This window comes from Erythrolamprus reginae, chromosome 2 (assembly GCF_031021105.1).
Source record: "Erythrolamprus reginae isolate rEryReg1 chromosome 2, rEryReg1.hap1, whole genome shotgun sequence".
NCBI lineage: Eukaryota > Metazoa > Chordata > Lepidosauria > Squamata > Dipsadidae > Erythrolamprus > Erythrolamprus reginae.
In genome coordinates this window covers 251,738,154-252,026,511 of record NC_091951.1, presented here as the reverse complement: position 1 = coordinate 252,026,511, position 288,358 = coordinate 251,738,154, and the positions used below count along the sequence as shown (strand labels likewise).

The 288,358-nt window shown below is 42.8% G+C and overlaps 2 protein-coding genes and 1 long non-coding RNA gene across 3 annotated transcripts; 2 read left to right on the top strand and 1 right to left on the bottom strand.

The window, feature by feature from the left end:
• The first annotated feature begins 78,593 nt into the window (after window positions 1-78,593).
• LOC139159564 (SUN domain-containing protein 3-like) lies at window positions 78,594-264,392 on the top strand. The gene is made up of 11 exons (XM_070736873.1): window positions 78,594-78,642; window positions 83,393-83,477; window positions 85,428-85,492; window positions 87,302-87,357; window positions 89,655-89,695; window positions 92,717-92,873; window positions 95,443-95,527; window positions 96,104-96,213; window positions 262,252-262,419; window positions 263,033-263,122; window positions 264,234-264,392. The coding sequence occupies exons 1-11, from the start codon at window positions 78,594-78,596 to the stop codon at window positions 264,390-264,392; spliced, it is 1,065 nt and encodes a 354-aa protein (XP_070592974.1).
• LOC139163256 (sperm-associated antigen 4 protein-like) lies at window positions 130,496-145,103 on the bottom strand. Its single transcript, XM_070744209.1, has 9 exons — window positions 145,046-145,103; window positions 143,060-143,115; window positions 141,358-141,398; window positions 139,586-139,742; window positions 137,084-137,168; window positions 136,529-136,638; window positions 133,547-133,714; window positions 131,574-131,663; window positions 130,496-130,633 (listed from the first exon to the last, which is right to left on the bottom strand). The coding sequence occupies exons 1-9, from the start codon at window positions 145,101-145,103 to the stop codon at window positions 130,496-130,498; spliced, it is 903 nt and encodes a 300-aa protein (XP_070600310.1).
• A 4,713-nt stretch (window positions 264,393-269,105) lies between the features above and the next one.
• On the top strand, window positions 269,106-284,252 carry LOC139162277 (uncharacterized). The gene is made up of 5 exons (XR_011558291.1): window positions 269,106-269,210; window positions 278,335-278,419; window positions 281,136-281,313; window positions 282,495-282,584; window positions 283,637-284,252. It is a non-coding gene; the product is annotated as an uncharacterized lncRNA (long non-coding RNA).
• The last annotated feature ends 4,106 nt before the right edge of the window (window positions 284,253-288,358 follow it).

Sequence of the window (288,358 nt, the reverse complement as noted above, 5' to 3'; positions counted from 1 at the left end):
CAGTTTGAATTATTCCTGGATAGTTTGGGAGTCAGACACGCACTCATCTCGCCTTACTCGCCCTGGGCTAATGGTTTGGCAGAACGTTATGTTCGTGTGGCTAAGGAGGCATTGCGCAGGTCAGGCCCTGGAGATGTGCAACAGAATTTAGACCAGTTTTTACTAACCCAGCACATCACCCCAAATTCCCACACGCACGTAAGCCCGGCAGAGCTATTGATGGGGAGAAAATTAAGGTCCCCACTCGACAGGTTACACCCGAGGTTTTGTAATAATAATAATAATATGATTGTAAACCCTACAAGGGAAATGTATTTGGGGCAAAATGTATTTGTGAAAAATTTTGATGGAGGTGTAAATTGGATGAAGGGAATTGTTGTAAAACAAAATGCTCCGAAAACGTACTTGGTAAAACTTGAGGATGGTTGAGTGTGGAAAAGACATATCGACCACATACGGAAACGCACAGAGAAACCCACTGACACAGACTCCCCCATTTCTACAAACTCTAACACACAACCCGATTTAATAGAGATTCAAGTGGACTTATCGGGTCGGGGAGAGTCGTCCAGCGATGCCGAGCCATCTTCTTCCTCCGACGCCATCGTGGGGCCCGCCAGGCCGAATCAACAGGTCGAGGCCCCAAACAGGCCTCAGTCACACCGAGGGAGCAGCAGCGAACCATCCTCCACGGTCGCAGGCGAGGAGCAGACTGAACTGCGCAGGTCGGAGCGAGTTTCGCGAAGACCCAACAGATTGGACGATTTTGTCACGTGGCTTTCGTAATGGATGTCTCCAACTAAGGAGGGAGGGGTGTTGTATCCTGTAATGGCTACTTTGTATCATAGTTGGTTTGTTCCTTCTTCTTCTAACGCTGCCTGAGCCAAATAAGGAAGTCGCTCCTGATTGGCTCAGACGCGGCCGGCTTTTGCTTTGGCGGGAACCGCAAATGTATATAAGAAGCGGTTTCTCCCAGGCAAAGCAGACGGTACTGCTGAAAGTCACTTTCCACTCTGAGCTGAATAAACGTACCGTTCTTAATTCACCCGGGTGTCCTGGTCTACTTCAGGTCATATTGGGGATTGTCAAGCATTTGCTCAAGGAGTGTGGAACCAACTCTCACCTCCGTGTCAATGATGGCATGACATCCCTCCATAATGCAACTCAAATTGGACACACAAGGAATTTTTCTTGGCGTATATGCTCTCAGCGTACATAAAAGAAAAAGATACATTTGTCAATCATCGCTTAATGATTGTCATAGGGGTCAAATAAGCAATGAAGAAACAATCAATATTAATAAAAATCCTAGGATACAAGCAACAAGTTACAGTCATACAGTCCTAAGTGGGAGGAAAAGGATGATAGGAATGATGAGAAAACTAGTAGAAATAGAAGTACAGATTCAGTAAAAAGTCTGACAGTGTTGAGGGAATTATTTGTTTAGTAGAGTGATGGCGTTCCAGAAAAACCTGTTCTTGTGTCTAGTTGTCTTGGTGTGCAGTGCTGTGTGCTAACTTAACAACTGTATTGATTCATTTAACCCTGCAATGGCGAACCTACGGCATGTGGGCCACAGGGAGGGCACGCAAGACTTTTCAATGTTTCAGCTACAGCGCGCATGTGCATGCTGGCCAGCTGATTTTCAACTTTGGTAAAGACTGTTTCGTCCTCCAGATGCTTCAGGGAAGGCTTCCCTGAAGCCCCAGAGGCAAAAAAAATCCCTCACCAGGCAAACCAGAAGGTCAGAAAAACGTACTTCCGGTTTGCCAGTTTGGGCATTTTTTTTTCACCTACCATCAGTGGTGAATTCCTACCAGTGTGGTCCAGAGAGCTGTACCAGTAGGAACCCACTGATTTTCAGCTATTTTTTTTTCTGGCATCTCCCTGTGGAAGAAGCCCTGAGCTGTGCTTCTGACGAAGAATAAAGGTCAGCATTAAGACGAGAGCACAACTTTATATTCAATCACTTTACTTTCTAACATATACTCTTCTGGAAATGAATTCCATAAACCAACGACCCTCTGGGTGAAGAAATATTTCCCTTGATTTGTCCTCGCTTTCTTACCTATGATCTTTAGGGAGTGCCCCCTTGTCCTAGAATTGTGAGATAGATTTTCTCTATCCACCTTTTCTATGCCATGCATGATTTTATATACTTCAATCAAGTCACCCCTTTAACGCCGTCTTTCAAGGATGAAGAGACCAAGGCATTGCAACCTGGTTTCATAAGGCAGGTGCTCCATTTCCTTTATCATTCTTGTTGCCCTTTTTTGCACCTTTTCCAGTTCCATTATATGCCTTTGCTATGCCTTTACTAAGATCCCATAGATTGACATATTGTGTACCAGCCTGTTATTTCTGCTCAATAATATATCCCTGGCTTCATTTCTTGTTGCATTTAAAGTCTTCACAGATTTTACTATTTATTTATTTACATTCTTATGTTTGGGTATTAATTTAATTTACATATGGCTGTCCATCTTACATTTGTGACTCTTAGTGGTGTACGATAAAACATAAATAATACCAACCAATCAATAGTAAGCAACAGCCATACAAATGTTAAAAGCAATTGAACAATTAGAAGCATACAGTACAATCAATGGGCGTTTTCTTGCAGATGCATGTTGGAGCTGAGCTAGGGCAACGGCTCACGTGCCAGTAGATATGGCTCCATGTGCCACCTGTGGCACCCATGCCATAGGTTCGCCATCACTACTGCAGGCTGTTCTGAAGAAAGGAAGCATGCAGAAAGGCAATTTTAAAAGTAATGTTTTTGGTTCAATTGAAAAAAACAGAATATTTTATAAATAGCAGCCTTTTAATTTGGAGCATTGGACTAAATAGAATAGAACAGAACAGAACAGAGCAGAACAGAACAGAACAGAATTCTTTATTGGCCAAGTGTGATTGCACACACAAGGAATTTGTCTTTGGCGCATATGCTCTCAGTTTTGGGAGTGGGGTCAACTTTCTAGGTACACCTGCGGGCACCTGTAGCCAGGTTTGGGCCCCGCCAGCTCCGGCTGCGCTCGTTCAGCCCCCAATGATGGCCTTTCTGTCGGGGTCGGGGGTGTCAGGGGCTGGGGTCACCACGGCATGGGACCCTCTAGCCAGTATTAGGGCGGGGGCTATCCCATGGGGGCTGCTATCCATGCCCCTAGGGTTTCATTTACATCCCTCAGTCAGGAAACCATTTGGAAGGGGGAATATGTCGATCTTTTCTCCCTCCTTAACAGGGAGGTCCCCAAGAAAGACAAGGAGGGGGAGGCGCAGGTAGAGAAGCCTAGGAAGGCGAAAGTCAGTAGGTGTTTCAGCTCTTGGCTGTATGCTTATCTGACTTACGCCTCCATAGTGACTCAGAGGCAGCCCGCTAGGGCTTCCTCGATGCTCAAATATATTGATTTAATAGCCCGTGCTCATTTTGAGTACAAGGGCTCAATTTGGCGTCACTATGACAAGGCTTTCAGGATGCGGATGGCATTCAATCCCACTCTCCCCTGGGACATGGTCGTTCCCAACTTGTGGTTTGCAGCAACACACATGTCTGGGAATGAGGGTTGTGATCTCACAGATAGCGGGCACTTTATGGAGGAGAAGCCTCCAGCGTCCACCCCGGCTAAGGCCACCACGGGGGGTGCGGCAAAAGCCACACCTCCCCCATGTCATGAATTCTCTGCGAAGGGGGCTTGTTTTCGTCCCTTCTGCAAGTTCAGGCATGCTTGTGGGAACTGTGGGGGTACCCATGCCGCTTCAGTGTGTCCCAGGCCAAAAAAGGGGAAGAATAAGAAGGAAGGGGGTCAGTCTAAACTGCCCCCGCCCGTTGGAGGAAAGGGGCCCAGCCCAATTAAGCTTCCAGTGCTCAGGGAATGGCTAGCGGATTATCACCCTCGCTGGAGAGCGGCTGCTCTCCTGCAGGGCTTCTCAGAGGGTTTTAGGATCCCGTATGTGGGGATACGGAAGGCTTTCATGTCCGACAACCTCAAGTCGGTTGTAGGACATGAAGACATTGTTAGGGCAAAAATACAGAAGGAGGTGGCCGAGGGCAAGGTTCTAGGGCCTTTCCCAGAGCCACCCTCCCCAACTCTGCGGGTGTCCCCTTTAGGTGTGGTCCCCAAAAAGGCGAGTGGTGAATTTAGGTTAATTCACCATTTGTCTTTTCCAAAAGGGGAATCAGTGAATGATTTCATTCCGGATGAACTTTCTTCGGTCCGCTACGCATCTTTTGATGTGGCAGTGACCATGGTTAGGAAGTGTGGGGTTGGAGCCTTTATGGGGAAATGCGACATTAAGTCAGCATTCCGGCTCCTCGCCATACACCCAGACGAATTCAAGCTCTTGGGCTTCCACTTTGAGGGTGGTTTTTATGTGGACAGAGCATTGCCAATGGGATGCTCTCTCTCATGCTCTCTTTTTGAGAGCTTTAGCACCTTCTTGGAGTGGGCGCTCAGGAGGCACAGTGGTCTGGGTTCGGTCGTTCACTGCCTCGATGATTTCTTGTTGGTGGGGCCTGCGCGTTCAGAGCAATGCTTTGCTCTAATGCAGGACTTTGAAGCCCTTTGCGCTCAATTGGGGGTGCCTTTAGCCCCTGAGAAGACCGAGGGCCCTGCTACCAAGATTACCTTTCTTGGTATTGAATTGGACTCAGAGGAGCAATCTTCTAGATTGCCCCTAGACAAATTGGTTAAGATACGGGGTAAGCTCAATTTATTGTTAGGTTGTCGGAAGATCACCCTTCGACAGCTGCAAGAATTAGCGGGGCTTCTTAATTTTGCCTGCCGGGTCATTGTGCCTGGTCGGGCTTTTTCCCGGAGGTTGTATAACACGATGAAGGGGCTGCGTTTGCCCCATCATCATACCCGCCTATGCACCGGGATCAGGGATGATATACGTGTATGGCGGGAATTTTTAGATCATTTTAATGGGTTGTCATTTTGGAGGCACGAGCTTCTCTTGGAAGCTGAGTTGCAGTTGTGCTCGGATGCTGCGGGGACCCGTGGGTTCGGGGTTATATTAGGAGACCAGTGGTGTCATTCCGCTTGGCCTCTGGAATGGAGGGCCTCTCCCCTGGTCAAGGACTTGACCTTCTTAGAACTCTTTCCCTTGTTAGTGGCCTTAGAGCTTTGGGGGGAGCAGTTTAGAGACAAAACCGTGCACTTTTGGTGTGACAACCTGGCTGTAGTCCATGTTGTGAATGCCCTGTCCTCCAAGAGCGACAGGGTCATGCGGCTTGTCCGCCATTTTGTGCACAGGTCTTTGTCCCTAAATGCCTTATTTTTGGCTCAACACGTCCCCGGGTTAGACAACGGGATTGCTGACGCCTTGTCCCGTGGTCAGTTGTCCAGGTTTCGGACCCTGGCTCCGTGGGCCCGTGCGTCACCAGAGGCTTTTCCCGGCCACCCTTGGAGCCTGGGCGGGCTCCCGAGCAGTGGAGAGTAGAAGCCTGCAGGGCCATGGCCCTCTGAGTGGCACCAGGCACCCTGAGGGCTTATCAGCATGCAGGTAAGGAGTTTGGGGATTTTAGGCAGGACAGGGGTTGCACCCATAGTTGGCCTGCCCCAGTGGAACACCTGATGGAATTTTGTGTCCAGCTTAGGCAGCGTGGCCTTTTAGTTAGGACAATCACGTCCAAGCTAGCAGGTCTCGCCTTTCTGTCCAAGGTGGGGGGGGGGTTCTGGACCTTTCTGGTGACTTCCGTATTCGGAAGATGCTGGAAGGCTGGGTGAGGGAGTGACAGGGGACCCCTACAGATAGTCGCCAGGCTCTGACGGTGCAATAGCTGTCGCTTATTAACCAAGCTTTTGACAGTCTGTGTGTCTCTGTGTGTGAGGCCCGTCTTTTTCGGGCAGCGACTTGTGTCATGTTTTTGGGGCCCTGCGGGTCAGCGAGGCTATGGCCTTCTTGCAGGCTGACAGGTTGCTCCGTGCCTTCCAGTTTGCTGACTTAGAGTTCAGGGACACGGGTGTCTCCCTTTTGGTGAGACATTCCAAGACGGGTCAGTTGCATAGAGGGGTTAGGATAGAACTTAGGGCGGCCACCGATCAGTAGCCGCTCTTTATCACTTCTGTAGCATGAGAGGACCGGGGCAGGGGTACCTTTTTAGGCATCAGGACGGTACCCCTCTGACCCGCTATCAATTCTGGGTTCTAGTGTCCAGGACTATGGTCAGGATAGGTATTGATCCCGCCGGCTATAGAATACATTCATTCCGTATTGGCGCTGCCACTAGTGTGGCAATTATGGGTTTCCCGATACAGAAGATTCGGGAAATCGGCCGCTGGCGGTCAGCGGCCTATTTAGAGTACGTACAGCCGGCTGAGGGTCCAGGGCAAGGTCTTAGGCTAGGTAACCTCTCTTGGCCCTCTTCCAGATAGTCCCGCCAGTACGAGACCGACGGCATTGCTTTGCGGTCACAGCATGATATTTTGGGCCGGCCGCTCAGCAGCAAGGACCGCCGTGGGGACCCAGCTGTCATTGGGCTGATGGGTCAACGTTGTCTGGATGAGGAGAAGAGGCATGCGGTGGGAAAGGCTTCTACCACTATTACTGGGAGGGTGGCATCCCATTGCTGCGCCCAGGTTGTGCTGGGAGGGCGGCATCCCATTGCTGCGCCCAGGTGGTACTGGGAGGGCGGCATCCCATTGCTGCACCCAGGCGGTTGGTCTTGCACCTCAGTGGCAATGACCTATGTGTGCTTGGAGGTCTACCTTTGATCTGCCAGGCTCGCGAAGACCTGCGGTGGCTTCGCACTGTGTGGCCCACCACGCAAGTGGTGTGGTCTGAGATCCTCCCGAGGATCACTTGGAGGGATGCCATTTCCCTTAGGGCCATTCACCGGGTTAGGAGGAGAGTGAATAAGGCCCTGGGTAAGGTAGTCAGAGAGTTAGGTGGGGTTGTAGTGGCCCATCCCCTCATCACCATAGATCAGCCCTGGCTTTACCGGGCTGACGGTGTTCACCTGGCAGAACAAGGGAACACCATCTTCTTACAGGACCTGCAGCAGTCACTGCGCGAGCTGGTGCAGTTAGAGGGTGGAGTCGGGGGGCCAAGATAGAGACCTGACCCCCACCCCATGGCAGGTTAGGGGTGGAAAACTGGCTGGTGGTTTAGCAACTGCGTGTTCTCCGTTGGGCATCTTTGGGGATGATTGACAGGTTCTCTCCAAAGGCTTGTGGTATTGGCGACCTGAGCAGTTGGGGGGAACCTGTCTTTGGGTCCCGCCCATTTAATTCCCCTTGTAGGGGTTAGCTGGCGGGACCTCCCACATGCAAGTGCATGGCAAGGTCTCAGGTGAGGGAGTGGTCCCTCACCTGGATTAGCATGGAGCTACGCTCATAAGTTGCCCCGGAAGTTTATTATACATCATTTTCTGCCCCGGAAGCAATTGTTTGACCCTGCGGGTCCTTGTTAGGGTTATAGTTAATTATGCTAATTTATTTAAATAAATTATGAAAATTTATTTTAATAAAAAATGACCCAGTTTTAAATCCAGCTCTTGTGTCCATGTCGTTACTCCGCCTCTCCTGCAATAAGAATCAATTTGGAGAAAATTCCCACTACTTTCTCCTAACTAGCGAAAGGGTTGCTGGAGCAAGTGGGCTTTAAATCTTGGAGTAGAAGAACCGTTGTACCTACCTGAACGGTCTTCTCGATGCCCTGGAAGGAGAGTCCAGCATGGGTTTAGCTCAAGTCTTATTGGTAGGACTGAGTTTCAAATTAACATAAATATATAATAATTAGGTACCGCCCCCTTGCTGCCCCAAGTACCCAGTTTTAAAAAACGAAAAAGATGTAAAGATAATGAACTTTATTAACAACCATAAGAAACATAAGAAACACACACTAGTGTCAACAGTCAAAACTCCCATGGTTCTTCGGGAGGGTATGGACTCTCCTTCCAGGGCATCGAGAAGACCGTTCAGGTAGGTACAACGGTTCTTCTCCCATGCCTCCTGGAAGGAGAGTCCAGCATGGGATATACCCAAGGTCTAGAGTGCCAGGGAGGGAGATTGTGAACCATGGGTGGTACCTCCCCGCACACCTTCTGGAGTACACGTCTGCCAAAGGCAGCTTCAGCTGAAGCGAAGGTATCCAATTTGTAATGGCGAATAAAAGTTGTGGGTGAACTCCACGCCGCGGCTCTGCAGATATCCTCAAGGGAGGCCTGCGACGCCCAAGCTGCTGAAGAAGCCGCACTCCTTGTTGAATGAGCCTGTATACCACTCGGTGGAGTCCTTGCACTCGCCTTGTATGCCTCAACTATACATAGTCTCACCCACTGGCTAATGGTATTAGAAGATACCTTGAGGCCCAGTTTACGAGTACTAAATGACACAAACAAAGCCTCAGTTTTGCGTAAACCGCCGGTACGCTTGATGTAAAGTTTCAATGCTCTGCGTACGTCTATCTTGTGCCACTTAAGAGCCAAAGGGTGAGTACCATGAGCACAGAAATTCGGTAACACCAGCTCTAGAGCCCTGTGAAAGTGAGTGTTGATCTTCGGGAGAAAGGTGGGGTCCAGGCGTAAACAAACTCTGTCCGGATAAAATTGACAGAAGTCTGATCTCACCGACAGCGCGGATAGTTCGGATACCCGCCTTGCCGAGGTGACTGCCACCAAAAAGGCCGTCTTGAAGGAGAGGTAACGTAATGAAACAGTCCTCAACGGTTCAAACGGTGGTCCCGTGAGGGCCTGAAGGACCAAAGTCAAGTCCCATGTGGGAAAACGACGAACAGGAGGAGGGTGCGTGTTGGTAGCCCCTCTGAGAAAGTCCTTAATCCAAGGGTGACAAGTTAAGGGACCCCCATCGTCCCGCTTTATAATAGTGGCAAGCGCTGCGACCTGGCGTTTTAGCGTGTTTGGCGCCAAACCTTTCTCCAAACCCTTCTGCAAGAATTCCAAGACAGGGATGACTGAGGAATCCTGTGGTCGAAGGTTCCTGTCAGCGCAGAAGGAATGGAAGGCTGCCCATGTTGCCTGATAGATTCGGACTGTAGAAGGGCGTCGAGCCGCTTGTATAGTTGCTATAACATTCTCGGGAAGGAGGCAGCTCCTCAACCTGTCCCCTTCAAATGCCATGCGGTTAAGTGGAACCATTGGGGTTCCGGGTGGTACACGAACCCCTGGCTGAGGGATATCCGGTCGTCCGGTATCCTCCACGGTGGAGAGATGGACAGTTCTCTGAGGTCCGCAAACCAAGGTCTCCGAGGCCAATGAGGCGCTAGCAAGAGCACCTCCGCCTTCTCCATCAGGATCTTCCTTACCACTGATGGAATAAGTGGAATCGGAGGGAAGGCGTATAGTAGGGCCTTTGGCCACTGGAGATGTAGTGCATTGGTTCCTTCGGCTCCCGGAGTTGGAAATCGGGAGTAGAACCGCAGGAGTTGGGTATTCTGGGGGGTGGCGAATAAGTCCACCACCGGTTCCCCGAACCGACGCGAAACCTCTTGAAACAGACTCGGATCGAGCCGCCACTCCGCCGGGTCCAGTTCCTGGCGACTGAGCCAATCCGCCTGTTTGTTGTCCTCCCCCGCGATATGCTCTGCATGGAGAGAGCAAAGATGAGTCTCCGCCCAGTTGAAGAGGAGGACCGTCTCTTCCATCAACCTGAGAGAGCGCGTTCCACCCTGGTGATTTAAATGCGCCCTGGTCGCTACGTTGTCCGTGCGTACGAGGACGTGGTGACCTTCCAGTAAGGTGGCGAAGGCCAGCAAGGCCAAGCAGACAGCTCTCAGTTCCAAAAAATTGATGTTGATTGGGCATAGCTCCTGGGGGCTCCAGAAGCCTTGAGCCACCTGGGACTGGATGTGAGCGCCCCACTCCAGCAGACTGGCGTCCGTGGTGAGGATCGTGTGATGGCACGGACCGAAGGGAGTGCCCTGCCTCAGTGCTGGAGATCTCCACCAGCGCAGGGAGAGTTGCAACTCGCGTCCCACGAAGGTTAGACGGTGGGTATGGCTCAATCTTCGACGCTGGAACGGAAGTAAGGTCCACTGGAGCAGTCGATAATGGTAACGGGCCCAAGGGACAATGTCCACGCAGGATACCAGGGTCCCGAGCACCTTTGACAGGAAAGACAATGGCACCGTTCATTTCTGTTGAAGGCCACTTATGAGAGAATAGATGCGGTGCTGTCGCTCAGGGGATAGATACACTCTCTGAGAGACCGTATCTATCACCGCACCCAGATGAATGAGTCTGGTGGCAGGAGTCAAATGGCTTTTTGGCATGTTGATGGTAAAGCCGTGACGTTGTAGACAAAACATCGTGGTTTGTAAGTCCTTGTGCGCCCTCTGGCGGGTTGGAGACAGAAGTAAAATGTCGTCCAAATATGCGAGAATCCGGATTGGCCGGGACCGCAAATCGGCCAGTAGTGCATCTAGTACCTTCGTAAAGGTACGTGGGGCCGATGACAGGCCAAAGGGCATGGCCCTGTACTGGTAATGGACGTCGTGTAGACAGAATCGAAGAAATTGCCGATGGTTCGGGTGTATGGGGATATGCAGGTAGGCCTCCTTTAAATCCACTGAAGTAAGAAGGTCTCCTGCTCGAACAGAGGCTAGGATGGAGCGGAGGGAGGCCATCTTGAACCGTCGGTACAGAATATACTGGTTCAGACGTTTGAGGTTCAAGATGAGCCTGCAACCCCCGGAGGCCTTGGGTACAAGGAACACCTTTGAATAGAATCCCGTACCTTTGGAATTGTCCTGAACAAGTTCGATCGCCTGTATCTGTAAAAGGTGAAGAATTTCCTGATCCAACAGAGACCTCCTTTCGAAGTCCCTGGTGACAGGGCAGGTGGTAAAATGGTGTGGAGGGTCGTGGAGAAATTCGATCTTTAGCCCTTGTGAGATAGTGGCTAAGACCCAAGGGTCTGAAGTAGTAGCTCGCCATCTCTCGCTGAACTTTTGTAGCCTGCCCCCCAAAGGAATGCCGTCCAGGCAGTCACTTGGCACGTCTGGCGTTCCGTTGCTGGTATCCCCGGTATGGACGTCTGGTCTGGGAGAAACCTCTGCCTCGTTCCTGGGAATACGGTCGGTCATTCCTGTAGGAAGTGGAGAAGGCACCCTGTGAGTAAGGTCTGGCCTGCTGAGAAGGGGCGGACCACGAGTCCCACCGAAAGGACTGCCTACGGGAGTAAGGACCAGCCCTTCGGTCCTGGTGACGGAAAGACCTTGGGAGGACCTTCCTCTTATCCTTATCCTCCACCAGGACAGGATCCAGAGCCTCCCCGAACAATTTTGTGCCCTCAAAGGGAGCCGAAGACAAAGCCCACTTCGATTTGGCATCCACCTGCCAGTTTCTGAGCCAAAGCAGGCGCCTTGATGAAATGGTGGAAGCCATGGCCCTGGAGGCAAATTTTGCGGCATGCAGGGTGGCATCCGTGGAGAATTCCGCAGTCGCGAGGAGCTTATTCAAGTCCTGCCGCAGTCGAGTCTCCTCAGGAGCCAGTCTCGCCTGAACCTCCTGAATCCACATAATGGATGCCCGACTGAAGAAAGAGGCGGTGGAAGCTGCTCGAAGAGCCCATGCGGCCATCTGGTGGGTCTTCTTGAGAAGAGTCTCCGCTCTCCTTTCATCCGGTTTCAAATTGTCAGCCGTCTCTGAAGGCACCACCGTGCGGGAAACCAATGTGGCCACCGGTTTGTCCACAGGAGGAAACTGGAGTAGCGTCTCCATGCTGTCATCAAAGGTATAAAACCTTCGTTCTAGGTTAGAAGGCCCTTGTGCTGCCGCCGGATGTTGCCACGGGCGCTTGACATTCTCGAGAAAAATCTCCAGTGCAGGAACCGTGTCCGATTCTTTGGCGGGTTCCTTACATAAAGCAGCCGAAGTGCGTGGCCCGTCTGATGGCTCCACTGGTGGTGTTGCTCCTGGCACATCTAAAGCTTGCTTAGCCTTGCGCAATAAAACCCTATACAAGGAGGGTTTAAAAAGGCCCGCCACTGCTGGCTGCTCTGGAACAGTGAATTCATCATCTGACAGGCCATCTCCGTGGTCACTGTCTTCCTCAAAGTCAGTGTGGTCAATTGACATAGAACCCAACCCAGTAGGGGGCGGTGGTGCTGGCCAGATATCCCTGGGTTGGATAGGCTGAGATGGAAAGGTATTGGCTCGTTGTGTTGCCGCAGCTATGCCCTGCGTATATGCATTGGCCACAATGTCCTGTATAGCAGGGGCAAAGGCCTGCCAAGCATCTGCATTGTCTCTAAGCCCCGCTGCCGTGGGGGTGAAGGTAGATGAAGGCACATAACATGGTGTCTGTAACTCCCCCTGAGGCAGTGCCTGGCTATGAGAAGATGAAGGCCTCTCAGGCCTTGCTGCAGTTGATGGCAATGGAGGAAGGGCCTGCCTGTCAGGGGACCAGTCCCTCTCGGTTGCGGTGCCCTGGAGACCCATGGGAATAGCTGGAGGAAGAGGCTGGAAAGGGCCTATGGACAGTCCACCTACGATGGGGGGGGACAAGGCCGCCTCCAAACGCTGCTCCAGGGCCTTGATCTTCCTCTCAGCCTCACGAAGAGAGGAGCTTGATTGGGAGGACTTACTCCTAGGCTTGCTGGCCTTATCCTTCCCTTTGACCGGTGTCTGAACCGGCTGGGCCTGCTCCTCCCCACTGACAAGTTGGTCAGCCATATCTTATTTTGATATGGGGCAGCGTACTCACGATTAAATCACAAAACCACAGGGCAGCTCAAGACTGTGAACAGTAATAGAAAGCTCTCACTCGCATGTAAAGACATGCAGGCAGGCTAGACAGTTAAACGGATTTTGATTGGCTGTTAGTCGCCCACGTGACCTTGTCAACTGTCTCCGGGCAGATCTGAGAGACCTGACAAGTTGGCCAGCTGCCCAGTTCGCGCTAATCCAAACGGCAATTTCAATGCCTGGCATAAAGCCAAAACAAACAAACATGGCGGTTTGAGGGCTCGCAGAAAGAATTGCCTCATAGGGCACCACACCAATTTAAAAAGGCGGGAACAGGCGCTTTTTACTGTAATCGAGCCCTTGCGGCTCGCCAAGCCTCGGTTTGCTGCCTGCCGATCGCGAGCCCTCAATCAGCTGTCCGGCGGCTGTAATGGCCGCCGCGACTTCATTCCCGGCCGGGAACCTCCGTTTCGCCGCCATCCGCCTCGCTGCGAGCTAAGAAGCCTCTCTCCGGCTCAATCAGCTGTTCGGTGGCCATAATGGCCGCCGCGGCTTCAAACTCCGGCGTCTGAGGCTTCCGCCGCCCCCGACAATGGGGAGGGACGGACCCCCCCCATCTGGGGTGATTGGGCTGATTGGACCTTCAGGTCCCAATTATATACAATAAAAAAGCCCAGTTGCTCCTCGGTGGGCAGTACCCGCTAAGAGAAGAGGCCCCAAAAGGAGAAAAGGTGGGGGTGTTGCCCGCGGAGGGCAGAGACCCTATCAGAAGAATTCGAACCTGCACAAAGACAAAAGGGAAAAAATTACAAGGTTCAAATAACAAGTTTATTTACATTACAACACTTAAATACTCAACCTAAAGGGAGAGAAAAAAACTCATGTCCTTAACCTCGACTGAGTTTTTTAAAACTGGGTACTTGGGGCAGCAAGGGGGCGGTACCTAATTATTATATATTTATGTTAATTTGAAACTCAGTCCTACCAATAAGACTTGAGCTAAACCCATGCTGGACTCTCCTTCCAGGAGGCATGGGAGAAGAAGAGTGTGAGAATAGCTAACCTGAAGGATCCCACAGCATCCCACAGCTCTTCTTGAAAGAAAGTTCAGAAGACATAGGATGCCTGCTCTGTTTTTATGCATTCTTGTGTGTGGGAGTTGAAATCTTACCATATAAATATTGTTTATTACAATTGGAAGCCAGTTTATTTCTATTGTGTGGTACACCCTTAACTGTTTACAGGTAATCCTTGATTTACAACCTTTTGCTAAGCAACTATAAAGCTCTTCATGGCACTGGACCAGATTACCTCAGGGACCGCCTTCTGCTGCACGAATCCCAGCGACCAGTTAGGTCCCACAGAGTGGGTCTTCTCCAGGTCCCGTCAACCAAACAATGTCGTTTGACGAGACCCAGGGGAAGAGCCTTCTCTGTGGCGGCCCCGGCCCTCTGGAACCAACTCCCCCCAGAGATTAGAATTGCTTAAAACCCACATCTGCCGCCAGGCATGGGGGAATTGAGATACACTTTCCCCCTAGGCCTTTAAAATTGTATGCATTGTATGTCAGTATGTTTTTATATAATGGGTTTTAACTGTTTTTAGTATTGGATTATACTATTTTGTTACTGTTGTTAGCCGCCCCGAGTCTGCGGAGAGGGGCAGCATACAAATCCAATAAATAATAATAATAATAATAATAATAATAATAATAATAATAATAATAATAATAATTCTATTCAAATCTGCAATAGCACTGAAGAAAGTGACTTATGACCAGTTCTTGCACTTATGACCATTGTAGCAAATTCATGGTCACAGGATAACATTTTGATTGCTCGGCAACTAGCATTATTTATGATGTTTGCAGGGTCCCCCAGTGCCACTTGTGACCTTCCAAGCTGGCTTCCGATAGACAAAGTCTATTGGGGAAGCCGGATTCTGCATGATCCATGTAACAACCCAAATAGTTTCCTTCACAACGGTGGCAAAAAAAATCATAAAATAAGGCATAACTCACCTATCTTACCTTACTTTCTTACCTTGCTTCCTTTGCTTTTTTTTTTCAACTCACTGCCTTGCTTTGCATCAGAAATTGTGATTCCAATTGTGATTATAGTTTATATAGAGGACTACCTGTATTGCTAGAGATGGTTGTGTGTGGTGATATTTTTCTTATATGCACTTCTATATTACTCTGTGTTTATAAAACTAACAAGTTTTTCTATTCTTTCAAAAGGAAGGAGAGAACGTGCCCAGTGTTCAATAAAGTTGCCAAATTTCAGTGTAGGTAGGATTAATGTCTGTGGATGCTGTCAAAGTCTCTAGTGAAGACAATGTCCTCAAAAAGGGGCTAAGAGCAACCCAGCCGTGTGGGGTCACTCACGAATGCAAATCCTAGAAAGAAAGCTTGGACACATTGTCTCTCTCTGGGTGAAGTGACATGGTGTAGAGCCATGTACTCCTTTTTATTTGGGAACATAAGGAAATGGGGATAATTACATATACATGTCAAATGATACATCCAATAATATTACTTCAAACATATCTTTTGAGTTCTTCCTTTTCCCATAGATATCAAGAAACAATTTCCTAGAAAACTCTTCCTTAGAGCAGATGTTCCTCACACCTAATTTCTCTGAAATCTTCTGCCGTATCTCACTAATCTTCCTTAATCCCCCTGTCACCCTGTTGTATGCTTCAGGCAATGTAAATTCCCCCTTTGATCCTGTCCTGAGTAGTGAAAACTTTGTTTATTGTTTATTTGAGCCCTTTTGTTTCCCTGTTGTAATTGCCAGGAATGCAGATTAGGCAGGTTAGTGCCCTTCCTGTCCTGGGTTATAGAATCAGGGTAAGACTATTTTTATGCTAGAGGTCCAGATTTATAAATCCTATTCTAACATTTATGCTATACTGCAACATCTCCTCCTTTTTTATTTGTTATTGAACGCAAGTACCTATGTCAGTACTCTGTTCTTATTTGTTCATCACAAGAGAAGTGAAAGGGCTTCTTATTTTCCATCGGATCATCACAAAACGGTTCTAGGGGGATTTTGAGGGATTGAGCAGACTCATACAATACATCGTGAACAAAGGCAGAACGACACATAGAACACAAGGAAGGAATACATTGGATAAAACAACATAACAATATAGCGGCTGAAATGATACCTATCACATACATAAAAATTACCCTTAACAAAGAGCCATCCGGAAGCCATGACCATAGAGCATTCCACCAATTGGATAATATGTCTGTGCCCATGTTGTCCACCAATTGTTTCATCTCCTTAATCTGTTCTTTTATGGTGGCAGAGTTATTAGTGAGATTGAAACAACACAAGTTATTAACTGCCTGACAACCTTGATAATGGAGTAACAGTAAAAAGTCAATGGCAGCCCTGTTATCTAATATCACATGTCTCAGGTCAGATTCCTCTTCATTTAAAGCAGCCAAGGCTGTGGAGGTTCTGTTAATATCTTTTGCCAAGGCACAAGCAAGATTTCCTATCAAATGCTGATTGTACACTGCCAAAATGGGCACCCCTAGAAGTGAGGCAGTTAAAGAAATATATTCAGCTTTGTTCAATAAGGCAATGCTGTCATCACAGGTGTTATCCAAGGGAATAATAGTTCTGCGTTGCCGATAATGGTGAGACAAAAGTACATCTTGCTTGGAGGGGAGAACAGGAATTAGGCGGGTCAGGCTACAAACGGTTTCAGATAAGTTTGCTGGGATATAGTTGAAGGTCCTGTCACCACATGTAAAAAACTAGCCTGGGGGAAGCAGAACATGACCATAGGCAAATGATACATTTTGAATGGTTGAGCAATTGCTCTTCCACGTGGCAGGTGACAATTTCAAATAGCGTGGGTGGGACTGATGGGTGGAACAACTAACAATACGGGCACACGTCACATCTGCTCCTATGGCAACATGAGGGGTATATAATGACATTGGTCCAGAAGGGAGACGATATGACTTGGGACCCCATTAATAAAACCAGTCATAATGTAGTTCCTGGGCAGTTAAAAACATCGACAAAGAGCAATCATTAAGGAACACAGAAAGGGGGGTGCATACAGGAATCAGACAATGCCCAAGAACCATATGCATATCAACAGTTTGCGACAAACAGAATGTAGACAAGTTGGAAAGATTTGCGAGACGTAGCCAAATATTATACTCCATCCGTTATTGCAGGTCCATAGAACGTCTGGGGCGGGTGTAAGTTGGAGCGCGGGAACAGGTAGTAAAAGCAATAATAAAAAATATGCACAAAAACACAATAGAAAAATAAAAACATGTAAGAAAAATGGCGTACATGACATTGGTCCATTTAATTTATCCCATAGAGTGAAATGGGAGGCATGTTTGTGAATGCGCAAAACAGGGCATCCTCGTGATGGAAAGTGTCCTGGAGGGTCAGGAAAAACTTCATCATAAGGTGGAGGTTGATGCAGTCCGGATTCCTGGACGGGCGTGGGAACAGCCTCTGTAGCTGAGGTGGACATCATTGATTAAGGATACAGCACTCAGAGAGGTCAGGGAGGGATTGCTTCTTTTCCTTAGTTTTTGGCAAAAAGGGGCAGATGTGTCGGCCAGGAACCCACAACACACAATCCTATAGTTGCACCACAGCGTAACCTCGGCCCCAGGTGATGAGATCTGCGAGGCCTCTCCAGGTCAGATCTGGAAGTAACCTGTAATAAACGGGGGTTCGGGGGGGCAAGGATTCATGTGTGGCAAAATGTCGCTGTGCAGCAGTAGAGAGAGCGGAGGGCCCAGTTAAGTTTAAAAAATTAAGAGTAAAAAGTTCTCTGTTTAATTGGTTTTGCAAGGACGGGAGGCCCGGAGGGATTTTCTCCATTTTTAATTTTTCTAGCACCCGTTTAACGGTCAAGTTAGCCCTTTCTACCAGACTGTTAAAAATTATGCCAAACTTATGCGTGATGCCCCAAGTATTACAAAATTGAGCAAAGGCTGAGCTAGTATAAGTGGGATCATTGTCCGTTTTGAGTTCTTTAGGGCATCCCATTGTTGCAAAGGTGCGAATACAATGGTTGATAACATGCTTCGTGGCCTCGCCTCTCTGTGGGGAGGCCATAATAAAGCCAGAATAAGTATCAACAGAAACATGTAAATATTTCCAGGGCGCAAAAGGTTGGAATTGCGTAACATCCATTTGCCAAATTTGTAAAGCCTCAAGACCAGGCGAGTTGACCCCCATAGGAATGGAGTTAGCATACTGACTACATGTAGGGCACTGCTGAACAATGGCCGAGGATTCAGATTTTGAGATAATAAATTGTTTGGCGAGAGCTTTGGCATTTTGGTGAAAATAGGAGTGGCTTTCCCAAGGGGTTGGGAAAGACAGAGAAAAAACAGCAGGTGACCGTGCCGCCTTATCGGCAGTGTCATTGCCCTCGGGTTAGCATTCCTGGGAAAGGCTGATAACTGCATATGTGAGCAACAAAAAAGGGGGCAGTCCTAGCCATAACTAGCTGCTGTAGAGTCAAAAACAGGGCCAATAAGGAGCTGTCAACAGCTGGGGACAAATAAGCATCAAAAATATTAAGAATAATCTGGGAAACATACAAGGAGTTTACAATAAGATTAAAGGGTGTATCAGTCAGTTTCTGAAAGGCCAAAATGGAAGCAGCCAATTCTACACGTTGAGCAGAGGTTTGGGCTGGTGTGTGGTGTATAACCCATTGGCCATTTCTTTGAAAAACACAGGCTCCCCTGGTTTTTGTCCCATCAGTGAAAACAGTTAATGCCTGTGGGATAGGTTGGTCTTGCATACAGGTGTTAAAGCGGACAGGGACCAACTGAATTAATTGAATGCGAGTGTCCGCAGGTAGATGATATAAGACCTGACCAGGCCAGTCCACAAGGGCCATCTGGAGGTCTTCACTTTGAGAAAATAAGGATTCCCACATGGGGAGGGGAAGGGGGATATAACGTGAGACCGGCTCAAAACCTATGAGCGTTAGACAGCGGCGGCGGCCGCAAACAATAAGAACAAAATATAATGAAAAGCGAGAAGAAATAGTTTTTCGGGGTGTGTGCGGAAAATGAATCCATTCAATGATCAAGATTGATGAGGGTAAAATTTGTATAATACAAGCAGTAGGAATAGAAGGAGTGTTAAGCAAAAGAAGAGACAGAGGGGTGTTTTCCTGGCACCTATCCACCCACTTAATGCGTAGCACATTATTAATTTCAGCCAATGTGTCCAGCTGCTCAGGGGTGAGGTGGATAAGATGTTAGGGGGAGGAGGCTCCCGCCAGGGCAGAAAAAAGGGGGGTCAACTGAGAAGTCGTGAACCCCAAGTAAGGGCGAGCCCAATTTAGTGATCCCAAATACTGCTGGAGCTGAACCAGGGTGGCAGGGGAGGGCAAAGGCAAGGAGGGAAGAACAGGGGAGGAACGGGACTGGGAAAGTTTGTGACCCAGATACAGAAAGGGTTCTGTTTGCTGAACCTTTTCAGGAGCTATGGTCATGCCATTAGCGGTTAAATGTTCAATGAGAAGGAGCAGAATCTGTTGAAAGGATGGGTGAGGCATATCGGCCGAGAGCAAGAGATCACCCATGTAGTGGTATAAAAGAATGTTTGCATGGGAGAGGTGAAAGGGCTCTAATAGTGAATGTACCACATACTGACACATGGTAGGGCTGTTTAACATGCCTTGAGGTAAAACTTTCCAGTGATAGCGAGAAGTAGGATAACTATTGTTAAAGACAGGGAGAGTGAAAGCAAACAGCAGGCGGTCTTGAGATTCCAACGGGATGGAAAAGAATGCATCCTTTAAATCTATTACAGCCAGTTTGAAGTTTCATGGAATGAGATTGGGGTTAGGCAATCCACATTGTAAGGGGCCAATGGGGCGGATTACTTTGTTGACAGCCCTAAGATCTAGCAAGAAACGCCAATGGCCACTTTTCTTTTTTATCACGAATACCGGAGTATTTTAAGGGCTGTTGGAGGGCTCCAAATGACCAAGCCTTATTTGCACTTCCACTAGAGCTTTAAGAGCTGTCAATTTTTCCAATGAGAGTGGCCATTGATCGATCCAGACAGGAGAAGAATTGAGCAGTTGAAGGGAAAGCAAGGGGTCAGACATGGTTAGTCAAGGACAAGGGAAGCGTTAAACTGAGAAAGAAGATCATGTCCCCAGAGGTTGGCGTATAGGGGCAAAACAACGGGACAGATACGTGCCTTGGTCTTAGAAGATGGGATTGTAGCTTCTATCCAAGCAGTACTAATCTGTGCACTCTGAATGCCGCCGACGCCCCTCACAGCCGGTGAAGACTGCAAAGGCCAGTCAGTGGGCCAAAGAGAGGACTGGATGACGGTGACATCGGCTCCGGTATCTAAAATACCAGAAAAGGGAATGCCATTTAGAAAAAGGGTCAGCACAGGTTTAGATGAAGAGACAGAAGAGGTGAGAAGAAGTGTACTCCATGGGTGCTCCTCATGAGTGGAAAGATCATCATATTTATGAGGATCAATTTCTAGGGGTACAGGCACAACGACAGCAACGTCAGAGCCTTGCTGCACCACAATGGGAGAATCTGAGATACAGACAAGAGCCAAGGAGGTTAGGTCATGGGCAGAAAGTAAAAAGGGGGAAGCAAGAGACCTGCAGGGCAGAAATGGCAGAGGCCATGAGTTCAGCCTGGTAAGTAAGGGAGCCTACCCGGACGGCATTTTGTAAATAATCAGCCAGGTTTTTAGTGGTGTCTCCATGAAGCGGTTCAAGAACTCGCTGACAATCTACATTGGCATTTTCATAGGCTAAACGTATCAACACCTCTTGTCGTGCGTCAGAATTGTTAATATCCCGCTTCAAAGCTTTTTGCAAACGTTCAATGAAAGTGTCATAGGCTTCAGAGGGGCCCTGACGGATGGTAGTAAAAGAAGCAGATTTGGAAGCAGCAGCATCTATCTTAGAAAAGGCATGAAGGGCACACTCATTGATAAGAAGAATACAAGCCAAGTTAGTAGTGAGCTGTTGTTGTTAAGTCGAAAAAACTCCTTCCCCTTTAAGCTGATCCAGGGGAAATTGGCCAATTTGGGCATGTTTTTCCTCACATTTTTGGTAGAAGAGAGACTTCCAAATTACAAAATGAGTAGATGTCAGACATGCCTCTGCAAGTGTCTTCCAATCCATAGGAAGAAGGTTATAAATTGCAGTAAGATTTTTAAAAACAGCCTGACAATAAGCAGAGGTAAGGCCATATTCAGTGACAGCTCCTTTCAAATTCCTCAAAACTTGATAGGGAATAGCCCTATAATGCGGGGCATTACCCCCAAAATCAACAGGGAATTGGGAAATAGTTTCAAGATCCTCTGGAGAAAGGGATGGGTCAGCCAGTTCGGAGGCAAGCCCCCATGCAACCACACTGCCAGAAGAAGGATCCGAGCAAAGAAGGGAGGTGAAGTAAGCAGATGCAGGAGTAGAAATTTCCTGAGAGGGTGTGAGTACGAGAGCAGGAAAATCCTGAGAGGGCACAGGCACGGGATCTGGGGGGGGGGCATAGGTTGAGAAAGGCAGGGATCCCTGAGGGAGGGGGAATAAGATGGGGGTGGTGCCGAAGGCTCAGCGGGATGAGTGATAGAGAGGTCGGAAGGAGGGGGGAATCAAAGTTGTGAAAACGAAGAGCAGCAAGGACAGTCTTCCAAGTTAAAAGAATTGTAGCAGGAGCACAAGGTTCCTGGTAAAGATATGTACCTATCTTAATCCAAACGGCAGGCTTTAATGAGCCGTGAGGAGGATAAGAGGGACAATGTTTCCAAACATAAGTTAAGAGTTGGCGTAACTCGCATATAGTAGGGAAAAGAAAGTTTTTTCTTAATTTAGATTCAAAAGCTCTGAGAATCTGCACAAGTTCCTTTACATGAAGGTCCTTTCCCCAGGACAACCCCGACCCCATACTTACGAAAAATCGTCCATTCCTTCACCGACGAACGACGAGATGTGCAGGTAAGAAATGAGGGTCTCAGGCACGTGACGACTGCATCGGCACGCCGAAGTAACAGGATGAAACTGCCCGTATTTCTCCACCGCCTGTGGATGCTGTCAAAGTCCCTAGTGAAGACAATGTCCTCAAAAAGGGGCTAAGAGCAACCCAGCCGTCTGGGGTCACTCACGAACGTGAATCCTAGAAAGAAAGCTTGGAACCATTGTCTCTCTCTGGGTGAAGTGACATGGTGTAGAGCCATGTACTCCTTTTTATTTGGGAACATAAGGAAATTGGGATAATTACATATACATGTCAAATGATACATCCAATAATATTACTTCAAACGTATCTTTTGAGTTCTTCCTTTTCCCATAGATATCAAGAAACAATTTCCTAGAAAACTCTTCCTTAGAGCAGATGTTCCTCACACCTAATTTCTCTGAAATCTTCTGCCGTATCTCACTAATCTTCCTTAACCACCCTGTCGTCCTGTTGTATGCTTCAGGCAATGTAAATTCCCCCTTTGATCCTGTCCTGAGTAGTGAAAACTTTGTTTATTGTTTATTTGAGCCCTTTTGTTTCCCTGTTGTAATTGCCAGGAATGCAGATTAGGCAGGTTAGTGCCCTTCCTGTCCTGGGTTATAGAATCAGGGTAGGACTATTTTTATGCTAGAGGTCCAGATTTATAAATCCTATTCTAACATTTATGCTATACTGCAACATCTCCTCCTTTTTTATTTGTTATTGAACGCAAGTACCTATGTCAGTACTCTGTTCTTATTTGTTCATCACAAGAGAAGTGAAAGGGCTTCTTATTTTCCATCGGATCATCACAAAACGGTTCTAGGGGGATTTTGAGGGATTGAGCAGACTCATACAATACATCGTGAACAAAGGCAGAACGACACATAGAACACAAGGAAGGAATACATTGGATAAAACAACATAACAATATAGCGGCTGAAATGATACCTATCACATACATAAAAATTACCCTTAACCAAGAGCCATCCGGAAGCCATGACCATAGAGCATTCCACCAATTGGATAATATGTCTGTGCCCATGTTGTCCACCAATTGTTTCATCTCCTTAATCTGTTCTTTTATGGTGGCAGAGTTATTAGTGAGATTGAAACAACACAAGTTATTAACTGCCGGCAGGTTAGTGCCCTTCCTGTCCTGGGTTATAGAATCAGGGTAAGAGTATTTTTATGCTAGAGGTCCAGATTTATAAATCCTATTCTAACATTTATGCTATACTGCAACAAATGACCTTCTTGAAGAGTTTTGAGAAAAGAGGATAACATGCTAGAGGAACATCTTTCCTAATATTCTGTGTAATTTTAGCAATTTCTTGGACATGAAGCTTCAAGACAAAAGGCATTTGTAGAGGTCATTGTAGAAACTTCCCAGTTTTGTTTGTTTCTTACAGCACCGTTTACAATGTTTGTCAATACCTGCAATTATCAGATGGCTTGTAATCAAAGGTAAACACCATTGCATGTAAGGGACAGAAAAGGAAGTCATCGAAATAGTTTGGGGCCAGATTGGGGAACTCATAGAGAATTTGAGAATTTGGCCTCAAGACAAAAAGGCTGCCACACACAAAGATCCTTTCCTCAGTAACAATTCTCAATGGAAACAAGCCCTTGCTCGATAATAAGAGGCCATCAAAGATGCTGTTCACATTTGTTTTCTTGGGTTTTGAGGCTACCAGAAATGTTGTATCTCGAAAACAGCAAGTGAATTTGTGTATAATCTGTCATCATAGAAGTGACAGTTAAAATCTGGATTTTATTTTTTAAATATAAAAGAATGTCTCAAGTAGCAATCTTGGCTCCTCTACTTTTGCATTCTCCAAAAACAGGTACTCCTTCTTAATGACTGCAATTGACAAACTACAAGTCCGTTGCTCAGCAAAGCTGTCACTAAGCAAAAAATCACATGACCACAATTCTGCTTATTATTTTACTTCAGCTTTCCTTTGCTTTGAAGCAGGGGTGTCACAATCATGGCACAGTTGCATCACACACTGGCCATCCCCACACCCCGGTTTAGCGAAGGGGGGAAAAAGTCACAATACATCACATCATGACAACATGACAACATGAGTTTGACATCCCTGCTTTACAGCATTAGGATATAACCCCAAACAGTTGTGTGAACCCAAGCATAAGAACATAAGAAGAGCCATGCTGAATCAGGCCAAAGCCCATCGAGTCCAATATTCTGTGTTACACATTGGCCCCCTAATTGTACATGGGGATATTGAGCAGAAAGAGAAGGCACACCCCTCCCTTTCCCTTGCCCCCAACAAATGGTACTCAAGGGAATCCTGCCTGCCTCAACCAACATAGAGGCGGCACATGGACATCCGTTTCAATAACCACCGATACACTTCGCATCCATGAATCTGTCTAATCCTGCCTAGAAGCTATCAAGGCTGACAGATGAATTCCATAAACCAACGACCCTCTGGGTGAAGAAATATTTCCCTTGATTTGTCCTTGCTTTCTTACCTATGTGCTTTAAGGAGTGCCCCCTCGTCCTAGTATTGTGTGATAGAGAAAAGAATTTTCTCTATCCACCTTTTCTATCCCATGCATGATTTTATACACTTCGATCAAGTCACGCCTTAAACGCTGTCTTTCAAGGCTGAAGAGACCACGGCGTTGCAACCTGGTATCATAAGGGAGGGGCTCCAAGCAGTGTGGAAGGTGTAGGGAGAACTCAATTTATGAAGAACCTGGAGAAAAGGCCAAATCATATACCCCTTTTCCCCTACTCCCCATCGTTTGAAATGCTTACCCTGGCACTGGGATGATGAGAAAGAATGGGAATGGTGTTTGCATTTACATTCACTGGAAGGAGAGTGAACAGATACATGATGGGGATTATGCATTGAAAGGAGTGTAGCTGCAGCTTCTTAGGAGGCAAATGCCTTCAGGGGTGAAAGTGAATAGGATTTTGTCAATTCCAGGCAGCAGCTGCTACCAGGCTGTAATCAACTAATTAACGTTACACAACTGAGCCTGTTAAGTTGTTCTCAGCAGTTTTGGAGTAACCACTGCTACACAAACAAGCAGCTCAGGAAGTGACAGCTTGCTTGGGTTTGATATAGCAATTAAAATGCTGGCTTAGAAACCAGGAGACACTGAGTTCTAGTCCTGCCTTAACCTTGAAAGTCAGCTGGGGGATCTTGGCCCAGTCACACACACTCACCTTAACTCACTTCAGATTGTTATTGTGGGAAAAATAAGAGGAAGAAGGTATGTTGGGATATTTTGTAAATATATATATATAATGGAAAGTAGGATACAAACAAGCAAACATAAATTAAAATGCATTGGCTCTACCAGAGGGTATGGGATAAGCACAAGGCAATGTGGATAGGTAGCCAAATGATGTTGTAAAGATAAATGTGGTTATTGATACCAAATTTAGTTTTTCATCATCTATGTAATGGTAAATTCTCACTATCTGAGGCAATCACTAAATGATAAGATTATAATTTACTGCATAATTCTGGCTGGGGAGGTATGGAATTGAATTTAAGTCAAGAAGCATATACTGTATATATATGTATATATATATATATATATATATATATATATATATATATATATATATATATATATATATATATATATGTAGATTGTTCTGAGTTCGGGTTTTGCCCTGTGTAATGTTTTGCATGTCTATGCGACGTTTCGGTGAAATCTCATTCACCATCTTCAGGCTGGAGTTCCAATCTTTGTGTTGTTGTAAATGAAATATTTGCAACTGACTTTTCTTCCTGGTATGTAGTGTGGGGGTGGAGATTTGCTTTGAATGTAGCAAATAGATTGGGTGACTATGCTTCAGTGATCTGATTGGTTGGTGTAATCATAGTTATTAGAAGGAATGACATGAAGATTTTATGAAGATTTTATGAAGGCTGACTTTGAAAAAACTAAATTACTCCACAAAACAGAGAATTTATATAAAAGAATCTCTCTAGAAGCTATCGAAATTGAAAAGAGACCCTTTTCTTTAAATAAAAGGGATGATACCTCCCGCCTGCCAGAGATTTGGAAACCAGCCTTAAACAAAATAAACACTTCATAATAATCAACATGTCAATCCTTTTAATTATTATGATTTTAGAATTTTACATTTGGAAATCAGCCTTCATAAAATCTTCATAAAATCTTCATGTCATTCCTTCTAATAACTATGATTACACCAACCAATCAGATCACTGAAGCATAGTCACCCAATCTATTTGCTACATTCAAAGCAAATCTCCACCCCCACACTACATACCAGGAAGAAAAGTCAGTTGCAAATATTTCATTTACAACAACACAAAGATTGGAACTCCAGCCTGAAGATGGTGAATAAGATTTCACCGAAACGTCGCATAGACATGCAAAACATTACACAGGGCAAAACCCGAACTCAGAACAATCTACATACATATACCCGTGAAAATTTACGAAAACAAATATCTTACCTCTACGGGGAGGACACTTTCCTACTGACTAGAGCCTATGAAAGACTTGAAGTCAGAAGAGCCTCCATCTTATGTGATCTCACATTCCTACGCAACTGCAGGGACAAAAAAATAATTCCCAAATACTTCCAACTAAAATTCCACCCAAAAACCCCAACCATAGAGAGGATCCTAAAAAGAACTGAATTAGCCCTAATCAGAAATGAACTCCACAAAAAAAGATTCATTCTTGATGAAATCAACAAAAGTCTACTCTCTCTTCACCTTAAAATCAGTAACCAAATACACCCTTTACTCTGGGATAAATTCAAACAAATATCAATCTGGAGGGCAGAAACAGAAACCCAATACAAAACAGACACACATAATAAGAAACTCCAAATACTAGAGGTACAGCAAAAACCCAGCCCTCCACAACAACTTATGACCAAAACAGTACATAACATATCAGACAGGATACTCACCACTACAGAAACCAATATTCTTTCAAAAGGATTTAATTTTGCAATAACTCCAAGACAAATACCAACTGAAAACATCATATGTGGAATTGAAACAACTTTAAATAAAATCAACCCAGACACTGCTAACAAAATCAGACTCAAAGTCACTAATATTCTCTGTTCTAGCAAACCTCCTAAAAGCAACATACAGCAGGAAGAAAGAGAGGCACTTATCAATCTAAAGAAAAACCAGGATATAATAATCCTCCCAGCTGATAAAGGAAACTCCACTATAGTAATGAACACAGCAGAATACAAAGAAAAAATGACAAATCTACTACAAAACCCTGCCTACAAACTCCTAAGCACAGATCCTACCACCTACCTGGAAAAAACCACCAAATCTAAAATCAAGGCCTCTCCCATCAGCGAAGAAATCCAGCAAAAAATCATCCCCAGAGAAAAATCTTCCATATGTCCAAAACTCTATGGCCTTCCAAAAATACACAAAGAAGGAATACCTCTCAGGCCAATAGTCAGTTCTATAGGCTCCCCTCTACAAAACCTTGCCAAATTTTTAGCCAAATACCTTCAACCATATACAGAAACTATTACCTCATATGTTCAAAATTCATTCCACTTTATACAAATAATTAAAAAACAAATCCTACAACCCGATGACCTACTTGTAAGTTTCGATGTCGTGTCCCTGTTCACACAAATACCTATTAAAGAAGCCTTGACAGCTATCCAAGACAAACACAAACCCCCCAAATATATCCTAGACCTTACCAACCACTGCCTGACCAATACATACTTCATCTATAATGAACAAAGATATAAACAGATAGAGGGAGCCCCCATGGGATCACCTCTATCACCTGTCATAGCCAACCTCTATATGGAATATTTCGAAAATAATGCTTTAGAGCAAGCCAAATACAAACCCAAACTTTGGCTGAGATATGTTGATGATACCTTTGTAATTTGGCCACATGGTAAAGAAAAACTAGACAATTTCCTCACACATCTCAACAGCCTACACCCCAAAATACAGTTTACTATGGAAACAGAAATCAATGATCAACTTCCCTTTCTAGATGTACTGGTCTATAAAAAACCCAATGGCAGCCTAGGACATACTATCTACCAAAAGAAAACCCATACCAACCGTTATCTAAATGCACACTCACACCACCACCCCGCACAAATCACCTCAGTGGCCAAAACTCTCATCACCAGAACCAAACGCTTAGCTGACCATGAGCACCTAAAAACTGAATTGGACAAACTCAAAGATGTACTAATTTCTAATGGATTCAAAGAGAAAACAATAACAAACCTAATCAATAAAGAGACACCCCCCAAAAAACAAGATCAAGAACAGGACAATGGCACCACCATCCTTCCTTACATCAAAGGCACCACGGATAAAATTAGTAAAATTCTACACAAACATAACATCAAAACCTCATTTTGCACCAACCAAAAAATATCTAATATCCTAAGGAGCCCCAAAGATAAAATCCAATTGGAATACCAAGGAATCTATGAAATCCCTTGCAAAACATGTGCAGCCACATACATTGGACAAACTAACCGAAGAGTGAGCCAACGCATAGCAGAACATGTGAATGCAGTCAAAAAACAAGAAAAGACCTCATCCCTTGTCCAGCACATTAAAAAAACAGGGCACGAAATTGACTTTGAAAAAACTAAATTACTCCACAAAACAGAGAATTTATATAAAAGAATCTCTCTAGAAGCTATCGAAATTGAAAAGAGACCCTTTTCTTTAAATAAAAGGGATGATACCTCCCGCCTGCCAGAGATTTGGAAACCAGCCTTAAACAAAATAAACACTTCATAATAATCAACATGTCAATCCTTTTAATTATTATGATTTTAGAATTTTACATTTGGAAATCAGCCTTCATAAAATCTTCATAAAATCTTCATGTCATTCCTTCTAATAACTATGATTACACCAACCAATCAGATCACTGAAGCATAGTCACCCAATCTATTTGCTACATTCAAAGCAAATCTCCACCCCCACACTACATACCAGGAAGAAAAGTCAGTTGCAAATATTTCATTTACAACAACACAAAGATTGGAACTCCAGCCTGAAGATGGTGAATGAGATTTCACCGAAACGTCGCATAGACATGCAAAACATTACACAGGGCAAAACCCGAACTCAGAACAATCTACATACATATACCCGTGAAAATTTACGAAAACAAATATCTTACCTCTACGGGGAGGACACTTTCCTACTGACTAGAGCCTATGAAAGACTTGAAGTCAGAAGAGCCTCCATCTTATGTGATCTCACATTCCTACGCAACTGCAGGGACAAAAAAATAATTCCCAAATACTTCCAACTAAAATTCCACCCAAAAACCCCAACCATAGAGAGGATCCTAAAAAGAACTGAATTAGCCCTAATCAGAAATGAACTCCACAAAAAAAGATTCATTCTTGATGAAATCAACAAAAGTCTACTCTCTCTTCACCTTAAAATCAGTAACCAAATACACCCTTTACTCTGGGATAAATTCAAACAAATATCAATCTGGAGGGCAGAAACAGAAACCCAATACAAAACAGACACACATAATAAGAAACTCCAAATACTAGAGGTACAGCAAAAACCCAGCCCTCCACAACAACTTATGACCAAAACAGTACATAACATATCAGACAGGATACTCACCACTACAGAAACCAATATTCTTTCAAAAGGATTTAATTTTGCAATAACTCCAAGACAAATACCAACTGAAAACATCATATGTGGAATTGAAACAACTTTAAATAAAATCAACCCAGACACTGCTAACAAAATCAGACTCAAAGTCACTAATATTCTCTGTTCTAGCAAACCTCCTAAAAGCAACATACAGCAGGAAGAAAGAGAGGCACTTATCAATCTAAAGAAAAACCAGGATATAATAATCCTCCCAGCTGATAAAGGAAACTCCACTATAGTAATGAACACAGCAGAATACAAAGAAAAAATGACAAATCTACTACAAAACCCTGCCTACAAACTCCTAAGCACAGATCCTACCACCTACCTGGAAAAAACCACCAAATCTAAAATCAAGGCCTCTCCCATCAGCGAAGAAATCCAGCAAAAAATCATCCCCAGAGAAAAATCTTCCATATGTCCAAAACTCTATGGCCTTCCAAAAATACACAAAGAAGGAATACCTCTCAGGCCAATAGTCAGTTCTATAGGCTCCCCTCTACAAAACCTTGCCAAATTTTTAGCCAAATACCTTCAACCATATACAGAAACTATTACCTCATATGTTCAAAATTCATTCCACTTTATACAAATAATTAAAAAACAAATCCTACAACCCGATGACCTACTTGTAAGTTTCGATGTCGTGTCCCTGTTCACACAAATACCTATTAAAGAAGCCTTGACAGCTATCCAAGACAAACACAAACCCCCCAAATATATCCTAGACCTTACCAACCACTGCCTGACCAATACATACTTCATCTATAATGAACAAAGATATAAACAGATAGAGGGAGCCCCCATGGGATCACCTCTATCACCTGTCATAGCCAACCTCTATATGGAATATTTCGAAAATAATGCTTTAGAGCAAGCCAAATACAAACCCAAACTTTGGCTGAGATATGTTGATGATACCTTTGTAATTTGGCCACATGGTAAAGAAAAACTAGACAATTTCCTCACACATCTCAACAGCCTACACCCCAAAATACAGTTTACTATGGAAACAGAAATCAATGATCAACTTCCCTTTCTAGATGTACTGGTCTATAAAAAACCCAATGGCAGCCTAGGACATACTATCTACCAAAAGAAAACCCATACCAACCGTTATCTAAATGCACACTCACACCACCACCCCGCACAAATCACCTCAGTGGCCAAAACTCTCATCACCAGAACCAAACGCTTAGCTGACCATGAGCACCTAAAAACTGAATTGGACAAACTCAAAGATGTACTAATTTCTAATGGATTCAAAGAGAAAACAATAACAAACCTAATCAATAAAGAGACACCCCCCAAAAAACAAGATCAAGAACAGGACAATGGCACCACCATCCTTCCTTACATCAAAGGCACCACGGATAAAATTAGTAAAATTCTACACAAACATAACATCAAAACCTCATTTTGCACCAACCAAAAAATATCTAATATCCTAAGGAGCCCCAAAGATAAAATCCAATTGGAATACCAAGGAATCTATGAAATCCCTTGCAAAACATGTGCAGCCACATACATTGGACAAACTAACCGAAGAGTGAGCCAACGCATAGCAGAACATGTGAATGCAGTCAAAAAACAAGAAAAGACCTCATCCCTTGTCCAGCACATTAAAAAAACAGGGCACGAAATTGACTTTGAAAAAACTAAATTACTCCACAAAACAGAGAATTTATATAAAAGAATCTCTCTAGAAGCTATCGAAATTGAAAAGAGACCCTTTTCTTTAAATAAAAGGGATGATACCTCCCGCCTGCCAGAGATTTGGAAACCAGCCTTAAACAAAATAAACACTTCATAATAATCAACATGTCAATCCTTTTAATTATTATGATTTTAGAATTTTACATTTGGAAATCAGCCTTCATAAAATCTTCATAAAATCTTCATGTCATTCCTTCTAATAACTATGATTACACCAACCAATCAGATCACTGAAGCATAGTCACCCAATCTATTTGCTACATTCAAAGCAAATCTCCACCCCCACACTACATACCAGGAAGAAAAGTCAGTTGCAAATATTTCATTTACAACAACACAAAGATTGGAACTCCAGCCTGAAGATGGTGAATGAGATTTCACCGAAACGTCGCATAGACATGCAAAACATTACACAGGGCAAAACCCGAACTCAGAACAATCTACATACATATACCCGTGAAAATTTACGAAAACAAATATCTTACCTCTACGGGGAGGACACTTTCCTACTGACTAGAGCCTATGAAAGACTTGAAGTCAGAAGAGCCTCCATCTTATGTGATCTCACATTCCTACGCAACTGCAGGGACAAAAAAATAATTCCCAAATACTTCCAACTAAAATTCCACCCAAAAACCCCAACCATAGAGAGGATCCTAAAAAGAACTGAATTAGCCCTAATCAGAAATGAACTCCACAAAAAAAGATTCATTCTTGATGAAATCAACAAAAGTCTACTCTCTCTTCACCTTAAAATCAGTAACCAAATACACCCTTTACTCTGGGATAAATTCAAACAAATATCAATCTGGAGGGCAGAAACAGAAACCCAATACAAAACAGACACACATAATAAGAAACTCCAAATACTAGAGGTACAGCAAAAACCCAGCCCTCCACAACAACTTATGACCAAAACAGTACATAACATATCAGACAGGATACTCACCACTACAGAAACCAATATTCTTTCAAAAGGATTTAATTTTGCAATAACTCCAAGACAAATACCAACTGAAAACATCATATGTGGAATTGAAACAACTTTAAATAAAATCAACCCAGACACTGCTAACAAAATCAGACTCAAAGTCACTAATATTCTCTGTTCTAGCAAACCTCCCAAAAGCAACATACAGCAGGAAGAAAGAGAGGCACTTATCAATCTAAAGAAAAACCAGGATATAATAATCCTCCCAGCTGATAAAGGAAACTCCACTATAGTAATGAACACAGCAGAATACAAAGAAAAAATGACAAATCTACTACAAAACCCTGCCTACAAACTCCTAAGCACAGATCCTACCACCTACCTGGAAAAAACCACCAAATCTAAAATCAAGGCCTCTCCCATCAGCGAAGAAATCCAGCAAAAAATCATCCCCAGAGAAAAATCTTCCATATGTCCAAAACTCTATGGCCTTCCAAAAATACACAAAGAAGGAATACCTCTCAGGCCAATAGTCAGTTCTATAGGCTCCCCTCTACAAAACCTTGCCAAATTTTTAGCCAAATACCTTCAACCATATACAGAAACTATTACCTCATATGTTCAAAATTCATTCCACTTTATACAAATAATTAAAAAACAAATCCTACAACCCGATGACCTACTTGTAAGTTTCGATGTCGTGTCCCTGTTCACACAAATACCTATTAAAGAAGCCTTGACAGCTATCCAAGACAAACACAAACCCCCCAAATATATCCTAGACCTTACCAACCACTGCCTGACCAATACATACTTCATCTATAATGAACAAAGATATAAACAGATAGAGGGAGCCCCCATGGGATCACCTCTATCACCTGTCATAGCCAACCTCTATATGGAATATTTCGAAAATAATGCTTTAGAGCAAGCCAAATACAAACCCAAACTTTGGCTGAGATATGTTGATGATACCTTTGTAATTTGGCCACATGGTAAAGAAAAACTAGACAATTTCCTCACACATCTCAACAGCCTACACCCCAAAATACAGTTTACTATGGAAACAGAAATCAATGATCAACTTCCCTTTCTAGATGTACTGGTCTATAAAAAACCCAATGGCAGCCTAGGACATACTATCTACCAAAAGAAAACCCATACCAACCGTTATCTAAATGCACACTCACACCACCACCCCGCACAAATCACCTCAGTGGCCAAAACTCTCATCACCAGAACCAAACGCTTAGCTGACCATGAGCACCTAAAAACTGAATTGGACAAACTCAAAGATGTACTAATTTCTAATGGATTCAAAGAGAAAACAATAACAAACCTAATCAATAAAGAGACACCCCCCAAAAAACAAGATCAAGAACAGGACAATGGCACCACCATCCTTCCTTACATCAAAGGCACCACGGATAAAATTAGTAAAATTCTACACAAACATAACATCAAAACCTCATTTTGCACCAACCAAAAAATATCTAATATCCTAAGGAGCCCCAAAGATAAAATCCAATTGGAATACCAAGGAATCTATGAAATCCCTTGCAAAACATGTGCAGCCACATACATTGGACAAACTAACCGAAGAGTGAGCCAACGCATAGCAGAACATGTGAATGCAGTCAAAAAACAAGAAAAGACCTCATCCCTTGTCCAGCACATTAAAAAAACAGGGCACGAAATTGACTTTGAAAAAACTAAATTACTCCACAAAACAGAGAATTTATATAAAAGAATCTCTCTAGAAGCTATCGAAATTGAAAAGAGACCCTTTTCTTTAAATAAAAGGGATGATACCTCCCGCCTGCCAGAGATTTGGAAACCAGCCTTAAACAAAATAAACACTTCATAATAATCAACATGTCAATCCTTTTAATTATTATGATTTTAGAATTTTACATTTGGAAATCAGCCTTCATAAAATCTTCATAAAATCTTCATGTCATTCCTTCTAATAACTATGATTACACCAACCAATCAGATCACTGAAGCATAGTCACCCAATCTATTTGCTACATTCAAAGCAAATCTCCACCCCCACACTACATACCAGGAAGAAAAGTCAGTTGCAAATATTTCATTTACAACAACACAAAGATTGGAACTCCAGCCTGAAGATGGTGAATGAGATTTCACCGAAACGTCGCATAGACATGCAAAACATTACACAGGGCAAAACCCGAACTCAGAACAATCTACATACATATACCCGTGAAAATTTACGAAAACAAATATCTTACCTCTACGGGGAGGACACTTTCCTACTGACTAGAGCCTATGAAAGACTTGAAGTCAGAAGAGCCTCCATCTTATGTGATCTCACATTCCTACGCAACTGCAGGGACAAAAAAATAATTCCCAAATACTTCCAACTAAAATTCCACCCAAAAACCCCAACCATAGAGAGGATCCTAAAAAGAACTGAATTAGCCCTAATCAGAAATGAACTCCACAAAAAAAGATTCATTCTTGATGAAATCAACAAAAGTCTACTCTCTCTTCACCTTAAAATCAGTAACCAAATACACCCTTTACTCTGGGATAAATTCAAACAAATATCAATCTGGAGGGCAGAAACAGAAACCCAATACAAAACAGACACACATAATAAGAAACTCCAAATACTAGAGGTACAGCAAAAACCCAGCCCTCCACAACAACTTATGACCAAAACAGTACATAACATATCAGACAGGATACTCACCACTACAGAAACCAATATTCTTTCAAAAGGATTTAATTTTGCAATAACTCCAAGACAAATACCAACTGAAAACATCATATGTGGAATTGAAACAACTTTAAATAAAATCAACCCAGACACTGCTAACAAAATCAGACTCAAAGTCACTAATATTCTCTGTTCTAGCAAACCTCCCAAAAGCAACATACAGCAGGAAGAAAGAGAGGCACTTATCAATCTAAAGAAAAACCAGGATATAATAATCCTCCCAGCTGATAAAGGAAACTCCACTATAGTAATGAACACAGCAGAATACAAAGAAAAAATGACAAATCTACTACAAAACCCTGCCTACAAACTCCTAAGCACAGATCCTACCACCTACCTGGAAAAAACCACCAAATCTAAAATCAAGGCCTCTCCCATCAGCGAAGAAATCCAGCAAAAAATCATCCCCAGAGAAAAATCTTCCATATGTCCAAAACTCTATGGCCTTCCAAAAATACACAAAGAAGGAATACCTCTCAGGCCAATAGTCAGTTCTATAGGCTCCCCTCTACAAAACCTTGCCAAATTTTTAGCCAAATACCTTCAACCATATACAGAAACTATTACCTCATATGTTCAAAATTCATTCCACTTTATACAAATAATTAAAAAACAAATCCTACAACCCGATGACCTACTTGTAAGTTTCGATGTCGTGTCCCTGTTCACACAAATACCTATTAAAGAAGCCTTGACAGCTATCCAAGACAAACACAAACCCCCCAAATATATCCTAGACCTTACCAACCACTGCCTGACCAATACATACTTCATCTATAATGAACAAAGATATAAACAGATAGAGGGAGCCCCCATGGGATCACCTCTATCACCTGTCATAGCCAACCTCTATATGGAATATTTCGAAAATAATGCTTTAGAGCAAGCCAAATACAAACCCAAACTTTGGCTGAGATATGTTGATGATACCTTTGTAATTTGGCCACATGGTAAAGAAAAACTAGACAATTTCCTCACACATCTCAACAGCCTACACCCCAAAATACAGTTTACTATGGAAACAGAAATCAATGATCAACTTCCCTTTCTAGATGTACTGGTCTATAAAAAACCCAATGGCAGCCTAGGACATACTATCTACCAAAAGAAAACCCATACAAACCGTTATCTAAATGCACACTCACACCACCACCCCGCACAAATCACCTCAGTGGCCAAAACTCTCATCACCAGAACCAAACGCTTAGCTGACCATGAGCACCTAAAAACTGAATTGGACAAACTCAAAGATGTACTAATTTCTAATGGATTCAAAGAGAAAACAATAACAAACCTAATCAATAAAGAGACACCCCCCAAAAAACAAGATCAAGAACAGGACAATGGCACCACCATCCTTCCTTACATCAAAGGCACCACGGATAAAATTAGTAAAATTCTACACAAACATAACATCAAAACCTCATTTTGCACCAACCAAAAAATATCTAATATCCTAAGGAGCCCCAAAGATAAAATCCAATTGGAATACCAAGGAATCTATGAAATCCCTTGCAAAACATGTGCAGCCACATACATTGGACAAACTAACCGAAGAGTGAGCCAACGCATAGCAGAACATGTGAATGCAGTCAAAAAACAAGAAAAGACCTCATCCCTTGTCCAGCACATTAAAAAAACAGGGCACGAAATTGACTTTGAAAAAACTAAATTACTCCACAAAACAGAGAATTTATATAAAAGAATCTCTCTAGAAGCTATCGAAATTGAAAAGAGACCCTTTTCTTTAAATAAAAGGGATGATACCTCCCGCCTGCCAGAGATTTGGAAACCAGCCTTAAACAAAATAAACACTTCATAATAATCAACATGTCAATCCTTTTAATTATTATGATTTTAGAATTTTACATTTGGAAATCAGCCTTCATAAAATCTTCATAAAATCTTCATGTCATTCCTTCTAATAACTATGATTACACCAACCAATCAGATCACTGAAGCATAGTCACCCAATCTATTTGCTACATTCAAAGCAAATCTCCACCCCCACACTACATACCAGGAAGAAAAGTCAGTTGCAAATATTTCATTTACAACAACACAAAGATTGGAACTCCAGCCTGAAGATGGTGAATGAGATTTCACCGAAACGTCGCATAGACATGCAAAACATTACACAGGGCAAAACCCGAACTCAGAACAATCTACATACATATACCCGTGAAAATTTACGAAAACAAATATATATATATATATATATAAATTCTAAAATGGTCATAAATTAACTACACTTAACTATGATTGAAGTCCATGTTACAAAATGTTCATATTTATTTATTATTTATTTATTTATTATTTGGATTTGTATGCCGCCCCTCTCCGAAGACTCGGGGCGGCTCACAACAAGTAGTATAAATCACAATAATCCAATCAGTTTAAATATTTAAAGCTTTAAAAAACCCCATGTACTAACAGACACACACACAAGCATACCATGTATAAATTAAACATGCCCAGGGGGAGATGTTTCAGCTCCCCCATGCCTGACGGCAAAGGTGGGTTTTAAGGAGTTTACGGAAGGCAGGAAGAGTAGGGGCAGTTCTAATCTCCGGGGGTAGTTGGTTCCAGACAGCCGGTGCCGCCACAGAGAAGGCTCTTCCCCTGTGGCCCGCCAACCGACATTGTTTAGTTGACGGGACCCGGAGAAGGCCCACTCTGTGGGACCTAATCGATCGCTGGGATTCGTGCGGCAGGAGGCGGTCTCAGAGATATTCCGGTCCAATGCCATGAAGGGCTTTAAAGGTCATAACCAACACTTTGAATTGTGACCGGAAATTGATCGGCAGCCAATGCAGACTGCGGAGTGATGGTGAAACATGGGCATACCTAGGTAAGCCCATGACTGCTCTCGCAGCTGCGTTCTGCACGATATAAAAGTTGAATCATATCTGTTTTTTTCCTTCCAACAGGAACTAGCAAAAGTGTATGAAACCGAGCTGAACAATCTCTGGTAAGGCTATTATACATCCTTCCAAAATATCTTAAAGAAAAAGACTTTACTCATTAATTAAATGTATAAACTGCTTAAATCTATCTCATGACTCTGGGAAATTTACAAAATACAATAGTTAAAATCAAGAATGCATACAAGCTTTAAAAAAAAAAAAGTCTGGAAATCATCACCCAATAAACCAAAACATTGGAAAGAGGCCTCTCCCCCTTCAAACGTAAGATATGGAAGAAAAGTTATGGTTTAAAGGAAAAGAACTGTACAAATCTCGGGGAATGTGGATTATTGTAATGCAGCCAGGCTTAGAACTACAGGAACTAAGACAGGGATGCCCAACCTTGGCAAATTTCCAGAATTCCCCAGCCAGGCATGCCTTGGTCTAGGAATGTAACCCTCAAGCTTCATTATCTCATGTACATTAGGGTTAAAATAATAGGTTGTCCAATCCCATCCTTGGCCTACACCAGGGGTAGGCAAAATTGGCTCTTCTATGACTTGTGGACTTCAACTCCCAGAATGCCTGAGCCAATTATGCTAGCTCAGGAATTCTGGGAGTTGAAGTCCAAATGTCATAGAAAACCCAACTTTGCCTATTCCTGGCCTATACAAATCCCTTTGGAGGCAATCCTAAGACTGAAAACACATTGGAAGTCCTCTCTGGATAAGTATGCATTTGCTTTTGGTTAGAGACTATAGTGCAACATTCTTTCACACCCAAGGAGAAAATATTTAAGCTGCAATTCTATCCACCTTTCTGTGGAAGTAAGTTCCCCTGAATTCAAAAAGATTAATTCCTGACTATATTTAGGGCAGGGCTGTCAAACTCAAGGCCCGTGGGCCACATCCGGCCCGCGGGACTGCCCTGGAAACAGTAAAGATTGGCTTCTTGGTGTCTCTGCTGGCAAAAACAGCGCTCGGGTGGGCCATATGCAGTGGCCGAGGTCTGCAGGAGGCCGTCACAGCAAAAAAATTGAGCCTCCAGGGCCTCCACAGGTGCCACTGGTACATGTGATGTTGAGCTGACTACGCCCACTATGGCCACGCCTACCTCCCCCCAAGATCAAACACAACCCAGATGCGCCCCTCAATTAAATTTAGTTTGACATCCCTGGTTTACCGTATTGGGGTCAGGCATGCTTAATATCTCCCTTCTTGATTCTATCATCCTTCAGATTCGGGGGAAATGCCTTAATATCCAGTCTTATGTAACCACAATAATTAGATGGTGCATTGCAGGCCCAGGAATGGTCTGGAAAACAGTTATGATTACAGTCAGTCCTCAAATTACGACCACAAATGAGCCCAAATGTTTTTGTTGCTAAATGAGACATTTGTTAAGTGAATTTTGCCCCTGTTTACCACTATCTTGCTACGCTGGTTAAGTGAAACTCTGCCTTTGTTAAGTTAATAGCATGGTTATTAAATAAATCTGGCTTCCCTAATTGACTTTGTCTGTAAAAAGGTTGCAAAAAGATCATCACAACACTGGGACTCTGCAATCGTCATAAATATGAATCAGTTGCCAAGTATCTGAATCTTTGTCATGTGACCAGGGCCGCCATCAGGAATTTTGGGGCCCCATACAGCCTAAGTGTCTGGGGGCCCCGCCATTTTAAAACTACTTTAAGTCACCGAGCCACTCCATCCCCCGGGGATCATTTCCCGCTTTACACCAAGCGAGGCGGTCCCATAGGCCAGTGTTTCCCAACCTTGGCAACCTGAAGATATCTGGACTTCAACTCCCAGAATTCCCCAGCCAGATATCTTCAAGCAGTGTTCCCTCTAATTTTTTTTCGGTGTGAGCAGAAAAGTATAATGTCTGAGCGGCACATTTCCATGCCTGGGCGTGGATCGGTTAGAAACAAAAGGGGGTCACGTGACCTCAGGACACACAGCAACGGTCATAAAAATGAAACGGCAGCAAAGTTTTGATCCTCCGATCATCGGGCTGCTGCGAAGGTGCTAAGTGTTAAAAAGGGCCATGTCACTTTATTCAGGGCCGTTGCGACTTTGAACCATCAGTAAATGAACCAATGAGGCCAATGTTTCTATCTCCTGAGTAAGACGTTATTAAGTGAGTTCTGCCTCACTTTACCACCTTTCTTGCCACAGTCATTAAGTTAATCCTTGCAGCTGCTTGAACATCCCAAAAGATGTTCACATAACCCTGGGACATGGCCACCATCATAACTAACTTGTCAAGTGTCCAAAGTTTGATCCAATAACCCCTTTATTTTTCTAACAAAATCCTTTCTTCCTAGAAGGAAGAATAGAAAGAATAAAATGGAAAAGGGGATTAAAAGGGGATACAAAAAATAAAAAAAAAGGGTTTGGTTCAAAGTTCTGCTCAGATTGAAGAAATTGGAGTTTGAGAAGGGCTGATTAAGCTTAGAGTATTGTTTTGTTTGCTCTTTTTTAACTTCTATTTTTCTATTTAGATATATCAATTTAGGAATTGCTGATCTGTTTTAATAAAGTTAGAAGTATTGATTATAATACGATATGCAGTAGGTGATACTGATTTGGATTAATGCATAAATGGAATTGAATTTAGCACTTTGGCATACTGGTTAATAAGTTAGAAATATTTTTTGAAGGAACATTAAGGAGGGAATTTAACTAAAAGAAAATGTATGTAACTGGATGACAAAATTAGAAAAAAACCTTTTGCAACTTTTGGGATGATTGATATTAGTTACTAAGAAAATACAGCATTTTATTCGTGGAAAATTAGATGGTGCATTGTATTATTTGAATGTTGAGAGAGAAAGAAATTACCCCCCAAAGGTCCTTCCACCCTCTTTCCCTCCATTCATTTCATTCTTCCTTCTTCCTCCCTCCATTTCTCTCTTTTCTTTCTCTCTCATTCTCTCCTTCCAGGTCTCTTCATTCCTGCATCCTCTCCCTCTGTCTCCCCTTCACTCTCTCATATGTTTATCTCTCCTCCCTTGTGTATCCAATCATACTTGGCCAATAAAGAAATAAAGGAAGGATCGTCCCGGAACAGATCCCAATGGCTCCAAAACCGGGGGGGGGGGGGGGAGAAAGGAAGGGACCCGGTCGTGTTGGAGGGAAACGGGGTGGGGAAGAGACATGCTGCCAGGCACTGGACTCCAGCCCCTCCTGCCTTTTCATCCTCCCTCTCCGAAGCTTCGTCCTCCCTCTACCAAACCCCCACCCATCTCTCTGAAGTTTTACAACTCTGTCTCAGCACTCACAATGATCAGCTCTCATCTCTTTTGACTGCTGGATTCTCCCTTTCAAAATGCGGGGGGGGGGGGGGGCAATCTTCCAGCCCCTGCTTTAAACCCCCTGAGGAGGCTTTTGAGACGCCTTCCCAGCAATCGGGTGGTTGCTATCAGCAGCATTGCTGGCTGTCGCGAGCAGATGCTTGCTTCCCTCGTTGGCGAGCCACCTCCTGCAAGACGGAGCGTTTTAAGGGGGCAGCTCCAAAACCGGCTTCTTCCTTTTCAGCTACCCGGCGGCCAAGCCACCCCGCTTTCTCCCCTCCTTCCGGCCTCCCCCCTCTCTTGCCTCGCCCCCACTTTCCCTCCCCTGCCCCGGGGGGAGAGATCTGACCACCTCCCAACCTTTCCACCTTCCCTGCGCCTTGCAGGATGGCGCCGAGCGGCTCCTTTGTCTGCGGCCGGGCGGGGAGAGACGGAGAGAGAGAGAGAGAGGCGACTCATTCGGGCCATACAAAAACCGGCGCCTGCCAGCCTTCTCTCTTCGCTTCCCCCTTCTTCGTTCCCCTCCCACCCTGGGAGCTTCGGAAGGGAGTCCCCCCCGTCACCGGTCGTGCAAGCCCTGGCTCTTTTGTTGTCTTGGTGCGGGCCGCGGTCGGAGAAGCTCCGCAGTGGCAGAGTTTGTCTCAATCGGGGTTGGGGAGTTTTTGGCGGGCGCCGGGCCCCCCCTTGGCCCGGGCCCGTGACACCACTCCCAGTAATACCCGTCTATCGGAGGCCCTGCATGTGACCATGGAGAGGCCGCAGCAGTCCTAAATTTGAAAAGTGGTCGGAAATCACTTTTTTCAGTGCCACTGTAATTTCAGACTTATTAAATGAATGGTTGTAAGTCAAGGACCAGCTGTATCACACTAGTCTACAGCAAAAATCCAGGCAACGCTAGACAGAAGCAACAATAGAACGGGTTTGTATCCTTTTGCTTTGCCATTTAACAGTTTTTCAGAGTTTTGCATATAATCCTGACACCCATTTCCCCTCCTTTCTTACAAGGAAATCACAACATCTGCTTGAAGATCAATTCCATGAAATTCAGGACCTTAAAAACGAAATGGATCAAATTCATTCTGAGATCAGCAACATCAAGAAAGGCATTCTGCAGTCCACCAAGCAAATCTTTCGGGAAAGACCTTTTCAAAGGAATCCCGGCTTCCGGAATTTTTTTTTCTCCTTCACTACTAGCTGGTGCAAAGTTTAAACATCTGTCGGGGCTCGCGTTACAGGCTGTTTCAGCAGCAAAACACCTGTCTCTCTAGGGTAGGCTGCCACCTGGTGGCTTGTTGTTGGCAGTGCGGGACTGGAAGCTCCAACTCAGAGGTCCCCAACCTTTTTTGCACCAGGGACCGGCTTTAAGCTAGACCAGTTTTCCATGGCCCGGTGGGGGGGGGGGGGAGCTAGCTGTCAGCGGCGCCGTAAAAGGGGCGATCAAGAGAGGAATGGGTGAATGAATGGACGGAGGGTGGGAAGGAAGGAAGGAAAGAGGGAAGGGACAGGAACAAAAGAAGGGTGCAAAGGAAGCAAGGAAAGGTGTGAAAGGGGAGAGTAAGAGAGGAAGGAGTGAAAGAAGGGAATGAGGGAGGAAAGAAGGGAGGAAGGAAAAGGAAAGCAAGAAATGGAGGGAGGAAAGGAAGGAAAGAAAGAAAGAAAGAAAGGGGGAAGGGACAGGAACAGAGGAAGGAAGCAAGGAAACTTATGAAAGGGGAGAGTAAGGGAAGAAGGTAGGAAGGAGAAAGAAAAGAAGAAATAGATGAAGGGAAGGTAAAAGAGAGAAAGAAAAAGAGCAAGAAAGAAAGCAAGAAAGAGAAAGAAAGAAAGAAAGAAAGGCAACTTCAAAGAAAGGCTCACTGAGCATCTCTCACTCTCTCTCTCTTTCTATCCCTCTTTCTCTTCCTTTCTCTCTCTCCTCTTCCTTTATCTCCTCTCTCTCTCCCTCTCTCTTTCTCTCCCCCCTCTCTCCCCCTTTCCCTCTCTCCCTCTCTTGCTATCTCTCCCCCCTCTCCCTCTCTCTTTCTCCCTCTCTTTCTCTCTCTCCCCCCCCTCTCTCTTTCTCTCTCTCTCCCCCTCTTTCTCTCTCTTCTTCTCACTTTCTCTCGTTTTCTTTCTGTCTCTTTTGCTTTCTCTCTCTCTCACTCTTTCTTGTTTTCTTTCTCACGCTCTTTCTCTCTCTTGTTCTCTCTCTTGCTATCTCTTTCTCTCCCCCCCTTTCTCACTCTCTCTTTCTCACTTTCTCTCTATCTTGCTGTCTGTTGCTCTCACTCACTCTCGTTCTCTCTCCGTTCTTCTCAGCGATGACGCGCGCACGCCCTGCCCGCCTCACCTTTGCGAGAGCACTTTCGCCCCAGGCTCTCAGCAAGGGGGTTTGCAGGAGAGGCGGGGCCGGCGAAGGTGATATTGAATGTCGGGGGAGAACGGGCGGTTGCACGCGCTCCCTATCCCCCTGCTAGCCCACTCGGAATATTCAAAATAAGAAAAACCTTCGCCGGCAAAGGTTTTTCTTATTTTGAATATTCCGAGTGGGCTAGCAGGGAGATAGGGAGCGCGTGCAACCGCCCGTTCTCCCCCGACATTCAATATCACCTTCGCCGGCCTCCGCTGAGGAAAGCCTTTGCCGGCATTTCCTCTCGGCGTCAAGGAGGCGCAGCGGCGGGCGGAGAGAGGGAAGGGGGGGGGCAGCGGCGTCCCTCCTGGCCTTGGCGGGCCGCCCAACCCTCCCCACCTCCTGCAAACGAGGCGGGCGGCGGGGGGGAGAGCGAGGAGCCGGTTCCGGCGGGCGCGGGGCTTGGCTGGCTGGCGGGGGGAGCGCCGCTGGTGGTGCGGAAAGGCCGAGGGGGCCCTGGCGCCGCGGACCGGCTGAAAAGCCCCAACGGCCCGGTCCCGGTCCGCGGACCGGCGGTTGGGGACCTCTGCTCCAACTGCTTCAATGGCTGAGACTAAAGAGCAACAACAAGGGGCAGAAGACATTGCACCACCACCAGCTGTGGTTAAGCCCAAGGACAAGGCACCTTCCACTAAGCCAAAGTCCAAATCCTCCCAGTCTTCTGCATCTGCTAAAGAGACTGAAAAGAGGATTAAAGCTCTGGAAAAAATGATGGAGCAGGCTCAGAAGCAGACCTGGACTCTGCCTTACAATTAATTTCAACAGCCTTGGAGCCTCCCACCCTTCCAAATGGGTATGCCTCCCCAATCCACAGCTAATGCCATGGATATACCAGAACCTGCCCCTGCAAACGCAGACAAACACTGGTCTCCTGAACATGTGGAGACACTCCCCCTGCTCGGTGCCTCAGCTCGCACAACAACCCCGGGACAGGATGTGGGGTTGCAGTCTCCACCTCTGGCAAATTCAAAGCCGGTGCCATCTGCCTCCTTCACCCCCATGGCTGCAGGCCTGCGGTTGGGCCCTGACGCTTGGCATCACCTCTCCCCAACGATGCAGGACATGATTGCCAACGCATACTCGCAGGGCATAGCCACGGGCATCCAGCAGCAACCTCCTATGCCTACCAAGAGCCAGCAACCAGAGATATGGCCTATGGCTAATGCCCACTGCATCTACCAGGGCACGCTGGGGGCTCAGCCCCCATCACACGATGAGGGAAGTGAGGCAGAGGACGAGTTCTCTGAGGATGAAGACACATTTGCTGAACAACCAGTTTTTACCGGCTTGTTTAAACCCGCACTGTTCAAAACGCTTTTGCACAAAGCAAAGACCACAGCTAGGCTGGGTTCCACTACCAAGCCTACCGACCCATCAGTAGAGCTGGAGCCTACTGCAGGACTTTTTACTGAACCAGAAAAGGAATCCGACTTCATCCCCTCGTCTTCAATTTTCATCGATAATATAAAACACCTGTGCGAGAACCCTACAGCGGCACCAGGCCCTTCCTCCATCGAAAAGAAGTTCTATGGGTTTGGCCCAGACATTGAAGGATTTCTACAGTTCCCCCCTGTGGATCAACCAGTTGCCAATCTTGTTTCCAATACTGTAGTCCCAGCAGACATGGAAGGCCTGAAGCCGGACGACCGCAAAGCGGAAACCCTCATCCGCAAGTCACATCAGTCAGCAGCATGGGCATTGCGGGCTGCCCATGCAGCTTCATTTTTTAAACGCACATCCATTGTTTGGATTAAAGAAATGCAATCCAGACTGGGCCCAGAGGATGCTAGACTCCGTCAGGACTTAACTAAGCTTCTCGCTTCAGCGGAGTTTTCCCTGAACGCAACATTGAACTCTGCTAAGTTCGCGGCGCGTTCCATGGCAGCCACTATGTCCTCACGCCGCCTTCTCTGGCTCAAAAGCTGGCATGCCGATGCAAGATCTAAATGGCATCTTGCAGCAGCTCCCTTCAGCGGGGAGAAACTATTTGGCGAGTCATTAGACTCAGTATTGGATGAGGACAAAGACAAACGCAAGATCCTCCCTAAGGCTTATAGGCGTGATGACAGAAGACCAGCACTATATTCCCGCAGACAGACTTTTCATTACGACACCACTACAGCCTCTCCCTTTGCGCAAGCCCAGAGAACCTATGGCCAAGGCTACTATCGAAGGGATAGACTGCCCTTCACAGACAGGAATGGGGGTACCGTCCATACACCCAACCTAAACGCCCGTTTAGGGGTCAACCCTCCAGAAACTTTCAGAAATCCAAATGACTCATCCACAGATGCTCCCATTGGAGGAAAACTTCAACGGTTCCTCACACAATGACATCCTCAGATTCCGCATTCGGCGTTCGGAGACAGCTTGGAAGCCGCACGGCTGTTTTAAAAGGTCACAGCCGCGCTGGGGGGGCATCCCAGCACCCCCCCGAGCCCCGAACCCGGAAGTTCGGAAAAAGTTCGTGGTTTGGGGGGGGTGCTGGGAAGCCCCCCAGCGTGGATGTGACCTTTTAAAACAGCCGCGCGACTTCCCAGCTGTCTCCCGAAGCCGAACGCAAAAGCCGAACTTCCGCGTTTGGCAACAGCTGAGAAGCCGCGCGGCTGTTTTAAAAGGTTTCAGCTGTGCTGGGGGGATTCCCAGCACCCCCCCGAGCCCCGAACCCGGAAGTTCGGCAAAAGTTCGGAGTTCGGGGGGGTGCTGGGACGCCCCCCAGCACGGCTGTGACCTTTTAAAACAGCCGCGCGGCTTCCCAGCTGTCTCCCGAAGCCGGACGCAAAAGCCGAACTTCTGCGTTCGGCGTTCGGAGACAGCTGGGAAGCCGCGTGGCTGTTTTAAAAGGTCACAGCCGCACTGGGGGGCTTCCCAGCAGCCCCCCAACCCCGAACCCGGAAGTTCGGAAAAAGTTCGTGGTTTGGGGGGGGTGCTGGGAAGCCCCCCAGCGTGGATGTGACCTTTTAAAACAGCCGCGCGACTTCCCAGCTGTCTCCCGAAGCCGAACGCAAAAGCCGAACTTCCGCGTTTGGCAACAGCTGAGAAGCCGCGCGGCTGTTTTAAAAGGTTTCAGCTGTGCTGGGGGGATTCCCAGCACCCCCCCGAGCCCTGAACCCGGAAGTTCGGCAAAAGTCCGGGGTTCGGGGGGGTGCTGGGAAGCCCCCCAGCGCGGCTGTGACCTTTTAAAACAGCCGTGCGGCTTCCCAGCTGTTTCCCGAAACCGAACGCAAAAGCCAAACTTCCGCGTTCGGTGTTCGGAGACAGCTGGGAAGCCACGCGGCTGTTTTAAAAGGTCACAGCCGCGCTGGGGGGGCTTCCCAGCACCACCCCGAGCCCTGAAGCTGGAAGATCGGCAAAAGTCCGGGGTTCGGGGGGGTGCTGGGAAGCCCCCCAGCGTGGCTGTGACCTTTTAAAACAGCCGCGCGACTTCCCAGCTGTCTCCCGAAGCCGAACGCAAAAGCCGAACTTCCGCGTTCGACAACAGCTGGGAAGCCGCGCGGCTGTTTTAAAAGGTTACAGCCGCCCTGGGGGGCTTCCCAGCACCCCCCTGAGCCCCAAACCCGGAAGTTTGGCAAAAGTCCGGTGTTCGGGGTGGTGCTGGGAAGCCCCTCAGCGCGGCTGTGACCTTTTAAAACAGCCGCGCGGCTTCCCAGCTGTCTCCCGAAGCCGAACACAAAAGCCAAACTTCCGCGTTCGGCGTTCGGAGACAGCTGGGAAGCCGCGTGGCTGTTTTAAAAGGTCACAGCCGCGCTGGGGGGCTTCCCAGCACCACCCCGAGCCCTGAACCCGGAAGTTCGGCAAAAGTCCGGGGTTCGGGGGGTGCTGGGAAGCCCCCCTGCGTGGCTGTGACCTTTTAAAACAGCCGCGCAACTTCCCAGCTGTCGCCCGAAGCCGAACGCAAAAGCCGAACTTCCGCGTTCAGCGTTCGGAGACAACTGGGAAGCCGCGTGGCTGTTTTAAAAGGTCACAGCCGCGCTGGGGGGATTCCCAGCACCCCCCCGAGCCCCGAACCCAGAAGTTTGGCAAAGGTCCGGGGTTCGGGGGGGTGCTGGGAAGCCCCCCAGCGCAGCTGTGACCTTTTAAAACAGCCACGCGGCTTCCCAGATGTCTCCCGAAGCCGAACGCCAAATCCGAACTTCCGCATTCGGCGTTCAGAGACAGCTGGGAAGCTGTGCGGCTGTTTTAAAAGGTCACAGCCGGGCTGGGGGGCTTCCCAGCAACCTCCCGAACCGAACCCGGGGTTCAAAAAAAAATTGCCTCTTCTTACGAACATTTTTTGAGTTACGAACAGGCGTTCGGGAGGCTGCTGGGAAGCCCCGCCGCCCGGCTGTCACCTTTTAAAACAGCCGCGTGGCTTCCCAGCTGTCTTCGAATGCCGGTTCGTAACTCGAAAAAAGTTCGTAAGAAGAGGCAAAATTTTTCTGAACCCCGGGTTCGTATCACGAGTTTTTCGTAAGACGAGGGGTTCGTATCTTGAGGTACCACTGTACCAATCCACCGGAGATACTTACGGTTTTACCTGGAAGGTGCCCACTTCCAATACCGAGCAATGGCCTTCGGGCTATCTTCAGCACCCAGGACATTTACCAAGTTGCTAGATGTCATAATGGCAGACTTACGCCTCCAGTCCATAAGACTCCAAGCCTACTTAGACGACATCATTATTCTATCCAGGTCGCCCAAACAAGCACAGGTCGATCTATCCCACACCATCCGGTCCCTACAGGCCCATGGATTCTCAATAAATCTCGCAAAGAGTCACCTGACACCTACAACATCTCTTCGTCATCTCGGCACGATCAAGTCTTCCTGTCACCAGACCGTCAAGCAACCACACTAGAGACAGTACAATCAGTACGTCACGACCACAAAGTACCACTCTCCTTACTATCCAGGCTACTGGCCATGTTTGTATCATGTATCGACGTAGTCCCCTGGGCAAGACTACATACACTACAACTACAATGGTTCCTCCTGCCATTTCAGAAGAACAAAACCAGTCACAACAGCAAGCTGATTCAATTACCACCCAGGGTCCGCCACTCCCTTTAATGGTGGACAACATTGGATTTCCGGTCTGGCTCGGGACCGCAGCGGAGTCTCCCGGGCAGGGCTCTGCCCCGAGACTCCTTCTACCCCTCCAGAGGTCGCAGACTGCGATCAGATCGGGTCCGGATGGCCCGATCCTAGAACAGGGGCTCCCCCTTGTCCGAGGAGCCGCCGCCGAAGCTCCAGAGACAGCGGTCTGCCTTACAGCTCTGGACAAGGGAGAACCGATCCTCTTCCATAAGAGGATACGGCCATCGCGATCCCCCCAAACCCAGCAGGAAGCGAGAAAAAAAGCTTAAAGAAAGTAAGATTTTTGCAGCTTTTTCGACTGAAAAAGAATACAAAAGACAAGAAGAAATTAAGGTAAAAAATGTTATTGTTTCATGTTTGAAAATAGATTTCCTTAACAAGGCGAAGGTGAAAGTTACTAGAAAATTCGTATCCAACCGTGTAACAACAGCTGGATCTACTTTTTTCTTTTCACTTTCATTTTTTGCTTCAAACTTGAACTTTTGAACATTTAAAAATCTTGAATATATTAACTACATAATACAAATTTGATATGACATTATGAAAGACTTAATTTGCAAAGTTGAATAAAATTGAATAAAATCTGGAATTCTCAAATCTTCAATAAACATTGTATGCCGGGCTCTAATTTTGACAGCGGAGGGATTAAGAACGTCTTTGCTTCAATTCCTTTCTTTTTCTTCTAATGACAAAATGAAATAAACCAACAACTTGAATATAAATGGAAAACAAAACGAACTGATACATTAAAGCTAAGAAGACTTATTTTCTGGACTGCTTGTTCTTGGATTATTCCCTTTGGATTATTTGCTGTTTTCTTGGATTTGTAGTGGAGAGACTGGCTGCTTTGTCTTGGGCTACGAAATATAAACTGACTCCATTTAAAAAAAATAAATTCAAATTTGATTTGATTCTAACTGGAAAATTGTGACTGTATAATATTGAAATTTCTTTTTTGATATCATTGGATTAATGAGACTTGCATCAATAAGGATTATTTGATTTATAAGAAGAATATAAGTATATAATATTTGTATCTGCTCTTTAAATTTTACAGCGTTAATTCCTAACTTTTTCTCCTTTTCTTTTTTCCTTTTGTTCTTTTTAAAAGAAAATTAACTTAAAACATATGCACTGCTAACTGCCCTTGGTCTCCTGCTCTACTTTAGTGAAATTAAAACCTCCTTCTCTTCCAAAAACTGCTTCCTCTTTACTATCCCCTTTTCTTTCTTCTTCTTAGTTATACAGCTAATTTTCTATTTTTCCTCTCTCATTATTATTTCTTCTTCTTGTGTTGAATCTCTCCTTCTTCCTTTTCTTTCAAATCGTTTTATTTGTTTTCTCTCCTTCTGGTTTTGTTAATTTAAGGTAATAAGATAATTTACTGTGATATTTGCTAACAATTTTACTGATATTTTGGCTATATTAATAGTTAAATTTTATTGTGATATCTCAAGGGAAATTTGTTGAAAAATCAATTGAACAGGTTTGGAATTTATAGTGATTCTTTTCTTTTCACGAAATATAAAACAATAAGAATTGAAAGTTTGAAAATGTCGAGTACGTCAACCCATACTAAAACAGTTAAAAAGCAAAAAGCAACTGTAACTTCATCACCCCAAGGATCACCTCACCCCTCTCCGGCACACCAGACTTTATCTGTAACCATGTTTACTAAGGAGAAGGAGAAAGAGAAACCACAACAGCCCACTCTTACAACAATACAAGAGACTTTGAATGCAATGAAGGACTTTATGCTTAAATCACAAGATGACGCAACCCAACAAAGAGAAGCTATAAAAACAGAGATGGCTGAATTCAAAACAGAGATGGCTGAACTAAAAGCAGACACGGGAGAAATGAAGGCGCAGATGAAGGAGATTCAACAAACTCTGAAAGAGAGTGAGGATCGAGTAAAAACAGTTGAAGAAAAGACTGATAAAATGGAGAAAAGAATGGACTATCTTGAGGACAGAGCTGATTCGAGATATAGAAGATATGATGAATCAATCACTCATTTGGAAATGCAACGTGCTTCGTATGGGCTACGATTTCAAAACATAATAGAAGAAAAAGATGAAGATTTAAAGATGACTATGGCTGAAACCATTGGAGGAAACTTCCAGGCGGATCCCACAGAAATAATGAAAGAAATCGATGGAGTTTTCAGAATTTCAAATAGCTACATACGTCGCCACAACCTTCCGAGAGAGATTCACATCAAGTTTGTAAGAAGAACTTTGAGAGATGATATACTCCACTGGGCAAGAACTGGAAAATTGCAACATAAAGGAATAGAAATAAAAATATTAAAACAAGTCCCAAGAAGTGTCAGAGAAAGCAGAAGAGATTATCATTTCCTAACCAGAATTCTGATTAAAGAAAATATAACTTTTCGTTGGCTCATTCCACAAGGACTATCACTAACTTGGCACTCTACAAGATATAAATTGGAAAATCTGGATCAAGCAAGAGATTTCTTTGAAGACAAAAAGCTGAAAATTGATTCGGTCGAAAAAGCAGAAGAATTTTTTGATAAAAACTTTCCCACTGAACGGACATCCGAGATACAAGATAGTAACGGAACAAGGAACCTCCCATCTACCAGTGCACAACCTATAGAACAGACCCCAATTAGTTCGGAAGGAACTCAGGCTACTGATAACTTAACTTTAGGTAATAATGGCTATGCAGGATACCCAAAAGAAACAAGAAGTACAAGGGCTACAAGACCCAAATATAGATAATTTAAATTCGGCACAAGAAAAACCCAACAAGGGAATTGAGTTATATTCAATAAATATAAATGGATTAAATGCACCAAAAAAAAAGAAATCAAATCTTAAACAAAATTGCTAAATTAAATTTTGACATCATTGCAATGCAAGAAGTCCATATCAAAAATAAATTTGAACATTTACTCAAAAGAAACAAACTTGGGAATCTGTTCACGTCCCTAGCAGCGGAAAAAAAGAGAGGTGTAATATGTTACATCAACCCTAACATCCAAACTAAATTGAAATACAAAGATAGGGAGGGTAGAGTCCTAATTTTAGAACTAACCATAGAACGGGATATAATAACATTAATTAATATCTACGCTCCGAATGAAGGCCAAGAAAATTTTTATAAAAGATTACTAAATACCATTAAAGAATATTCCACAGACAATATCTGTTTATTAGGAGATTTTAACGGTATAACTAACAATGAATTGGATTATAAGAATGATAAAATGAACAAACAAAAGAAAAGAATATTACCGAAAGCCTTTTTCGATTTAATCAAAGAACAAAAATTGAAAAATAGCTGGAGAGACAGAAATCCCAACCTTAAAAAATTTACCTTCTATTCTGACAGGCATCAATCTTGGTCAAGATTGGATATGGTCTGGGCAACAACAGAAATTAATACTAAAATTCATTCGATAGAGATAGACCCTAATTACATCTCAGACCACAGTGCGCTCAAAGTAACTTGGAAAGGAACTAAACAGTGTTGTAGATGGTCTCTTCAAAAATCTATACTAAACCAGGAAGATTTTAAGCAAAAATTCAAAACCGAAATGAAATTTTTCTTTCAAGAAAATCTTAAAGACCACACTAGTCTTCAAAATGTTTGGGATACAGCCAAAGCCGTTACCAGAGGGATAGCCATTTCATATATGGCCAAAGAATTTAAATTAAAAATACAGAAATCGGCTAAAGTAGAAGAAGACTATAAGGCTTTAGAAGAAGAACTACAGAAATTCCCCCCAAAAAAAGAAATTAAACAAAACATGCTACAAATAAAGCATCAACTAAATTTAATAGACCAACAAAATTTGGCACAACAAATAAAAAGAACTAACCAATATAATTTCGAAAATGCCAATAAACCTAGCAAATGGTTAGTCAATAAACTCAGAAAACAAAAAGAAAAGAAACTTATAAACTGTCTTAAAAATAAAAATGGGGAACTATGTTATGATTTGGAAAGGAAAAAAAAGATTGCTGGCGATTTCTATAGTAAACTTTATGAACATACCGATATTACACAAAACAATACTCACGATCTAAAAACTCAAGAAATTCTAGAGCTGGCCAAGCTACCCAAAGTATCACAGGAAATGGTTGACACAATTAATAAACCGATCACCGCTACAGAACTAAAAGAAGCAATAAAAAGTCAAAAAAACAATAAAGCCCCGGGCCCTGATGGGCTCCCCATAGAACTCTATAAAGATCTCCCCGATGAAATGGAAAAGGCCATGTTAGAAACGTTTAATGAGGCTCTAGACAGAGGTAAAATACCAACTTCATGGACAGAAGCAAATTTAGCATTAATTCCAAAAAAAGATACAGATCATATAGATATATCTAATTACCGCCCGATTTCTCTTTTAAATGCCGATTATAAAATCTTTACCTCCATCTTAGCAAGTAGAATCAAAGGATTCCTAAATTATTTTATACATTCGGATCAAAACGGCTTTCTTCCCGGGAGACAGCTAAAGAACAATATTAGAATTGTGTTAGACACGCTCGAGTATTATGAAGCCCATAATGAAAAACAAGTGGCGTTAATATTTCTTGATGCCCAGAAGGCTTTTGACAACGTGTCTTGGGAATTTATGATCAAACAGCTTGAGTATATGGAATTTGGCTCCAAATTTATAAATGCAATAAAAGCTATTTATTCTGTCCAATCAGCCTATATTATTCTTAATGGAGATACATCGACAAAAATCTCTCTTTATAAAGGTACAAGACAAGGGTGTCCACTGTCCCCATTATTGTTTATCTTAACCCTTGAAGTATTAACTAGAATTATTAGAGATAAGGAAGATATAAGGGGATTAAAATGTAAGAAAGAAACCTATAAGCTTCAAGCCTTCGCGGACGACCTGGTTTTTATCTTAGAAGACCCTTTAGAGTCAGGTCCCAAATTACTAGAAGTTCTGGAAGATTACGGTACAGTGGCAGAACTTAAAATAAATAAGACCAAAACGCAAATTCTAACCAAAAATATGCGACAATCACAGAAAGATATCTTAACAGCTAAACTGGATATTCAAATAGTTACAAAAATTAAATACCTTGGTATCAATTTGACAAATAGAGTGTCCAGCTTAAAATCAAACAACTATGATATCTTAATAGACAAAATACAAGCTGACTTGTTAAAATGGAGAAATTTACAACTTTCCTTACTTGGAAGGATTGCAGCAATAAAGTGAAATACTTTGCCCAAAATTTTGTTTCTATTTCAAACAATCTCTATACAATTAAAAAAGGAATTTTTCAATAAATTGACCAAAATAACTAACAATTTCATTTGTCAAAATAAACGTCCCCGAATTCGATTAAAATATTTACAAGGAAAAAAAGAAGATGGAGGACTGGCACTCCCAATTTGGAAGGACTACCATATGGCTGCATCTTTATCATGGACGAGAGACTGGATGAGCCTAACAAATACTAGACTTCTTAACTTAGGCCATGACCTCCACTTAGGGTGGCATTACTATCTATGGGATGAAAAGCGGACAACCCATAAATACTTCACCAATCACATGATTAGGAAATCGCTTATTTATACTTGGAAAAAAATTAAACCTAAACTTTATAAAGGAATTCCCATCTGGTACGACCCTTTAGAAGCCTATGTTCATCCTAATTTACATAAAAGTAACAATATAATAAGATATAAGGATATTTTAAATCCAAATGGGACAATTAGATCAAGGCTAGAACTAGAAAATCTGGGTCAAAAAGTGGAATGGTGAGAATACCTACAGATTCAAACTAAATTTAACAAAGATAAAAACAAAACCGGGATAAGCAAAAATGCCCTGCTAGATAAGCTCTGTACAGGCCCACAAGATCAGCTAATCAAAAAATTTTACGGTTACTTAAACTACAATGATCTAGACAACTTTAGCACAAAAATTAATGTCAAAAAATGGAATTTGGACCTTAAAAATGAGATTAAAGAGGAGGAATGGCATACACTCTGGAGCAGGAACTATAAATTGACTATTGCCACATCCTATAAAGAAAATCTGGTCAAAATGTTTTACCGATGGCATATTACCCCAATTAAGCTAACCAAAATAAATAATAAACTCTCACCAAATTGCTGGAAATGCCAACAAGAATTGGGCACCTATTTCCATCTATGGTGGCAATGTACCAAAGCTAAACTATATTGGAACAAAATTGGAATTTGGATTGATGAAATACTAAATCTATCACTAGACAAAACTCCTGAATGCTTTTTATTGGGCATAATCAGACAAAATCTATCGAAACCCCAAGTACACTTAATCATTCACTTAACAACGGCAGCAAGACTATCTTACGCGCAGTGGTGGAAAAACGATGAATTGCCTCCAAACGAAGTAATAATTAAAAAAATAATATACTGCGCAGAGATGTCAAAACTGACTACACTAGTTAGAAATGAATCATTGGCTACGTTCAACAACTGTTGGGACCCTTTCTATAATTGGTTAGGAAGTAAAAGCGAGAACAACAGACTACAAGATTGAAATGTCAGATATAATCTTGAACTGTTACAAATCTGGTATAAAGCAACTTCTTATCTAATATAATAACATGAGACTTTATATATATTTCGATATGAATTTTATTATTATCTGTTAATTTCTCTGCAATACGTTTATTTCAACCCTTGCATTTAATCATTCTAGATAAACTATTCGAAACATGGTAATGAGCAAATATAATTGGATCTAATTTTCGTTCTTAATACAACTCCCATGTACATTCGCCGATACTTTTATCCTTACTACCTGATTGGAATTTGTTTATTTGCTTCGCTTTTATTTTTTTTATTTTTTTCTTCGTATGTTATGTTTTACGTTTTGTATTGTACTAGATGTTGTATTAAATGTTGTATATGTTTTAATTTTAATAATAAAAATTTATTTAAAAAAAAAAGAGAGATTTCTTTGAAAATAGTGGAATAAGCCAACTGGAGCAATCAGTAAAGGAATGGACAGTACAACAGCAACCCGTAAAGGAGCCGACAGTACAACAGGAGGAAGTTATGGGGGCAGCTGTACAAGAAGAAGAGCAGGACCAAGGCGCTAGAAGAAAACAACCTCAGCGCGAAACAAAAAAATATAACAAATGACAACATCGAAAGATTTAAAAATTTTCTCAGTAAACGTAAATGGACTGAACGAACCAAAGAAAAGAAAACAAATGTTTTCCAAAATTAAAAATCAAAAGGCTCAAATTGTAATACTACAAGAAGTACACATCAAAAAAAGCAATCAGAAATTATTATTAAATTCTAAAATTAGAAATATGTATGCTGCATTAGCAGATCAAAAAAAAAGAGTAGTGATGTATGTTGAGAATTCTATAAATTCCAAACAATTATTTACAGACGATGAAGGTAGAATTTTGATTGTCCAAGTTAATATTGAATCTAGACCTCTTGCTATTCTTTCTATTTATGCCCCCAATGAGGATCAAATGACATTTTATAAAAAATTACATCAAAAAATAACAGAGTTAAACATTGAAAATATGCTAATAATTGGAGATTTCAACGCTATTACAAATAGACAATTGGATCACTCGGGGGGGGGGGATAGTAAAAAGAAAAAAAAGAATCTATTACCCACCACTTTCCAAAAAATGAAAACAGAATTATTATTAAATGACATTTGGAGGGAAAGACATCTCCATAAGAGACAATATACTTTTTATTCCAACCCCCATAAAATTTGGACAAGAATAGAAATGGTATGGGCTCCAAAAATAACCGCAAAACAAATAAAAGAGGTGGAAATAGATGTTAATACATGGGCGGATCACAATCCTGTAGTAGTTTATATGAGAATTAATGAAAAACATTTTAATTGGCGGATGAATAGAAATATATTGAAAGAAAAAAATATAAGGATTGGATTGAGAAAGAATTAAAAATATTTTTTGAAATTAATAAAAACTCAGATACTACTCCACAAAATTTATGGGATACAACCAAAGCATACATAAGAGGACTAACAATATCTTATACAGCAAAATATAACAAGGAAAATAAAATAAAATATGAACAATTAATAAACGAATTAAAACAATTAGAATCTTTATCACAACAAAATATAAAGAATAAAGAACTGAAAGGAAAAATGGATGTAATTAAACATAAAATCAGATTGATAGAGCAGAATCAAATAGCGGAAAAAATAAAAAGAGCTAAACAATATTATTTTGAACATGCTAATAAACCAGGTAGATAGCTTGCATATAAACTTAGGAAACAGAGGCAATCGAAAATAATTAAAAAACTAGAAGATAAGGATGGATTAATAAAATACGACACAGAAGGGAAAGCAGATATTGTACATAACTTTTTAAAAGAATTATATAAAAAAGAAAATATTAGTGAAGATGAAGTTTTCAATTATTTAGAACATTCTGAGTTACCACAACTGATGGAAGAGCAACAGGCAAACATGGAAGGACCAATAACAATGAAAGAACTCCTTACAATAATTAAAAAACAGAAAAATAATAAAGCTACTGGACCAGATGCCATACCGGCAGAGTGGTACAAAATAGAAAATGAAACAATAAGAAATAATATGTTAGAAATTTTTAATGAATGTAGACTTGATGGTAAAATCCCTAAATCTTGGTCTGAATCTTTAATAATTTTAATCCATAAATCGGGTACAGCAACAGAAAAAATTAAAAATTATAGACCTATATCATTACTAAACGTGGATTATAAGATATTTACTGCAATATGTGCAAACAGATTTAAAAGGGTTATAAATGGGATAATTCATCAAGACCAGAACGGTTTTTTACCAGGTAGACAAATTAGAAATAATCTTAGAATGGTTATTAATACATTAGAATTCTATGAGCAACATCCTGAAAAAACATTAGCATTAATGTTTTTAGATGCCCAAAAAGCTTTTGACAATCTCAATTGGACATTTATAAAAATGCAATTGAACAAAATGAGATTTGGTCCAAAATTCGTAAATGTGATAGATGCTATCTATTCAAAACAAACAACAAAAATTATATTAAATAATGAACAATTGGAAACATTTGAACTAAATAAAGGAGTTCGCCAAGGCTGTCCTATATCACCTCTATTATTCATTATGTCCTTAGAAACTCTATTAATTAAAATAAGAGCAAATTCAAAAATAAAAGGTTTCACCATTGGAAAGGAGACATATAAAGCAGTGTTTTTCAACCAGTGTGCCGTGGCACACTAGTGTGCCGTGAGACATAGTCAGGTGTGCCGCGAAGAAGGAAGTTCAGGTTCTGGTCTCACATTTTTTTGCAGAGAGTGTGTGTGTGAGAGAGAGAGAAAGAGAGAGAAAGAAGAGAGAGAGAGAGAAAGCAAGTGTCAGAGAGAAAGAAAGCAAGAGAGAGAGAGAAAAGAAAGAGAGAAAGAAAGAGAGAGAGAGAGAAAAGGAGAGGGAGAGAGAGAGAGAGAGAAATGAGCAAAAAGGGGAGGAAAAAAAGAGAAATGAGAAAATGATTGAGACAGAGAATGAGAGGAAAGAGAGAAACAAAAGAGAGAGAGAAGTGACTCTTGATTTAAAGCATATGATAAAAAGCACCCAAAGAATAAGAGAGAAAAAACCCCCAGCCCTCACCTGTTTTTGGAAATGGTTCAAAAGTGTGTATACAAACACACACACAAGGGTGGGGAGGAGACAGGGATGGAAAAAGAGAGGAGAGTGTACCCCAGGATTTTAAAGTGTAAAAAATGTGCCTTGGCTCAAAAAAGGTTGAAAATCACTGATATAAAGTCCAAGCCTTTGCAGATGATCTGACTTTTATAATTGAAGATCCGATAACGACAGTCCCAGTATTAATCCAGATAATAGAACAATACGGAAAGGTAACAGGTCTAAAAATAAATAAAAGCAAAACACAATTTATAACAAAAAATATGAGTAAAATACAAGAAAGCAAATTGGAATGCATTTCTGGAATAAAAGTAGCTAAAAAGGTTAAGTATTTGGGAATATGGTTAACAGCTAAAACAATAACATTAAAAATGATAATTACATAAAATTAATGACGGAAATTAAGAAAGATTTAGAAATTTGGAATAATTTAAAAATATCCCTTTTGGGAAGAGTGGCCACAATTAAGATGAATATTTTGCCTAAAATCTTATTTTTGTTTCAGGTGATCCCAATAAACCCAGGGGGAAACTTCTTTAAAAATCTAACAAACATTGTTAAAAAAAATTTATGGCAAGGGAAAAAAGCAAGAATAAAGATAAATATGTTAGAAGATATTAAAGAAAGGGGAGGATTTGCACTTCCTAATTGGAAATTATATTATCAGGCAGCCGCCCTAACGTGGATTAGAGATTGGATAACTTTAGAAGATAAAAGAATATTAAACTTAGAAGGACACGATCTTATGCTTGGTTGGCATGCCTTTATATGGTATGATAAGGATAAAAACCACTCATACTTTAAAAGACACACCTTAAGAAAATACCTATTAGAAGTTTGGAAAGATATAAAGAAAAATCATTTTCTAACTACCCCTGAATGGGTTGCCTCCCTCGAAGCAATAATCCACCCAAAGTCTACAAAGGACATGAAAATAATAAGATATAAAGACTTATTAAACGATCAAATGAAATTAAAATCTAGGATTAAACTACAAGAAGAAGGGATAATAATTGATCGGTGGCATTATGCACAGATTCGATCTAGATACCAGAAAGATACAACGCTTTATATTTTTAACAAGAATAAGAACTTACTAAGTAACTTAATTACTTTTAATCAAACTAAAACAATAGGAAAAATCTATAAATATTTGATTGCACACAAAAACATAGATTTGACCCTAAAAGATAACATGATAAGTTGGTGCAAAAATATCGGAAAAGAAATAGATATAGATACATGGGAGAAAGTCTGGACCAACAATTGGAAAATGACAAAATCAGGGTCCCTAAAAGAAAACCAAATTAAAATGTTTTACAGATGGCACCTCCCACCAAATAGGATAGCAAAAATGTTTCCCAAAATTTCCCCGCTGTGTTGGAAATGCAAGAAAGAAATAGGAACTTATTATCATCAATGGTGAACATGTGGTAAAGCTAGAACGTATTGGAAGACGATAGGGAGAATAATAAAAGAAATAGTAAAGCAACATATAGAAATTACCCCGGAATTCTATTTATTAGGAATTACCAATCAGATCTATAAGAAAGAAATTTTATATTTAATTATACATATCTTAACTGCGGCTATGATTATATACGCGCACAATTGGAAAGGGGAGGATATCCCCAAGGAAGAAGAAGTTATTTCAAAAATATTAGATTGCGCTGAAATGGATATGATGACAAGACGCTTAAATGATCAAGAAGATATGAAATTTTATGAAACATGGAACAAAGTTTATATATGGATAGATAAGAGAAAATAATAGAAAATTAAGATATGTAAATAAATAAATGTGTGTAATTTTTCCCCCCGGTAAAAATAAGTTTTATTTTAGGTTACAATAGTATTAGATGAATTAAGTTTGTTTAAGAATTATATTAGAATTAGTTTATATATAAAGAAGTATTATGGGAAGAATTTTGTTTTATTTTAGTATTAGACTAAATACGAAAAATTAATTTTTTAAAAAAAATTAATTACTTTTTAATATTCAAATATGTATTCAACTATGTATTCTTTTTCTGTATTTGAATTTATACTTTTGAGATAAGCGGGGAAAATGCATCCTCACCTTTTATGTTTAATGTATGTACGTCTGTTTGTCTATTTTATGAAAATTAATAAAAAAATTGAAAAATAAATAAATAATGGTGGACAACATCAGCTATCCACCAAGGCACCTGCTTCAAGGAACAGATGTGCATCACTGTGACAACCGACGCGAGCCTCATAGGCTGGGGGGCACACACGGCACACCAAATAGCCCAGGGCAGCTGGACTCCAGAAGAGCTTGTCAACAACAGCATCAACTTCTTGGAGTTAAGGGCGGTATCGCTAGCCCTACGCCAGTTCCTTCCCCGGGTGGCAGGCCGCCCAGTCCTCATCCTCACAGACAATGTGGCCACCCGGGCATATATAAACCTAGCCCTCACAACATCTGCTTGAAGATCAATTCCATGAAATTCAGGACCTTAAAAACGAAATGGATCAAATGCATTCTGAGATCAGCAACCTCCAGAAAGGCCGCCTGCAGTCCACCAAGCAAATCCTTCAGGAAAGTGACTTATCAGGAGAGTAGAAAGTAGGAAGCTGCAACTAATCTCAGAAATTCTCTGGTTTCAATCTTTCCAGATTATCATTTTCTTTTGCACATCTATTAGCTACCATAGAATGTCATTTTCCCCCATTTACAAAACTGAAGTCAGTTAGTTGTTCTCATGCCCAGCCTCACTCGTACCAAATATGCTTAAAAAATACCGTAGGGAAAACATTGAACCACAGTGAGGGTTTCTTTCCTGCTGCAAAAGGGTAAATTATAATTTCATACTGGGCACTAGTATTCCATGTTGCATCCAGTTTTGGTCGCCACAATATCAACAAAATGTTGAGAAACAAGGATAGTGCTAATTGGGTATATCTACTCTAATGAAAAGAAGGATTAGGGATGACACGAAAGCAGTGTTCCAATATTTGAAGGACTGCAGAGAGCAGAGAGCATCAATCTGTTTTCCAAAGCACCTGAAGGCAAGACAAGAAACAATGGATGGAAACTAATGAAGGGAAAAAGCAACCAAGAACCAAAGAGAAATTTCCCAACAGGGAGAACAATCAACCAGTGGAATAGTTTGGACAATCCTAGACCCATGGTGGTGAATCTATAGCATCATGCGAGAGGTGGCATGCAGAGCCCTCTCTGTGGGCATGTCCGTCATCACCCAAGCCTAGCTCCATCGCATTTCTTCATCAGTTTCATTTTCAGGGAAACAAAAGTTTGTGGGACTAAAAAAAAATTCACTCAATTAATTCCAACTTCTCATGAAAGGAGAAGATCTCACAAAGTTGGAATTGCCAACGCATACTCGCAAGGCATTGCCACGGGCATCCAGCACCAACCTCCTATGCAAAACAAGAGCCAGCAACCAGAGATATGGCCTATGGCTAATGCCCACTACACCTACCAGGACTCGCTGGGGTCTCAGCCCCTGTCACATGATGAGGGAAGTGAGGCAGAGGACGAGTTCTCGGAGGATGAAGAGACATTTGCTAAACAACCAGTTTTTACCGGCTTGTTTAAACCAGCACTGTTCAAAACCCTTTTGCACAAAGCAAAGACCACAGCTAGGCTGGGTTCCACTACCAAGCCTACCGACCCATCAGTAGAGCTGGAGCCTACTGCAGGACTTTTTACTGAACCAGAAAAGCAATCCGACTTCATCCCTTCATCTTCAATTTTCATCGATAATATAAAACGCCTGTGGGAGAACCCTACAGCGGCCCCAGGCCCTTCCTCCATCGAAAAGAAGTTCTATGGGTTTGGCCCGGACATTGAAGGATTGCTACAGTTCCCCCCTGTGGATCAACCGGTTGCCAATCTTGTTTCCAATTCTGTAGTCCCAGCAGACATGGAAGGCCTGAAGCCAGATGACCGCAAAACGGAAACCCTCATCCGCAAGTCACATCACTCAGCAGCATGGGCATTGCGGGCTGCCAATGCAGCTTCATTTTTTAACCGCACATCCATTGTTTGGATTAAAGAAATGCAATCCAGACTGGGCCCAGAGGACGCTAGACTCCGTCAGGACTTAACTAAGCTTCTCACTGCAGCAGAGTTTTCCGTGGACGCAACATTGAACTCCGCTAAGTTCGCGGCGCGTTCCATGGCGGCCACTATGTCCTCACGCTGCCTTCTCTGGCTCAAAAGCTGGCACGCCGATGCAAGATCTAAATGGCGTCTTGCGGCAGCTCCCTTCAGCGGGGAGAAACTATTTGGCGAGTCATTAGAATCAGTATTGGTTGAGGACATAGACAAATGCAAGGTCCTCCCTAAGGCTTATAGGCGTGCTGATAGAAGACCAGCACCATATTCCCGCAGACAGACTTTTCGTTACGACACCACTACAGCCTCTCCCTTTGTGCAAGCCCAGAGAACCTATGGCCAAGGCTACTATCGAAAGGATAGACTGCCCTTCACAGAGAGGAACATGGGGGGGGGGGGTACCGTCCATACACCCTACCTAAACGCCCGTTTAGGTCAACCCTCCACAAACTTTCGGAAATCCAAATGACTCATCCACAGATGCTCCAATTGGAGGAAAACTTCAAGGGTTCCTCACACAATGGGAAGAGACATCCTCAGATTAATGGGTCATAAACACCATCCAATCAGGACTGCATCTAGAATTCCTTGCCCTCCCGCCCAACCGGTTCTTCAGAAGCCCCATCCCCGCCAACAGAGCGGAAAGGGACCTACTCCAACAAGAAGTCCAACACCTGCTGGACATCGCGGCCATCGAACCGGTACCTCCGGACCAGGAGGGAAAGGGATTTTATTCACACATCTTCCTAGTGCCCAAATATTCAAGGGGACATCGTTTAATCCTCAATCTAAAGCAACTGAACATTTATGTAAAGTACCGCAGGTTCAAGATGCAGTCACTCAAATCCATCCTAGCCTGCATCTGTCAGCACAACCTCCCGACCTCCATAGACTTACAGGAGGCCTATTTACATGTAACAATCCACCCGGACCACAGGAGATACTTACGGTTTTACCTGGGAGGTGCCCACTTCCAATACCGGGCCATGCCCTTCGGGCTATCCTCAGCACCCAGGACATTTACCAAGTTGCTAGATGTCGTAATGGCAGACTTATGCCTCCAGTCTATAAGACTCCAAGCCTACTTAGACGACATCATTATTCTATCAAGGTCACCCAAACAAGCACAGGTCGATCTATCCCACACCATCCGGTCCCTACAGGCCCATGGATTCTCAATAAATCTCGCGAAGAGTCACTTGACACCTACAACATCTCTTTGTCATCTCGGCACAATCATGTCTTCCTGTCACCAGACCGTCAAGCATCCCTACTAGAGACAGTACAATCAGTACGTCATGACCACAAAGTACCAGTCACCTTACTATCCAGGCTACTGGGCATGTTTGTATCATGTATCGACGTGGTCCCCTGGGCAAGACTACAAACACAACAACTACAATGGTTCCTCCTACCACTTCAGAAGAACAAAACCAGTCACACCAGCAAGCTGGTTCGATTACCACCCAGGGTCCGCCACTCCCTTTAATGGTGGACAACATCAGCTATCCACCAGGGCACCTGCTTCAAGGAACAGATGTGCATCACTATGACAACCGATGTGAGCCTCTCAGGCTGGGGGGGCACACACGGCACATGAAATAGCCCAGGGCAGCTGGACTCCGGAAGAGCTTGTCAACAAAAGCATCAACTTCTTGGAGTTAAGGGTGGTATCGCTAGCCCTACGCCAGTTCCTTCCCCAGGTGGCAGGCCGCCCAGTCCTCATCCTCACAGACAATGTGGCCACCCGGGCATATATAAACCATCAAGGAGGCACAAAATCACAATGCCTCATGAAGGAAACAGAGACACTGGTTTCATGGGCGGAACAACACCTGCAGTCCTTGAGGGCGGAGCACATAGCAGGGACTCTAAACACACTAGCGGATTGGTTGAGTCGGGCAACATTAGATCCAGCGGAATGGTGGCTGGACCCGAACATATTCCAGGACATCTGACTACGGGTCAGCACGCCACAGGTGGATCTGTTTGCCACCCAGGACAATGCACAGCTCCCCCGCTTCTTCTCATGCTCCAGTCCACAGGAGTGGAAGCCGTCAATGCCCTACTCTCCCCCTGGCCGGAAGGGCTTCTTTATGCCTTTCCCCCAACAGCACTCATCCCAAGGGTAGTGAACAAACTGCTGGCGGAAAGGGCGGAGATTCTGCTGGTAGTGCCACACTGGGCACGCCGCCTGTGGTTCTCAGACTTACAAGATCTACCGGTCTCCAGACCATGGCGGATTCCGGACAGTCAGGTATCCCTCACCCACGGGTCAGTTAAACACCCAGACCCTCAATGGTGGCACCTCACCGTCTGGCATTTGAGGGGTGCCGATTGAGAGCACTGACCCTACCTAATAATGTAATAGGAACTATCCAGGCGGCCCGGCGGTCTTCAACGACCAGGATTTACGAGTCTACTTGGTCAGCATATTACCTTCTGTACTTTAAAGAATCTGGACCCATTGCAAGAGTCCTTAGAACAGATCTTGTCCTTCCTCCAGGCAGGGTTCGAAAAAGGACTAGCACCGAACACCCTCCGCCGGCAGGTAACAGCATTGTCCACAGTACTTCGCCTGGAGAATTTGAGGTCACTATATCACCACCCCTACATTCGAGACTTCCTCCGCGGTGCTACTAACATCAGACTGCAGGTGGTGCACAGGTATCCCACCTGGGACCTCCCACTGGTCCTTCGGGCATTAACTGGCCCGCCCTTTGAACCAATGCGCTCAGTTCCACTTCGCATACTCTCATTTAAGACCGCTCTTCTCGTAGCAATTACTTCAGGAGAAGGGTGTCGGAATTATCAGCCTTCTCGGTACTGCAGGATTTATGCATTTTCCATCAAGATAGAGTGGTGCTGCGACTGGACCCGGCGTTTCTACTGAAGGTCAACACACCATTTCACGGGATTTCTGCGCCCAAGCCGCTCATCCTCTGGAACACTGCTGGCATAAACTAGATGTCCGGCGAGCGCTCAAACTGTACATTCGTAGGACACAACCGATTAGAAAATCTGAAGCCTTGTTCGTCTCCTTCCTCCTGGTCACTCAGGGACTCAAGGTCTCCTCCCAAACAATTGGACGATGGATAAGATCTTGCATAGCGGAAGCATATATTGCATGGTCCCAGCAGGTACCACAAGGGATTACAGCGCACTCCACCAGAAGTGCGGCCACATCCGCCGCCTGGAACACACAGGCATCAGTGGAGGATATTTGTCACGCAGCCATGTGGTCGTCCCCAACAACGTTCATTAGACATTACTGCCTCGATGTCTTTGCCTCTGCGGAAGCAGCTTTTGGCGGGAGAATTCTTCAACGAGTCTGTGCCGCTTCTGCTCCCCTGACCAGGCCTGATCCCTCCCTGTCTCCTTAGCTTGGGTATATCCCACGTTGGACTGTCCTAAGCAGCGCATTGGAGAAGAGCCATTGTACTTACCTGAACGGTCTTCTCAATGGGCTGCGTGGAGAGTCCAAAACCCAACCGGCCTTGTTCTTGCCCAGGGTCGCAGTTCCTTTTTATAGTTCTGGTTTTTTCCTGTAACAAATAAAGTTTTTTTATATAAAGAATATATGTCTATGCCTTCGTTTTAAAACTGAACCCTCTGGGGCAAGCAGGGGGCGGGACAGAATTAATTATTTAAATTCAAACTCAGTCCCTACCAATAAAACTAGAGTATAACCCACGTTGGACTCTCCACGCAGCGCATTGAGAAGACCATTCAGGTAAGTACAACAGCTCTTTTCCTGCAGAGCTGCCTGTGTTGGGGTGCCATGCCTCCCTGCCAGCCAGCTGAACTTCGGTGCACTGCTCCTAGGCTCATCAGCCTCCAGATTCCCACCACCCAGCACCAGTTTTGGAGGGGTGGGGTGGAGAAACAGATGAAGGCAATGAGAGAGAGAGGGAGGGAAGGAGATAGAGAAACAGAGGGATGGAAACAGGGTGAGAAAGAGAGAAGCAGAGGCAGAGAGGGAGGGAAAGAGGAAGAGAAAGAAAAACGCAGAGAGGAAGGGAAAGGGGAAGAGAGGCAAGGAAAGAGAGAGAAAAACAGAAAGAAAAGGAGAAAAAGAGAAATGATATTACAAAAGTTTTTCTTTTTTATTGTTATTGAGCATAATATTTCAAAAACAGAAAAAATGAAGGGGCATAAAAGTGCATTTATCACATTTTTCATAGAACAATTAGCTGAACTCTGCCTTTATCATTATTTTAGGTAGTAAAACCTCAGTATTCAGGTTAAATTGCCTTGTTGGCACTTTGCGACAAGTAAGTGGGTTTTGGCTTGCAGTCTCTAAAAGGTTCGCCACCACTGTCCTAGTCATAGGTTTCCCACTGCTCATGATAGAGATGCTTATAACAAAAGGTGTTCTAGTATGTTTTAAGTCTTTATGGTGAAGACAAAACAATTACTCCTTTTGGAGAGTTGAGTGGTATAGAAATTAAATAAAATAGTAAATTATGGGATTACCCTTTACCAAAGGTTTAAAGGAAATTTGTACATCTCCAACCTGCAACATGAGATAGTCTGTCTGGATTGTTTGATGACTCTAAGAATTATTAAATCACCTCTCCTTTCTACATACTTTTCTTCTCCACAGAAGTTCCAGCTTTTATGTCTAAAAACCATGAGCATTGCATAGAGATTTCTGCACTGATATAAATTTTCATCTTTTGACATTAGCCCCCAAATGCCTGTGTCCCAGGGCTGGCTATAGTGTATGCTTCATAGGCATCATCTTTTCACATATTTAAATGACATATGAAAACATCTTAATGCTATCTAAAAGAATCGTGGTACACACTGTTTTAAGCACCAGCAACCATTCCTCCTTAGCTAAAATCTGATAGAAAAATATTATTAGATGTCAGTTAATATTCCTTTATGGGCTATTCATTTGGGCCCATTTATTTCCTGTCTTTACCCAGCAAACTTGAGAAACAAACCATTTGCCGAACTGGCAAATTTTGGCTTTTTTGACATGATGCTTTATTGTCCATATTTGTGTATCTGTTGCTAACAGTTGGCATTAAGTCTATGGTTCTATTCATAAATTACGATGTCTAACGTATGTAACTGATATTTGTATAAAACATTTCCCTGGTGCATTTTTCTTATCCTTTGTAGGAAATGATTGATATGCTCAATTTGGCTTTTAAGAATATTTTTGAAGACGATATACAGAAGGCTGACTGGGCTCAAAAGTCAATAGGTAATGTCCTGAAAGATGGAGTGGCTTTGGGTTTGCAACTCACAGCTAGGAGTGTCTTTGCATAAACTGCGAGTTGTGCAGTAGTTACACCCAGTTCTGGATCTTGAGAACCTGGTTGCCCTTGAGAAGTATCTGAAAGCTTCGGTTGATTTAAATGTTTAATACGAATCACATTTAAATCCCTGAACTGAAGCTTGGGGGGGGGGGGGGATAAGAAAGTGATTTGAAATCATATCTGACAGATTTTTCTCTTTCTACACTAAACTCTACAAAAGATGAATTACTATTGGATAATTGCAGTATATATGAGTGAATTTAATTTCTGATGAAAAGTTTCTTTATATTTTATTCTGTACTTATTCTAGCCTTCATAAAAGTATCATCTATCTACATGGAGACTACGCGGGAACTAATATTGGGAAATTACATGTGAATGAATGTAATTTCTGATAAGAAATCTCTTTGTATTTTACTCTACTAATTCTAGACTTTAAAAAACATCTGTCACAAGAAAATACATCTAAATGTTCACTAGAAATAGAAAACAACTTGAGGTTACATAATCATCTGTCTGTCTATCTAGGAGCCACGATTGATAAAGACAGGACATCTAAGTCTTTCGATTTTTTGCACCAGGAAAACTGTTGGTTTCCATTTATCTCTTCAGCCAACCCTCCTGAAACTATTTTACAGGTGCAGTATTTCTATCATTGCTATTAGTTAATTCAGTAGAATAGTACAATTTCTCAGCTAGAAAAATAGTACTGCCCTGAGTCCAGTTTCTATCACATAACTATATACATGTCATTATTTTCTTCTGGATGTTTTCTTTAGCTTCTCAATCTAGTCTACACTATAGCCCTTGGATTTCCTAGGGATCTTGTATTCCAGATCGAAATGTTGATAAAATCTGACTTCATTTAATTTTAAGAAAAGCTCAGTGCTTTCCTTAAAATTAAAGGATGCACATATTTGTGAATGGCTCTGCAAACTTTTTCTGCAGTTCTTCAGGGCCTATTTTGTTCTGACTTGAAAATCTAACTGTTGAGTATGTATAAAGCAATGTAAATAGTTGAATTTTGTTAGACGCCTCTGATTGGCTAAGACGCTGACAGTTGGGTTTCGGCGGGAAGTCTAAAAGTATAAAAGGAGCGTCTGGTGCTGTGTAAAGCCAGATGCGTTCCTTGCTGAAGTCACTTTCCAAATAGAGCTGAATAAAGGAACCGTTTAAACTCGAGCTGCCTCAGACTTTTCACTGGCGACGTCGGACGGTCGAACCTGCGATCTCCACCATGGACAACCTGCCTGTCGGAAGAGCTCCTGACTTCTTCGACCCAGAAAAATCTACTTGGGATAACTACATCTCAAAATTCGACATATTCCTAAAAGCTGCGGGCATGAAGGACGCCGACAGCGACATGAAGAGAGCAATATTCCTGAATTATTGCGGCTCAGAGATATACGATCTTGCCCAGACTCTGACAGACCCGTTGCCGGCGAACTCCATGACTTGGGAAAACCTTGAAAACCAACCTCACTGCCCACTTCCAACCTACAAAGCTGGCCATCGTTTTCCGGTATGAATTCTCCAGAATGAGTCAGCTCGACACCGAATCTATCAACCAATACGCCACCCGTCTTCGCACCGTCTTGTCAAAGTGCAAATTTGACAACCCAGAAGCCCGGCTCATTGACGCCTTGATCTTCGGCATGAGAAATGCAGCCGTAAGAAATAAGCTGCTAACAGAAGATGAGCCTTCCCTGCATACCGTAATCAAGACGGCTCAAACAGCTGAAATCTCTGAAGCTGCTGCCAAAGAACTCAATCAAAATGACAAGAAGGAAGTCGTCGCGAAGATCGACACTCAACCTTCCTAATCCGAGTCATCAGATGAGCAAAGCCTACCAGCCAACAGCAAAGACAACTGTTTCCTGTTCAAACATGACACTGCGAGGCGACCGAGACAACCTCGTCCCATCTTTCCCTGCTCCGGCTGCCGAGGGAACCATCCGTGCCTGAAATGCCCTTTCCGGGATTCCATTTGCCGCCGATGCGACCGACAAGGGCACATCGCAGAAGCCTGCAGAGCCCCCATGCCAGAAGACTCCTTCTCTGCCCAGCATCCTCCTCGTCCTCAGGGTCAGCCTGGCCAGCCGCGCGACAACATCAATCATTGTTTTCCAGGAGGTAGAAACAACGCAAACACCAACCGAGACTACGCACGAGGTAACTCTGATTATTCAATTAATAGCACGGTAACTAAAGGCTCAAACAAAATTGTGATTTCACTGCTCCTTAACAAGAAGCCATGCCAGATGGCACTAGACATGGGGTCTAGATTTACCATCATGCCTTGGGAAAAACTAAAGTTATATATGCCTCATCTTACCCAGGCTGCTTTAAAGCCAACTGCTCTAGTAATTAATGATTTTCAAGGGGGAAATATTCCTGTTATGGGAAAAATTCATGTACCTATACTGTTTAAAACTGTTAACTGTATGCTACCATTGATTGTGGTGTCGGGAGCCAGGCACTCCCTTTTGGGGTTACAGTGGATGGCTCCCCTTGGGATTGTAATTACTGGTATTCATAATGTGAGTGACCAAGGGATTCCTAACTTCCTACAAGAATTTCCTGATGTATTTAGCTCCACCTTGGGCTCTTACAATGGCCCACCTATATCTTTTTCCTTAGACCCCAAAGTTTCCCCTGTACAGCTTAAACCTCGTAGAGTTCCCCTACCACTACTTCCAAAACTAGACCAACAACTGGATAAACTAATAGGACAGGGCATCTTGGTCCCTGTTGACGAGGCTCCTTGGGAAACCCCCATAGTTACCCCTTTAAAACCTGATGGCTCATTAAGAGTTTGCGCTGACTATAAGTCCACTCTTAATAAAGCCCTACAACACCATCCTTACCCTATTCCAGTGGTCCAACAATTGCTTCATTCCCTGGGGGAAGGGAAAGTATTTGCTAAAATCGATTTGGCGCAGGCTTATCAGCAATTGCCAGTCGATGAACCAACCACCCTCGCACAAACAATAGTCACACACAGGGGTGCATTTAAATGCACAAGGTTGCAGTTCGGAGTGAGCGTAGCCCCGGGAATCTTCCAGAGTTTAATGGAGAGGCTACTAGCAGGAATAAAAGGCGCAATACCATATTTTGACAACATCTTAATTTCAGGGGAATGTCAACTACAAATAAACCAGAGAATTAGGGAGGTTTTAAAACGACTACAGCAAAAGGGCCTTAGAATCAGGGCAGACAAATGTGTATGGGGTACCCACAGTGTGGAGTTTTTAGGTTATAGAATTGATGGAGAAGGCATCCATCCAACACCTGATAAGATAAAGGCCATTAGAGAAGCCCCAGAACCACAGAACGAAACTGAATTATAGGCATTTTTAGGCCTTCTAAATTTCTATTCTGTTTTCTTAAAACAGAAAGCAACAGCAGCCAAGCCTCTCCACAAATTGCTACAGAATGAGCGTTGACTCACCTGATACGCTCTTTCTCTTGGTAGAGGAGTCGACAGTCAGGATGGGTTGTACTCGCTCGTCAGAGGCGTGTCCGAGTCATAGAAGTATAAAAAGGCTGGAACCGCCCACAGACCCAGTTTTGATGACGTAACTGAAAACATTGACTCGGAGTGGCAGCACAACTCAGACTCCTAGATTCAACTAATTCAAAAAAAAAACAACCCTGAACTATATACAGGAAAACTTCTTCAGCTCTACATTGAAGAGGGGAAAAAACAAGGAAAGAAGAAAAAGGTAGATAAGGGGAGGGAACTGACTGTCGACTCCTCTACCAAGAGAAAGAGCGTATCAGGTGAGTCAACACTCATTCTCCTTGGAGGGAGGAGTCGACAGTCAGGATGGGACTTGTCAAAGTTATTGTCCCGAGGGATGGGCAACTTCCACTACTTGTTGTAGGACCCTCCGCCCAAAGGCCGCCTGTGCTGAGGCAAACTTATCGATCTTATAGTGGCGGATAAAAGGAGTGAGAGAGGTCCAGGTAGCCGCCTTGCATAAATCCTCCAGGGGGAATTGAGTGGCCCAGGCCGCCGAGGAGGCCGCACTCCTAGTGGAGTGTGCGGTTATACCCAGAGGCCTCTGGACGTCCTCCACGTCATAGGCTTTGGCAATGGCCCCACGGATCCATCGACCAATGGTGGATGAAGAAGCTTTGAGGCTGATCTTTTGAGGGGAGAAGAAAATAAACAGGGCCTCAGATTGCCTGATGGGCCGTGTGCTTTTCAAGTAAACGCGAAGAGCTCTCCTCACGTCAAGCGTGTGCCATCTGCGTTCCGAAGGGTGAGAAGGTCGGGAGCAGAAGGTTGGTAGAATAATGTCCTGACTCCGGTGGAAAATCGAATTGATTTTGGGGAGAAAGGACGGGTCAAGGCGGAGGACTACTTTGTCTTGGTGAAAAAGGCATAGGTCCTCTCTGACAGATAATGCTGCTAACTCGGATATCCGCCTGGCCGTCGTGATGGCAATTAGGAAGGATACCTTGAAGGAGAGATATCGTAGAGAAGCCTCTTGTAGAGGCTCATAAGGACGCTCTGTTAACGAATACAACACCTTTGGGAGGTCCCAAGTGGGGAAACGGTGGACCACAGGGGGGTGCGAGTTGGAAACACCCCTGAGGAATCTGGACACCAAAGGAACATGAACAAGGGATATCCAGGTGTCACAAGCGATGATGGAGGAAAGAGCTGCAGTTTGCCGCTTAATGGTATTCAGAGAGAGACCCTTATCTAGGCCGTGTTTTAGAAATTTAAGGACCTTTGAGAGGGGAATGCGAATTGGAGACAATCCTTGGGACTCACACCAGGAGCAAAAGGTTTTCCAGGTTGAGAAGTAAATATGCTCCGTGGAAGGTTTGCGAGCCTTATGAATATAATCAATGACATCGTTGTCAAAATCCTGACTCCTCAGGACGCTCCGCTCAAAAGCCAGGCGGTCAAGCGGCACCTGCCTGGGTCCGGGTGTAGGAGGGACCCCTGGGAGAGCAGTTGAGGATTCACTGGTATTTGCCATGGCTCCACCACCGACAACATTTTTAAGTCCGCAAACCAGGGTTGCCTGGGCCATAAGGGAGCTATCAATATTACCTCCGCTTGCTCCTCCAATATCTTGTGGATGACTTGGGGAAGGATAGGTAATAGAGGAAAGGCGTACAGTAGTCCCCTGGGCCAGGGACAGTGGAGGGCATCGTAGTTCTCCGCCCCCTGGGACGGGAAGCGGGAGAAGAAGCGGGGAAGTTGGGTGTTGAGAGGGGAAGCAAACAGATCTATTAATGGTTTGCCGAACCTCATTGAGATTTGCTGAAAAACTCTCGGATCTAATTTCTACTCCGTTTGCTTTACTGTTGCCCGGCTGAGGGCATCCGCCTGTATGTTGTCTGTCCCCGATATGTGTTCCGATTGGAGAGAGGACAAGTGTCTCTCTGCCCAGAGGCCGATCTTCTTGGCCTCTAGCACCAGAGTCCTGGACCTGGTGCCCCCTTGACGGTTGATATGTGCCTTGGTGGCCATATTGTCGGTCCTGATGAGGACGTCCTGTCCGGCAATCAGGTGGCTGAAGCTCTTGAGGGCCAGGAAAACTGTGTGTAACTCCAGCCAGTTGTTGGGGCAGGAAGACTGGCTTGCGTCCCAAAGGTCCTGAACCTGCTGCTGGCCGCAATGAGCTCCCCATCCCGACAGACTGGCGTCCGTGGTGATGGTTACGGTGGGGGAGGATCGGAACAGGGTGCCATCCTCGATGGCTCCGGACTTCCACCACGTCAGGGATCTTTGGACCTGTGGAGGAAGATGGGTTCGTCTTGTCAAGTGGGCCTGTCCAAGCTTTTGGAAGGGAAGTAAAAACCACTGGAGATCTCGAGAGTGAAGTCTAGCCCAGGGAACAATGGAAAAACAGGAAACCATCTTCCCTAACAAGGAAGAAAGGGAGGAGAGGGTGGGGAAAGGGTCGCCCTGGATTAGGGACGCCAACCCCCTAATGCTACTTATCCGTTCAGGGGAGAGACTTACTAGACCCACTGAGGAGTTGATAACTGTACCCAAATGAAGGATGGAGGTAGCAGGGGTGAGATGGCTTTTCTGAATATTAATAGAAAAACTGTGAGCCGTAAGGACCTCGACAGTGGTCTTCAAGTGGTCCTGAGCTAGGCTAAAGGACTTCGCTAATACCAGGATGTCATCTAAATAGAATTGAAGACGAATGGGTATAGATCTAAGATGGGCAGCTAAAACTGATAAAATCTTGGTGAAAACCTGGGGGGCTGAGGATAGGCCAAAGGGAAGGGCCCGGTACTGAAAATGCCTTCCGGCATAGGAGAAACGAAGGAACCTACGGTCTTCCTTAGCTATGAGGCTATGTAAGTAGGCTTCAGTTAAGTCCAGAGAGGCCATGAAGTTTCCCCTTCTGATGCAGGCTAAGATAGTTTTAAGAGAGTGCATCTTAAACTTGTGATATTCTATATACAGGTTAAGGCGTTTCAAATCCAGAATAGGTCTCCAGCCCCCCGAGGATTTGGGGACAAGGAAGAGAATAGAATAAAAACCTTGGCCCTGAAATTCAGGGGGGACGGGCTGAATGTCCCGAATGTCTAACAGGTGCTGTATGGCCTGGTCCATTAGAGCCCTCTTAGAGGGATCTTTGGGAATAGAACAGGCATTGAAGAAGGAGGGGGGAGGGGAAAGAAACTCCAAATGTAAACCCCTTGCCACTGTATTGAGAACCCAGGAGTCCGAGGAAATAGCAGACCAATGGGAGGCAAACTTAGCAAGGCGACCACCGATGGGAACTGAAAGGGGATCGGGGTGGGGGATATCACCACCTACCTCTTCGGCCCTGATGGCTACCTGCAGATCTGCGAAAGGGACGCTTGGTTCCTCTGCCTCTAGAGTTCCTGTCCTGGTCATTGCGAGGTTTGTAGCTCTGTTGAGCTGAGCCTCTGTAGTAGGAGAAGGATTGATCAGCCTGACGAAAAGGTCGACGATAGTAAGGAGATGGATGCTGAAAGGATTTCTTCTGGCTCGAGGGTAGGATCTTCTTTTTGTCTTTAGAGTCGATGAGGAAGGGCTCCAGGACATCATCAAAAAGGTTCTTACCCTTGTATTCTGCTGTAGCAAAACACCACTTGTGTTTAATATCCACTTGCCACTTCTTGAGCCAGGTCATCCTCCTGGCCGCTATTGAGGAGGCCAAGGTTTTGGCTGCAAACCATGATGTATACAGAGTAGTGTCTGCAAGTAGTTGACAGGTGGCAAACATCTTGTTCAGGCTTTGTTGGGCTGAAATGTCAGAAGCCGGAATCAATTCCTGCAACTGTCTGACATAGATGAGCATGGTCCTGGCGAAAAAGGAAGAGATTGTAGCTCCTTTGATTGCCCAAGCAGCGGATTGATGACTCTTCTGTAGGAGCTGATCAATTTTACAGTCTTCTCCCTTTAGAAGATCCTCCTCCTTTCCCGGTAGGTTCTCTGAGGAATGCAGGGCAAGAACTGAGAAGTCTATAGCAGGGGGTTCTAGGAAGGAGGCGAGCTCTGGAGCTACATTAAAAAATCTCTTCTCTAGATTAGAAGGAGCTGGACCTGCCGCCGGGTTTAGGCATTGTTTAGTAATGGTCTCTACGAAGAGGGGCGGAGACGGTATTATGTCTTGCTCCTCCGTGTAAGGATTCCACAGGGTCTCCACCTGGGAAGCGGAAGGTTGAGATTGAGTGGGTGGAGCTGTGAGTCCAGCAGTTGAACGAGCCTTCAACAAAATGGTAGAAAACAACTCTGCTGGGAATAAGGCTGCTGATATAGGTAAAGCTGGGGAAGCTTCTTCGTCCTCAGACAGACCGGCATGACCCCCCTCTGGAGGTTCCTTGTCAGAAGAATCCAACTCCTCAGCCGAGGAATCAGACCAAGAATCTTTGGTAGGTCTGAGGGTAGAGGCAGCAAGGGAAAGAGGGGCCACTGGTGGCGCAGGTACTGGTCTAGAGGGAATGGTAGTGGGTAAGGTGCTAAGCTTAAGTTCAATGCTGCGTTGAATTGCTGAATCAATCCACCTCTGGATAGCTGCTGCATCAAAGGTTGTTGAAGAGGAGGAGTGGACTTCTGGGGGAAGCGTCGCCTGAGGTATCTGTTGAGAGACCTCTGAGGAAGGGCCAGGTTGAACTGGAGGTGCAATGAGAATCGTAGGAGAAAGAGGAACTGGGGGTCTAGAAGTGTCTGGGATCAAATTTTGATTTGGCAAGCCAGCTGGACCCCAAATGCTAGCAGCCAGAGGTACAGCGGACCCAGAAGGAGTAATAGTAGCTGGAGCCTGATTAGGAATTCTGGGAGTAGGGGAAAGAGCCCTGGCTGCTTTCTCATGGAGGCGTTGTAGAGTAAGATCCCTATGCCTCTCTGCTTTCGAAGGTTGAGGAGTAGGGTCCCTGTTCTCTGGAATAGGTGAAATGAGATCAGAATCCACCTGAAGAGGCCTGACAGATTTTTTGGTTCTTTTCCCTCCTGCTTTAGCTAGATCTGACATGGCAAGACAGCTAGAAAGAGGGAAAAGGGAATAAAAAGTAGAGGAAAAGTTAGTAAGACAAAGTCCCCTTGCAGGGGTCTGAAGGGAAAAATAAAACAAAGGTGAATAAATAAAAATAAAAATGAAACTGTCCCTTGCAAGGAAGGGCTAAATATATAGAAAATAACCTAGCCCCTATTTGCTCCTTCTTTAAGCCTGGTCTGAGTAACTTTTCCAGTATTTGGGAAGAGACTGAGACCGTTATAGAATTAAGCCAGCAGATGGCGCCAAAAGAGCTGGAGTTGCTTGGGACTGTTTAAATTCGAGCCGGCCAATAATTAAGGGGGGGGGAGAGAAAAGAAAAACCTCTCTAAGAGGTCTCACTTATCCAAAAAACAAACAAAAACCCCGAAAAAGGGATCAACAGGGGCTTGAAAAAACTTCCCTGAGTTACTAGGAGAAGCAATTAACGCCTCGTAGCTGAGGCCTGGGAATTAAGTAAACAGACAATTTCTCCTGCGTCATAAGCTATCGGCCTTTTTTACCCTCTCCCAAGCTTCCTGGAAAATCTGACACAGAGTCAGAAACCAGCTCTCTGGTAGGGAATCAAGATAAAATGAAATCACCACTAAGACTGTAGCCAGCCCCAGGGGAAAGAGGTCACTCTGAGGTCTCGCACGTTCTGACTAGGGAGGAAACGTTGGCAAAGGGGACCAGACTGTAACCAGTCAGAATCCCTCACCAGGCTTATGGCTTGCCTGCGAGTGGCTCCAAGGCAGTACTAACGGCAGAAGGAGACAAAGAAAAAAAGGAGCCAGGGGTGTGGAAGGCCTGGGGCCCTATCACCCAGCAGATAGAGCTGTACCAAGAGGTCACCGCAACCTACTGCTTCCTCAGGACCAATTTTAAACTAAATAAATTGGAATTACTAACCTAATGAGATTATTTATAAGGAGTCACAGACAAAATAGGTTGTGCTGCCACGAGGTGTCTCTGTTAGAAGCGAGTCAGAAAAACTGGGCCTGTGGGCGGTTCCAGCCTTTTTATACTTCTATGACTCGGACACGCCTCTGACGAGCGAGTACAACCCATCCTGACTGTCGACTCCTCCCTCCAAGGAGAAGGTAACACCTTGGACCTGGGGGGAAACTGAGAGCGAAGCTTTTGCACAAATAAAAAACCTTTTAACATCAAACAGTGTAGTGGTCCAATATAGCACCTTGCTACCAGTAAGATTAACGTGCGATGCCTCACCGTATGGTGTGGGTGCTGTTTTGGCACATGTTTTGCCAAATGACACGGAAGCCCCGATAGCTTATTTCTCTAGAACATTGTCTAGCGCAGAGCGCAACTATAGCCAATTAGACAAGGAAGCTTTAGCCCTAGTAGCTAGGGTTAAGAAATTCCACAATTATATTTTTGGCCGCAAATTTGAGTTCATAACAGACCATAAACCTTTATTAGGACTTTTAGCACCAAATAAACCCACACCTCCATTTATGTCACCACGCTTAATAAGATGGGCTATATTTTTAGCAGGTTATAATTATGAACTTAAACATAAGGGAGGAAAAGAAATTAATCACGCAGATGGGCTGAGTAGATGCCCCATGACCATAGCAGTAGAGGACCCAGCCTCAGCTGCAGATGTACTAATCTTAGAATTAGAAGAGAACCCAATAACAACCGCTATAGAGGTAGCTGATCACACAAGACAAGACCCAGAGTTACAGAAAGTAGTCAACTGTGTATTAAAGGGATGGCCTAACAAAAACCAGGGGGATTGTTTAAAAGAGTTCAGAAACAAAAGGCTAGAACTGTTTTATCTTAAAGGGTGCCTTTTGTGGGGAGACAGGGTCATAATTCCCTCCAGCTTAAGGTACAAAGTCTTAAAATTATTGCATATGGGGCACCCTGGTATTGTGCGAATGAAAAGCTTGGCCAGAGGACATTTATGGTGGCCAGGGCTTGATGCAGAGATTGAAAAATGGGTAGCCACTTGTGATCCATGTCAAGAGTCTAGGCCAAACCCCCCTAGAACCACACCAATGGAATGGGAACAACCAAAGGGACCATGGTCAAGGATTCATATTGATTTTGCAGGCCCAATTGGGCCACAGTACTTTTTAGTAATTGTGGATGCTTATTCTAAATGGGTAGAAATTATTGCCATGAGCAACATCACCACTAGTGCCACCATTAAAGCCCTGCGCCGTCTTTTTGCCACACATGGCTGCGCTGACATATTGGTGTCAGATAATGGTCCGCAGTTAACTGCCAGACAAATGGAATTATTTTTAGATCAAATAGGCATCAGACACGCCCTCATCTCACTTACTCCCCTTGGGCTAATGGGTTGGCAGAGAGGTACGTGCGCGTGGCCAAAGAAGCCTTATGCAGGTCAGGACCAGGTGAGGTGCAAGAACACCTTGACCAATTCTTATTAACCCAGCACATCACCCCAAATGCTACCACTCAAAAAAGCCCTGCTGAACTTTTGATGGGGAGAAAACTGAGGACCCCAATAGATAGACTCCATCCTATGTATTGTGAAAGCAAAAATGATGTTGTAAATCCAGAAAGAAATTTGTATTTAGGTCAAAATGTGATTGCAAAGAACTTTGATGGTGGAATAATCGGTTAAAAGGGACAATATTACAACAAACCGCGCCAAAGACATACTATGTGCGTTTAGACGATGGCCGAGTGTGGAAAAGGCACATCGACCACCTACGAAGGCGCCAAGAGTCCACACCTGTACCAAACGCCACCACAGCCCGAAACACTAACTTGGATTATTCACCCTTGCTTTCTACAGAGGACTTCAACGGACGGACTATACAACAAAATTTAATGGACACGCAAATCTACTCACAAATTCCACGATCTTCCTCCAGCGATGTCGAGCCAGCATCCTCGGGGGTCGGCGTTGTGCCCGCAGACTCTACACTGGGGGCCTTTCCGCAACCAAGACCCTGGACTTCCAGTGGAGATGCTAGCGAGCCGACCTCCTCTTTGGCCGATTGCCAAGACTCAAATGATCTGCGCAGGTCCGAAAGGATTGCACGCAGACTGAGCCGATTGGATGATTTTGTCACCTGGCTTTCTGTGTAAAACTGTTTTTTTCTAAACAAAGGAGGGAGGGGTGTTGAGTATGTATAAAGCAATGTAAATAGTTGAATTTTGTTAGACGCCTATGATTGGCTAAGACTCTGACAGTTGGGTTTCGGCGGGAAGTCTAAAAGTATAAAAGGAGCGTCTGGTGCTGTGTAAAGCCAGACGCGTTCCTTGCTGAAGTCACTTTCCGAATAGAGCTGAATAAAAGAACCGTTTAAACTCAAGCTGCCTCAGACTTTTCACTAACTATTGCGTTTAATTGCATTAAACTAAAAAGGGAGGTAATGGGACATAGCAAAACAAAAAACAAAAAAACCTCACCACAAATCTTCTTTCTAATGAATAACAATCCCAAAGCAGTTATATCAGCATTTGGGAAATAGGTCTACAGATTTATTTTATTTATTTATTTGATTTTTATGACGCCCTTCTCCTTATACTCAGGGCACCTTACAACATGTTAGCAATAGCACTTTTTAACAGAGCCAGCATATTGCGCCCATAATCCAGGTCCTCATTTTACCCACCTTGGAAGGATGGAAGCCTGAGTCAACCTTGAGCCGGTGATGAGATTTGAACCGCTGATCTACAGATCTACAATCAGCTGCAATGGCCTGCAGTACAGTATTCTACCTGCTGCGCCGCCCCGACTCCTGTATATAGATATACAGTATAGGCTTTGCACTCTTCTATTAAACCGTTAGAGCCATTCAAGAGGATGACTTCATCTCGTTGGCTTTTTATTATGATTGTTCTTTTCCCTCATCTACATTTCAGAATGAACAAGAGAAGGTGTTCCAGTATGTAAAGATCAAAGTGGAGAGCAACTGGGGAAATCCAGAGTACACGTGCATTTATCGAATCAGGATGCATGGAAGGATGGCCAATATAAACCATTTGGGCAAGAAAGTGGATGAAATCTCCCAAGATAAATAAAGAAAAACAGGAATATGAACATTTATACTGAGGAAGTGTAAAAAGCACCTAGAACTTGCTCCAGATTTTCCCACCAGGGGAAAATGGGAAATAAAACATGAGAATATACTAATGATGTTGAGTTATTTGACTAACAGGTTTCAGTTGAAAATTCAGTTAGAATTGTTGTTAAAGTAGTAGTTGTTAAACTAATGTAGTTGTTAAACTAATGTTGATTTCAGTTGAAAATTCAGTTAGAATTGTTGTTAAAGTAATGTAGTTGTTAAAGTAATGTAGTTGTTAAAGTAATGTGTAGTTGTTAAACTAATGTGAGTAGCAAGAGTAGATTCTGTCCAATCTCTCAAAAAGATGAGGTGACTGGAGGTGATCTCCCAATAAAATATTTCAGTTCAGATTATAGCATAGAGGCAAATGTACAGAGATATTAAAAGTTCAAATAAATGAGTCATATTTCCAACAAAAATTACCTTAATGTGGAGTATCACTGTATCAAGAAATGGGGTAAATATCCATGTAGTTATAAAATTATGTCTTAATGAATCACTCTGTTGACTGAAAAATAATATATATCAAGAAAAGCAGTGTCATGAAATGTTAAGGAGCTTTCAACTAAGGCTCACCCTCCATAGATTTGTACACACTGAACAACCTTTCAACTTTAAATTTACAGGTAAGTCGAAAAACATTTCAATAACAAAAATATACTTTCCACTCAGTTGATGAGCCTGGTGTAGTGTTGGCTATCTTGTTTAACATGTTCCAAGCCGTGCAATCCTTCTATGGGTCAATAAATCCTTTTTAGGAAGAAAATTATTTGAAAAGATAAATATAAGGCCAATGATTCGAACAGGCAAATTAGTTGTTAAAGAAAGTTAGCTTACCAGAACCAGAAGAATTTGTCTGCTTTCACCTTAATTCCACATATCTTTTTCCTTTAGGGAAAATAAATCCGAAAAGGTTAGCATTGTGGCTATATGTGTCATACTCATGTGGTGGGCATTGCCCAACCAGATGGCTGGATTCCATAATGTGATAGGATAGGTGAAGCCAATAGTCCAAGACTTAAAACTGTCCAGTTCATTCCTATTTATTCCAGGCTGGAAATGTATTATAATACCTTCCCGTGCATAACTCCCTAGATAAAATGAGATCTTTCAAAAGTCATAGATACATACACATTTCTTGTGTGAATGGATTAGTGAAGACAGCAAGAATACATGAAAAGCTCCTGGGAAGATGAGCAAATTATCTGCAAATGAATTATATGGGCTCCTCAGTTTGGGCTCAAGACTGATTTGATTTGCTCCTTTATTGATTATAATTCCCATGTTTCCATTGTTACAAGGAACCCCATACGAGTGTTACAGTTTTATTCATAATTCAAATGGTTGAGGGGGTTTGCCAGTTTCTGTCATTTTTTTGTTGGTGTCAGTAAAAAAAAAAAAAGTCCAATCAAATGAATGGCTTTGTTTAATGACCATCTTTTCAGAAATTACAAATTGAATTTATAAATACGTGCACAAACAATCCTTCTCTTTAAAATCTGACCTGGTTTAGCTCACAAGGATAGGAAGAGAAGAAAACAGAAAAACACAAAACTGGAAATGTCAGGTTGCTCAGCACTTATCCAGTGAGGATGGTTTATTTATGCAGATGAAATTCATAATCAATGGAAAAACACAAAAGAGATTTTTGAAAAGCTCCCATCCTCCACCCATCTAATTACCGTATATACTCGTACTCTATATACTCGAGTATAAGTCGATATTTTCAGCACAAAAAAAGTGCTGAAAAATACAACCTCGACATATACTAGAGTCACTGACTTTCACTGACCTGAAAACTGTCCCAAAGTTCCACAGTTCAGATGTGAAAGGCAGGGAGGAAAGAAACCTCATGGCTGGCAACAGGAGGTTTTTTTCTTTCTGCTCTTGCTGCCCATGAGCTGCCTGATTGGCAGCAGGCTGAACCAATCACAGCTCCTTCTCTACACAGAAAGGAGGCACTGAGAGAGCTATCTGATTGGCAGCAAGGTGTACCAATCACAGCTCCTCCTCTACAGGAAGCACTGGGGGAAGGGGCGGGAGAGTTCAAGAGACTTTCAGAAGGAAGGAACCATGGATTTGATCAAGCCAGCAACGCTATTTTACAAGTACTGTAAATAAAATGTACAAGTAAAATGTAAGTTACCCATTTAAATTTGATTAACAGGATAGGTTATTTTGTAAGAAAATGTTGCTTAAAGTGGGGATAACTGTGTGTAATTAAACTTTTTCTTCCAACTATACTTATCCTAACCAAGCAGATTGTTAATGCTGACTTGTTTCAAACAATACAAAGGTTAGGATAATATAATAGTATGAATTTTGTCATGAATCATTTGTTCTACATAATTAATATGAATAGATTTACCTTTTTTTAAGAGTATGGTTTCTCCTTATGCAAGACAAATATCATGTAGAAGAAAGATTTTACAGTTAATGATTGAGTAACCCCCAATTGTTATTTACTGATCTATTGATATAGTAATAATGATTTTAACTTATGAAATACATTTTAAATGGAAAATCTGAATATTTATCACATGGAAGTCTGATTTAAGCAATTGTTTTGAAAGAATATATAAAATCCCAATTATTAAGAAAATTATAATGATATTAAGATAACAGGTTTTAAGATTAAGATAACATTCCTAAAGATATTTTAAAAGGTTTTTGGAATTTAAAAAAAGAAAGATTTTGGAAGGGGAGGAAGAAATGCAATAAATAAAAAACATTTTGGAAGGAAAAAAGTTATATAATATAATAATAAGAACAGGGTTGGAAGGGACCTTGGAGGTCTTCTGGTCTAACCCCTTGCCTAGGTAGGAAACCCTACACTACTTCAGACAAATGGGTATCCAACATCTTCTTAAAAACTTCCAGTGTTGGAGAATTCACAACTTTTGGTGGCAGGCTGTTCCACAGATTCATTGTTCCAACTGTCAGGAATTTTCTCCTTAGTTCTAAGTTGCTTCTCTCCTTGTTTAGTTTCTACCCATTGCTTCTTGTTCTGCCTTCAGGTGCTTTGGAGAATAGGTTGACTCTTTCTTCTTTGTGGCAAACTCTGAGATATTGGAAGAATGCTATCATGTCTCCCATGGTCCCTTTTTTCATTAAATTAGATATACCCAGTTCTTGCAACCGTTCTTCATATGTTTTATTCTCCTACAAAAACAATTTTAAGAAGCCACAATAGAAGAATATTCCATTTTTATAAGTTACCAGTAGCCACTGTATTTTTCACCCTGGACTTATATTCGAGTCAATAAGTTTTCCCAGTTTTTGTGGGAAAAGTAGGTGCCTCGGCTTATAATTGGGTCGACTTATACTCGAGTATATACGGTACTTTATAAACCTTCAGAATCAACACCTTAATTGTTTTGTGAATTGTTCTGTTTCACAGAAACCATATGCTGCATTCCTAGCCTTATTGTGTATTCTATTATCTACTTTCTTCGAAAACTTTTACAATTCTGCTGCTGTATAAGGTAAGTAGCGATGTAACAATGTCCAAAACGTCTTTTGGAAAGAAATCATAATCAAGACAGCTAACTCTGCATCTAATCATCTTCTCCATCACATCTACGTTGGGTGGGGTAGAGGTTGAAAATATCATATATTAGATGACATGCAAGACTTTAAATAGGCTAAAGAGGTGTTACCCTAACACATTGGTGATTAACATTTTTATTGTCACTTGCCGAAAGCATACTTTGACACCCATAACGCAATGCGTGTGCGACACACACCCAGCCTCGCAGTTGCCCACACAACTCCCCTGCATGCACCCCGCATATGTGCGCACTCCCCCTATGCTCCCCCACTCCCTGCATATACAAGTGACCTCCTGCCCCTCCACTCCCTGCATGCATTTTTGACCCCCCATGCACATCCCCATGAATTTAAATATTTAAAAATTATTTTGATTATAAATCCATGTTTTATATTAAAATAATGTATTATAACTATAAAATATTCAATTATTGTGTTTTAATGGTGCCTTTTATGCACAAATTAATTATCCTTAATTTCTTCCTTCCTTGACTTTAAAAGTAACAGATTCTGCATGGTCCCATTTGCAGTTCCTCTCTCTCTCTCTCTTCCTAGTCCCAAGTCCCTCCCTCTAAATTCAAGTCTACTTCTCTCAGATTCTCCAAACCACATATCTTCTCCAGCCAACGTATTCAGCAATTTCTTTGATGGTGAAAGTTGTCCACACTGGCTGAGTTGGGAATGGAAATGGGATAAACCATTCAGAAACCCAAATGAAAGAATGAATGAGTGAGTGAGTGAATGAATGAATGAATGAATCAGTCAATCAATCAATCAACCAATGAATCAATCAATCCAGCCCAGCCAAGTAGCTGCAACCAAACCTGCCACTGTCAATTCACCATGGCCAACTCACCTCAGCACAACTCGCCATGGGACAATTTAACAATTCAATTTTATTATTTAAAATAAATTTTAAAATATTAAATTTTCCATTCTTCAGTGATTCTATTCCACCATTTCTTTGATATTAGTGTAATTCTTGTCCCGCAGTGAATCATCCTATGGAGAGTTGGCCATGTTGAAATAAACCCAGTTGAAACACACATGGACTTCTTGAATCCTTTGCATAGACTCAAGCTGCCTCTCTCCTCCATTACTTGCAGGAAGAAAGCTTATGTTATGTCTTCCTCTACTTCACAAGTAGTCTTTCTTCTGATCCTCTTGCTGGTTTTCATTAACTCTACTATTTATTTTACTCTCACTTCTGCTTTTCCATATCTCAAGCAATGTAATAACCTGAGCATTGCCAAGAATTTGATGCTTGACCTGTTTTACATGCAGGCAATTTCCAATTCCATATCTGCATATCCAGTTTGGGAAAGGCCCCTATCTGATACCTAACAATGCTGCTAACACCTTAAACTGAACTGGTTGAACTCAATAGATGCATCTTCCTAGGTCAGCGCTAGGCAAAGTTGGCTCTTCTATGACATGTGGACTTCAACTCCCAGAATTCCTGAGCTAGCATGAGTGGCTCAGGAATTCTGGGAGCTGAAATTCACAAGTCATAGAAGAGCCAACTTTGTCTACCCCTGTCCTAGGTGTTTCTTCCCTTTCTCATGCAACAGCTAGCATAGCCATAATGCATGGTGTGATACCATTGGCACTAGGGGTTAAGGAAACACCTTGTTTGATGACATCACACCATGCATTGTTTTATGGCAGATATCAAGCAAGGAAAAGAGAGGAGAGAAAAAAAACATGAAGCAGCAGCAACCCTCAGAATGACTTGTTAATAAACCTCTCTGGTTGGGAAAAGAACGAGCAATGCCCTTGAGTGGCCCTCGCCATTATCAAAATTCCCATTCTTATCCTTAACATTTTTATCCTAAGAATTTTCCCGTCTATTGACTTTTCCTTAATGATCCTACCTTCCTCCACAGAAGCCAAATGGATAACTCTGTGAAATGCTTGATGTTGCTCACCATAGCTGCTTCAGTCATTTATGGTAAGTACTTCCACTTGAGATTTGAAAAAAAAACATCTGAATAGCAGGCGGTTCTCATGGATTGAACAAAAAAGGTGCTTGTGTCGATGACCTGAGTGTCAGAAGTCCCAATGTGCCAGATTTTATCCAGAAAAGTTCATGTTTTAACTCACGTCAGGTGGGCAAGGCAGTGGCTAAGGAAGGTTTCCCACGAGGAAAGAGGGTGATAAGCAGGGGTGGGGCTACTGCCTGTCTGCAGGGGGGGGGAACGCAGTGGGGTAGCAAAAATGGAGCTCCGCCCCAGAGCACCCAATTTGCCTTGAAAGATGTTGAAAATAAATGCAGGGCATCTTGCATAAGCCACGCCCGCAATGTGGTAGTAAAATTTTGGTAGCCCTTCACTGGAGATAAGTCCAGAGTTTCAGCAACCAAATAAGAGTCCAAGAGTCTAAAGTCTGAGAGCTGAGACCAAGCCCAAATTTCAAGGAACAGGATCCAGCGAAGCTGGGAAGAAGCACATCAAAACAAGCAAGTGTTCCTGATAGACACGCCTTCTCAAGCATCTGATTCAATCAACCTTCCCCAGCTTTCCTTCTGAGGAAGGACGGGGCTGCTTCCTTGTAAGCAACCTCGCTGATCTCCTCTGTGCCCCTCTCCACTCTGCTCTCCTCATCCGTTCCTTGTCAGAGGCAGTCTAGAGCAGCGGCGGGTTCCACTTACCTGCATATCGGTGCGCTGCACGGGCATCCTACTCATTCGGGTGGTCATGGATGTGTGCCTGTGCGTGTGTTCCCACATGTGATTTTGCTTTTGCGCATGAAACAAAAACTTGCTGAAATCTCCTGAGGGGACACTCGCTTGCATGCAATTTCAGTGATTTTTTGCTTCCACACATGTGGAGAAGCAAAAAATCAATGACATTTCGCGCACCTGGGTATCCCCTCGCAGGATTTTTTAAAAAAAAGATGGCGCCAGTCACCAGAATATTGAAGACGGCATCAGAGTGGTTGCACGCAATTTGCGCAGTCTAGCGGAATGGAGCTCCGAGGCGTACAGGTAGCAGCCCACCACTGAGAGACTACCATCTTTGTTGGTCCTGTGCAGCTGCTCTGCTCCTGCAGGAGGATCCCCATCCGGTTGGCCCCCCCACTCTCACTGCCAGACGCCCTTGGGACTTCCTCATCCTCATCCCCTCGACTTTCCACTCATTTATAGAGGACTATGTCTTCCCTGTTGGACAGTCCCAGCTCCAACTCCTGCTCCTCTGAACCAGGATCCAACTGCAGATTCTTGCAGGACGAATACGTATGGAACTGCACAGCAGAAGTGTCCAACCTGCAAACAAGGGCATGTTATTGTATATCCTATGACCATTCACCTTTCTCTCAGATACAGATTTTTCTCTCAGTACTGAAAGAGCTTCTGTAAGAGACAATTTGGGTAGGTGGTTGAAGTAAATGAAGGCTGTTTGAATAGTAAGTATCGGTAGAAAAAAGTGAGATTTTAAAAGCTCCTTCAGGTAGTGGGAAATGGTTGTGTGTGGTGATATTTTTCTTAGATGCACTTCTATATTACTCTGTGTTTATAAAACTAAAAAGCTTTTCTTTTCTTTCAAAAGGAAGGAGAGAACGTGCCCAGTGTTCAATAAAGTTGCCAAATTTCAGTGTAGGTAGGATTAATGTCCTTCTTGAAGAGTTTTGAGAAAAGAGGATAACATGCTAGAGGAACATCTTTCCTTAAATTCTGTGTAATTTTAGCATGAAGCTTCAAGACAAAATGCATTTGTAGAGTTCATTGTAGAAACTTCCCAGTTTTGTTTGTTTCTCACAGGCTCAGTTTATACTGTTTGTCAATACTTGCAATTATCTGATGGCCTGTCATCCAAGGTAAACACCATTGCATGTAAGGGACAGAAAAGGAAGTCATCGAAATAGTTTGGGGCCAGATTGGGGAACTCATAGAGAATTTGAGAATTTGGCCTCAAGACAAAAAGGCTGCCACACACAAAGATCCTTTCCTCAGTAACAATTCTCAATGGAAACAAGCCCTTGCTCGATAATAAGAGGCCATGAAAGATGATGTTCACATTTGTTTTCTTGGGTTTTGAGGCTACCAGAAATGTTGTATCTGGAAAACAGCAAGTGAATTTGTGTATAATCTGTCATCATGGAAGTGACAGTTAAAATCTGGATTTTATTTTTTAAATATAAAAGAATGGCTCAAGTAGCAAACTTGGCTCCACTACTTTTGCATTCTCCAAAAATAGGTACTCCTTGTTTGGTGACTGCAATTGACAAACTACAAGTCCGTTGTTCAGCAAAGCTGTCACTAAGCAAAAAATCACATAACCACAATTCTGCTTATTATTTTACTTCAGCTTTTCTTTGCTTTGAAGCAGGGGTGTCACAATCATGGCACAGCTGCATCACACACTGGCCACCCCCACACCCCGGTTTAGCGAAGGGGGAAAAAAGCCACAATACATCACATAATGACAACATGACAACATGAGTTTGACATCCCTGCTTTACAGCATTAGGATATAACCCCAAACAGTTGTGTGAATCCAAGCATAAGAACATAAGAAGAGCCATGCTGAATCAGGCCAAAGCACATCGAGTCCAGCATTCTGTGTTACACATTGGCCCCCTAATTGTACATGGGAATCTTGAGCAGAAGGAGAAGGCAAAACTTTCCCTTGACCCCAAACAAATGGTACTCAAGGGAATTCTCCCTGCCTCAACCAACATAGAGGCGGCACATGGACATCCATTTCAATAACTACCGATACACTTGGCATCCATGAATCTGTCTAATCCTGCCTTGAAGCTATCAAGGCTGACAGCTAAATTCCATAAACCAACGACCCTTTGGGTAAAGAAATATTTCCCTTGATTTGTCCTCGCGTTCTTACCTATGTGCTTTAAGGAGTGCCCCCTTGCCCTAGTATTGTGTGATAGAGAAAATAATTTTCTCTATCCACCTTTTCTATCCCATGCATGATTTTATACACTTCGATCAAGTCACCCCTTAAATGCCGTCTTTCAAGGCTGAAGGGACCAAGGCGTTGCAACCTGGTATCATAAGGGAGGGCCTCCAAGCAGTGTGGTATAAGGTGTAGTGAGAACTCAATTTATGAAGAACCTGGAGAAATGGCCAAATCATATATCCCTTTTCCCCTACTCCCCATCGTTTGAAATGCTTACCCTGGCACTGGGATAATTAGAAAGAATGGGAATGGTGTTTGCATTTACATTCACTGGAAAGAGGGTGAACAGGTACATGATGGGGAATATGCATTGAAAGAAGTGTACCTGCAGGTTCTTAGGAGGCAAATGCCTTCAGGGGTGAAAGTGACTAGGATTTTGTCAATTCCAGGCAGCAGCTGCTACCAGGCTGCAATCAACTCATTAACGTTACACAACTGAGCCTGTTAAGTTGTTCTCAGCAGTTTTGGAGTAACCACTGCTACACAAACAAGCAGCTCAGGAAATGACAGCTTGCTTGGGTTTGATATAGCAATTAAAATGCTGGCTTAGAAACTAGGAGACACTGAGTTCTAGTCCTGCCTTAACCTTGAAAGTCAGCTGGGTGATCTTGGCCCAGTCACACACACTCACCTTAACTCACTTCAGATTGTTATTGTGGGAAAAATAAGAGGAAGAAGGTATGTTGGGATATTTTGTAAAAATATATATATAATGGAAAGTAGGATACAAACAAGCAAACATAAATTAAAATGTATTGGCTCTACCAGAGGGTATGGGATAAGCACAAGGCAATGTGGACAGGTAACCAAATGATGTTGTAAAGGTAAATGTGGTTATTGATTCCCAAGTTAGTTTTTCATCATCTATGTAATGGTAAATTCTCACTATCTAAGGCAATCACTAAATGATAAGATTATAATTTACTGCATAATTCTGGCTGGGGAGGTATGGAATTGAATTTAAGTCAAGAAGCATATACTGTACATATATATAGATAGATAGATAGATAGATAGATAGATAGATAGATAGATAGATAGATAGATATAGATATAGATATAGATATAGATATATATAGATATAGATATATATTCTAAAATGGTCATAAATTAACTACAGTTAACTATGATTGAGGTCCACGTTAAAAATTGTTCATATAAAAGTTGAATCATATATGTTTTTTCCCTTCCAACAGGAACTAGCAAAAATGTATGAAACTGAGCTCAACAATCTCTGGTAAGACTATTATACATGCCTCCAAAATATCTGAAAGAAAAAGACTTTACTCATTAATTAAATGTATAAACTGCTTAAATCTATCTCATGACTCTGGGAAATTTACAAAATACAATAGTTAAAAACAAGAATGCACACAAGCTTTAAAAAAAAAAGTCTGGAAATCGTCACCCAATAAACCAAAACATTGGAAAGAGGCCTCTCCCCCTTCAAACCTAAGATATGGAAGAAAAGTTATGGTTTAAAGGAAAAGAACTGTACAAATCTCTGGGAATGTGGCTTATTGAAATGCAGCCAGGCTTAGAACTACAGGAACTAAGACAGGGCTGCCCAACCTTGGCAAATTTCCAGAATTCCCCAGCCAGGCATGCATTGGTCTAGGAATGTAAGCCTCAAGTTTCATTATCTCATGTACATTAGGGTTAAAATAATAGGTTGTCCAATTCCATCCTTGGCCTACACCAGGGGTAGGCAAAATTGGCTCTTCTATGACTTGTGGACTTCAACTCCCAGAATGCCTGAGCCAATCATGCTACCTCAGGAATTCTGGGAGTTGAAGTCCACATGTCATAGAAGAGCCAACTTTGTCTGTTCCTGGCCTACACCAATCCCTTTGGAGGCAATCCTAAGACTGAAAACACATTGGAAGCCCTCTGGATAAGTATGCATTTGATTTTGGTTAGAGACTACAGTGCAACATTCTTTCACACCCAAGGAGAAAATATTTAAGCTGCAATTCTATCCACCTTTCTGTGGAAGGAAGTTCCCTCGAATTAAAAAACATTCATTCCTGACTATATTTAGGGCAGGGCTGTCAAACCCAAGGCCCATGGGCCACATCCGGCTCGCGGGACTGCCCTGGAAACAGTAAAGATTGGCTTCTTGTTCCTCTGTTGGCAAAAACAGTGCTCGGGTGGACCACATGCGGTGGGTGAGGTCTGCAGGAGGCTTTCACAGTAAAAAAATTGAGCCTCCAGGGAACTTTTTGCTGTAAGCTGTGAGCGCGCGCTCCCCATCCCCCTGCCAGCCCGCGGGGGGGGGAGGTGCGGCAGTAGGAGCAAAGGGAGCCGCGGCCGCCCCTACCTCCCCACAGTGCCTCCAGCCAAACGTGCCCCTGGCTTCTCAGCCCTGCTCCCCGCCCGCCCGATCCGCCCCCTCTCCTCCTCCGCCACCTCCTGCCTTGGGGCGCGACTTCTCTCGCGGCAGTGGCGTCTGCAGGACGAAAGTGCTGCCAGCCAGCCAGGGGGCTGCGAGAGAGGGCTTTCTCCGAAGGCTTCGGGAATGCCTGCCCTGCCCCTCTCGCAGCCCCTTCGCTGGGAGCGCTTTCGTCCCAAACTTCCAGCAAGGGGGCTGTAGTAGAGGCAGTGCAAGCGTTCCTGAAGCGCTTGGAGAAAGCGCACTCGCAGCCCCCTCGCCGCCTCACAGCGATCACCCTGCCACCGCACCAGGGCTACTGACCAATGCCGCTGCTAACAGAGAGAGAGAAAGGGGGGGCGGAGATAGAGATAGCAAGAGAGAGAAGAGAAAGAAAGCAATAGAGAGAGAGAAAGAAAACGAGAGAAAGAGAGAGAGAGATGAAGGGGGGGAGAGAGAGCTAGCAAGAGAGAGAAGAGAAAGAAAGCAATAGAGAGAGAGAAAGAAAACAAGAGAGAAAGAGAGAAAGAGATGAAAGGGGGGTAGAGAGAGCTAGCAAGAGAGATAAGAGAAAGAAAGCCAGAGAGATAGAAAGAAAGAAAGAGTGAGAAAGAGAGAAAGCAATAGAGAGAAGGAGAGAGAGAAAGAGCAAGAAGGGGAGAGAGAAAGAGAAGAGAAATGACTCTTGATTTAAAGGATATGGTAAAAAGCACCCAAATAATAACCCCCAGCCGTTTGTGTGTGTGTGTGTGTGTGTGTGTGTGAACTGTTGAACCATTTCCAATAGCTCACCTCTAATTGGAAATGGTTCAACAGTTCACACACACACACACACACAAACACACACACACACACAAGGGGGGAGGAGACAGGGATGGAAAAAGCGAAGATAATAATAGTAATATAATTTGGTTTTGTTTTATTATTAATTTCTTTTAATAAAAAAAGAAGGGATTTTTTTTATTTATTTGTTTGTTTGTTTGTTTGTTTGTTTGTTTGTTTGTTTATCTATGCCGCCCAGTCCCAAAGGGAATGTCACTCAGACACTATACTTTTCCGCCAACACCGAAAATTTTTTTGGTACATGTGATGTTGAGCTGACCACGCCCACTGTGGCCACACCTACCTACCCCCAAGATCAAACACAACCCAGATGCGCCCCTCAATGAAATTGAGTTTGACATCCCTGCTTTACCGTATTGGGGTCAGGCATGCTTAATATCTCCTTTCTTGATTCTAACATCCTTCAGATTCGGCGGAAATGCCTTAATATCCAGTTTTATGTAACCACAATAATTAGCTGGTGCATTGCAGGCCCAGGAATGCCCTGGAAAGCAGTTATGATTACAGTCAGTCCTCAATTTACGACCACAATTGAGCCCAAATGTTTCTGTTGCTAAATGAGACATTTGTTAAGTGAATTTTGCCCCTGTTTACCACTATTTTGCTACGCTGGTTAAGTAAAACTATGGCTTTGTTAAGTTGATAGCATGGTTATTAAATGAATCTGGCTTCCCTAATTGACTTTGTCTATAAAAAGGTTGCAAAAAGATGATCACAACACTGGGACTCTGCAACCGTCATAAATATGAATCAGTTGCCAAGCATCTGAATCTTTGTCATGTGACCATGGGGAGGCCGCAACAGTCCTAAATGTGAAAAGTGGTCGGAAATCACTTTTTTCAGTGCCACTGTAATTTCAGACTTATTAAATGAATGGTTGTAAGTCAAGGACCAGCTGTATTACACTAGTCTACAGCAAAAATCCAGGCAACAATAGACGGAAGCAACAATAGAACAGGTTTGTATCCTTTTGCTTTGCCATTTAACAGTTTTTCAGAGTTTTGCATATAATCCTAACACCCATTTCCCCTCCTTTCTTACAAGGAAATTTCAACATCTGCTGGAAGATCAATTCCATGAAATTCAGGACCTTAAGAATGAAATGGATCAAATGCATTCTGAGATTAGCAACCTCCATAAAGGCCGCCTGCAGTCCACCAAGCAAATCCTTCAGGAAAGTGACTTACCAGGAGAGGAGAAAGTAGGAAGCTGCAACTAATCTCAGAAATTCTCTGGTTTCGATCTTTCCAGATTATCATTTTCTTTTGCACATCTATTAGCTACCATAGAATGTCATTTTTTCCCCCGTTTACAAAACTGAAGTCTGTTAGTTGTTCTCATGCCCAGCCTCTCTCGTACCAAATATGCTTAAAAAATACAGTAGGGAAAACATTGAACCACAGTGAGGGTTTTCTTTCCTGCTGCAAAAGGGTAAATTATAATTCCATACTGGGCACTAGTATTCCATGTTGCATCCAGTTTTGGTCGCCACAATATCAACAAAATGTTGAGAAACAAGGATGGTGCTAATTGGGTATATCCAGTCTAATGAAAAGAAGGATTAGGGATGACACGAAAGCAGTGTTCCAATATTTGAAGGACTGCAGAGAGCAGAGAGCATCAACCTGTTTTCCAAAGCACCTGAAGGCAAGACAAGAAACAATGGATGGAAACTAATCAAGGGAAAAAGCAACCAAGAACCAAGGAGAAATTTCCCAACAGGGAGAACAATCAACCAGTGGAATAGTTTGGACAAACTATTCCACCTATGGTGGTGAATCTATAGCATCATGCGAGAGGTCCCATGCAGAGCCCTCTCTGTGGGCATGTGCGTCATCACCCCAGCCTAGTTCCATCACATTTCTTCATCAGTTTCATTTTCAGGGAAACAAAAGTTTGTGGGACTAAAAAAAAAAATTCAATCAATTCCAACTTCTCATGAAAGGAGAAGATCTCACAAAGTTGGAATTGATTGAGTGATTTTTTTTTTTTAGTCCCACAAACTTTTGTTTCCCTGAAAATGAAACCGACAAAGAAATGCGATGGAGCTAGGCTGGGGCGATGACGCCCATGCCCACAGAGAGGGCTCTGCATGCCACCTCTCGCATGATGCTATAGATTTACCACCATAGCTCAGGTGTTTCCCAATGGAGAAGATGGGGTCCCCCTCCTCCTGAAATTCATTACGACACAGAGCCGTAATGCAACTCTGGATCGTCTAGGCCAGGGGTAAGCAAAGTTGGCTCTTGTATGACATGTGGACTTCAACTCCCAGAATTCCTGAGCTAGCATGATTGGCTCAGGAATTCTGGGAGTTGAAGTAAAAAAGTCATAAAAGAGACAACTTTGCCTACCCCTGGTCTAGGCTCCTTCTGGCCTCCCGGATGTCAGTTGCTTTTCCTGCAGAGCTGCCTGTGTTGGGGTGCCATGCCTCCCTGCCAGACAGCTGAACTTCGGTGCACTGCTCCTAGGCTCATCAGCCTCCAGATTCCCACCACCCAGCACCAGTTTTGGAGGGGTGGGGTGGAGAAATAGATGAAGGCAATGAGAGAGGGAGGGAAGGAGAGAGAGAAACAGAGGGATGGAAACAGGGTGAGAAAGAAGCAAAGGCAGAGAGAGAGAGAGGGAGGGAAAGAGGAAGAGAAAGAAAAATGCAGAGAGGAAGGGAAAGGGGAAGATAGGCAAGGAAAGAGAGAAAAACAGAAAGGGAAGGAGAAAAAGAGAAATGATATTACAAAAGTTTTTATTGTTATTGAGCATAATATTTCAAAAGCAGAAAAAATGAAGGGGCATAAAAGTGCATTTATCACATTTTTCGTAGAACAATTAGCTGAACTCTGCCTTTATCATTATTTTAGGTAGTAAAACCTCAGTATTCAGGTTAAATTGCCTTGTTGGCACTTTGCGACAAGTAAGTGGGTTTTGGCTTGCAGTCTCTAAAAGGTTCGCCACCACTGCCCTAGTCATAGATTTCCCACTGCTCATGATAGAGATGCTTATAATAAAAGGTGTTCTAGTATGTTTTAAGTCTTTATGGTGAAGACAAAACAATTACTCCTTTTGGAGAGTTGAGTGGTATAGAAATTAAATAAAATAGTAAATTATGGGATTATCCTTTACCAAAAGTTTAAAGGAAATTTGTACATCTCCAACCTGCTACATGAGATAGTCTGTCTGGATTGATTGATGACTCTAAGAATTATTAAATCACCTCTCCTTTCTACATACTTTTCTTCTCCACAGAAGTTCCAGCCTTTATGTCTAAAAAGCATGAGCATTGCATAGAGATTTCTGCACTGATATAAATTTTTGTCTTTTGACATTAGCCCCCAAATGCCTGTGTCCCAGGGCTGGCTATAATGTATGCTTCATAGGCATCATTTTTTCACATAATTAATTGACAGATGAAAACATCTTAATGCTATCTAAAAGAATTGTAGTACACACTGTTTTAAGCACCAGCAACCACTCCTCCTTAGCTAAAATCTGATAGAAAAATATTATTAGATACCAGTTAATATTCCTTTATGGGCTATTCATTTGGGCCCATTTATTTCCTGTCTTTACTCAGCAAACTTGAGAAAGAAACCATTTGCCGAATTGGCAAATTTTGGCTTTTTTGACATGTTGCTTTATTGTCCATATTTGTGTATGTGTTGCTAACAGTTGGAATTAAGTCTATGGTTATATTTGTAATTTACGATGTCTAACGTATGTAACTGATATTTGTATAAATCATTTCCCTGGTGCATTTTTCTTCTCCTTTGCAGGAAATGATTGATATGCTCAATTTGGCTTTTAAGAAGATTTTTGAAGACGATATACAGAAAGCTGACTGGGCTCAAAAGTCAATAGGTAATGTCCTGAAAGATGGAGTGGCTTTGGGTTTGCAACTCACAGCCAGGAGTGTCTTTGCATAAACTGTGAGTTGTGCAGTAGTTAAACCCAGTTCTGGATCTTGAGAACCTGGTTGCCCTTGAGAAGTATCTGAAAGCTTCGGTTGATTTAAATGTTTAATGGGCATCACATTTAAATCCCTGAACTGAAGCTTGGGGGGAAAAAATAAGAAAGTGATTTGAAATCATATCTGACAGATTTTTCTCTTTCTACACTAAACTCTACAAAAGATGAATTACTATTGGATAATTACAGTATATATAAGTGAATTTAATTTCTGATGAAAAGTTTCTTTATATTTTATTCTGTACTTATTCTAGCCTTTATAAAAGTATCATCTATCTACATGGAGACTACGCGGGAACTAATATTGGGAAATTACATGTGAATGAATGTAATTTCTGTTAAGAAATCTATATTTTACTCTACTAATTCTAGACTTTAAAAAACATCTGTCACAAGAAAATACATCTAAATGTTCACTAGAAATAGAAAATAACTTGAGGTTACATAATCATCTGTCTGTCTATCTAGGAGCCACGATTGATAAAGACAGGACATCTAAGTCTTTCGATTTTTTGCACCAGGAAAACTGTTGGTTTCCATTTATCTCTTCAGCCAACCCTCCTGAAACTATTTTACAGGTGCAGTATTTCTATCATTGCTATTAGTTAATTCAGTAGAATAGTACAATTTCTCAGCTAGAAAAATAGTACTGCCCCGAGTCCAGTTTCTATCACATAACTATATACATGTCATTATTTTCTTCTGGATGTTTTCTTTAACTTTTCAATCTAGCCTACACTATAGCCCTTGGATTTCCTAGAGATCTTGTATTCCAGGTCGAAATGTTGATGAAATCTGACTTCATTTCATTTTAAGGAAAGCTCAGTGCTTTCCTTAAAATTAAAGGATGCACATATTTGTGAATGGCTCTGAAAACTTTTTCTGCAGTTCTTCAGGGCCTATTTTGTTCTGACTTGAAAATCTAACTGTTGCGTTTAATTGCATTAAACTAAGGCAGAGTTCAGATGTTACAATAATATGATTTCGGTTGGTTTAGAGCAGGGGGAGGAAGGGTGAAGGAGTACCAAATTTTTTACTACCGCACTGTGGGCGTGGTTTATGCAGGACGCGCTACATTTTCTTTCAACATCTTTCAGTGTAAATTGGGTGCTCTAGGGTGGAGTTCCAATTTCGCTACTCCACTGCGTTCCCTCCCATCCAAGCAGTAGCCCACCCCTGGGGAGTGATGCACAAAACTCTCCAGCTCAAAAGCAGAATATTCCAGAGAAGAACAAAATCTTCTCCTTTGTATGTTGTTTCTGAATGTATATCTGGAATAGTTTGTGAAGTTCTGAGTTGCTGTATTTAAGAAGACTTTAAATGATGGCAAAAGCTGTGATGACGCAGTAGTTAGAATGCAGGATTGAAGGGTAACTGCTCACTGCCAGAAATCCAATGCTGACCAGTTTAAAGTTGATTCAGTTTTCCTTCTTTCTGAAGTCGGTAAAATTGGGGGCTGCTAATGTTGTAAACATCTCAGAGAGTGCTGTAAAGCACGGTGGAATGGTATATAAATCTAAGTACTATTGCTATTGCTATAGTGTAGACTGTTTCTCCTTATTTATGCTTTCTGGACGTTGGAAAGCAAAAGGAGAATTCTCTCCCATTTCTATAGAAGTTTTCATTATTGGGCTTCAGAATGGAAGAAAATGGCCCCTTGTATATTGCTGAAGCATTGGCTACAGACACACAGAGAGAGAGAGTTCAAAAAGATAAAGGGAACACTTAACAAAATATAACTCCAAGTACCATATATACTCGAGTATAAGTCGCTCCAACTATAAGTCGAGGCGCCTACTTTTGCCACAAAAACTGGGAAAATTTATAAACCCCTGTATAAGGGTGGAAATTGCAGCGGCTCCTGGTAACTTATAAAAATGGAAACCAATAAAATTACATCAATTGAGGCATCAGTAGATTAAATATTTTAGAATATTTATTTCAAAGAAAGCCAGTAAACTAGCTCTGTAAGTTTAAAAGATGGTAAACAGGTATATATCCCCCAAGGCAGGTATAGGCAAAAAAAATGCAAGTACCTAGGTGCTTACCTGAATCCCCTGCTCCTGCTGGTTTGGGTTAGGGTTAGGATACTTGACCTCTCCTTGCCTCAAAGAGATACAATTTCCCTCTATATTTACTATTACTGAACATCCAAAATATACTTAATTCTATGTATATATGCCATATGTGTAAATAAATATTACACACAGGCACACCAAAATATACTGTACATTATCTACTATATAAACTGTATGTGTATATACAGAGAGAGAAAGAGAGAGCGTCCGAGTGGTTGGCAGGTTCCTTTGCTTGCACGCAGGAGTCAACCACTCAAACGCCGCGCTAAACAAGAAAAAAGCCGTTTGGCTAGGGGGTAGATTCTTGCTTCTTAACCGGGCAGTTGCCCCCTCTCCCAGAGCGATATCCTTAGCGGTCTCCAGGAAGCGGCTTAGGGAAAGACAGCTGTCTGCCTTTTCTTCAGCTCCAAAGAAGCTCTGGGAGAGGGGGCAACTGCCCGGTTAAGAAGCAAGAATCCACCCCCTAGCCAAACAGCTTTTTTCTTGTTTAGCACGGCGTTCAAATGGTTAGCTCTTGCGTGCAAGCAAAGGAACCTGCCAACCACTCGAACGCCGCGCTAAACAAGAAAAAAGCCGTTTGGCTAGGGGGTGGATTCTTGCTTCTTAACCGGGCAGTTGCCCACTCTCCCAGAGCTTCTTTGGAGCTGAAGAAAAGGCAGACGGCTGTCTTTCCCTAAGCCGCTTCCTGGAGACCGCTAAGGATATCGCTCTGGGGGAGGGGGCAACTGCCCGGTTAAGCAAGTATCCACCCTCTAGCCAAACGGCTTTTTTCTTGTTTAGCGCGGCGTTCGAGTGGTTGGCTCTTGCGTGCAAGCAAAGGAACCTGCCAACAACTCGAACGCTGCGCTAAACAAGAAAAAAGCCGTTTGGCTAGGGGGTGGATTCTTGCTTCTTGACCGGGCAGTTGCCGCTTCTTTCGAGCTGAAGCAAAGGCAGACGGCTGTCTTTCCCTAAGCCGCTTGCGCCCTTTTGTGGTGACATGTCAGTCACCCGAGTATAAGTCGAGGTCGGGTTTTTCAGCCCATTTCTTGGGCTAAAAAACTCGACTTATACTCGAGTATATACGGTAAATCAAACTTCTGTGTAATCAAACTGTCCACTTGGGAAGCAACACTGATTGACAATAAATTTCACATGCTGTTGTGCACATTCAACTTTGTACAGAACAAAGTATTCAATGAGAATATTTCATTCATTCAGATCTAGGATGGTTCTTGGGGAAAAATGGGAGGTGGGAGCATTATGGACATATAGCAATGAGCTGCCAAAATGCTTACTGCCACACTGTGGGCATGGTTTATTTTGTGGGTGTGGCTTGCCTGCCATGTGACCAGGTGGGAGTGGCTTGACAATCATGTGACCAGGGTGGCTTAAAGGTCACCGGGGTGGCTTAAAGGTCATGTGACTGGGTGGTAGTGGCTTGATTCTTTTTCAGTTGATTACGTCACATTATTTGAATAGCCACAAAAAGGACAAATGATAGACACCATTATTTGTTGAGGAGCACAGTAACATTTTAAGGTTTTGTACTGAACCCATAAGGTTCAGTATAACAGATTAGGCAAGTAGCTCAATTTTCTTTAATTGCTATAAAAGTTAAGATCTAGATAATGATTAAAATGATTAAAGTGTTTATGGGTAAAACACACTATTTAATTATTTCTTATTTTAAAAGCCATTAAGGATCATACTAAGGTACTAGAGAAGGAAGGACAATAAAAACAATTATTAAGTATTCTATAAATAGTGCACGAACGTACAACTCCCACTGTGTCCCCCTCCCATGGGGGCAGCAGCCCATTATTGTGTACAGATCTTAAATTGTAACAAATAAAAGTAAGATACAAATTTAAGAAAAATATTAATTAATACCTTAATTTGGGATATGCAAGCTGTTGCTCCCTTCAAAAAGCTCCTTTTGAAGGGATTGGTACATAATACACTGCCAAGTTCACTGGACTGGCAACCCATCAGTAGAGGCTGGATAAACTAGCAATATGTGGGAGGAGAAGGATGAAATGGACAAAACCTTTGCCTGCTACTTCCAGCATAGCTTTCTGAAATAAGCCCTAACATAGGCATCTTAACATTCCTATATCTTCTCTTCTACTCTTTCTTAGATACATTTTACTATAAGTATATCCTCTATATAACCTACATCATGTATTTTACTATGTGTATACCCACTAAAACCCTCATTTTGTAGTGGACAAAATCAATCAATCAATCAATAAAATAAACATGTTAAAAACAACTGGCAATAATCAGGGTGAAAAATCACACCACTCTCCATAGCTCTCTGCCCGTTTCATATAAAATAATTCCGCTCACCATTAAAAGATTGCCTGCTTGTCAAGACTCAAAATTCCTTTTTTTTTTTTTTTTGCTTTCTGCACTGACCTGACTTTGTTGGCCAAGAACTGCTTCCAGGTTGTCCTTCAGGGCTGCTGCAGCCAGGGCCGCCGATAGGGCAGTATTACTGGTACTGGCGTCAAGGGCCCGGCCAAATTGAAAAATTAGGGGGGCCCGGCGATTGAACGGAGTGCTGGTGAGTTGGCGTGCTAAGGAAGCTCATTGGATTCAGTTGCAAAATTGTTACAATCGGGACCAGGCAAGAGCACAGATCTGGAAAAATGCAAAAAATTTCTCTATTCTGCCTGAAGAGCTTCATAGCTGTTAAAGGTAAAGTTTGGATCAGAGCTAATTTGGTATACATTTTGATTATGGTGTTAGATTTTTTTTCAAAATTGTTCCCTTCTAAGTGTGAGGAAAATATTTGTTGCTTTGGAGTTGACATGTTTTTTGGAGCCGTCTCGCCATTTTAGATTTGAGAAGCAAACACCATCCTGGATTCGAGAAGCAAGCATTGTGGGAAGTGGGAAGATTTGAATATGCAAAGGAGAAGCTGGATACTAAGGACTTTTCAAAAAACAAACAACTACATAATATTTTGAGACTTGTGCTGAGAAGATCAGAAGCGGGAGTTGGTTATTTTACATTTTGCCTTCTAAATTATGTTAAGTGCATACACAGTAATATTTCACCGTATGCTTAATAGATATGATAACATCCTAGGAAAAGAAGAAGAAAGAAAAGAGAAAGAAAAGGTGTTGTTCTTAGAGCCACAGACATGCTATTTGTTAAGAGACTATACATTACACATTTAAAAGCTTAAATATATTAAGTTATGGAACTCAATAGCAGGTACATTTGCTTCATAATATGGATTTGATGATACATGAGGGTATGTTTGGAAAATGCTATAAGGAGATAGGTGGAGAGGTTAATGAGAAGAAGAGGGACGGGTTTTTTACTCTTCCCTCCTCTTTCTCTTCTATTTTCTTGCACTGTGCTTTTTACACCTATGGTGGAGTTTACGTATAGTTTTAAAGATTATTGCGTATAATTTATCTTCTGGTTACCTGTTATTTATTGGTATTATTGTGTAAACAAATATTTTTCTATTGTGATGCAGGAGTATTTTGTCTTTATCCTTTGTGCCATCTTATTGCTGCTTTTAATATTGTTGATGGCAAAATTAATAATATTTTGTTAATTTGGTGTATTTGCACTGTTCTGGTAATTTATTTATATGTATGTAATATGTTGATGTCACTTGAATATATTTTCTGCGTTATTAACATATTATTAATCTGTCAAACAAGTGTACCTTGTTGTAGTGGCAGGGTTTAATTTTTTTTTTTTGAAAGGAAAATTTAATACATAATTGGTATGTCACAAAATAAAGTAGTTTTAAAATGGGGGGGGGCAGACACTTAGGCGGTATGGGGCCCCAAAATTCCTGATGGCGGCCCTGGCTGCAGCATTCAACTCTTCTACACTGATTCCCTCCTTTTAATTTTAGGGGCTAAATGATGAAACAAAAGAGGAGATCCTGCTGGGAACATTCATGTATGATACCGAGAAGGAATTAATTCAGACATTCCAACTGAAGGTAAACTAGAAATGGGAGAAGTGGGGTAGAGGTAAAACTAAAGTAGGATAGAGTAAAACCGAAGGGGCTGTGTCAGAGGGAGTTGTTTTGAAAGCATCTCTCCAATTTCTGCCCCATCTACTAAAAACCAGACAACTTTTAATTCAGTACTTTAACGAGTGGATTAGGCCAGAGCTGGAAAACCAGAGCTCCTCCTGAGGAAATATAGTTTAGATAATCTGTGGCACTATACAGATAGTCCCCGACTTACAACGGTTCACTTAATGGCTGTTCAAAGTTTCAGTAGCATTGAAGAAAGTGATTTATGACCATTTTTTCACACGTGTAACCATTGCAGCACCCCTATTTGTACACTTGACACCTGACTCACATTTTAGACAGCTGCAGTGTCTCGAGGTCCACGTGATTAACTTTTGCAACCTTCTGACAAGCAAAGTCAATGGGGAAACCAGATTCACTTAACAATTTGTTAAGTAACAATGTATTTCTAATTAAACAAATGTGGCAAGAAAAGTCATAAAATGGGACAAAACTCACTTAGCAAAGTTCTCACTCAGCAACATAAATTTTGAGCTCAATTGGGGTCATATGTTGAGGACTATATATCTTGATGGGAGCTAATGGGACATAGCAAAACAAAAAACAAAAAAACCCACCACAAATCTTCTTTCTGATGAATAACAGTCCTAAAGCAGTTATATCAGCATTTGGGAAACAGGTCTACAGCTTTATTTTATTTATTTATTTGATTTTTATGCCGCCCTTCTCCTTAGACTCAGGGCAGCTTACAACATGTTAGCAATAGCACTTTTTAACAGAGCCAGCATATTGCCCCCATAATCCAGGTCCTCATTTTACCCACCTTGGAAGGATGGAAGCTTCAGTGGCCTGCAGTACAGCATTCTACCTGCTGCACCACCCCGGCTCTTGTATATAGATATACAGTATAGGCTTTGCACTCTTCTATTAAACCGATAGAGCCATTCAAGAGGATGACTTCATCTCGATGGCTTTTTATTATGATTGTTCTTTTTCCTCATCTACATTTCAGAATGAACAAGAGAAGGCGTTCCAGTATGTAAAAATCAAAGTGGAGAGCAACTGGGGAAATCCAGAGTACACGTGCATTTATCGAATCAGGGTGCATGGAAGGATGGCCAATATAAACCATTTGGGCAAGAAAGTGGATGAAATCTCCCAAGATAAATAAAGAAAAACAGGAATATGAACATTTATACTGAGCAAGTGTAAAAAGCACCTAGAACTTGCTCCAGCTTTCAGTTTGGTTTCAGTTTGATTTCAGTTGAAAATTCAGTTAGAATTGTTGTTAAAGTAGTAGTTGTTAAACTAATGTTGATTTCAGTTGAAAATTCAGTTAGAATTGTTGTTAAAGTAATGTAGTTGTTAAACTAATGTAGTTGTTAAACTAATGTTGATTTCAGTTGAAAATTCAGTTAGAATTGTTGTTAAAGTAATGTAGTTGTTAAACTAATGTGTAGTTGTTAAACTAATGTGAGTAGCATGAGTAGATTCTGTCCAATCTCTCAAAAAGATGAGGTGACTGGAGGTGATCTCCCAATAAAATATTTCAGTTCAGATTATAGTATAGAGGCAAATGTATTTCTCTTGTAAAATATTTATTATACCTTTAATCATCTCCATCAGGGTCTGGGTCAATATAATTGCATCATCTGCAAATAAATTTATTTTCATTTCTAATTCCCCTATTCTATATCCTGCCCAAGTGTTATCTTGTCTTATCTTATTAGCTAAGATCTCTATTGCTATTACGAATAATTTTGGAGACAAAGGGCATCCCTGCTTGGTGCCGTTTGATATTTTAATACTCTGCGTTCTTTGTCCATTCACTCTTATATATGCTTCATTTCCTTTATAAATCTCTTTTATAGTTTCACAAAATTTCCCCCCCATATTTAATTTGTTACATAATTTATATAAATAACTATGGTTAACTTTATCGAAAGCTTTATAAACATCTAATTTCAAAATTCCCAGTTTCCTTTTAGTAGCGGTAGCATGGTGCATCACATTCATTACATTTCTAATTGGTTCACTTATTTTCCTTCCCTTCACGAACCCATATTGATCCTCTTCAATTATTTTTGGTAAAATATTTTCTAATCTATTTGCCAATATTTTCATAAATATTTTATAATCCTGATTTGCCAAACTGATCGGACGGTAAGACCCAGGCTCTCTTAAATCTCGACCCATCTTCGGAATGGTAACAATTTCTGAAAGCTTCCATGTCTGCGGGATATCACGATTTGACAATATATTATTAAACAATTTCCCCAAATGCGGCAACAAAACATTCACATAAGTTTTATAAAATTCCCCTGTAAACCCATCTGGGCCTGGAGCTTTGGCTTGTTTTAACCCTTTAATTACTCTAGCAATTTCATCTTGTGTAATTTCTGCATTCAAAATTTGTTTGTCTTCTTCGCTTACTATTTTCCCAACCTTGAGGACTTCTATCTTCACTTGCTCCGCTTTATACAAATCTTCATAATATTTCCTCATTATCTCCTCTAACTGGTCGTTACCATATCTAACCACTCCACTGGTGTCCCTCAATGCTAAAATACATGATTTTTCTTTCCTCTTCTTCAGATATCTCGCCATTTGCTGCATTGATCTTGTCCCCCAACTCTGTGTTTTTTGTCGCATCGCCATTCTCATCTTATTCCATTTAATCTCATCATACACCATCAACTGTTTCTTTTTCAATTTCAATAAACTATTCCAATCTCTACTTTTCGTTAATCTTAACTGCTCTTGTATCAAATCTATTTCCCTTATCTTTCTTTCCCTCTCTCTATCCCACCTCTTCCTAATATCTGCTTCCATACATATACATTGTCCCCTCATGAAGGCCTTACATGCATCCCATACAATTGATTGTTTAATACCACCCACATCATTAATTCTAAAATATTCTGATAACTCTGTTTGCAATTTCTCTTTATCTTGTTCCCTAGCAGTTACAAATATTTTACAAGAGTTTAAGCAGGAATCGGGACTGTCGGTTAATATGGAAAAATCAGAGATTATGTGTCTAAATATAGACCCGAGAGAACAGATAGAAATTAGGAAAGAATCAGGGTTGAAATTAGGTCTTAAAAAAATAAAATATTTGGGAATTTGGTTATTGAAAAACCCAGGGAAAATGGAAGAGATTAATTATAGAATAACATGGAGGAAAATGTTGAAACAGATGAGCAGCTGGAAAGATAAAAAGCTAAGGAGACTCTCTAAAATAAGAGCTTTAAAAATGATGATAGCTCCCAAGATGATGTACCTATTTCAGGTGCTGTCGGGGGGGTTATCGGTATGTAAGGTTAAAGAATGGGATAAAAAATTAAATTATTGGATTGAAGAAGATAAGAGACCAAGAATAAGAAAAAAGTGGTTAATTGCGAATGAAAAAGAGGGGGGATGGGGAGTTCCATGTTTGGAGCTGTATAGAGAAGCCTTTCAAATGGAAAGGTTAATGGAGTTGCAATTAAGTGAAAATAAATGGGCAAAATTGGAAAAACAGATAAACGGGATGAATAATAGAGAATTAATTTTTAGGAAGTGGAATAGGAGCGATATAGGTAAATTAATAGGCCCAATGAAAGGGACTATGGAAATTTGGAAAAAATGGCAAGGGAAAATAGGATTATATAAATCTAAACTGTCATCGCTTTATGTAATAAATAGAGAAAACGAAATTAACTTAAATAGGGTTATAGGAGAGTTGAAGGGAAGAGGGATAACTAAGATAGAACAGTTATACGAGAAGGATGGCAGGCCAAGTAGAAATCGTATAGAATGGTGGTTAGGTAAGGGAAGGTGGCTACAAATAAATGCAATATGTAAATATCTAAATGAAAGGGAGAATAAAGAAGTATTATGGCGGGAGGAGACAGGGTTAGAGAAAATAATAAGAGAAAAAAGCGAGGGGATAAAGGCGCAAGCAACTAATATATACAAACTGCTAGTGCAGTCAGATGGAGCCACGATTGATGGATTGACCAAATGGTGGCAAAATGAGATATTAGTAGAGGTACAAGAAATGGAGAATATAGTAGAAGATATAAGGAAAATTAAAAATATAAGAATTAGGGAAATGAGAAGGAAAATATTACATAAGTGGTATTTCACTCCCGTTCAATTTGCACATTTTCAGCAGAATGTCAGGGGGAATTGTTGGCACGGGTGTCAAGATAAAGGAGTGTTTATGCATATGTTTTGGGAATGCCCGATAGTGCAGCAATTTTGGCAAAAAGTGAAAGAGGATATCAATGGAATGTTAAATATACAATGGACAATCACTAAGGAAATGGCAGTACTAGTAAAAAGTAATGCGATGGGAGAATTTAGAGAAATAAAAAAAGCAGCAATAGAAAGCGCTCAGGCAGGAATAGTTTTGGGTTGGAAGGATGCGACAAAATGGACAATGCAAAATTGGTATAGGTACATGGTGGACCATATTCAATTTGAAATTATGGAAAAAAGGATAAATTTGGATAATGAAACTGATTTGGGACGGCTGATGGGACGGTGGGACAGGGTAAGACGATATATGACGAGTAGAATCCGAGACCAAGCTGTAAGAAATAGACTGGAATCACTCTATAATATGTAGACAGATATATTGCTCTTGGGTTAAGTGGATTACAAAAGAAATACCCCCAATTTGGTGGTGGGGAATGTGTGTATGTCGGGGTGGTGGGCACAATTCACATTTCACTATGCACTGTTTTATGTTGTGTGATTTTAAATTGTTAAAAATCAATAAAAAAATATTTAAAAAAAAAATAGTATAGAGGCAAATGTACAGAGATATTAAAAGTTCAAATAAATGAGTCATATTTCCAACAAAAATTACCTTAATGTGGAAGACTAATAATACACACAATAAGTATCACTGTATCAAGAAATGGGGTAAATATCCATGTAGTTATAAAATTATGTCTTAATGAATCACTCTGTTGACTGAAAAATAATATGTATCAAGAAAAGCAGTGTCATGAAATGTTAAGGAGCTTTCAACTAAGGCTCACCCTCCATAGATTTGTACACACTGAACAACATTTCAGCTTTCAATTTACAGGTAAGTCGAAAAACATTTCAATAGCAAAAATATACTTTCCACTCAGTTGATGAGCCTGGTGTAGTGTTGGCTATCTTGTTTAAGATGTCCCAAGCCATGCAATCCTTCTATGGGTCAATAAATCCTTTTTAGGAAGAAAATTATTTGAAAAGATAAATATAAGGCCAATGATTCCAACAGGCAAATTAGTTGTTAAAGAAAGTTAGCTTACCAGAACCAGAAGAATTTGTCTGCTTTCACCTTAATTCCACATATCTTTTTTCTTTAGGGAAAATAAATCAGAAAAGGTTAGCATTGTGGCTATATGTGTCATACTCATGTGGTGGGCATTGCCCAACCAGATGGCTGGGTTCCATAATGTGATAGGAGAAAGGTGAAGCCAATAGTCCAAGACTTAAAACTGTCCAGTTCATTCCTATTTATTACAGGCTGGACATGTATTATAATACCTTCCCGTGCATAACTCCCTAGATAAAATGAGATCTTTCAAAAGTCATAGATACATACATATTTCTTGTGTGAATGGATTAGTGAAGACAGCAAGAAGACATGAAAAGCGCCTGGGAAGATGAGCAAATTATCAGCAAATGAATTATATGGGCTCCTCAGTTTGGGCTCAAGACAATGGAGAATATGTTGGCAGATGATGGGACGCCCCCAATCGCATGCTGATTATCATTGGCTCTTTGCATTTTCTCCCACTCTCTGGAAATCAACCCAAAATTTGTCATTGGCTCCCAAGGAACAAAGTGAAAAAAAATTAAAAGGGGGGGGGGGAGTGTTGGTAATGACCTTTAAAGTGTTGGTAATAAACCTGGCATTGGACTAGAATACCTCCGGAACCGCCTTCTACCGCACGAATCCCAGTGGCTGATAAGGTCCCACAGAGTTGGCCTTCTCCGGGTCCCGTCGACGAAGCAATGTCGTTTGGCGGGCCAGGCATGGGGGAATTAAGACATCTCTCCCAGGCTTTCTTATATTTTATGTTTGGTATGTATGTGCTGTATGGTTTTTTAAATTGTTGGGGGGTTTTATATAATTTTATTATTAGATTTGTTCCATTGTTATACTGTTTTTTTATTACTGTTGTGAGCCACCCCGAGTCTTCGGAGAGGGGCCGCATACAAATCTAATGAATTGAATTGAATTGAATTATCAAAAAGCCAGGATTGACTAGGACAGTAATGGCGAACCTATGGCACACGTGCCACAGGTGGCATGCAGAGCCATATCTGCTGGCACTTGAGATGTTGCCCTAGCTCAGCTCCAGCACACATGTGCACGATTTTCAGCTTTTGCAGAGGGTCTAGGAGGGTGTTTTTGGCTTTCAGAGGACCTCTAGGAGGTGGGGGAGAGTGGAAAATTGGCCTACCAGACTCACCAGAAGTTGGGAAACTGGATGCTCATGGCCTCTGGGGGATGGGGGAAGCCATTTTCACCCTCCCCAGGCATTGGATAATGGGTGTGGACACTCGCAAATGCCCAGTAGTGCATGCACACTGGTGCTTTTGGCACCCAAGGAAAAAAAGTTTCGCCATTACTGGACTAGAGTGTTTGACTTGTCTTCTCTCAGGTTCAATCCTAACACTGTTAGTTGATAGCACATGGACTCAGAAAAATTCTTTACTACTTGTCCACTAGTGAGTTATAAGACCTTATGACAGTGATGGCAAAACTTTTTGGGTGCCAAAAGAGTGTGTGCGTGCCAACACCCACAATTCAATGCCCCTCATGCACCATGCACCCCTCTGCACATGCACCCATGATGTCCGCATTGCCCCATGCATGCATGCATGTCCCCCTCCCCCATTTTCGAACTTTCCCGGGGGGGGCCTTAAGTCTCCTTTTTGCCCTCCCCAGACTCCAGAGTCTTTCTTGGAGCATGGGGAGGGCGAAAACAGCCTCCTCCGCCCCCAAGGCCTTCTAGAGGCTGAAAATGGCCCATTTCCCAACTTCCGGTGGCCCCAGTAGGCCTGTTTTTCACCATCTCCAGGCTCCAGAGGCTTTCTGACACCCGTCAAGCGGGTGCAGAAGTTGGTGACAAATCAGTAGCTTGCCACACTTGCCTGAAGACCATAATAACACTCATACTCATTCAATCCACTAAGTCGCATAACTTTCGTTGGCCAGGGTGCAGAAGTCTAATAGCCCCAAGCCTGGTGACATAAATGAGTATTGAGACTCTTAGGGAAGTCAAGGAGGGTGTTAAAAAGTGTGTTAAGGTGAATATAATGATATATAACAGTGATAGCATAGCATAGCATTTAGACTTCTATACCACTTTACAGTGCTTTACAGCCCTCTCTAATCGGTATACAGAGAGTAAACTTATTGCCCTCAACAATCTGGGTCCTCAGTTTTACCAACCTTGTGTTGTGGTTCAGCCTGAGTCAGATGAAAGACCACCTGCGTCTCTGCTGGCTCCATGCCCGGGGGAGGATGTGAGTGAAGTGGAACATGACAAAGAGGAATGGCCTGGGAGCCCTGGGGGGGGGGCTCTCTCCAGCCAATAGCTTGGAGTTTCTAGAGTCATTAGATGACGACGCACAAGCCATCATCAGTATGCAACAGAGACATATAGATCAAAGGAGGGATCAACTGAAGAAATATTATCACCGGTGAATGAGGAACACCAGGGGGTGTGTGGTCCTCATTAGCAGGGAAAGGTTTATAAGGCAGGCAAACTCTTGCAACAGTGTGGAGTGTTATCAGCGTGGAGTTGCTGTATCTGCCTTGTCTCCCAGCATTTCTGTTCCTGGCTCGTGGCCCAGCAGTCTTGAAGACCCGTGGGAGGTGTATGTCTGTTATCTCACCGGCCTCATCTTGGCATCAAGGATTCTGTGTTTTTGTGTTTCTGTTTGGAGTTCCAGTGTTTTCCTGATTTGTAAGGACATTTTCTGTTGGATTCTTTTTTATTTACCATCATAAAACTGTGTTTGGCTTCAACCGGTGTGTCTGGCTTATCTTTTTGGGTTGGTCATAGCTTCCGTAGTGAGCCGGACAGAACACCTTGGAAGGATGGAAGGCTGAGTCAACCATGAGCCTACTGAGATTCGATCTGCCAAACTGCTGGCAACCGGTGATCAGTAGAAGTAGGTTGCAATACTGCACCTCAACTACTGCACCACCAAGGCTCATCATAATACCTTCCTAGCAATAAATAAATAAATAAAATTGGTAAATTCACAATTCAAACTCTTGGCAAATAGAACAGTTAGCCCTATCAGCAGAAGTAGCTGGAAGTACTGCACTCTACCCACTGCACCACTGTGGCTATAATGATATACAACAGTGATGGCAAACCTTTAATGGCTTGGGTGCCAAAAGGGCGTGCATGCGCCCAAAAGTGCGCCCCTGCATGCCCATGTGCATAATGCAATGCACTCCTCCCCACATGTGTGCACAACCCCATTATTATTATTATTATTATTATTATTATTATTATTATTATTAATTTTATTATTTTATTATTATTAATTGGATTTGTATGCCAATTAATAATAATATTATTATTAGCATGCACACACACACCCGCCTCCCCCACACATGCGCACAGGCCTCACTTAAACCTCCAGACTTCTGTTTGGCCCATTGGGCTGGGATCTCCTGAAGCCTGGGGATGGCGAAAAATGGCCGAATGGGACAACCGGAAATTGGTTTCCGAATTTCCGGTTGGTCCATTGGGCTATTTTCCCAGCAAAAGGAAGCTTTCCTAAAGCCAAGGAAGAGCAAAAATGGCTGAAAAGAAGGCCGACAATCAGCTGGTCAGCACACACATGTATGCTGGATCTACATAGGGCAATGCCTTGCATGCCCTCAGATATGGCTCCGTGTGCCACCTATGGTACATGTGCCATATTTTTGCCATCATTGAAATATAATATGGTAATGCTCCACATAATAAAATATGTAAATATCCCTAGCAAATCAGATCTTCCTGGGTTTTGATCATTGAGCTTTCTTGACTGGGTTGGATTTAGATACTACCCCTATTTCAGATTGAATCTAAGTGGGTCATGATGTAAAAAGGTAAAAGCATAGTAGAAAATAGGGGGGGAAATAGAGATTGTTGTATAAAGGAGAATCACAGCCATTCGCTGCATGCAGCGTATTTTGACTTATGACCACAATGGAGCCCACAATTTTGGTGGTTAAGTGAGACAGTTTTTAGTGAGCTTTGGCCCATTTTACAACTTTTCTTGCCACAGCCGTTAAGTGAGTCACTGCAGATGATGAATTAATAACAGTTGGTTTAGTGAATCTGGCTACCCCATTGACTTTGCTTGTCAGAAGGTCATAAAAGGTGATCACAGGATTTTGGGACGCAGCAATGTTCATAAATATGAACTGGTTGCCAAGCACCTGAATTTTGATCACCTGATTGTGAGGATGCTGCAAAGGATGTAATTGTGAAAAATGGTCATAAGTTACTTTATCTAGTACTGTTGCAACTTTGAACTAAATGAACTATTGTAAGTTGAAGACTACTTGTATATAAGGACAAAGGTGATTAATCTTCATCAGGGTCCCAGTAGGGCCAAAATAACAACAAAACATCTTTAATATATACGTATGTTTGAAGTAGCTCCATTGAAACCCAGGAATATTTTCTAACAGTTTTTCAGCCTTCTGTTTTTGAAAATCTCTGCAAAACTAAATCACAGCTGGTGCAATTAAAAGACACAGGGCTCTACAAAGGAAGTGAGGCCTGGGCGATGTATTTCTGTAATATATCTGGGATTTGCTATATTTGGATAACAAAGCAGGTTGTTTTCCTAAAGGAATTTGGCAATGTGTGAAAGTTCTTAATTTGGGGGGGGATAAAGAAAATTTGTATAAAGTCTCTGAGATAACTATATGCTGCAAGGCACCTTTTATCTTTCAGCATGGAGGGAAGAGCTGAAAATCTTGTCTCATTTTGTGTGAATGTTCCTATCTGTACCCAACAAACTGATTTTTGAAAACTTATTTGGAATGAATTAGCTTTATGGCTAATTCAGCTATGCATTAAAATTATAGTTTAGTGTGGGATAACATGATAAGTATGTACAGATAAATTTCTCTTATCTCATGGCTATTCCAGAAGGCAAAGGAGATTTGTTCCTAGCGGATTGCACTGTAGTTTGCTATTACATAAAAATAACATTAAACATCATTTTTGAATTTCAACAAATCCAATGAAATCATATTGATGCAATCAAGCAGCAAAGAACTAATTTTTAAAATTATTTTTAGGTATTCAAGATGTACAATATTGGAAAACTTGCTATAACTAACAGTATTATTCCTCTATGGATTTCCTATTATATTGTCAAGTATCATGTCCAGGTATGTATGTATGCGGAGTGTATCCTTTTGCTGATTAATTCCAATAACATATTTTATTTCTGATATTAGAAAGCTAGGCTTAGGATATGTTAAAGCCCCACCACCACCATCAGAGTGCTGAAATCAGTGCTGAAATGTGCCTTCTATTTTAGCTTCTGAGACACAACAGATTTTTTTCTGATGAAGCAGAAATGATGTTTCCTGATTGTAATAGTGCCTGTCCTTTAAGAAGTATTACTGTGCTATGCACTCATGATTTGGTGTGGAATGGTAGAACAGGAGAAAAGAAGTGTACCATAATTTTTGGAGTATAAGATGCACCTTAGCTTTTGGGGAGGAAAATAGGAGGGAAAGCCTGCCTGCCAGATATTCATCTGGCTAGTGTCCTTAGTCTGGTCAGCTTCAGTACATTATTTTATCCCCTGGTTTGGACTTTAAAAAAACATTATTCGGAGCAAATAGCAATGAAAAAAAGCCTGCAAAGACTTAGGGCTGGAAAAAACTTTCTTAAGAGAGAGTAACAATAAAAAGTCTGCAAGCCAGTAAGACCTGGTAAGATCATTAGCACTTTGTTAGGGCTGGAAAAAAACGTATTTGGAGTGAGTAGTAATGGAAAAAAAGCTTGCAAAGACTTAAACAGCTATATGTGACTTAACAATATTCCATATTGACATTTTATTCCAGATGGAATGTTGATAAACATTTTAAAGCACTGTAGAATGGGTAGGTCATTGTCTTCTAGTACCCTCTGGCTAAGTCTGGGGTTTTTTGGGAACTCAGAAAGAATTTTTGGTCCACTAAATATAGTTCCCCTGATAAACAATAGAGAAAAGGTTTTCAAACTTGGCAACTTGTGGAGTTCAACTCCCAGAATTCATAGTTGGCTGGAGAGTTCTAGGAGTTGAAGTCCACAAGTCTTAAAGTTGCCAAGTTTGGGGACCCTGAAATAGAATTTGTGCATTTTGTGGTGAGAGAGAGAGGCAATGCCATAACCAAAGGTTTTCCTTGCCTCCCCATCTGGGATGGCAAAATGCTTATAATACTGTTCCTACATGTGTAACTATGTCAAGGAACAAACCTGGAAGCACAATCCAATTGCTACTCCAACCTCAACATATGAGCACTATTTGCACCCAATATTGTTGTGCTAAGGGAGAGAGTTCTTAAGCGAGTTTTGCCTCTCAATGCAGGTTCATTGACTGTTCCTATCGGATGTTTTAAAATAGCTGGATTGGACCCCAAATAAGTAACCTTTCCATTCAGGAGGACTTTACAGATTGTCCTCGACTTAACAATTCACTTTAGTGACCATTCGAAGTTACACCAACATTGAAAAAAGCGACTTATTAATGTTTTTCTCACTTACCCCATTGCAGCATCCTCGTGTTGATGAGTGTGCCGAGGTCATGTGATCTCCTTTTGTGACTTTCTGACAAGCAAAGTCAGTGGGGAAGCCGGATTAACTTAACAGCTGCAGTGATTCACTCAACAACTGTGGCGAGAGAGGTCATAAAATAGGGCAAAACGAGCTGTCCTGAGTCCACGAAGAGGGGCAGCATACAAGTCCAATCAATGGATGGATGGATGGATGGATGGAAGGAAAAAAAGAAAGAAGGAGGGAGGGAAGGAAGGAAATGAATGAATGAATGAATGAATGAATAAATAAATAAATAAATTTGGGGCTCAGTTCTGTTTATAAGTTGAGGACTAGCTGTATTCATATTCAAACTGGGTTGCAAAAGCCTGAACAGTCACTAGCTGCCTTCAAAAAGTTAGAGTTTTCTGTTTTGCGTTGCTGCTAACTAATACTTCTCTGGACTTTGAGCCCAGATACAAGAGGCCTATAGTCATGATGGCAAACCTATGGCACATGTGCTGGAAGCTGTTGCCCGTTGTTCTTCCGGGTTCCTGCTTGTCAGCCAACAGGTTTTGATGTGCACGGGCACACTGGAAAACAAAAGAGCACTCGCCCATTGTGCATGTGCGATCCACAAAGATGACCTTGTTTCCAGTGCACGCATGTGCAGCGGCCAGCTGGTCTTCTGGTTTCCAGTGTGCATGCGAACACAAAGACCAGCAACGGCAAGAACAACAAGTGCGCGTGCCCAAAGACACGGAGAGGGGATCCTGGCAGTCACTCCTAGGGGAGCAGAGCTGTTGGCCAGGTTGGGTGGGATGGAGTTTCCCTTGATCTCTGTCTGAGGGGCTTCTTGCCTGGCCCAAGGCGATCCGGAGCACATGGCGAGGGGCGGCATAAAAGTCCAATATATATATATAAAAATCAAACTCAAACATTTTAGCTTTCTTGAGACAATGACGTGACCCAATGACCTACCGATTCAATACCTCTACTTTAAAAAGACGTCAGGTAAATACTAGAGAGGCATCTTTAAGCAAGAAAGTCAATTAGAGCAGAGTTTCCCAACCTTGGCAATTTGAAGATATTTGGACTTCAACTCCCAGAATTCCCCAGCCAGCGAAATAACTATTGCAATAATTCGACATTGCCAGCCTGAGTCCTCCGGGATTGGGTGGCATAGAAGTCAAATAAAATAAATAAATAAATTGTTACACATTTCCCTTTTTTTGTTTACACATTACACTTATTATCATCATTTCATTTGTCGTTATTGCAAAAGTGAATTTCTACCTTTAATGTAAAATGTAGGGTTGCAATCTTCAATCGATCAAAAACCTTCCTTTGCTTTAGGTAGAGGCACCTTCCCTGAAACTGGTGCCCAGGCCAGATGCTGTACTACAACCCCCATCGTCCTCAGCCGCCGTGGCCAGAAAGCACAGGAATCCGATCGGAATCCTCTATCCCCCACCACCACTTGTGCTGGGCTTCACCTGTCTCTTCCAGAACTTCTAGGGCTGGAGGAAGCGCTGCCAGAAACCTTCCTCCCAGCCGACCTTCCACGGGGGAAGGACCGGTTCCTGGGGGCTCAGCTCCTGGTCTTTGAGCCAGCGGCGGTGCAGCTCTCGCAGTTGCTGCCACCGGAGCTTCTCATCCGGGATGTACCCGATCACCTCCTCGGGTACTCTTCAGGCCCCGCGCCCCTCTGCACCTGCACGACCTTCCTGCGTCGAGAGGACAGTCTTGGGTGGGTGGAAAGGGGAACGTCACTTCCCGTGGTCGGCCATAGAGAGAGGAGTAAAGACAAGCTATATCAGGGTCTATACGGAGGGGCATCTGTTTCCGGTTATAATAAATCTATTGCCCATAGATTTTCCCTATTCATTATTTTTCTTATGATTATGGGGAATTAGACCGGGCGACTCTACAAGCGTCTTGAAATATCTTCGTTTGGTATTTTAAAACGAACGAGAAAGGATTACCTTGAATGCCTTTTCTATATGCAAGAATTATTAATTAATTTATTTTTTATTTCATCAAGAATGCATTAGATCAGGGGTCTCTAACCTTCGTAACTTTAAGCCTGGCGGACTTCAACTCCCAGAATTTCCCAGCCCAGGTTGCTTTGCTGGCTGGGCAATTTTGCTTTGCTTTGCTGGCTGGGCAATTGTGGGAGTTGAAGTGTTCCAGGCTTAAAGTTGCCAAGGTTGGAGACCTCTGTATTAGATAGCAGATATAAAAACATAATTATGAATACATGAAATGAATATGAATAAAAGGGACCATTAGGGACAGGGACGGCAGGCACACTGGTGCGCTTATGCGTGCCCCTTAATGATTAGTATTCCTAATCTTAATATTAGTGATTCCTAATAAAGTAATTGTATATAATATAGGGACAAAACATATAAAAGTATGTGTTGTACTTATTGGGCTGTATTAATTATGATATCAGGATACCTGAGCTGTCCCCATCCGAAGCATGAAGTCAGCTCTGAGGGGCCCTTGGATCCTCTGAACTTTCTGCTTTCTTGCAGATGTTTCATTACCCTTTTCTTTGTACCAGTGAGAGTGTGAAAGATTCTTTTAAAGGGCTAAGTAAAGGAGGTTGAGCTAAAATGATTCTCTCAGGCAATTTAGCAGGCCAGAAGTGCAAGCCTGTCAAAATTGGAAACTTAAAATGAAAGGCCTAATGGATGTGGATGATGGGAGAGCTTCTAGCGCTGTAGAATAATTTTGCGGAAGACAGCAAGAAGACAAGAAAAGCACCTGGGAAGATGAGTTAATTCTGGAACTAATCCATTGTTACAATGTCTTCCCGTCTCTCTCCCCCATCCCCCATCCCCCCGTTTTAAGTTTTTTTCACTTTGTTCCTTGGGAGCCAATGACAAATTTTGGATTGATTTCCAGAGAGTGGGAGAAAATGCAAAGAGCCAATGATAATCAGCATGCGATTGGAGACGTCCCATCATCTGCCAACATATTCTCCATTGTCTTGAGCCCAAATTGAGGAGCCCATATAATTCATTTGCTGATAATTTGCTCATCTTCCCGGGCGCTTTTCATGTCTCATTGCTGTTTTCACCAGTGTTCCCTCTAATTTTTGGGGTGGGTGGGCGGAAAAGTATAGTGTCTGAGTGGCAGTCCCTTCGGGACTGGGCGGCACAGAAATAATAGATAAATAAATAAACAAACAAACAAACAAACAAAACCCCCACCCTGTTTTGCCTCAGAGAATTTCTAAATAAAATACTGTACTGTGTGTCTATAACAGTGAGCTCATAATAGGACAACTCTATCAATATCAAAATGCCACTTAATTAGTTGAGCTAGTTTCAAACTAGATTTTGATTTTCTTTCTCTCTTCCTTACTCCCATTCTTTTTCTTTCTCTTTTCCTTCCTCTCTTTTTTCTATCTGTTTCTCTCTCTTCCTCTCTTCCTCTCTTCCTCTCCCTCTCCTTCCCTCTCACTCTTTCCCTCTCGGCTTGTGGGCAGGTTTGAAAAACTCGGAGTTGATTATGATTTTTAAGTGAGCGATTGCTCACTGCTCAGCTTAGAGGGAACTATGGTCTTCACTAATCCATTCATACAAGAAATACGTAAGTATCTATGACTTTTGAAAGATCTCATTTTATCTAGGGAGTTATGCACGGGAAGGTATTATAATACATGCGCAGCCTGGAATTAAAAGGAATGAACTGGACAGTTTTAAGTCTTGGACAATTGGCTTCACCTTTATCCTATCACATTATGGAACCCAGCCATCTGGTTGGGCAATGCCCACCACATGAATATGACACATATAGCTACAATGCTAACCTTTTCTGATTTATTTTCCCTAAAGGAAAAAGATATGTGGAATTAAGGTGAAAGCAGACAAATTCTTCTGGTTCTGGTAAGCTAACTTTCTTTAACAACTAATTTGCCTGTTGGAATCATTGGTCTTATATTTATCTTTTCAAATAATTTTCTTCCTAAAAAGGATTTATTGACCCATAGAAGGATTGCATGGCTTGGAACATGTTAAACAAGATAGCCAACACTACACCAGGCTCATCAACTGAGTGGAAAGTATATTTTTGTTATTGAAATGTTTTTCGACTTACCTGTAAATTGAAAGCTGAAAGGTTGTTCAGTGTGTACAAATCTATGGAGGGTGAGCCTTAGTTGAAAGCTCCTTAACATTTCATGACACTGCTTTTCTTGATACATATTATTTTTCAGTCAACAGAGTGATTCATTAAGACATAATTTTATAACTACATGGATATTTACCCCATTTCTTGATACAGTGATACTTATTGTATGTATTATTAGTCTTCCACATTAAGGTAATTTTTGTTGGAAATATGACTCATTTATTTGAACTTTTAATATCTCTGTACATTTGCCTCTATGCTATAATCTGAACTGAAATATTTTATTGGGAGATCACCTCCAGTCACCTCATCTTTTTGAGAGATTGGACAGAATCTACTCATGCTACTCACATTAGTTTAACAACTACACATTAGTTTAACAACTACATTAGTTTAACAACTACATTAGTTTAACAACTACATTAGTTTAACAACAATTCTAACTGAATTTTCAACTGAAATCAACATTAGTTTAACAACTACAGTAGTTTCACTTCCGGGTGGAGCCCGATCACGCCGGAGGAGCGGAGGCTCAGCCCTGGCTCTGCAGTCTTCCTTTCCACCCTGCAGGATGCCGTTTCGCGTTGTGCTGACTCCGGAGGGGTCAGCCCAGGACAGGGGGCCTCCTGGATCCCCCGGGAGGGATCGCCGCGGCCCCGGGGATTAGGGATAGCCCCGCAGCTGCAGGAATGGAGAGCTGTGCCCAGGCGGCTGCCTGGACACAGTCATAGCAGTCGCCGATAGTGGAAGTTAAAAATAGAACAGAAGTCTATGAGGAACAGATCGGCAGATAAAGGAGATTAACAGCACCACACGGAACTCTTTTGGTATTCCTACAAGTTTGTTAAAGAAGATTTTAGCCTGAAGGCGAACACAAACAAAAGAAAAAAAACTGTAAGTGATATCCATACGCGGAAAAGATTAGCCAGAACTACTTGACTTTGTTAAAACTAAGTACAACTTTCTCTTTTTTTTCAATTTTAAGATTATAGTGTGGTGTTTCTATTCTTTCCTGTTTGTTATTCATTTTTTTAAAATAGATTTTTCCTTTTTTCAATTAAAAAAATTAAAGACTCATTTGGTAATTAACTGAGTGGATGAAGTAAGATATATTATTGAATTGAATACATGAACTTATGAGCTGAATTGAAATCACGTTATCTGAATGAAATTACATTGAAGGTATAATTATCTGGAATAAATTTTGAATTGTTTATTTCAATTTCCTATTTTTTAAATTTAGCCTTTCTTCTTTTTTCAATTTTTCTCATTTTCTCCTTTTTGGATTTGCTGGGACTATTTTTATTTTTTTTTCCCATGATATTAGAGGCGTGAGGATATTTTTCGTATTTTTCTTTTTCTCTTTCTTTTTACAAAATAAGGAGACCTGGATTTTATTTTTATAATTATTTGAACTTGGAAATCATATTGGACATTGGTTTTGGATTTATATTCTTTGGATATTCTTATTAAAGCATAATGCAAATTTGGTTTACTTGGACTTATTAGAACTTTTTGGACCTTTTTTTTGATTTTTGATATTTTTTCCTTTTTTTCTCCTTTTCTTTTTAACTCAAAATGTGATTATTATTGTTATTTTTTGACTATTTTCTTTTTTGTTACCTTTTTATATTTTTTGAATATTAGAAACAATTTTTAAATAAATATTTTCCTTTTCTCTTAAACAAATCTGTAATAGGTTTTTCCTTCTTTTTCTCTTCTCTTTTCGTCTTTCTCCTTTACCTATTACTTCTTTTAAAATTTTTATAAATTTCTTTATTAGAATTATATTATATATTATATTCCTATTTTTCTTAATAATTAACTATGTGCTAGAAGCTTTGTTTTCTTCCCTTCCCCACCTGATCCCTCTCTCCAGGAGTACAACAAAGGACCATCACTACAATGCTGGCCAAAGAGAAAGAAAAAGAAAAGCCACCTAATATGGTATTATGGTTTTCAACTAATTAATCTCTTCTTTGTGTATTTTTCTTTTTTTCTCACTAACTAATAAGGGGAGAAGAGGGAAGGAGGGAGGAATCTTTTGATATGGTATTAAATGGGGAGAGATCGGGGAGCTTTCTAGTGGAACGCAAATCCAGGGGTGCCTCTCGATAACGAAAGGTTTTTTCATTGCCTCCCCTTGGGGGGGGTGCTAGGGAAGAGGCACTAGGGTGGGGATTCATGGTAACCAAAAAGCATTTTTCCGGTAGGCTCTGTTTTGCAGGAGGGGGAAATGTATTTAAAATTATGTAAATGGGTGAGACAGTGTTATTGTCGTTGAATGTAAATGGTCTTTCATCACAGAAAAAAATGTTATAGAATCATGAAGCTGGCTAGGGATAGTAAAGCCGATATTTTATTTTTATCAGAAACTCACAAAGGGAGGGAAAAAACAGATAAATTAGTTACAAATGGCGAGTGGCAACAAGTTTATGAGTCGAGAGGGACGGCAAAATCTAGAGGAGTCGCCATCTTGATCAACCGAAGATTGTTATTTCAATTAACTAATATTAAAAGAGACAAAGATGGTAGAATGCTATTTATTAAGGGGAAAATAAATAATAAGCTAGTAACCTTAGCCGTAATTTATGCCCCCAATGTAAATGCAAAACAATTTATAATGAATGTAAAACGTAAATTAGATAATTTTGCGGAAGGTACAGTGATTTTAGCAGGCGATTTCAACTTGGAATTAACAGCAGGGAGGGGGGAAAAGAAAAAAATTACATTTAAATAAAATTAATATGACGGATTTACATGAAAATATAGTAAATAGGGACACATTTTATTCAGCAAGACATAATAAATTTAGTTGCATTGATTATATGTTAATTAATAAAACAGCCGAGGTACGGCTCGAGAAAGTGGAAGTGAAAAGCATTTGGTTATCAGACCATGCGCCATTACTAGCAGTGATTGAATTAGAGGCTGGCAGGCAACAAAGGATTTGGAGATACAACCATGTGGTTTCAGCTAATGAGGAAAATAGAATTAAATTACAAAAAGAACTGAATGGATTTTTTTGTATTAACGCAACAGGTGAAATTAAGCAAACAATAGTTTGGGATACACATAAGGCTGTTATGAGGGGTAATTGTATTAGTACTGAAGCTTTTATTAGGAAATCCTGGGAAGTTGAAAGAAAAAATCTATTAAGAGAAATAGATTTAATCCAAGAAATTTTAAAAGTTACAAGAAATAGAGCTTGGAATACACTATTATTATTTAAGAAAAAGAAATTACAATCACTTGAGGAAGAAAGATGGAATAAAATGAAGATGATTATAAAACAAAGAATCAGGGGATGGGGGAACAAATCAATGAAACAAATGGTACACTATTTGAAAAAAAGAAAAGAGAAATCCCATATCCCTGCTTTAAAGCAGAGGTCCCCAACCTTTTTTGCACCAGGGACCGGCTTTAAGCTAGACCAGTTTTCCAGGGACCGGGGGGGGGGGGGGGCTTTGGTCATATGGGGGTGGGGTTATGGAGGGGTGGAGCCAGGGCCGCCATCAGGAATTTTGGGGCCCCATACAGCCTAAGTGTCTGGGGGGCCCCCTCCCCGCCATTTTAAAACTACTTTATTTTGCGACATACCAATTATGTATGAAATTTACCTTCTTTGGGGAGGGGTGAAAGGGGAGAGTAAGAGAGGAAGGAGTGAAAGAAAGGAATGAGGGAGGAAAGAAGGGAGGAAGGAAAAGGAAAGCAAGAAATGGAGGAAAGAAAGAAAGAAAGAAAGAAAGAAAGAAAGGGGGAAGGGACAGGAACAGAGGAAGGAAGCAAGGAAACTTATGAAAGGGGAGAGTAAGAGAGGAAAGACTGAAGGAAGGAAGGGAGGGAAGAAGGTAGGAAGGAGAAAGAAAAGAAGAAATAGAGGAAGAGAAGGTAAAAGAGAAAGAAAAAGAGAAAGAAAGAAAGAAAGAATGAAAGAGAAATAAAAATAGAGAGGGGGAATGAAAGAAATGGAAGGAGGGAAGGAGAGAAAGAAAAAGAAAGAAAGAAAGCAAGAGAGAAAAAAGAATGAAAGAGCAAGAGAGCAAAAGAAAGAGAGAAAGAAAGAAAGGCAACTTCAAAGAAAGGCTCACTGAGCATCTCTCACTCTCTTTCTATCCCTCTTTCTTTCTCTCTCTTCCTTTCTATCTCTCCTCTTCCTTTATCTCCTCTCTCTCTCTCCCTCTCTCTTTCTCTCCCCCCTCTCTCCCTCTCTCCCTCTCTTGCTATCTCTCCCCCCTCTCCCTCTCTCTTTCTCTCTCTCCCTCTCTCTCTTTCTCCCTCTCCCTCTCTTTCTCACTCTCCCCCCTCTCTCCATTTCTCTTTCTCCCTCTCTTTCTCTCTCTCTCCCCCCTCTCTCCCTCTCTTTCTCTCTCTCCCTCTCTTGCTATCTCTTTCTCTCCCCCTCTCTCCCTCTCTCTTTCTCTCCCTCCCTCTCTTGCTATCTCTTTCTCTCTCTTTCTCCCCCCTCTCTCCCTCTCTCTTTCTCCCTCTCCCTCTCTTTCTCTCTCTCTCCCCCCTCTCTCTTTCTCTCTCTTTCTGTCTCCCCTCTCTCCCTCTCTCTCTCCCTCTCTTGCCATCTCTTTCTCTCCCTCTCTCTTTCTCTCTCTTTCTGTCTCCCCTCTCTCCCTCTCTCTCTCCCTCTCTTGCCATCTCTTTCTCTCCCTCTCTCTTTCTCTCTCTCCCTCTCTTGCTATCTCTTTCTCTCTTTCTTTCCCCCTCTCTCCCTCTCTCTTTCTCTCTCTCTCCCTCTGTTGCTATCCCCCCTCTCTCTTTCTCTCTCTCCCTCTCTTGCTATCTCTTTCTCTCTTTCTTTCCCCCCTCTCTCCCTCTCTCTTTCTCTCTCTCCCTCTGTTGCTATCCCCCCTCTCTTTCTCTCTGTCCCTCTCTTGCTAACCTCCTGTCTCCCTCTCTTGCTATCTCTTTCTCTCCCCCCTCTCTCCATCTCTATTTCTCTCCCTCTCTTGCTATCTCTTTCTTTCTCTTTCTGCCCCCCCTCTCCCTCTCTCTTTCTCTCTCCTTCTCTTTCTCCCTCTGTTGCTATCCCCCCTCTCTCTTTCTCTCTGTCCCTCTGTTGCTAACCCCCCCTCTCTCCCTCTGTTGCTATCTCTTTCTCTTCCCCCCTCTCTCTTTTTTTCTCTCAGCAGCGGCAGCAGGGTGATCAGCTGTGAGGCGGAGCTACGGAACCGAGGCACGGACGGCGGCGGCGCAGGCTCGCCCAGCTGGGAGGCGGTGTTCTCGCCCCCCCCCCAGCTGAAACTGACATCCGGCCGGGGCGATTCTTCCCCGGCCGGACAAGCACGCTTGTGCTGCCAAAGGCAGCGTGTGGGCAAGCCTGCGCTCTGCTCAGGCTCGCCCAGCTGGGAGGCGGTGTTCTCGCCCCCCCCAGCTGAAACTGAGGTCCGGCCGGGGCGATTCTTCCCCGGCCGGACAAGCACGCTTGTGCTGCCAAAGGCAGCGTGTGGGCAAGTAGGACCTTCCTAACTCCCCCCCAGCCAAAATCACAAAGCCAGGCAGCCCCCAGCCGCCAAAGGAGCCTCCTGATTCTCCCCGCCCTGCCCGACGCCCCACCCTGTCCTGCATAATGTCTTCTGCCGGGAGGGCAGCGCCACCGCGGACCGGCTGGAAAACCCCAACGGCCCGGTCCCGGTCCGCGGACCGGCGGTTGGGGACCTCTGCTTTAAAGGATAAGGAAGGTGTAATTAAACGTAGTAATGCAGAAATGGAAAAAATAATGAGTGACTTTTATGGGAATTTATATAAAAAAGAACACATTACATTGCAAACCATAGAGGTTAAAGAGAAATTAACGGAAGAAGATAGACAAATGCTAAATGCAAAAATTACAAATGATGAGATATCTAGAGTCATTAAAGGGTTGAAAACTGCTAAAGCCCCAGGTCCAGATGGTTTTACTGCTGAATATTATAAGACTTATATGAATGAATTATTACCGCATATGGAAAAATTGTTTAATAATGTAATTAAGACTTCTGAAACTCCACAGACGTGGAAAATCTCAGAAATTATAACTATCCCAAAGCCGGATCGTGATTTAACTGACCCAAGTTCTTATCGCCCTATCAGCTTATTAAATCAGGACTATAAAATATTTATGAAAATATTGGCAAACAGGGTGGAGAATATTTTACCAAAAGTAATTGGAGAAGACCAATATGGATTTGTTAAAGGAAGAAAGATTTATGAACCAATTAGAAACGTGGTCAATGTTATACACCATGCTACCAATATCAAAAGAAAACTAAGTATACTAAAGTTAGATGTGTACAAAGCCTTTGATAAAGTTAATCATGATTACCTATTTCAATTATGTAAAGATTTAAATATGGGAGATTCATTCTGTAGAATTATAGAAACAATTTATAAGGATAACATAGCTCAAATCAGAGTAAATGGTAACAGAACAGAAATGATTAACATTCAGAATGGAACTAAGCAGGGTTGCCCACTATCCCCAATGTTATTTGTACTGGCAATTGAGACTTTAGCAAATAAAATTAGAAATGATAAGGAATGGGGAGGTTACCAAATAGGAAAATTTGAATTGAAATTAAATTTGTTTGCAGATGATGCTATAGTGATGTCTGAAACCCTAATCGAAATGATGAAAAGAATAATGATATTGCTCCAGGAATTTAAAGATCAATCGGGACTTATGGTTAATATAGAGAAATCTGAGATAATCTGTTTAAATACTGGCCCCAAAGAGCAAATTGAGATACAAAAAAATATCAGGATTGAAATTAGGCTGTAAAAAAATGAAATACCTAGGAATTTGGTTGTTTAAGAATCCAATAAAAATAGTGACGGCCAACTATAATTTAATATGGAAAAAAATTCAGAAGCAGATAAAAAATTGGAAGGGGAAAAAGTTGGGAAGAATTGCTAAGATTAGGGCCCTTAAAATGATGATAATACCAAAAATGATGTATTTATTTCAGGTTCTACCGGGTACCTTCCCTGGGGCAAAACTAAGAGAATGGGATAGTAAATTAAATTTTTGGATTGAAGGAAACAAAAAGCCTAGAATAAGAAAACATTGGCAGTTTGCACAAGAGAAAGAGGGGGGGTGGGGAAGCCCGTGCTTAGTACTATATAGAGAAGCATTTCAAATAGAAAGATCAATGGAATTACAGGTATGGGGGGAAAAGAAATGGGTAAATTTAGAAAAGGAAATTAATAATATAAATAATAAAGAGTTATTATTTAAAAATTGGAGTAGAACAGAAATCAGTAATTTAATTGACCTCTCAAAGCATGTTTAGAAATATGGTCTAAATGGCAGAGGAAATGTGGAACTAGGAATTCCAAGCTATCAACGTTACACGTATTGAATACAGGTGATGATGTTAACTTAAGCAGAATTATTAAAGTATTAAATAGCAAAGGGATAACGAGAATTGAACAATTATATGAGAAAGATGGAAGAGTTAGCAGAACTCGATTGGAATGGTGGATTGGTCAACAGAAATGGCTGCAGATTAATGCAATAAGCATATATTTAAATAAAAGTGAGAATAAAGAAGCTCTCTTACGAGAAGAAAATTGTTTAGAAAAAATAATAAGAGAAAAGATTAATGAGAGTAAAGCACAAGCCGGTAATATGTATAGTATGCTTCTGCAGGTGGAAGAGGGAGTAACAAAAAGTTTGACAAGATGCTGGCAAAATGATTTACAAATAGATGAAAGTGAAATGAAAGAAATAGTAGAAAATATATATAAGATCAAAAATACAAGAGTTAAAGAGATGAGAAGGAAAATTTTACATAAATTGTACTATACACCAGTACAACTTGCTCACTTCCAGGGGAAAGAGAAGGGCAATTGTTGGCATGGGTGCCAAGAAAAGAGAATTTTTATGCATATGTTCTGGGAGTGTGCAGAAATTCAGAAATTCTGGAATGAAGTACAGAATGAAATTAACAAAATGTTAAAAATCAACTGGACAATTACAAAAGAAATAGCAACTTTAATTAAACAAAGGAAACTAGGAGAATTCAAGGAAATTAAATCTGCAGCATTGGAAAGCGCTCAAGCGGTGGTGGTATTGGGTTGGAAAGATTCCACAAAATGGACATTACAAAATTGGTACTGGTACATGGTGGACCAAATTATGGAAATAAGATTAAATAATTTTGACGAGAACAAATTGGAGAAGCTGAGGTACGATGGAATAAGGTGAAAGATTATATGTTGAGTAGAATCTGTGATGTAAATGTGAAAAATAAACTGCAATCACTCTTTTAGTAATACTCAATGCAAGATAGATAAATAAATAAATCAAAATCTTTGAATCCTCTTGTATGGGTGGTGGGGGGTGATGGAGGGTGTCTAGTTGTTAGGTGATGGGGCACATGCACTGTGCACTGTTATATGTTTGTTTTATGTAACTATCTTATAAAAATCAATAAAAAATTATTTTAAAAAAAATAAGAAAAAAAGAAAAGCCAACTATGGACTCTAATTTCCAGACTATTCAAGAAGCACTAGCAGGCATTCAAGAGGTCGTACAAACGACACAAACTCAGAACAAAAACTCAACTTGACACGAATAAGAAGAAATGAAAATGTATCTACAAGAAATGAAGCAAGAAATGAGACAAGAAATGAAGGAGATGAAAGATGAGATTAAAAAAGAAATTGCTGAACTTAAAAACTGAACTAAATGTAGTCAAAGGAAATGTTGCCGAAATGGATGGAAATATAAAAAGTCATGCAACAAAACTTACAAGACAGCGAAAAAAGAATACAAATGACAGAGGGAAAAATTCAAGTCATGGGACAGAGAGTGGAAGAATATGAAGATCGCAACTATGCAGCCCGCAGAGATTTTGATATAGCAATAACCAACCTAGAACTCCAATCCGCTTCACATGGTCTGAGGTTCCAAAATATTGATCAGCGCGGGAAGAAAGGGAAAGCAAACCAGCCCGGCTCTTCTCAGCTCGTATCCCAGCACTTGGTGAGTGGAGAGGCGGTCGCCTCCCCTGCCGCCCCACTCTGCGGGTCCTTGGCTTCTGCTGGGGGTGGGGGGATCTGGAACGCTCTCTGCTGGGGGTGGTGGGATCTGAACGCTCTCCCTGGCTGGCAGCGCTTTCGCTGCGAGAGAGGGCTTTCTCCGTCCCTTTCGGGAAAGCGCGCCGCGCCCCTCTTGCAGCTCAGAACTGACAGGGCTGCGAGAGGGGCGCTGCCCCGCTATGCGCCTGTTTTAAAAGATCGCAGGCCGGTCTTGGGGGGGGCTTTCCAGCTACCCCCGAGCCCGGGTTGGGGGCTCGGGGGTAGCTGGAAAGCGCCCCCAGACCAGCAGCGATCTTTTAAAACAGGCGCCCAGCTTCTCCGCTAACTCCTGGCAAACTTCCTCGCTTTAGGAGTCAGCGGAGACGCTGGGCGCCTGTTTTTAAAAGATCGCTGCTGGTCTGGGGGCACTTTTCAGCTACCCCCGAGCCCGGGTTGGGGGCTTGGGGGTAGCTGGAAAGCGCCCCCAGACCAGCAGCGATCTTTTAAAACAGGCGCCCAGCTTCTCCACTGACTCCTGGTGAACTTCCCCGCTTTAGGAGTCAGCGGAGACGCTGGGCGCCTGTTTTAAAAGATCGCTGCTGGTCTGGGGGCGGCTTTCCAGCTACCCCCGAGCCCGGGTTTGGGGGCCTCGGGGGTAGCTGGAAAGCGCTCCCCAGACCAGCAGCGATCTTTTAAAACAGGCGCCCGAGCTTCTCTCCGCTGACTCCTGGCGAACTTCCCCCGCTTGCCAGCACCCACGAAACTGCTGCTTATGCTGGGCGGCTCGCCTGGAACGCCAGCAATGCCGCCCGGGCCGATTGCCGAGCGGGGGGCGGGGCGCGGGAGGAGGGCAGCGCCGCTCCGGACCCTTCAGGCCACTCCACCCGGGGTCGAGCCTGAGGGGTCCGGGGGGGCGCTGCCGTCCTCCCGCACCCCCGCCCCCCGCTCGGCAATCGGCCTTGGTGGCATTGCTGGCGTTCCAGGCGAGCCGCCCGGCATAAACAGCGGTTTCGTGCTTCGGGCCGGGGCGGCACTGGGAAGAGAAAAGGTAGCGGCTTAAGCCCTTCCCTGTGCTACGGAAGCCGCTGACAGCGCCCCTCTGACGATGCGATGCTTTTCCGGGCAGCCGGCGATCCGGGAGTCCAGGAGGGGGAGAGAAAGAGAGGGAGAGAGGGGGGAGAGAGAGAAAGAGAGGGAGAGATCTGGATCCCCCCCTCCCCCGATCGTGTGCGTGTTTTGCAACCCGAGGGCCTACGGCGCATTTTCAGAACTGGGATAGCTTGCGCGAGGGTGGCCGGCCGCACGTGATGGAAAAAAGGTCTGGGAAGGCTTTGAATCTCCATAGGAGGGAGGGAGAGCGTAGTTAGGATCCTCGAATAGGCACCTCTGATTGGGTTTAATTTGATAGATTGATAGATGAAGCCCTCTGCCCTCTCCAAACGCATCTGGCTAACGGGGCAATTACCTCCCGGCTTCTTACACCCGCCGGAGTTCGGGATGGGTGAGATGGAGGGACCGGTATGAAGCGAGTGACCTATTCCTGACTGCAGAGGGCGTTTCGCCCCCCCCCCAGACTGTCTCGTCTTAATGTTTTTAAGGGGAGGCTTTTTATTTCTCTTTCATTCTCTTTCTTTCTTTTCTTTCTTGCTCTTTTTCTTTCTCTCTTTTACCTTCCCTTCCTCTATTTCTTCTTTTCTTTCTCCTTTCCTACCTTCTTCCCTCCCTCCCTTCCTTCAGGCCTTCCTCTCTTACTACTCTCCCCTTTACATAAGTTTCCTTGCTTCCTTCCTCTGTTCCTGTCCCTTCCCCCTTTCTTTCGTTCTTTCTTTCTTGCTTGCTCTTTTTCTTTCTCTCTTTTACCCTCCCTTCCTCTATTTTCTTCTTTTCTTTCTCCTTCCCCACCTTCTCCCTCCCTCCTCCCTTCACTCATTCCTCTCTTACTCTCCCCCTTTCATAAGTTTCCTTGCTTCCTTCCTCTGTCCTGTCCCTTCCCCTTTCTTTCTTTCTTTCTTTCTTTCTTTGTTCTTTCTTGCTTTGCTTGCTCTTTTTCTTTCTCTCTTTTACCTTCCCTTCCTCTATTTCTTCTTTTCTTTCTCCTTCCCACCTTCTTCCTTCCTTCCCTCCTCCCTTCACTCATTCCTCTCTTACTCTCCCCTTTCATAAGTTTCCTTGCTTCCTTCTCTGTTCCTGTCCCTTCCCCCTTTCTTTCTTTCTTTCTTTTCTTTCTTTCTTTTCTTCTTTCTTTCTTGCTCTTTTTCTTTCTCTTTTACCTTCCCCTTCCTCTATTTCTTCTTTTTCTTTCTCCTTCCCACCTTCTTCCCTCCCTCCCTCCCTTCACTCATTCCTCTCTTACTCTCCCTCTTCATAAGTTTCCTTGCTTCCTTCCTCTGTTCCTGTCCCTTCCCTCTTTCCTTCCTTCCACCCTCCGTCCATTCATTCACCCATTCCTCTCTTGATCGCTTAAAGCCGGTCCCTGGTGCAAAAAGGGTTGGGGACCCTCTGTCCTACAGGATTGGGTGGCAGAGAAGTTGAACATATGTAAATTTAAAAGTTTAAGAAAGTTTACAAGTTAAGTGAAAGAAAACTTCATTATTCATTTATATGTACATATACATTTCTTCATTAAAAACATGTCTTTCTGCATAATTTAGACTAACTTTGTGAGTTTTTTGAGGGCTGGAACCAATTAAAATTATTTACATTAATTCCTATGGGGAAAAGTCGTTCGAGATAAGAGCTGCTCGACTTAAGAGCACAGGTCCGGAACGAATTAAACTCTTATCTCGAGGTACCACTGTATTGGAAAGGGTAAAAGGAAAATAAAAAATTGGACAATGAATAGAACTATAATAAAAGACCCAGAGTACAAAAAATGGATAAATTTTTTTATTAACAATTATACGAAAGAAGAAATAAGTGAGGATTTAATTTTCAAATATTTGGAAAAAATAGAGTTACCAGCATTAACTGAAACACAACAGCAAAGACTAAACAAACCTATTACAGACATAGAATTAAAACAATCTATAAAGAAACAAAAAATAATAAAGCGACTGGCCCAGATTCAATACCAGCCGAATTTTATAATTGGACACAGAAATACTTTTCTCAAATATGTTTGAGACATATAATCAAATATTGATAGAAGGTAAATTACCAAAAAACATCGTCAGAAACTTTAATAACTTTAATACATAAAGCTGACATGGAAAAAGAAAAAATTGAAAATTATAGACCTATCTCACTATTAAACGTAGATTATAAAATTTTTTATATCAATATTTGCTAATAGACTTAAAAGTATTATAAATAATATGATACATAGTGATCAAAATGGATTTTTACCAGGAAGACAAATCAAAAATAATTTAAGAATAATAGTAAATACATTAGAATATTATGAGCAACATCCAGAAAAGCAAATGGGCTGCTTATATTTTTGGATGCGAAAAAGGAATTTTGATAATGTAGATTGGAACTTTATGAAAGTACAACTAAACAAGATGGAGGTAGGAACAACAGTTTTTTAATATAATAGACACTATATATACAGAACTAAACAGCTAAAATTATAATAAATGGTGAACAGACCAAAAAAGTAGATATAAAACGAGGAGTAAGACAAAGTTGTCCCAATATCGCCACTATTATTTATTTTGACATTACAGGCATTGTTGATTAAAATAAGAGCAGATAAGGAAATAAAAGGATTGAAGATTAAAAAAGAAAATTTATAAAACACAAAGCATTCGCAGATGATGTGGTGTTTGTCTTGGAAGAACCAACAAAATATTTTAAATTTAATAAATTTAATTTAAATTTAATATGGGAAAGTCACAGGATTTATTTATCTTGTTAGATTTCATCAACTTTCCTTGCCCAAATGGTTTATATTGGCCATCCTTCCATGCACCCTGGTTCGATAAATGCAAGTGTACTCTGGATTTCCCCAGTTGCTCTCCACTTTGATTTTTACATACTGGAATGCCTTCTCTTGTTCATTCTGAAATGTAGATGAGGGAAAAGAAACAATCATAATAAAAAGCAATTCGAGATGAAATCATCCTCTTGAATGGCTCTATCGGTTTAATGGAAGAGTGCAAAGCCTATACTGTATATCTATATACAAGAGCCGGGGTGGCGCAGCAGGTAGAATGCTGTACTGCAGGCCACTGAAGCTGACTGTAGATCTGTAGGTCAGCGGTTCAAATCTCATCACCGGCTCAAGGTTAACTCAGGCTTCCATCCTTCCAAGGTGGGTAAAAGGAGGACCTGGATCATCCGAATATAAAACAATCCCTTCAGCTATCAGCAACACGAAGAGTGGAGGCACAGGGAATGCTCACTGACCAATCACATTCTAGGATTCATCCTGACCACTAGCGATGAACCAATAGCAGGCCGCCTCTCATCCACACCCAGGAAGGTCCCCGCTCGGGCTGCCGCACACTTGTCATCGTGTGGCTGCAGTGAGTAGTTGAAGCTGCTACTCCTCCCCATGGTCCCGATTTTTAATCCTGGTCAGAACTGGAGGTAAATGTTGCCACCACTAGATGAAGCCTCAGCTGGTTATGTCTATCCTGATGGTGTATATAGATATTTGAACTATATTATTAACTATATATTTAATATGTACTGTGTTAGAGGGTCATTTTGGTTGGTGGTTTGCCCCAGGATTTTGTAAATGTAAAAAATGTGCCATGGCACAAAAAAGGTTGAAAATCACTGATCTAAACTATATTTCCTCAGGAGGAGCTCTGGTTTTCCAGCTCTGGCCTAATCCACTCCTTAAAGTACTGAATTAAAAGTTGTCTGATTTTTAGTAGATGGGGCAGAAATTGGAGAGATTCTTTCAAAACAACTCCCTCTGACAAAGCCCCTTCGGTTTTACTCTATCCTACTTTAGTGTTACCTCTACCCCACTTCTCCCATTTCTAGTTTACCTTCAGTTGGAATGTCTGAATTAATTCCTTCTCAGTATCATACTTGAATGTTCCCAGCAGGATCTCCTCTTTTGTTTCATCATTTAGCCCCTAAAATTAAAAGGAGGGAATCAGTGTAGAAGAGTTGAATGCTGCAGCAGCCCTGAAGGACAACCTGGAAGTAGTTCTTGGCCAACAAAGTCAGGTCAATGCAGAAACCAAAAGGAAAAAAAAAAAGGAATTTTGAGTGTTGACAAGCAGGCAATCTTTTAATGGTGAGCGGAATTTTTTTATATGAAACGGGCAGAGAGCTACGGAGAGTGGTGTGATTTTTCACCCTGGTTATTGCCAGATTGTTTTTAACATGTTTATTTTATTGATTGATTGATTGATTTTGTCCACTACACAATGAGGGTTTTAGTGGGTATACACATAGTAAAATACATGATGTAGGTTATATAGAGGATATACTCATAGTAAAATATATCTAAGAAAGAGTAGAAGAGAAGATATAGGAATGTTAAGATGCCTATGTTAGGGCTTATCTGAGAAAGCTATGCTGCTAATTTTCAGCAACTCTGGTGTACTGATCTGGACTCTGACTTTCCCTGGAAGTAGCAGGCAAAGGTTTTGTCCATTTCATCCTCCTCCTCCCACATATTGTATTCCAAATCATTATCCTCTACAGGGGTTGTAGTGAAGGCAGGAAATGTCCCAGATTATGGGACCTTAAGGAAGTATCCTATGGAGTAGGGAAAGGGACAGTCTTTAAATGAATTCATATGGGAAGCAGCAAAGAAATTGTTAGTCATTTTCTGAATTAAAGACACCAGGGAAGGTGAGGCCATGTCATTGGATAAGAGAAATTAATAGACTACTTAGGTGGAAGCTGATAGAGTTGGGCAGATATAATTGCTTGTCTTAGAATTCTACAGGGGGAATGGCCATTTAGCTCATTACTCCAAATATTGCTAGTTTATCCAGCCTCTACTGATAGGTTGCCAGTCCAGAGAACCTGGCAGTGTATTATGTACCAATCCCTTCAAAAGGAGCTTTTTGAAGTGAGCAATAGCTTGCATATCACAAAGTAAGGTATTGATTGATATTTTTCTTAAATTTGTATCTTACTTTTATTTGTTACAATTTAAGATCTGTACACAATAATGGGCTGCGGCCCCCATGGGAGGGGGACACAGTGGGAGTTGTAAGTTCATGCACTATTTATAGAATACTTAATAATTTTTTTTATTGTCCTTCCTTCTCTAGTACCTTAGTATGATCCTTAATTGCTTTTAAAATAGGAAATAATTAAATAGTATGTTTTACCCATAAACACTTTAATCATTTTAATCATTATCTAGATCTTAACTTTTATAGCAATTAAAGAAAATTGAGCTACTTGCTTAATCTGTTATCATACTGAACCTTATGGGTTTAGTACAAAACCTTAAAATGTTACTGTGCTCCTCAACAAATAATGCTGTCTATCATTTGTCCTTTGGGTGGCTATTCAAATAACGTGACTTAATCAACTGAAAAAGAGTCGTCAAGACACTACCACCCAGTCACAGGACCTTTAAGCCACCCCGGTGACCTTTAAGCCACCCTGGTCACATGATTGTCAAGCTACTCCCACCTGGTCACATGGCATGCAAGCCACACCCACAAAATAAACCATGCCCACAGTGTGGCAGTAAACATTTTGGCAGCTCATTGCTATATGTTCATAATGCTCCCACCTCCCATTTTTCCCCAAGAACTTTGAGAGATGAATTGATCTGAGGGAGAATGACTGGCCTAAACTCTGCTGGCTTTTATACTAAAGGGAGAAATAGAACTCGGAGCACTGATTTCTAATCCTTCATCTTAACCTCGATACCAGAATGGCTCCATATCCTATTTCAGCTCAATATCAAGGGCGTAGTAGCCTTGGTGCTTCCTAAATTGGAGTTAGAGGAAAGATATAAGATAAGTTAAAACAGTATTGTACTTACATAAACCAAAAAATCTTTTAAGGCGCTTGTGATTCCTTCCGAAAAAGCTATTGCTTTAGAGATGTGCTGAACTGTAACGGCTGTCAGTCGGACTTTTTCAGGCAGCTTAATTACGACTTGGCCTTCAGATCCTGAGAATGCCCAGCAGTTTCCAGGGTAAACATCCGGCTACAAACAGGAGACCATTCACATAAATAAAATGCTCAAAATTGGAATCACTCTATAATATGTAAATAGATACATTGCTCTGGGGTTAAAATGGTTTATACAAGAAACACCCCCAATTTGGTGGTGGGGTATGTATGCTTGTCGGGTGGTGGGCACTTTTCACTATACACTTGTTTTATGTTGTGGGTATCTTAAAATTGTTAAAAATCAATTTTAAAAAAATGAATTCAGGTCCTGCAGATTGATTTGATGTGTGAGTACAATAATTACTGGGGTTTCTCCAGGAGTAGGGTGAACTTTATTGTGAATGTGTGACAAAATTGCTTCTGACCTCTAATCTGTGTTTTCTCTGGCTTATTAAGAGGTCAGATACACCAGCAAAGTAAACTATTAGTGGGTAAATAGAGTTTTGTAATTAAACCAGAATAATATCCCAACTAGTGTAAATTTTCCAATCATTTGCAACCAGGAAAATGTCATTCTTCCCTCATTCCTCTGTTGTAAATGAGGCATTCCCTCTTTCTCATTCTCTTTCTGTCTATCTGCCTTTTAATCTCATTGAGGGGAGTAGTGAAGAGAATGGGCAAGAAAGGACCAGGATCTCCAACATTTTTATTTTTATCCCCCTAGAAATGAAGGGAATGGATGACGAACTGGGAAAAAGGATTACATAAAGTGAGGAGAGTACAAGGTGAAAAGAACAGAGAAAGGGGATGGATGGGATTAAAGAAATATTCCCGGAAGGTTGGCAGATTTATTTTATTTTTTAAATTTATGCGTTTGTTTATCAAAACGTGTAAATAATAGCAGGTATTGATATAAACACAAACATAAGTAAAGTAGGTGCAGGCAAATAGGACAATAAGACGGATGGTAGGCACAATAGTGTGCTTATGCATACTCCTTACTAATAAACATATTGTGTGTGTGTGTATTGCTCAAAAAAAATAAAGGGAACACTCAAATAACACATCCTAGATCTGAATGAATGAAATATTCTCATTGAATACTTTGTTCTGTACAAATTTGAATGTGCACAACAGCATGGGAAATAGATTGTCAATCAGTTTGATTACACAGAAGTTTGATTTACTTGGAGTTATATTGTGTTAAGTGTTCCCTTTATCTTTTTGAACTCTGTGTGTGTGTGTGTGTGTGTGTGTGTGTATTTATCACCAAGCATTTATCACCAGCAGCCAATGCTTCAGCAATATACAAGGGGCCATTTTCTTCCATTCTGAAGCCTAATAATGAAGACTTCTATAGAAATGGGAGAGAATTCTCCTTTTGCTTTCCAACATCCAGAAAGCATAAATAAGGAGAAACAGTCTACACTATAGCAATAGTACTTAGATTTATATACCATTCCACCATGCTTTACAGCACTCTCTGAGATGTTTACAACATTAGCAGCCCCCAATTTTACCAATGTCAGAACAAAGGAAAACTGAATCAACTTTAAACTGGTCAGGATTGAATTTCTGGCAGTGAGCAGTTACCCTGCAATCCTGCATTCTAACTACTGCGTAATCACAGCTTTTGCCATCATTTAAAGTCTTCTTAAATACAGCAACTCAGAACTTCACAAACTATTCCAGATATCCATTGAGAAACAACATACAAAGGAGAAAATTTTGTTCTTCTCTGGAATATTCTGTTTTTGAGCTGGAGAGTTTTGTGCATCCCTCCCCAGGGTTCAGCTACTACCCAGATGGGAGGCAACGCAGTGGAGTAGCGAAATTGGAACTCCACCCTAGAGCCCCCAATTTGCACTGAAAGATGTTGAAAGAATATTTAAATATACAATGGACAATCACTAAGGAAATGGCAGTACTAGTAAAAAGTAATGCGATGGGAGAATTTAGAGAAATAAAAAAAGCAGCAATAGAAAGCGCTCAGGCAGTAATAGTTTTGGGTTGGAAGAATGCGACAAAATGGACAATGCAAAATTGGTATAGGTACATGGTGGACCATATTCAATTTGAAATTATGGAAAAAAGGATAAATTTGGATAATGAAACTGATTTGGGACGGCTGATGGGACGATGGGACAGGGTAAGACGATATATGACGAGCAGAATCCGAGACCAAGCTGTAAGAAATAGACTGGAATCACTCTATAATATGTAGACAGATATATTGCTCTTGGGTTAAGTGGATTACAAAAGAAATACCCTCAATTTGGTGGTGGGGAATGTGTGTATGTCGGGGTGGTGGGCACAATTCACATTTCACTATGCACTGTTTTATGTTGTGTGATTTTAAATTGTTAAAAATCAATAAAAAAATATTAAAAAAAAAAGATGTTGAAAGAAATTGTACTGCATCCTGCATAAACCACGCCCACAGTGTGGTAGTAAAAAAAATTGGTAGTCCTTCACCCTTCCTCTCCCTGCTCTAAACCAACCGAAATCCTATTATTGTAACTTCTGAACTCTGCCTTAGTTTAATGCAATGAAAAACAAGTTAGATTTTCAAGTCAGAACAAAATAGGCCCTGAAGAACTGCAGAAAAAGTTTACAGAGCCATTCACAAATATGTGCATCCTTTAATTTTAAGGAAAGCACTGAGCTTTCCTTAAAATTAAATGAAGTCAGATTTTATCAACATTTCGATCTGGAATACAAGATCTCTAGGAAATCCAAGGGCTATAGTGTAGGCTAGATTGAGAAGTTAAAGAAAACATTCAGAAGAAAGTAATGACATGTATATAGTTATGAGATAGAAACTGGACTCGGGGCAGTACTATTTTTCTAGTTGAGAAATTGTACTATTCTTCTGAATTAACTAATAGCAATCATAGAAATACTGCACCTGTAAAATAGTTTCAGGGGGGTTGGCTGAAGAGATAAATGGAAACCAACAGTTTTCCTGGTGTAAAAAATCGAAAGACTTAGATGTCCTGTCTTTATCAATCGTGGCTCCTAGATAGACAGACAGATGATTATGTAACCTCAAGTTGTTTTCTATTTCTAGTGAACATTTAGATGTATTTTCTTGTGACAGATGTTTTTTAAAGTCTAGAATTAGTAGAGTAAAATACAAAGAGATTTCTTATCAGAAATTACATTCATTCACATGTAATTTCCCAATATTAGTTCCCACGTAGTCTCCATGTAGATAGATGGTACTTTGATAAAGACTAGAATAAGTACAGAATAAAATATAAAGAAACTTTTCATCAGAAATTAAATTCACTCATATATACTGTAATTATCCAATAGTAATTCATCTTTTGTAGATTTTAGTGTAGAAGGAGAAAAATCTGTCAGATATGATTTCAAATCACTTTTCAAGTCGCAGTTTATGCAAAGATACTCCTGGCTGTGAGTTGCAAACTCAAAGCCACTCCATATTTCAGGACATTACCTGTTGACTTTTGAGCCCAGTCAGCCTTCTGTATATCGTCTTCAAAAACCTTCTTAAAAGCCAAATTGACCATATCAATAATTTCCTGCCAAGGAGAAGAAAAATGCATCAGAGAAATGGTTTATACAAATATCAGTTACATACGTTAGAGATCGTAAGTTATGAATAGAACCATAGACTTAATTCCAACTGTTAGCAACAGATACACAAATATGGACAATAAAGCAACATGCCAAAAAAGCCAAAATTTGCCAATTTGGCAAATGGTTTTTTTCTCAAGTTTGCTGAGTAAGGACAGGAAATAAATGTGCCCAAATGAATAGCCGATAAAGGAATATTAACTGGTATCTAATAATATTTTTCTATCAGATTTTAGCTAAGGAGGAATGGTTGCTGGTGCTTAAAACAGTGTGTACCGCGATTCTTTTAGATAGCATTAAGATGTTTTCATATGTCATTTAAGTGTGAAAAAATGATGCCTATGAAGCATACACTATAGCCAGCCCTGGGACACAGGCATTTGGGGGCTAATGTCAAAAGACAAAAATTTATATCAGTGCAGAAATCTCTATGCAATACTCATGCTTTTTAGACATAAAGGCTGGAACTTCTGTGGAGAAGAAAAGTATGTGGAAAGGAGAGGTGATTTAATAATTCTTAGAGTCATCAATCAATCCAGACAGACTATCTCATGTAGCAGATTGGAGATGTACACATTTCCTTTAAAATTTTGGTAAAGGGTAATCCCATAATTTACTATTTTATTTAATTTCTATACCACTCAACTCTCCAAAAGGAGTAATTGTTTTGTCTTCACCATAAAGACTTAAAGCATACTAGAACACCTTTTATTATAAGCATCTCTATCATGAGCAGTGGGAATCCTATGACTAGGGCAGTGGTGGCGAACCTTTTAGAGACTGCAAGCCAAAACCCACTTACTTGTCGCAAAGTGCCAACAAGGCAATTTAACCTGAATACTGAGGTTTTACTACCTAAAATCATGATAAAGGCAGAGTTCAGCTAATTGTTCTATGAAAAATGTGATAAATGCACTTTTATGCCCCTTCATTTTTTCTGCTTTTGAAATATTATGCTCAATAACAATAAAAACTTTTGTAATATCATTTCACCCTCTCCTTCCCTCCCTCTCTCTCTCATTGCCTTCATCTGTTTCTCCATCCCACCCCTCCAAAACTGGTGCTCGGTGGTGGGAATCTGGAGGCTGATGAGCCTAGGAGCAGTGCACCGAAGTTCAGCTGTCTGGCAGGGCGGCATGGCACCCCAACATAGGCAGCTCTGCAGGAAAAGCAACTGACATCCAGGAGGCCAGAAGAGGCCTAGACCAGGGGTAGGCAAAGTTGTCTCTTCTATGACTTTTTTACTTCAACTCCCAGAATTCCTGAGCCAATCATGCTAGCTCAGGAATTCTGGGAGTTGAAGTCCACATGTCATACAAGAGCCAACTTTGCCTACCCCTGGCCTAGACGATCCAGGGTTGCATTGCGGCTCTGTGTCGTAATGAATTTCAGGAGGAGGAGGACCCCATCTCCTCCATTGGGAAACACCTGAGCTATGATGGTGAATCTATAGCATCATGCGAGAGGTGGCATGCAGAGCCCTCTCTGTGGGCATGTGCGTCATCGCCCCAGCCTAGCTCCATCGCATTTCTTTGTCGGTTTCATTTTCAAGGAAACAAAAGTTTGTGGGACTAAAAAAAAAATTCACTCAATCAATTCCAACTTTGTGAGATCTTATCCTTTCATGAGAAGTTGGAATTGATTGAGTGAATTTTTTTTTACTCCCACAAACTTTTGTTTCCCTGAAAATGAAACTGATGAAGAAATGTGATGGAACTAGGCTGGGGTGATGACGCACATGCCCACAGAGAGGGCTCTGCATGCCACCTGTCGCATGATGCTATAGATTCACCACCATAGGTCTAGGATTGTCCAAACTTTTCCACTGGTTGATTGTTCTCCCTGTTGGGAAATTTCTCCTTGGTTCTTGGTTGCTTTTTCCCTTGATTAGTTTCTATCCATTGTTTCTTGTCTTGCCTTCAGGTGCTTTGGAAAATAGGTTGATGCTCTCTGCTCTCTGCAGTCCTTGAAATATTGGAACACTGCTTTCGTGTCATCCCTAATCCTTCTTTTCATTAGAGTAGATATACCCAATTAGCACCATCCTTGTTTCTCAACATTTTGTTGATATTGTGGCGACCAAAACTGGATGCAACATGGAATACTAGTGCCCAGTATGGAATTATAATTTACCCTTTTGCAGCAGGAAAGAAACCCTCACTCTGGTTCAATGTTTTCCCTACTGTATTTTTTAAGCATATTTGGTACGAGTGAGGCTGGGGATGAGAACAACTAACAGACTTCAGTTTTGTAAACGGGGGGAAAAATGACATTCTATGGTAGCTAATAGATGTGCAAAAGAAAATGATAATCTGGAAAGATCGAAACCAGAGAATTTCTGAGATTAGTTGCAGCTTCCTACTTTCTCCTCTCCTGATAAGTCACTTTCCTGAAGGATTTGCTTGGTGGACTGCAGGCGGCCTTCATGGAGGTTGCTGATCTCAGAATTCAGTTTATCCATTTCATTCTTAAGGTCCTCAATTTCATGGAATTGATCTTCCAGCAGATGTTGAGATTTCCTTGTAATAAAGGAGGGGAAATGGATATCAGGATTATATGCAAAACTCTGAAAAACTGTTAAATGGCAAAGCAAAAGGATACAAACCCGTTCTATTGTTGCTTCCGTCTAGTGTTGCCTGGATTTTTGCTGTAGACTAGTGTAATACAGCTGGTCCTTGACTTACAACCATTCATTTAATAAGTCTGAAATTACAGTGGCACTGAAAAAAGTGATTTCCGACCACTTTTCACATTTAGGACTGTTGCCGCCTCCCCATGGTCACATGACAAAGATTCAGATGCTTGGCAACTGATTAATATTTACGATGGTTGCAGAGTCCCAGTATTGTGATAATCTTTTTGCAACCTTTTTACAGACAAAGTCAATTGGGGAATCCAGATTCATTTAATAACCATGCTATTAACTTAACAAAGGCAGAGTTTCACTTAACCAGTGTAGCAAGATAGTGGAAAACAGGGGCAAAATTCAGTTAGCAAATGTCTCATTTAGCAACAAAAACATTTGTGCTCAATTGTGGTCGTAAGTTGAGGACTTACGACCACAAAGTTGGCCATAGTAGGCATGGTCAGCTCAACATCACATGTACCAGTGCCACCTGTGAAGGCCCTGGAGGCTCCATTTTTTTGCTGTGACGGCCTCCTGCAGAACTCGGGCACCGCATGTGGCCCACCCAAGAACTGTTTTTGCCAGCAGAGGCATCAAGAAGCCAATCTTTACTGTTTACAGGGCAGTCCCGCAGGTCACATCTAAGCATCCCTCAGGCCGGATGCGGCCCATGGGCCTTGGGTTTGACAGCCCTGCCCTAAATATACATAGCCAGGAATGAATCTTTTTGAATTCAGGGGAACTTACTTCCACAGAAAGGTGGATAGAATTGCAGCTGAAATATTTTCTCCTTGGGTGTGAAAGAATGTTGCACTGTAGTCTCTAACCAAAAGCAAATGCATACTTATCCAGAGAAGACTTCCAATGTGTTTTCAGTCTTAGGATTGCCTCCAAAGGGATTGGTGTAGGCCAGGAATAGGCAAAGTTGGCTCTTCTACGACATGTGGACTTCAACTCCCAGAATTCCTGAGCTAGCATGATTGGCTCAGGCATTCTGGGAGTTGAAGTCCACAAGTCATAGAAGAGCCAATTTTGCCTACCCCTGGTGTAGGCCAGGGATGGGATTGGACAACCTATTATTTTAACCCTAATGTACATGAGATAATGAAGCTTGAGGGTTACATTCCTAGACCAAGGCATGCCTGGCTGGGGAATTCTGGAAATTTGGCAAGGTTGGGCAGCCCTGTCTTAGTTCCTGTAGTTCTAAGCCTGGATGCATTTCAATAAGCCACATTCCCCGAGATTTGTACAGTTCTTTTCCTTTAAACCATAACTTTTCTTCCATATCTTAGGTTTGAAGGGGGAGAGGCCTCTTTCCAATGTTTTGGTTTATTGGGTGATGATTTCCAGACTTTTTTTTTTTAAAGCTTGTGTGCATTCTTGTTTTTAACTATTATATTTCGTAAATTTCCCAGTGTCATGAGATAGATTTAAGCAGTTTATACATTTAATTAATGAGTAAAGTCTTTTTCTTTAAGATATTTTGGAGGGATGTATAATAGCCTTACCAGAGATTGTTCAGCTCACTTTCATACATTTTTGTTAGTTCCTGTTGGAAGGAAAAGAACATATATGATTCAACTTTTATATGAACAATTTGTAACGTGGACCTCAATCATAGTTAACTGTAGTTAATTTATGACCATTCTAGAATATATATATATATATATATACACACACACAGTATATGCTTCTTGACTTAAATTCAATTCCATACCTCCCCAGCCAGAATTATGCAGTAAATTATAATCATATCATTTAGTGATTGCCTCAGATAGTGAGAATTTACCATTACATAGATGATGAAAAACTAACTTTGGAATCAATAACCACATTTACCTTTACAACATCATTTGGTTACCTATCCACATTGCCTTGTGCTTATCCCATACCCTCTGGTAGAGCCAATACATTTTAATTTATGTTTGCTTGTTTGTATCCTACTTTCCATTATATATATATTTTTACAAAATATCCCAACATACCTTCTTCCTCTTATTTATCCCACCTTCCACACTGCTTGGAGCCACCTCCCTTATGATACCAGGTTGCAACGCCTTGGTCCCTTCAGCCTTGAAAGACGGCATTCAAGGGGTGACTTGATCGAAGTGTATAAAATCATGCATGGGATAGAAAAGGTGGATAGAGAAAATTCTTTTCTCTATCACACAATACTAGCACGAGGGGGCACTCCTTAAAGCACATAGGTAAGAAAGCGAGGACAAATCAAGGGAAATATTTCTTCACCCAAAGGGTCGTTGGTTTATGGAATTCAGCTGTCAGCCTTGATAGCTTCAAGGCAGGATTAGACAGATTCATGGATGCCAAGTGTATCGGTGGTTATTGAAATGGATGTCCATGTGCCGCCTCTATGTTGGTTGAGGCAGGCAGGATTTCCTTGAGTACCCTTTGTTGGGGGTCAAGGGAAAGGGAGGGGTTTGCCTTCTCCTTCTGCTCAAGATCCCCATGTACAATTAGGGGGCCAATGTGTAACACAGAATATTGGACATGATGGGCTTTGGCCTGATTCAGCATGGCTCTTCTTATGTTCTTATGCTTGGGTTCACACAACTGTTTGGGGTTATATCCTAATGCTGTAAAGCAGGGATGTTAAACTCATGTTGTCATTATGTGATGTATTGTGATGTTTTTCCCCCTTCGTTAAACTGGGGTGTGGGGGTGGCCAGTGTGTGATGCAGCTGTGCCATAATTGTGACACCCCTGCTTCAAAGCAAACGAAAGCTGAAGTGAAATAATAAGCAGAATTGTGGTCATGTGATTTTTTGCTTAGTGACAGCTTTGCTGAACAACGGACTTGTAATTTGTCAATTGCAGTCACTAAACAAGGAGTACCTATTTTTGGAGAATGCAAAAGTAGAGGAGCCAAGTTATTTTAAAAAATAAAATCCAGATTTTAACTGTCACTTCCATGATGACAGATTATACACAAATTCACTTGCTGTTTTCCAGATACAACATTTCTGGTAGCCTCAAAACCAAGAAAACAAATGTGAACAGCATCTTTGATGGCCTCTTATTATCGAGCAAGGGCTTGTTTCCATTGAGAATTGTTACTGAAGAAAGGATCTTTGTGTGTGGCAGCCTTTTTGTCTTGAGGCCAAATTCTCAAATTCTCTATGAGTTTCCCAATCTGGCCCCAAACTATTTCGATTACTTCCTTTTCTGTCCCTTACATGCAATGGTGTTTACCTTTGATGACAGGCCATCAGATAATTTCAGGTATTCACAAACATTGTAAACGGTGCCTGTAAGAAACAAACAAAACTGGGAAGTTTCTACAATGAACTCTACAAATGCCTTTTGTCTTGAAGCTTCATGTCCAAGAAATTGCTAAAATTACACAGAATATTAGGAAAGATGTTCCTCTAGCATGTTATCCTCTTTTCTCAAAACTCTTCAAGAAGGACATTAATCCTACCTACACTGAAATTTGGCAACTTTATTGAACACTGGGCACGTTCTCTCCTTCCTTTTGAAAGAATAGAAAAGCTTTTTAGTTTTATAAACACAGAGTAATATAGAAGTGCATATAAGAAAAATATCACCACACACAACCATTTCCCACTACCTGAAGGAGCATTTAAAATCTCACTTTTTTCTACCGATACTTACTATTCAAACAGCCTTCATTTACTTCAACCACCCACCCAAATTGTCTCTTACAGAAGCTCTTTCAGTACTGAGAGAAAAATCTGTATCTGAGAAAAAGGTGAATGGTCATAGGATATACAATAACATGCCCTTGTTTGCAGGTTGGACACTTCTGCTGTGCAGTTCCATGCGTATTCGTCCTGCAAGAATCTGCAGTTGGATCCTGGTTCAGAGGAGCAGGAGTTGGAGCTGGGACTGTACAACAGGGAAGACATAGTCCTCTATAAATGAGTGGAAAGTCAAGGGGATGAGGATAAGGAAGTCCCAAGACCGTCTGGCAGTGAGAGTAGGGGGGGGGCAATCGGTTGGGGGTCCTCCTGCAGGAGCAGAGCAGCTGCACAGGACCAACAGAGATGGTAGCCTCTCAGTGGTGGGCTGCTACTTGTACGCCTCGGAGCTCCATTCCGCTAGATTGCGCAATTTGCGTGCAACCACTCTGATGCCGTCTTCAATATTGTGGTGACTGGCACCATCTTTTTTTTAATTGTTTTTTTGCTTCCTGCACATTTGTAGAAGCAAAATCCTGCGAGGGGATGCTCAGGTGCGCGAAATGTCATTGATTTTTTGCTTCTATTCATGTGTGGAAGCAAAAAGTCACCGAAATTGCATGCGAGCGAGCGTCCCCTCAGGAGATTTCAGCAAGTTTTTGTTTCATGCGCAAAAGCAAAATCACACGTGGGAACGCACGCACAGGCACACATCCATGACCACCCGAATGAGTAGGATGCCCGTGCAGCGCACTGGTATGCAGGTAAGTGGAACCCGCCGCTGCTCTAGACTGCCTCTGACAAGGAACGGATGAGGAGAGCAGAGTGGAGAGGGGCAGAGAGGAGATCAGCGAGGTTGCTTACAAGGAAGCAGCCCCGTCCTTCCTCAGAAGGAAAGCTGGGGAAGGTTGATTGAATCAGATGCTTGAGAAGGCGTGTCTGTCGTGAACACTTGCTTGTTTTGATGTGCTTCTTCCCAGCTTCGCTGGATCCTGTTCCTTGAATTTTGGGCTTGGTCTCAGCTCTCAGACTTTAGAATCTTGGACTATTATTTGGTTGCTGGAACTCTGTACTTATCTCCAGTGAAGGGCTACCAAAATTTTACTACCACACTGTGGGCGTGGCTTATGCAGGACGCCCTGCATTTTCTTTCAACATCTTTCAATGCAAATTGGATGCTCTGGGGCGGAGCTCCATTTTTGCTACCCCGCTGAATTCACACACCCCCCCCCACATCCAGGCAGTAACCCCACCCCTGATTATAATCTGCTTATCACCCTCGTGGGACTTTGTTTGTAAACTCAGAGTGACGGAAAAGCATTAGTGGGTTGTGATAATGAACAATAAGGAAAGCTTCCTTAGCCACTGCCTTGCCCACCTGACATGAGTTAAAACATGAACTTTTCTGGATAAAATCTGGGACATTGGGACTTCTGACACTCAGGTCGTCGACACAAGCACCTTTTTTGTTCAATCCATGAGAACCTCCTGCTATTCAGATGTTTTTTTTTTTCAAATCTCAAGTGGAAGTACTTACCATAAATGGCTGAGGCAGCTATGATGAGCAACATCAAGCATTTCACACAGTTATCCATTTGGCTTCTGTGGAGGAAGGTAGGATCATTAAAGAAAAGTCAATAGACGGGAAAATTCTTAGGATAAAAATGCTAAGGATAAGAATGGGAATTTTGATAATGGCGAAGGCCACTCAAGGGCATTGCTCGTTCTTTTCCCAACCAGAGAGGTTTATTAACAAGTCATTCTGAGGGTTGCTGCTGCTTCATGTTTTTTCTCTCTCCTCTCTTTTCCTTGCTTGATATCTGCCATAAAACAATGCATGGTGTGATGTCATCAAACAGGGTGTTTCCTTAACACCTAGTGCCAATGGTATCACACCATACATTATGGCTATGCTAGCTGTTGCATGAGAAAGGGAAGAAACACCTAGGACAGGAGTAGACAAAGTTGGCTCTTCTATGACTTGTGAACTTCAGCTCCCAGAATTCCTGAGCCAGTCATGCTAGCTCAGAAATTCTGGGAGTTGAAGTCTACATGTCATAGAAGAGCCAACTTTGCCTAGCGCTGACCTAGGAAGATGCATCTATTGAGTTCAACCAGTTCAGTTTAAGGTGTTAGCAACATTGTTAGGTATCAGATAGGGGCCTTTCCCAAACTGGATATGCAGATATGGAATTGGAAATTGCCTGCATGTAAAACAGGTCAAGCATCAAATTCTAGGCAATGCTCAGGTTATTACATTGCTTGAGATATGGAAAAGCAGAAGTGAGAGTAAAAGAAATAGTAGAGTTGATGAAAACCAGCAAGAGGATCAGCAGAAAGACTACTTGTGAAGTAGAGGAAGACATAACATAAGCTTTCTTCCTGCAAGTAATGGAGGAGAGAGGCAGCTTGAGTCTATGCAAAGGATTCAAGAGGTCCATGGGTGTTTCAACTGGGTTGATTTCAACATGGCCAACTCTCCATAGGATGATTCACTGCGGGACAAGAATTACAGTAATATCAAAGAAATGATGGAATAGAATCACTGAAGAATGGAAAATTTAATATTTTAAAATTTATTTTACACTTGCGGAAGGCGCTGAAGACCTGGTTCTGCCAACGGGCCTGGGGAACCCAGAATGGGGTGGAGCCCATTAAATGGCTCGTGTGATCTGCTACTGCCAGGATAGGGAATGGGGTAGGGGGTGATTTTATTAGATTATCCTATATTAATTTATTTGATTCTTTTTATTAGCTTTATTGTTTCAAATGTGGTTTTATATTCTGTAAGCTGCCTTGAGTCACTATGGGTGAGTAATATAAAACAATATAAAACAAACAAACAAACAAATAAATTGATCCCAGATTCAGTTCTTAGACCTGCAGTGGAGATAATGGTTTACTAAATACATTAAAAAAAAACCTTCCTTTGTTTCTAACTAACCCTCTTCTAAAAAGTTGCTTTTTATAATCATCTTCTTTGGCACAATCCAGAGAATGTATGTGTTGTGAAAAGATCTAACATTTTGCTATATTTTTTTCCCTATTAACAGATTATTATACTTTCTGCACCATCTGAAATAGAAGTTGATCCAGAAAATCTGATTTCTGAGAATGCCTTTTTCCTTCATTGGGAGGAATTCTCAGTATGAAATATGAGGATTCAAAGCTAAAGGACTTTTTAAATTTTATTCTATTTTTTCCAAATCACACAAATTTACTGCCAGGTGAAGAAGAAGAAAAATAAATGAGTTGAAGTGCTGGATACTTTCACTAGAGGTCAGTCTTACTTTATATAATAAACAGCTCGTGATTCCTTATGGATGATTCTTCCAAAGATGCCTATTTGCTTAATTAAATGGAGAAACAGAATGAAAAAAACAAAAAGGGATTGGGAACCAAACTTTCTGCTTGGTTCCCCATTGAGGTTGCTTGTGGAAATCTGGGAGGGAGTTCAGAAATGAACCCTCTTCAGCTGACCGAGGAAATTGCCTGCTTGTGGAAGGGAACAAAGGAAGCTGTAGACCAGTCATGGTGAACCTATGGCATGAGTGCCACAGGTGGCACGCAGAGCTATGTCTGCTGGTATGTGAGCCATTGCCTTAACTCAGCTCCAATGTGCATGTGTGTGCTGGCCAGCTGATTTTTGGCTCACACAGAGGCCCTGGGAGTTTTTGGTTTCCAGAGAGCCCCAAGAGGGATGAGGGAGGGCAAAACATGAGCCCATTGGGCCCACCAGAAGTTGGGGAACAGGCCATTTTTGGCCTCCAGATGCTCTCCAGGGGACAGGGGAAGCTATTTTTGCCTTCCTCGGGCATTGAATTATGGGTGTGGGCACTCACGCATGAGCAATAGCGCGCACCCATGCTCTCTTGGCACCAGAGGAAAGAAAGGTTTGCCATCACTGCTGTAGACCATAAGGAAAATTGTACCCCAGCATACCTGTAAGGGTCCCCTTACTTCAAAGAGAAAGGCCTCGCCCAGCAATCTCTGGCACTCCACAATAACCTCTGAGTCTTTCCCTGGCTCTTATTTCACCACCTTCCTTCATCCGTTATATGTCAATTGTCAGCCTGAGTTCTAAGACGGCCAACTGCCATTTGCCCATCCACCAGCTGATTGGATGCAGAGGGAGAGAGGGAGGTGTGAAAAAAAGAAAAGATACAATAGCAATAGCAATAGCATTTAGACTTATATACCGCTTCATAGTGCTTTACAGCTCTCTCTAAGCGGTTTACAGAGAGTAAGCCTATTGCCCCCAACAATCTGGGTCCTCATTTTACTCAACCTTGAGCCTACTGAGATTCAATCTGCGAAACTCCAGGCAGCCAGTGATCAGTAGAAATAGCCTGCAATACTGCACTCTAACCACTGGACCACGGAGGCTCTTCAGTCCTCTCTTGTGTCATACAACCTATGGTTAGTGTGAAGGCGTGGTTGGATGTCACCAAAGTGACAACTTTCCCAAACTTCCTAAGTGAGTCAACGTGTGCTAGACTTCTGTAAATAAACTCATTCTGGCTTCTTTCATTCAACAGTTCTTGTTTTAAACCTTCCCATTGAAAGTTGTATTTTATCTTAGGATGGATATATGTTTATCCCAGGCATGTTTAAATTCAGTTACTGTGGATTTACCAACCACGTCTGCTGGAAGTTTGTTCCAAGTATCTACTACTCTTTCAGTAAAAAAATATTTTCTCATGTTGCTTTTGATCTTTCCCCCAACTAACTTCAGATTGTGTCCCCTTGTTCTTGTGTTCACTTTCCTATTAAAAACACTTCCCTCCTGAACCTTATTTAACCCTTTGACATATTTAAATGTTTCGATCATGTTCATTAAGTCTTTCCTGATACGTTTTATGCTTATCAGAAAAGACTTAATGAACTCGATCTGTATAATCTGGAGGACAGAAGGAAAAGGGGGCACATGATTGAAACATTTATGTGTTTGGAACCCATGCCACATCTCAGACATCAACACCCTTGAAAATGTCCAAAGATATTTCACCAGAAGAGCCCTTCACTCCTCCACTCGAAACAGAATATCCTACGAAAATAGACTAACAATCCTGGGCCTAGAAAGCCTAGAACTACGGCGGCAAAAACATGATTTGAGTATTGCCCATAAGATCATATGCTGCAACATCCTACCGGTCAATGACTATGTCAGCTTCAACCGCAACAACACAAGAGCACGCAACAGATTCAAACTTAATACAAACCGCTCCAAACTTGATTGTAAAAAATATGATTTCAACAATCGAGTTATTGAAGCATGGAACTCATTACTGGACTCAATTGTGTCAACCCCTAACCCCCCAAATTTCTCCCTTAGACTCTCCACGATTGACCTCTCCAGGTTCCTAAGAGGCCAGTAAGGGGCGTACATAAGTGCATTGGTGTGCCTTTCGTCCCCTGTCCCATGGTCTTTCCTTTCTTTCACCTATCATATATATTCTCTTCCTTTCATATATCATCTCCTCTAAGTTCACTTTTACCCTTATATATATTACCACATGTCTATTTTTCTTCCTATGTATTTGTATATTGGACAAATGAATAAAATAAAAAATAAATAAATAAATAAATATGTCAAAGGGTTAAATAAGGTTCAGGAGGGAAGTGTTTTGAATAGGAAAGTGAACACAAGAACAAGGAGACACAATCTGAAGTTAGTTTTCTTTCCAGTTAGGTCAACGCTCAAACCAAGAATGGTGCCACCCACACAAACACACACACACCGTATTTAGCTTGCCAAGATGGTCATATTGGGGATTGTCAAGCATTTGGTCAAGGAGTGTGGAAGCAACTCTCACCTCCGTGTCAATGATGGCATGACATCCCTCCATAATGCAACTCAAACTGGGCCACAACTCTCATTGTCGGGCTGGTGAGCACGGAGGGGGGGGAACACACACACATAATGTATATGTGTGTGTCTCAGAAAGCTTTCCTTGCTGTTGAACAAAAACACATGCAGGCCTCCAGGGAAGTAGTCCTCGACTTATGCCCATTCATTTATTGATTGCTCAAAGCACCAAAAAAAAAAAGTCACTTGGGTCCATTTTTTTTTTACCCTATGGGTTCTTCTACCCTTATTTCATTCATAGTCAGAAGGCTGGGAGGCTAATCTTACAAGTGCCTGCTGAAGACATTTTCATTTACTTGTGGAGTTTTAAAAACTTAAAAACATAAATTATGAAGGCAAGACAGCCGTGGAAGGGATGTGCTGGTGCCTGGAAGCTGATGGGGTCTGGATGGGTGTCAACAAGCTCAAACTCAATCCAGACAAGATGGAGTAGCTGTGGGTTTTGCCTCCCAAGGACAATTCCATCTGTCCGTCCATTACCCTGGGGGGGGGAATTATTGACCCCCTCAGAGAGGGTTCACAACTGGGGCGTCCTCCTCGATGCACAGCTAACCTTGGAACACCATCTTTCGGCTGTGGCGAGGAGGGCGTTTGCCCAGGTCCACCTGGTGCACCAGTTGTGGCCCAATTTGGACAGGGAGTCATTGCTCACAGTCGCTCATGCCCTTATCACCTCGAGGTTCAACTACTGCAATGCTCTCTACATGGGGCTACCTTTGAAAAGTGTTTGGAAACTTCAGATCGTGAAGAATGCGGCCGTGAGAGCTATCGTGGGACTTCCTTGATTCGCCCACGTTTCTACAACACTCTGTGGCCTGCACTGGCTGCCGATCGGTTTCCGGTCACAATTCAAAGTGTTGGTAATGACCTTTGGGCTGGATTCAACCGAATGATAGCCACTGGTTTCATTTCATTTTCATACCAAAAAAGGACATTCAATCTTATATACCATCTACCGAAAGACATCTACCAGCCTTGGACGGGAAATGAACACTCGGACACCAAGGTGGGTAAAATGGGTCACTTTATTAAATATTAACAGAAAGACCTTCAGGGGTCGCTAAATGGGGTGGAGTTTCATGAACACAACATACTTGGGCAACTTAATTGGGCGTTACTCCATGCCTGGTCAGGGTGAGGCGTGCCCCGCCTACTCCCGACCCGAAAGCCACGCCCAGCATGTGGGAGGGCTCGCCTTGTATGACCCGGAACCGGAAATGATGTAGGTGAGCCCCAAGGGCACCCCCTTCACACCTCTCTGTCCGTGGAGTAAGCTCGAGTTGTGCAATGGGGGTGCCAATCATCTTACAAAAGATGCCCAAAGGAGAACACACTGATACACTTTCCGCCCCGTTTCTGCCATATAGTGACCAAGAATATAAACATCCAATTGCTGAATCAGAACCTATTTACATACAGATGCACCCCGTAACCACAAATCCTTACCCTCGTCCAGGATGGAGTAGGCGAAAAACAATCTGTAGCAAATGCCCTAAGACTGCAAAAATTCCTACTCGGCCCCAAACTAGGCGACTTATAAAAACATCCTGGATTGAGCGGAGGGTGGGTGGGTGTCCATTTTGCGGCGAGCTCGGCGGCAAGGGAAGCCGGGGGGGGCAAGCAAGCCCTGATAAAGGGCACACGCCCCGCCCCTACTCTTTCCCAGAATTCCCGAGCGGCCGCTGATTGCTCAGGGGCGTTCCTGCGCTATTGCGGGGAACGCCCCCCAGCTGATGGGGGAGCCGAGTTGGTTCCCGCCATCGGCAATTTTCAGCCAGGCGATATTTCGCCTGGCCTCTCATTTTTAAGAGGAATACTGCTTTTCCCTTCCCTTTTGAGGAATGCTCCTTTTAAAGGTTCAGTTTGACTTAGAAACTTTCTATGGAACTTGCCTTTCTATTAGCCATCGTAAGCTTGCACATTATTGTCCTCTGTTCATTGTGCTCTATTGTCAGCTTCTGTCCAGGAATATACAGGAGTACCAAAGGGCATGCTGCAAGGAAAACAAAGTACACTGAGCAGGCCAGCTCGTTTGCAACATGTATCTTCCAAAGAATCCCCCAGCCAAAGCCTAAAACATTGTACCTCACTAACAGTTCCCCAACTCCAGAACATTGTACCTCACTAACAGTTCCCCAATTCCACTGGCTTCCACCGAAGAATATCCACCAGTTTGATTTCATTTTCACACCAAAACAGTATCTTCAGCCTTATCTACCATCTACCAAAAGAGATCTACCAGCCTCAGTCCTGAAAATTATACCTCAGGAATCTGTGCCAAATTCCACTGGCTTCCACTGAAGAATACACACACAGGTTTGATTTCATTTTCATACCAAAAAAGAACCTTCAATCTTATCTACCCTCTACCAAAAGAGATCTACAAGCCTTATTCTTAAACATTGTACTCCACTAACAGTTCCCCAATTCCACGGGCTTCCTCTCAGGAATATATTCCAGTTTACATTCGTTCTGCATCATAAGGAGGCTAATCTTCATTCACAGCACCACAAGACCCGACAAAGCTGGGACTAGGGCTTATACTTTCACGCAGCCTACGCATCAGACTAAGTCTACACCACACATCCCTTCCATCACAAACACATTCAAAAACTCAGATACTTGCACACCAGCGTCATGCGGGCTGCATCCACTATGGGATGGTGCACACTGCCCATCCGCACACTCAGTCACACTCCATCCACTCACAATCATGCAGCGGCTTCCATTCATGTATTTGAACAAAGTGTCCCTCGTCCATTTTCCTAGGTCTATCTAAATGACATCAGCCGGCATTTCTTCATGGGGTGAGAGGGTTCCAAACCAAAAAAGGACCATCAAACCTATCTTGCATGTACCAAAAGAGATCTACCAGTCGTGAACATTATACCTCAGGACCTGAACACTATACCTCAGGAATCTGTGCCAATTGTCACTGGATTCAACCGAATGATAGCCACTGGTTTCATTTCATTTTCATACCAAAAAAGGACATTCAATCTTATATACCATCTACCGAAAGAATCTACCAGCCTCAGTACTGAACATTTTACCTCAGGAATCTGTGCCACATTCCATTGGCTACCACCGATGAATATGCACCAGTTTCATTTCATTTTCATACCAAAAAACCCCCTTCAATCTTACCTATCCTTTACCAAAAGAGATCTACAAGCCTTAGTCCTAAATATTGTACTTCAGTAACAGTTCCCTAATTCCAATGGCTTCATCTGAGGAATATACTCCGCTTTCCACTCGTTCCACATCATAAGGAGGCTAATCTGCATTCACAGCACCAGAAGACCCAACAAAGTTGGGACTAGGGATTATACTACCACGGAGCCTCCGCATTAGACAAAGATGACACCATACATTTCTTCCATCACAAACACATTCAAAAACTCAGATACTTGCACACCACCGTAATGCGGGCTGCATCCACTATGGGATGGTGCACACCGCCCATCTCCAACCTCAGTCACACTGCGTCGGGTTGCATGCACTATGGGAGGGTGCACACCAGCCATCCGCACACCACCCATCCGCACACTGCCCGAACACATTCGAAAACCCTGATATTTGCAGACCAGCATACTGAGGGCTGCATCCACTATGGGATATTGCACACCGCCCATCTGCAAACTCAGTCACACTCCATCGGGCTACATCCACTATGGGATGGTGCACACCGCCCATCCGCACAATGCCCATCCGCACACCACCCATCCACACACCAACCATCAGCACACCAACCATCCGCACAATCCGACACCATACCTCTCTATTCCATCACAAACACATTCGAAAACTCAGATAATTGCACATGTGCATACTGCGGGCTGCATCCACTATGGGCTGGTGCACACCGCCCATCCGTACACTCCGACACCAGACCTCTCTCTTGCACCACGCACACATTCCAAAACTCAGAGAATTGCACACCAGCATACTGCCGGCTGCATCAACCATGGGATGGGGCACACCGCCCATCTGCAAACTCAGTCACACTCCATCCATCCACAATCATGCACCACCATCCACTAATGGATTATCAAACAGTGTCCCTTGGTCAGCTTTTCCTAGGTCTGTTTTCCCAACATCAATCTGCTTTAGGCAATGGAGATAGAGGGCTAAATGCTGGAAATGAGCTGTTCCACTCAGCAAGTCCTCTAGAGAACTTGCCTTTTCATCCCGTCTCTCCTGTTCCACCAGTGGGTTCCTCTGGATTGACCTCAATTTGCCGAAGAAGTTGTCTTCTGAAGAAACCGGCAAAAAGCATGCTCTGCAAAGAAACACCATTAATGATGAAGACCTTACCCACGCTGGACTGGCTAGTGATATATGTAAAGTGGGCCTTTAGTTCCATAAGCTATTAATGTCCCTGATTGTTGCCCGAACAAACACAATCATGTCATGAAGGGGAGAAGATACCGCTGAAGAAGATATACATGGAGTTATAAGTCTAGGAAGCAGGTTCTGTTTATCCTTTGCAAAAATATTCCAATGCCTCTATCAGAGGTGTTGGGGAGAGGTATTGGAAAACGATTGCAAGGGCCTTCAGGATAGATTTTACCCTGCAGCCCTGAGAGGAGGACTGCCCTTAGAATGAGTAATGGGAGGCAAAGAAAAGAGCAAACAATGGATAAGGGATATACTTGGGCTATACCCCCCTGGAGAGAATTTGCTAGGTTTGCTTTGCAAAAACCTAATTATGGACCTATGGAGCAGATTCAGTGTAGGGCTCGCTTCCTCTGGGGGAGTGGCCAAATATCCCCATTTTAGGAGGAATTCTGCTTTTCCCTTCCCTTTTGAGGAATGCTCCTTTTAAAGGTCCAGTTTGACTTAGAAACTTTCTATGGAACTTGCCTTTCTATTAGCCATCGTAAGCTTGCACATTATTGTCCTCTGTTCATTGATGCTCTATTGTCAACTTCTGTCCAGGAATAGACAGGAGTACCAAAGGGCATGCTGCAAGATAAACAAAGTACACTGAGCAGGCCATCCGTTTGCAACATGCATCTTCCAAAAAATCCACCAGCCTCAGCCCAGAACATTGTACCTCATTATTATTCACTGGTTTCCACATCATAAGGACGATTATCTGTATTCAAAGCACCACAAGACCCAACAAAGCTGGGATTAGGGTTCATAGTTACATGCTGCCCCCAAATCGGACTAAGCCGACACCAGACTTGTCTCTTCCACCGCGAACACATTCGAAAACTCAGATACTTGCACACCAGCATACTGCTGTCTGCATCCATTATGGGATGGTGCACACAGCCCATCTGCACACTCAGTCACACTCCATCCATTCACAATTATGCACTGGCTTCCATTCATGAATGTGAACATAGTGTCCCTCGTCCATTTCTTGCTAGGGTCCATTTAAATGACATCAGCCGGCATCTGTCCTTGGGGTGAGAGATCTCCATAACAAAAAAGGACCTTAAATCTTATCTACCATCTACCAAAAGAGATCTACCAGCTCAGTCCTGGACATTAAAGCTCAGCAACCGCTGCCATATTCCACTGGCTCCCACCAAAGAACATCCCCTGGTTTCATTTCATTTTCATACCAAAAAAGGACCTTCAACCTTATCTACCATCTACCGAAAGAGATCTACAAGCCTTTGTCCTGAACATTGTACCTCACTAACAGTTCCCCAATTCCACTGGCTTCCTCCGAAGAATATCCACCAGTTTCCATTCTTTCCACTTCATAAGGATGCTTTTCTGCATTCACAGCACCACAAGACCTGACAAAACTGGGACTAGGGCTTATATTTCCATGGTGCCCCCGCATCAGACTAAACCGAACATCAGACTTCTCTCTTCCACCACAAACATTTTCGACAACTCTGATACTTGCACACCACATACTGCGGGCTGCATCCACTTTGGGATGGTGCACACTGCCCATCTAGACTCAAACACACTCCATCCATTCACAATCATCAACCGGCTTCCAGTCATGGATTATCAAACAGCGTCCCTTGGTCAGTTTTTCCTAGTTCTGTTTTCTCGACCTCGGTGTGCTTTAGGCAATGGAGATAGAGGGCTACATGCTGGAAATGAGCCGTTCCACTCAGCAAGTCTTCTAGAGAACTTGCCTTTTCAAACTTTCAAGCCAATTTACAAAACAGCTTGTGGAGGTACGTAGTGGAAGGAAACTACACGAGGACAGTATATTAGTTACAATCTTCCCATCCCACTTAGGAACTTTCTATGGAACTTGCCTATTAGCCATCACAAGCTTAAATATTTTCCCCTATTCATTGATTCTCCATTCACAGCTTCTCTCCTGGAATAGCCTGGTGTGTCAAGAGACATGCTGCAAGGAAAGCAAAGATAGACTGAGTAGGCCACTTCATCTGAAATATGTATCTCCCAAAGATCTCCCCCAGCCTAAATTCATTTTCATTTTTATTTCACTATGTTTAACTGCACTAATGCCACTAATAGACTGGAGTAAGACGTTTCCTTAGTTTATTCTTCCATACAGCGGCTATACCAGACTAAAGCTGTCATGACACTTTTCTCTTGCACCACATTTGAGAGCTGACATTTACAAATAAGTACTCTGTGGCCTATCTCCTGTTTGCTCATAGGCATTTTGTTGCATTGGATCCATTCAGAATCCTTCCTGGGTTCAGCTCATGGATTTCTATCCAGGATCCGTGAACCAGCTTCAGGTAGGTTTGTTTTTCAGACATTAGCCAACTTCAGTCCTCGCGCTCTGAGGGTTTTGTACTTGAAATATGCTGACCTCCTCAACAAGTTATCCAGCAAACTTTTCTTTTCTTTCCAGCAGCCCTTCATTATTTCATCTTTGGTTTCTTCTGTATTGACCATTTGATGTCTGGGAGTTCCCCTATGAAGAAAGAGGTAGCATCCAAATTTAGTATCTTGAAAGGAGGCATATTAAATATGGAGGTATTCAGCTGGTGCCAGATGTGATGCTGCAGTGGGCTTTTATGACGTGAGCTGTGAGGTGCCATGTCACAAACGGGAGCAGATACAATTGTATACATAAGGGTTGGCTTAATAACCAGATAATTCTGTGTACTGGGCTGTTTTCCCTTTTCCAAAGATTTTCCATGGCCTTCCATGGACTTTTTATTTAATTTCAGAAATGAAAATTCTTTGGGACAGAACAGGAGGGAATCACTTGACTATGGTCTATCAGCTGCAATCTTGCCAATCTTGCATTCTGAATGTTTCTGAAAAAAATGTCTTTGTTCTAGCAGTCACCTTCTTGGCACTGCCTTTTACTCATTGATGCTCAGTTTCTCTATTCTTTCCTCCTGGAAAAAACTTGATTTTTGTGATGCATACCAAAATAAAAAAGAAGCAAATGAAGAATCCAATATTGTACTATCCCTACAACCTAAGTTATAGATATGTTGGATTTGAAGTAGGAAAATATTTTTCAACCAATATGAAGATTGTAGTTGTAAAACCTGTTATACTTAGAATTCTAATTTGAATAACTAAATCCGGAAATCTATTCCCTGCAAATCTTTGTATGTCCTTTGTGAGTCCTTCTTTATAGTTCTTCCTTAGATATCCCTAAAAACTTTCAAAAATACATAAGGTAATATAAACATGTCTTTCCTATAGATTATCCAGTACAATCTAAGGGAAATATAAATATTAGAAAAAGAGAATGGTAGATTTTAGTTGTATCATCTGAAAAAAATCAAATTCAGATAGAATGGAATTTGAAATTGAGCAACTTTTTAAGAATGTTTTTACTGATTTTTTTCTTTTCTATATATTGATATGTACTTCTCCAATGTTATATACAATATATTAATATCTTGCTTAGATTTTTATAGTCTGTTTTTTAAAAAAAATCACAATTCAAAATGTTGGTTATCACCTATAAAGCCCTTCATGACACCGGACCAGGGTATCTATGAGACCAGCGACTGGTTAGGTCCCACAGAGTGGGCCTTCTCCAGATCCCATCAACAAAACAATGTCATTTGGCAGGGCCCAGGGGAAAAGCCTTCTCTGTGGCAGCCCCGGCCCTCTGAAACCAACTCCCCCTGGAGATTAGAATTGCCCCCACCCTCCTTGCCTTTCGTAAGCTCCTTAAAACCCACCTCTGCCATCAGGCATGGGGGAACTGAGATATTCTTCCCCCCTAGGGCTTTACAATTTATGCATGCTATGTTTGTTTGTAGGGATGTTTGGTTTTACAATAAGGGTTTTTTAGTTGTTTTAGTATTAGATTTATATGATTTTTATTACTGTTGTTAGCCGCCCCGAGTCTACGGAGAGGGGCGGCATACAAATCCAATAAGTAAGTAAGTAAGTAAGTAAGTAAGTAAGTAAGTAAGTAAGTAAGTAAGTAAGTAAGTAAATAATTGTGAGGCAATGCTTATTGGTTTATTTTGTTCATAAAAGTCCGCCCGCCCTTTTTTTGTGAATTTGTTTTCAATTTATAGATAGTTTAGCCTGCAAAATGTGTACAATTTTACTAAATTTGGTGTGGGATTACTAGTTTGAACATTCTCTTATCATAAGAAAAATATAAATGAACTGAAAAAAATGATGCTTATTGGTTTTTTAAAATCAGAAATAAGCCCCCCCCCCCCCCCCGGCTGCTTGCAATTTTCACTTTAAATTTTTTTAAGGCACCAAATCCGAAATATTTTTAATATCTTAGGCATTCATTTACTCAATTTCACATTGCTGATCATCAAAAAAATATTTTTGGGGTGGAGGGGTGGGGGCTAATTTATCTGGGCAAAAAAACCTCACATTGAGTCTTTCTGGTCATATAAAGTGACATGCTTGAAAAAATGGGGGGCGGGGCATGGCCCTTTTATGAGCAAAATAAACAAATAGGCAAATAGGCTAAAACAAGCAGGCTGACCAGTGAAAGAACTGGTGTGGGAATTCAGAAGAGTTGCTGGTAAATTAAGAGACTGGCCCGAAAGATTATTACTCCATACTTTCAAAAATGCTCTTGACCCAGAATTAAGAAGGGCATGTGAAATCGGAGGAATCCCTTGGGCCATTCAGAATTGGAACACCACGGCGATTACATTGAATGAGGTGGTTCACACTGAAAAGAGACCACCTCGGGTCTCTAACAAACCTCCAGGATGCCACCCTTCCTTTCGCCATCTGGGCCCTTCTCGTTTAGAGTCCATGAGGGGAGTAAACAAGGGCACAGAGCATCTGAGTGCCTGGCACCAGCCCCCCTCTCTCTCCCAAGGGCCAAACCTCACACAACAGTAAGGAAGAGACCTGGAAGATCCCCTGAACCAGGGCGTTGGGCTTTTCAAACAACGGAGCTGTTCCCTCCTGAGGATACCCCCGGGCCCGAAGAAGCCATCCCTTCAGGATCCAGCTCCAACTGGAATGAGGTAACGGCTGGAGGAGATGACCCAATGGTGAGTGAACCCATTCCCCCATTCCTCCTCAAGGCAAAGATTAAAATAATCACCACAGGGGTGGAGGGGGAAGTAAAGGCCCTGCTAGACACAGGATGCTCCAGATGTCTAATCAGCAAAACAGTAGTGCAAAGATTAAAAATCCAAATAAAACCTTTAGCTAAACCTGTCTGGTTCCAACAAGTGGATGGTTCCCTCGTAGGTGGGGTGCCGCCACGCTCCTGATAGAACTAGTTGAGTTACAAATAGGCCGACACCGTGAGTTCCTGCGGTTCATAGTTGCCCCCCAAATGTCAGAAGCTATCATCCTGGGTTTGGTTTGGTTGGATAAATGGACCCCCTCTATAAAGTGGGAGGATGGATATCGCAAGCTTTTCCTCCGCATAAGGCCTTCTCCTCCCACAGAAAATGACAGGTGTAATGTATTTGCCAAGAGCATAGACCGTCACCCCCGCTGGGGGGTCCGTTAGCCTGGGAACCGCCAGCCGGCCCTTGGACCAGAGTACATGTGGACTTGGCGGGACCCTTCATGGGTCAAATGTTTCTTGTGACTGTTGATGCGTATTCGAAATGGTTAGAAATTAACATATTACACTCAACCACATCTATGTCGGTTATTCAGGTTCTGAACTCCCTTTTTGCAACCCATGGTTACCCAGATTTGGTAGTATCCGACAATGGGTCGTAATTTACGTCCTCCCAATTTGAAGGGTTCTTAGCGGGGGCGGGTATTCGCCACGGCCTTATAGCCCCTTGGCACCCCGCGTCTAACGGGCAAGCGGAACGTATGGTCCGAACCACTAAGGATGCGTTAAAGAAAATGTCCCGGGGCACTTGGCAGGAGAAGCTTGCAGACTTTCTGTTCTCTCAGCATTCTACTCCGACAACCCCAACAAACAAGTCCCCGGCCGAGCTTCTTATGGGTCGGAAATTGCAAATTATGTTGGATAGGTTAAACCCGGCCTATGCTCATAATCCTTCTTGGCCGGAACCCGGCCGCTCTTTTAGTTTAGATGCACCGGTGTTTGCCCGCTCGTATGATGGGGGCCCCCCCTGGGTGGTGGCAAAGGTCACTGGTATTAAAGGACCAAGGTCTTATGTGGTTGGTTTTAGTGATGGGCGAATATGGCACCGCCATGTAGATCAACTTAGACGTCACAGTTGCCTAGCCCCTCCTTGTAACCAGGAGGAGAACACAAGCCCTAGTGGGCAAAATATCGATTTTCCTCTTCCCCCCGGGGAAGTGGCCCCCCCCATTGGGTTGGATCCTGTGGGAAATAGTTATTTTAGCCTCAATGACCGGAAGGACATCCCCGACAATCTACATCAGGCAGAAGGGGAACCTCCCCTGCGGAGATCCGAGCGGAAGCGGCGTCCCCCCGCTTATTTACGGGATTATGAAGTTTCCAAAGTAAGGGGGAAGGAGTGTAATGTATTTGCCTAGAAATAGCCGCAGTCTTGCCATTGGGTGTTCTGGTTGGCGGGAGGAATACTTGCTCCTCATTGGTTATGTAAGAATTGTGCCGGGTATAAATACCCTGTCAGCTGTCAAAGTGCCGTTCTCATTATGTGTTACTTCCGACTAATAAAGACTGTTGATATTCGCTCCGCCCTGGTCTCGACTTAATAACAGGAAAAGCCTTTTCCCCCAAGAGAGAGCAGATGGGCCCTCAGTAGCCACAACGATGAAGGAAAGGACACTGCCAGATCTCCAAAAGGTACCCCTTGAATACAGAGACCTGGAGAGAGTTTTCAGTGAGGAAGATTGCAATGAATTGCCACCTCACAGACCCACAGACTGTGCAATAGAACTTGAGCCAGGGGCAGCTCTCCCAAGATCTAGAATGTATGCAATGTCACCAAGGAGATGGAAGAGCTGAGAAAGTACATAGACACCAACCTGAGAAGGGGATTCATTCAGCCTGCAAATTCCAAAATAGCAGCCCCAGTGCTCTTTAAGGAAAAAAAAGATGGCGGCATTCATTTAGTAGCAGATTTTCGCAATCTAAATGCAGTGTGCGTACAGAACACTTATCCCCTCCCCCTTATGAAGGATCTACTCAATCATCTAGCAAAGGGGAACATATTCACCAAGCTGGATTTAAGAGAGGCTTATTATTGCATCAGAATAAAGGAAGGGGACGAGTGGAAGACAGCTTTTAACTGCCCATTGGGGAGTTTCCAATTCCGTGTCATGCCATTTGGCCTAAAAGGAGCTAATGCCCTAGTGGAACAGTATCTTAGATGTTATGTGAATTACCAACAAACCAATTGGGCTGAACTACTGCCTTTTGCAGAAGTAGCGTACAACAACTCTGTACACAGCAGTACGGGATTAACTCCTTTCCAGGTCACCAGTGGACAAGATTTCGTTCCCATGCCGGAACTACCTATTGAATCTCCTTCGTCCATCACGTTGGCGGAGTGGATGGAGAAACTGAAGAGAGGATGGAAGGACACCAAGAAGGCGCTAACAGAGGCCGCAAAAGCTTACAAGAATCAAGTGGACAAACACCGATCTCCTAAACCCCGTTTTAAAGTGGACGATAAAATTTTCCTGTCAACAAAATACATCCGGCTAAGGCTGCCTAGCAAAAAAATAGGCCCAAAATTTTTATGCCCTTTCCCAATTGTGAAAGTAGTCAACCCAGCTATGGTGCAGCTCACATTGCCTAGGATCCTAGGGAGGATTCACCCCATATTCCACTGCAGCCTGCTGAAGCCTGTGATCGGGTCCAACATTAGGCCATATGCACAGCCGCCTCCCCCCCCCCTAGTGATTCAGGGGGAGACTCACTATGAGGTCAAAAAAAATTTAGATTCCTGGGGAGAGAGAAAAACTGCCCAACGTGCCTACTGGGAATCTGAAGGCTTTAGTGAGGCCTAAGTGCATGTGCAGAGGGACAGTGTATGTGTATGAGTGTGGGGTGCACATGCGCAGGGCATTGCATTATGGGTGTGGTCACCCTTTTGGCTGAGCCGAGAAAGGTTTGCCATCGCTCAACTAAATCAAATAGGATACAGTCTTCAGTAGGACTCAATATAGTACAAGTTGAGAGACAGATACAAATGACCTGGAAGCTAAATGCTAGACAGAAAAATGGGGGAAACTGATTAACCTTGAGAAAAGAACACAACCAAAGCAGGAGTCACAACACATTTCAAAAACTCACACAGAAGAAGGTAAAGACCTCCAATATCCCCATAATATAGAACATAAAGCTAGTCCTTAACTTATGACCATAATGGAGGCTATCCATTATGGTAATAATAATAATAATAATAATAATAATAATAATAATAATAATAATAATAATAATAATAATAATAATAATATAATGGTTGTAAAGTTGTAAAGCAAACCAATTGTTCATTATGGGCTGATTTTTGCCAAAAACTGGAAGTAAATGCCAGGTTTCAGCAAAAATATCATAAAATGTGACTGTGGGGCATTGCAAGCAGCCATAAATGCAAGATAGTTGATGAGCACCAGAAATATAATAAAATAATATGGGGGAAGGGGCAGCTATCAGAATTTCAAAACTGGATCATAACATTTTGGAGAGGACTGTTAAGCAATAAGTCAAGGACTAGCTGTAATACAGATGAAACAAAATTGGGTAGGGCAGCTAATACTTTAGAAGATAGAAATAAAATTCAAAATCTTAGGCTAATGAAAATTACATTGGACATGTAAGATAATGAAAATGAGCAGAGGGCACTACAAAGTTACCCTCTTAGAAAACAGAAAACAAAAATGGGCAAAAACAGAATGTGGATAGGATTACTTGATAGGATTACTTGTGAAAGAAAGATCTCAGAATAGTAGTTGACTGCAAACTGAATATTAGTCAGCAGTATAATGCAGCTACAAAAGTGGCAAAGGCAATTTTAGAAGTATAATTTCTAAATAATGGCAAGTAATTATTTTAACTTACTTTGCTTTGGTTAGGCTCTATCCTGAGTATTGTGATCACTTCTGGTGATCTACCTTAAGAAAGAACTAAACAAACTGATACAAGTTCAGAGATGGGAAAAAAGGTGGTCAGAAACCTAAAAACTAAGTTGTATGAAGAAAGACTGGTGGGATTGGGAATGTTTAGCCTTGAGAGAGAAAAGTCTAACAGGCTATCATATAAGAACACCAAGCTCTGTTCTATATAATTCTTGTGTTCAGGACACTAAATTGGTCATTGGTCTGGAACCCACACCATATTTTGGACATAAACACTTTAGAAAATGTCCAGAATACTTTACTAGAAGAGCCCTCCACTCCTCTACTCGCAAAAGAATACCCTATGCAACTAGACTTACAATCCTATGTTTAGAAAACTTAGAACAATGTCGCCTTAAACACAACCTAAGCATAGCCCATAAAATTATCTGCTACAATGTCCTCAATGACTACTTCAGCTTCAACCACAACAACACAAGAGCACACAACAGATACAAACTTAAAATAAACTGCTCTAAACTCACTGCAGGAAATATGACTTTAGTAACTGAGTAGTTGATGCATGGAATTCACTACCAGACTCTCTAGTATCATCATCTAACCCCCCAAACTTTACCCACTGTTTATCCACTGTTGACCTCTCCCGATTCCTAAGAGGTCAGTAAGGGGCATGCATAAGTGCACCAAGGTGCCTTCTGTCCCCTGTCCTAATGTTTCTCTTTTACTAGTATGTATATAAATATTATTATAAATTATTATATCTTTGTATACCACCAATATGTACTTGACAAAACAAACAAACAAATAAATAAACATTCTGACTGTATATAAGAAAAAGAATTTCCTAAGTGTAGCACCACTACAATGTTGGAACAAATTAATTGGAGAAGTGTTGGGCTTTCATTAATAGTTGTATTGAGCACTCATTAGAAAACCATTTGTAGGAGTAATTCAATAATATTTCCAGCTGTCAGCATGGTGTTTGTCATGGTTATCTAAATGGATTGTCCCAATTCTATAATTCTAGAATCGGATAATTCTCTGAATTCCTATCATCTATAAAAAAGCCAGTGAACATTTGTGTCTGAAAGAATTTACTTCTGAGAGATCATAAAAAGGATCATGAGGTGAACCCAGACAGCCACTTCAAAACACGATTCAACTCAATTCAATATTTACCAGAAGTGGAGGCTGATGATGCACAAAGCTACCTCACAGCTAAGCTTTGCCTACCTCAAAGCTTAGCTGTGATTAGTTTCTTCAACATATATGCCACATTATTCTTCTGATCCAAAGCCTTAAGCAGAATATAATTTTATACAAAATAGTAGTTTATCATAGTTGAAGTAGACCCAAGACAAAGGGTGAGTTGAGAACGGTACGTTTATTCAGCTCAGCAAGTAAAAGTGACTTTCAGCTGTACCGTCTGGCTTTGCCTGGGAGAAACCGCTTCTTTTATACATTTGCGGTTCCCGCCAAAGCAAGAGCGACTTCCTTATTTGGCTCAGGCAGCGTTAGAAAAGAGGAACAAACCATTTCAACGATACAAGGTAGCCATTTCAGGATACAACAATAGTCACACAGCATTCCTCCAACACTCAATGCATTTTTCCAGAGAGAACAAGACTTACAGTAACACAAGGACTAATGCTCTAAGGTGACATAATTGTTATTCCAGCTGAGATGTGACAAAGAATTTTTTTTAAAGCTATGAAGGCCAGTTAGAGATGGCTATAAGTCTATTTGTTTCATGGCCATAGTTAAATAAAAAAATATTTGTCTCAAACTGTGAATTTTGTCAGAGGAAACATTCTCTGTGAAAACAACTGTTGATGATTATAGCAATGCTTAGCAGACTAGGGAAGAGAGTTGGAGCTGTTATTTGTCAGCTTGGGAGGTCATACATGCTTAGTTGTGATAGTTTATATTTCTAGACATCCACAGATTACAAAGATCTGCTGACAATAATTGTTTTTAAAATGTAATAGCTTGTCAGACATGCCCTGAGGACCTCATAACAGAAAATGTCCCATAATTCACAGAACAAAATTTTGCATTATTTGCAGAGAAGGATAACTTTGTACATTTACAACCAGGCCTGCCATCCCAAAGTCAAAAGGAAAACAGAAGCAATAGTTAAAACTCTAATATAAATTCCAGCACAAGAAAATGAAACTTCAGCTTTATTAAATTGTAGAGTGACTCTCATTCATCCATGAACTGGCTTGGAAATTCTGGAAGTTGAAATCCTCAAATTTTAAAGTTCTCAAGGTTTATTAACATTGATTTAAAGCAGGCAAAACCCTGACTTCTGTGCAGAATGTGAGACTTAATTAATCAGAGGCACCCAGGGTTTGCAGAATGTAAGAGTCTTAGCCAGAGACACTCAACTAACCATAGTAGGAAAGAGATACTGGACAGAAGGGATTCTTGCTCTGGTTCAGCTCTGCTAGTGCAAATGGTAGACTTTGGAGAAAGATATCTAGATGGTAAAACCAAAATTTTCTGTCCTCTTATTATTGCACAGAAAGAAAGTAGCTATTTCCTTCTTTTAAGCATCATTAGAATCATAGAAATCAACGGCTCTGATGGGTTCTTTTAGATATTTACAACCTAGAAGTCATTTCTAGGACTAAATCTTATTTAGAGAGCTACTTCAGAAACACTTTAGTTTTCTCCAGCCTATATCCTACAACTGAGTTGAATGGAAGCCGTTATTATCCTCAGCCAGTGTGGCTACCCCTTTCCTGCCTTCCTTCCTGCCTTCTGGCCAAGAAATTGGGTGGGGTGGGGAATCCAGGATCAAAGATGCTCAAAGTAATTAACTCTGAAGACAGACATCTTCTGTATAGGACTTTGTTGATTTATTTATTTCTTTTTATTTCTTTTTAACCCCATCGATTCAGAATAAATTATGCAAAAATGCATGCGGAATATGTTTTTAATCACAATTTTGCAAACATGTTCTTGTTATATTTCAATTATTTGGTTTGTTTTGATATGCAATAGTTGGTTCTTTTTCTTAAATTCTGCAATTGACATTTAGGGAATGTTTCCTTTATACCATTCTTTCATTGCAGATATGCAGTTGCTCAGGTTCTGATACCCTGTTAGTGCTGCAGCTGATTTTTAAATAACCAATAACCCAACGGCGTTCCTTTATTTCTCTACTCTAAAGTATATCATCCTGAATTCTAACTAATAGGATATAGAAGAACATAGCAGCTCTCAGATAAGCTTTTCCCAGTTGCAATGCCAGAAAATCAAACTTCATGAGTTATGTGAGTGACATAGGAGTTAACTGAAGATTATGTCTTACATTTTTTAAGTTTGTGAATAAATGCTGATCATTATATAGCAATATAACATAATTTCTTAAAAAGAGGGTAATGATATCAGCAATCCTAGATGGAATACAGTGATCCCTCGAGTTTCGCGATCTCGAGTATTGCGAAACGCTGTATCGCGAGTTTTCAACCCGGAAGTAAACTCCACCATCTGCGCATGCGTGCCCTTCCACGCATGCGTAGATGGTGGAGTTTCCCCGCCGGGCAGAGGCTTCCCTGGGTCTTCCCCCACTTGCCCCGGTAAGACAGCGGCGGTGCGAGCAATGGGGCGGGCGGGCGGCACGCGCGTGGGAAACCCCTGCTCTGCTTCCCAGCTGGGAAGCGGCCCCAGCAACGGTGTGGGCGGGCGGGCGGCGCGCGCGCGCTTCGGGACACCCCAAGCTCTGCTTCTCAGCTGGGAAGCGGAGCTGGCAATGGCGGGCGGCGCGCGCGCGCGCGCGGGGATACCCCAGCTCTGCTTCCCAGCTGAGAAGCGGAGCTAGGGTGTCCGCAAGCGCGCGCGCGCTTCGGGACACCCCCAGCTCCGCTTCTCAGCTGGGAAGCGGAGCTGGCAATGGCGGGCGGTGCGCGCGCGCGGGGATACCCCAGCTCTGCTTCCCAGCTGAGAAGCGGAGCCAGGGTGTCCGCAAGCGCGCGCGCGCTTCGGGACACCCCCAGCTCTGCTTCTCAGCTGGGAAGCGGAGCTGGCAATGGCGGGCAAAGGGCGGGCGGCGGTGGAAGTAAAAACACCATCTGCGCATGCGCAGATGGTGTTTTTACTTCCGCACCGCTACTTCGCGAAAAATCGATCATCGCGAGGGGTCCTGGAACGGAACCCTCGCAATGATCGAGGGATCACTGTATCACATTTTTCAGAAATAATTATTTAGAAAATAGTGAAAGAATAATTCCTAAGGAAATGCCATTTACACCACCCCATTCCAAACCTATCAACCAATGCAATAAAGATGGAGAAATATTGACATTTCACCTTCATTTCCACTAAAAAATGTCAGATTTGCTTCAATATGCTCTCCAGGCATATTTTCTGAAGCAAATTAGACTTTAAAGGTTGGACTACACAAGTTCCCTCTACATATTGCTTAAAAGTGTTGGAGCCCAAAATTTCCTTTTATCCAATCACTCTGCAGATAAAAATACTGTTTTTCGAAGGGTAGGTATAAGGCTCTTTATACTTTGCAGTAGAAAATGATGAAGAATATGTTGCTATTGAATGCATCCCATCTGCGAGTTGTCTCAGTTTTTATTCTCTCTCTGTATTTAGAAAATTTCTAAAAAAACATCACTCTTTTCTTTGACTTGTAATTGATATATGAATGTGGTATTTATGCTTTGGTTAATTTTTAGCTCTACTTTTAACTGATTATATTCTATTTTTGTTTAAAATGTCGGTAGCTACTTTGAGTGCTCACTAGGGCAGAAAATGAGAGTATTAATCAAACATAAGGACTGAATGCTAGAATGGGTCTGGTGAGCAGTTCAAAAAGGACTCAGTTTGTGCCATCAGCTGAGCAACTCCAAAGACTGTTTATATTCCTGGAATCAAAAATCTGTAGCCAGAAAGTTTATGATTAAAGAGCCTGAGAGGACGCTTGGGACCATTATAAATCAATAGGAAATTACAAAAACCTAAATATAAGTCTGATATTGTAAAGTTTACCTTTTAGTGCTTTGAACTGAATTAATGCGGTAGTGCCAGGTACTCAGATGTTCCCCCTGGGTCCTAAATATAGATTGTCCACTGCCTAACTTATTTCAAAATGCAACTGTCTAGATTAGCCCAACTAAGTTCTTTTTGTACCTACCAATAAAACCACATCATTATGACTTAGAACTTAGAATTTAGAACTTAGAATATCTTTACTGTCGCCTTGGATGTATACTGATAGGCACACCTTAAAATGAAATTCCGTTGCATATAGCATACATTATTTGAGTAATGGCACTTAATAAATTAGTGTAACCGTAGAAAAGGTACAAATAGCAACACAACTGCACTGTTGTTGGATTCCTTTCCAAGAGAGATACCTGGGAGGAAGATAGAATGAAAATTGCCAATAACTGATAAATATTCAGTCTCTCAAAGGTTGTATCTAGAAAATCAGTGCCTTGGATTCAACAAGCATGATCTGAAATCATACCGAAATAAAACTTTGCAGGCTCTTTGAAGATTGTATATCTCTACTGACAGTTTCTAAAACAAAATGGAAGGAGAGGCATGAAAAATATGGAAAAGGGGGAATGAAGATATTTAAATCTGGACTGTTGGAGGGAGACTGGGCTTCTTACCCATTCTTCCTTTCCCCATACTTCCCAGCAACATAAATACCATCTCTTCTGTATTGTTTTACTTTTGCCATTTTATATTTTGCAGTGAAAGTTGAGTTAAAATGCTGAAGTAGCTGGTAATTAACAATGTGCTTGCACAAGAGTACAAGTTGGAATAAGAGTCAAAAAGAAGTAGGGTAAAAAACAATTTGTTTATTTAACTACTGATAATATTTAAATCCTGCCTTTTATAGAGAAGTTCAATTTTTTCCCATACCTGTTAGTACCGCCATCTCATCCCTAGTCCTTCTTTTCATTAAACTAGACATACCCAATCATCTTGTTGCTCTTCTCCACATTCTTTCTAGAGTCTCAACATCTTTTTTACATTGTGGTGACTAGTGTTGGGCAAACCGAGCTTGCATAGTTCGGGTCCGTGCTGAACTTGAGGTGAGAAAAGGGGGGGATGACGCCTGATGCTCGCCAGCCTTCCTTCCCTGCATGGTCTCTCTCTCACTTTCTCTGTCTCTCTCTCTGTGAAGCACAAAGGCTGGTCTTCACAAACACACTCGCTCACACCCAAAACCCGAGCCGGGCTGCAAAACTCTTCGTAGACTAAAAGGCAAACTCCTTCCAGGTGCCGCTGCTGCCGCCCGGCTCGGTTTTTGAGTGTGAGCAAGTGTGTCTGTTTGTGTGTGTGTTTGTGTTTGAGTGTGTGTTTTCACTTCGGGAGAGCCAGGACGACACGGAGGATTTAGGCAGCCAAGCAGGGGGAACCAAAATAGCTTTTCCCTGCCAAGGAACAAAAGCGGAGTCCTGGTGTGTTTGTATGAGATTGCACTTCCCCCTCTTTGCCTTCCTCTCCCATTGGCATCCTTCCTCCCCGGGATCCTCCTCCAACTTTGTGCCCTGGACCTTCGTGGGGTGTGTGAGTGCACAGGGCATGGAGATACAACCCCCCCCTCAGTCTTCTTGGGGCGGTTTCTCAAAGAGCCTTCCCCGCCTCCCCCTCCCACCCACCACCTGCTTGAAGCTGCCGGGAGAACCTGCCTCCCGAGTCCTCTTGCCTGGTGGGAGGCGAAGCGCTGGAGAGGGAGGTTAGGCTCCGTGTCCGGAGTCACCCCTCCTGCCCCCCCAAGCGAATTCGCCCACTTGATGGAGCCTGACACACACCTCCAGCGCTTCGCTTCCCGCCGGGCAAGAGGTGTTGGGGTTGGGGTTCAGGTTCGGTGAACTTACCTGAACTCCACCCGCAAGTTCGGCCGAACCCGCCAAACCCGAACTTCAGCGGGTTTGCCCAACACTAGTCTTAAGCATAAAACTTATCAGGAAAGACTTAATGAACTCAATCTCTATAGTCTGGAGGACAGAAGGAAAAGGGGGGACATGATCGAAACATTTAAATATGTTAAAGGGTTAAATAATGTTCAGGAGGGAAGTGTTTTTAATAGGAAAGTGAACACAAGAAAAAGGGGACACAATCTGAGGTTAGTTGGGGGAAAGATCAAAAGCAACATAAGAAAATATTATTTTACTGAAAGATTAGTAGATCCTTGGAACAAACGTCCGGCAGACATGGTTGGTAAATCCACAGTAACTGAATTTAAACATGCCTGGGATAAACATATATCCATCCTAAGATAAAATACAGGATATAATATAAGGGCAGACTAGATGGACCATGAGGTCTTTTTCTGCCATCAATCTTCTATGTTTCTATAATTCAATGCCTGGGGAGGGTGAAAACAGCTTCCCCCACCCCCCGGAGGCCCTTTGGAGGCTGGAAATGGCCTGTTTTGCAACTTCTGGTAGGCTTAGTAGGCTTGTGTTTTGCCCTCCCCAGGCTCCAAAGGCTTCCCTGGAGCCGGGAGAGGCTAAAAATGCCTTCCCACATCCCTTGGAGGCTCTCTGGAAGCCAAAAACGCCCTCCCAGAGCCTTTGTGTGAGCCAAAAATCAGCTGTCTGGCACTCACATGCACGTTGGAGTTGAGCTAGGGCAAGGGCTCGTGTGCCAGCAGAGATGGCTCCGTGTGCCACCTGGGGCACCCGTGTCATAGGTTCACCATCACTGGTCTTAGATGTGATGGAAAGCACATCTGAAAAATAAATGGAAAGGATTTTTGACAAGGAACTTTCCCAGAGAGAGGCCAGATAAGAGACTGGGCAGTTTTGAGCTGCAAGGAGGAAGGGAAGTTCAGGGAAGCTTCACATGTGCCTGTCAGTATGCCCCTGTGTCATCATTGCTATGCAAGCTTCATTGGTTGCAGCTGGCTTCTGAGTGCAACTCAAAGTGCTGGTTTTTACCCTTTGTAGTAGGGCCTGGGAAATTGAGTGACTACTTATCTCCAAGAGCTTCTGCCCACCTGGTATTTTCCAGCAGAGTGGTTGTGCTCCAGGTTTCCTCTATTGAACATTGTTATTTTGTGAGGAGGCAGGCCTTCTGTATCATGGCCCACGCCCTCTGGAGAGAGAAAAGTTCTTACAACCTAGTCTTGAGCCCAAATCTGGGTTAATGTATTATTGTGTTTGGAGGTGGTGCTGTTTTGTTTGCTTTGTGTTCCTTTTAAGAATGTTTTCATCTGGGCTGGGCTATCTGTATGGTTCTAGGTTGTATCTTTTTTAATGGGATTTTTCTGGTTTTGCATAGCACCCAGAATTCCTTGGAGTTTAATGACTATAACGAATTTGAATAAACAAATGAATTAACATTATACAATTTAATTTTCCTTCTCCCCTTTATTTTTCTGAGGTCAGCATATTATGCATTATTTATAATGCTAGTCAGAGAGTGTTAAAACTGACAACTTTTTCTTCCCTTCCCTTTCGGTGCTCTTGTCTCCCCCCCACCAATAGCTATTTGGGTCCTCAACCCTTTTTTAAACATGCAACACTTTCAGAGATTTCTCAGTCAGAACTTTTGCTCTGGAGGAATCTGAAATCAAACAGGACAAGCAGAGCGATGGATTGCACAGGATCTTCAAACTGGTAAGGATGTAGTGGTCAGAGGGAAGAAGAGGAAGGAAGAGCCACTACTAAGGCAGATTAGATTTTTTTTTAAAGGTTTGAGTTCAGGGCAACAATGCAATGTGCATAAATATCTCAGACAAGCCTCCTCTGTTCACACAAAGATAAAATGGGTGGGGTGGGGTATTAAGCACATTCAGACTTGTAGAAATATTCTGCTACAATAAAATTAGCATTGACCTACATGGCATTGATTTACCAGTTTGGTCTATCTTAAACGGCTGATAAAGACACAGCAATACTTTGTTAGTCCAAAGGCATATGATCCAAAAACATTGCTACTGTGAGATGCTAATCCTCTCTATGGGATGCCAAAGAGCAATATTATGCTACCCACTTCCTTTCTAAAATCCACATGAAGCCACTAGATGAGACTATCCACCAGCATAGGACAAAATATCATCAATATACAGATGATCCTCACTTGTATATCTGTGTCCCAAGCTGACCAAACATTGTGAGTTTGATAGTTACTGGATGGGAAAGAACAGGTTGAAGCTTAATCCTGATGTGACTGAATAACTATGGAATTCCCCTCCCCTTGACCCAGAGATTTTCCATATTTATCTCTGAATGGAGTTGCACTGCCCCCGACAGAGTTGATGCTTGAAGAGCATGGAGCAGTTATGGCTGGCAAGCTTTTGTGCAAATCCATCATCTCACTGTTCTGTCTGGGGTCCCCCAGACGCCAACACCACCTAAAAAGAGTAGCCAGACACGCTGGTAAAAAGCAAAGTCATTTTATATCTTTGAAAACAAACACAGAGAACAAAAACTGTTCTTACAAACTGGAATGCTATGTAGCTTCACAGAATAGTCACGACGGCCAGACAATACAGCAGGCTTCTTGCTGGCACACACACCACTGTAGATAAGAAAACCCACGCCTCCCCCAAGTTTTCAGCCTTCGAGGCCACAAGCCAGAATCAGAGACGCCAAGGAATTGCAGCAAGGTCACAGGACTCCCAAAAGATAACTCTCCACAATACAGGAAGGGCGGGCCTGCCTTTTCAACCTTTCTGAGGAGAACCACACCCAAACCCAGCTGTTGCCTATTAGGGATGAAAATACCTGGCTAATTGTCCCCTTCTTTGTGTTGCTCTTCTCTGCCTCATATCGATGATGGCTTGTGCGTTCTCATCTAATGACTCCAGACTACTCACTGGGGAGAGCTCCCCCCCGGGGGTCTCAGACGGTTCTCCCTCCTCCTCGGCCTGACATTCCTCTTCTCCGTCTGCCTGGTCCTCCTCCTCCTCCTGTTCCTCGTCCTCCCCCTCTGAGCATGGAGCCGGCAGAGTTCCAGCCGTTCCCTGAGGAGCCTCAGACTGAATCACAACACTCACCAATTGTGCCTGTTCTTGAATCAGGAGGCTCATGATCAACTCATGTCTTAATCACCTCCCAGTCATCTACCCGGGGCTGACTTTAAATTTGGAGAATTTGGAAGTTATAGCCAGCCTATTGCTAGCACAGGCAATCTTGAGTACCTCATAACATGCCTATATAACCCTAGTGCTCCTTGAAAAGCAGTGGCTTCCAGTGGTCTTTGATGTGCAATTCAAGATGCTGGTTGTTACCAACATTGTCCATGGCATGGCTATTTGCAGAAGTACCTTCCTCTGACCATTCCTGTTCTTTCCATCAGATCTTGCAAGGTCAGAATGCTTTGAGTCACTTCTTTGAAGCAGTGTCACCTAGGATGCCCCTGGAGGAGTGTCTTCTCTGCCACCACGCCTGCCTTGTGGTTTTGAAACCTTGGCTATTCCCTCAGGAGTTGGGCCAAGATGTACAGTAGGTGAACCTGGTCAGATGTTTGTAAGGTGCAGGGTTTTTTGAGGATCTTAATGCACTGCGTTGCATTGTTATAGTTATTTTATTTGGATTTAGGAAGTGCGTTGTTTTAATTACTGCTTAAAGAAGCCCAGGATTGAAGAAGCAATATGGAAATCCATACAATTCATTTAAATGGATAAATTTGGTCGTAATAATACAAATATAGCACAATATGGATCAAGACAACACATCCTTGCAAATATAGCTGGTATTAACTAATAAATTGCAACGTAAAAGGCAATGTTTAAAATACTGTAGCCATAGATCCAGTCTCCATGAACTAGTATTAATACTGTGATGCTACAGTACAGAATGGTATCTCTGCTGAAGATGGCAGGCATTTGTATCTATATTTGTATCTCTGCTATTTTTAGAGCTTTAAGAGTAAACTATCTGGAGTTTAAAGCTAAGAAGCTTGTATTTAATTTGGAAATGACTAAACAACTAGAACAACTCAGATCATTTCTTACCGCTACTTTCTAAGCCAATTAAAGCGTCCAGCTCATCAACCTTCACAACACATTGTAATGATTTAATAGGAAAGTTTCCAATCTGTGAATCACCAAAATTAAATTATTCCTTTCAAGGAAACCAAACCAAACCATAAAGTAGAAGCTTTAAAAAAACACTTACAGCCAGTTCAGGTCAGTTAGGTAAAATTTGAATACAGAAATAATTGCCAAGGCACACACACCTGTTCTTTGTAGATGGGTACAAATTCATTCAGAATAGTTTTCTAGAGTCCGTGCTCTTGACAATATTACAAATAATGCAGACTGAATGAAATTTTTCCTTACTTATACCAGAGCAGAACCAGGAAAATCAGGTGGCCAACTAATTTTCAATATATAGAAATGCTGTAAATATATTTCTTATTTTACCCAATGGATCTATTGCTCTGTAATTTTTGAACTTTAAAAAAGTATCTGGAAAATGGTACCAGATACCTCTAAATTTTTAAAAAGTTAATTTTCTAACTGCTAAGAAAATTAAAATCAATAAGCTACCAAGTGAACCTAGTTAAAGAAGAACATTTTATCAAAACGCTTCAGTTGGCTTTGGTGAAAGCAAGCTAGCATGCAAAATACAGAAAGAAAGAGATATTGTTAATCTTAGCCTACTTTGTGCTAGTGTTCTTAAGAAATTCTTAAGAAATAACATTTTAAAATTCATTTTACAAGCAGCGGAAAAGCACATATATTCTACTGTTACAAAAATTAGGTCTTTCATTCTTTGAATTTTGTATTAAAACTGCCAAGCTACTACATATTTTTCTTCAGTTAAGAATGACCTATACCTTGTCTTGTAGTTTCTTTAAATGTTATCATTAGTTCCAGTGCAAAAACATTAAATGCACAATTAAAATATGAAAATTCACAGTGAGAGGGGTGACACATAAATTTAATGAATGAACAAATAAACACATTAATAAATAAAACACTCCTCTTCATTCCAAGTCAATCATTTAAATAATGGATGTAAATGCATGCTTTTGGGAGGCTTCTCTACATATTTTTGAAATATTTATAAAGATGAAATATCTTTGCATTAAATATATTTGTTTAAATGAAGTCCTGTTGACTTTTTTCCTTTGCTAGTGTACCCAAAATTCATTATGCATAGAATACATAGTATAACAGTTGGAAGGGATCTTTGATGTCTTCTGTTTAAGCTCGTGAGAAGGAGACCTTATACCATTCCAGACAAATGATTGTCCAATCTCAAATACTTCCAGTGATGGAGCAGCACCCACAACCTCTGGAGGCAAGCCATTCTAGTGATTCATTAAAATTTCTTCTTAGTGGTAGGTTGGACCTCTCTTTAATGATCTTCTACCTGTAACTTCTTGTTCTGCTCTTGGATGATTTGAAGAATAGATTGACCCACTCTTGTCTGTGACAGCCCCACAGAACTACTATTATGTCACCCTTAGTCCTTCACTTCTTTAGATTAGACATGCCCTTGTTCCCTCTGTTATTAATCATACAATTTAGCCTTTGTACCCCTTATCATCTTCATTGCTCCTCTCTCTTTCTAGGATCTCAACATTCTTTTTGTCTCATGATAACCAAGACTGGATGCAGCGTCCCAAGTGTAGTGTCAATAGTGCAGTATAAAGCAACACTATAACTTCTGGTGTTCTTGATCTACTCTGTTGATGCAGCCTAGGACTGTGTTGACTTTTTTGGCAGCTGCAGCATACTGTTGGCTGATTTTAAGTGATGGCTCACTAGGATACCTAGATCCCTCTCCCAGTTACACTGTTGAGCTAGGTGCCATTCTGTGCATTTAATTTTTCTTGCCTAAGTGTAAGCCCTTACTTTTCTCACCACTGAATTGGATTGTATTGGATAGGGCTTAGTGTTCAAGTCTTGAATTTATTTTCCAAAGTGTTAGCTATTCTTCCTAGCTTGCTGCCATCGGCAAATCTTATGTGTTTCCCTTCTGTCCACTCATCTAGATCATTTATGAAAATGTTGAAGGGTTTTGGACCTAAGACAGAACCTTGAAGTACCCCACTGCATGTTTCCCTCCATGTAGATGTAGTTCCATTGAGGACTATCCATCAATGGTACTGCCTACCCACATTATAGGAAGTAGGCTGCGATCTAATTTGTCAAGTCTAGATAAACTACCACCCCTGTCCTAATGTTTCCCTCTTATTAGTACCTATATCATGTATATAAACAATTCTATATCTATGTATGCTACCAATACGTACTTGACAAATAAATAAAATAAAAATAAGTAAATAGTTGCTTTGTCAACAAAACCAATAAGGTTTGTCTGTTTTTGACAATTCATGATGTCTTCTAGTAATCGCCTTGCTTGTTTCTAGTTGCTCATAAATCTGCTATTTAACTATCTTTTCCAGGATTTTTCCAGGTGTTGGTGTCAAGATGATTGCTCTCGTTTCTTGGATCCACTTTTTTCCTGTTACTTTTTGAAAGGAAAATTTTATTTCCAATGTTCTATTTTATTTCCAAATCTGATTTCCCAAAAATTGGCAATGGAAGTGACAATGGAAGCTGGAAGGGAAGAGACAGAAGTGGAAAAGTTGGCATCCAGTTTTCTCCCTGATGCAGAAACTACCTCAATTTCCTCAGCTGAAAATATGTGGCATCTTATGCTCCATAGGCTCCTGTCTCCCAGACTTCTATCTAGGCAACAACTTTTTAATGTGCGGGCGCATGAAATTCCAGCAATTTTTGGCAATTTTTTGCTTCTGCACATGCGCAAAAGCAAAAAAATCACCAAAATTTCACACAAGAAATTTGCTTCCTACGCATGCACAGAAGCCAAATCTCACTCTGACACCCATGCTCCAGACACATACAAGTGCACGGCAGTCACCCAGAGATTCGCACGCATCTGCACTGGTAGCAGAGGTAAGGTGCAACCCCTGTCTGTTCACATCTGTTTTACACTATTTGGGTTTCACTATGAGATCTGGTGGATCAAACTGGACCAGAATGCCCTTTTTTTTGCTCTTTCCACTGCTTCAGAGCCTTTCTAGGAGCCTGGGGAGGGCTAAAACAGCATTCCCTACAAACCACCCATTTCTGGCCTCTGCAGGGCCTCCGGAGGGGTGGGGAAGGCCATTTTCGCCTTCCCCAGCCTCCTAGAAAGGCTTTCGGGCTTATTTATTTATTTTATTTATGTTTATTTATTTATTTATTTTGTCCAATACACAATAATATACAATGAAGCTTATAGAGATATAGTAGAGAATATATAGGAGATATAGGAGAGACTATAGAACAGGGGATGGAAAGCACTGTGTACGCCCCTTATTGACCTCTTAGGAATCTGGACAGGTCAACTGTGGATAGTCTAAGGGTAAAATGTTGGGGTTTGGGGATGACACTATGGAGTCCAGTAATGAGTTCCACAGTTCAACAACTCGATTACCAAAGTCGTATTTTTTACAGTCAAGTTTGGAGCGGTTAATATTAAGCTTGAATCTCTTGTGTTGTTGTGGTTGAAGCTGAAGTAGTCTTTGATAGGCAGGACATTGCAGCATATGATCTTGTGGGCAATAGTTAGATCATGTTTAAGGCGTCGTAGTTCTAAGCTTTCAAGACCCAGGATTGTAAGTCTAGTTTCATGCGGAATTCTGTTCTGTAGAGGAGTTTCATGCGGAATTCTGTTCTGTTCTGTAGAGGAGTGAAGGGCTCTTCTGGTGAAGTATCTTTGGACATTTTTGAGAGTGTTAATGTCAGAAATGTGGTATGGGTTCCAACCAGACGAGCTGTATTCTAGGATGGGTCTGGCGAATGTTTTGTAAGCTCTGGTAAATAGTGTGAGATTTCCAGAGCAGAAGCTACGTAGGATTAGATTAACAACTCTTGAGGCCTTCTTAGCAATGTTGTTGCAGTGGGCTTTGGCACTTATATCTTTAGTTATTAGTATTCCGAGGTCCTTGACCGAGTGGGGATTATCTGTGATAATTTGTTTATTCAGTTTGTATTTGAAGTTCTGATTCTTTTTGCCGATGTGTAGAACAGAGCATTTGCTGGTGGAGATTTGGAGCTTGGGGAGAGCAAAAAAACCAGGCTTTCTCCACCCCCTCCAGCGGCCAGAAACAGTCTGTTTCCCAACTCTCAGTGGGCCTAGAAGGCCTAGAAATCAGCTAGCCAGTGTGCACATGCATGCCCACTGATATGACTCCATGTGCCACTTGTGGCACATGTGCTATAGATTCCTCATCACTGGATAAGGTCCTTCAGCAAATGTTTTTTAAATACTTTCTTTTAATATTAGATTTGTTACATTGTATATTGTTATTATTATTGTTGTGAGCTGCCCCGAATCTGCGGAGAGGGGCGGCATACAAATTTAATTAATAATAATAATAATAATAATAATAATAATAATAATAATAATATAGAAAAAGACAAAAAGCTTGTCCTTATAAATATATTACATGCTCACCTGATTTTATAACTCTTTGAAAGGAGAAACTAAGCTTTCAATATTCACCAAGCCTGTCCAACAATTTTCTTCCAAAGGAAGAAATAATGTGACATTTTTGATTGACAGAGTATATATTTTCTCCAAAAATTGCTGGATCACACAGCTCTAAAAGCCAATCCACAACATACTAGTGGTGACATTCTGGGTTTTGGTCTCTACTTTCCAGTCACAGTCAATACTCAAAGATGGTGAAGTCATCATTTAAACCCCATGTAGAAAGGAAATGACTTCATTATTTCAAAATCCATGAAGAAATTGGGGAAATTCCACTCCCCTTATATGCATTCTGCTCCCTCAAGTATATAAATGTTGATTTGAGACATCATAGAACTGGTTGATGTAATAGGATGCAAACATTTTTCCCCTAAAGTCCCCTGTCACTCTTGATTATACTTCCAAGCATTGTCCTATCAATCCATACTGTTAGGATTTCAGTCATTTTTGCTGACCTTAAACCAATTAATTTTTATTTTGCCCCCTTGGGTAAACCTGTAGTCACAGCATGAACAATTATTTAGCAGCGGGGAACTTGGCACACTTTTTTTAACGCTAGTTGGCTAAAATTCCACTTAAGAACTAAAATACAGCAATCTTATTGAAGAGGACAGTCTTTGCTGCCTTTCATCTTTGGAGAGCAAGGATGAGAAGACTTCAGAGAGTATGGTTAAAGCCTGTGGAACAATTAAGGAACATGTTAAGCCAATTATCTCCTGCTCTTCTGTGTTATTCCGGTGAGTTTTGTAGACTTTTGTTGTCTTCCAGCAATCAAATCTCCTGGAACAGTGAATGCTGCTGCCTAAAGCAGTAAGTTAAATTTAATCCGTGTGTGTGTGTATGAGAAAGAGAGAGAGAGAGAGAGAGAAGATATGATTGCTTTCCCTAGAGTGCATGTTGGAGCCTATTAGAGAGGATCACCAATCTATACCAAACCCTTAGGTGTGCACACAGAAGTGTTTAGTTACGCTACTCCATGAAATAGAGTCATTTTCTTATTTAGAGCGCCTGTGATTGAAGAAAAAAGACATGACTTCCCAATTATATTCCAGCTGTATTTGCCATTGCCCCCGGAGGCGGAGTAAAGACGCTGAGACATGGATTGTGGATTAATTAAGAGTCATTTATTAATTAACATATTTAAATAACTTTAAATAACTTTAAATAAATTTGAATAAATTTGAATAAACAAATTACAACTAAGGACCTGCAGAGCAAAACTAACGGGGCGGAAATTCCTACCATAACATTCTTTGGCAACATTGGGCAATAACTCCTTGCTGATTCAGGTGAAGGTACCACCTTCACCTGGATCCTAGCCACGCTTCTGCGTGTGGGAGGAGATCACCCTCCAATCCCCGTGGGACATTGGATCCGGTGATTCCCATGGACATCCTCTCTCCAATCCCCGACGTTGTTAAAACCTCTGGTTCCTGGAGAGAGGCGGTCCATCACCCTTTTATGATGCCCTGAAAGGAGCATGCGCAGTTGCATCTAATTGCCCATTTCCGCCCCAAACCTGCCAACCCCAATGACCAAAGGGAGGCCTATTTATTATCTAACTACACCACACCCCCTAACCAATCCGATCCGCACCCGTCAGTGTGGAATAGGCGAAAAAACGGCCGCCTCTAAAGGGGAGGCCGCAAAAAATTCCTATTCGGCCCCGAGGCGACCTCTGGAGGACACACTGGTGATAGCGGAGGGTGGGCGGGTGTTTGCAAAACGAAACAAACTGTGTGGCCGCTTTTGCAGATCGCCCTTTAAATAGGGCGATCTGTGGGCCCGCCTTAGCCAGCAGCAGCGCGCTCTCATTGGCGCGCTGCCAAAACCCGAACTTCCGGTTTCCGAAGAACCCGGAAGTTCGCAGCTAAAAAAGCTGCATCATCGTCGCCCCCCGCCCCTGAGGCAACTCCGGCCGACGTTAAAACCGTTGGCCGGGTATTTGCCCCCGGAGGCGGAGTAAAGACACTGAGACATGGATTGTGGATTAATTAAGAGTCATTTATTAATTAACATATTTAAATAACTTTAAATAACTTTAAATAAATTTGAATAAATTTGAATAAACAAATTACAACTAAGGACCTGCAGAGCAAAACTAACGGGGCGGAAATTCCTACCATAACATTCTTTGGCAACATTGGGCAATAACTCCTTGCTGATCCAGGTGAAGGTACCACCTTCACCTGGATCCTAGCCACGCTTCTGCGTGTGGGAGGAGATCACCCTCCAATCCCCGTGGGACATTGGATCCGGTGATTCCCATGGACATCCTCTCTCCAATCCCCGACGTTGTTAAAACCTCTGGTTCCTGGAGAGAGGCGGTCCATCACCCTTTAATGATGCCCTGAAAGGAGCATGCGCAGTTGCATCTAATTGCCCATTTCCGCCCCAAACCTGCCACGGAGGGGGGGTCAGATCTCAATCTTGGCCCCCCCGACCCCCACCCAGCCTCCTACACCAATTCCTGGAGGCACCTCTGCAGGTCCGACAGGAAAATGGCGTTCCCCTCCTCTGAGAGGTGAACGCCGTCGGCTCGGTAGAGCCAGGGGGTTCCAAATTTTATATGGGGATGCTTCACTACACACACCCCCAACTCCCTAACCACCTTCCCGATGGCCTGGTTGACCCTCAACCTGGCCTTGTTGACGGCTTTGGTGAAACAGCATCCCGCCAGACAAGTCTGGGAAGGATCTCAGACCACACAAGATGTGTGCCTGGATACGCGGCTGCGATGGCCTGAAGGTCTTCGCGAGCCTGGATGCTCACCGACAAGCCGCTCAAAACACCGAGATCGTTGCCCCCGAGGTGGATCACCAACAACTCGGGGGCTCCCTCGGATCGACACCGTCCAAAAAACAGGGGGCAAAGCCCCTCCCAGCGCATTCCCCTGCGGCCCATCCAAACAACGTCCATCTTCGAGCCCAGGGAAAGCTGCGATCCGACAGGAGACCGTGAAGCAAAACGGCCGGCCCAAAACACGAAACTGTGGCCCATGAGCCAAACTGCGGGCCGGGAACCAGCAACAGCTGAAACAACAAACAGAAAATTAAAACGGCCAAAACAGGTCCCTATCGGGGGGGCCTAACGTATGTACGAAAGTCTGCAGACCTCCAACGGCCTATGGCCATGATGTGGCGATCCGGAAAACCAGCAGTGGCAGCTGCGGTAGCCGCGCCTATACGAAACGAGTGGGTGCCGAACCTGGAGGGGTCCGCGCCCACTTGTTCAAGGGCCCGCTTAGTAACTGCCCAAAATTGGTACTTAGTCAAGGGGGCCCCATTACAGTGACAAAATAAAAAACCCGGGGTTTCCCCACGACTAGCGCAAAAAACGGTTAGAGCCGACACCGGGCAAACGGCACCATCAGTCGTTGGTGCTAAAACAATCTCCACACCGCGACCATGCTGGTCCGTCTTGGACTGTCGCAGGCGTATGGAGACCCCACTAGTTCGTAGCTGCACGTCGCTCCGCTGGAGCGCGCGCATGCTATTGTCCCGAACAGAGCTGGCTAAAACTTCGCTCACCCGAAAAGCCCCGAAAAAGAGCGTAGTCGCTGCCGCATGGAAAAGGCAGGCTTCATAGTGTGAAGTGCACAGCCTGATCCATGTGTGGCTTAAGGCCGACAGCTGTAATATGGATAAGGGCTGCCGGGCATCAGCCGCTGGTGTCGGCCGTTCCCGGGACCACCCTTCTAACATTCTCCTAACCCGAAAGTCACTACACGTGTCAGGAAACCCTTGAGCCTTGGCGATGAATGCCAGGCCTGCTAACTTGCCCCTAATGGTTTTCACGGTCAGACCACGTTGGTGTAGCAGCACACAGTGCTCCAACAACTGGTCGACCGGTGCGGGCCACATCTGCCTATACCCTTACTATCCCTGAACTCCATAAACTCCTTACCTGACCGGAGGTATGCAGCCCGGGTGCTTGGGGCTATCGACAGCCCAATGGCCCGATTTGCCTCTTGCCTCCATGGTTCTGCAGCCCCGCCAGGCTCCATAAGTGTCCTGGCATCTGTTCTGGTGTGCGTTGCGCCCAGGGCGCCAATGCCCGGAACCTGGCAAGCTGTCCACGGGATAAAGCGTCAGCCGCGCCGTTCTCCAACCCAGGCACATGGCGTGCCAAGAACAGTGCGTTCAGAGCCAAGGCTTTACTGACGAAAAATCAGACCAGGTGCATTACCCTCTCATTCTTTGAAGACAAAGAATTTACCACGTGGACTACCGCCAGGTTGTCACACCAGAAATGAACCACCCGATTGGCGAGCTGACTGCCCCACAGTTCAACCGCCACCACTAAGGGAAAAAATTCTAAGAATGTGAGATCCCTCCCTATACCGGCCGCAGCCCATTCAGCCGGCCATGTGGAGTGGCACCACTTCCCTCCCAGCATCACCCCGAAGCCAAGGGAACCCGAGGCGTCGGAGTGCAATTGCAAGTCTGCTTGGAGAAGCAAATCTTGCCGCCAGAAGGAGACCCCGTTAAAATGGGCCAGGAAAGTCTGCCATACCCGCAAGTCTTCTCTGGCCCCCACACCGAGCCGCACATGGTGATGGGGCGAGCTCAGACCCTGCATGGCGGAATACAGTCTGCGTAAAAACGCCCTACCGGGAGCAATTACCCGGCAAGCGAAGTTAAGCAGCCCTGTAAGCTCCTGGAGTTGCTTGAGGGTCACCTTCTTCAGGCTGGCTACCTCCTCCAGTTTGAGCCTCATCTTCAACAGCTTGTCCTCCGGCAGTCTGCAAGACTGCGTAGAGGAGTCTAGCTCTATACCTAAGAAGGACATCCTAGAGGATGGCCCTTCCGTTTTCTCTGGCGCTAGGGGCACCCCTAAATAAGCACACAGCCCCTCAAATGCCGCCATTAGGGCTTGGCATTGAGGTGTGCCCGCTGGGCCCGCCACCAGGAAGTCATCTAAATAGTGTATGACCGACCTGGACCCAGTTCGACTCCTGAGCGCCCACTCGAGGAAAGTGCTAAAGCTCTCAAAGAGAGCGCATGAAATCGAACACCCCATGGGGAGAGTTTGATCCATGTAAAAACCTCCCTCAAAGCAGAAACCCAGGAGATCGAAATCGTCGGGGTGTATGGGCAGGAGCCTAAAAGCGGACTTAATGTCGCTCTTGCCCATTAGTGCCCCGACTCCGCAAGCCCGGACCATAGCTACTGCCGCGTCGAACGAGGCGTAGCGGACTGAACACAGCTCCTCCGGTATGAAGTCGTTCACCGACTCCCCCCGGGGAAAAGAAAGATGGTGAATCAACCGGTACTCACCTTGGGCCTTCTTGGGTACCACCCCAAGGGGGGATACCCTTAAATTCGGGATGGGAGGGGAGGGAAAGGGGCCCAGGACCCTCCCTTCATCTACCTCCTTCTTAATCTTTATCCTAACCAACTCTTCGTTACCTTGAAGGGACCTCAAATTCTTCGCCATAAAGGCCCTACGGGGACCCTGATACGGAATTCTGAAGCCCTCACTAAAGCCCTGCAGGATAGCAGCCGCCCTCTCGGGCGGGCGATATCCCCGCAAGAGTTCAGTCAAGCGCTCAAGCCTGACCGGACTGGGGCCCTTGAGTCGTAGGAACGGCGGGCTTGTTCTTGTCCCTGCCATTCCTATTTCTCCCGGGACGCGGGCACATGTGCGTGGCGTGGGAACCTCCGCACTTCCCGCAGGCATGTCGGAACTTACAGGAGGAGCGAGCACAAGAGCCCTTGGCGCCGTACTCAAAACAAAGCGGGGTGGTTCGAACACCCTGCCCCGCAACCGTGCGAGGCGCAGCCGGCTCCTCCTCCATTAAATGACCGCTATCGGTCCTTTGACCCGACCTGCTCTTGCGGGTCGCCTGAAACCATAGATCAGGTACCTCCCGATCCCAAGGCAGAGAAGGGTCAAACGCCACCCTCATCCGGAACGCCTCGTCGTAGTTCTGCCAGGCATCCCCTTTGACCTCGAAGTGCGCCATGGCAATGAGGTCAATGTACTTAAGGAGCGCCGTGGCCCTGCCTGGCTCCTTCTGTATGATAACGGTGGCATAGGTCAGGAAGGCGTAAAGCCAAGACCTGAAAGACCTAGGTACCTTGACCTTCTTGGCCCGATCGGTACGGGCCTCCTCATCCCTTTCTTTTTTGGGAACTTCCCTATTTAATAGAGTGTAAAGATCAATATATTCCCCCCTCCAAATCTTATCTCTAATTGAGGGGTGCAAATGGTACCCTAAAGGAGTCGAGGGAAGGCCCGCAGGTACCGCCCCCATGGCAGCCGCCATGGGGTCGGTCGAGGTGGCCACGCTGTTATTGGCCAACCCCGCAGAAGACACGGCCGCCGTAAGGCTGGCCAATCCAGGCAAAACCACAGAACCACCCACCCCCGAGGGGGCTACCTGGACCCCTGCCACCCCAGTCGTGCCGAGCAAAGACCCCGTGTTCACCACTGGCACCCCGGCAGGAACCGAAGCCGGCGGTGCGGTCGCCCCCCAGACCTGGGAGCAGACCATGGGCGTGCTGGACCCCAAAGGAGGGCCCAAGCCGGCCGGTCCTGCTGGGGGGGGGGGTAAGGTGTGTACCCCCTGAACAACCGGTGTGGGTGTGATGGAAAGAGACTCACCCCTGCCATCCAATGGGGCCCCGAGGGCCCAGGCCGCAGAACTGGCATCCCGTGCCACAGGGTCGCTCTGGTCCTGAGCTTCTTGCACATGCCCAGCGACAGGAGGGGCTCCCAACGCCGCTGAGGGCCCGGATCCACTGCGTGCCCCGAAGGCGGCTTCCCAGCAGGCGTCCATGCGGTCCAGGCGATCTAAAAGAGCAGAGAAGGCTTGAGCAGACACCCCGGGTTCCTGGCCTCGAGGGGCCTGGGTGGCAGGAGGGGGTGGCACCTGTGGGGTAGGAACTACAACCCCTGCCTCCCTAGCCCGTAAAGATGGGACCCTGGCCCTCCGAGAGCGAGGGCCCTGCGGAGCCTGCTTGGCTACGCGCTTCCTGGGGCCCATACTAAACAGCCACCTAATCACAAACCGAATACAAAAATAAACCCCCAAAATTGGGCCTATTCCTTCTCAGCCACCCGGATGGGAGGTACTGAGCTCTTAAAACCCTGAGCAAACCCCACCAAAGGGAAGCCCAAAGCCTATCAAGGTGTGGCCTCTTAATGGGAGCCCCAGGGACCGTAGGGAACCACTAGGTCACCCCACCTAATCCCAGCACCCCCAGCAAGGCCCACTGGCCTCACAAAACCCAAAAAACCCTTATGCCCCTTAACTAAAAGGGGGAAGGGGGGGGTTGTCCACCCCTTCAGAGGGTCCCAGGCTGGGGTGGGTGGGTTAGCTGGCCACCCCCGGGGGGAAGGGGCCTACCTACAACCCCCTATACCCCGGGCAGCAACCTGTCGAAACCGAAACAAAAAATACCCAACAAAATAAACGAAATTCCCAACCAAGACTCAGAGGCAAAAGCCTCTGAACCACCGACTGCCTACCGGGTGAGGCCTTCGGGCTCTGCCGCGACCTAACCCCACCCCCCCTTGGAGAGCAGGCTACCCTACTCTCCGCTGTAAAAGGTAAAAAATAGATGAGTCGGGGGCCCGCAAGCCCCGGACCCTGCAACCTGTCGAGGCCTCGATAGGCCCCGTCCTCCGTCGAAGCGATCCGCTGCCGCCGCCGCCGATCGCCGTCCGTCACAGCCGGCACGAAAGCAGGCTGTTCGCTGAACTGTTTGCCCCGTTTGCAAAAGGAAAAAACCTGTTTGCAAAATGAAACAAACTGTGTGGCCGCTTTTGCAGATCGCCCTTTAAATAGGGCGATCTGTGGGCCCGCCTTAGCCAGCAGCAGCGCGCTCTCATTGGCGCGCTGCCAAAACCCGAACTTCCGGTTTCCGAAGAACCCGGAAGTTCGCAGCTAAAAAAGCTGCATCATCGTCGCCCCCCGCCCGTGAGGCAACTCCGGCCGACGTTAAAACCGTTGGCCGGGTATTTCTGCATTGATATTCCAAAGGAATTGTAGGCATACACATCTACGTGTATGTACAAAACTTAAAGAGATAATTGTGGATAGATTTACTTCATTTATAATATATATCATCTCCTTCCAGGCAGAAGAATGGGGCCATTTTTCTCTCAGGACTGTATTTTACAAGTCACAATACAAAAGAAATGAGGACTGAAAAAAAGGTGGAAAGAAGCAAACATGCCTCCAATTTCTTAAAATAATGACCACAGTGTAGAGATAGAGATCACATAGAGGTTGTGTGCAGCAAACTACCTACCCTAAGCAGGCCTCACATACCTACGTGATCTCATCCAGTTCACATTGCCAGGATGATGTAGGACACTATCCCTGGCTGGTACGTGATCTCATCTACAATAGAATAGAGAATAGAATAGAATTTTTATTGGCCAAGTGTGATTGGACACACAAGGAATTTGTCTTGGTGCATATGCTCTCAGCGTACATAAAATAAAATATACATTTGTCAAGAATCATGTGGTACAACACTTAATGATTGTCATAGGGGTCAAATAAGCAATGAAGAAGCAATATTAATAAAAATCTTAGGATATAAGCAACAAGTTACAGTCATACAGTCAACATGGGAGGAAATGGGTGAAAGGAATGATGAGAAAAACTAGTAGAATAGAAGTGCAGATTTAGTAGAAAGTCTTACAGTGTTGAGGGAATTATTTGCTTAGTAGAGTGATGGCGTTCGGAAAAAACCTGTTCTTGTGTCTAGTTGTCTTGGTGTGCAGTGCTCTGTAGCGATGTTTTGAGGGTAGGAGTTGAAACAACTTGTGTCCAGGATGTGAGGGGTCAGTAAATATTTTCCCCACCCTCTTTTTGACTCGTGCAGTATACAGGTCCTCAATGGAAGGCAGGTTGGCAGCAATTGTTTTTTCTGCAGTTCTGATTATCCTCTGAAATCTGTGTCGATCCTGTTGGGTTGCAGAACCAAACCAGACAGTTATAGAGCTGCTGATGACAGACTTAAAAAATTATTTGTTTAGCGGAGTGATGGTGTTTGGGGAAAAACTGTTCTTATGTCTAGTTGTGCAGTGACGTTTTGAGGATAGGAGTTGAAACAGTTTATGTCCAGGATGCGAAGGGTCAATAAATATTTTCACAGCTCCCTTTTCGACTCATGCAATATACAGGTCCTCAATGGAAGGCAGGTTGACAGCAATTTATATATGTATTTATTTAATTGGATTTTTCTGCAGTTCTGATTATCCTCTGATGTCTGTGTCGATCCTGTTGGGTTGCAGCACCAAACCAGACAGTTATAGAGGTGCAGATGACAGACTCAATGATTCCTCTGTAGAACTGTATCAGCAGCTCCTTGGGCAGTTTGAGCTTCCTGAGCTGGCGCAGAAAGAACATTCTTTGTTGTGCTTTTTTGATGATGTTTTTGATGTTAGGTGACCATTTTAGGTTGTATCAACAGGATGTTCTTAAGGATTGGCGAGGAAAATTCACCAATAGAAATGCTGTTGCTCTTTGTTACCTTTTGCTGCTTGGAAAACAATATAAAAGCAATAAAAAGTGAGCCAGGGTGGCGCAGCAGGTAGAGTGCTGTACTGCAGGCCACTGAAGCTGACTGATAGATCTGTAGGTCAGCGGTTCAAATCTCATCATCGGCTCAAGGTTGTCTCAGTCTTCCAGCCTTCCGAGGTGGGTAAAATGAAGACCCGGATTGTGGGGGCAATATGCTGGCTCTGTTAAAAAGTGCTATTGCTAACATGTTGTAAGCCGCCCTGAGTCTAAGGAGAAGGGCGGCATAAAAATTGAATGAATGAATGAACGAATGAACGAACGAACAAACAAACAAACAAACACAGCAAAGATAGTCAAATGTCATAGCAGCCTGCAATGACTGGTCTCTAACTCCATCACTACAGAAGGTGGAACAAGGAAACTGGAATCTTTTCATTCATTTCTAGGTATAAGATGATCACACTATTCAGTAAATAGCTTAATATGTTAATGTTGAATCCATTAATTAATCAATTTTGGTTTCCCCCCAAAACATAACACTCGAATTTTCTTTTTCTTTTATCAACCGTCATTTATTCCTCTGCCTTCATGTTCACCAGCACAATCAGAAAAAAGGATGGGTTTAACTATGATTACATATAATATCCCTTTTGCTATGCTTCACTCCATCTAGCAGAAATGAATTAGGGATTACAAAAGCTTGTTCAATCAGGTGATTTTTCATGGGTCACAAAACTCCTAAATAGGGTCTCTTATATATCTTTAAAAGTAACAGGGCAATTTTAAGTGTGACCAGGGATTTCTTCCTATTTCCAAAGCTAGAAAGATGCACAAATATGTCTACCAGGTTTTCTAGCTTAGTGAGATGTATATCATACAAGACAGGCAGGCAGGCAGATAGATGGACATGTATTTGGTACTCCCATGTTGGATTGCCCTTATATTATGAATATTTCTGTTCCGGCCAGTGATATCCAGGTACAACAGGGGAGAGAAAAGAAGCATCAAAGTTATGTCCAAGCCTTTTCAGGAGGCAATGCATGAAATTATCCTAGGTCCCACAAGCAGATAGAGCTTTACCCAAAATATGTTTCAATATTTGTTTTAGATAGAATGCACTTCACCAAGAGTTTTCCTCTAAGCTGGGATTTTCCACAATTTCCGTCAGGTGATGCATTTATTTTCATGGAGGGGGGGGGGAGATGACACAGGTTGCAGTGAGAATAATGAGTGATGGAGGGATGGAGTTCTAAGCATGTTTTTCTTCTGAGACTCCTGGAGATTTGAGAAATAAGGATCTTTACAGAAAAGGAATTAATCTACATGTGGGATTTAATACAACTCATTCCTCATTCCCAGCCCAGTCCTTATCATTACATGGGGCCTTTCAAATTGATGTACTGGTAGTCCTAAACTTACAACAGTTCGTTTAGTGACTGTTTGAAATTAAATGACACTGGAAAAAAAGTGTTTTATGACCATTTTTCTCACCTACAATTGTTGCAGCTTCCCCACAGTCCAGGGGTGAAATGCTACCAGTTCAGCCCAGTTTGGGCGTACTGGTAGCAGGAGCTACCGGTGGCTTGGGCATACCCAGTGATGGGCTCCTACAGGTACAGTCTGGAATTCAGTACCGGTAGCAAAATTTGGAGTTCCACCCCAGAGCACCCAATTTGCACTGAAAGAGGTTGAAACAAAATGCATAAGCCACACCCACAGTGTGGTAGTAAAAAAAATTGGTAGCCCATCATTGGGCATACCACTAGCAGGGGCCACTGGTTGTTTGGAGGCACAAGGCTCCGCCCACCCACCCGGATGTTGCCATTTTCTTTTTTTTAACCCTCTGCGCATGTGTTCATGTAGAGAGTGAAAAAGCATGTGCAACAGTGATACGCACGCAAAGTGAGCATGCACAGACAAAACTCCCACTTCCAAACTAATAAGGAAGGTAAGTACATTTCACCATGGTCAAAATTCAGACCCCTGGCAACTGGTTAATATTTATGAGGGTTTCAGTGTCCTGTGGTCATACTATCACCTTTTGAGATCTTCTGACAAGCAAACTCGATGGGAAGCCAGATTCCTTTAGAATAGAATAGAATTTTATTGGCCAAGTGTGATTGGACACACAAGGAATTTGTCTTGGTGTATATGCTCTCAGTGTACATAAAAGAAAAAGATACATTTGTCAATCATCACTTAATGATTGTCATAGGGGTCAAATAAGCAATGAAGAAACAATCAATATTAATAAAAATCCTAGGATACAAGCAACAAGTTACAGTCGTACAGTCCTAAGTGGGAGGAAAAGGATGATAGGAATGATGAGAAAACTAGTAGAAATAGAAGTACAGATTCAGTAAAAAGTTTGACAGTGTTGAGGGAATTATTTGTTTAGTAGAGTGATGGCGTTCCGTAAAAACCTGTTCTTGTGTCTAGTTGTCTTGGTGTGCAGTGCTGTGCGATAACTTAACAACTGTATTGATTCATTTAACCCTGCAATGGCGAACCTACGGCATGTGGGCCACAGGGAAGGCACGCAAGACTTTTCAATGTTTCAGCTACAGCGCGCATGTGCACGCTGGCCAGCTGATTTTCAACTTTGGGAAAGACTGTTTCGTCCTCCAGATGCTTCAGGTAAGGCTTCCCTGAAGCCCCAGAGGCAAAAAAAATCCCTCACCAGGCAAACCAGAAGGTCAGAAAAATGTACTTCTGGTTTGCCAGTTTGGGCATTTTTTTTTCACCTACCATCAGTGGTGAATTCCTACCAGTGTGGTCCAGAGAGCTGTACCAGTAGGAACCCACTGATTTTCACCTGTTTTTTTTCCTGGCATCTCCCTGTGGAAGAAGCCCTGAGCTGTGCTTCTGACGAAGAATAAAGGTCAGCATTAAGACGAGAGCACAACTTTATATTCAATCACTTTACTTTCTAACATATACTCTTCTGGAAATGAATTCCATAAACCAATGACCCTCTGGGTGAAGAAATATTTTCCTTGATTTGTCCTCGCTTTCTTACCTATGATCTTTAGGGAGTGCCCCCTTGTCCTAGAATTGTGAGATAGATTTTCTCTATCCATCTTTTCTATGCCATGCATGATTTTATATACTTCAATCAAGTCACCCCTTTAACGCCGTCTTTCAAGGATGAAGAGACCAAGGCATTGCAACCTGGTTTCATAAGGCAGGTGCTCCATTTCCTTTATCATTCTTGTTGCCCTTTTTTGCACCTTTTCCAGTTCCATTATATGCCTTTGCTATGCCTTTACTAAGATCCCATAGATTGACATATTGTGTACCAGCCTGTTATTTCTGCTCAATAATATATCCCTGGCTTCATTTCTTGTTGCATTTAAAGTCTTCACAGATTTTACTATTTATTTATTTACATTCTTATGTTTGGGTATTAATTTAATTTACATATGGCTGTCCATCTTACATTTGTGACTCTTAGTGGTGTACGATAAAACATAAATAATACCAACCAATCAATAGTAAGCAACAGCCATACAAATGTTAAAAGCAATTGAACAATTAGAAGCATACAGTACAATCAATGGGCGTTTTCTTGCAGATGCATGTTGGAGCTGAGCTAGGGCAACGGCTCACGTGCCAGTAGATATGGCTCCATGTGCCACCTGTGGCACCCATGCCATAGGTTCGCCATCACTACTGCAGGCTGTTCTGAAGAAAGGAAGCATGCAGAAAGGCAATTTTAAAAGTAATGTTTTTGGTTCAATTGAAAAAAACAGAATATTTTATAAATAGCAGCCTTTTAATTTGGAGCATTGGACTAAATAGAATAGAACAGAACAGAGCAGAGCAGAACAGAACAGAACAGAATTCTTTATTGGCCAAGTGTGATTGCACACACAAGGAATTTGTCTTTGGCGCATATGCTCTCAGTTTTGGGAGTGGGGTCAACTTTCTAGGTACACCTGCGGGCACCTGTAGCCAGGTTTGGGCCCCGCCAGCTCCGGCTGCGCTCGTTCAGCCCCCAATGACGGCCTTTCCGTCGGGGTCGGGGGTGTCAGGGGCTGGGGTCGCCACGGCATGGGACCCTCTAGCCAGTATTAGGGCGGGGGCTATCCCGTGGGGGCTGCCATCCACGGCCCTAGGGTTTCATTTACATCCCTCAGTCAGGGAAACCATTTGGAAGGGGGAATATGTTGATCTTTTCTCCCTCCTTAACAGGGAGGTCTCCAAGAAAGACAAGGAGGGGGAGGCGCAGGTAGAGAAGCCTAGGAAGGCGAAAGTCAGTAGGTGTTTCAGCTCTTGGCTGTATGCTTATCTGACTTACGCCTCCATAGTGACTCAGAGGCAGCCCGCTAGGGCTTCCTCGATGCTCAAATATATTGATTTAATAGCCCGTGCTCATTTTGAGTACAAGGGCTCAATTTGGCGTCACTATGACAAGGCTTTCAGGATGCGGATGGCATTCAATCCCACTCTCCCCTGGGACATGGTCGTTCCCAACTTGTGGTTTGCAGCAACACAAATGTCTGGGAATGAGGGTTGTGATCGCACAGATAGCGGGCACTTTATGGAGGAGAAGCCTCCAGCGTCCACCCCGGCTAAGGCCACCACGGGGGGTGCGGCAAAAGCCACACCTCCCCCATGTCATCAATTCTCTGCGAAGGGGGCTTGTTTTCGTCCCTTCTGCAAGTTCAGGCATGCTTGTGGGAACTGTGGGGGTACCCATGCCGCTTCAGTGTGTCCCAGGCCAAAAAAGGGGAAGAATAAGAAGGAAGGGGGTCAGTCTAAACTGCCCCCGCCCGTTGGAGGAAAGGGGCCCAGCCCAATTAAGCTTCCAGTGCTCAGGGAATGGCTAGCGGATTATCACCCTCGCTGGAGAGCGGCTGCTCTCCTGCAGGCCTTCTCAGAGGGTTTTAGGATCCCGTATGTGGGGATACGGAAGGCTTTCATGTCCAACAACCTCAAGTCGGTTGTAGGACATGAAGACATTGTTAGGGCAAAAATACAGAAGGAGGTGGCCGAGGGCAAGGTTCTAGGGCCTTTCCCAGAGCCACCCTCCCCAACTCTGCGGGTGTCCCCTTTAGGTGTGGTCCCCAAAAAGGCGAGTGGTGAATTTAGGTTAATTCACCATCTGTCTTTTCCAAAAGGGGAATCAGTGAATGATTTCATTCCGGATGAACTTTCTTCGGTCCGCTACGCATCTTTTGATGTGGCAGTGACCATGGTTAGGAAGTGTGGGGTTGGAGCCTTTATGGGGAAATGTGACATTAAGTCAGCATTCCGGCTCCTCGCCATACACCCAGACGAATTCAAGCTCTTGGGCTTCCACTTTGAGGGTGGTTTTTATGTGGACAGAGCATTGCCAATGGGATGCTCTGTCTAATGCTCTCTTTTTGAGAGCTTTAGCACCTTCTTGGAGTGGGCGCTCAGGAGGCGCAGTGGTCTGGGTTCGGTCGTTCACTGCCTCGATGATTTCTTGTTGGTGGGGCCTGCGCGTTCAGAGCAATGCTTTGCTCTAATGCAGGACTTTGAAGCCCTTTGCGCTCAATTGGGGGTGCCTTTAGCCCCTGAGAAGACCGAGGGCCCTGCTACCAAGATTACCTTTCTTGGTATTGAATTGGACTCAGAGGAGCAATCTTCTAGATTGCCCCTAGACAAATTGGTTAAGATACGGGGTAAGCTCAATTTATTGTTAGGTTGTCGGAAGATCACCCTTCGACAGCTGCAAGAATTAGCGGGGCTTCTTAATTTTGCCTGCCGGGTCATTGTGCCCGGTCGGGCTTTTTCCCAGAGGTTGTATAACGCGATGAAGGGGCTGCGTTTGCCCCATCATCATACCCGCCTATGCACCGGGGTCAGGGATGATATACGTGTATGGCGGGAATTTTTAGATCATTTTAATGGGTTGTCATTTTGGAGGCACGAGCTTCTCTTGGAAGCTGAGTTGCAGTTGTGCTCGGATGCTGCGGGGACCCGTGGGTTCGGGGTTATATTAGGAGACCAGTGGTGTCATTCCGCTTGGCCTCTGGAATGGAGGGCCTCTCCCCTGGTCAAGGACTTGACCTTCTTAGAACTCTTTCCCTTGTTAGTGGCCTTAGAGCTTTGGGGGGAGCAGTTTAGAGACAAAACCGTGCACTTTTGGTGTGACAACCTGGCTGTAGTCCATGTTGTGAATGCCCTGTCCTCCAAGAGCGACAGGGTCATGCGGCTTGTCCGCCATTTTGTGCACAGGTCTTTGTCCCTAAACGCCTTATTTTTGGTTCAACACGTCCCCGGGTTAGACAACGGGATTGCTGACGCCTTGTCCCGTGGTCAGTTGTCCAGGTTTCGGACCCTGGCTCCGTGGGCCCGCGCATCACCAGAGGCTTTTCCCGGCCACCCTTGGAGCCTGGGCGGGCTCCCGAGCAGTGGAGAGTAGAAGCCTGCAGGGCCATGGCCCTCTGAGTGGCACCAGGCACCCTGAGGGCTTATCAGCATGCAGGTAAGGAGTTTGGGGATTTTAGGCAGGACAGGGGTTGCACCCATAGTTGGCCTGCCCCAGTGGAACACCTGATGGAATTTTGTGTCCAGCTTAGGCAGCGTGGCCTTTTAGTTAGGACAATCACGTCCAAGCTAGCAGGTCTCGCCTTTCTGTCCAAGGCGGGGGGGGGGTGTTTTCTGGACCTTTCTGGTGACTTCCGTATTCGGAAGATGCTGGAAGGCTGGGTGAGAGAGTGACAGGGGACCCCTACAGATAGTCGCCAGGCTCTGACGGTGCAATAGCTGTCGCTTATTAACCAAGCTTTTGACAGTCTGTGTGTCTCTGTGTGTGAGGCCCGTCTTTTTCGGGCAGCGACTTGTGTCATGTTTTTGGGGCCCTGCGGGTCAGCGAGGCTATGGCCTTCTTGCAGGCTGACAGGTTGCTCCGTGCCTTCCAGTTTGCTGACTTAGAGTTCAGGGACAGGGGTGTCTCCCTTTTGGTGAGACATTCCAAGACGGGTCAGTTGCATAGAGGGGTTAGGATAGAACTTAGGGCGGCCACCGATCAGTAGCCGCTCTTTATCACTTCTGTAGCATGAGAGGACCGGGGCAGGGGTACCTTTTTAGGCATCAGGACGGTACCCCTCTGACCCGCTATCAATTCTGGGTTCTAGTGTCCAGGGCTATGGTCAGGATAGGTATTGATCCCGCCGGCTATAGAACACATTCATTCCGTATTGGCGCTGCCACTAGTGTGGCAATTATGGGTTTCCCGATACAGAGGATTCGGGAAATCGGCCGCTGGCGGTCAGCGGCCTATTTAGAGTACGTACAGCCGGCTGAGGGTCCAGGGCAAGGTCTTAGGCTAGGTAACCTCTCTTGGCCCTCTTCCAGATAGTCCCGCCAGTACGAGACCGACGGCATTGCTTTGCGGTCACAGCATGATATTTTGGGCCGGCCGCTCAGCAGCAAGGACCGCCGTGGGGACCCAGCTGTCATTGGGCTGATGGGTCAACGTTGTCTGGATGGGGAGAAGAGGCATGCGGTGGGAAAGGCTTCTACCACTATTACTGGGAGGGTGGCATCCCATTGCTGCGCCCAGGTTGTGCTGGGAGGGCGGCATCCCATTGCTGCGCCCAGGTGGTACTGGGAGGGCGGCATCCCATTGCTGCACCCAGGCGGTTGGTCTTGCACCTCAGTGGCAATGACCTATGTGTGCTTGGAGGTCTACCTTTGATCTGCCAGGCTCGCGAAGACCTGCGGTGGCTTCGCACTGTGTGGCCCACCACGCAAGTGGTGTGGTCTGAGATCCTCCCGAGGATCACTTGGAGGGACGCCATTTCCCTTAGGGCCATTCACTGGGTTAGGAGGAGAGTGAATAAGGCCCTGGGTAAGGTAGTCAGAGAGTTAGGTGGGGTTGTAGTGGCCCATCCCCTCATCACCATAGATCAGCCCTGGCTTTACCGGGCTGACGGTGTTCACCTGGCAGAACAAGGGAACACCATCTTCTTAAAGGACCTGCAGCAGTCACTGCGCGAGCTGGTGCAGTTAGAGGGTGGAGTCGGGGGGCCAAGATAGAGACCTGACCCCCACCCCATGGCAGGTTAGGGGTGGAAAACTGGGTGGTGGTTTAGCAACTGCGTGTTCTTCGTTGGGCATCTTTGGGGATGATTGACAGGTTCTCTCCAAAGGCTTGTGGTATTGGCGACCTGAGCAGTTGGGGGGAACCTGTCTTTGGGTCCCGCCCATTTAATTCCCCTTGTAGGGGTTAGCTGGCGGGACCTCCCACATGCAAGTGCATGGCAAGGTCTCAGGTGAGGGAGTGGTCCCTCACCTGGATTAGCATGGAGCTACGCTCATAAGTTGCCCCGGAAGTTTATTATACATCATTTTCTGCCCCGGAAGCAATTGTTTGACCCTGCGGGTCCTTGTTAGGGTTATAGTTAATTATGCTAATTTATTTAAATAAATTATGAAAATTTATTTTAATAAAAAATGACCCAGTTTTAAATCCAGCTCTTGTGTCCATGTCGTTACTCCACCTCTCCTGCAATAAGAATCAATTTGGAGAAAATTCCCACTACTTTCTCCTAACTAGCGAAAGGGTTGCTGGAGCAAGTGGGCTTTAAATCTTGGAGTAGAAGAAGAGTGTGAGAATAGCTAACCTGAAGGATCCCACAGCATCCCACAGCTCTTCTTGAAAGAAAGTTCAGAAGACATAGGATGCCTGCTCTGTTTTTATGCATTCTTGTGTGTGGGAGTTGAAATCTTACCATATAAATATTGTTTATTACAATTGGAAGCCAGTTTATTTCTATTGTGTGGTACACCCTTAACTGTTTACAGGTAATCCTTGATTTACAACCTTTTGCTAAGCAACTATAAAGCTCTTCATGGCACTGGACCAGATTACCTCAGGGACCGCCTTCTGCTGCACGAATCCCAGCGACCAGTTAGGTCTTCTCCAGGTCCCGTCAACCAAGCAATGTCGTTTGACGAGACCCAGGGGAAGAGCCTTCTCTGTGGCGGCCCCGGCCCTCTGGAACCAACTCCCCCCAGAGATTAGAATTGCTTAAAACCCACATCTGCCGCCAGGCATGGGGGAATTGAGATACACTTTCCCCCTAGGCCTTTAAAATTGTATGCATTGTATGTCAGTATGTTTTTATATAAATGGGTTTTAACTGTTTTTAGTATTGGATTATACTATTTTGTTACTGTTGTTAGCCGCCCTGAGTCTGCGGAGAGGGGCAGCATACAAATCCAATTAATAATAATAATAATAATAATAATAATAATAATAATAATAATTCTATTCAAATCTGCAATAGCACTGAAGAAAGTGACTTATGACCAGTTCTTGCACTTATGACCATTGTAGCATTTGCATGGTCACAGGATAACATTTTGATTGCTCGGCAACTAGCATTATTTATGATGTTTGCAGGGTCCCCCAGTGCCACTTTTGACCTTCCAAGCTGGCTTCCGATAGACAAAGTCTATTGGGGAAGCCGGATTCTGCATGATCCATGTAACAACCCAAATAATTTCCTTCACAACGGTGGCAAAAAAAATCATAAAATAAGGCATAACTCACCTATCTTACCTTACTTTCTTATCTTGCTTCCTTTGCTTTTTTTTTCCAACTCACTGCCTTGCTTTGCATCAGAAATTGTGATTCCAATTGTGATTATAGTTTATATAGAGGACTACCTGTATTGCTAGAGATGGTTGTGTGTGGTGATATTTTTCTTATATGCACTTCTTTATTACTCTGTGTTTATAAAACTAAAAAGCTTTTCTATTCTTTCAAAAGGAAGGAGAGAACGTGCCCAGTGTTCAATAAAGTTGCCAAATTTCAGTGTAGGTAGGATTAATGTCTGTGGATGCTGTCAAAGTCTCTAGTGAAGACAATGTCCTCAAAAAGGGGCTAAGAGCAACCCAGCCGTGTGGGGTCACTCACGAATGCAAATCCTAGAAAGAAAGCTTGGACACATTGTCTCTCTCTGGGTGAAGTGACATGGTGTAGAGCCATGTACTCCTTTTTATTTGGGAACATAAGGAAATGGGGATAATTACATATACATGTCAAATGATACATCCAATAATATTACTTCAAACGTATCTTTTGAGTTCTTCCTTTTCCCATAGATATCAAGAAACAATTTCCTAGAAAACTCTTCCTTAGAGCAGATGTTCCTCACACCTAATTTCTCTGAAATCTTCTGCCGTATCTCACTAATCTTCCTTAATCCCCCTGTCACCCTGTTGTATGCTTCAGGCAATGTAAATTCCCCCTTTGATCCTGTCCGGAGTGGTGAAAACTTTGTTTGTTGTTTATTTGAGCCCTTTTGTTTCCCTGTTGTAATTGCCAGGAATGCAGATTAGGCAGGTTAGTGCCCTTCCTGTCCTGGGGTAAGAGTATTTTTATGCTAGAGGTCCAGATTTATAAATCCTATTCTAACATTTATGCTATACTGCAACATCTCCTCCTTTTTTATTTGTTATTGAACGCAAGTACCTATGTCAGTACTCTGTTCTTATTTTTTCATCACAAGAGAAGTGAAAGGGCTTCTTATTTTCCATCGGATCATCACAAAACGGTTCTAGGGGGATTTTGAGGGATTGAGCAGACTCATACAATACATCGTGAACAAAGGCAGAACGACACATAGAAAACAAGGAAGGAATACATTGGATAAAACAACATAACAATATAGCGGCTGAAATGATACCTATCACATACATAAAAATTACCCTTAACCAAGAGCCATCCGGAAGCCATGAACATAGAGCATTCCACCAATTGGGTAATATGTCTGTGCCCATGTTGTCCACCAATTGTTTCATCTCCTTAATCTGTTCTTTTATGGTGGCAGAGTTATTAGTGAGATTGAAACAACACAAGTTCTTAACTGCCTGACAACCTTGATAGTGGAGTAACAGTAAAAAGTCAATGGCAGCCCTGTTATCTAATATCACACGTCTCAGGTCAGATTCCTCTTCATTTAAAGCAGCCAAGGCGGTGGAGGTTCTGTTAATATCTTTTGCCAAGGCACAAGCAAGATTTCCTATCAAATGCTGATTGTACACTGCCAAAGTGGGCACCCCTAGAAGTGAGGCAGTTAAAGAAATATATTCAGCTTTGTTCAATAAGGCAATGCTGTCATCACAGGTGTTATCCAAGGGAATAATAGTTCTGCGTTGCCGATAATGGTGAGACAAAAGTACATCTTGCTTAGAGGGGAGAACAGGAAGTAGGCGGGTCAGGCTACAAACGGTTTCAGATAGGTTTGCTGGTGTGGAAGCTCGCAGCTGGCAACTGACTGCGGGTTACTCACAAATCCAATGTAAGAGAAAAAACCTCGGACAAGAAACTTAAAAACAACTTTTTCTCTTTGGTGGGGCAACCTGGATTTTCTCTCTGGTGAAGCAACCTGGATTTTCTCTCTGGTGAAGCAACCTGGATTTTCTCTCTGGTGAAGCAACCCAGATTAAATCCAGGATGACCCTTTTATTGAAAGCAAACAAAGAAAGTCAGGCTTCTGTGATGCTACATTTCACATGGGTCTGTTACACCAATTCAAACTTATAACGTATTAAGCGTACAAAATATAACCAATAAAAATCACACAACTTGTGCTACATTTCACAGTGCTGATTCATGAGAAAAATGAAGCAAGAGCAAGAGAAGGGCCCCATCATCCCAGCTCATGATATATAATGTTGCACTTTTCTTAGGCTAGCAGCAAGGAAAGCAAGATAAGAGTGCAGGGAAGGAGAATGTTGCTAGAGAAACTGGGTCATCATACGTGTCATGCTCAAGGTCTATGCTTTTCGCACGCACATTCCAAGACACTAGTTCCCGCGTTCCCACATCTCCCCTGTTTTTATTTTTTAAAAGATAGACTCTTTCTCCTCGCTGGGCAGAAAGAAAGGTTGCGTCTTTGATATAGCTTCCAGCTGATGCAAGTGGGCCTCTAAGTCCAGAAGGGGTTTAATTTCCATAGTGAGAATGACCTTCCTATTAGAGGGCAGAAGACTTTTAAAGATTTGTAGTAATGATGGAATGCATTGAATACAGCAGCAAAGTGTTACAAGAACTATTACCACAACAATCACAGCAGTTAGGATAATACGTAGCCAGGAGCCATCCGGAAGCCAGGACCAAAGGGCATCCCACCAGGCAGGTAACACATCCTCTCGAATGTGAGATGCAAGATCCTTTAAGTTGTCCAATTGCTTTTTTATCAAATGTGAGTTGTCTGAGATGTTAAAGCAACACATGTTTTTTACAGACTCACATCCTAGATGATGTAACAATAACAAAAAGTCTATAGCAGCTCTATTCTCCAAAATTGCATGTCGGAGCTCTATTTGTTCTTGTGTTAAGGCAGCAATGGCTATTGATGTAGCGTTAATGGTTTCTGCTAAAGAACAGGCAATGCGATGCGCTGTTCGTTGGTTGCCTGCGGCCAAACCAGGTACCCCCACTAGGGATACCGAAAGTGAAACATACTCAGCTTTGCTCAAAAGTTTTATCTCATCATTGCATGAAGCGTCAAGGGGTTTAGAGGACCTTTTTGTACGGGTAAGGATGTCCTCCTTTTTGGGCAAAACTGCTGTAAGTCTACTCAAACAACACTGAGTGTTAGAAAGATATGAAGGAATATAATTAAATGTACGTTGGCCACATGTGAAAAACCAACCAGTGGGCAATATGATGTGTGCTCTGTTGTAAAATATGGTTTCATAGTGAGAGCAGTTCCATAAAGAATGGCCAGTTTCTAGACAGTGTGCTTTAGATGGAGAGGATTCACAACCTATGACACGTGCACAGGAAACATGTGCACCACTGGCAACATTTGGTGTATAAAGAGATACTGCAAATGAGGGAAGGATCCTAATAATAGGACCCCAATGTGGTGAATCACGATATCGAATTTCACGATTCTTCAAAAACATTCCCAAGGTGGTGTCATTGAGGATTAGAGAAAGAGGAGTACATACAGGAATTAAACAATTGCTGAGCAATGTATGCATGTCCACAGTTTCACTTAAACAAAATGTGGATACATTAATTTGTCGAGCCAAACGCACCCACAGGTTATAGGTAAGGCGTTGCGATAGCTCATGAGGATCAGAGGACATGCGTGGTTGAGGAATATGTCTTCTTAGTCTATTGAGGGACCCATTGGGGTATGTGAAGAGCTTAGAACCTACCAAACCCCTCTGTTCTATAATGTATAATATTGCATAAGAAAAAAATAGCAAAACTAACAAACAATTCAATAAGCACACAAGGAAAAAAAGGAATGATGATTAGGTGTTTTTTGATGAAGCAACAAATATCCCTTGGGAGATTCTTCACGTTCTTCGTAAGGCAGTGGTTGTGGGTGCCCCTGCCCAGTCTCCAGGTCAGGCAGGGGGTCAACCAGTTGTTGGAGTGCTGTCATCTCTGGAGGTTCCCGCTGGAAGGGGAGGTGTGTGTGAATGTCCATGTCCCCCTTTTGTGTCTGCATGTTTAGGAAGATATGGTCTTACGTGTCTTCCTGGTACCCATAGCACCCGATCGTCAAGCTGTACTGCAGCATAACCTCGTCCCCAGGTGATAAGATCTGCTGGACCTCTCCAAGTGAGATCCGGTAGCTGACGATAGTAGACCAAAGGCCTGGGGGAGGAGACTGGAACTGTGGAAAAATGACGAGTCGCAGCAGAGGATGAAGGAGTACCAGTTAGATTAAGAAAGTTTAAAGTATACAAACAAAGATTAAGAGTGTTTTGCACCGCTGGGAGGTTAGGGGCGGTTTTCCCCTTCATCTGATCGTATCTGTCCAGGGCACGTTTTAGCGTTAAATGAGCCCTCTCTGCGAGAGATTGGCCCTGGCTGTTGTAAGGAATCCCAAATTTATGCACAATGTCCCACTGGTTACAGAAGGCAGCAAAGGCTGTACTCGCGTAAGCAGGTGCATTATCAGTTTTCAGTTCTTTTGGACGTCCCAACGATGCAAAGGTGCGAATACAGTGATTTATAACATATCTTGTGGCTTCACCTCTTTGTGGAGTAGCCATAATGTAGCCTGAGTATGTATCAATGGAAACATGAAGATATTTCCAAGAAGCGAAGGGAGGATATTGCGTTACATCCATTTGCCAAATCTGGCAGCATTCCGTACCTCTAGGGTTGACCCCCATAGGTATGGAGTTCGCTTGTTGGCTACAGGTGGGACATTGCTGAATAATAGCAGATGCTTCATTTGCTGTTATGCCAAATTGTTTCATGAGTGCCTTTTTATTCTGGTGAAAATAAGAATGACTTTCCCAAGGAGTCGGGGCTGAAACAACAGCCATGAGAGAGACGGAGGCAGTTGCAGCTGAAGCTGCAGTGTCTGCTACATTGTTTCCTTCTTGCAAAAATCCAGGAAAGGGTTGATGACACCTAATATGGGAAACAAAAAATAAACACTTTCGTGCCATGATTAATTTTTGCAAAGACAAAAACAAAGACAAAAGGTTTGCATCCAATGATGGTGACAGATAGGAATCAAAAATGGAAGAAACAATTTGAGTGACATACAAACTGTCAAGAATCAAATTAAAAGGTTCCTTAGAAAAAATTGTAAATGCCAAAATAGATGCAGCCAATTCAGCCCTCTGAGCAGAGGTCTGAGGGGGAGTAATTTTTGTTGACCACTTACCCTTGTGCAGCCAGGCACATGCTCCATAAGCCTTGCTACCATCTGCGAATACAGTGACAGCGTCAGAAATGGGAGCAGGGGACAGTGGAGAGCGCCATTGAAAAGGGACTGTCCTTACAAGTGACAGTCTTGGGTCAGGGGGCGCATGACAAGAAACCTCCCCAGGCCAATCAGCCAGTGCGAACTGAAGATGATCAGAGTTCACAAACAAAGGATCCCATACTGATAAAGAAAAGGGTATATACAACACAGAAGGTTCAATTCCAGCCAACAATTTTGCTCTGTGCCGGCATTTGACAATGAGTGTAGCAAAAAGATGAAGCTTCTGAGAGACAGTGGTGCGTGGGGTATGAGAAAGATGAATCCATTCCAGAATTAATAATTTTGAGGACTTTTGTGCAAGAACTGCAGTGGGAAGACCCACAGTGTTTAATAAAATCATGACAAGAGGAAGATTGGCTTCCATCCTGTCCACCCACATGTGCTGTAAAGCAGCATTGACTTGTTGCAAGGCTTCTAAATGAATGGCAGTTAATTGAATGAGATCATGGGGTGCTGAACCCAAAGTGAGTGCAGAAAATAAAGGAGCCAATTGAGAGGTGGTAAGTCCCACATAGGGACGTGCCCAATTTATGGATCCCAAATATTGTTGCAATTTAACCAAAGTAGTGGGTGAAGTTAATTTCAAACAAGGCAACTCAGGAGAAGCATGAGAAGCAAGCAATTTGTGACCCAAATAAGAAAAAGGTTCAGATTTTTGCATTTTTTCTGGAGCTATGTGCAAACCATGTTGATGTAATATGGCTGTTAATTCTTCTAGGGTTTGCTGTACTGTGCCAGGAGGCCCAGGGGCCGCCAAGAGGATATCATCCATATAATGATAAATTATATACGTAGGATGAGCCTTACAAAAAGGCTCCAAGGCTATGCTTACAAAATATTGGCACATGGTAGGACTGTTGAGCATGCCTTGAGGCAACACTGTCCATTGAAAACGCCTGGTTGGTTGGGAGTTGTTTAATTCTGGGATAGTAAAAGCAAAAAGTTTCCGGTCAGCAGGATGCAATGGAATAGAAAAAAAGGCATCCTGAAGATCAATAACAACTAAGTCCCAATCCCGTGGGATTAAATTTGGATTGGGTAAGCCACATTGAAGCGCGCCCATGGGCTCTAATATAAGGTTCACAGGTCTCAAGTCCTGTAGGAAACGCCATTTGCCTGATTTCTTTTTTATTACAAAGACCGGAGTGTTATACGGGCTAAAAGAAGGTTCTATGTGCCCTAACAAAAGCTGTTCATCCACTATTTTTAAAAGAGCATTCAATTTTTCATGAGTAAGTGGCCACTGATCCACCCACACGGGGGCGGTGTTGGTTAAACTCAAACGTAACATAATAAGTATTTTACAAACAAAAAATACAACAGGGTTAGTAAAAGCCCCCCTTTTTTGTTATTATTTTATTAATACAGGATTAGTGAAGAATCACTTTTGCTCTCAACTGAGACAAAAGATCTTGACCCCACAAATTGACAGGCAAAGGCAGAACAATAGGTTTGATATAGGCAGTTTCAGAAATGTTAGGGGATGATACAGAAAGCCAATTTTCACTGACCCTTGCAGATTGAATTCCCCCCACTCCTCGGACTGCTAGGGAAGACTCCGTTGGCCAATGCACAGGCCAGTCTTTTTCACAGATGACAGAAACGTCAGCCCCAGTATCTAATATACCAGAAAAAGAACGTTTGTTCAAAGTGAGAGTGAGCACTGGGTGGTTTTTTTGCAAAATTGTTTCAATGGTAAACAAATCTGGGTTTTCTGGAATAATGTCAATATCATAGTAATCTTGGGGATCTCTTTCAATGGGCACAGGGATGGCAGTAGCCACCAAGTCCCCCTCCTTAACATAGGTAGGACTGTTTACAACGAACGCAAGTGCCACAGAGGAAAATTTGTCAGAGTCCAAGAGAAAAGGTGTTGCTAATATTCCCCTTGATATAAAATCCTTATGAGGGTATACAAGTAATGGTAAAGCAGGAGGGAAAGAAACAGGTTGTGCATATTCAATAGAAAGAAAATAAGGTGTGCCTGGCAACGAAGCTTCTATAGTTTCGCTAGCCACAAACAGAACAGAAATCAAAAAGGGATCATTTGACATAACCGAAACAACCTTTGGAATGGGGCTGGCTGCGTGCCCCTCATCTAGTTTCCCGACTGAGGGGAAGGATTCACACGACATGTATTAGCCCAATGAAAACCCTTTTTGCACCGGGGACATACAGTTTTTGGCTTGCTAGTTTTTAAAGTGCCTTTAGCAGCACCTCCTCCGGGGGCTTTGCATTGAGACTTATAATGACCAAATTTTCCGCAATTATGACAACTACCATGTTTCAAATTTCCCACGTTTTGCAATGCCAATGCAAATTTTTCCATATTATAAACAGTGGTTCCAACTATGCGACAAGCTTGTATGTAATCAGCCAGGTCCGCATCATTTTTGCTAAGCAAAGGTTGAATAATGCGTCTACAATCCTCATTAGCATTTTCATAAGCAAGTTTTTTCAAAAGCTCTTGTTGTGCTGTGGGATTCCGTATCTCACGTAACACAGCCTTTTGAAGTTCACCTACAAATTCTGAATATGGCTGGTTGGCTTGTTGATGAACTTTAACAAAGGAGGCAGTTCCAGAAGAGGGGGAATCATCCAATTTTATTAGGGCTTTACACGCTGCCACGCTGGAGTAACCAAGAGTTAAAGGCAGCATTTGTGCTTGATCCAGGGATGAGGAAAAAGCATCTGTGCCAATTAATTGTTGAAGAGTGATTTGGCCCCCCAATAAATGTAAATTACGCTCTGCCTCCTTTTTATATTCGGATTCCCAAACTACATATTGAGCCCCGGTTAATATCATGCGACACAAATCTCTCCAATCATTAGGTAGCATATGGTAAGTGCTTGCAATAGTTTCAATAAGACCTGAGACATAATGATTAGTAATACCATACAAAACTACTGCTTGCTTAAGATCTCTAATTAGTTTCATAGGAAGCGGCTCAATATTAGTAATTCCCTGACCGTCATAAAACACAGGGAGACAATACTTATATTCATCCTCTAACAGCTCCCCTTTTTCTTTTGCCTGTTGGAAAGCTTTTGCTATCGCCCCTTTGGGAGTCTCACTCACATTTCTCTCAGCTGTAACAGAGGCTATCAGGGAGCTTTCAGCAGCAGGGGGCAATTTAGAATCAGATTTAGAGTCAGATTGATAGGGTGGCAGAGTGTCCGAAACCCCACTCAATGCACTGTCGTGAGACTGAAGACAGTCCATGACCACCCTCCAAGTGAACAATACCCTCAGAGGTGCCCTGGGTGACTCATTAAGGTATGTTCCCAATTTAGCCCAAACAAGAGATTTAAGAGAGCCTTTCTCAGGATAAGCAGGACAATTTTTATAAATATATTTGAGAAGGCTTTTGAGGTCAGTTTTAGAGGGACTATAGGAATTTTTCCCATTAGGTTTTAAAATTATTGAAGCCTTGACTAGTTGTCTAAGTTCTTGAAGGTGCGCAACCTGAGGCTTAGAAAACTCTCTTCCCATACTCACATAAGGGTACTTCGTGCTCTGACGACCGGCCCTGGTTCGAGGAGCTTTCCTGCTCGGATGAGTACGGAGGTGTCAAGGAACGCAGTCAGTTGATGGGGTAGACCACAATGCAATTAATCACGTCGTAGGTCACCAGTTGTGGAAGCTCGCAGCTGGCAACTGACTGCGGGTTACTCACAAATCCAATGTAAGAGAAAAAACCTCGGACAAGAAACTTAAAAACAACTTTTTCTCTTTGGTGGGGCAATCTGGATTTTCTCTCTGGTGAAGCAACCTGGATTTTCTCTCTGGTGAAGCAACCTGGATTTTCTCTCTGGTGAAGCAACCCAGATTAAATCCAGGATGACCCTTTTATTGAAAGCAAACAAAGAAAGGCAGGCTTCTGTGATGCTACATTTCACATGGGTCTGTTACACCAATTCAAACTTATAACGTATTAAGCGTACAAAATATAACCAATAAAAATCACACAACTTGTGCTACATTTCACAGTGCTGATTCATCAGAAAAATGAAGCAAGAGCGAGAGAAGGGCCCCATCAGCACACCTCATGATATATAATGTTGCACTTTTCTTAGGCTAGCAGCAAGGAAAGCAAGATAAGAGTGCAGGGAAGGAGAATGTTGCTAGAGAAACTGGGTCATCATACGTGTCATGCTCAAGGTCTATGCTTTTCGCACGCACATTCCAAGACACTAGTTCCGCGTTCCCACATGCTGGGATATAGTTGAAGGTCCTGTCACCACATGTAAAAAACTAGCCTGGGGGAAGCAGAACATGACCATAGGCAAATGATACATTTTGAATGGTTGAGCAATTGCTCTTCCACGTGGCAGGTGACAATTTCAAATAGCGTGGATGGGACTGATGGGTGGAACAATTAACCATACGGGCACACGTCACATCTGCTCCTATGGCAACATGAGGGGTATATAATGGCATTGGTCCAGAAGGGAGACGATATGATTTGGGACCCCATTCATAAAACCGGGCATAATGTAGTTCCTGGGCAGTTAAAAACATCGACAAAGAGGAATCATTAAGGAACACAGAAAGGGGGGTGCATACAGGAATCAGACAATGCCCAAGAACCATATGCATATCAACAGTTTGCGACAAACAGAATGTAGACAAGTTGGAAAGATTTGCGAGACGTAGCCAAATATTATACTCCATCCGTTGTTGCAGGTCCATAGAACGTCTGGGGTGGGTGTAAGTGGGAGCGCGGGAACAGGTAGTAAAAGCAATAATAAAAAATATGCACAAAAACACAATAAAAAAATAAAAACATGTAAGAAAAATGGCTTACATGACATTGGTCCATTTAATTTATCCCATAGAGTGAAATGGGAGGCATGTTTGTGAATGCGCAAAACAGGGCATCCTCGTGGTGGAAAGTGTCCTGGAGGGTCAGGAAAAACTTCATCATAAGGTGGAGGTTGATGCAGTCCGGATTCCTGGACGGGCGTGGGAACAGCCTCTGTAGCTGAGGTGGACATCATTGATTAAGGATACAGCACTCAGAGAGGTCAGAGAGGGATTGCTTCTTTTCCTTAGTTTTTGGCAAAAAGGGGCGGATGTGTCGGCCAGGAACCCACAACACACAATCTTCTAGTTGCACCACAGCGTAACCTTGGCCCCAGGTGATGAGATCTGCGGGGCCTCTCCAGGTCAGATCTGGAAGTAACCTGTAATAAATGGGGGGTCGGGGGGGGGCAAGGATTCATGTGTGGCAAAATGTCGCTGTGCAGCAGTAGAGAGAGCGGAGGGCCCAGTTAAGTTTAAAAAATTAAGAGTAAAAAGTTCTCTGTTTAATTGGTTTTGCAAGGACGGGAGGCCCGGAGGGATTTTCTCCATTTTTAATTTTTCTAGCACCCGTTTAACGGTCAAGTTAGCCCTTTCTACCAGAGCTTGACCCTGACTGTTAAAAATTATGCCAAACTTATGCATGATGCCCCAAGTATTACAAAATTGCGCAAAAGCTGAGCTAGTATAAGTGGGATCATTGTCCATTTTGAGTTCTTTAGGGCGTCCCATCGTTGCAAAGGTGCGAATACAATGGTTGATAACATGTTTCGTGGCCTCACCTCTCTGTGGGGAGGCCATAATAAAGCCAGAATAAGTATCAACAGCAACATGTAAATATTTCCAGGGCGCAAAAGGTTGGGATTGCGTAACATCCATTTGCCAAATTTGTAAAGCCTCAAGACCAGGCGAGTTGACCCCCATAGGAATGGAGTTAGCATGCTGACTACATATAGGGCACTGCTGAACAATGGCTGAGGATTCAGATTTTGAGATAATAAATTGTTTGGCGAGAGCTTTGGCATTTTGGTGAAAATAGGAGTGGCTTTCCCAAGGGGTTGGGGAAGACAGAGAAAAAACAGCAGGTGACCGTGCCGCCTTATCGGCAGTGTCATTGCCCTCGGGTTAGCATTCCTGGGAAAGGCTGATGACTGCGTATGTGAGCAACAAAAAAAGGGGCAGTCCTAGCCATAACTAGCTGCTGGAGAGTCAAAAACAGGGCCAATAAGGAGCTGTCAACAGCTGGGGACAAATGAGCATCAAAAATATTAAGAATAATCTGGGAAACATACAAGGAGTCTACAATAAGATTAAAGGGTGTATCAGTCAGTTTCTGAAAGGCCAAAATGGAAGCAGCCAATTCTACACGTTGAGCAGAGGTTTGGGCTGGTGTGTGGTGTATAACCCATTGGCCATTTCTTTGAAAAACACAGGCTCTCCTGGTTTTTGTCCCATCAGCAAAAACAGTTAATGCCTGCGGGCTAGGTTGGTCTTGCATACAGGTGTTAAAGCGGACAGGGACCAACTGAATTAATTGAATGCGAGTGTCCGCAGGTAGATGATATAAGACCTGACCAGGACAGTCCACAAGGGCCATCTGGAGGTCTTCACTTTGAGAAAATAAGGATTCCCACATGGGGAGGGGAAGGGGGATATAACGTGAGACCGGCTCAAAACCTATGAGCGTTAGACAGCGGCAGCGGCCGCGAACAATAAGAACAAAATATAACGAAAAGCGAAAAGAAATAGTTTTTCGGGGTGTGTGCGGAAAATGAATCCGTTCAATGATCAATATTGATGAGGGTAACATTTGTATAATACAAGCAGTAGGAATAGAAGGAGTGTTAAGCAAAAGAAGAGACAGAGGGGTGTTTTCCTGGCCCCTATCCACCCACTTAATGCGTAGCACATTATTAATTTCAGCCAATGTGTCCAGCTGCTCAGGGGTGAGGTGGATAAGATGTCAGGGGGAGGAGGCTCCCGCCAGGGCAGAAAAAAGGGGGGTCAACTGAGAAGTCGTGAACCCCAAGTAAGGGCGAGCCCAATTTAGTGATCCCAAATACTGCTGGAGCTGAACCAGGGTGGCAGGGGAGGGCAAAGACAAGGAGGGAAGAACAGGGGAGGAACGGGACTGGGAAAGTTTGTGACCCAGATACAGAAAGGGTTCTGTTTGCTGAACCTTTTCAGGAGCTATGGTCAAGCCATTAGCGGTTAAATGTTCAATGAGAAGGAGCAGAATCTGTTGAAAGGATGGGTGAGGCATATCGGCCGAGAGCAAGAAATCATCCATGTAGTGGTATAAAAGAATGTTTGCATGGGAGAGGTGAAAGGGCTCTAATAGTGAATGTACCACATACTGACACATGGTAGGGCTGTTTAACATGCCTTGAGGTAAAACTTTCCACTGATAGCGAGAAGTAGGATAACTATTGTTAAAGACAGGGAGAGTGAAAGCAAACAGCAGGCGGTCTTGAGATTCCAACGGGATGGAAAAGAATGCATCCTTTAAATCTATGACAGCCAGTTTGAAGTTTCATGGAATGAGATTGGTGTTAGGCAATCCACATTGTAAGGGGCCAATGGGGCGGATTACTTTGTTGACAGCCCTAAGATCTAGCAAGAAACGCCAATGGCCCTTTTCTTTGTTATCACGAATACCGGAGTATTTTAAGGGCTGTTGGAGGGCTCCAAATGACCAAGACTTATTTGCTCTTCCACTAGAGCTTTAAGAGCTGTCAATTTTTCCAATGAGAGTGGCCATTGATCGATCCAGACAGGAGAAGAATTGAGCAGTTGAAGGGAAAGCAAGGGGTCAGACATGGTTAGTCAAGGACAAGGGAAGCGTTAAACTGAGAAAGAAGATCATGTCCCCAGAGGTTGACGTATAGGGGCAAAACAACGGGACGGATACGTGCCTTGGTCTTAGAAGAGGGGATTGTAGCTTCTATCCAAGCAGTACTAATCTGTGCACTCTGAATGCCGCCGACGCCCCTCACGGCCGGTGAAGACTGCAAAGGCCAGTCAGTGGGCCAAAGAGAGGACTGGATGACAGTGACATCGGCTCCGGTATCTAAAATACCAGAAAAGGGAATGCCATTTAGAAAAAAGGGTCAGCACAGGTTTAGATGAATAGACAGAAGAGGTGAGAAGAAGTGTACTCCATGGGTGCTCCTCATGAGTGGAAAGATCATCATATTTATGAGGATCAATTTCTAGGGGTACAGGCACAACGACAGCAACGTCAGAGCCTTGCTGCACCACAATGGGAGAATCTGGGATACAGACAAGAGCCAAGGAGGTTAGGTCATGGGCAGAAAGTAAAAAGGGGGAAGCAAGAGACCTGCAGGGCAGAAATTGCAGAGGCCATGAGTTCAGCCTGGTAAGGGAGCCTACCTGGGCGGCTTTTTGTAAATAATCAGCCAGGTTTTTAGTGGTGTCTCCACGAAGCGGTTCAAGAACTCGCTGACAATCTACATTGGCATTTTCATAGGCTAAATGTATCAACACCTCTTGTCGTGCATCAGAATTGTTAATATCCCGCTTCAAAGCTTTTTTGCAAACGTTCAATGAAAGTGTCATAGGCTTCAGAGGGGCCCTGACGGATGGTAGTAAAAGAAGCAGATTTAGAAGCAGCAGCATCTATCTTAGAAAAGGCATGAAGGGGACACTCATTGATAAGAAGAATACAAGCCAAGTTAGTAGTGAGCTGTTGTTGTTGAGTCGAAAAAACTCCTTCCCCTTTAAGCTGATCCAGGGGAAATTGGCCAATTTGGGCATGTTTTTCCTCACATTTTTGGTAGAAGAGAGACTTCCAAATTACAAAATGAGTAGATGTCAGACATGCCTCTGCAAGTGTCTTCCAATCCATAGGAAGAAGGTTATAAATTGCAGTAAGATTTTTAAAAAGAGCCTGACAATAAGCAGAGGTAAGGCCATATTCAGTGACAGCTCCTTTCAAATTCCTCAAAACTTGATAGGGAATAGCCCTATAATGCGGGGCATTACCGCCAAAATCAACAGGGAATTGGGAAATAGTTTCAAGATCCTCTGGAGAAAGGGATGGGTCAGCCAGTGCGGAGGCAAGCCCCCGTGCAACCACACTGCCAGAAGAAGGATCCGAGCAAAGAGGGGAGGTGAAGTAAGCAGATGCAGGAGTAGAAATTTCCTGAGAGGGTGTGAGTACGAGAGCAGGAAAATCCTGAGAGGGCACAGGCACGGGATCTGGGGGGGGGGGCATAGGTTGAGAAAGGCAGGGATCCATGAGGGAGGGGGAATAAGATGGGGGTGGTACCGAAGGCTCAGCGGGATGAGCGATAGAGAGGTCGGAAGGAGGGGGGGAATCAAAGTTGTGAAAATGAAGAGCAGCAAGGACAGTCTTCCAAGTTAAAAGAATTGTAGCAGGAGCACAAGGTTCCTGGTAAAGATATGTACCTATCTTAATCCAAACGGCAGGCTTTAATGAGCTGTGAGGAGGATAAGAGGGACAATGTTTCCAAACATAAGTTAAGAGTTGGCGTAACTCGCATATAGTAGGGAAAAGAAAGTTTTTTCTTAATTTAGATTCAAAAGCTCTGAGAATTTGCACAAGTTCCTTTACATGAATGTCCTTTCCCCAGGACAACCCCGCCCCCATACTTACGAAAAATCGTCCATTCCTTCACCGACGAACGACGAGATGTGCAGGTAAGAAAGGAGGGTCTCAGGCACGTGACGACTGCATCGGCACGCCGAAGTAACAGGATAAAACTGCCCGTATTTCTCCACCGCCTGTGGATGCTGTCAAAGTCCCTAGTAAAGACAATGTCCTCAAAAAGGGGCTAAGAGCAACCCAGCCGTCTGGGGTCACTCACGAACGTGAATCCTAGAAAGAAAGCTTGGACACATTGTCTCTCTCTGGGTGAAGTGACATGGTGTAGAGCCATGTACTCCTTTTTATTTGGAAACATAAGGAAATGGGGATAATTACATATACATGTCAAATGATACATCCAATAATATTACTTCAAACGTATCTTTTGAGTTCTTCCTTTTCCCATAGATATCAAGAAACAATTTCCTAGAAAACTCTTCCTTAGAGCAGATGTTCCTCACACCTAATTTCTCTGAAATCTTCTGCCTTATCTCACTAATCTTCCTTAACCACCCTGTCATCCTGTTGTATGCTTCAGGCAATGTAAATTCCCCCTTTGATCCTGTCCGGAGTGGTGAAAACTTTGTTTACTGTTTATTTGAGCCCTTTCGTTTCCCTGTTGTAATTGCCAGGAATGCAGATTAGGCAAGTTAGTGCCCTTCCTGTCCTGTGTTATAGAATCAGGGTAAGAGTATTTTTATGCTAGAGGTCAAGATTTATAAATCCTATTCTAACATTTATGCTATACTGCAACAAATCACCTTCTTGAAGAGTTTTGAGAAAAGAGGATAACATGCTAGAGGAACATCTTTCCTAATATTCTGTGTAATTTTAGCAATTTCTTGGACATGAAGCTTCAAGACAAAAGGCATTTGTAGAGGTCATTGTACAAACTTCCCAGTTTTATTTGTTTCTTACAGGCACCGTTTACAATGTTTGTCAATACCTGCAATTATCAGATGGCCTGTAATCAAAGGTAAACACCATTGCATGTAAGGGACATAAAAGGAAGTCATCGAAATAGTTTGGGGCCAGATTGGGGAACTCATAGAGAATTTGAGAATTTGGTCTCAAGACAAAAGGCTGCCACACACAAAGATCCTTTCCTCAGTAACAATTCTCAATGGAAGCAAGCCCTTGCTCGATAATAAGAGGCCATCAAAGATGCTGTTCACATTTGTTTTCTTGGGTTTTGAGGCTACCAGAAATGTTGTATCTCGAAAACAGCAAGTGAATTTGTGTATAATCTGTCATCATAGAAGTGACAGTTAAAATCTGGATTTTATTTTTTAAATATAAAAGAATGGCTAAAGTAGCAATCTTGGCTCCTCTACTTTTGCATTCTCCAAAAACAGGTACTCCTTCTTAATGACTGCAATTGACAAACTACAAGTCCGTTGCTCAGCAAAGCTGTCACTAAGTAAAAAATCACATGACCAAACTTCTGCTTATTATTTTACTTCAGCTTTCCTTTGCTTTGAAGCAGGGGTGTCACAATCATGGCACAGCTGCATCACACACTGGCCATCCCCACACCCCGGTTTAGCGAAGGGGGGAAAAAGTCACAATACATCACATCATGACAACATGACAACATGAGTTTGACATCCCTGCTTTACAGCATTAGGATATAACCCCAAACAGTTGTGTGAACCCAAGCATAAGAACATAAGAAGAGCCATGCTGGATCAGGCCAAAGCCCATCGAGTCCAATATTCTGTGTTACACATTGGCCCCCTAATTGTACATGGGGATCTTGAGCAGAAGGAGAAGGCAAACCCCTCCCTTTCCCTTGACCCCCAACAAATGGTACACAAGGGAATCCTGCCTGCCTCAACCAACATAGAGGCGGCACATGGACATCCGTTTCAATAACCAGCGATACACTTGGCATCCATGAATCTGTCTAATCCTGCCTAGAAGCTATCAAGGCTGACAGATGAATTCCATAAACCAACGACCCTCTGGGTGAAGAAATATTTCCCTTGATTTGTCCTCGCTTTCTTACCTATGTGCTTTAAGGAGTGCCCCCTCGTCCTAGTATTGTGTGATAGAGAAAAGAATTTTCTCTATCCACCTTTTCTATCCCATGCATGATTTTATACACTTCGATCAAGTCACCCCTTAAACGCTGTCTTTCAAGGTTGAAGAGACCACGGCGTTGCAACCTGGTATCATAAGGGAGGGGCTCCAAGCAGTGTGGAAGGTGTAGGGAGAACTCAATTTATGAAGAACCTGGAGAAAAGGCCAAATCATATACCCCTTTTCCCCTACTCCCCATCGTTTGAAATGCTTACCCTGGAACTGGGATGATGAGAAAGAATGGGAATGGTGTTTGCATTTACATTCACTGGAAGGAGAGTGAACAGATACATGATGGGGATTATGCATTGAAAGGAGTGTAGCTGCAGCTTCTTAGGAGGCAAATGCCTTCAGGGGTGAAAGTGAATAGGATTTTGTCAATTCCAGGCAGCAGCTGCTACCAGGCTGTAATCAACTAATTAACGTTACACAACTGAGCCTGTTAAGTTGTTCTCAGCAGTTTTGGAGTAACCACTGCTACACAAACAAGCAGCTCAGGAAGTGACAGCTTGCTTGGGTTTGATATAGCAATTAAAATGCTGGCTTAGAAACCAGGAGACACTGAGTTCTAGTCCTGCCTTAACCTTGAAAGTCAGCTGGGTGATCTTGGCCCAGTCACACACACTCACCTTAACTCACTTCAGATTGTTATTGTGGGAAAAATAAGAGGAAGAAGGTATGTTGGGATATTTTGTAAATATATATATATAATGGAAAGTAGGATACAAACAAGCAAACATAAATTAAAATGTATTGGCTCTACCAGAGGGTATGGGATAAGCACAAGGCAATGTGGATAGGTAACCAAATGATGTTGTAAAGATAAATGTGGTTATTGATACCAAATTTAGTTTTTCATCATCTATGTAATGGTAAATTCTCACTATCTGAGGCAATCACTAAATGATAAGATTATAATTTACTGCATAATTCTGGCTGGGGAGGAATGGAATTGAATTTAAGTCAAGAAGCATATACTGAAGCGATTGGATACTGTAGCCTAGAGGATAATTCCCTGCCTTAGAAGGCAAAGGTTGCAGGTTCAAGTCCCAGTGGGTATGGCTAGCTGATGAGGCCAAAATAAGGCCGAAATAGATCTATCCTAGTCTCCCTTAATTTTCAAATTCAGCTTAAACATGTGACACATACAGATAGAATTGTCAGCTATCAATAAAATTAACTGCCTTGGAAATGGCCCTGGGTTGGGCCGAGAGGCAAAAAAGGAGCAGTGATGTTCCTTCAATATACCAGGGTGATTCGACACAAAAATGTAACCCTTCCCTGGTACAGAGCTGAAGGGATTGGATACTGTAGCCTAGAGGATAATTCTCTGCCTTACAAGGCAAAGGTTGCAGGTTCAAATCCCAGTGGGTATGGCTAGCTGATGAGGCCAAAATAAGGCTGAAATAGATCTATCCTAGTCTCCCTTAATTTTCAAATTCAGCTTAAACATGTGACATATATATATATATATATATATATATATATATATATATATATATATTCTAAAATGGTCATAAATTAACTACAGTTAACTATGATTGAAGTCCACGTTACAAATTGTTCATATTTATTTATTATTTATTTATTTATTATTTGGATTTGTATGCCGCCCCTCTTCGAAGACTCGGGGCGGCTCACAACAAGTAGTATAAATCACAATAATCCAATCAGTTACAATATTTAAAGCTTTAAAAAACCCAATGTACTAACAGACACACACACAAGCATACCATGTATAAATTAAACATGCCCAGGGGGAGATGTTTCAGTTCCCCCATGCCTGACGGCAAAGGTGGGTTTTAAGGAGTTTACGGAAGGCAGGAAGAGTAGGGGCAGTTCTAATCTCCGGGGGGAGTTGGTTCCAGAGAGCCGGTGCCGCCACAGAAAAGGCTCTTCCCCTGCGGCCCGCCAACCGACATTGTTTAGTTGACGGGACCCGGATAAGGCCCACTCTGTGGGACCTAATCGATCGCTGGGATTCGTGCGGCAGGAGGCGGTCTCGGAGATATTCTGGTCCAATGCCATGAAGGGCTTTAAAGGTCATAACCAACACTTTGAATTGTGACCGGAAATTGATCGGCAGCCAATGCAGACTGCGGAGTGATGGTGAAACATGGGCATACCTAGGTAAGCCCATGACTGCTCTCGCAGCTGCGTTCTGCACGATATAAAAGTTGAATCATATCTGTTTTTTTCCTTCCAACAGGAACTAGCAAAAGTGTATGAAACTGAGCTGAACAATCTCTGGTAAGGCTATTATGCATCCCTCCAAAATATCTTAAAGAAAAAGACTTTACTCATTAATTAAATGTATAAACTGCTTAAATCTATCTCATGACTCTGGGAAATTTACAAAATACAATAGTTAAAATCAAGAATGCACACAAGTTTTTTTTTTAAAAAAAAGTCTGGAAATCGTCACCCAATAAACCAAAACATTGGAAAGAGGCCTCTCCCCCTTCAAACGTAAGATATGGAAGAAAAGTTATGGTTTAAAGGAAAAGAACTGTACAAATCTCGGGGAATGTGGATTATTGTAATGCAGCCAGGCTTAGAACTACAGGAACTAAGACAGGGCTGCCCAACCTTGGCAAATTTCCAGAATTCCCCAGCCAAGCATGCCTTGGTCTAGGAATGTAACCCTCAAGCTTCATTATCTCATGTACATTAGGGTTAAAATAATAGGTTGTCCAATCCCATCCTTGGCCTACACCAGGGGTAGGCAAAATTGGCTCTTCTATGACTTGTGGACTTCAACTCCCAGAATGCCTGAGCCAATCATGCTAGCTCAGGAATTCTGGGAGTTGAAGTCCAAATGTCATAGAAAACCCAACTTTGCCTATTCCTGGCCTACACAAATCCCTTTGGAGGCAATCCTAAGACTGAAAACACATTGGAAGTCCTCTCTGGATAAGTATGCATTTGCTTTTGGTTAGAGACTACAGTGCAACATTCTTTCACACCCAAGGAGAAAATATTTAAGCTGCAATTCTATCTACCTTTCTGTGGAAGTAAGTTCCCCTGAATTCAAAAAGATTAATTCCTGACTATATTTAGGGCAGGGCTGTCAAACTCAAGGCCCGTGGGCCACATCCGGCCCGCGGGACTGCCCTGGAAACAGTAAAGATTGGGTTCTTGGTGTCTCTGCTGGCAAAAACAGCGCTCGGGTGGGCCACATGCGGTGGATGAGGTCTGCAGGAGGCCGTCACAGCAAAAAAATTGAGCCTCCAGGGCCTCCACAGGTGCCACTGGTACATGTGATGTTGAGCTGACCATGCCCACGATGGCCACGCCTACCTCCCCCCAAGATCAAACACAACCCAGATGCGCCCCTCAATTAAATTGAGTTTGACATCCCTGGTTTACCGTATTGGAGTCAGGCATGCTTAATATCTCCCTTCTTGATTCTATCATCCTTCAGATTCGGGGGAAATGCCTTAATATCCAGTCTTATGTAACCACAATAATTAGCTGGTGCATTGCAGGCCCAGGAATGGTCTAGAAAACAGTTATAATTACAGTCAGTCCTCAAATTACGACCACAAATGAGCCCAAATGTTTTTGTTGCTAAATGAGACATTTGTTAAGTGAATTTTGCCCCTGTTTACCACTATCTTGCTACGCTGGTTAAGTGAAACTCTGCTTTTGTTAAGTTAATAGCATGGTTATTAAATGAATCTGGCTTCCCTAATTGACTTTGTCTGTAAAAAGGTTGCAAAAAGATCATCCCAACACTGGGACTCTGCAACCGTCATAAATATGAATCAGTTGCCAAGCATCTGAATCTTTGTCATGTGACCATGGGGAGGCCGCAACAGTCCTAAATGTGAAAAGTGGTCGGAAATCACTTTTTTCAGTGCCACTGTAATTTCAGACTTATTAAATGAATGGTTGTAAGTCAAGGACCAGCTGTATCACACTAGTCTACAGCAAAAATCCAGGCAACACTAGACGGAAGCAACAATAGAACGGGTTTGTATCCTTTTGCTTTGCCATTTAACAGTTTTTCAGAATTTTGCATATAATCCTGACACCCATTTCCCCTCCTTTCTTACAAGGAAATCACAACATCTGCTTGAAGATCAATTCCATGAAATTCAGGACCTTAAAAACGAAATGGATCAAATTCATTCTGAGATCAGCAACATCCAGAAAGGCATTCTGCAGTCCACCAAGCAAATCTTTCAGGAAAGACCTTTTCAAAGGAATCCCGGCTTCCGGAATTTCTTTTTCTCCTTCACTACTAGCTGGTGCAAAGTTTAAACATCTGTCGGGGCTCACCTTACAGGCTGTTTCAGCAGCAAAACACCGATGTTTTTTCTGTGTGCCTTGAGAAGCCTGTCTCTCTAGGGTAGGCTGCCACCTGGTGGCTTGTTGTTGGCAGTGCGGGACTGGAAGCTCCAACTGCTTCAATGGCTGAGACTAAAGAACAACAACAAGGGGCAGAAGACATTGCACCACCACCAGCTGTGGTTAAGCCCAAGGACAAGGCACCTTCCACTAAGCCAAAGTCCAAATCCTCCCAGTCTTCTGCATCTGCTAAAGAGACTGAAAAGAGGATTAAAGCTCTGGAAAAAATGATGGAGCAGGCTCAGAAGCAGACCTGGACTCTGCCTTACAATTAATTTCAACAGCCTTGGAGCCTCCCACCCTCCCAAATGGGTATGCCTCCCCAACCCACAGCTAATGCCATGGATATACCAGAACCTGCCCCTGCAAACGCAGACAAACACTGGTCTCCTGAACGTGGGGAGACACTCCCCCTGCTCAGTGCCTCAGCTCGCACAACAACCGCGGGACAGGATGTGGGCTGCAGTCTCCACCTCTGGCAAATTCAAAGCTGGTGCCATCTGCCTCCTTCACCCCCATGGCTGCAGGCCTGCGGTTGGGCCCTGATGCTTGGCATCACCTCTCCCCAACGGTGCAGGACATGATTGCCAACGCATACTCGCAGGGCATTGCCATAGACATCCAGCAGCAACCTCCTATGCCTACCAAGAGCCAGCAACCAGAGATATGGCCTATGGCTAATGCCCACTGCATCTACCAGGACTCACTGGGGGCTCAGCCCCCATCAAATGATGAGGGAAGTGGGGCAGAGGACGAGTTCTCTGAGGATGAAGAGACATTTGCTGAACAACCAGTTTTTACCGGCTTGTTTAAGCCCGCACTGTTCAAAACCCTTTTGCACAAAGCAAAGACCACAGCTAGGCTGGGTTCCACTACCAAGCCTACCGACCCATCAGTAGAGCTGGACCCTACTGCAGGACTTTTTACTGAACCAGAAAAGGAATCCGATTTCATCCCCGCGTCTTCAATTTTCATCGATAATATAAAACACCCGTGGGAGAACCCTACAACGGCCCCAGGCCCTTCCTCCATCGAAAAGAAGTTCTATGGGTTTGGCCCGGACATTGAAGGATTGCTACAGTTCCCCCCTGTGGATCAACCAGTTGCCAATCTTGTTTCCAATACTGTAGTCCCAGCAGACATGGAAGGCCTGAAGCCGGACGACCGCAAAGCGGAAAACCTCATCCGCAAGTCACATCAGTCAGCAGCATGGGCATTGCAGCCTGCCCATGCAGCTTCATTTTTTAAACGCACATCCATTGTTTGGATTAAAGAAATGCAATCCAGACTGGGCCCAGAGGATGCTAGACTCCGTCAGGACTTAACTAAGCTTCTCGCTGCAGCAGAGTTTTCCGTGGACGCAAAATTGAACTCCGCTAATTTCGAGGCGCGTTCCATGGCAGCCACTATGTCCTCACGCTGCCTTCTCTGGCTCAAAAGCTGGCACGCCGATGCAAGATCTAAATGGCATCTTGCGGCAGCTCCCTTCAGCGGGGAGAAACTATTTGGCGAGTCATTAGACTCAGTATTGGCTGAGGACAAAGACAAAGGCAAGATCCTCCCTAAGGCTTATAGGCGTGCTGACAGAAGACCAGCACCATATTCCCGCAGACAGACTTTTCGTTATGACACCACTACAGCCTCTCCCTTTGCGCAAGCCCAGAGAACCTATGGCCAAGGCTACTATCGAAGGGATAGACTGCCCTTCACAGACAGGAACGGGGGTACCGTCCATACACCCAACCTAAACGCCCGTTTAGGGGTCAACCCTCCAGAAACTTTCAGAAATCCAAATGACTCATCCACAGATGCTCCCATTGGAGGAAAACCTCAAGGGTTCCTCACACAATGGGAAGAGACATCCTCAGATTCCGCGTTCAGAGACAGCTGGGAAGCCGCGCAGCTGTTTTAAAAGGTCACAGCCGTGCTGGGGGGCTTCTCAGCACCCCCCGAGCCCCGAATACGGAAGTTCGGCAAAAGTTCGGAGTTCGGGGGGTGCTGGGAAGCCCCCCAGCACGGCTGTGACCTTTTAAAACAGCCGCGCGGCTTCCCAGCTGTCTCCCGAAGCCGAACGCAAAAGCCGAACTTCTGCGTTCGGCATTCGGAGACAGCTGGGAAGCCGCGCGGCTTTTTTAAAAGATCACAGCCGCGCTTGGGGGCTTCCCAGCACCCCCCCAACCCCGAACCCGGAAGTTCACAACAAGTAGTATAAATCACAATAATCCAATCAGTTAAAATATTTAAAGCTTTAAAAAACCCCATGTACTAACAGACACACACACAAGCATACCATGTATAAATTAAACATGCCCAGGGGGAGATGTTTCAGTTACCCCATGCCTGACGGCAAAGGTGGGTTTTAAGGAGTTTACGGAAGGCAGGAAGAGTAGGGGCAGTTCTAATCTCCGGGGGGAGTTGATTCCAGAGAGCCGGTGCCGCCACAGAGAAGGCTCTTCCCCTGCGGCCCGCCAACCGACATTGTTTAGTTGACGGGACCCAGATAAGGCCCACTCTGTGGGACCTAATCGATCGCTGGGATTCGTGCGGCAGGAGGCGGTCTCGGAGATATTCTGGTCCAATGCCATGAAGGGCTTTAAAGGTCATAACCAACACTTTGAATTGTGACCGGAAATTGATCGGTAGCCAATGCAGACTGCGGAGTGATGGTGAAACATGGGCATACCTAGGTAAGCCCATGACTGCTCTCGCAGCTGCGTTCTGCACGATATAAAAGTTGAATCATATCTGTTTTTTTCCTTCCAACAGGAACTAGCAAAAGTGTATGAAACCGAGCTGAACAATCTCTGGTAAGGCTATTATACATCCCTCCAAAATATCTTAAAGAAAAAGACTTTACTCATTAATTAAATGTATAAACTGCTTAAATCTATCTCATGACTCTGGGAAATTTACAAAATACAATAGTTAAAATCAAGAATGCACACAAGCTTTTTTTTAAAAAAAAAAAAAGTCTGGAAATCATCACCCAATAAACCAAAACATTGTAAAGAGGCCTCTCCCCCTTCAAACGTAAGATATGGAAGAAATGTTATGGTTTAAAGGAAAAGAACTGTACAAATCTCGGGGAATGTGGATTATTGTAATGCAGCCAGGCTTAGAAATACAGGAACTAAGACAGGGATGCCCATCATTGGCAAATTTCCAGAATTCCCCAGCCAGGCATGCCTTGGTCTAGGAATGTAACCCTCAAGCTTCATTATCTCATGTACATTAGGGTTAAAATAATAGGTTGTCCAATCCCATCCTTGGCCTACACCAGGGGTAGGCAAAATTGGCTCTTCTATGACTTGTGGACTTCAACTCCCAGAATGCCTGAGCCAATCATGCTAGCTCAGGAATTCTGGGAGTTGAAGTCCAAATGTCATAGAAAACCCAACTTTGCCTATTCCTGGCCTACACAAATCCCTTTGGAGGCAATCCTAAGACTGAAAACACATTGGAAGTCCTCTCTGGATAAGTATGCATTTGCTTTTGGTTAGAGACTACAGTGCAACATTCTTTCACACCCAAGGAGAAAATATTTAAGCTGCAATTCTATCCACCTTTCTGTGGAAGTAAGTTCCCCTGAATTCAAAAAGATTAATTCCTGACTATATTTAGGGCAGGGCTGTCAAACTCAAGGCCCGTGGGCCACATCCGGCCCACGGGACTGCCCTGGAAACAGTAAAGATTGGGTTCTTGGTGTCTCTGCTGGCAAAAACAGCGCTCGGGTGGGCCACATGCGGTGGCTGAGGTCTGCAGGAGGCCGTCACAGCAAAAAAATTGAGCCTCCAGGGCCTCCACAGGTGCCACTGGTACATGTGATGTTGAGCTGACCATGCCCACTATGGCCACGCCTACCTCCCCCCAAGATCAAACACAACCCAGATGCGCCCCTCAATTAAATTGAGTTTGACATCCCTGGTTTACCGTATTGGAGTCAGGCATGCTTAATATCTCCCTTCTTGATTCTATCATCCTTCAGATTCGGGGGAAATGCCTTAATATCCAGTCTTATGTAACCACAATAATTAGCTGGTGCATTGCAGGCCCAGGAATGGTCTGGAAAACAGTTATAATTACAGTCAGTCCTCAAATTACGACCACAAATGAGCCTAAATGTTTTTGTTGCTAAATGAGACATTTGTTAAGTGAATTTTGCCCCTGTTTACCACTATCTTGCTACCCTGGTTAAGTGAAACTCTGCCTTTGTTAAGTTAATAGCATGGTTATTAAATGAATCTGGCTTCCCTAATTGACTTTGTCTGTAAAAAGGTTGCAAAAAGATGATCACAACACTGGGACTCTGCAACCGTCATAAATATGAATCAGTTGCCAATCATCGGAAGCAACAATAGAACGGGTTTGTATCCTTTTGCTTTGCCATTTAACAGTTTCTCAGAGTTTTGCATATAATCCTGACACCCATTTCCCCTCCTTTATTACAAGGAAATCACAACATCTGCTTGAAGATCAATTCCATGAAATTCAGGACCTTAAAAACGAAATGGATCAAATTCATTCTGAGATCAGCAACATCCAGAAAGGCATTCTGCAGTCCACCAAGCAAATCTTTCAGGAAAGACCTTTTCAAAGGAATCCCGGCTTCCGGATTTTTGTTTTCTCCTTCACTACTAGCTGGCGGGAAGTTTAAACATCTGTCGGGGCTCCCGTTACAGGCTGTTTCAGCAGCAAAACACAGGTGTTTTTTCTGTGGGCCTTGAGAAGCCTGTCTCTCTAGGGTAGGCTGCCACCTGGTGGCTTATTATTGGCAGTGCGGGACTGGAAGCTGCAACTGCTTCAATGGCTGAGACTGAAGAGCAACAACAAGGGGCAGAAGACATTGCACCACCACCAGCTGTGGTTAAGCCCAAGGGCAAGGCACCTTCCACTAAGCCAAAGTCCAAATCCTCCCAGTCTTCTGCATCTGCTAAAGAGATTGAAAAGAGGATTAAAGCTCTGGAAAAAATGATGGAGCAAGCTCAGAAGCAGACCTGGACTCTGCCTTACAATTAATTTCAACAGCCTTGGAGCCTCCCACCCTCTCAAATGGGTATGCCTCCCCAACCCACAGCTAATGCCATTGATATACCAGAACCTGCCCCTGCAAACGCAGACAAACACTGGTCTCCTGAACATGGGGAGACACTCCCCCTGCTCGGTGCCTCAGCTCGCACAACAACCCCGGGACAGGATGTGGGGTTGCAGTCCCCACTTCTGGCAAATTCAAAGCCGGTGCCATCTGCCTCCTTCACCCCCATGGCTGCAGGCCTGCGGTTGGGCCCTGACGCTTGGCATCACCTCTCCCCAACGATGCAGGACATGATTGCCAACGCATACTCGCAGGGCATTGCCATGGGCATCCAGCAGCAACCTCCTATGCCTAACAAGAGCGAGCAACCAGAGACATGGCCTATGGCTAATGCCCACTGCATCTACCAGGAGTCACTGGGGGCTCAGCCCCCATCACATGATGAGGGAAGTGGGGCAGAGGACGAGTTCTCTGAGGATGAAGAGACATTTGCTGAACAACCAGTTTTTACCGGCTTGTTTAAGCCCGCACTGTTCAAAACCCTTTTGCACAAAGCAAAAACCACAGCTAGGCTGGGTTCCACTACCAAGCCTACCGACCCATCAGTAGAGCTGGACCCTACTGCAGGACTTTTTACTGAACCAGAAAAGGAATCCGACTTCATCCCCTCGTCTTCAATTTTCATCGATAATATAAAACACCTGTGGGAGAACCCTACAGCGGCCCCAGGCCCTTCCTCCATCAAAAAGAAGTTCTATGGGTTTGGCCCAGACATTGAAGGATTGCTACAGTTCCCCCCTGTGGATCAACCAGTTGCCAATCTTGTTTCCAATACTGTAGTCCCAGCAGACATGGAAGGCCTGAAGCCGGACGACCGCAAAGCGGAAACCCTCATCCGCAAGTCACATCAGTCAGCAGCATGGGCATTGCGGCCTGCCCATGCAGCTTCAGTTTTTAAACGCACATCCATTGTTTGGATTAAAGAAATGCAATCCAGACTGGGCCCAGAGGATGCTAGACTCCGTCAGGACTTAACTAAGCTTCTCGCTGCAGCAGAGTTTTCCCTGGACGCAACATTGAACTCCGCTAAGTTCACGGCGCGTTCCATGGCAGCCACTATGTCCTCACGCCGCCTTCTCTGGCTCAAAAGCTGGCACGCCGATGCAAGATCTAAATGGCATCTTGCGGCAGCTCCCTTTAGCGGGGAGGACAAAGACAAAGGCAAGATCCTCCCTAAGGCTTATAGGCGTGCTGACAGAAGACCAGCACCATATTCCCGCACACAGACTTTTCGTTATGACACCACTACAGCCTCTCCCTTTGCGCAAGCCCAGAGAACCTATGGCCAAGGCTACTATCGAAGGGATAGACTGCCCTTCACAGACAGGAATGGGGGTACCGTCCATACATCCAACCTAAACGCCCGTTTAGGGGTCAACCCTCCAGAAACTTTCAGAAATCCAAATGACTCATCCACAGATGCTCCCATTGGAGGAAAACTTCAAGGGTTCCTCACACAATGGGAAGAGACATCCTCAGATTCCGCGTTCAGCGTTCGGAGACAGCTGGGAAGCCGCGCGGCTGTTTTAAAAGGTCACAGCCCCACTGGGGGGCTTCGCAGCAGCCCCTGAACCCAGAACCCGGAAGTTCTGCAAAAGTTCGGAGTTCGGGGGGTGCTGGGAAGCCCCCCAGCGCGGCTGTGACCTTTTAAAACAGCCGCGCGGCTTCCCAGCTGTCTCCCGAAGCCGAACGCAAAAGCCGAACTTCCCCGTTCGGCAACAGCTGGGAAGCCGCGCGGCTGTTTTAAAAGGTCACAGCTGTGCTGGGGGTTTCCCAGCAACCCCCCGAGCCCCGAACCCGGAAGTTTGGCAAAAGTCCTGGGTTCGGGGGGGTGCTGGGAAGCCCCCCAGCGTGGCTGTGACCTTTTAATATAGCCGTGCGGCTTCCCAGCTGTCTCCCGAAGCCGAACGCAAAAGCCGAACTTCTGCGTTCGGCGTTCGGAGACAGCTGGGAAGCCGCGCAGCTGTTTAAAAAGGTCATAGCCGCGCTGGGGGGCTTCCCAGCACCCCCCGAGCCCCGAAGTTCGGCAAAAGTTCGGGGTTCGGGGGGGTGCTGGGAAGCCCCCCAGCGTGGCTGTGACCTTTTAAAACAGCTGCACGGCTTCCCAGCTGTCTCCCGAAGCCGAACGCCAAAGCCGAACTTCCGCATTCGGCGTTCAGAGACAGCTGGGAAGCCGCGCGACTGTTTTAAAAGGTCACAGCCGGGCTGGGGGGCTTCCAAGCAACCTCCCGAACCGAACCCAGGGTTCAAAAAAAAATTGCCTCTTCTTACGAACTTTTTTTGAGTTATGAACAGGCGTTCGGGAGGCTGCTGGGAAGCCCCGCCGCCCGGCTGTCACCTTTTAAAACAGCCGCGCGGCTTCCCAGCTGTCTCCGAACGCCAGTTCGTAACTCGAAAAAAGTTCGTAAGAAGAGGCAAAATTTTTCTGAACCACGGGTTCGTATCACGAGTTGTTCATAAGACGAGGGGTTCGTATCTTGAGGTACCACTGTACCAATCCACCGGAGATACTTACGGTTTTACCTGGAAGGTGCCCACTTCCAATACCGGGCCATGCCCTTCGGGCTATCCTCAGCACCCAGGACATTTACCAAGTTGCTAGATGTCGTAATGGCAGACTTACGCCTCTAGTCCATAAGACTCCAAGCCTACTTAGACGACATCATTATTCTATCCAGGTCGCCCAAACAAGCACAGGTCGATCTATCCCACACCATCTGGTCCCTACAGGCCCATCGATTCTCAATAAATCTCGCAAAGAGTCACCTGACACCTACAACATCTCTTCGTCATCTCGGCACGATCACGTCTTCCTGTCACCAGACCGTCAAGCATCCCTACTAGAGACAGTACAATCAGTACGTCACGACCACAAAGTACCACTCTCCTTACTATCCAGGCTACTGGGCATGTTTGTATCATGTATTGACGTAGTCCCCTGGGCAAGACTACACACACTACAACTACAATGGTTCCTCCTGCCATTTCAGAAGAACAAAACCAGTCACACCAGCAAGCTGATTCGATTACCACTCAGGGTCCGCCACTCCCTTTAATGGTGGACAACATTGGACTTCCGGTCTGGCTCGGGACCACAGCGGAGTCTCCCGAGCAGGGCTCTGCCCCGAGACTCCTTCTACCCCTCCAGAGGTCGCAGACTGCGATCGGATCGGGTCCCGATGGCCCGATCCTAGAACAGGGGGCTCCCCCTTGTCCGAGGAGCTGCCGCCGAAGCTCCGGAGACAGCGGTCTGCCCTACAGCTCTGGACAAGGGAGAACCGATCCTCTTCCATCAGAGGATACGGCCATCGCGATCCCCCCAAACCCAGCGGGAAGCGAGAAAAAAAGCTTAAAGAAAGTAAGATTTTTGCAGCTTTTTAGACTGAAAAAGAATACAAAAGACAAGAAGAAATTAAGGTAAAAAATGTTATTGTTTCATGTTTGAAAATAGATTTCCTTAACAAGGCGAAGGTGAAAGTTACTAGAAAATTCGTATCCAACCGTGTAACAACAGCTGGATCTACTTTTTTCTTTTCACTTTCATTTTTTTGCTTCGAACTTGAACTTTTGAACATTTAAAAATCTTGAATATATTAACTACATAATACAAATTTGATATGACATTATGAAAGACTTAATTTGCAAAGTTGAATAAAATTGAATAAAATCTGGAATTATCAAATCTTCAATAAACATTGTATGCCGGGCTCTATTTTTGACAGCGGAGGGATTAAGAACGTCTTTGCTTCAATTCCTTTTTTTTTCTTCTAATGACAAAATGAAATAAACCAACAACTTGAATATAAATGGAAAACAAAACGAACTGATACATTAAAGCTAAGAAGACTTATTTTCTGGACTGCTTGTTCCTGGATTATTCCCTTTGGATTATTTGCTGTTTTCTTGGATTTGTAGTGGAGAGACTGGCTGCTTTGTCTTGGACTACAAAATATAAACTGACTCCATTTAAAAAAAATATATTCAAATTTGATTTGATTCTAACTGGAAAATTGTGACTGTATAATATTGAAATTTCTTTTTTGACATCATTGGATTAACAAGACTTGCATTAATAAGGATTATTTGATTTATAAGAAGCATATAAGTATATAATATTTGTATCTGCTCTTTAAATTTTACAGCGTTAATTCCTAACTTTTTCTCCTTTTCTTTTTTCCTTTTGTTCTTTTTAAAAGAAAATTAACTTAAAACATATGCACTGCTAACTGCCCTTGGTCTCCTGCTCTACTTTAGTAAAATTAAAACCTCCTTCTCTTCAAAAAACTGCTTCCTCTTTACTATCCCCTTTTCTTTCTTCTTCTTAGTTATACAGCTAATTTTCTATTTTTCCTCTCTCCTTATTATTATTTCTTCTTCTTGTGTTGAATCTCTCCTTCTTCCTTTTCTTTCAAATCGTTTTATTTGTCTTCTCTCCTTCTGGTTTTGTTAATTTAAGGTAATAAGATAATTTACTGTGATATTTGCTAACAATTTTACTGATATTTTGGCTATATTAATAGTTAAATTTTATTGTGATATCTCAAGGGAAATTTGTTGAAAAATCAATTGAACAGGTTTGGAATTTATAGTGATTCTTTTCTTTTCACGAAATATAAAACAATAAGAATTGAAAGTTTGAAAATGTCGAGTACTTCAACCCATACTAAAACAGTTAAAAAGCAAACAGCAACTGTAGCTTCATCACCCCAAGGATCACCTCACCCCTCTCCGGCACACCAGACTTTATCTGTAACCATGTTTACTAAGGAGAAGGAGAAAGAGAAACCACAACAGCCCACTCTTACAACAATACAAGAGACTTTGAATGCAATGAAGGACTTTATGCTTAAATCACAAGATGACGCAACCCAACAAAGAGAAGCTATAAAAACAGAGATGAATTCAAAACAGAGATGGCTGAACTAAAAGCAGACACGGGAGAAATGAAGGCGCAGATGAAGGAGATTCAACAAACTCTGAAAGAGAGTGAGGATCGAGTAAAAACAGTTGAAGAAAAGACTGATAAAATGGAGAAAAGAATGGACTATCTTGAGGACAGAGCTGATTCGAGATATAGAAGATATGATGAATCAATCACTCATTTGGAAATGCAACGTGCTTCGTATGGGCTATGATTTCAAAACATAATAGAGGAAAAAGATGAAGATTTAAAGATGACTATGGCTGAAACCATTGGAGGAAACCTCCAGGCGGATCCCACAGAAATAATGAAAGAAATCGATGAAGTTTTCAGAATTTCAAATAGCTACATACGTCGCCACAACCTTCCGAGAGAGATTCACATCAAGTTTGTAAGAAGAACTTTGAGAGATGATATACTCCACTGGGCAAGAACTAGAAAATTGCAACATAAAGGAATAGAAATAAAAATATTAAAACAAGTCCCAAGAAGTGTCAGAGAAAGCAGAAGAGATTATCATTTCCTAACCAGAATTCTGATTAAAGAAAATATAACTTTTCGTTGGCTCATTCCACAAAGACTATCACTAACTTGGCACTCTAAAAGATATAAATTGGAAAATCTGGATCAAGCAAGAGATTTCTCTGAAAATAGTGGAATAAGCCAACTGGAGCAATCAGTAAAGGAATGGACAGTACAACAGCAACCAGTAAAGGAGCCGACAGTAAAACAGGAGGAAGTTATGGGGGCAGCTGTACAAGAAGAAGAGCAGGACCAAGGCGCTAGAAGAAAACAACCTCAGCGCGAAACCAAAAAATATAACAAATGACAACATCGAAAGATTTAAAAATTTTCTCAGTAAACGTAAATGGACTGAACGAACCAAAGAAAAGAAAACAAATGTTTTCCAAAATTAAATATCAAAAGGCTCAAATTGTAATACTACAAGAAGTACACATCAAAAAAAGCAATCAGAAATTATTATTAAATTCTAAAATTAGAAATATGTATGCTGCATTAGAAGATAAAAAAAAAAACAGGAGTAGTGATGTATGTTGAGAATTCTATAAATTCCAAACAATTATTTACAGACGATGAAGGTAGAATTTTGATTGTCCAAGTTAATATTGAATCTAGACCTCTTGCTATTGTTTCTATTTATGCCCCAATGAGGATCAAATGACATTTTATAAAAAATTACATCAAAAAATAACAGAGTTAAACATTGAAAATATGCTAATAATTGGAGATTTCAACGCTATTACAAATAGACAATTGGATCACTCGGGGGGGGGGGGGATAGTAAAAAGAAAAAAAGAATCTATTACCCACCACTTTCCAAAAAATGAAAACAGAATTATTATTAAATGATATTTGGAGGGAAAGACATCCCCATAAGAGACAATATACTTTTTATTCCAACCCCCATAAAATTTGGACAAGAATAGACATGGTATGGGCTCCAAAAATAACCACAGAACAAATAAAAGAGGTGGAAATAGATGTTAATACATGGGCGGATCACAATCCTGTAGTAGTTTATATGAGAATTAATAAAAAACTACTACTCCACAAAATTTATGGGATACAACCAAAGCATACATAAGAGGACTAACAATATCTTATACAGCAAAATATAACAAGGAAAATAAAATAAAATAGGAACAATTCATAAACGAATTAAAACAATTAGAATCTTTATCACAACAAAATATAAAGAATAAAGAACTGAAAGGAAAAATGGATGTAATTAAACATAAAATCAGATTGATAGAGCAGAATCAAATAGCGGAAAAAATAAAAAGAGCTAAACAATATTATTTTGAACATGCTAATAAACCAGGTAGATGGCTCGCATATAAACTTAGGAAACAGAGGCAATCGAAAATAATTAAAAAACTAGAAGATAAGGATGGATTAATAAAATACAACACAGAAGGGAAAGCAGATATTGTACATAACTTTTTAAAAGAATTATATAAAAAAGAAAATATTAGTGAAGATGAAGTTTTCAATTATTTAGAACATTCTGAGTTACCACAACTGACGGAAGAGCAACAGGCAAACATGGAAGGACCAATAACAATGGAAGAACTCCTTACAATAATTAAAAAACAGAAAAATAATAAAGCTACTGGACCAGATGCCATACCGGCAGAGTGGTACAAAATAGAAAATGAAACAATAAGAAATAATGTTAGAAATTTTTAATGAATGTAGACTTGATGGTAAAATCCCTAAATCTTGGTCTGAATCTTTAATAATTTTAATCCATAAATCGGGTACAGCAACAGAAAAAATTAAAAATTATAGACCTATATAATTACTAAACGTGGATTATAAGATATTTACTGCAATATATGCAAACAGATTAAAAAGGGTTATAAATGGGATAATTCATCAAGACCAGAACGGTTTTTTACCAGGTAGACAAATTAGAAATAATCTTAGAATAAGCAGAGTGGTATAAAATAGAAAATGAAATATTAAGAAATAATATGTTGCAAATTTTTAATGAATGTAGAGTAGAGGGTAAAATTCCTAAATCTTGGTTGGAATCATTGATAACTCTAATTCATAAACCAGACACAGCAAAAGAAAAAATTAAAAATTATAGACCAATATCTCTATTGAATGTAGATTATAAAATATTTATAGCAATATATGCAGAGAGGTTGAAAACCGTAATAAATAGTAAAATCCATCCAGATCAAAACGGTTTTCTCCCAGGCAGACAAATTAAAAACAATTTAAGAACAATTATTAACGTATTAGAGTACTATGAGCAATATCCAGACAAAACATTATCTTTAATGTTCCTTGATGCCCAAAAAGCTTTTGACAACGTGAATTGGACATTTATAAAGATGCAATTAAATAAAATGAGATTTGGCCCCAAATTCGTTAATTTAATAGATGCTATATATTCAGAACAAACAACAAAAATTATATTAAACAATGAGCAGTTGGAAGCGTTTAAAATAAATAAAGGAGTTCGCCAAGGATGCCCTATTTCACCTCTTCTCTTTATCATGACTTTAGAAACACTTTTAATAAAAATAAGAGCAGACTCAAAGATAAAAGGTTTAACAGTTGGAAAAGAGACATACAAAGTCCAGGCTTTTGCAGATGATCTGACCTTTATAATGGAAGACCCGATAGTTACAGCACCGAGATTAATCCAGACAATAGAACAATATGGTAAGGTAGCAGGTCTGAAAATAAACAAAAATAAAACAAAATTTATAACTAAAAACATGAACAAAGTACAAGAAAGCAATTTAGAATGTATTACCGGAATACAAATAGTTAAAAAAGTAAAGTATCTGGGAATATGGCTAACAGCCAAAACAATAACACTTAAGAATGATAATTATATAAAATTAATTAATGAAATTAAAAAGGATTTGGAAATATGGAATAATCTAAAAATATCTTTTCTGGGAAGAATTGCCACAATCAAGATGAATATTTTACCTAAGGTATTATTTTTATTTCAAGTGATCCCAATAAATCCAGGGGCAAACTTTTTTAAAACCTTAACAAATGTGGTTAAAAAATTTTTATGGCAAGGGAAAAAGGCAAGAATTAAGATAAATATGCTAGAAGATATAAAAGAGAGGGGGGGTTTTGCCCTCCCCAACTGGAAATTATACTACCAGGCAGCCGCCTTAACATGGATTAAAAATTGGATAACTTTAGAGGATACGAGAACATTAAAATTAGAAGGACATGATCTTATGCTTGGCTGGCATGCATTTGTTTGGTATGATAAAGATAAAAATCATTCTTATTTTAAAAGACACACACTGAGAAAATATTTATTTGACGTATGGAAAGATATAAAGAAAAACCACTTCTTAACAATCCCAGACTGGGTTACCCCACTGGATGCAATAATACACCCAAATTCTATTAAGGACACAAGAAAAATAAGATATAAAGACTTGTTAGACAATCAAATGAAATTAAAAACTAGAATGAAATTACAAGATGAAGGGATACAAATTGATTGGTGGCATTATGCACAAATTAGATCTAGATACCAGAAAGATAGTATACTTTACATATTTAATAAAAGCAAAAATTTGTTAAGCGATTTAATTACTAAAAATCAAAACAGGGTAATTGGGAAAATATATAAATATCTGATTACCCACAAGAATATTGAGTTAACATTAAAAGATAGTATGATACAGTGGTGTAGAAATATAGGAAAAGAAATAGATTTAGATACATGGGAGAAAGTTTGGATGTGTAATTGGAGGATGACAAAGTCAGTCTCTTTGAAAGAGAACCAAATTAAAATGTTTTATAGATGGCATCTCCCACCAAGTAGAATAGCAAAAATGTGCCCAAAAACATCACCTTTATGTTGGAAATGCAAGAAAGAAATAGGATCCTACTACCACCAATGGTGGACATGCAATAAAGCCAAAATATACTGGAAAATGATAGAGAAAATGACAAAAGAGATTACGAAGCAGAAAATAGATTTCACCCCGGAGTTTTGTTTATTAGGTATTACTAACCAAAATTATAAAAAAGAAATTTTGTATTTAATTATACACATTTTTACAGCGGCAAGGATCATTTACGCGCAGAACTGGAAAGGGGAAGATATCCCCAAAGAGGAGGAAGTTATTGCAAAAATATTAGACTGCGCGGAAATGGACATGATGACAAGACGCTTGAAAGACCAAGAAGAAACTAAATTCTATGAAACATGGAACAACGTTTATGAATGGATAGATAAGAAAAATAAAATAAAAATAGTAGATCAACAATAAGTATAGATATTTTTGTTTAAAACATTCTCTTTTTTATTGAGATTAATAATAGAGTTAGTCTATACACATAGAATAGAATTTTTAAGATTGTTCGACTTGAAATTAGTTAGAAATTTGTTTTTATGATATAAAAACTTTTTTTTATTAGATATTTTTTGTATTAGTAGCATTGAATTACGTATTTAATCATGTATTCCTTTTTCTGTATCTGCATTTATACTTTTGAGAAAAGCAGGGATGATACATCCCTACATTTTATGTTGAATGTTTGTAAGTCTGTTTGTCTTTTTAAAGAAAATTAATAAAAATATTTGAAAAAAAAAAAGAAATAATCTTAGAATGGTTATTAATACATTAGAATACTATGAGCAACATCCTGGAAAAACATTAGCATTAATGTTTTTAGATGCCCAAAAAGCTTTTGACAATCTCAATTGGACATTTATAAAAATGCAATTGAACAAAATGAGATTTGGTCCAAAATTCGTAAATGTGATAGATGCTATCTATTCAAAACAAACAACAAAAATTATATTAAATAATGAACAATTGGAAACATTTGAAATAAATAAAGGAGTTCGCCAAGGCTGTCCTATATCACCTCTATTATTCATTATGTCCTTAGAAACTCTATTAATTAAAATAAGAGCAAATTCAAAAATAAAAGGTCTGACCGTTGGAAAGGAGACATATAAAGTCCAAGCCTTTGCAGATGATCTGACTTTTATAATTGAAGATCCGATAACGACAGTCCCAGTATTAATCCAGACAATAGAACAATACGGAAAGGTAGCAGGTCTAAAAATAAATAAAAGCAAAACACAATTTATAACAAAAAATATGAGTAAAATACAAGAAAGCAAATTAGAATGCATTTCTGGAATAAAAGTAGCTAAAAAGGTTAAGTATTTGGGAATATGGTTAACAGCTAAAACAATAACATTAAAAAATGATAATTACATAAAATTAATGATGGAAATTAAGAAAGATTTAGAAATTTGGAATAATTTAAAAATATCCCTTTTGGGAAGAGTGGCCACAATTAAGATGAATATTTTGCCTAAAATCTTATTTTTGTTTCAGGTGATCCCAATAAACCCAGGGGGAAACGTCTTTAAAAATCTAACAAACATTGTTAAAAAAAAATTATCGCAAGGGAAAAAAGCAAGAATAAAGATAAATATGTTAGAAGATATTAAAGAAAGGGGAGGATTTGCACTTCCTAATTGGAAATTATATTATCAGGCAGCCGCCCTAACGTAGATTAGAGATTGGATAACTTTAGAAGATAAAATAATATTAAACTTAGAAGGACACGATCTTATGCTTGGTTGGCATGCCTTTATATGGTATGATAAGGATAAAAACCACTCATACTTTAAAAGACACACCTTAAGAAAATACCTATTAGAAGTTTGGAAAGATATAAAGAAAAATCATTTTCTAACTATCCCTGAATGGGTTGCCCCCCTCGAAGCAATAATCCACCCAAAGTATACAAAGGACATGAAAATAATAAGATATAAAGACTTATTAAACGATCAAATGAAATTAAAATCTAGGATTAAACTACAAGAAGAAGGGATAATAATTGATTGGTGGCATTATGCACAGATTCGATATAGATACCAGAAAGATACGCTTTATATTTTTAACAATAAGAACTTAATTATTTTTAATCAAACTAAAACAATAGGAAAAATCTATAAATATTTGATTGCACACAAAAACATAGATTTGACCCTAAAAGATAACATGATAAGTTGGTGCAAAAATATCGGAAAAGAAATAGATATAGATACATGGGAGAAAGTCTGAACCAACAATTGGAAAATGACAAAATCAGGGTCCCTAAAAGAAAACCAAATTAAAATGTTTTTCAGATGGCACCTCCCACCAAATAGGATAGCAAAAATGTTTCCCAAAACTTCCCCGCTGTGTTGGAAATGCAAGAAAGAAATAGGAATTTATTATCATCAATGGTGGACATGTGGTAAAGCTAGAATGTATTGGAAGACGATAGGGAGAATAAAAGAAATAGTAAAGCAAGATATAGAAATTACCCCGGAATTCTATTTATTAGGAATTACCAATCAGATCTATAAAAAAGAAATGTTATATTTAATTATACATATCTTAACCACGGCTAGAATTATATACGCGCAAAATTGGAAAGGGGAGGATATCCCCAAGGAAGAAGAAGTTATTGCAAAAATATTAGATTGCGCTGAAATGGATATGTTGACAAGACGCTTAAATGATAAACAAGATATGAAATTTTATGAAACATGGAACAAAGTTTATATATGGATAGATAAGAAAAAATAATAGAAAATTAAGATATGTAAATAAATAAATGTGTGTAATTTTCCCCCCCGGTAAAAATAAGTTTTATTTTAGGTTACAATAGTATTAGATAAATTAAGTTTTTTTAAGAATTATATTAGAATTAGTTTATATATAAAGAAGTATTATGAGAAGAATTTTGATTTTATTTTAGTATTAGACTAAATACGAAAAATTTTAATGAAAAATTTTAAAAAAATTAATTACATTTTAATATTCAAATATGTATTCAACTATGTATTCTTTTTCTGTATTTGAATTTATACTTTTGAGATAAGCGGGGAAAATGCATCCTCACCTTTTATGTTTACTGTATGTACGTCTGTTTGTTTATTTTATGAAAATTAATAAAAAAATTGAAAAATAAATAAATAATGGTGGACAACATCAGCTATCCACCAGGGCACCTCCTTCAAGGAACAGATGTGCATCACTGTGACAACCGACGCGAGCCTCTCAGGCTGGGGGGCACACACGGCACACCAAATAGCCCAGGGCAGCTGGAGTCCGGAAGAGCTTGTCAACAACAGCATCAACTTCTTGGAGTTAAAGGTGGTATCGCTAGCCCTACGCCAGTTCCTTCCCCAGGTGGCAGGCTGCCCAGTCCTCATCCTCACAGACAATGTGGCCACCCGGGCATATATAAACCTAGCCCTCACAACATCTGCTTGAAGATCAATTCCATGAAATTCAGGACCTTAAAAATTTATTTATTTATTTATTTATTTATTTATCAGATTTGTAGGCCGCCCCTCTCCGCAGACTCGGGGCGGCTCACAGCAACAATGATACAATGTAACAAATCTAATATTTAATTAATTAATAACCCCAATTTAGAAACCAATCATACACACTAGCGTACCATACATAAATTTTATAAGCCTAGGGGGGGAGGAAAATTGTCAATTCCCCCATGCCTGACGACAGAGGTGGGTTTTAAGGAGCTTACGAAAGGCTAGGAGGGTGGGGGCAACTCTGATATCTGGGGGGAGTTGGTTCCAAAGGGTCGGGGCCGCCACAGAGAAGGCTCTTCCCCTGGGTCCCGCCAAACGACATTGTTTAGTTGACGGGACCCGGAGAAGGCCAACTCTGTGGGACCTAACTGGTCGCTGGGATTCGTGCGGCAGAAGGCGGTCCCGGAGATATTCTGGTCCGGTGCCATGAAGGGCTTTATAGGTCATAACCAACACTTTGAATTGTGACCGGAAACTGATCGGCAACCAATGCAGACTGCGGAGTGTTGGTGTGACATGGGCATATTTAGGGAAGCCCATGATAGCTCTCGCAGCTGCATTCTGCACGATCTGAAGCTTCCGAACACTTTTCAAAGGTAGCCCCATGTAGAGAGCATTACAGTAGTCGAGCCTCGAGGTGATGAGGGCATGAGTGACTGTGAGCAATGAGTCCCGGTCCAAATAGGGCCGCAACTGGTGCACCAGGCGAACCTGGGCAAACGCCCCCCTCGCCACAGCTGAAAGATGTTTCTCTAATGTAAGCTGTGGATCGAGGAGGACGCCCAAGTTGCGAACCCTCTCTGAGGGGGTTAATAATTCCCCCCCCAGGGTAATGGAAGGACAGATGGAATTGTCCTTGGGAGGCAAAACCCACAGCCACTCCGTCTTATCCGGGTTGAGCTTGAGTCTGTTGACACCCATCCAGACCCCAACAGCCTCCAAGCACCGGCACATCACTTCCACTGCTTCGCTGACTGGACAAGGGGTGGAGATGTAAAGCTGGGTATCATCTGCATATTGATGATACCTCACCCCATGCCCTTGGATGATCTCACCCAGCGGTTTCATGTAGATATTAAATAGTAGGGGGGAGAGGACCGACCCCTGAGGCACCCCACAAGGGAGTAACCTAGAGGTCGACCTCTGGCCCCCCACTAACACCGACTGCGACCGACCAGAGAGGTAGGAGGAGAACCACTGAAGAACAGTGCCTCCCACTCCCAACCCCTCCAGCCGGTGCAGAAGGATACCATGGTCGATGGTATCGAAAGCCGCTGAGAGGTCAAGAAGCACCAGGACAGAGGATAAACCCCTGTCCCGGGCCCGCCAGAGATCATCCATCAGTGCGACCAAAGCAGTTTCCGTGCTGTAGCCGGGCCTGAATCCTGACTGTTGAGGACCTAGATAATCGGCTTCTTCCAAGGACTGCTGGAGCTGGAGCGCCACCACCTTCTCAACAACCTTCCCCATAAAGGGAAGGTTGGAGACTGGTCGATAGTTGTTGAGAATGGCTGGGTCCAGGGAAGGCTTCTTGAGGAGGGGGCGCACAAGTGCCTCCTTGTAGGGATCCGGGAAGGACCCCCTCCCCAAAGAAGCGTTGACAATCTCCTGGACCCAGCTCCGTGTCACCTCCTTGCTGGCCGAAACCAGCCAGGAGGGACACGGATCCAGTAAACAGGTGGCGGAACTCACAGCTCCAATGGCCTTGTCCACTTCATCAGGTGTCACCAGATCAAACTCTTCCCAGACAGGTGGACAAGTACGTGCCCCAGTCACCTCGACTGACTCATTGTCAGTCGACTCTGCATTCCAATTGGAGTCGAGGTCCGCTCGGATCCGAGTGATTTTATCAGCGAAAAACGTGTTAAAATCCTCGGCACTACTCTGCAAGGGCTCCCCAACTCCCCCCTGATTAAGAAGGGAGCGGGTCACCCTAAACAGAGCGGCCGGGCGGGATTCCGCTGATGCAATCAAGGCGGAATGATACGCGCATCTTGCCGCCTTGAGTGCCACTTTGTAAGTCTTAACATGTGCTCTTACAAGTGTTCGATCGGATTCGGACTTACTCTTCCTCCATCGCTTCTCTAGACGTCTCTTCTGGCGTTTCAACTCCCGGAGCTCCTCGTTGAACCATGGAGCTCTACGGGGTCTAGTGCCGCGGAGAGGTCGCAACGGCGCAATCCGGTCAAGAGCCTCTGCTGCAGCCTTGTTCCAGGCCTCAGCCAGAGACTCTGCCGAACTGTGTACGAGTGTATCTGGAATAACCCCAAGCGCCTTCTGAAAGCCCTCTGGGTCCATCAGGCGTCTGGGGCGGAACAGCTTAATCGGTTCCGCCTCCCTGCGGGGAAGGATTGGAGCCAGGAAGTCAAGCCGCAGTAGAAAATGGTCCGACCATGACAAAGGCAGCACTTCTAAGCCCCTTAATCTCAGACCATTACTCAGTTGCTCAGAGAGGAATACCATGTCGGGTGCATGCCCCCCCTCGTGAGTCGGACCCTGTACTACTTGGGTCAGGTCCATGGCTGTCATGGTGGCCATGAACTCCTGTGCCAGTCCAGAGGTTTCGCCGAGCGACGGCAGGTTAAAGTCCCCCAAGACAATAAGTCTGGGGAACCCCACCGCCAACCCGGCTACCTCCTCAAGTAGCACAGGCAGGGCTTGTGACACGCAGCTGGGAGGCAGGTACGTGAGAAACAAGCCCACCTGAACCCCTAAGTCCAACTTCACCAGGAGGGACTCACAACCCGCAATCTCTGGAGCAACGAGTCTACGCAAGCCAAGGCTCTCCCTGGCTATAATAGCCACTCCTCCCCCCCTTCCCCGGGGTCGAGACTGATGCCATATCTGAAACCCGGATGGGCAAATTTCAGAGAGAGGAACACCTCCCTCTGGGCCCAGCCAGGTTTCAGTAACACATGCCAGGTCGGCCTCCTCATCCAGGATCAGATCCCGGATGAGGAGAGCTTTATTTACCACCGACCTGGCATTGAGTAGCAGCAGCTTGAGCCCGGGGCCAGAATTACACTCATCACCAGTGCCCAGGATTGGGTTCACAGAGCCGGAACAAGGGATCGTTATTAAGCAACGATCTCTCGTTCCCCTGGAACGGCTAGCTCTGTGACCCCCGCCATATCTGCCTCTCCCCAGCAAGACCGGGATATTCCGACCCTCTGCCACCCCAGATATCGGTGCCCCCTCCCCTCCTGCCTCTCCAGTGTCAGGTAGGCTAATCAAATCATTCATACCATTATCATTTGTTTCATCTCTACCAAAATCCCACCCAGCCCACCCATAACAATCATTCATTTCATACATCTTATCACAACCACTCCAATAAATTAAGTCCCCCTTCCAATAATTAACTAAAATATTAATAACTAAAAAACTCTATATAAAATACTATTAATAATTAATAAAAAACAGCAAATTAGTCTAAAACTGGAATACCAAATTACTCTGAATTACTCTTAAGATCATAAAATTATTATTATTATTTAAAAACTTGGTAAAATACTAAAGTGCTAAGGTTATAAAGTGCTAAAAATATAGGGAATCATTAAAGTCAATTGTCCATCAGTCAGCAGTACAGCACCAGTTCTAAAAGGTGAGTTCTGGGGAAAAGGTTTCAATGTTCAGGGAAAAGTCCTAAAATATTGTTCTTCAGCGTCTTTGGTGTCAGCCACTGTCAGTATCTGGATGTCAAGATACAGTGGTAAGGTGGTCTTCTCAATGCTGGCCATAACCATTGACCAGTGCTGTAAGAGTTCAGGCTCTTTACCTAGGTAAGAAATGGATCATATGCATTCTGAGATCAGCAACATCCAGAAAGGCATTCCGCAGTCCACCAAGCAAATCCTTCAGGAAAGTGACTTACCAGGAGAGGAGAAAGTAGGAAGCTGCAACTAATCTCAGAAATTCTCTGGTTTCAATCTTTCCAGATTATCATTTTCTTTTGCACATCTCTTAGCTACCATAGAATGTCATTTCCACCCCCATTTACAAAACTGAAGTCTGTTAGTTGTTCTCATGCCCAGCCTCACTCGTACCAAATATGCTTAAAAAATACAGTAGGGAAAACATTGAACCACAGTGAGGGTTTCTTTCCTGCTGCAAAAGGGTAAATTATAATTTCATACTGGGCACTAGTATTCCATGTTGCATCCAATTTTCGTCGCCACAATATCAACAAAATGTTGAGAAACAAGGATGGTGCTAATTGGGTATATCTACTCTAATGAAAAGAAGGATTAGGGATGACACGAAAGCAGTGTTCCAATATTTGAAGGACTGCAGAAAGCATCAACCTGTTTTCCAAAGAACCTGAGCCCTCAGTTTCATTGTCAGGGAAACAAAAGTTTGTGGGACTAAAAAAAAAATTCACTCAATCAATTCCAACTTCTCATGAAAGGAGAAGATCTCACAAAGTTGGAATTGCCAACGCATACTCGCAGGGCATCGCCACGGGCATCCAGCACCAACCTCCTATGCCTACCAAGAGCCAGAAACCAGAGATATGGCCTGTGGCTAATGCCCACTATACCTACCAGGACTCGCTGGGGTCTCAGCCCCTGTCACATGATGAGGGAAGTGAGGCAGAGGACGAGTTCTCTGAGGATGAAGAGACATTTGCTGAGCAACCAGTTTTTACCGGTTTGTTTAAACCCGCACTGTTCAAAACCCTTTTGCACAAAGCAAAGACCACAGCTAGGCTGGGTTCCACTATCAAGCCTACCGACCCATCAGTAGAGCTGGAGCCTACTTCAGGACTTTTTACTGAACCAGAAAAGCAATCCGACTTCATCCCTTTGTCTTCAATTTTCATCGATAATATAAAACGCCTGTGGGAGAACCCTACAGCGGCCCCAGGCCCTTCCTCCATCAAAAATAAGTTCTATGGGTTTGGCCTGGACATTGAAGGATTGCTACAGTTCCCCCCTGTGGATCAACCGGTTGCCAATCTTGTTACCAATTCTGTAGTCCCAGCAGACATGGAAGGCCTGAAGCCAGATGACCGCAAAACGAGAACCCTCATCCGCAAGTCACATCACTCAGCAGCATGGGAATTGCGGGCTGCCAATGCAGCTTCATTTTTTAAACACACATCCATTGTTTGGATTACAGAAATGCAATCCAGACTGGGCCCAGAGGACGCTAGACTCCGTCAGGACTTAACTAAGCTTCTCACTACAGCAGAGTTTTTCGTGGACGCAACATTGAACTCCGCTAAGTTCGCGGCGCGTTCCATGGCGGCCACTATGTCCTCACGCCACCTTCTCTGGCTCAAAAGCTGGCACGCCGATGCAAGATCTAAATGCCGTCTTGCGGCAGCTCCCTTCAGCAGGGAGAAACTATTTGGTGAGTCATTAGACTCAGTATTGGTTGAGGACAAAGACAAACGCAAGGTCCTCCCTAAGGCCTATAGGCGTGCTGACAGAAGACCAGCACCATATTCCCGCAGACAGACTTTTCGTTACGACACCACTACAGCCTCTCCCTTTGTGCAAGCCCAGAGAACCTATGGCCAAGGCTACTATCGAAAGGATAGACTGCCCTTCACAGACAGGAACATGGGGGGGATACTGTCCATACACCCAACCTAAACGCCCGTTTAGGTCAACCCTCCACAAACTTTCGGAAATCAAAATGACTCATCCACAGATGCTCCCATTGGAGGAAAACTTCAAGGGTTCCTCACACAATGGGAAGGGACATCCTCAGATTGCTGGGCCATAAACACCATACAATCAGGACTACGTCTAGAATTCCTTGCCCTCCCGCCCAACCGGTTCTTCAGATACCCCATCCCCGCCAACAGAGCGGAAAGGGACTTACTCCAACAAGAAGTCCAACACCTGCTGGACATCGCGGCCATCGAACCGGTACCTCCGGACCAGGAGGGAAAGGGATTTTATTCACACATCTTCCTAGTGCCCAAATATTCAGGGGGACATCGTTTAATCCTCAATCTAAAGCAACTGAACATTTATGTAAAGTACCGCAGGTTCAAGATGCAGTCACTCAAATCCATCCTAGCCTGCATCTGTCAGCACAACCTCCCGACCTCCATAGACTTACAGGAGGCCTATTTACATGTAACAATCCACCCGGACCACAGGAGATACTTCGGTTTTACCTGGGAGGTGCCCACTTCCAATACCGGGCCATGCCCTTCGGGCTATCCTCAGCACCCAGGACATTTTCCAAGTTGCTAGATGTCGTAATGGCAGACTTACGCCTCCAGTCTATAAGACTCCAAGCCTACTTAGACGACATCATTATTCTATCCAGGTCGCCCAAACAAGCACAGGTCAATCTATCCCACACCATCCGGTCCCTACAGGCCCATGGATTCTCAATAAATCTCGCGAAGAGTCACTTGACACCTACAACATCTCTTTGTCATCTCGGCACGATCATGTCTTCCTGTCACCAGACCGTCAAGCATCCCTACTAGAGACAGTACAATCAGTACGTCACGACCACAAAGTACCACTCACCTTACTATCCAGGCTACTGGGCATGTTTGTATCATGTATCGATGTGGTCCCCTGGGCAAGACTACACACACGACAACTACAATGGTTCCTCCTACCATTTCAGAAGAACAAAACCAGTCACACCAGCAAGCTGATTCGATTACCACCCAGGGTCCGCCACTTCCTTTAATGGTGGACAACATCAGCTATCCACCAGGGCACCTGCTTCAAGGAACAGATGTGCATCACTGTTACAACCGATGTGAGCCTCTCAGGCTGGGGGGCACACACAGCACATGAAATAGCCCAGGGCAGCTGGACTCCGGAAGAGCTTGTAAACAACAGCATCAACTTTTTGGAGTTAAGGGTGGTATCGCTAGCCCTACGCCAGTTCCTTCCCCAGGTGGCAGGCCGCCCAGTCCTCATCCTCACAGACAATGTGGCCACCCGGGCATATATAAACCATCAAGGAGGCACAAAATCACAATGCCTCATGAAGGAAACAGAGACACTGGTTTCATGGGCGGAACAACACCTGCAGTCCTTGAGGACGGAGCACATAGCAGGGACTCTAAACACACTAGCGGATTGGTTGAGTCGGGCAACATTAGATCCAGCGGAATGGTGGCTGGACCCGAACATATTCCAGGACATCTGACTACGGGTCAGCACGCCACAGGTGGATCTGTTTGCCACCCAGGACAATGCACAGCTCCCCCGCTTCTTCTCATGCTTCCCGTCCACAGGAGTGGAAGCCGTCAATGCCCTATGCTCCCCCTGGCCGGAAGGGCTTCTTTATGCCTTTCCCCCGACGGCACTCATCCCAAGGGTAGTGAACAAACTGCTGGCGGAAAGGGCGGAGATTCTGCTGGTAGCGCCACACTGGGCACGCCGCCCGTGGTTCTCAGACTTACAAGATCTATCGGTCTCCAGACCATGGCGGATTCCGGACAGTCAGGTATCCCTCACCCAGGGGTCAGTTCACCACCCAGACCCTCAATGGTGGCACCTCACCGTCTGGCACTTGAGGGGTGCCAATTGAGAGCACTCTCCCTACCTAGTAATGTAATAGGAACTATCCAGGCGGCCCGGCGGTCTTCAACGACCAGGATTTACGACTCTACTTGGTCAGCATATTACCTTCTGTACTTTAAAGAATCTGGACCCATTGCAAGAGTCCTTAGAACAGATCTTGTCCTTCCTCCAGGCAGGGTTCGAAAAAGGACTAGCACCGAACACCCTCCGCCGGCAGGTAACAGCATTGTCCACAGTACTTCGCCTGGAGAATTTGAGGTCACTATATCACCACCCCTACATTCGAGACTTCATCCACGGTGCTACTAACATCAGACTGCAGGTGGTGCACAGGTATCCCACCTGGGACCTCCCACTGGTCCTTCGGGCATTAACTGGCCCGCCCTTTGAACCAATGCGCTCAGTTCCACTTCGCATACTCTCATTTAAGACCGCTCTTCTGGTAGCAATTACTTCAGGAGAAAGGTGTCGGAATTATCACCCTTCTCGGTACTGCAGGATTTATGCATTTTCCATCAAGATAGAGTGGTCCTGCGACTGGACCCGGCGTTTCTACCGAAGGTCAACACACCATTTCACGGGATTTCTGCGCCCAAGCTGCTCATTCTCTGGAACACTGCTGGCATAAACTAGATGTCCGGCCCTCAAACTGTACATTTGTAGGACACAACCGATTAGAAAATCTGAAGCCTTGTTCGTCTCCTTCCTCCTGGCCACTCAGGGACTCAAGGTCTCCTCCCAAACAATTGGACGATGGATAAGATCTTGCATAGCGGAAGCATATTTTGCACGGTCCCAGCAGGTACCACAAGGGATTACAGCGCACTCCACCAGAAGTGCGGCCACATCCGCCGCTTGGAACACACAGGCGTCAGTGGAGGGTATTTGTCACGCAGCCACGTGGTCGTCCCCAACAACGTTCATTAGACATTACCGCCTCGATGCCTTTGCCTCTGCGGAAGCAGCTTTTGGCGGGAGAATTCTTCAATGAGTCTGTCCGCTTCTGCTCCCCTGACCAGGCCTGATCCCTCCCTGTCTCCTTAGCTTGGGTATATCCCACGTTGGACTGTCCTAAGCAGCGCATTGGAGAAGAGCCGTTGTACTTACCTGAACGGTCTTCTCAATGCACTGCGTGGAGAGTACAAAACCCAACCGGCCTTGTTCTTGCCCAGGGTCGCAGTTCCTTTTTATAGTTCTGGTTTTTTCCTGTAACAAATAAAGTTTTTTTATATAAAGAATATATGTCTATGCCTTCGTTTTAAAACTGAACCCTCTGGGGCAAGCAGGGGGCGGGACAGAATTAATTATTTAAATTCAAACTCAGTCCCTACCAATAAAACTAGAGTATAACCCACGTTGGACTCTCCACGCAGTGCATTGAGAAGACCATTCAGGTAAGTACAACAGCTCTTTTCCTGCAGAGCTGCCTGCGTTGGGGTGCCATGCCTCCCTGCCAGCCAGCTGAACTTCGGGGCACTGCTCCTAGGCTCATCAGCCTCCAGATGCCCACCACCCAGCACCAGTTTTGGAGGGGTGGGGTGGAGAAACAGATGAAGGCAATGAGAGAGAAAAGGAGGGAAGGAGAGAGAGAAACAGAGGGATGGAAACAGGGTGAGAAAGAGAGAAGCAGAGGCAGAGAGGGAGGGAAAGAGGAAGAGAAAGAAAAACGCAGAGAGGAAGGGAAAGGGGAAGAGAGGCAAGGAAAGAGAGAGAAAAACAGAAAGGGAAGGAGAAAAAGAGAAATGATATTACAAAAGTTTTTCTTTTTTATTGTTATTGAGCATAATATTTCAAAAGCAGAAAAAATGAAGGGGCATAAAAGTGCATTTATCACATTTTTCATAGAACAATTAGCTGAACTCTGCCTTTATCATTATTTTAGGTAGTAAACCCTCATTATTCAGGTTAAATTGCCTTGTTGGCACTTTGCGACAAGTAAGTGGGTTTTGGCTTGCAGTCTCTAAAAGGTTCGCCACCACGGCCCTAGTCATAGGTTTCCCACTGCTCATGATAGAGATGCTTATAACAAAAGGTGTTCTAGTATGTTTTAAGTCTTTATGGTGAAGACAAAACAATTACTCCTTTTGGAGAGTTGAGTGGTATAGAAATTAAATAAAATAGTAAATTATGGGATTACCCTTTACCAAAAGTTTAAAGGAAATTTGTACATCTCCAACCTGCTACATGAGATAGTCTGTCTGGATTGTTTGATGACTCTAAGAATTATTAAATCACCTCTCCTTTTTACATACTTTTCTTCTCCACAGAAGTTCCAGCCTTTATGTCTAAAAAGCATGAGTATTGCATAGAGATTTCTGCACTGATATAAATTTTTGTCTTTTGACATTAGCCCCCAAATGCCTGTGTCTCAGGGCTGGCTATAGTGTATGCTTCATAGACATCATCCTTTCACATACTTAAATGACATATGAAAACATCTTAATGCTATCTAAAAGAATCGTGGTACACACAGTTTTAAGCACCAGCAACCATTCCTCCTTAGCTAAAATCTGATAGAAAAATATTATTAGATGCCAGTTAATATTCCTTTATGGGCTATTCATTTGGGAACATTTATTTCCTGTCTTTACTCAGCAAACTTGAGAAACAAACCATTTGCCGAACTGGCAAATTTTGGCTTTTTTGACATGATGCTTTATTGTGCATACTTGTGTATCTGTTGCTAACAGTTGGAATTAAGTCTATGGTTCTATTCATAAGTTACGATGTCTAACGTATGTAACTGATATTTGTATAAAACATTTGCGTGGTGCATTTTTCTTATCCTTTGCAGGAAATGATTGATATGCTCAATTTGGCTTTTAAGAAGGTTTTTGAAGACGATATACAGAAGGCTGACTGGGCTCAAAAGTCAATAGGTAATGTCCTGAAAGATGGAGTGGCTTTGGGTTTCCAACTCACAGCCAGGAGTGTCTTTGCATGAACTGCGAGTTGTGCAGTAGTTACACCCAGTTCTGGATCTTGAGAACCTGGTTGCCCTTGAGAAGTATCTGAAAGCTTCGGTTGATTTAAATGTTTAATGGGCATCACATTTAAATCCCTGAACTAAAGCTTCGGGGGGAAAAAATAAGAAAGTGATTTGAAATCATATCTGACAGATTTTTCTCTTTCTACACAAAATTCTACAAAAGATGAATTGCTATTGGATAATTACAGTATATATGAGTGAATTTAATTTCTGATGAAAAGTTTCTTTATATTTTATTCTGTACTTATTCTAGCCTTTATAAAAGTATCATCTATCTACATGGAGACTACGCGGGAACTAATGTTGGGAAATTACATGTGAATGAATGTAATTTCTGATAAGAAATCTCTTTTTATTTTACTCTACCAATTCTAGACTTTAAAAAAAATCTGTCATAAGAAAATACATCTAAATGTTCACTAGAAATAGAAAACAACTTGAGGTTACATAATCATCTGTCTGTCTATCTAGGAGCCACGATTGATAAAGACAGGACATCGAAGTCTTTCGATTTTTTGCACCAGGAAAACTGTTGGTTTCCATTTATATCTTCAGCCAACCCCCCTGAAACTATTTTACAGGTGCAGTATTTCTATCATTGCTATTAGTTAATTCAGAAGAATAGTACAATTTCTCAGCTAGAAAAATAGTACTGCCCCGAGTCCAGTTTCTATCACATAACTATATACATGTCATTATTTTCTTCTGGGTGTTTTCTTTAACTTCTCAATCTAGCCTACACTATAGCCCTTGGATTTCCTAGAGATCTTGTATTCCAGATCGAAATGTTGATAAAATCTGACTTCATTTAATTTTAAGGAAAGCTCAGTGCTTTCCTTAAAATTTAAGGAGGCACATATTTGTGAATGGCTCTGCAAACTTTTTCTGCAGTTCTTCACGGCCTATTTTGTTCTGACTTGAAAATCTAACTGTTGAGTATGTATAAAGCTATGTAAATAGTTGAATTTTGTTAGACCCCTCTGATTGGCTAAGACGCTGACAGTTGGGTTTCGGCGGGAAGTATAAAAGTATAAAAGGAGCGTCTGGTGCTGTGTAAAGCCAGACGCGTTCCTTGCTGAAGTCACTTTCCGAATAGAGGTGAATAAAGGAACCGTTTAAACTCGAGCTGCCTCAGACTTTTCACTGGCGACGTCGGACGGTCGAACCTGAGATCTCCACCATGGACAACCTACCTGTCGGAAGAGCTCCTGACTTCTTCGACCCAGAAAAATCTACTTGGGATAACTACATCTCAAAATTCGACATATTCCTAAAAGCTGCGGGTATGAAGGACGCCGACAGCGACATGAAGAGAGCAATATTCCTGAATTATTGCGGCTCAGAGATATACGATCTTGCCCAGACTCTGACAGACCCGTTGCTGGCGAACTCCGTGACTTGGGACGCCTTGAAAACCAAGCTCGCTGCCCACTTCCAACCTACAAAGCTGGCCATCGTTTTCCGGCATGAATTCTCCAGAATGAGCCAGCTCAACACCGAATCTATCAACCAATACGCCACCCGTCTTCGCACCGTCTTGTCAAAGTGCAAATTTGACAACCCAGAAGCCCAGCTCTTTGACGCCTTGATCTTCGGCATGAGAAATGCAGCCGTAAGAAATAAGCTCCTAACAGAAGATGAGCCTTCCCTGCAAACCGTAATCAAGACGGCTCAAACAGCTGAAATTTCTGAAGCTGCCGCCAAAGAACTCAAGCAAAATGACAAGAAGGAAGTCGTCGCGAAGATCGACACTCAACCTTCCCAATCCGAGTCATCAGACGAGCAAAGTCTACCAGCTAACAGTGAAGACAACTGTTTCCTGCTCAAACATGACACTGCGAGGCCACCGAGACAACCTCGTCCCATCTTTCCCTGCTCCGGCTGCTGAGGAACCATCCGTGCCTGAAATGCCCTTTCTGGGATTCCATTTGCCGCCGATGCGACCGACAAGGGCACATCGCAGAAGCCTGCAGAGCCCCCATGCCAGAAGACTCCTTCTCTGCCCAGCGTCCTCCTCGTCCTCAGGGTCAGCCTGGCCAGCCGCGCGACAACCGCAATCATCGTTTTCCAGGACGCAGAAACAACGCAAACACCAACCGAGACTACGCACGAGGTAACTCTGATCATTCAATTAATAGCACGGTAACTAAAGGCTCGAACAAAATTGTGATTTCACTGCTCCTTAACAAGAAGCCATGCCAGATGGAACTAGACATGGGGTCTAGATTTACCATCATGCCTTGGGAAAAACTAAGGTTATATATGCCTCATCTTACCCAGGCTGCTTTAAAGCCAACTGCTCTAGTAATTAAGGATTTTCAAGGGGGAATTATTCCTGTTATGGGAAAAATTGATGTACCTATACTGTTTAAAACTGTTAACTGTATGCTACCATTGATTGTTGTGTCGGGAGCCAGGCACTCCCTTTTGGAGTTACAGTGGATGGCTCCCCTTGGGATTGTAATTACTGGTATTCATAATGTGAGTGACCAAGGGATTCCTAACTTCCTACAAGAATTTCCTGATGTATTTAGCTCCACCTTGGGCTCTTACAATGGCCCACCTATATCTTTTTCCTTAGACCCCAAAGTTCCCCCTGTACGGCTTAAACCTCGTAGAGTTCCCCTACCACTACTTCCAAAACTAGACCAACAACTGGATAAACTAATAGGACAGGGCATCTTGGTCCCTGTTGACCAGGCTCCTTGGGAAACCCCATAGTTACCCCTTTAAAACCTGATGGCTCATTAAGAGTTTGTGCTGACTATAAGTCCACTCTTAATAAAGCCCTACAACACCATCCTTACCCTATTCCAGTGGTCCAACAATTGCTTCATTCCCTGGGGGAAGGGAAAGTATTTGCTAAAATCGATTTGGCGCAGGCTTATCAGCAATTGCCAGTCGATGAACCAACCACCCTCGCACAAACAATAGTCACACACAGGGGTGCATTTAAATGCACAAGGTTGCAGTTCGGAGTGAGCGTAGCCCCGGGAATCTTCCAGAGTTTAATGGAGAGGCTACTAGCAGGAATAAAAGGCGCAATACCATATTTTGACGACATCTTAATTTCAGGGGAATGTCAACTACAAATAAACCAGAGAATTAGGGAGGTTTTAAAACGACTATAGCAAAAGGGTCTTAGAATCAGGGCAGATAAATGTGTATGGGGTACCCACAGTGTGGAGTTTTTAGGTTATAGAATTGATGGAGAAGGCATCCATCCAACACCTGATAAGATAAAGGCCATTAGAGAAGCCCCAGAGCCACAGAACAAAACTGAATTACAGGCATTTTGGGGCCTTCTAAATTTCTATTCTGTTTTCTTAAAACAGAAAGCAACAGCAGCCGAGCCTCTCCACAAATTGCTACAGAAGGGAACACCTTGGACTTGGGGGGAAACTGAGAGCGAAGCTTTTGCACAAATAAAAAACCTTTTAACATCAAACATTGTAGTGGTCCAATATAGCACCTTGCTACCAGTAAGATTAACGTGTGATGCCTCACCGTATGGTGTGGGTGCTGTTTTGGCATATGTTTTGCCAAATGACACGGAAGCCCCGATAGCTTATTTCTCTAGAACATTGTCTATCGCAGAGCGCAACTATAGCCAATTAGACAAGGAAGCTTTAGCCCTAGTAGCTAGGGTTAAGAAATTCCACAATTATATTTTTGGCTGCAAATTTGAGTTAATAACAGACCATAAACCTTTATTAGGACTTTTAGCACCAAATAAACCCACACCTCCATTGATGTCACCACGCCTAATAAGATGGGCTTTATTTTTAGCAGGTTATAATTATGAACTTAAACATAAGGGAGGAAAAGAAATTAATCACGCAGATGGGCTGAGTAGATGCCCCATGACCATAGCAGTAGAGGACCCAGCCCCAGCTGCAGATGTATTAATCTTAGAATTAGAAGAGAACCCAATAACAACCGCTAGAGAGGTAGCTGATCACACAAGACAAGACCCAGAGTTACAGAAAGTAGTCAACTGTGTATTAAAGGGATGGCCTAACGAAAACCAGGGGGATTGTTTAAAAGAGTTCAGAAACAAAAGGGTAGAACTGTCTTATCTTAAAGGGTGCCTTTTGTGGGGAGACAGGATCATAATTCCCTCCAGCTTAAGGAACAAAGTCTTAAAATTATTGCATATGGGGCACTCTGGTATTGTGCGAATGAAAAGCTTGGCCAGAGGATATTTATGGCGGCCAGAGATTGATGTATTTGACTTCTCTCTACTAATATTGGAGAATTCAGCTGCGTTTGAACGAGCCTAACTATTTTAATCTCCCAAATAAGACTATTCTTGAATTGTGACTCAAATAATATCTCTATCTTTACGACTCAATTGAACACGTGGAAAAGTCACTACTTTGGGATAATTTGGACAATTTGGACAATTTGTCAACTACCTTCGTCTGGTTAGGGAGCATGACAACTAATTTCTCTAAATACCAAAAAAAAGTTACACCAGGAACTCCGACGATGCAAACTGTAAAACCAAACACAGAAATGGCAACCACTGATAAAACTTCTCTGCAATCGATTCAGGCCTCACTAAGTTTGATTCAAGAGTTTATGGTCCGCAGCCAAGAGGTGGCTACAACTACTCAAGAAACCATAAGACAAAACCATGAGGAAACAAAACAAAACTTTGAAAAGATGTCTGGAAAAATGGAAGGCCTGGAAAATCAACTTGAAGGTATACAAGAAATTATAATTAACCATGAACAGAGGATACAGAATATTGAAACAGACACAAAAAGAATCGATGAAAGAAGAATTGAATCAGAAAGAAGACTAATTGCGGCCAATAATGAGCTCGGAAATTCAATCGCAATCCTGGAGATGGAAAAAGCAGCTTATTTTCTTCGCTTCCAAAACATCCCGGAAAATACAGACGAAGATTTATTTAACAAATTATCCCAGCTGATTACCAACAATACACAGATCGAACTAGAGGAGGTCAAGGACCACATTGACGAGATCTATAGAATACAAACGAACTATACCAAGAACCACAGGTTACCCAGAGAGGTCCACGTAAAATTTACCAAAAAATCCATTAGGGATGAAATATATAAATTAACAAGAAGTGGGAAAATTATGTACCAAGAAAAAGAAATTATAATACTCAAACAAATTCCGAAAAGAATAAGGGAAAAAAGAAGAGAATTCCACTTCTTTACGGCAAAACTTCTGAGAAGGGGAATCCCATACCGATGGCTAATTCCGGAGGGTCTTTTGGTAACATGGAACGGAAAAAAAATCAAAATAGACTCGTTCGAGAAAGCGGACTATTTTATTCAAAACAATCTAGAGCAAGATACAGAGATTCGCCAGACCATAGAGGAACTATCACAGGAGGAGAGACGGAAGGAGGGCAGAGGAGAGGAAGAACAAGGTGAGGAAAGACAACAAAAAGAACAAAGGGTAACAACAAGAGCGGCGGCCAAACGTCAATAAAGGAAGAGAAGGTAACCGGAGAGGAGAGGGAGGAAAATGACGCGAAAGATATTTGAGTTGATCTCTGTAAACATCAACGGATTGAATTCCCCAATAAAAAGAAAACAGATAATGACAAAATTACTAAAACAAAACTCAGATATATCATGTCTTCAAGAAGTACACATTAGGAAGCAAGACTGCAAACTTTTAGAAAATAAAAAATTAGGTAAATTATTTACAGCCCTATCAGACTCAAAAAAGAGAGGGATTGCTTTGTATATTAAGGATATTTATCAACCAGAAAAAATTTATTCAGATGAAGATGGCAGAATTCTAATTGTAAAAATTAAAATAGGTTATAGAGAAATAGCGATAGTGGCGATTTACGCCACAAACACAAAACAGAAACAATTCTATCAAAAATTAGCTGAACAACTAGCACAGGTACAAAAAGGGGACATCTGTATTATTGGAGACTATAATGCAGTGAGCGACCCCAAAAAAGATTTCAAATCTGCAAAAAAAAAATAAAAGACAGAAGAACACTACCACCAGAATTCCAGGAAATAACAAGGGAATATAGACTGGTAGACATCTGGAGAGAAAGACACCCATCGGCACGGGAATACACCTTCTACTCATCACCGCAAAAGTCATGGTCCCGAATTGATATGATTTGGACAGACCAAAATTTTGGGAAGTTAATTTATGAAATTGAAATAGGTCCAAATATTTGGGCAGACCACCAACCAATATTGATGAAAATTAAAACACCGACCCCAGGTCAACACCGATGGTCTATAAACCAACTGTTATTTCAAGATCAGGATTATATCAAACATATTAAACAAGAATTAAAATTATTTTTAAGAGATAATTGGAATACCGATACCACCATTCAGAATATCTGGGACACAATAAAAGCATTTATGAGAGGCATAACAATAGCTTATTTAGCAAAAAAAAAGAAACAGAAAGATAGGAAATTAAACGAATTCAAGACCAATTTAAAACACGCAGAATTAGAAGCTCAAAAAGACCTCCAAAACGGGAAAATAAGAGAAGAGATAGATGCAATAAAACACAATATCAATTTAATAATACAAGATGAAATTGTCACAAAACTAAGGAAAACCAATCAATATCAATTTGAAAACGCGAATAAAATAGGCAGATGGCTGGCTTACAAACTAAAAAAACAAGAAGAAGAATGATACATACAAACACTAGAAGATAAAAACGGGGAATTACAACATACACAGGGGGAAAAAAAGAATATAGTAACTGAATATTATACTCATTTATACCAAAAGGAAGAAACAAATCAATCCCAATTAAATAAATATCTTGAGGAAGCGGAAATACAAAAGATATCAGATTCAGATGTAACCATACTAAATAAAGAAATAACTAAACTAGAAGTGGAATACGCAATAACCAAACAAAAGAACAGCAAAACCCCAGGTACAGACGGGATACCGGCCGAATTTTATAAAGAATTAAAAGACTACCTATTAGAAATTCTAGTAATAATATTTAATGAAGTATTGGAAAAAGGCTTGTTACCAACATCCTGGACACAAACCCTGATAAGTCTAATCCCGAAAGACCCGGAAAAAAAAATATATATACAAAACTATCGGCCCATATCCCTCCTTAACGTCGATTATAAAATATTCATGACAATAATAGCGGAAAGATTTAAACCAATTTTAAACAAAACAACAAAAGGAAGATCAAAATGGCTTTCTCCCAGGGAGATATATAAGGAATAATACAAGAATAATTCTTAACACCCTAGAATACTACGAGACACACTCCGAAAAACAATTAGCATTAATATTCTTGGACGCCCAAAAAGCTTTCGACAATTTAAGGTGGGAATTTATTTTTGAATTAATTAAAAAAATGCAATTCGGCCCAAAAATGATAAATATGATCCAAACTATATACAATACGCAATCGGCTCAAATTATATTTAATGGGGAACTAACAAGATCTTTTCAAATTGCAAAAGGTGTTAGACAAGGATGTCCTTTATCTCCACTTCTATACATCCTGGCAGTAGAAACACTTCTTAACCAAATAAGATCCAACATGGAAATTACAGGTCTTAAAACAAAAAAACACGAATTTAAAGTTCAGGCTTATGCAGATGACCTAGCATTCATTTTGGAGGACCCAATAGAAACAGGGGAACACCTGCTGAGAGAGATACAACGGTATGGAGAAGTGGCCGGCTTAAAAATCAATAAACAAAAAACTAAAATTATAACTAAAAATATGGACACTAAACAAGAACACGAATTAGAGACATTATTAGGAATCCAAACCGTTAAAAAAGTTAAATACCTGGGCATAACACTAACGAACAGATGCGGTACAATACAAAAAGATAACTACGATTCCCTCATTAAAAAAACAGAACAACAGTTAATTAGGTGGAACAAAATTCATATCTCACTATCAGGGAGGATAGCCACAATTAAAATGTCTATACTACCGAAATTTCTATATTTATTTCAGACGATCCCAATAAAATTAAACCAAAAATTTTTCAGCAAAATAAATACAACTATTTCAAAATTTATCTGGGCCGGAAAAAAACCAAGGGTGAGATTTAAAGCCTTACAAGATAGAGTAACACAAGGAGGATTTGGATTACCAAACTTCCAAGTCTACTATGAAGCATCGGTCCTTTCATGGGTTAAAGAGTGGATAACCCTCCAAGATCAAAGACTTTTGGCCTTGGAGGGCCACAACATTCTCCAAGGATGGCACAGCTTCCTATGGAGCGAAAAAGGGAAAACGCCAGTATACTTCAGATGTCACATGATCAGGGACTCTTTAATAAATGTGTGGTTAAAAACTAAAAAAGAACATTACCACAAAATCCCCAAATGGTACTCCAGTCTTGAAGCACTCAGACACCCAAACCTATTCCAATCAATAAAAATATTGAATTACAACCACATATTAGATGAGAAAGGAGATATAAAACCCAGACAGCAACTAAGAAACCAAAATATCGATATTGACTGGTGGTCCTATGCTCAAATTTTGACGAAATGGAATAGAGACAAAAAAAAAGAAGGGATCCAAGAAAAAGAAAGTACAATCGATAAAATATTATTAGGATATCCGAAAAAATTTATAACCAAAATGTATAATTATTTAATGGGGTACTCTATGGAAACCGAATTAGTAAAAGAAAACATGACTACCTGGGCTAAAAACATAGGGCACCCCATTTACATTGAACAATGGGAACAAATGTGGAGAAACCTGAAAATCACTAAATCAGTTCCATACAAAGAGAACCTACAAAAAATGTTTTATAGATGGCATCTACCACCAACGAGACTAGCCAAGATCTATCCTACCATAAAACCAAATTGTTGGAGGTGCAATAGCAAAATTGGAACATTTTTTCACTTATGGTGGACTTGCCCCCTCATCAAAAAACTATGGAAAAAAATCCAAACATGGATACAACAAATCACAACAGTTTCCTTAAAACTCACACCAGAAATATTCCTCTTGAGCATAACTGATTTGAAAAACAAGAAAGAAGACACGTACCTAATACATCATATAATCACAGCTACCAGAATAACCATAGCACAAAACTGGAAAAGAGACACTATACCAACTGAAAGAGAAATCATCAAAAAAATCTACGACTGTGCAGAAATGGATAGGCTTACACAAAAACTCAAAAATAAAGAAGACTCGAAATTCTACAAAAACTGGGAAAATTTTTACAATTGGGTAAAAAGTAAGAAAAGAAACAAATGAAGAAAGGGGGAAAATATAACGAAATATTACAAAACGTAGATATATTAAAATACTAAAATATATTGAAACATTAGTGGAAAGCGCAGAAATGACTGTAAAAGAGAAGGGAAAAGAAAGGGGAGGAAAGATAATATTGGACTACTAAGAATATCTGGATCAATCCAGTACGACTTCTTCTCAAATGTAAATATATAATGATATAAATACTACACTAACGAAACCGCGGCTTCCATATGCCGCCCAAATAAACAATTTAGACCTTTTAGAACTATTACAGTTCAATGGGGGGGAGGGATTGGGAGGAAGATTTAAAAGACCCAAAAGATAACGAGCTATAGAGATATACCATATTAACCACAATAGGTTATGATATGTATTGATTCAGCAAAACAATTGAATGGAGTAATCATGGCATAACAGCAAGTATGTGTCAAGTTATCACAATGTTATTAATCAATGTATCTTTCCTCCTTTGTACATAATCTTTTTTTGCAAATTAATAAAAATTATTTAAAAAAAAAAAAAAAAAAAAAGAAAAGCTTGGCCAGAGGATATTTATGGCGGCCAGAGATTGATGCAGAGATTGAAAAATAGGTAGCCACTTGTGATCCATGTCAAGAGTCTAGGCCAACCCCCCCTAGAACCACCCCAATGGAATGGGAACAACCAAAGGGACCATGGTCAAGGATTCATATTGATTTTGCAGGCCCAATTGGGCCACAGTACTTTTTAGTAATTGTGGATGCTTATTCTAAATGGGTAGAAATTATTGCCATGAGCAACATCACCACTAGTGCCACCATTAAAGCCCTGCGCCGTCTTTTTGCCACACATGGCTGCCCTGACATATTGGTGTCAGATAATGGTCCCCAGTTAACTGCCAGACAAATAGAATTATTTTTAGATCAATTAGGCATCAGACACGCCCTCAACTCACCTTACTCCCCTTGGGCTAATGGGTTGGCAGAGAGATAGGTGCGTGTGGCCAAAGAAGCCTTACGCAGGTCAGGACCAGGTGAGGTGCAAGAACACCTTGACCAATTCTTATTAACCCAGCACATCACCCCAAATGCTACCACTCAAAAAAGCCCTGCTGAACTTTTGATGAGGAGAAAACTGAGGACCCCAATAGATAGACTCCATCCTATGTATTGTGAAAGCAAAAATGATGTTGTAAATCCAGAAAGAAATTTGTATTTAGGTCAAAATGTGTTTGCAAAGAACTTTGATGGTGGACTTAATTGGTTAAAAGGGACAATATTACAACAAACCGCGCCAAAGACATACTATGTGCGTTTAGACGATGGCCGAGTGTGGAAAAGGCACATCGACCACCTACGAAGGCGCCAAGAGTCCACACCTGTACCAAACGCCACCACAGCCCGAAACACTAACTTGGATATTCACCCTCGCTTTCTACAGAGGACTTCAACGGACGGACTATACAACAAAATTTAATGGACACGCAAATCTACTCACCAATTCCACGATCTTGAGCCACCATCCTCGGGGGTCGGCGTTGTGCCCGCGGACTCTACACTGGGGGCCTTTCCGCAACCAAGGCCCTGGACTTCCAGTGGAGACGCTAGCGAGCCGACCTCCTCTTCGGCCGATTGCCAAGACTCAAATGATCTGCGCAGGTCCGAAAGGATTGCACGCAGACTGAGCCGATTGGATGATTTTATCACCTGGCTTTCTTTGTAAAACTGTTTTTTTCTAAACTAAGGAGGGAGGGGTGTTGAGTATGTATAAAGCAATGTAAATAGTTGGATTTTGTTAGACGCCTCTGATTGGCTAAGACTCTGACAGTTGGGTTTCGGCGGGAAGTATAAAAGTATAAAAGGAGAGTCTGGTGCTGTGTAAAGCCAGACGCGTTCCTTGCTGAAGTCACTTTCCGAATAGAGCTGAATAAAGGAACCGTTTAAACTCAAGCTCCTCAGACTTTTCACTAACTGTTGCGTTTAATTGCATTAAACTAAGGCAGAGTTCAGAAGTTACAATAATATGATTTCGGTTGGTTTAGAGCAGGGAGAGGGAGGGTGAAGGACTACCAAATTTTTTACTACCACACTGTGGGCATGGTTTATGCAGGACGCGCTACATTTTCTTTCAACATCTTTCAGTGCAAATTGGGTGCTCTAGGGTGGAGTTCCAATTTCACTACTCCACTGCATTCTCTCCCATCCGGGCAGTAGCCCAACCCTGGGGAGGGATGCACAAAACTCTCCAGCTCAAAAACAGAATATTCCAGAGAAGAACAAAATCTTCTCTTTTGTATGTTGTTTCTGAATGTATATCTGGAATAGTTTGTGAAGTTCTGAGTTGCTGTATTTAAGAAGACTTTAAATGATGGCAAGAGCTGTGATGACGCAGTAGTTAGAATGCAGGATTGCAGGGTAACTGCTCACTGCCAGAAATTCAATCCTGACCAGTTTAAAGTTGAGTCAGTTTTCCTTCTTTCTGAAGTCGGTAAAATTGGGGGCTGCTAATGTTGTAAACATCTCAGAGAGTGCTGTGAAGCACGGTGGAATGGTATATAAATCTAAGTACTATTGCTATTGCTATAGTGTAGACTGTTTCTCCTTATTTATGCTTTCTGGACGTTGGAAAGCAAAAGGAGAATTCTCTCCCATTTCTATAGAAGTCTTCATTATTGGGCTTCAGAATGGAAGAAAAAGGCCCCTTGTATATTGCTGAAGCATTGGCTGCTGGTGATAAATGCTTGGTGATAAATACACACACACACACAGTATAAAAAGATAAAGGGAACACAATATAACTCCAAGTAAATCAAACGTCTGTGTATTCAAACTGTCCACTTGGGAAGCAACACTGATTGACAATCAATTTCACATGCTGCTGCGCACATTCAACTTTGTACAGAATAAAGTATTCAATGAGAATATTTCATTCATTCAGATCTAGGATGTGTTATTTGAGTGTTCCCTTTATTTTTTTTTGAGCAATACGCACACACACACACACACAATAAGTTTATTAGTGAGGAGTATGCATAAGCACACTATTGTGCCTACCATCCCTGCCTTATTGTCCTATTTGCCTGTACCTACTTTACTTATGTTTGTGTTTATATCAATACCTGCTATTATTTACACGTTTTGATAAACAAACACATAAATCTAAAAAAAAAAAAATCTGCCAACCTTCTGGGAATATTTCTTTAATCCCATCCATCCCCTTTCTCTGTTCTTTTCACCTTGTACTCTCCTCACTTTATGTAATCCTTTTCCCCAGTTCGTCATCCATTCCCTTCATTTCTAGAGGGATAAAAATAAAAATGTTGGAGATCCTGGTCCTTTCTTGCCCATCCTCTTCACTCCTCCCCTCAATGAGATTAAAAGGCAGATAGACAGAAAGAGAATGAGAAAGAGGGAATGCCTCATTTACAACGGAGGAATGAGGGAAGAATGACATTTTCCTGGTTTCAAATGATTGGAAAATTTACACTAGTTGGGATATTATTCTGGTTTAATTACAAAACTCTATTTACCCACTAATAGTTTACTTTGCTGGTGTATCTGACCTCTTAATAAGCCAGAGAAAACACAGATTAGAGGTCAGAAGTACCGTATTTTTCGCTCCATAAGACGCAGTTTTTTTCCTCCCAAAGTAGGATGAAAAATCAGCCCCGTCTTATGGAGCGAAGATGCAGGCAGGGAGGGGGGGGGAGGCGCTGGAGCAGAGGGGGGGGGGCGGTGATATACTCACCAAAAGTGTCCCGGACAGCCTCTGTCTCGCTTCGCCGTCCAGGGGAGGTCTTCATCTGGAGACCGCCGCCTCTGTCGCCGCCTCTCCTCTTCTCTGGTCCGTTGCGGCGGCGGAGGGCGGACTGGATGGAGAGGCCGGGGGGATGTGACGCAAGCGCCATGTCACGTATGGCGCCGGCGCATGCGCAGTACGGCGGTTGTAGTCCAACTACACTTCCCATCATGCCTGACCAGCTTTTTTCTGTGCAGGCATGACGGGAATTGTAGTTTTGCACCTTGTATACCGGTACATGTGGATGAAGAGAGAAGAGAGTGAACAGTAAAGTGTAAAAAAAAGATAAAACACAACATGAATTGTCTGAACTGTCACTACACAGAATCACTCAGTGACAGTTTAACACATTCATGTACATGTATGTGGGGCTGTGCAACTTTAGGGCAACCCCACATACATGTACATGTAGTGTCCCGTACAGCAACCAGCCCCCCCATATTCGAACCCATACAGTAGCCAGCCCCCCACAATAGTGTCCTATACAGTACCCAGCCCCCATATTAGTGTCTCATACATTAGCCAGCCCACCACAAGTGTCTCATATAGTAACCAGCCCCCATATTAGTGTCCCATACAGTAGCCAGCCCCCCACAAGTGTCTCATACAGTAGCCAGCCCCCCACAAGTGTCTCATATAGTAACCAGCCCCCATATTAGTGTCCCATACAGTACCCAGCCCCCACAATAGTGCCTTGGGCAGATGGCAGCTCTTGATGACAGTTCTTTCATTACATTTTTGTTGTAGAACACTACCGTAGTCTCCTGCTGCATCCAATTTTACAAAGATGTCAAAGCAGAAAAGGCTAAGCTATAAAATCCCATTTAAACTGGAGGTAGTAAAATACGCCAAAGAACATGGAAACAGGACAGCTGAAAGACAGTTTGGGCCACCTCCAACTGAAAAAATGATACGGGAATGGAGTAAACAGGAGGAAGCACTGCAAAAAGCAGATAAAAGCAAACACACTTTTCGTGGGCATACTGCAAAATGGCCACAGATAGATGTGGAAATGAAAGAGTGGATCATACATCACAGGAACAATGGATTATCAGTCTCCACGAAAATGATAAGATATGAAGCCAAGCGTCTTGCTGCAGAGAAAGGCATTGACGACTTTACTGGATCAGCATCATGGCGCTACAGGTTCATGAGAAGATCTGGCCTTGCTATGCGCACCAAAACTAGAATTGCGCAAAAAATGCCTAAAGAATATGAATCCAAGATTCTGTCTTTCCATAAATTTGTTATTGATGCAAGAAAGAAAAATGGCTTTGAAGTAGGGCAGATTGGAAATATGGATGAAGTCCCATTAACCTTTGATGTTCCATCAAACAGGACTGTTGATGTGAAAGGTGCAAAAACCATAACTGTGAAGACCTCAGGACATGAGAAAACCCATTATACTGTTGTGTTGTCCTGCTGCGCGGATGGCACCAAGTTGCCTCCAATGATAATTTTCAAAAGAAAAACCATGCCGAAAGAGGTGATCCCACGTGGAGTTATTGTCCATGTTCATGAGAAAGGATGGATGGATGAAGGTAGAATGAAAATATGGATAGAAAAAGTGTGGTCCAAACGCCCTGGAGGGCTTCTGAAGAAACCTGCCCTACTAGTACTTGACCAGTTTAGGGCACATATCAGTGACAACACAAAAAAAATCTTTAAATTAGCAAAGACCCATCTAGCTGTCATTCCTGGGGGCCTTACTAGCCAGTTGCAACCTCTGGATGTTTCACTTAACAAGCCATTTAAAGTGTTCATGCGAGAGGAGTGGAACAAGTGGATGGCTGCTGGGAATCATGACCTGACACCCACTGGAAGAATGAAAAGGCCCACCATCACTCAAGTTTGTGAGTGGGTGAAAACGTCATGGCAAGCCGTGAAGGATGAAACGGTTGTAAGTTCCTTCAAGAAATGTGGCATCAGTAATGCCTTGGATGGTTCAGAGGATGATGTCCTTTATGAAGACCCTGACACCAGTGATAGTGAGCCACTGAGCGTGACAAGTTCGGACAGTTGTGAGGAATTTTTGGGATTTCCCAATGACTAGAGACCTTATCTTTTACAGTAATGATGGTTCTTAATGCTGCTGTTGACTATTGTTCATGTTAAGTTATTCTGTTATTGTAATAAATATTTTAGCCCACTTTTTGGCTCAAAATATTTTTTTTCTATTTTCCTCCTCTAAAATCTAGGTGCGTCTTATCAGCAGGTGCGTCTTATAGAGCGAAAAATACGGTCATTTTGTCACACATTCACAATAAAGTTCACCCTACTCCTGGAGAAACCCCAGTAATTATTGTACTCACACATCAAATCAATCTGCAAGACCTGAATTCATTTTTTTAATTGATTTTTAACAATTTTAAGATACCCACAACATAAAACAAGTGTATAGTGAAAAGTGCCCACCACCCGACAAGCATACATACCCCACCATCAAATTGGGGGTGTCTCTTGTATAAACCATTTTAACCCCAGAGCAATGCATCTATTTACATATTATAGAGTGATTCCAATTTTGAGCATTTTATTTATGTGAATGGTCTCCTGTTTGTAGCCGGATGTTTACCCTGGAAACTGCTGGGCATTCTCAGGATCTGAAGGCCAAGTCGTAATTAAGCTGCCTGAAAAAGTCCGACTCACAGCCATTACAGCTCAGCACATCTCTAAAGCAATAGCTTTTTCGGAAGGAATCACAGGCGCCTTAAAAGATTTCTTGGTTTATGTGAGTACAATACTGTTTTAACTTATCGTATATCTTACCTCTAAGGTTCATTAAAAGAACTGCAATTTAGGAAGCACCAAGGCTACTATGCCCTTGATATTGAGCTGAAATAGGATATGGAGCCATTCTGGTATCGAGGTTAAGATGAAGGATTAGAAATCAGTGCTCCGAGTTCTATTTCTCCCTTTAGTATAAAAGCCAGCAGAGTTTAGGCCAGTCATTCTCCCTTAGACCAATTCATCTCTCAAAGTTCTTGGGGAAAAATGGGAGGTGGGAGCATTATGAACATATAGCAATGAGCTGCCAAAATGTTTACTGCCACACTGTGGGCATGGTTTATTTTGTGGGTGTGGCTTGCCTGCCATGTGACCAGGTGGGAGTGGCTTGACAATCATGTGACCACTCTCCGTAGCTCTCTGCCCGTTTCATATAAAATAATTCCGCTCACCATTAAAAGGTTGCCTGCTTGTCAAGACTCAAATTTTTTATTTTTTTTGGGGGGGGGGTTTCTGCATTGACCTGACTTTGTTGGCCAAGAACTGCTTCCAGGTTGTCCTTCTGGGCTGCTGCAGCATTCAACTCTTCTACACTGATTCCCTCCTTTTAATTTTAGGGGCTAAATGATGAAACAAAAGAGGAGATCCTGCTGGGAACATTCATGTATGATACTGAGAAGGAATTAATTCAGACATTCCAGCTGAAGGTAAACTAGAAATGGGAGAAGTGGGGTAAAGGTAAAACTAAAGTAGGATAGAGGAAAACCGAAGGGGCTGTGTCAGAGGGAGTTGTTTTGAAAGAATCTCTCCAATTTCTGCGCCATCTACTAAAAATCAGACAACTTTTAATTCAGTACTTTAAGGAGTGGATTAGGCCAGAGCTGGAAAACCAGAGCTCCTCCTGAGGAAATATAGTTTAGATAATCTGTGGCACTATACAGATAGTCCCCGACTTACAATAGTTCACTTAATGGCTGTTCAAAGTTTCAGTAGCATTGAAGAAAGTGCTTTATGACCATTTTTTCACACGTGTAACCATTGCAGCACCCCTATTTGTACACTTGACACCTGACTCACATTTTGGACAGCTGCAGTGTCTCGGGGTCCATGTGATTAACTTTTGCAACCTTCTGACAAGCAAAGTCAATGGGGAAACCAGATTCACTTAACAATTTGTTAAGTAACAATGTATTTCTAATTAAACAAATGTGGCAAGAAAAGTCGTAAAATGGGGCAAAACTCACTTAGCAAAGTTCTCACTCAGCAACATAAATTTTGAGCTCAATTGGGGTCATATGTTGAGGACTATATATATTGATGGGAGGTAATGGGACATAGCAAAACAAAAAACAAAAAAACCCACCATAAATCTTCTTTCTGATGAATAACAATCCCAAAGCAGTTATATCAGCATTTGGGAAACAGGTCTACAGATTTATTTTATTTATTTATTTGATTTTTATGCCACCCTTCTCCTTAGACTCAGGGCAGCTTACAACATGTTAGCAATAGCACTTTTTAACAGAGCCAGCATATTGCCCCCATAATCCAGGTCCTCATTTTACCCACCTTGGAAGGATGGAAGCCTGAGTCAACCTTGAGCCGGTGATGAGATTTGAACCGCTGACCTACAGATCTACAGTCAGCTTCAGTGGCCTGCAGTACAGCATTCTACCTGCTGCGCCACCCCGGCTCTTGTATATAGATATACAGTATAGGTTTGCACTCTTCTATTAAACCGATAGAGCCATTCAAGAGGATGACTTCATCTCGATTGCTTTTTATTATGATTGTTCTCTTCCCTTATGTACATTTCAGAATGAACAAGAGAAGGCGTTCCAGTATGGAAAGATCAAAGTGGAGAGCAACTGGGGAAATCCAGAGTACACGTGCATTTATCGAATCAGGGTGCATGGAAGGATGGCCAATATAAACCATTTGGGCAAGAAAGTGGATGAAATCTCCCAAGATAAATAAAGAAAAACAGGAATATGAACATTTATACTGAGCAAGTGGAAAAAAGCACCTAGAACTTGCTTCAGATTTTCCCACTAGGGGAAAATGGGAAAGAAAACATGAGGATATACTAATGATGTTGAGTTATTTGACTAACAGGTTTCAGTTTGATTTCAGTTGAAAATTCAGTTAGAATTGTTGTTAAAGTAGTGGTTGTTAAACTAATGTAGTTGTTAAACTAATGTTGATTTCAGTTGAAAATTCAGTTAGAATTGTTGTTAAAGTAATGTAGTTGTTAAAGTAACGTAGTTGTTAAAGTAATGTATAGTAATACCTCATGATACGAACTTAATTGGTGCAAGGAGGAGGTTCGTAAGACGAAAGGTTCGTAAGACGAAACATTGTTTCCCATAGGAAACAATGTAAAGTCAATTAATCCGTGCAACAAAAAAAAACAACCCGCAAAAAAACGCTGCCGCCCAGCTGTCACCTTTTAAAACAGCCTGGGGGCTTCGGCGTTGGGAGGCTGCTGAGAAGCCCCCCGGCTGTTTTAAAAGGTGACAGCCGGGCGGCGGGGCTTCTCAGCGAAAGTTCGGGTTTGGGAGGCTGCTTTGAGGAGGCGGGGAAGCCTCTTGCAGCAGCTGCCACAGCCGCCGGCTTCCCCGCCGCTCGTCCACCGAGGATGCTGACCTGCTGCCTCGCGGGGAAGCCGGGCAAGAGCGATCTTCTGCCGGCCATGGGCGAGTGGCGGGGAGTCACCCATGGCCGGCAGAAGATCGCTCTTGCCCGGCTTCCCCGCGAGGCATCAGGTCAGCAAGAGCGATCTTCTGCCGGCCATGGGTGACTCCCTGCCGCTCGCATTGGGGTGGGGGGGCTGTCAGGACACCCCCCCACCCCAGCACTTTGCATCCCGCCGGCTAAGAGCAATCGGGCAGCAGCTTCTGCCGGACACGGGTAATGAGCGGGACAGAGAAGCAGGGAGAATCAGAAGGCTCCTTTGGCGGCTGGAGGCTGCCTGGCTTTGTGTTTTTGGCTGGGGGAGGAAGCAGTAGGACCTTCCTAACTCCCTCCCCCCCAGCCAAAACCCCAAAGCATGTTTGCTGCCACACGATTTAGCCAGGACAGGAGCGAAGTGACGTGGAGGAATGGGGAGCTGAAACCGGGCGGTTTCAGCTTTCCATCCATCCACGTCACTTCGCCGCCAAATTCCCAAAGCATGTTTGCTGCCACACGATTTAGCGGCGAAGGGACGTGAAGGGATGGAAAGCTGAAACAGCCCGGTTTCAGCTTTCCATCCATCCACGTCACTTCGACGCTAAATCGTGTGGCAGCAAACATGCTTTGGGGGTTTGGCTGGGGGGGACGGAGTTAGGAAGGTCCTACTTCTTCTCCCCCCCAGCCAAATCCCCAAAGCATATTTGCTGTCACACGATTTAGCGGCGAAGGGACGTGAAGGGATGGAAAGCTGAAACAGCCCGGTTTCAGCTTTCCATCCATCCACGTCACTTTGCCGCTAAATCGTGTGGCAGCAAACATGCTTTGGGGGTTTGGCTGGGGGGGAGGGAGTTAGGAAGGTCCTACTTCTTCTCCCCCCCAGATCCCCAAAGCATGTTTGCTGCCACACGATTTAGCGGCGAAGGGACGTGAAGGGATGGAAAGCTGAAACAGCCCGGTTTCAGCTTTCCATCCATCCACGTCACTTCGCTCCTGTCCTGGCTAAATCGTGTGGCAGCAAACAGGCTTTGGGGTTTTGGCTGGGGGGGAGAAGTAGGACTTTCCAGCAGCCTCCGAACGCCGAACGCGGATGTTCGGGTGTGTTCGGCTTCAGGAGGCTGCTGGAAAGCCGCCCGGCTGTTTTAAAAGGTCGCAGCCGGCCTGGGGGACTTCCCAGCACCCCCCGAACCCGGGTTCGGGGTTCAGGGGGGTGCTGGTTCGTAACTCGAAAAAAGTTCGTAAGAAGAGGCAAAAATTTTCTGAACCCCGGGTTCGTATCACGAGTTGTTCGTAAGACGAGGGGTTCGTATCTTGAGGTATCACTGTAGTTGTTAAAGTAATGTGTAGTTGTGAAACTAATGTGAGTAGCATGAGTAGATTCTGTGCAATCTCTCAAAAAGGTGAGGTGACTGGAGGTGATCTCCCAATAAAATATTTCAGTTCAGATTACAGCATAGAGGCAAATGTACAGAGATATTAAAAGTTCAAATAAATGAGTCATATTTCCTACAAAAATTACCTTAATGTGGAAGACTAATAATACATACAATAAGTATCACTGTATCAAGAAATGGGGTAAATATCCATGTAGTTATAAAATTATGTCTTAATGAATCACTCTGTTGACTGAAAAATAATATGTATCAAGAAAAGCAGTGTCATGAAATGTTAAGGAGCTTTCAACTAAGGCTCACCCTCCATAGATTTGTACACACTGAACAACCTTTCAGCTTTAAATTTACAGGTAACTCGAAAAACATTTCAATAACAAAAATATACTTTCCACTCAGTTGATGAGCCTGGTGTAGTGTTGGCTATCTTGTTTAACATGTTCCAAGCCATGCAATCCTTCTATGGGTCAATAAATCCTTTTTAGGAAGAAAATTATTTGAAAAGATAAATATAAGGCCAATGATTCCAACAGGCAAATTAGTTGTTAAAGAAAGTTAGCTTACCAGAACCAGAAGAATTTGTCTGCTTTCACCTTAATTCCACATATCTTTTTCCTTTAGGGAAAATAAATCAGAAAAGGTTAGCATTGTGGCTATATGTGTCATACTCATGTGGTGGGCATTGCCCAACCAGATGGCTGGGTTCCATAATGTGATAGGATAAAGGTGAAGCCAATAATCCAAGACTTAAAACTGTCCAGTTCATTCCTATTTATTCCAGGCTGTACATGTATTATAATGCTTTCACTTCTGGCCTGCTAAATTGCCTGAGACAATCATTTTAGCTCGACCTCCTTTACTTAGCCCTTTAAAAGAATCTTTCACACTCTCACTGGTACAAAGAAAAGGGTAATGAAACATCTGCAAGAAAGCAGAAAGTTCAGAGAATCCAAGGGCCCCTCAGAGCTGACTTCACGTTTCGGATGGGGACAGCTCAGGTATCCTGATATCATAATTAATACAGCCCAATAAGTGCAACACATAATTTTATATGTTTTGTGCCTATATTATATACAATTACTTTATTAGGAATCACTAATATTAAGATTTGGAATACTAATCATTAAGGGGCATGCATAAGCGCACCAGTGTGTCCACCGTCTCTGTCTCTAATGGTCCCTTTTATTCATATCCATTTCATGTATTCATAATTATGTTTTTATATCTGTTATCTAATACAGAGGTCTCCAACCTTGGCAACTTTAAGCCTGGAAGACTTCAACTCCCAGAATTGCCCAGCCAGCAAAGCAAAGAAAAATTGCCCAGCCAGCAAAGCAACCTGGGCTGGGGAATTCTAGGAGTTGAAGTCCGCCAGGCTTAAGGTTACGAAGGTTGGAGACCCCTGATCTAATGCATTCTTGATGAAATAAAAAATAAATTAATTAATAACTGTTGCATATAGAAAAGGCATTCAAGGTAATCCTTTCTCGCAATCCTTTTGTAAGGCCCGGATATTTATATAATTATTACTATCCAAATAATTATCTTCAAAAGCAATAAGCGTTCAGAGCTAATTCTTCCTTTTTATATCAGAAACTTACTTTGTATTCACTGAGGATTCCTTTTCAACTGTCTCTTTAACTCTGCCTTCCTTTAATTGAGAACTTTGCATTTTTATTTTCAGTTCAACCACTTCAGTACTTATTCTCTAGAATAGTTATTGGCTACCTATTTCTTCCTACCTTCTGCGCCCACTATTCCAACCCACTGAATTCTTTGCACCATGAAATTTACAGATGGGTATGCTGTACAGACATGCACAAAGACCGCCAAACATAGGTTTCAGATTCCAACATTGATTTGCTCCTTTATTGATTATAATTCCCATGTTTCCATTGTTACAAGGAACCCCATATGAGTGTTACAGTTTTATTCATAATTCAAATGGTTGGGTTTTTTTGCCAGTTTCTGTCATTTTTTGGTTGGTGTCAGTAAAAAAAAAAAAAGTCCAATCAAATGAATGGATTTGTTTAATGACCATCATTTTCAGAAATTACAAATTGAATTTACAAATACATGCACAAACAATCCTTCTCTTTAAAATCTGGCCTGGTTCAGACAACAAGGATAGGAAGAGGAGAAAACAGAAAAACACAAAACTGGAAATGTCAGGTTGCTCAGCACTTCTCCAGTGAGGATGGTTTATTTATGCAGATGAAATTCATAATCAATGGAAAAACACAAAATAGATTTTTGAAAAGCTTCCATCCTCCACCCATCTAATTACCCGTAAATACTCAAGTACAAGTTGATATTTTCAGCACAAAAAATGTGCTGAAAAATCCAACCTCAACTTATGCTAGAGTCACTGACTTTCACTGACCTGAAAACTGTCCCAAAGTTCCACAGTTCCTATGCGAAAGGCAGGGGGGAAAGAAACCTCATGGCTGGCAATAGGAGGTTTTTTTTTTTCTTTCTGCTCTTGCTACCCCTGACCTGCCTCACTGGCAGCATGCTGAACCAATCACAGCTCCTTCTCTACACAGATAGGAGGCACTGAGAGAGCTATCTGATTGGCAGCAAGCTGTACCAATCACAGCTCCTCCTCTACAGGAAGCACTGGGGGAAGGGGCAGGAGAGTTGAAGAGACTTTCAGAAGGAAGGAACCATGGATTTCTCTTCTGATCAAGCCAGCAATGCTATTTTACAAGTAAATAAAATGTACAAGTAAAATGTAAGTTACCCATTTAAATTTGATTAACAGGATAGGTTATTTTGTAAGAAAATGTTGTTTAAATTGGGGATAACTCTGTGTAATTAAACTTTTTCTTCCAACTATACTTATCCTACCCAAGCAGATTGTTAATGCTGACTTGTTTAAAAGAATACAAAGGTTAGGATAATATAATAGTATGAATTTTGTCATTAATCATTTGTTCTACATAATTAATATGAATAGATTTACCTTTTTTTTAAGAGTATGGTTTCTCCTTATGCAAGATAAATATCATGTAGAAGAAAGATTTTACAGTTAATGATTGAGTAACCCCCAATTGTTATTTACTGATCTATTGATATAGTAATTTATTTATTAATAGAGTTGAAAGGGACCGTTAAGTCATCGAGTCCAACCCCCTGCCTGAGCAGGAAACCCTACAGCACCCCAGCCAAATGGAAGTCCAATCTCCTCTTGAAGGTGTCCAGAGTTGGGGAGTTCATCACCTCCCCTGGCAGGCAGTTCCATTGGTTGATCGCTCTGACCGTCAGAGCAATAATAAATAAAATAAATTAAAATAATGATTTTAACTTATGAAATACATTTTAAATGGAAAATCTGAATATTTATCACATGGAAGTTTGATTTAAGCAATTGTTTTGAAAGAATATATGAAATCCCAATTATTAAGAAAATTATAATGACATTGTAATGAAGATTAAGATAACAGGTTTTAAGATTAAGATAACATTCCTAAAGATATTTTAAGAGGTTTTTGGAATTTAAAAAAAATAAAGATTTTGGAAGGGGAGGAAGAAAGATGCAATAAATAAAAAACATTTTGGAAGGAAAAAAAGTTATATAATATAATAATAACAACCGGGTTGGAAGGGACCTTGAAGGTCTTCTGGTCTAACCCCTTGCCTAGGCAGGAAACCCTACACTACTTCAGACAAATGGGTATCCAACATCTTCTTAAAAACTGCCAATGTTGGAGCATTTACAACTTTTGGTGGCAGGCTGTTCCACAGATTCATTGTTCCAACTGTCAGGAATTTTCTCCTTAGTTCTAAGTTGCTTCTCTCCTTGTTTAGTTTCCACCCATTGCTTCTTGTTCTGCCTTCAGGTGCTTTGGAGAATAGGTTGACTCTTTCTTCTTTGTGGCAAAATCCATGTTTTATATTAAAATAATGTATTATAACTATAAAATATTCAATTATTGTGTTTTAATGGTGCCTTTTATGCACAAATTAATTATCCTTAATTTCTTCCTTCCTTGACTTTAAAAGTAACAGATTCTGCATGGTCCCATTTGCAGTTCCTCTCTCTCTCTCTCTTCCTAGTCCCAAGTCCCTCCCTCTAAATTCAAGTCTACTTCTCTCAGATTCTCCAAACCACATATCTTCTCCAGTCAACGTATTCATCAATTTCTTTGGTGGTGAAAGTTGTCCACACTGGCTGAGTTGGGAATGGAAATGGGACAACCATTCAGAAACACAAATGAATGAATGAAAAAAAAAATTCACTCAATCAATTCCAACTTCTCATGAAAGGAGAAGATCTCACAAAGTTGGAATTGATTGAGTGAATTTTTTTTTTAGTCCCACAAACTTTTGTTTTCTTGAAAATGAAACCGTCAAAGAAATGTGATGGAGCTAGGCTGGGGCGATGACGCACATGCCCACAGAGAGGGCTCTGCCTGCCGCCTTTCGCATGATGCTATAGATTCACCACCATAGGTCTAGGATTGTCCAAACTATGCCACTGGTTGATTGTTCTCCCTGTCTAGGCTCCTTTTGGCCTCCCGGATGTCAGTTGCTTCTCCAATGCGCTGCTTAGGAGAGTCCAACGTGGGTTATACTCTAGTCATTGGTAGGGACTGAGTTTGAATTTAAATAATTAATTCTGTCCCGCCCCATGCTTGCCCCAAAGGGCTCAGTTTTAAAACTCAATCGTAGAGTAGGGATGTTATTTTTATCCTCTCTGACTGACTTCCATCATGTTGGACTCTCCTAAACAAGATAAGGTAAGTTAATTTTTAATTATATAATTGTATACCTTTGGCTGGTTAACCGATCCGCCGGCAAGAACTGCCTGGATTGCTCATATGGGTCCCTTTCCTCAACGGATACAACCCAGGAGCTTAAATGAATTTTAATGGGCAAGGAGCCTCGCCTTCCGGGGCCAGGCTCACAGAGGTTAAATTGCTGGTTGCTTCGGGCTGGCCCCTGTCCTCAGTGGACATTGCCAACCCCCAAAATGCCCGTTTGAGCCCCCAACTTACCGAGGCAGCCACGGCTGACTCTTCGGAGTTTGTATTTCGCGCCACAGCTCGCCGCACTAATCAGATTTTCGGCGCTCCCACGCCCTTTTCTTGACCTTGCTAATGCCGTCCTCCTCGTCAGCCTGGGGGCCACCATTTTAAAAGCCCCATAGTAACCAGGTTACTAGTGGGCGCATGCGCGAGCCGCCGGAGACCTTTTAAAAGGAATCCCGGCTTCCGGAAATTTTTTTTCTCCTTCACTACTAGCTGATGCGAAGTTTAAACATCTGTCGGGGCTCGCGTTACAGGCTGTTTCAGCAGCAAAACGCCGGCGTTTTTTCTGTGTGCCTTGAGAAGCCTGTCTCTCTAGGGTAGGCTGCCACCTGGTCGCTTGTTGTCGGCGGTGCGGGACTGGAAACTCCAACTGCTTCAATGGCTGAGACTAAAGAGCAACAACAAGGGGCAGAAGACATTGCACCACCCCCAGCTGTGGTTAAGCCCAAGGACAAGGCACCTTCCACTAAGCCAAAGTCCAAATCCTCCCAGTTTTCTGCATCTGCTAAAGAGACTGAAAAGAGGATTAAAGCTCTGGAAAAAATGATGGAGCAGGCTCAGAAGCAGACCTGGACTCTGCCTTACAATCAATTTCAACAGCCTTGGAGCCTCCCACCCTCCCAAATGGGTATGCCTCCCCAACCCACAGCTAATGCCATGGATATACCAGAACCTGCCCCTGCAAACGCAGACAAAGACTGGTCTCCTGAACATGGGGAGACACTCCCCCTGCTCGGTGCCTCAGCTCACACAACAACCCCGGGACAGGATGTGGGGTTGCAGTCCCCACTTCTGGCAAATTCAAAGCCGGTGCCATCTGCCTCCTTTACCCCCATGGCTGCAGGCCTGCAGTCTGGCCCTGACACTTGGCATCACCTCTCCCCACCGGTGCAGGACATGATTGCCAACGCATACTCGCAGGGCATTGCCATGGGCATCCAGCAGCAACCTCCTATGCCTACCAAGAGCCAGCAACCAGAGATATGGCCTATGGCTAATGCCCACTACACCTACCAGGACTCGCTGGGGGCTCAGCCCCCATCACATGATGAGGGAAGTGGGGCAGAGGACGAGTTCTCTGAGGATGAAGAGACATTTGCTGAACAACCAGTTTTTACCGGCTTGTTTAAACCCGCACTATTCAAAACCCTTTTGCACAAAGCAAAGACCACAGCTAGGCTGGGTTCCACTACCAAGCCTACCGACCGATCAGTAGAGCTGGAGCCTACTGCAGGACTTTTTACTGAACCAGAAAAGGAATCCGACTTCATCCCCTCGTCTTCAATTTTCATTGATAATATAAAACACCTGTGGGAGAACCCTACAGCGGCCCCAGGCCCTTCCTCCATCGAAAAGAAGTTCTATGGGTTTGGCCTGGACATTCAAGGATTGCTACAGTTCCCCCCTGTGGATCAACCGGTTACCAATCTTGTTTCCAATGCTGTAGTCCCAGCAGACATGGAAGGCCTGAAGCCGGACGACCGCAAAGCGGAAACCCTCATCCGCAAGTCTCATCAGTCAGCAGCATGGGCATTGCGGGCTGCCCATACAGCTTCATTTTTTAACCGCACATCCATTGTTTGGATTAAAGAAATGCAATCCACACTGGGCCCAGAGGACGCTAGACTCCATCAGGATTTAACTAAGCTTCTCGCTGCAGCGGAGTTTTCCGCGGACGTAACATTGAACTCCGCTAAGTTCGCGGCGCGTTCCATGGCAGCCACTATGTCCTCACGCCGCCTTCTCTGGCTCAAAAGCTGGCACGCCGATGCAAGATCTAAATGGCGTCTTGCAGCAGCTCCCTTCAGCGGGGAGAAACTATTTGGTGAGTCATTAGACTCAGTATTGGTTGAGGACAAAGACAAACGCAAGGTCCTCCCTAAGGCTTATAGGCGTGCTGATAGAAGACCAGCACCATATTCCCGTAGACAGACTTTTCTTTACGACACCACTACAGCCTCTCCCTTTGTGCAAGCCCAGAGAACCTATGGCCAAGGCTACAATCGAAAGGATAGACTGCCCTTCACCGACAGGAACGCGGTGTTGGTGGGGGTACCGTCCATACACCCAACCTAAACGCCCGTTTAGGGGTCAACCCTCCAGAAACTTTCAGATGCTCCCATTGGAGGAAAACTTCAAGGGTTCCTCACGCAATGGGAAGAGACATCCTCAGATTGCTGGGCCATTAACACCATCCAATCAGGACTGCGTCTAGAATTCCTTGCCCTCCCGCCCAACCGGTTCGTCAGATGCCCCATCCCCGCCAACAGAGCGGAAAGGGACCTACTCCAACAAGAAGTCCAACACCTGCTGGACATCGCGGCCATCGAACCGGTACCTCCGGGCCAGCAGAGAAAGGGATTTTATTCACACATCTTCCTAGTGCCCAAAAATTCAGGGGGACATCGTTTAATCCTCAATCTAAAGCAACTGAACATTTATGTAAAGTACCGCAGGTTCAAGATGCAGTCACTCAAATCCATCCTAGCCTGCATCCGTCAGCACAACCTCCTGACCTCCATAGACTTACAGGAGGCATATTTACATGTACCAATCCACCCGGACCACAGGAGATAACTACGGTTTTACCTGGGAGGTGCCCACTTCCAATACCGGGCTATGCCCTTTGGGCTATCCTCAGCACCCAGGACATTTACCAATTTGCTAGATGTCGTAATGGCAGACTTACGCCTCCAGTCCATAAGACTCCAAGCCTACTTAGACGACATCATTATTCTATCCAGGTCGCCCAAACAAGCACAGGTCGATCTATCCCACACCATCCGGTCCCTACAGGCCCATGGATTCTCAACAAATCTCGCGAAGAGTCACCTGACACCTACAACATCGCTTCGTCATCTCGGCACGATCATAGATACAGTCAGTTGCCACGTCTTCCTGTCACCAGACTGTCAAGCATCCTTACTAGAGACAGTACAATCAGTACGTCACGACCACAAAGTACCACTGGCCTTAATATCCAGGCTACTGGGCATTTTTGTATCATGTATCAATGTGGTGCCCTGGGCAAGACTACACACACGACAACTACAATGGTTCCTCCTGCCATTTCAGAAGAACAAAACCAGTCACACCAGCAAGCTGATTCGATTACCACCCAGGGTCCGCCACTCCCTTCAATGGTGGACAACATCAGCTATCCACCAGGGCACCTGCTTCAAGGAACAGATGTGCATCACTGTGACAACCGACGCGAGCCTCTCAGGCTGGGGGGAACACACAGCACACCAAATAGCCCAGGGCAGCTGGACTCCAGAAGAGCTTGCCAACAACAGCATCAACTTCTTGGAGTTAAGGGCAGTATCGCTAGCCCTACGCCAGTTCCTTCCCCGGGTGGCAGGCCGTCCAGCCCTCATCCTCACAGACAATGTGGCCACCGGGGCATATATAAACCATCAAGGAGGCACAAAATCACAATGCCTCATGAAGGAAGCAGAGACACTGGTTTCCTGGGTGGAACAACACCTGCAATCCTTGAGGGTGGAGCACATAGCAGGGACTCTAAACACACAAGCGGATTGGTTGAGCCGGGCAACATTAGATCCAGCGGAATGGTGGCTGGACCCGAACATATTCCAGGACATCTGTCTACGGTTTGGCATGCCAGAGGGGGATCTGTTTGCTACCCAGGACAATGCACAGCTCCCCCGCTTTTTCTCACGCTTCCCGTCCACAGGAGTGGAAGGTGTCAATGCCCTACGCTCCCCCTGGCTGGAAGGGTTTCTTTATGCCTTTCCCCCGATGGCACTCATCCCAAGGGTAGTGGACAAACTGCTGGCGGAAAGGGCGCAGATTCTGCTGGTAGCGCCACATGGGCCACGCTGCCCGTGGTTCTCAGACTTACAAGATCTATCACCACCCCTACATTCGAGACTTCCTCCACGGTGCTACTAACATCAGACCGCAGGTGGTGCACAGGTATCCCATCTGGGACCTCCCACTGGTCCTTTGGGCATTAACTGGCCCTCCCTTTGAACCAATGCGCTCAGTTCCACTCGCATACTCTCGTTTAAGACCGCTCTTCTGGTAGCAATTACTTCAGCAGAAGGGTGTCGGAATTATCAGCCTTCTCGGTACGGCAGGATTTATGCATTTTCCATCAAGATACAGTGGTCCTGCGACTGGAGCCGGCGTTTCACACCATTTCACCGTTCTCAAGTGGTCGTACTTCCGGATTTCTGCGCCCAAGCCGCTCATCCTCTGGAACACCGCTGGCATAAACTAGATGTCCGGCGAGCCCTCAAACTGTACATTCGTAGGACACAACCGATTAGAAAATCTGAAGACTTGTTCGTCTCCTTCCTCCCGGCCATTCAGGGACTCAAGGTCTCCTCCCAAACAATTGGACAATGGATAAGATCTTGCATAGCGGAAGCATATATTGCACGGTCCCAGCAGGTACCACAAGGGATTACAGCGCACTCCACCAGAAGTGCGGCCACATCCGCCGCCTGGAACACACAGGCATCAGTGGAGGATATTTGTCACGCAGCCATGTGGTTGTCCCCAACAACGTTCATTAGACATTACCACCTCGATGTCTTTGCCTCTGCGGAAGCAGCTTTCGGCAGGAGAATTCTTCAATGAGTCTGTGTCGCTTCTGCTCCCCTGACCAGGCCTGATCCCTCCCTGTCTCCATAGCTTGGATATATAGCACGTTGGACTCTCCTAAGCAGCGCATTGGAGAAGAACCGTTGTTCTTACCTGAACGGTCTTCTCAATGCACTGCGTGGAGAGTCCAAAACCCACCCGGCCTTGTTCTTGCCCAGGGTCGCAGTTCCTTTTTATAGTTCTGTTTTTTTCCTGTAACAAATAAAGTTTTTTTATATAAAGAATATATGTCTATGCCTTCATTTTAAAACTGAGCCCTCTGGGGCAAGCAGGGGGCGGGACAGAATTAATTATTTAAATTCAAACTCAGTCCCTACCAATAAGACTAGAGTATAACCCACGTTGGACTCTCCACGCAGCGCATTGAGAAGACCATTCAGGTAAGTACAACGGCTCTTTTCCTGCAGAGCTGCCTGCGTTGGGGTGCCATGCCTCCCTGCCAGCCAGCTGAACTTCGGTGCACTGCTCCTAGGCTCATCAGCCTCCAGATTCCCACCACCCAGCACCAGTTTTGGAGGGGTGGGGTGGAGAAACAGATGAAGGCAATGAGAGAGAAAAGGAGGGAAGGAGAGAGAGAAACAGAGGGATGGAAACAGGGTGAGAAAGAGAGAAGCAGAGGCAGAGAGGAAGGGAAAGAGGAAGAGAAAGAAAAACGCAGAGAGGAAGGGAAAGGGGAAGAGAGGCAAGGAAAGAGGGAAAAACAGAAACAGAAGGATAAAAAGAAATAATATTACAAAACTTTTTCTTTTTTATTGTTATTGAGCACAATATTTCAAAAGCAGAAAAAATGAAGGGGCATAAAAGTGCATTTATCACATTTTTCATAGAACAATTAGCTGAACTCTGCCTTTATCCTAATTTTAGGTAGTAAAACCTCAGTATTCAGGTTAAATTGCCTTGTTGGCACTTTGCGACAAGTAAGTGGGTTTTGGCTTGCAGTCTCTAAAAGGTTCGCCACCACGGCCCTAGTCATAGGTTTCCCACTGCTCATGATAGAGATGCTTATAATAAAAGGTGTTCTAGTATGTTTTAAGTCTTTATGGTGAAGACAAAACAATTACTCCTTTTGGAGAGTTGAGTGGTATAGAAATTAAATAAAATAGTAAATTATGGAATTACCCTTTACCAAAAGTTTAAAGGAAATTTGTACATCTCCAACCTGCTACATGAGATAGTCTGTCTGGATTGATTGATGACTCTAAGAATTATTAAATCACCTCTCCTTTCTACATACTTTTCTTCTCCACAGAAGTTCCAGCCTTTATGTCTAAAAAGCATGAGTATTGCATAGAGATTTCTGCACTGATATAAATTTTCGTCTTTTGACATTAGCCCCCAAATGCCTGTGTCCCAGGGCTGGCTATAGTGTATGCTTCATAGGCATCATCTTTTCACATAATTAAATGACATATGAAAACATCTTAATGCTATCTAAAAGAATCGTGGTACACACTGTTTTAAGCACCAACCATTCCTCCTTAGCTAAAATCTGATAGAAAAATATTATTAGATAACAGTTAATATTCCTTTATGGGCTATTCATTTGGGCACATTTATTTCCTGTCTTTACTCAGCAAACTTGAGAAACAAACCATTTGCCGAACTGGCAAATTTTGGCTTTTTTGACATGATGCTTTATTGTCCATATTTGTGTATCTGTTGCTAACAGTTAGAATTAAGTCTATGGTTCTATTTATAACTTACGATGTCTAACGTATGTAACTGATATTTGCATAAATCATTTCCCTGGTGCCCCCAAATGCCTGTGTCCCATGGCTGGCTATAGTGTATGCTTCATAGGCATCATCTTTTCACATAATTAAATGACATATGAAAACATCTTAATGCTATCTAAAAGAATCGTGGTACACACTGTTTTAAGCACCAACCATTCCTCCTTAGCTAAAATCTGATAGAAAAATATTATTAGATAACAGTTAATATTCCTTTATGGGCTATTCATTTGGGCACATTTATTTCCTGTCTTTACTCAGCAAACTTGAGAAACAAACCATTTGCCGAACTGGCAAATTTTGGCTTTTTTGACATGATGCTTTATTGTCCATATTTGTGTATCTGTTGCTAACAGTTAGAATTAAGTCTATGGTTCTATTTATAACTTACGATGTCTAACGTATGTAACTGATATTTGCATAAATCATTTCCCTGGTGCATTTTTCTTCTCCTTTGCAGGAAATGATTGATATGCTCAATTTGGCTTTTAAGAAGATTTTTGAAGACGATATACAGAAGGCTGACTGGGCTCAAAAGTCAATAGGTAATGTCCTGAAAGATGGAGTGGCTTTGGGTTTGCAACTCACAGCCAGGAGTATCTTTGCATAATCTGCGAGTTGTGCAGTAGTTATACCCAGTTCTGGATCTTGAGAACCTGGTTGCCCTTGAGAAGTATCTGAAAGCTTCGGTTGATTTAAATGTTTAATGGGCATCACATTTAAATCCCTGAACTGAAGTGGTTGGCAGGTTCCTTTGCTTGCACGCAAGAGTCAACCACTCAAACGCCGCGCTAAACAAGAAAAAAGCCGTTTGGCTAGGGGGTAGATTCTTGCTTCTTAACCGGGCAGTTGCCCCCTCTCCCAGAGCGATATCCTTAGCGGTCTCCAGGAAGCGGCTTAGGGAAAGACAGCTGTCTGCCTTTTCTTCAGCTCCAAAGAAGCTCTGGGAGAGGGGGCAACTGCCCGGTTAAGAAGCAAGAATCCACCCCCTAGCCAAACAGCTTTTTTCTTGTTTAGCACAGTGTTCAAATGGTTAGCTCTTGCGTGCAAGCAAAGGAACCTGCCAACCACTCGAACGCCGCGCTAAACAAGAAAAAAGCCGTTTGGCTAGGGGGTGGATTCTTGCTTCTTAACCGGGCAGTTGCCCCCTCTCCCAGAGCTTCAGTGGAGCTGAAGAAAAGGCAGACGGCTGTCTTTCCCTAAGCCGCTTCCTGGAGACCGCTAAGCATATCGCTCTGGGGGAGGGGGCAACTGCCCGGTTAAGAAGCAAGTATCCACCCCCTAGCCAAACGGCTTTTTTCTTGTTTAGCGCGGCGTTCGAGTGGTTGGCTCTTGCGTGCAAGCAAAGGAACCTGCCAACCACTCGAACGCTGCGCTAAACAAGAAAAAAGCCGTTTGGCTAGGGGGTGGATTCTTGCTTCTTGACCGGGCAGTTGCCGCTTCTTTCGAGCTGAAGCAAAGGCAGACGGCTGTCTTTCCCTAAGCCGCTTGTGCCCTCTTGTGGTGACATGTCAGTCACCCGAGTATAAGTCGAGGTCAGGTTTTTCAGCCCACTTTTTGGGCTAAAAAACTCGACTTATACTCGAGTATATACGGTAAATCAAACTTCTGTGTAATCAAACTGTCCACTTGGGAAGCAACACTGATTGACAATCAATTTCACATGCTGTTGTGCACATTCAACTTTGTACAGAACAAAGTATTCAATGAGAATATTTCATTCATTCAGATCTAGGATGGTTCTTGGGGAAAAATGGGAGGTGGGAGCATTATGAACATATAGCAATGAGCTGCCAAAATGCTTACTGCCACACTGTGGGCATGGTTTATTTTGTGGGTGTGGCTTGCCTGCCATGTGACCAGGTGGGAGTGGCTTGACAATCATGTGACCGGGGTGGCTTAAAGGTCACTGGGGTGGCTTAAAGGTCATGTGACTGGGTGGTAGTGGCTTGATTCTTTTTCAGTTCATTAAGTCACATTATTTGAATAGCCACAAAAAGGACAAATGATAGACACCATTATTTGTTGAGGAGCACAGTAACATTTTAAGGTTTTGTACTGAACCCATAAGGTTCAGTATAACAGATTAGGCAAGTAGCTCAATTTTCTTTAATTGCTATAAAAGTTAAGATCTAAATAATGATTAAAATGATTAAAGTGTTTATGGGTAAAACACACTATTTAATTATTTCCTATTTTAAAAGCCATTAAGGATCATACTAAGGTACTAGAGAAGGAAGGACAATAAAAACAATTATTAATTATTCTATAAATAGTGCATGAACTTACAACTCCCACTGTGTCCCCCTCCCATGGGGGCCGCAGCCCATTATTGTGTACAGATCTTAAATTGTAACAAATAAAAGTAAGATACAAATTTAAGAAAAAATGTTAATTAATACCTTAATTTGGGATATGCAAGCTATTGCTCCCTTCAAAAAGCTCCTTTTGAAGGGATTGGTACATAATACACTGCCAAGTTCACTGGACTGGCAACCCATCAGTAGAGGCTGGATAAACTAGCAATATTTGGAGTAATGAGCTAAATGGCCATTCCCCCTGTAGAATTCTAAGACAAGCAATTATATCTGCCCAACTCTATCACCTTCCACCCTAAGTAGTCCATTAATTTCTCTTATCCAATGGTATGGCCTCACCTTCCCTGGTGTATTTAATTCAGAAAATGACTAACAGTTTTTTTGCTGCTTCCCATATGAATTCATTTAAAGACTCTCCCTTTCCCTACTCCATAGGATACTTCCATAAAGTCCCATTTTCTGGGACATTTCCTGCCTTCACTACAATCCCTGTACAGGATAGTGATTTGGAATACAATATGTAGGAGGAGGAGGATGAAATGGACAAAACCTTTGCCTGCTACTTCCAGCATAGCTTTCTGAAATAAGCCCTAACATAGGCATCTTAACATTCCTATATCTTCTCTTCTACTCTTTCTTAGATACATTTTACTATAAGTATATCCTCTATATAACCTACATCATGTATTTTACTATGTGTATACCCACTAAAACCCTCATTTTGTAGTGGACAAAATCAATCAATCAATCAATAAAATAAACATGTTAAAAACAACTGGCAATAATCAGGGTGAAAAATCACACCACTCTCCATAGCTCTCTGCCCGTTTCATATAAAATAATTCCGCTCACCATTAAAAGATTGCCAGCTTGTCAAGACTCAAAATTCCTTTTTTTTTTTTTTTTTTTTGCTTTCTGCATTGACCTGCCTTTGTTGGCCAAGAACTGCTTCCAGGTTGTCCTTCAGCGCTGCTGCAGCCAGGGCCGCCGATAGGGCAGTATTACCGGTACTGGCGTCAAGGGCCCGGCCAAATTGAAAAAATTGACCAGGCAAGAGCACAGATCTGCAAAAATGCAAAAAATTTCTCTATTCTGCCTGAAGAGCTTCATAGCTGTTAAAGGTAAAGTTTGGATCAGAGCTAATTTGGTATACCTTTTGATTATGGTGTTAGATTTTTTTTCAAAATTGTTCCCTTCTAAGTGTGAGGAAAAGATTTGTTGCTTTGGAGTTGACATGTTTTTTGGAGCCGTCTCGCCATTTTAGATTTGAGAAGCAAACACCATCCTGGATTCGAGAAGCAAGCATTGTGGGAAGTGGGAAGATTTGAATATGCAAAGGAGAAGCTGGGTACTAAGGACTTTTCAAAAAACAAACAACTACATAATATTTTGAGACTTGTGCTGAGAAGATCAGAAGCGGGAGTTGGTTATTTTACATTTTACCTTCTAAATTATGTTAAGTGCATACACAGTAATATTTCACCGTATGCTTAATAGATATGATAACATCCTAGGAAAAGAAGAAGAAAGAAAAGAGAAAGAAAAGGTGTTGTTCTTAGAGCCACAGACATGCTATTTGTTAAGAGACTATACATTACACATTTAAAAGCTTAAATATATTAAGTTATGGAACTCAATAGCAGATACATTTGCTTCATAATATGGATTTGATGATACATGAGGGTATGTTTGGAAAATGCTATAAGGAGATAGGTGGAGAGGTTAATGAGAAGAAGAGGGACGGGTTTTTTACTCTTCCCTCCTCTTTCTCTTCTATTTTCTTGCACTGTGCTTTTTACACCTATGGTGCAGTTTACGTATAGTTTTAAAGATTATTGCGTATAATTTATCTTCTGGTTACCTGTTATTTATTGGTATTATTGTGTAAACAAATATTTTTCTACTGTGATGCAGGAGTATTTTGTCTTTATCCTTTGTGCCATCTTATTGCTGCTTTTAATATTGTTGATGGCAAAATTAATAATATTTTGTTAGTTTGGTGTATTTGCACTGTTCTGGTAATTTATTTATATGTATGTAATATGTTGATGTCACTTGAATATATTTTCTGTGTTATTAACATATTATTAATCTGTCAAACAAGTGTACCTTGTTGTAGTGGCAGGGTTTAATTTTTTTTTTTGAAAGGTAAATTTAATACATAATTGGTATGTCACAAAATAAAGTAGTTTTAAAATGGGGGGGCCAGACACTTAGGCAGTATGGGGCCCCAAAATTCCTGATGGCGGCCCTGGCTGCAGCATTCAACTCTTCTACACTGATTGCCTCCTTTTAATTTTAGGGGCTAAATGATGAAACAAAAGAGGAGATCCTGCTGGGAACATTAATGTATGATACCGAGAAGGAATTAATTCAGACATTCCAACTGAAGGTAAACTAGAAATGGGAGAAGTGGGTTAGAGGTAAAACTAAAGTAGGATAGAGTAAAACCGAAGGGGCTGTGTCAGAGGGAGTTGTTTTGAAAGAATCTCTCCAATTTCTGCCCCATCTACTAAAAACCAGACAACTTTTAATTCAGTACTTTAAGGAGTAGATTAGGCCAGAGCTGGAAAACCAGAGCTCCTCCTGAGAAAATATAGTTTAGATAATCTGTGGCACTATACAGATAGTCCCCGACTTACAACGGTTCACTTAATGGCTGTTCAAAGTTTCAGTAGCATTGAAGAAAGTGATTTATGACCATTTTTTCACACGTGTAACCATTGCAGCACCCCTATTTGTACACTTGACACCTGACTCACATTTTTGACAGCTGCAGTGTCTCGAGGTCCATGTGATTAACTTTTGCAACCTTCTGACAAGCAAAGTCAATGGGGAAACCAGATTCACTTAACAATTTGTTAAGTAACAATGTGTTTCTAATTAAACAAATGTGGCAAGAAAAGTCGTAAAATGGGGCAAAACTCACTTAGCAAAGTTCTCACTCAACAACATAAATTTTGAGCTCAATTGGGGTCATATGTTGACGACTATATATCTTGATGGGAGCTAATGGGACATAGCAAAACAAAAAACAAAAAAACCCCACCACAAATCTTCTTTCTGATGAATAACAATCCCAAAGCAGTTATATCAGCATTTGGGAAACAGGTCTACAGATTTATTTTATTTATTTATTTGATTTTTATGCCGCCCTTCTCCTTAGACTCAGGGCAGCTTACAACATGTTAGCAATAGCACTTTTTAACAGAGCCAGCATATTGCCCCCATAATCCAGGTCCTCATTTTACCCACCTTGGAAGGATGGAAGCTTCAGTGGTCTGCAGTACAGCATTCTACCTGCTGCACCACCCCGGCTCTTGTATATAGATATACAGTATAGGCTTTGCACTCTTCTATTAAACCGATAGAGCCATTCAAGCGGATGAATTCATCTCGATGGCTTTTTATTATGATTGTTCTTTTCCCTCATCTACATTTCAGAATGAACAAGAGAAGGCGTTCCAGTATGTAAAAATCAAAGTGGAGAGCAACTGGGGAAATCCAGAGTACACGTGCATTTATCGAATCAGGGTGCATGGAAGGATGGCCAATATAAACCATTTGGGCAAGAAAGTGGATGAAATCTCCCAAGATAAATAAAGAAAAACAGGAATATGAACATTTATACTGAGCAAGTGTAAAAAGCACCTAGAACTTGCTCCAGCTTTCAGTTTGGTTTCAGTTTGATTTCAGTTGAAAATTCAGTTAGAATTGTTGTTAAAGTAGTAGTTGTTAAACTAATGTTGATTTCAGTTGAAAATTCAGTTAGAATTGTTGTTAAAGTAATGTAGTTGTTAAACTAATGTAGTTGTTAAACTAATGTTGATTTCAGTTGAAAATTCAGTTAGAATTGTTGTTAAAGTAATGTAGTTGTTAAAGTAATGTGTAGTTGTTAAACTAATGTGAGTAGCATGAGTAGATTCTGTCCAATCTCTCAAAAAGATGAGGTGACTGGAGGTGATCTCCCAATAAAATATTTCAGTTCAGATTATAGCATAGAGGCAAATGTACAGAGATATTAAAAGTTCAAATAAATGAGTCATATTTCCAACAAAAATTACCTTAATGTGGAAGACTAATAATACACACAATAAGTATCACTGTATCAAGAAATGGGGTAGATATCCATGTAGTTATAAAATTATGTCTTAATGAATCACTCTGTTGACTGAAAAATAATATGTATCAAGAAAAGCAGTGTCATGAAATGTTAAGGAGCTTTCAACTAAGGCTCACCCTCCATAGATTTGTACACACTGAACAACCTTTCAGCTTTAAATTTACAGGTAAGTCGAAAAACATTTCAATAACAAAAATATACTTTCCACTCAGTTGATGAGCCTGGTGTAGTGTTGGCTATCTTGTTTAAGATGTCCCAAGCCATGCAATCCTTCTATGGGTCAATAAATCCTTTTTAGGAAGAAAATTATTTGAAAAGATAAATATAAGGCCAATGATTCCAACAGGCAAATTAGTTGTTAAAGAAAGTTAGCTGACCAGAACCAGAAGAATTTGTCTGCTTTCACCTTAATTCCACATATCTTTTTCCTTTAGGGAAAATAAATCAGAAAAGGTTAGCATTGTGGCTATATGTGTCATACTCATGTGGTGGGCATTGCCCAACCAGATGGCTGGGTTCCATAATGTGATAGGAGAAAGGTGAAGCCAATAGTCCAAGACTTAAAACTGTCCAGTTCTTTCCTATTTATTCCAGGCTGCACATGTATTATAATAGTTTCCCATGCATAACTCCCTAGATAAAATGAGATCTTTCAAAAGTCATAGATACATACACATTTCTTGTGTGAATGGATTAGTGAAGACAGCAAGAAGACATGAAAAGCGCCTGGGAAGATGAGCAAATTATCAACAAATGAATAATATGGGCTCCTCAGTTTGGGCTCAAGACAATGGAGAATATGTTGGCAGATGATGGGACGCCCCCAATCGCATGCTGATTGTCATTGGCTCTTTGCATTTTCTCCCACTCTCTGGAAATCAACCCAAAAATTGTCATTGGCTCCCAAGGAACAAAGGGAAAAAAAATTAAAAGGGGGGGGGGAGTGTTGGTAATGACCTTTAAAGTGTTGGTAATAAACCTGGCATTGGACCAGAATACCTCCGGAACCGCCTTCTACCACACGAATCCCAGTGGCTGATAAGTTCCCACAGAGTTGGCCTTCTCCGGGTCCCGTCAACCAAACAATGTCATTTGGCGGGCCAGGCATGGGGGAATTAAGACATCTCCCCCAGGCTTTCTTATATTTTATGTTTGGTATGTATGTGTTGTATGGTTTTTTAAATTGTTGGGGGGTTTTATATAATTTTATTATTAGATTTGTTCCATTGTTATACTGTTTTTTTATTACTGTTGTGAGCCGCCCCGAGTCTTCGGAGAGGGGCCGCATACAAATCTAATAAATTGAATTGAATTATCAAAAAGCCAGGATTGACTAGGACAGTAATGGCGAACCTATGGCACACGTGCCACAGGTGGCATGCAGAGCCATATCTGCTGGCACATGAGTTGTTGCCCTAGCTCAGCTCCAGCACACATGTGCCCGATTTTCAGCTTTTGCAGAGGGTCTAGGAAGGTGTTTTTGGCTTTCAGAGGACCTCTAGGAGGTGGGCGAGAGTGGAAAATTGGCCTACCAGACTCACCAGAAGTTGGGAAACTGGGTGCTCATGGCCTCTGGGGGATGGGGGAAGCCATTTCCACCCTCCCCAGGCATTGGATAATTGGTGTGGACACTCGCAAATGCCCAATAGTGCACTCACACTGGTGCTTTTGGCACCCAAGGAAAAAAAGTTTCGCCATCACTGGACTAGAGTGACTTGTCTTCTCTCAGGTTCAATCCTAACAATGTTAGTTGATAGCACATGGACTCAGAAAAATTATTTACTACTTGTCCACTAGTGAGTTATAAGACCTTATGACAGTGATGGCAAAACGTTTTCCCCTTGGGTGCCAAAAGAGTGTGTGCGTGCCAACACCCACAATTCAATGCCCCTCATGCACCATGCACCCCTCTGCACATGCACCCATGATGTCCGCATTGCCCCATGCATGCATGCATGTCCCCCTCCCCCATTTTCCAACTTTCGGGGGGGGGGGCCTTAAGTCTCCTTTTTGCCCTCCCCAGACTCCAGAGTCTTTCTTGGAGCATGGGGAGGGCGAAAACAGCCTCCTCCACCCCCAAGGCCTTCTAGAGGCTGAAAATGGCCCATTTTCCAACTTCCCGTGGGCCCAGTAGGCCTGTTTTTCACCATCTCCAGGCTCCAGAGGCTTTCTGATACCCGTCAAGCGGGTGCAGAAGTTGGTGACAAATCAGTAGCTTCCCACACTTGCCTGAAGACCATAATAACACTCATACTCATTCAATCCACTAAGTCACATAACTTTCGTTGGCCAGGGTGCAGAAGTCTAATAGCCCCAAGCCTGGTGACATAAATAAGTATTGAGACTCTTAGGGAAGGCAAGGAGGGTGTTAAAAAGTGTGTTAAGGTGAATATAATGATATATAACAGTGATAGCATATCATAGCATTTAGACTTCTATACCACTTTACAGTGCTTTACAGCCCTCTCTAATCGGTATACAGAGAGTAAACTTATTGCCCTCAACAATCTGGGTCCTCAGTTTTACCAACCTTGTGTTGTGGTTCAGCCTGAGTCAGATGAAAGACCACCTGCGTCTCTGCTGGCTCCATGCCCGGGGGAGGATATGAGTGAAGTGGAACGTGACGAAGAGGAACGGCCTGGGAGCCCTGGGGTGGGGGGCTCTCTCCAGCCAGTAGCTTGGAGTTTCTAGAGTCATTAGATGACGACGCACAAGCCATCATCAGCATGCAACAGAGACATATAGATCAAAGGAGGGATCAACTGAAGAAATATTATCACCGGTGAATGAGGAACACCAGGGGGTGTGTGGTCCTCATTAGCAGGGAAAGGTTTATAAGGCAGGCAAACTCTTGCAACAGTGTGGAGTGTTATCAGCGTGGAGTTGCTGTATCTGCCTTGTCTCCCAGCATTTCTGTTCCTGGCTCGTGGCCCAGCAGTCTTGAAGACCTGTGGGAGGTGTATGTCTGTTATCTCACCGGCTTCATCTTGGCATCAAGGATTCTGTGTTTTTGTGTTTCTGTTTGGAGTTCCAGTGTTTTCCTGATTTGTAAGGACATTTTCTGTTGGATTTTTTTTTATTTACCATCATAAAACTGTGTTTGGCTTCAACCGGTGTGTCTGGCTTATCTTTTTGGGTTGGTCATAGCTTCCGTAGTGAGCCGGACAGAACACCTTGGAAGGATGGAAGGCTGAGTCAACCATGAGCCTACTGAGATTCGATCTGACAAACTGCTGGCAGCCGGTGATCAGTAGAAGTAGGTTGCAATACTGCACCTCAACTACTGCACCACCAAGGCTCATCATAATACCTTCCTAGCAATAAATAAATAAATAAAATTGGTAAATTCACAATTCAAACTCTTGGCAAATACAACAGTTAGCCCTATCAGCAGAAGTAGCTGGAAGTACTGCACTCTACCCACTGCACCACTGTAGCTATAATGATATACAACATTGATGGCAAACCTTTAATGGCTCGGGTGCCAAAAGGGCGTGCATGCACCCAAAAGTGCGCCCCTGCATGCCCATGTGCATAATGCAATGCACTCCTCCCCACATGTGTGCACAACCCCATTATTATTATTATTATTATTATTACTATTATTATTATTATTATTAATTTTATTATTTTATTATTATTAATTGGATTTGTATGCCAATTAATAATAATATTATTATTAGCATGCACACACACACCCGCCTCCCCCACACATGCGCACAGGCCTCACTTAAACCTCCAGACTTCTGTTTGGCCCATTGGGCTGGGATCTCCTGAAGCCTGGGGATGGCGAAAAATGGCCGAATGGGACAACCGGAAATTGGTTTCCGAATTTCCGGTTGGTCCATTGGGCTATTTTTCCAGCAAAAGGAAGCTTTCCTAAAGCCAAGGAAGAGCAAAAATGGCTGAAAAGAAGGCCGACCATCAGCTGGCCAGCACACACATGTATGCTGGATCTACATAGGGCAATGCCTTGCATGCCCTCAGATATGGCTCCGTGTGCCACCTATGGTACATGTGCCATATGTTTGCCATCATTGAAA

Excerpts from the sequence above, each read along its gene's own strand:
- LOC139159564 (XM_070736873.1), top strand. The coding sequence starts at position 78,594 with ATGGCCGAGTGTGGAAAAGGCACATCGACCACCTACGAAGGCGCCAAG. Across the intron at positions 95,528-96,103 it reads CTGGGCTCAAAAGTCAATAG|GAGCCACGATTGATAAAGAC; the intron begins GTAATGTCCTGA and ends CTGTCTATCTAG. Across the intron at positions 96,214-262,251 it reads CTCCTGAAACTATTTTACAG|CCGGATGTTTACCCTGGAAA; the intron begins GTGCAGTATTTC and ends TCCTGTTTGTAG.
- LOC139163256 (XM_070744209.1), bottom strand. The coding sequence starts at position 145,103 with ATGGATAACTGTGTGAAATGCTTGATGTTGCTCATCATAGCTGCCTCA. Across the intron at positions 136,639-137,083 it reads CTGGGCTCAAAAGTCAACAG|GAGCCACGATTGATAAAGAC; the intron begins GTAATGTCCTGA and ends CTGTCTATCTAG. Across the intron at positions 131,664-133,546 it reads TAAAAGATTTTTTGGTTTAT|GGGCTAAATGATGAAACAAA; the intron begins GTAAGTACAATA and ends TTTTAATTTTAG.